General features: G+C 41.0%; 8 protein-coding genes and 1 long non-coding RNA gene across 15 annotated transcripts in view; 5 read left to right on the top strand and 4 right to left on the bottom strand.

The window, feature by feature from the left end:
- Positions 1-2,338: 2,338 nt before the first annotated feature.
- Positions 2,339-32,627, bottom strand: LOC109404585 (uncharacterized). Of its 2 annotated transcripts, XM_062853183.1 has the most exons (8): positions 32,396-32,626; positions 32,136-32,173; positions 32,012-32,082; positions 30,892-31,563; positions 30,746-30,815; positions 24,424-25,152; positions 3,545-3,943; positions 2,339-2,981 (listed from the first exon to the last, which is right to left on the bottom strand). In XM_062853183.1, the coding sequence occupies exons 3-8, from the start codon at positions 32,060-32,062 to the stop codon at positions 2,581-2,583; spliced, it is 2,322 nt and encodes a 773-aa protein (XP_062709167.1). In that variant the 5' UTR covers positions 32,063-32,082; positions 32,136-32,173; positions 32,396-32,626; the 3' UTR covers positions 2,339-2,580. The 2 variants fall into 2 exon arrangements, with proteins under 2 accessions (XP_062709167.1, XP_062709166.1); XM_062853182.1 differs by lacking the exon at positions 32,136-32,173 and having other exon boundaries at positions 32,396-32,627.
- LOC134288399 (uncharacterized) lies at positions 17,981-20,325 on the bottom strand. Its single transcript, XM_062853184.1, has 2 exons — positions 19,143-20,325; positions 17,981-18,933 (listed from the first exon to the last, which is right to left on the bottom strand). Exons 1-2 carry the CDS (start codon positions 20,169-20,171, stop codon positions 18,928-18,930), a joined length of 1,035 nt encoding a protein of 344 aa, XP_062709168.1. The 5' UTR covers positions 20,172-20,325; the 3' UTR covers positions 17,981-18,927.
- Positions 32,628-44,820: 12,193 nt separating the features above from the next.
- Positions 44,821-47,320, bottom strand: LOC109400667 (uncharacterized). 2 transcript variants are annotated; one of them, XM_019673157.3, is made up of 3 exons: positions 47,107-47,320; positions 46,709-47,033; positions 44,821-46,596 (listed from the first exon to the last, which is right to left on the bottom strand). In XM_019673157.3, exons 1-3 carry the CDS (start codon positions 47,165-47,167, stop codon positions 46,173-46,175), a joined length of 810 nt encoding a protein of 269 aa, XP_019528702.2. In that variant the 5' UTR covers positions 47,168-47,320; the 3' UTR covers positions 44,821-46,172. The 2 variants fall into 2 exon arrangements, with proteins under 2 accessions (XP_019528702.2, XP_019528704.2); XM_019673159.3 differs by having other exon boundaries at positions 46,709-47,030; positions 47,107-47,318.
- Positions 47,321-53,446: 6,126 nt separating this feature from the next.
- On the top strand, positions 53,447-55,013 carry LOC115269680 (uncharacterized). The gene is made up of 3 exons (XR_003898855.2): positions 53,447-53,746; positions 53,819-53,944; positions 54,271-55,013. It is a non-coding gene; the product is annotated as an uncharacterized LOC115269680 (long non-coding RNA).
- A 2,956-nt stretch (positions 55,014-57,969) lies between these two features.
- LOC109400674 (armadillo repeat-containing protein 8) lies at positions 57,970-117,682 on the top strand. Of its 2 annotated transcripts, XR_009997941.1 has the most exons (9): positions 57,970-58,151; positions 87,378-88,484; positions 88,542-88,613; positions 88,693-88,920; positions 89,009-89,191; positions 89,255-89,398; positions 89,470-89,627; positions 115,329-116,982; positions 117,057-117,682. XR_009997941.1 is itself a non-coding variant. In XM_029879065.2 (8 exons), the coding sequence occupies exons 1-8, from the start codon at positions 58,122-58,124 to the stop codon at positions 115,372-115,374; spliced, it is 1,968 nt and encodes a 655-aa protein (XP_029734925.2). In that variant the 5' UTR covers positions 57,970-58,121; the 3' UTR covers positions 115,375-117,682. The 2 variants fall into 2 exon arrangements, 1 of the variants encoding a protein (XP_029734925.2); XM_029879065.2 differs by having other exon boundaries at positions 115,329-117,682.
- A 1,335-nt stretch (positions 117,683-119,017) lies between these two features.
- Positions 119,018-121,564, bottom strand: LOC109404596 (islet cell autoantigen 1). Its single transcript, XM_019677499.3, has 4 exons — positions 121,207-121,564; positions 120,607-121,124; positions 119,975-120,235; positions 119,018-119,917 (listed from the first exon to the last, which is right to left on the bottom strand). Exons 1-4 carry the CDS (start codon positions 121,268-121,270, stop codon positions 119,327-119,329), a joined length of 1,434 nt encoding a protein of 477 aa, XP_019533044.3. The 5' UTR covers positions 121,271-121,564; the 3' UTR covers positions 119,018-119,326.
- Positions 121,565-126,703: 5,139 nt separating this feature from the next.
- Positions 126,704-127,709, top strand: LOC134288870 (uncharacterized). The gene is made up of 2 exons (XM_062854785.1): positions 126,704-126,937; positions 127,202-127,709. Exons 1-2 carry the CDS (start codon positions 126,704-126,706, stop codon positions 127,592-127,594), a joined length of 627 nt encoding a protein of 208 aa, XP_062710769.1. The 3' UTR covers positions 127,595-127,709.
- Positions 127,710-128,954: 1,245 nt separating this feature from the next.
- Positions 128,955-174,260, top strand: LOC109404578 (nucleosome-remodeling factor subunit NURF301). Of its 4 annotated transcripts, none has more exons than XM_062853178.1 (18): positions 128,955-129,157; positions 134,737-135,223; positions 143,789-144,292; positions 145,881-149,839; positions 149,902-150,031; positions 150,424-150,849; positions 150,903-151,238; positions 151,371-151,747; positions 155,720-156,953; positions 157,040-157,200; positions 169,697-170,150; positions 170,215-170,840; positions 170,901-171,151; positions 171,874-172,029; positions 172,094-172,261; positions 172,338-172,533; positions 172,599-172,683; positions 172,994-174,260. In XM_062853178.1, the coding sequence occupies exons 3-18, from the start codon at positions 143,926-143,928 to the stop codon at positions 173,230-173,232; spliced, it is 9,165 nt and encodes a 3,054-aa protein (XP_062709162.1). In that variant the 5' UTR covers positions 128,955-129,157; positions 134,737-135,223; positions 143,789-143,925; the 3' UTR covers positions 173,233-174,260. The 4 variants fall into 4 exon arrangements, with proteins under 4 accessions (XP_062709162.1, XP_029734924.2, XP_062709163.1 ...); XM_029879064.2 differs by having other exon boundaries at positions 128,955-129,169; XM_062853179.1 differs by having other exon boundaries at positions 128,955-129,183.
- Positions 174,261-193,790: 19,530 nt separating this feature from the next.
- LOC109400686 (4-aminobutyrate aminotransferase, mitochondrial) overlaps positions 193,791-216,221 on the top strand; it is a 23,604-nt gene continuing 1,173 nt past the window's right edge. The window contains exons 1-5 of the mRNA XM_029879063.2: positions 193,791-194,100; positions 194,188-194,297; positions 202,173-202,344; positions 215,798-215,960; positions 216,027-216,221. The exon at positions 216,027-216,221 is cut by the window's right edge and continues 656 nt beyond it. Of these exons, the coding sequence (XP_029734923.1) occupies positions 194,031-194,100; positions 194,188-194,297; positions 202,173-202,344; positions 215,798-215,960; positions 216,027-216,221 (710 nt within the window). The 5' untranslated portion in view covers positions 193,791-194,030. The remainder of the gene's footprint in view (positions 194,101-194,187; positions 194,298-202,172; positions 202,345-215,797; positions 215,961-216,026) is intronic.

Here is a 216,221-nt window from a genome sequence, read left to right as displayed (position 1 = left end):
CTGGAACGATTGGCTTGCGTTGCATAAACCGTTGCATGCGGGTAAACTCGTACAATCCAAACGGAGTGATTACAGCTGTTTTGGTGATGTCAGCTTCCTCCACTGGAATCTGATGGTAGGCTCGCACAAAATTCAAAGTTGTAAAAACATTCTTACCTTGAAAAGCATGGAGCAAATCCTTTTTTGGGACACAATGGAAGGGGCTGGCCGCTGGCCCAGCTGCTGCTGGGATGTCTGCAGATGCCCAATTCCGACATCAAGGCAAATTCTTCTTTGGCTGCCTTGAATTTATCCGGGTGTATTCTCCTCATTTTCGATGCTACCGATGGTCCTTTCGTAATAATGTGATGCGTTACTTAATGTTGGGTCGATGGAAGCGTGATCTCACGAAATTCCGCAATTAGTTCGTGGAACGGACGGTTGATATCGACGGTAGTGATACTTGTGCTCATTCTGCGAATGGAGTGACGTGAGAAAAGTCGGAGTCGTATATCGAGATGAGAAATCTCGACTCGAATGAGGTGACTCTCCATTTGATTTACACGGCGAGTCACTTCATTCGAGACGGTATTCCTCACTTCGATATACGACTCCGACTTTTCTCACGTCACTCCATTCGCAGAATGAGCACAACTGTGGATATCGGTAATCATCACTTCACCAACTCGATGACGTTTTCTGGAGCAACATTTGAAAAGAGCCCAAGAGGTCCTGTCTTTTTTTCGAAAACGCTCCGTAGGGCAAAACAGCAGCTCGCCCACGCAAATGAACACCGTTATCCGATAGATCTATGGTCGCTCTATCTGATAACGGTCCTAGTTTGTGCGAATAAGCTGATGGGGGCTCAGGAGCGATGTGTGAAGTCATTGTTTACCAATGCTTGTATGCTCTTTTCAAATGTTGATCCAGTTTTCTCTTCTCGTAGGTGCGTCATAAATTACGTCCCATACACATTTCGAAATTATTTTGCAGAACGAGCTTTCATATATGGTCTCTTTCCAACGCATGACCCAACTATCCCTATAAGCAGAGGTTCCCAAACTTTTTGCTACCGCGGCGCCTTTTATTTTTTTTTAATTTTTGCGGTGCACCAACAACTTTTTACAAAGAATTTTAATAATTTTAACACCTTCAGTTCAAATATAAATCGAAAAAAAGCCTTCAATGTCATGCTTTTATATGATTTAAAAAAAAAGAAAAATTGCTTAAAGATTCATAGAATTTAGATTTCTGTAGGATAGCATTGCAAAACTTTTAAATTTTTAAAATAAAGTACGTAGATTACCAAATTTAAGGGAAAATAAATATAAAAATGAATAATTCATTCACAATTATTGTTCAGAAGCTGTCAGAACGGCTGACAGTGACGGTGAGGGGTCATGTTTTTTGTATTCGGAGTAAAAAAAACTCAACTCAACTCAACAACTCAAAAAAGGCGGCTTTAGAATCATGCATGAAATTGACACATAAATTGTCGCAGATTTTTTTACGAGTAGGAGCTAAACCAGTATATTGGAGGAAATCTCAATCATAGAGACGAACTAACAAATTATGATAGTGATGTAAGTAAAAATGTCGTCCCGAAACGTTTGAGACAGCACGAATATTCTCAATTTAGTTGAACATCGGAGTTTTTGACTAGCGAAGTTGGATTTTTCTCCAAATCCATGCGTCGGACCTAACTTCGGAAGTGGTGCGCTGTATAGTAAACCTGGTCCGCTATACAGCGCACCACTTCCGAAGTTAGGTCCGACGCACGGATTTGGAGAAAAATCCAACTTCGCTAGTCGAAAATTCCGGGTTTCAACTGCACGGAGAATACCTGGAGATAAATGACAGTATTATGGAAAGAACTTCAAAACAGTTTCTTGAAATATCTATTTTGAATAACAAGCTATTGATAAAATCGAAAACTAAGCCGAATCATTAAAAGTCCAACAATTTGAGAATCTTACGAAAATTTTCAAAATTCCGGAAATATAAAATTTTTGTAAAAATCTAAATCTCGCGTTCACGGGCGTTACTGCATTGATCGATTTCTCTTCATCGATTTTCTCTTTGATTATTCCGGGAAATACGCTCAATGTTCGGATGATCTCTCAGTGTGTTTCGGTGCAGGACGACTAGAGCTAGCATTCAAAACAATAAAAACAGCCACAAATGAAGCACTGCCTATAAGCATCAGAACTGATGGAAAAATTGGCTTGGCTCGATTGTTGTGAAGCTCATCGTATATTTCGATTCCGAGATGCCGAAGTTAACTCCACGGTTTCTGGCGAGGAAGAGTTTCCGGAGCAGCATTCGTCTGGGTTTAGATAAATAAAACACACCATAAACATTCTTTGAAGGTGGCTAGCCACTTTGCGTCAGCTAGTCGTATATTTAAAATTCTTCATTGTCGTCGGTATCTACTAGGGAAATGTTTCTTAAAGCTACATTATTCAGTCATGCGCGATGCAGAATTTAATTCAGTTGATCGCTAACATTAAAATAGAATACGAATACCACTGGACAAGACGTTATCGTAAACAAAATTCAACAAAAAATATCGAAAAAGTAACAGATTATTTAGGAACACTCTTACGGATTATTGTTCAGATAGAACTCGTACGCCAGCTTGCACATCTGTGCAAATTTACCGGTATCGGCCGAGCTGACCTGCGAGGCAACGTTGAATGTCAGCTCCAGCGGATCCTGCACGCACATGGGCGTAACTTCGAACTGCGGAAAGCTGTCGCCACCGGCCTGGCTCTGCTCGATGTACGCTTTGTAGCGCTTCAGCGGCATCCGCCACATGTTCTCGGTGAGGAAGTCCGTCCGATTGAGGGCCAGGCCAATCTGGGGACACACCACCGACTCCTGGAAGGAGAACTGTACGCCGTAGAATTTGAAGAAGTCGGTTGCGCTTTTGCGGAGGTCCGTCTCGAGCGGTTCCAGCTTGAATTGGTCCGGTTTGCGAGGAACAAAGTTGATGAGCCAATCTGTGATGGTGGGGAAAAGTACGGGTTAAAAGGAAGCATTTATGATTGGATACGATTGTCGATATATTCGATGTTAAAATATTGATATGTTTATGTTCTGCACAGTTATTACTCAAGACACTATATGCTTACAGTGTTTTTAGTTACTACATTATAGATGTCCTCTGATGTCCAACAATTATACATTTTAAGGTGAATATATAACGAAGCCACACCTCGATTTTTCCAAAGCACAAATCTGAAGAACCGAATGTCGGTTTGCGCTGAAAAGTTGATCGATTGGTTACCTGCTGGTGGTGACCAATCGATCAACTTTTCAGCGCAAAATGACATTCGGTTCTTCAGATTTGTGCTCTTGAAAATTCGAGGTGTGGCTTCGTTATATATTCACCGTAATATAAAAAAATAATTGTATAACCTACTTATTTTTTGTTAAACTAATCAACAAATAATTTTCATCAAAAGTTCCTACTTAAAATTTGTAACAACTTTGTAGAACATACCATTTTCTCGCATTTTTAGTCAGTGTTGTCAGACTGTTGTACATTTTTTCGGAAACTTACGGTCACTCAATTTTTCCTCTGGCAGTTTGGACTGCAGCTGGGCAACCGTTGGAAGAAAATCGCGCTTCTGCATGTAGAACAGCACCAGGATGATGATGATGTAGCGGTTCAGATCCAGGTCGATCAGTTTGACGAATTCCTGCACGAAATAGCACAGCTTCTGGTACATGGGGTACGTTTCGACGTAGTACCGGATCAGTTTACTGTTGAAGCAGTAGATTTCGCTGGCGAACGTTATCCGGCAGCTGACGCTTTCGCAGACGTTCTTTACGGTGAGGTGCGTCCGGATGTCTGCTTCATGGATGTTCTGGATGGCCCATTCTGCACTGTTGTCGGTGAAGAAACTTTTCAAGGTGTCCAGCATTTCTTTCACGCATTCCGGTTTTTTCGGGTGTCGTCCTGAAATCAACAAGCGATTAGTGATAAGGTTTAGGGTATTATCTATATATTAGGTGGGTAATCGTTATTCAGGCAATGGACCAATAAAATTTCAGAGAAAATTGTGCTGAAACCACAAGAAAAAGGTTTTTTTTGGAGAAACTTCTTCGTTATGGTGCTGTTGTTAACTATTAAAAACTGAAATTCGTGTGATTTTCATGTATGATGTGAAGTTCATCATCAATATGTATTAACCTACTAAACAAGTGACCCCTAATTCATGGTGCGATGCGGCTATATGCTCACTGTGTCTAGGAATGAATGGTTAGAGGGTCTAATAAAAACCTAACCGCTAACGGAGCCTGTGGAGTACCTCCACAGTATTTTGCCCTTACTGCGTTACCGTAGCAATGGTGCAGTAGATCTTGTGTTTCTCCGAAAAAATCAGCTGTCCTTCTTTAGTCTCAAACTTGAGGCTGAATAAGGGCGGGATTATGAAGATTGTGTTAATTAGTTTAAATTTTTACCTATATGGTTTCGCATTATGCGATTTACACAGTGTATTCTGTGTATCCTCGCCTTTGGCGTTTTCCAATCGATACCGATCTGGTTTTACCTACGCTATGGGACTTTGCTATCCTCGCAAGTTCCACATCGGTGACCCTCTCCTCATCGCCAGCCCTAGTCCCCGGCTGTCCTACGAAAGGAGGCCAAGAACTAGGATCTTGACGCGGGAAAAGCTTCTCGATGATCCCCAATCTAATGAATCCCCCTTCGATGAATCCTCCAAAATCTCTGTAGGAGCCATTACATCTTTTGTCTTGGCCATCACGATCCTGTTGGCATCACCACACGAATCCGCATTGGACTCTGACAGAACCCCTCGAAGCAGACCTTTTTGTTTGCCCTTATCTCGCTCTTCAGCACGACTTTTGCAGTAGCAAACACCACCCGCCGTTCGTTTCGCTCTTCCTCAGATTGTTCACGCTGCATCCGCCGCCTAGCCCGTAGGCAGGCGCGGCGCAGGTCCGCCATCGCTTGAATCCACCAGTAAGCCGGTGGTCTCCCATTTCTAGCGTGGACTCGCCTAGGCACGATCGCAACGCAGCGCACGCACGCGAGAGCACCGCTACCAGCTCGTCGCCGTCTAAACCAAGTAGATTCCGCTCACGGCGTAGCGCCTCCCTAAATACCCCTTCGTCGAATCATGATGTCTTCCACCTCAAGGATTTGGCCTTGACTACCGTCTCTACCTCTATCCGCTGCCTGCTGTTGTTGTAATCGATACTTTAGCGAACCGCTAGGTGATCGTCTTGAGTGTAGCTATGGGGCCGTTCATAATCCACGTAGATTTTTTGGGGGAAGGGGGGTGTCTGACCATAGTGTACGCTCCATACAAAATTAAAATTTTTTGTATGGCAAAAGTCTACGAGGAGGGAGGGTGGGGGGTGTGGTCTGAGATGGCCATATTTTGGTATACGTGGTTTATGAACAGTCCCTATCGTCTACTCTCCAGCTCGAAGTACTTGTTAGGCTAGGATTTCAAGAAGTAACGTCAATAATCGACTTCGCACCGTTATGAGTAAAGGTATACTTGGTACCAACATCAGCCAGGTCAACATCTAGTATGGCCAGAGTTTCTAGCAGGATCTGAACCCGCTGGTTCGTAAAGCAGCTTCCCCATTCCAAGGCCCAGGCATCGAACTCACCCGCTATTAGGGGCCGTACACAAATTACGTCACGCTTTTAGAGAGGAAGGGGGATTTTGCAGAGCGTGACGACCCTCGCAAAAAATATTGAGGTCACATAAATACAAAAAATGTTACATAGGGGGGAGGGGGTGTTGAAAAAGGTCTATTTTAATCATGATTTTAACGTGACATTAGTTGTGTATCATCCCTTACCAGCGGCCTTCGCCCTGTCAGCACAGTTGTCATACGGGTCGCCAGGTCAGTTTTTGAGAAATCTGGATGATTTAGGAAGTTTTGTCTGGAAAAGTCTGGATCGTGTAAAAAACCCTACAAATTCCGGGAAAAACCTTACAAATTCCGAGAAAAACCTTACAAATCCCGAAAACAAATGTCTGGATCTTCCAGATTTTTGCAAAATAAGACCTCAAAAATCTGGATAAATCCAGATAAATCTGGAAGTTTGGCAACGCTACAGTCCAACATCTGCGTGAACTGCTCGATCGACCACCGCGGAGGCGCACAACAGCTACAAAAGAAGACCCCGTTTACTTTAGCGACCACGAAATCCTCATAGGTAGTAGACACTATAGTAGTAGAGTAAACATAGATCCGTAGATCCGCGGACAGCACTGACTAAAATGTTTCAAGCGTGTAAGTAGTAATTTTCAAGAGTGCGACGGTTGAATATGACGTCATGCGCTCCATTGATGTTGTCCAAATCGTGACGTCATGCTCGTTTGGATACAGATTTTGACAGTTCGTTTGGATACAACGGATTCATCAACACGGATCTATGTTTACTCTACTATTGCTTTTTTTACTGAAAATTTTCCTTGCTTCGCTGAACAACATGACGTTTTCTTCCAGCGAAGGCTTACGCGATACAGAAAATCGCTGAATTTCACACTAACACTGCACAAAATCTGTCAACAATAACTCAATACACATGCATTTTCAGCGAAAAGATCTATTTGCGTGACAACAATCCACTCCCATGACTACCGGGCGGCCGCCGTCAAATATCAGGATTGCCAACTGTCCGGCGACTGCTGTCAGTTTTCTTTGTCGCCGAATCTGGCGCTGGGTCTTCGGCGCGGAAACCCAAAGGTGGGAATAAAATTTTGGGGTTTGCGCGCAATATCTATAGTAGACACCAACTCCTGGACGGGGTATTTACCCGTCGTCCAAATCGTTGCCATTTTTTTGGACCCATCCGCGACCTAATTGCCGTTGCCGGCGAGTACTCGGTATTGTTCCGCTATGATGGCGATATCCGTTCCCAGTGATGCCACATACACAGATTTATCTAGAATTACACAGATTTTCTCCATCTTTTTCCTACAGATATCTGTGATCACAGATCACAGATTTTTTAAGATTTTTAGGCTATTGCTTTTTTTACTGAAAATTTTCCTTGCTTCGCTGAACAACATGACGTTTTCTTCCAGCGAAGGCTTACGCGATACAGAAAATCGCTGAATTTCACACTAACACTGCACAAAATCTGTCAACAATAACTCAATACACATGCATTTTCAGCGAAAAGATCTATTTGCGTGACAACAATCCACTCCCATGACTACCGGGCGGCCGCCGTCAAATATCAGGATTGCCAACTGTCCGGCGACTGCTGTCAGTTTTCTTTGTCGCCGAATCTGGCGCTGGGTCTTCGGCGCGGAAACCCAAAGGTGGGAATAAAATTTTGGGGTTTGCGCGCAATATAAACAAATCTTGCAATCGATATCGAATAATAATCTTCATTTTCATATTTATACCTATTTGATTCAGGCCCATCTTACAATTTAAGTCTTTTTTTAAATAAAAATATCTCCAAGGGCAAGGGCAATTGTCTACATATTTTATACTGGCAAACTTCTGCTGAATATTTGAAATTTTTCATGCAATTCCTAAGGAACTCTTGGAAGAATTCCCAAGAATTTCCTGGATGAAATCCCGAGAAACCCCTGGAAGAACTCCTGGAGGCATGCTCGAGCAACTTCTGGAGAAATTCCTGGGCAGCTCCTGCGGAAATTCCCGGAGAATGAATGAACTTCCTGGGGACACCTGGGAAAAAATGTCGGAAACTCCTAGGGGAATTTCCTAAAACTGCTGTAGAAATTTCAGAAGAACTCCTGGAGTAATTTCCGTAGTACTTTTGGGCGTATCCTTAGAAGTATTTCCGAGAAATTCCAGGAGGAATTGCTTAGGAACTTCTGGTTGTTTTCCTCAGAACTTTTGCATGACATTTCTTTTATTGCCTGAAGATATTTGCCAGATACTTCTTTCACTATTGCTGAAGAACTCCTGGATGAATTGCCTAGCAAATACTTGAGAATTCCCGTGAAACTTCTAGAAGAATTCCTGATGAGCTTCTGAAGAAAATCTTGAGGCATTCCTACAGGATTTCTCGAGGAACTGCTACAAGATTTCCCAAGAAACTCTTGGAGGAGTTCACGAAGAACTTTTTGACAAAATCCTGGAAAATACCTGGGGGGATTTTTCAGGAACTTCTTACGGAAAATCCGTGGAACTCCTACAATATTTCCTAAGACATTGCTTGGGAAAACACCGAGAACCTCCTGCAGGAAACCTTGGAGAGCTCCTGGAGGAATTTCCGGGAAACTTCTGCAGGAATTCCCTGGGAACTCTGAAGCAATTTTCGTAGCTTAGTAAAAACATTCTGGAAAAATCTCAACAAAATCCTGGAAGGATGCATGCACAATTCCTGGAAGACTTCTTGTGGATGATTTCCCGATGAATTCCTGAAGTTGATTCCGAGAACGAATTCGTGGGGAGTTCTCCTGAAATTCCTTGAAGTACTCCTGGGGAAGCCCTGGAGGGATTCCCAGATAATTCCTGGAGAAAATTCGCGGAGAACTTCTGAAGTAATTCATGGGCTTGCAATTGTTGGGGAACTCTTGGAGGAATTCTCGGAGAACTTGGAGAGCAATTTCTGAATTGGAATTTAGAAACTCCCTGGGAACTTCAGGGAAAATAGTCTGGGATCCCCTGGAGGAATTCCCGGGGAACTTCTGGAGAGTTTCTAGAATAATTATCAAAATCAGATTTAAGACTAAATATCGACAAAAATAAACGTTTTTTGATCAATTTCTCTGCAATATAATTGATTTTAGCCAACATAAAGCGCAGTGAGATCGTAGCATAAGGCTGTCATAATAAGTATAAGATCACTTCAAAGAACTTTGCAGCTTTAATTTCAAACAGTTGCATTAAGATCATCTCAACATCCTCAAAGAGATTTATTTGCCCCAACACATCATTTTTTAAAGTTATGTAGTTCATTTCTGAATGTAATAACAATTTTGTTAGTTTTCCTCAAATTTTAATAAGCATTTCCATATCACAGATTTCATGCAAGATTTTTGAAATAAACTACAGATAATTAAGATTTTTTGGGCCAAAATCACAGATGAAAACTGAAAAAAAAGTGGCAACACGGCGTTCCCCACTCCAGGGTGGCCAGTGAATTTCAGATTTTGATTTCCCGGTTTTCTCCCGGTTTTTTCCCGAAATTTTCAATTTTTTCCCGGTTTTACTTGTTTGTTTACTTGTGTTGAATAAAATAATCCCTATCGGTTCAGGAGCTGTTCCAGGATAAATTTCAGAACTAACATATGTTTGAATTTTCAATTAAACTCCTGGGTGAACTTCAAGAGATTCTTTTGGGTAAAATTCAGAAATAATCTCTTAACAATTTTAATTCCTGATGACATTTTTTTGCAATGCCAATGAAACATAGGTTTCTGTAAAAACTGTACATGTACATTTGTGCAACTGTAAAGTACTTTCACATTTCTTCTCATTTTTAGTTTGAACGTCAAAACATCATTTCCACTAGAATTGATACAGTATGCCTGATACTTGTGTTAAAATTTTGAAGATGTTTCATATCAACTTAATTTAAACAACATGTTCAGATTCAGCCATTTTTGGCACACAGGCTTCTTTGAAAAATATTCAAACTTTTGATGGAAAGCAATTATATTACAGAAATTCTTGCATGAATCGCCCAAGATACCGTTTTTCTTCGCAGTACGCAGTTGCGAAGGAATGACAATTCAAATGGCTGTCACTGTGGAATTTTTATTCCAGGAATTGGTCTAAAACTTTCTTGAGCGATTCCTTTTGAACATGAAACTGGCCTTATTGCTGAATTCCTTTGAGCAATCGTTAATTCCTTTTAACAATTTTACATTTTATTTCAGAAAGCCTATAGGCTTTATTGTTTTGTGTTCGTCTCTCATGTTCCATATAATAACATTATTTGTTTTAGTAACACTTGCCAAAAAACTGCTTAGAATTACGTTTGGCCAAGTAAAAATACTGATTCTAGGTTTCAGTTTAGTTGCACATAACTGTTGTTAAAATTTAGCCAACGACAACGTCCTATTTACTCCATTTAGTCTGTCTTTCATCAATTCCTTGTTGCTGTTGTTAAAATACATTTCCCACAATTTCAATTTGAGGTAGACAAGTGAAAAGAAACATGTGAGTGCCCTTGTTAGTTTTTGTAGCATTATTGTATTTTGGTGACATCGATACAAGACTAATTCAGAGGAAGATTGCCCTTTACTAAAGTTTACTGAAACTCTTTACATTATTACGCAGGAATTATAAATTATTGTTTCTTCTTGATTTGCTGAAAACTAAGAATAAAAACAGTTATAACTTTTAAAATGACTTAACAGATCGACTTCAGCAACCGATATTATGATTTTAAAAATTCTCAACATCTAAACACAGACAAACAGACGTAACACTTCGAATATTTTTCGATTCAAATCATAGTCACGGAAACATATTCACCCAATGCTAAAAGGACTAAGTTTGGCCGACCACCAACTAGGTGGCGGTAGTGAGCAAACGTCAAACTCGAACAAAAACTATGCGAGCGCCACGGTTGGGCAGTTGGCCAACTATCAAATTTTGAAAAAGACCGTTAAATCGGTGTACGATGGAAATTATCAGAGTGTTACGTCTGTTTGTCTGTGATCTAAATATAACGCAAGTCGTATTTTCAATAAAATATATCGAAATATTGCAACTTCTGTTAAACCAGCAACAAGCTTGGCATTACAGATTATTTTCATGGATGATAAAAAAGTGATTAATAATTAGAAATAATAGAGCAGTATAGAATTATTCCTGGAAATGAAAAATTTTCCCGGTGGCAATCTGAATTCCCGAATATTTCCCGGTTTTTTCCCGGTGATTCCGAATTCCCGGCTTTTTCCCGGTTCTCCCGGTTTTCCCGGTTCGCTGGCCACCCTGAACCGCCTGACAAAGCAGTTGCTGAGCCGCGTCGCAGTAGTAGGGTTTATTCACAAATTTCATAATGCCAAAATTGGCATTTCCTGACACCCACCACCCCTTCGTAACACGATTTATATGGGGAAAAATTTTATTTGTTCGGGCTGTAACACCATGAAGGACACCCACCCACCCCCTCCAGCGTTATGACATTTGTGAACAAGCCCGTACAGTTTCAGCTGCGTTACCTGCACTGTGATTTGTTTACTGCGGTTTTCTTGAAGGCCGGGCACGTTGGATGCCTGTTGTTTACGGATTTCCAGGTACAGATCAGACAGATGGGCGAACTCGTGCAGCCTTGTTCCTTATGGCCTTTGCCTCCGCATCTCTTACACATTTTGCTCCTGTCAGGGCCTTTGCAGTTCCATGACTTGTGTCCTGCTTCCAGATACATGAAGCAGACCTGCGGGGGCTGATGAAAGCTTAGATGGCATACTGACCAGCCTACCTTGATCTATCCTACTCAGGGTACGAAAAACGGATCACATCGAAAAACAAACGCTTTGTCCTTAGCGGTGCATGTTGGTAACAAAGGCGTTCCGCAACAAACGCATGTCAGGCGATGAGAGCAATAAAATAAACATCGCTTGCCGTGCGTGTGCTGATATTCCGGCTTTTCTGCTGAAATTTTCGACATACATTATCGAATTCATAAGCATTTGGATGAAATAAGACTCTTGCAAACCTCAGAGTCGAATTTCAGTTGTAAAACAATGCGAAAATCACGATGTGAATAGAACGAGACAAATATTCCTACCGTTTTTGTTGTGAACAAACTCAGGAGCGATTTTGTCATTATCTGCTAGCGAAAAAACAAAGCGTTGTTGCCGTGCCTTCTTTGTTGCCTATTTTTCGCTTGCGGTGGCATATTCTGCGTACACTGATCCTACTATAACGGATCAAGGCTACCTGTGTCCCTCCGGCCCCTTCCGTAGCCCAACGGCTGCGGTAGCCACCTACACCTCGCACTGTTGCCGCAGTGCCGTGACAAGCTCTTCCGCTTCAGTGACCTCTTCCTAGTTCTTCACCTTCAAAGTCACCTCTGCTGTAGGAGCCCTTACCTCGACCCCTTGACCAAGGATCTCTTCCGCCAGACTTGTGTAGCGTTTGCGTTCATTGTCGTGCTTGGGCTCTAGGATCATTTCACCCGACTAACACTGCGCACGTCGGCTCCCAGAACCACGAGCTTGGCGTAACTTCACATCGTCCTCAAGACGTCCAAGTACTTGGACGGTTGTCTTGGTGACGAGCGCGTCACCTTTCATGCGCTTAGCCCGTCTACGCCTTCTGCGATGGTACAAATGTCCCAAACGAAGGATAACGTGCCTCTGGAGCCGGCCTTCTGATACCTACGCCTTCTTGGTTTGGCGTCCTTGACCTCCTCGACTTGCGGTTCTTCTACCTCTTCCGTTGGACTTCTGTGGTTGTTGAGCTCCTAACTACGGTCGCAACCTAACAAGGTCGTTCCTTTCCATCCAAGACGGGCCAGCCTTTTCAGTCCCACCCTTCCCAGCTTTCCGGGACACCTGGCTGGTGTCTGACTCGCTAGCATTATTGTCAACCCTCGGAATAAGTGTTCGCCTGGCTTTGCGGGCACCGCTAGACAGCTCCTCACCAGACGACTGTCTCGCCCGCTTTTGCGAGTGCTTATCACGAGCAGTCGCATCCACCTCACCTTTTGGGCTACCTGCGAAAGCGAAGGCCTCCGTCTGGATAGACTTCGCATCCTTTTCTTTCACAAGTTCCGCCGCTGCTGCAGTCTTCACGAGTACATATCACGTGTTCCTGCTTGGCATCGTCCATCGACTAACGAAGTCGCAACAGTGCCGTTTTCAGGTCCTCACTAATGTTGGACTTCGTGGACACAAAGTCGATGATCTTGCCAAGCTGCTGCTCAGCCAGCTCAATTGTAAGGCAGTCCATCTCCTTTTTTGGTTGTTGGCCCTCAATAACCACGTTCAATCCAGTATCTCCACCGGCTGGCTTGCCGGGGGTGGTCCGGAGCTCCCACGCTGGAGCTGCGTACGCAGATTTCCGCACCTACGTCCTCACTTCTCCTTAACGGAGACCTCGCCAACCCACTCCTTGGGAAGGGGTTAGCATCGCCACTACCACTCCTCCTACGTTTTGATTCGATTGTTTATTGTTCTTGATGTTTAAATTCCACGAGTCGCACGGGAAAGAGGCCCAAAACCCTGCATTAACGCGGTACGGGACGAAATACTGTAGGTAGGGGGTGCCTAGGCACCCCACAAGCTCCGTTAACGATCGAGCATCTTTTTCACCCCCTCGAGAACTCATTCCTCGGCACGGATCGCTTGACACCTTGAATTATAGTTAGTAATCCTATTATTGGTCGGCGACTACGCGGCTGACCCGCAAGCGGACGGGGGGAGGGAGTGATCTCTTTAAATTTCATAGATACTCACCATCCTGTAGCATCCACCCCTAGCTACACCACTGACTGTCTGGTACAGCAGTGTGGAGATAAAACAATAAACATCAGTTTACTTACTGACTGCACACCCGGACGGACGCGCGTTATTATTTATATCGTTTATCCGAATAACAAGTCTCGGTCATTAATTAAGTAATCAGTTAGTTTAATCGAACCCAACACTCCAATCGTGTATATAACAGTGGCGACGAGAAGTGGAGTAGTTTCGCGTCCCGGGAAGTGTAAAAAGTGCGAGTTTTCCGGTGATTTTGGCGTTTTTCACTGGGGGATAGTTTTACTGTGAGCCAGCCCATTCCCCATTCATCCCTTTGCGACGACGACGACGGCGGAGGGAACAGCAACAGTTTGTGCAGTACCTACACTGCCCCGGAGTTGGTTTGTTTCACCACTTTGCACAGGTTTGCTGCAAGAACCGTAAGTTTTTACCTCTTGAAAGTGGAAATAAAGAGAGAAATCGAGTTTTAATTTGCATGCCGTTTTGTGCCAAAGTGAGTTTCTGAACCATTTTCTTCTGCCTAGCAAGCAAAGAAATTGTGTTTCATTTTGTTTCCGTACAGTGATCAGGCTTTGTGTGTTGTAAACACGAACGACTTTTAGTCGCAGCCGAACATTTTTGTCACGTACGAACAGTTTGTTTCATCCAACATTGTAGTTTGTCACACAGTGTTGCGTCAAAGTTTCCCCGCAACAATAATTGTTTCGCAGTTTGTTGTGCGACATCGTTGCATAGTTTATGCTCAGAGGAAAAAGCAGCAATAGTTTATGCTAGTTTTGAGCGACGACAACAGTTTGGTTTGTTTGTTTATTGTTTGTTTGTTTCACGTTTTGTTGATAAAGTTTGTCGTTGAGCACGATCATTTGAAAACAGTTTGAAAGTTTTCATGTTGACACAGTAACAACATAGTTTGCACTGTGGGTCAAAACTGTTGTAAAATTGGACAAAAAGTTTCCGCAAAAAAGTTTTTAAGTTTTTGCATTTATTTTATCAACTGTTTGTTTTGATCAGTTTTTTCGATTATTACACTGAAAAAAAAATCTAGTTTGGTTTTGTGTAATAATTCATCAAATCGTTTTCTAGTTTTCGTCGTTTGTTTTTTGCTGTCAGTATGCCGTTAGTGAATCACGTTGAGCCGTACGTGCCCGGTACGATTCCGTTTAGCCAGTACCTGGAGCAGATGGAATGGATCTTCATCGACAACAAGGTGGCTGATCCAAATGAACAGAAAGCATCGTTTTTGGCGGCATGCGGCAAGGAAGTGTACAGCGAGTTGAAGCTTCTGTTTCCCGGAAAGGATTTGAAGACAGTGTCATTCAAGGACATCACGGATGCATTGAAGAAGCGATACGACAAGACAGAGAGCGACATGATCCAGCGTTACAAGTTTTATCAACGAGTCCAAGGTTCTACCGAAAGTGCTGAGGATTTCATCCTAGCTGTGAAGCTGCAAGCGGAGATGTGTGAGTTTGGCGAGTTCAAGGACATCGCAATCCGCGACAAGCTTGTGTGTGGAATTCGCGACCCGGATGTACAACAGCGTTTGTTTGATGAGGAAGTTTTGACGCTAGCCAAGGCGGAGAAGATAATCATCAACAGAGAGTTAGCTGGAGCGAACCGAAAGCTAGTTTCTCGTGAATCCGGTCGAGTGAGTGTTTTAAACAGGCTTGGAAAGCGACAAGAGCCAGCAGTTTCACGTGGTGGATACCGTAGTAGGAGTCGGAGCCGTGGAGCAAGTAAGCGGTACAGGAGCCGTATTCCAGTTTCATCTAACCGTGGAAATCGTTCTTCATCCCGATCACGGAAGTTTCACTGTAGTTCTGTGGCAGAGATGGTCACACGCGTCGCTTCTGCTACGATCGTAAGAACTCAGAGAAGAAATCAGTGAAGTTTGTGGATTCTCCTGCAGAAAAACCGAAGATGACGGAGTACCAGAAGAGTTTACGTCGGCGGTTGAACAGATCTGTCTCGGACGATGAGGACATGGAGTGCTTGATGATCTCTTCCATCGGCAAAATCAACGAGCCGTGTTTCCGATCAGTGTTGGTCGAGGGGATTCGTCTGGAAATGGAGATAGACTGTGGAGCTGCAGTTTCCGTAGTCAGCAAGGACACCTACGAGGGAGAATTCGCCGATATTCCGATGCAGAAGTGTACGAAGAAATTAGCAGTGATCAACGGAAGTCGTTTGGTGGTCGAAGGACAGATTCCAGTGCAGGTGGAGTTGAACGGACGTCGGAAGTTCGTCAAACTGGTTGTTTTGCGCTGTGGGAGCTCGTTCACACCGTTACTTGGACGAGATTGGCTGGACATCTTTTTCCCGGAATGGAGGAGTGCGTTCGGCAGTAGTTCAAACCTGAATCAGCTGTCGTTGCCGATGTCGGAGGAACGTGTCGTGGACGATATCAAGGGTAAGTTTGCCAATGTTTTTGATAAGTCTTTGTTTACTCCCTGTGGAAATATAGGCTTGTTCAATAAATACACCTGTTCTCTTTGAAGTGCTTTTACAGAATGATCTTTATTCTAACAAACTGTCATCCTAATCAATGTCATTGCCTATCTCGATTAAGTCAGTCTCACATCAACATTATTCACTACAACTTTCGGGCATCCTGACAAAACCGATGTCCTCATCGATATTATCATCATCAGGAATATCATTATGCAACCACTTTCTCATATTATTTGGAGAACAAACTGAATTAAACGGAATACTCGAAACTTGAAAACCATCTATATCAGATATTACAAAACGATCATTTGGCAAAATTTTTTTAATTTGATATGGTCCTTTAAACTTTGCATCTAATTTATTTGAATTATTCACCTTTAAAACGATAAAATCTCCTTCTTTATAATTTGTACATTTAACTCTTTTTTTATCTGCCATCCGTTTATTATATTCTTGAACTTTTCTATTCTTAATTTCAGCATTTTTACGAATGACCTGGATACTTTCTTTTTCTGTATCAAATTGTCTATTTTGTACAAAACGTTCTATATTGCAGTTTTCATTTTCTATGGAGTTTTGTAGCTTTCCGAATAATAGAACGCTTGGATAGTTATCAATTGATCTGTGGAAAGTATTATTGAAGACATATTCTATTTTGTAAAGTAGTTTATCCCATTTTTGTTTTGATTCATCACACAATTTTGCCAACATTGGAGTTAACGTTTTATTCAATCGTTCCACTTGACCATTTGATTCAGGTGTTCGTACTGCCACCTTAACATGATGTATACAGTTCGATTTAACGAAACTTTCGAATTTACTACTAGTGAAACATGAACCTCTATCAGTTACAATCCGCAATGGTCTACTATAAAAATTTATATAATTATTAAGATTTTTTATCACTTCATCAACATTTGTTGTTCTAGTTGGAAAAAATTTAGTAAATTTAGAGAAAGCATCAACTACAACTAAAACATATTTTTGTCGATTTGATGAAGGCAGCTGAATTGGACCATAGTGGTCAATATGTATGGTATCAAAAGGTTGATTTCCCTTATCAATTACTTTCAAATAGCCTTCTTTTTTCTCAGACGGACTATAAAAAATACAAGTAAGGCAATTTTGTATGTATTTTCGTACCATTTTTTTCATATTACTGAACCAGAAATATTTTCTTATTTCGTGAATTGTTTTCTCAATTCCTATGTGACCACAATTATCATGATGTAATCTTATCACATTATCTATCATTGATTTTGGAACAACTAATAAATTCTTATCGTCATCTTTTCTAAATAAAACACCGTTTATTAATAAAAAGTTTGGAAATGTCGATCTCTCTAATAAATGTTTAATGTTCATGATTTTTGCATCTTGCTCTTGCGCTAAAATTATGTTATTTTCTACTTCAGATTCATTAAGTACATTAATAGTTTCCGTATTCAAAGCTGGCTTGTCCACCCAGTTTTTTGACATATTTTGTCGACTCAAAGCGTCAACATGTTTCATTTTAGCCTCTTCTCTGTATTCAAGCTCAAAGTTATAGTTTTCCAATAACAACGCCCAACGACTTATTTTTGGATTCAATTCTTTTTTGGATAAAGTTTGAACCAATGCACTACAATCAGTAAACACTTTGAACTGTATGCCTGACAAATATACATGGAAGCGTTTGATGGCATGGACAACAGCTAGTGTTTCAAGTTCAAAGCTATGTAGTTTTGATTCGTAATTGTCAGTTAATTTACTAAAATAACTGACAGGATGAAAATTGCCATCACATTGTTTTTGAAGCAGCATTGCTCCAAAACCATAAGAACTTGCGTCGCAATGAAGTTGCGTTTCTGCTGAAGGATTATATATTGCCAAAATTGGAGCTGATATTAATTTTTGTTTGAGTTTTTCAAAAGATTGAAGATGTTCATTATCAAAATGAAATTTTGAATCTTTTTCCAAAAGGTTGTAAAGAGGACGTGCAACTGTTGCAAAATTTTTAACAAATTTACGAAAATAGCTAGTTAGTCCTAAAAATCTTTGAACATCTTTGGAATTTTTAGGAATAGGAAATTTAGAAATACTTTCAATATGAGAACTACTCATTTTCCTACCGTTTTGGTTCAATGTATAACCCAAATATTCAATTTCTTCAAATATAAATTTACACTTTTCTAAATTTAATTCAAGTAAATTTTTGCTCAAAATTTCAAAAACCTGTTGTAAAATTTCCAAATGTTCTTCAAATGTTTCACTAGCTATTAAAATATCATCCAAATAAACTACCAATTTTCCACTCTCAATCAAATGTTTGAAAATTTTGTTTATAAACCTCTGAAAAACAGCCGGGGCATTGCACAAACCAAATGGAACTCTTAAATACTCATATTGCCCATTTGGGGTCACAAATGAAGTAAATTTAGTTGACTCTTTTGCTAATTTTATTTGATGAAATCCAGATTTAAGGTCCAAAATGGTGAAAAATTTCTTATTTCTTAAACTATCAAATATGTCCTCAATAATCGGTAAAGGAAAATTGTCACGAATTGTGTCTTTAATGAGCTTTCTGTAGTCAACACACATTCGTATATCATTATTTTTCTTTGGTATTAATACGATCGGACTTGCAAATGGTGAATTACTCTCTCTGATTATGCCTGCATCTAAAAGCTCTTTAATTTTAATTTCGACCTTCTTTTTTTGATCAAATGATAAACGACGAGGTTTATAATGAAATGGATCTCCTTTTTTTAATTTTATTTCCATTTCATATTTTGTTTCAGGAATTTGGGGTTTATTGGAATAAACATAACACGTTTCAAAAATGTTCAAAAATTGTGCCAATTGATCGTTCGTTATATCCCCAATGTTTTCTCTAATAACATCAGAAACATCAGGATTGATATTGCAAATAGTTACCTTTTTATTCGATTCAGGTTCAAGTTTTGAGATATTATCGCGACATATTGAATGTATCCGAATATTTTGATGAATTATTGTCCTAATTGCTGAATGCATAATAACATCCCGTCCAATGATTGCATCGACAGGACCAAGCACCTTATCTGGCACCACTACGAACTTAATTCTGAAAGAAAGTTTTTGAACGTGAATAATATTGATACTTTCTCCTAATGTTTTTAGCCGTTTCCCACCTATACCCTGGTAACGTTTCAATTTGCAATTTTTTGTTATGTTTTCTTTATCTACGATACCACGGCGTATAAGTGAGATAGGGCTGCCAGTATCAAATAAAGCCTTATAAGAATTAATAAAATCAAAAAGTTTGAATTCTACCAGTCCATCATGTCCTTCTAAGCCTACGTCATCCTCCGAATGTCCGTCATTCAAAACTGCATTGATGATTGGTCTGCCCTTTGTTTCTTGCCGCTGCATTCCATCCTTTGGCTTCCAAAATGTTGGTTTCTTCCGATCCAAGTTGTTCTTGCAATTGGCAGCAAAATGACCTGGTTGATTACAGGAATAGCAAACGACTGGTTTCCGCGAAGTTGTTCTATCATCCACTTTTATCATTCGAAATGCTTGATTGATGTCGGCAACGGTCTTGAAGTTTTGGATTCTTGCTTGATTTTTCAGCGTAGAATCAGCTATTCCTTCCACGATGTACTCGACAAGTTCAATTTCCTTCAAATTTAGCTTTTGGGCGATTATCCTTTTTGACTGGCAGTAATCAGCGAACGGCTCTCGTCCAAACCATCGTATCTGTTCCAAGCGCTTCCGCAGTTCGAATCCACTTTCAACTGATCCAAACATTTGACGAAGATCTTCCAGTGTTTCCTCGAAAGTTCTTAACATGAAGTCTGCCCGCGAATGTAACCAAACTCTTGCATTTCCTTTCAGTTGTTTGATGAGCACCAGCTTCATTGTTTGATCGTCTATTTCCAAAGCTCGCTTCGTATTTTCAATTATAGAGATAAAATGAGCCACATCTTCATCCTTTTCTCCGGCAAAAAACGGCAGAAACGCAGCAATTTCATCAAGTCGGAAAGTGTTTCTTGGCATCACTAACTCTGGAACTGCAGCATTCCTCTGTTCTCGACAACCACGACCATTGATCCCTTGATTATGGTTTGCGTTGTTCTCCAGAAACGAATGTTCTTCCACTCCATCACCGCGACCACCCCTTGAGCGAACTTGACCTTTTTGCATCGACAAATTTGTAGCATTCATAGTGCCTTCCGCAACGATTCCTACAGATCCTCTTGCAATTTCAGCCTCAAGTTCTCGGTTGGTTCTTTCATGCGAAGGATGCCGGGTTTCGGAAAAATCCAGTTCATCCGAAGTCTTCTGACTACGCAGCAACATCCCACTTCTGATTTGTGGAAATATAGGCTTGTTCAATAAATACACCTGTTCTCTTTGAAGTGCTTTTACAGAATGATCTTTATTCTAACAAACTGTCATCCTAATCAATGTCATTGCCTACCTCGATTAAGTCAGTCTCACATCAACATTATTCACTACACTCCCATCAAAGGTTTTGAGGCGGATCTAGTGTTGAAGAAAGGAGCATCACCGATTTTCAAACGTGCGTATGACGTTCCATTACGTTTAAAGGACAAGGTTGTTGAACATTTGGACAGTTTGGAGAAAGATGGCGTCATAACACCGATCGATGCAAGCGAGTGGGCATCGCCGGTGATCGTTGTAGTGAAGAAGGACGGTGGTATCAGGATGGTGATCGACTGCAAGGTTTCGATCAACAAGGTGATCATTCCGAACACCTATCCGCTGCCGTTGACACAGGATATGTTTGCTTCACTAGCCGGTGCTAAAGTTTTTTGTTCCTTAGATCTTGCCGGAGCGTATACACAGTTGATGTTATCGAAAAAGTCTAGGAAAATTATGGTGATTAATACGATCAAAGGTTTGTTTTCGTATAATCGTTTACCACAAGGTGCTTCTTCAAGTGCTGCTATTTTTCAGCGAGTCATGGATCAAGTTTTGCAAGGCATAGACGGAGTTTATTGCTACTTAGACGATGTTTTAATAGCTGGTGAGGATTACGAGGACTGTTTAAGAAAGCTTTATTTGGTTTTGGAACGACTTTCTAAAGCCAACATAAAAGTAAATTTGCAGAAATGCAAATGGTTTGTGACAAGTTTGCCATTTTTGGGTCACATTTTAACCGATAAAGGTTTGTTGCCGTGTCCAGAAAAGGTCGAAACGATTCGGAAAGCTAATGTTCCGAATAACGTCACCGAGTTGAAAGCGTTTCTTGGTTTGATAAATTACTACGGTAAGTTTATCCCAAATCTATCCTCACGTTTAAGCTGTTTGTATCGTTTACTAAAGAAAGACGTTAAGTTTGTCTGGACCGATGAGTGTCATCGAGTGTTTAACGAAAGTAAGCAATGTTTGTTGTCTTCAAAGCTACTAGAGTTTTTTGATCCACAAAAGACTGTTGTTGTTGTAACAGATGCTAGCAGTTATGGGTTAGGTGGCGTGATTGCTCACGAAATCAATGGAGAAGAGAGGCCCATTAGTTTTACCTCCTTCAGTTTAACTAACTCGCAGAAGTCCTACCCAATTTTACACTTGGAAGCGTTGGCCGTTGTGAGTACCATAAAGAAGTTTCACAAGTTTTTGTTTGGTAAAAAGTTTACTGTGTATACAGATCACAAACCGTTGATAGGCATATTTGGCAAAGAAGGCAAAAATTCGTTGTTCGTAACGCGTCTGCAGAGATATGTAATGGAACTGAGTATCTACGATTTCGACATTGTTTACAGACCGTCAGCGAAGATGGGCAATGCAGACTTTTGCTCAAGGTTTCCTTTGCCAGATGAAGTTCCAGTTTCGTTGCAACGAGAGTTCATCAAAAGTTTGAACGTTTACGATGAGTTTCCTTTGGACCATGTTTTAATTGCCAGCGAGTCAAAACAAGATGAGTTTATACAGACAATAGTTTTCTACATGAAGCATGGTTGGCCGAAGAAGTTGGAGCGTAGTTTTTTGGACGTTTATGCACAGCATCAAGATCTTGAACTGGTCGAAGGTTGTTTATTGTACCAGGATCGTGTGTTTATTCCTGCTAGTTTACAAAAGCAGATGTTGAAGCTGTTGCACAAAAATCACTCAGGAATCACCAAGATCAAGCAGATGGCAAGAAGGACAGTTTACTGGTATGGAATGAACAATGACATTGAAAGTTTCGTCAAAACATGTACTGTGTGTTGCCAGATGAATGCAGTTGCAAAGCCAGTTCCAAGTTCCAGTTGGATTCCTACAACAAAACCGTTTACACGTATTCATGCGGACTTCTTCTACTTCGACAACAAGGTTTTCCTGGTCATTGTGGATAGTTTTTCTAAATGGTTGGAAGTTGAGTACATGAAGTTTGGAACAGATGCCAGGAGAGTCATTTCAAAGTTTATGAGCGTTTTCGCTAGGTTTGGGTTACCTGACGTAGTAGTTACAGATTTCAGACCTACGGATATTAGACGATGGTTAGAAGCCAAATTTCTCAAACGTATCTCCTCAAATGTCTTTCAGGTTTCTGTTGGAGGAAGGGTTTACTCTGCTCACCGCAATCAGCTCAAGTTGGTTGGCACCCCGAAGCGCCGAGGTTTGGTCTTGGGAAGGAGCGAGAGAATTCAACGAAGAAAACGTACTAGAGAGGACGATGACGAAAGGTTTAGCGACGACGAAGACGAATTTTACGGTTTTCCATCCGAATCTTTCATCTACCGTGACGGAGACGATCGTAACGGGGTCACAGCTCGTGGTCCTGACGTGGAGGTTAGTGTTCCGCGTCGTCGAAGTGTGTCACGAGAGGAAGATCAACGAGAATCGTCAAGTTTGCCGCCCGAACAAGTCGAACCGCTGGCCGGCCCGTCAAGTCGTATGCAGAATCGTTCGTCACCATCGAAGAACCGACAGGAGTTGGTCAGGCGTTCAAAACGACCTAAGCGTCTGAAGAAAGACAATGACTTTGAATATTACTAGTTTGTTTGTTTATGTTTGTTTGTTTGTTTGAATTGTAACTTGTCATGAAGACATTGAAATTGAATTAGTTTCCGGTATGTTGTTTCACCGATTTGCAATTGTTTCGCGGTAGTTAAGTTTAGCCGTTGAATTGTATTGTATAAAAGGATGCTTGCGGCAGTTAAGTTTTGCTGAACCTGTTTTGTAAATGTGTTGTTAACTAAAAGGGGGAGAACTGTAGCATCCACCCCTAGCTACACCACTGACTGTCTGGTACAGCAGTGTGGAGATAAAACAATAAACATCAGTTTACTTACTGACTGCACACCCGGACGGACGCGCGTTATTATTTATATCGTTTATCCGAATAACAAGTCTCGGTCATTAATTAAGTAATCAGTTAGTTTAATCGAACCCAACACTCCAATCGTGTATATAACACATCCATTGTCACTCCAAGTGATTTTGATGATGGCGTTAATACTACTTCTACCTTCATGATGGAAGCTTTTGAATGAGCTTGACATCTACGGTTCGTGAAGATTATAAGAGGAACCCCTTTGAGGAACTCTGGCTCTGATCTGGCGAAACTCATGAAACAATGTGGAAAGAGTTAGAACAGACGACGTTCTTTTGGTTCGGAGGTTTTCAGGTCGGCTCGTAAGGCCTACAAGAAAGCTCTCTGTTCTGCTGAACGAGCCGGCTTTGTACAAATGTTTTTAATTTGAGTGAAATCAGTCGGCTAGACGGCTAGAATCCTTGCGAAATCTAAGGATTTCCGAGTGAATGAACTTCGTTTGCCAAATGGCGATTTCACTTCCTCTGATGAGGAAGTTCTGGAATGTTTATTCAGTACACACTTCCCCGGATTTGTGGATATTACATATTCGGATGAACCTGATGTCTTTCCTTGTAGTTATGATTCTCTGGCTACACTGCAAAATATTTTTGCTGGTAATCAGCAAACTTTGCTGATTTTTGGCGTGCTGATTGCATTCAGCAATACAAAATTACTGAGTATCAGCAATTATTTTTCAACTTGCTGAACCATCCAGCAATTTTGACAGTTGATCAGCAAAGTTGTGCTGAAATTCAGCAAAAATGTTGCTGAAATTCAGCAATTTCTTTTGCTGATTTTTGGCGTGCTGGAAGCATTTCAAAAAATTTGGTGTGTAAGGCATAAAAGCCAGTTTCATGTAATAGTAAAGGGCTATTCCCATTACACCGGGCCGGGACCGTGCCGGGCCCCGGTCATCGATTTCTTACATGCGATTACTTTGGCGTGTTTCACATCATACCGTGCCGGGGCTCGGTCGGGCCCCGGCCGGGCTAGCGAGAAGCACGCCATAAATATCGTTAGAAAGAAATCGATGACCGGGGCACGGCCGGGGCCCGGCCCGGTAAAGTGAGAAGACCGCTTAATACGGAACGACCTCACCAATTTCCATTCATTCTAATGTTCACCAAAGAACATACTGTTCGATTAACATGATGCGACGCCGACTTGATACCGTGAACATATTGCGATAACGCGAAAATCTTGCGCTAGTGCGCCCTAATAAGTTACTCTACTTCTACTCGATTTGCCCAGGGTATATGAATCTCCCTGAAAGAAATCCCGAATACTTACCATCATCCACGTACAGATTGACATTGTCCTCCTCGTACCCCACACCGGACACTTTGGCTCCAAAGCATTCCACCCGAGCGATAGGCGCCACCTTCTTCAAGGCGGCCACGATCTCGCTGGCAATGACACTGGACTTGTCGAAATGGGTCAGCACGTTTCCGTTCTCGATCAGACTGTCCAGTTGCGGTTGCTTCAGAAAGTGCAGCGCATCGGCGCTCAGCACCGGACAGTCCGCCGTGCCGGTTTGATTCAACGGAGGCAACCGAGAAGTAGGATGGGCATGGGCATCGCTTTTGGCCATCTTCGGTAAATCGGTCTTCTGTGGGCTTGGTGATGGTGGTGGTGCTGTTTGAAAGGATTGTTGTTGGAATGCCGCGTGCTGTTGTACAACGGTGTTCAAATTTTGAACACCCATTCTCATCATCGATGGGTTGAACAGCAAATGTTGCTGCTGTTGCTGGACTTGTTGCTGTATCTGGAGCTGTTGCTGTTGGGCGGTGAGATTGATCACTTGCATATCCAGTCCGACACGCACCATCGAGGCGTTCATCATTGGTGGTGGCTGCTGTAGGTGCATCGGATGTAGAAGTGGGGGCCTCATCAGGATTGCCGGGCCATTCGTAAAGCCGGGAATGTTCATCCCAGGTGGAGGTGGGCTCGCAAAGTTTGGGGGGAGCTGTAGCGGTTGATTGTTGATCATCGTGGGTAGCGAAAATATGTTCTGTTCCACTGCAAAATTAAAAGAGAAGTTAGAAGTTAATTTAGTGCTTACAAATATTGACCGTCATTTCCCAAAAAACTGTTTCCAAGCACAATTCCATTTACCGGAATGTATAAATTCTCGGAAAAAATACCATACAATTTATAATCAAACATTTGTGTTGAATCAAACGGGATGACTAGCAACACTTATATTGTGTATCAGTAAAACGTAAAAATCAGACATTCACATACCCAAAATCAGTACACATAGGGTATAAATTAAATTCGTCATATGCGCTAATTTCCGTCATATCAGACGGAAAATGGACAATAATTACAGATATTTCAACTTACCTTTGCCAATGGCAGATGGAAGCAAAAAGACGTAGATTATGTTTATTATAAAGCTACAACACAACTACCGTGGGGAGCCCTAATTTCGCGCGGGTCCAAATTTCGCTCACTGATAATATTTAGAGATCATAATTATGAAAATAATTGTGCAATTGTTCAAATTTCACTTTAGCTTCACTATCTACAGTGAAATTTGGACAATTCAACAACTAGTTCTATGATTATGATCTCTAAATATTATCAGTGAGCGAAATTTGGACCCGCGCGAAATTAGGGCACCCCACGGTACTTATCTCAACTTTCTGCTAAATCGTACTTTGAACGCATGATTTAATTTACACTGCGAAGAATTTGATTGAATTTTTGAATGTTGGCTCTGACACTCATGCACACATGCGTGTTTGATGAACAAAATTGAGATTTGAATTATGAAAAGAAATCCACGTGCTCCGGTAGGAATCGAACCCACGACTGGTCTACACTCAGCGAAGTAAAATAGCGAAATTCATCAAAATACCTTATGAAATTTAGCCATAATTGTAAAGTATGGATGCCATAAGAATACCTTATGAAAATTGAACATGCTTATTATGACCTAATTACATAAGATAAACACTTATGAAAGACCAATAGATAAACTTATTAAAGACCAATTCATAAGTTAGACCTTATGATAATCTTGGGTTTATTTGCCTGAGTGTAGTGGCTCGGTAGCTTGAAGGAAAGAAGCGCCCGTCTAGTGAATTGGTAGTCGTGGGTTCGATTCCCACCGGAGCACGTTGATTTCTTTTCATAATTCAAATCTCAATTTGTTCATCAAACACATGTATCTTTTGTGTGCATGAGTGTCGGGGCAATCAAACGTTGTAATTTACACTTGGCTTGGTCAGCCTAAGCAAAAATCGAGAAATTGACACGTGTTTGCACTGTTTAAAATTACCTTCGAAATGATGCGGTGTATAAATAAGTACATTCTTTTTTCTATAACACTTTCCAATTTGGGAATACCCTTGGAAATACCAGTGTTATAAATATTTCCTAAACTGATAACTTGACTGCAACATTTTTTTTCGATTTCAAGGGCGTTCCAGTACCAGATGGACTCAGGCGGTTTCAAGAAGTTACAGAGGCGTTACAATGGTTTTAGTAGCGTGCCAGAAGATTTCAAGGGATCTTAGGAGTATAGGACAGCTCGGTGAAGTAGTAGATTTGTAGTAATTAGCTGAATTTTTGTATGGTGAGACGGTCAATTCTCCGTTTCTATTTCATTGTGCAAAAAGCGTGGGTATTATGATTCTTTGCCTAATTTGATGTTTGAGCAAAACTTTGGGCAACAGTGTTGTTGTTTTCTCCATTTCTTGCAACATAAACAACATAGTTATCTAAAGTTTTGCTCAAACAGCATGAAATTAGGCAAGGAATAATAATACCTACGCTTTTTCCACCATTTCATTGCAGAAACGGAGAATAGGACAGATCGGCGAAGTACTAGATTTGTAGTAATGAGCTGAATTTTAGTATGGTGAGATGGTAAATTCTCCGTTTCTGCAGTGAAATGATGCAAAATGCGTGGGTATTATGATTCCTTGCCTAATTTAATGCTGTTTGAGCAAAACTTTGGGCAATACTGTTGTTGTTTTCTCCATTTCTTGCAACATAAACAACATAGTTATCCAAAGTTTTGCTCGAACAGCATCAAATTAGGCAAGGAATCATAATACCCACGCTTTTTGCACCATTTTATTGCAGAAACGGAGAATTTACCTTCTCACCATACAAAAATTCAGCTCATTACTACAAATCTAGTACTACACCGAACGTGCCCCATTCCAGGAATTTTCAAGGAGTTGTAGGGGCGTTCCAGAAGCTGGGGTTGCAGGTTATTTTAGGGACGTTGCACGGCTGTTTCCGGGGATTTCATCGGCGTTCCAAGTGTTTTAATTGAGTTTCAAAAACGTTCCAGTGGGTTTCAGGAGTGTTCCAGGGGTTTCAGAGACATTCCAGGGTATTTTAAGGAGTTTGGGGACGTGTTCTAGGGCGGCTCAAGGGTGTTACAAGGGCTTTAATGGGTGTTCCAGGGGGTTTGAGGGGTTTTCAAGGGGTTTTAACCCTTCAGGACGCGCGCTGTTGTAAAAAGTACATAGCACTACCAAAAAATTTTGCTCATCGTATAGAGATAAGTGACATTTCAACACACGAACACTGCAAATATTACCCAATTGATTTGGGTGAAACGGCTAAATAATGATAAAACTAACAACCGAGGTAAGAGTGGACATATTTTCCCCCAAGTTTCACAACTACATCTACAAAAGAGACACGCACACATTTGAACGTGATTACCACTATACAGCGCGAACGCGGTGCAGTTTCGGTAGCTTGATGGCGCGCGTCCTGAAAGGTTAAGGCCGTTTCTGGAGATTTCAGCGGCGTTCCAGGGGCGTCAAGGATGATCCCGGGGGTTTCAGGGGCGTTTCAGGGATGTTCCAGAAGATTACAGGGGCAATCCACAGGTTTTCTTGAATTTTAATGGCATTTCAGGGGTTTAAAGGCGTTACAGGGATTTCAGAAACGTTATATGAGTTTCAAGGGCATTTCAGGGGTTTTCAAGGAGTTTTAGGGGAGTTCCAATGGGTTTCAGGGGCGTCCTAGGGCTTTCCACGGGGTTTCAGAGATCTTCTAAGGCGTTTCAGGGACATTACAGGGTTTTTAGAGTTTTTAAGTGGTTTCAAGGACGTTCGAAGAAGTTCAAGGGGTATTCCAGGTGTTTCATTGAGTTTCAGAAACATTCCAGGGGTTTTCTAAATAAAGGAGTTTCAGACGTGTTCCAGGGCGTCTCAGGGACGTTACAAGGATTCATAAGGGGTTTCAAGGATGTTCCAGGGGATTTCAGGGGCGTTTCAGGAATGTTCCAGGGGATTTCAGGAGCAAAAGGTTTCCTTGAATTCCAATGGCGTTCCAGTATTCCGATGGGTTTCAGGGGCGTCATAGGGCTTTTTTCGAGTTTCAGACAAGTTCTAAAGCGTCTCAGGGACATTACAGGGTTTTCAGGGGCATTCACGGCCATTAGAGTGGATTCAGGAGTGCTGCCGGAGGTTCAAGGGGCGCTCCAGGGGTTAAAGGGGTGTTCCAGGGTATGTCAGGTGCGTTCCAGCAGGGGATTTCGGTTACGTTTCAAGGGTTTCGGGGATGCTCCAAGGGGTTTCAAGGGTGTTCCGGGGATTTTCAAGGTGCGTTACTGGTGTTTCAGAGATGTTCCAGGTACTTCAGAGGCGTTTCAAGAAGTTTCAGGGCGTGCCAGGAGTTTTCAAGGAATTTTAGGAGTATTCCAGGAATTTCCAGAGGCTGGAGTGGCAGGTGATCTTAAAAACATTACAAGGCTGTTTCCGAGAATTTCAGAAGCGTTTCAGGCGTTACAGGTGTTTTAATTGAGTTTCAGAAACGTTCCAGTGGATTTCAGGAGTGTTCCAGGTGTTTCAGAGACGGTCCAGGATTTTTAAGGAGTTTAAGGACGTGTTCCAGGGCGTCTCAGGGGTGTTACGACGGATTTCTGGGGAGTTCCAGGAGGTTTGAGGAGTTTTCAAGGATTTTTAAGGCCGTTCCGGGAGATTTCAGCGGTGTTCCATGTGCTTCAAGGATGTTCCCGGAGGTTTCAGGAATGCTCCAGAAGATTTCAGGGGCAATCCACAGATTTCCTTGAACTTTAATGCCGTTTCAGGGGTTTGAAGGCGTTACAGGGGATTTCAGAAGCGTTATATGAGTTTCATGGGTTTTCAAGGAGTGTTCCAATGAGTTTCAGGGGCAGCCTAGGGCTTTCCACGGGGTTTCAGAGATCTTCAGGGACATTAAACGGTTTTCAGAGGCATTCAAGTTGTTTTCATGGCCGTTCGAGGGGTATTCCAGGTGTTTCATTGAATTTCAGAAACGTTCCAAGGGTTTTCTAAAGGAGTTTCAGACGTGTTCCAGGGACGTTACAAGGATTTATAAGGGGTTTCAAGGATGCTTCCGGAGATTTCAGGGGCGTTTCAGGGATGTTCCAGGGGTTTCATGAGTCAAAGGTTTCCTCGAATTCCAATGGCGTTCCAGTGGGTTGAAAGCGTTACAGGGGATTTCAGTAGCATTCAAGGGGGTCGAGGGGGTTTCAAGGACCGTCAAGTGTATTCCGATGGGTTTCAGGGGCGTCATAGGGGTTTTTTTTAGGAGTTTTAGACATGTTCTAAAGCGTGTCAGGGACATTACAGGGTTTTCAGGGGCATTCACGGCCGTCAGAGGGGATTCTGGAGTGCTACCGGAGGTTCCAGAGACGCTCCAGGGGTTACAGGGGTATTCCAGGACGTCAGGTGCGTTACTGGTGTTTCAGAGATGCTCTAAGGGTTTTCAAGGGGTTTCAGAGGCGTGCAAGGAAACTTCAGCGGTGTTCCAGGGGTTTCAGGGACGTTCCACGGGGTTTCAGCCAAGGATGTTTTCACTCACCTGGAAACTTTGGCTCAATTCATAATAACTGAGTTCAGGATAGTTTTTCCTACAATTATCACCAAGGACGCTATATCTTAACCTAGGGACAAGACAAATCTAACGAAAGAAAATCTTCGAAGTGTTGTTCAGAATTCCTCACAGTTTCTCAGATGTTCTCCCATTTATATCAAAGTGTGTTGAATTGTGAATGTTGAAGTGTGAATGAAAATGTCAGTTTTGGAGATGTCTTTCAACAAATTTCGTGAACATCGAGAAATCGAGTAACTCATAATTTCTCAGAGTTGCTCTCGTTTGCAGTGTCTTACCCCTAGATCCTAACCCCCCTTTTCCTTTTTTCCGGGGATTTTACGGAAATGATCAAAGGATTCCTACTAAAAATATATGGTGGATGACTCTGACATTTCTACCGGCAATTCGAGCATATTCTTATCTAAACTCTTCTAGTGGCCTGGATAACTCCAGAGATGCCTAAGAAATATTTGCAAAGGAATTCCAGAAAACAAATTTGATGTGGTTTACAAACTTCAAAAAATAAACAAACGGGAACTTTCAACGCATTGTTTAAGAAATTACTCTAATAATTTACAAGTAATTTTCATGACAAACAACTAAAAAATCATATAAATTTGTCAAAAAAAACTCTTTCGAAACCTGTATATATCGAGACTTTTCGAGCAATATCTCGAAACATTCCTGTTAAAATTCCATCATGTAAGCAAAAATGAGGGAATCTGGCTTTATTGATCAGACAACGCTAAATGCACATATTAGGATTGAGAACCACAATTACCTGGGGGTCTGTGAGGCTGTTTTAGTCCAGATGTGAACGCCACGTGCTCCATTGCTCCTTGAACATGATCCTGCAATGAAATTGGAAATCATACAGTCAATCATTGATATCACGCCAAGCCAGCAATAAAGAAACTCAATACTTACAAACATCCTCCCTTTGCAGACAAACTTCAAATCTCCCGTCACCAGCTGTTGCGTTATCGTGTGAAACTCCGGCACGGATTCGATGCATTTGGCTCTCGTGATCAGCGAATCGATGGAATCCAGCAGGTCCAGGACTCCGTATGCGGTAACCGTCGACGGAGCCCGTTCCAATATGCCCAGCGATGACAAATAGCGAGATGTCATTTTAAGGAAACTCTTGGTCAACAAGCTGAAGTCGATCATTTCATCCAGCACGTTCAGGGACAGGCCATTCTTGGTCATTACCTCATGCTTACGAAACAGGAACGCATCGTAGTTGTCTCCGGCCTTCCTCTTAAACTTATTGAACTTCCTTTGGTTGAACTTGGGCATATCGCGGTGATCATCGGTCATCACGTGATCCAGCACTTGGCGGGCATTGAAGCCTCTCTTGTCGCAATAGTTGCAACCAAAACAGAAGCCAACGTCGAATTCGCGGAGGTCATACTCGTCGTACTGCGGTGGCTGATAGCCTCCAAAGTCTGCCACCTTTTGTAGCAAGTCCATCAAAGCTTCCAGGTGTGCCACCAGGTACGAGTTCAACGGTGGGCTAGGTCTGATTCCATTGAAATTGTCAATCATGTGCATGTATGCCGGAAGCTGGAAGTGGTAGAATGTGACCCGGTTCCGATGCTGTGAAAATTATAAAGACACATTAAACTTCGAGCCATTATACCAGACCAAAATGAATATAACAAAAATTAGGACTCTATTTCTTTAAAAAGCTTTTGAAGAATACTTTATAAAGCATTCTTATGTAAGATTATGGTCTCAGAGACCTTCTGAAGGGGTTTTGAGGGTTTCAGGGGCGTTCTGAAACTCTTTGAAAAGCCTCGAAACCCCTCCCCCCCTTTGAATTCCCTAAAACGCTTCAAACATCTTGGAACGTCTCCAAACCCCGTGAAACATCCCTGAATGAGGTATCAAATGAAGAAAATGGAGAAACAAACTCTATTGTAATTGTTTGAAACAAGTGTTTCACATACCGCCTTTTAATTAGTTGTTTTGGTTTTGCAACGAAAGCAATCTTGATTATACATACATACTTTGTATGTATAGGATATCAGTTACACCAACGTACCTTTAATATTTTCCGCTGCATCTTGATGGTTTGTTCCTGCGACATCGCCATCGTCGTTCGATCAACACCGTCTACAACAAGAAACCAATAATTCGAATTATTGGAAGTAACTACTCAACCTCACTCGACTGTTGTTGCTTGCTTTCTCAGGAATAGTTCTTCCTACAATGGAGTATTTTTGAAAGAAATGTGATAAGAAACTGCTGAGCCGGCAGAACAGAACACTGAACACGAATGAACGCGCGGAGGCGTTTGTTTATGGAATGCGCGCACAGAGGGTCTCCCGCCAGAGACGGCTGGCACTATCGGAAACGCGCATGCGCGCAGTAAATAAAAGATTGCTTTTGTTTGATTCTGCTTATCTCGCTTATCTACTCTACTTACGTCCTACTCTGGAAGCAGCTTTCTAGGTGATTCACTGATTGTGCGTTCTGTTTTCGATAATATTAGTAGCTATTGTTATCCAGCGAAAACGCAACTGATAATACTACACGTAATATTAACACCCAATTCGGAAAATAACAGGAAAACTTGCAGAAAATCCGGAAAAACTGAGCGTTGTCAAAGCAGCACCTCGTCGACCGTCGTCCGATTGTTGACAACGTTGACAAAGCAGAAAACAAGAGCCTGATGGTTGATCGACGACGACGACGACGACGACGAAGAGGGATGATAGGGGTGATCTGAAAAATAATCATCGAAGTCGATCAGTTCTAGATTGAGTTTAAATAAGGGCGAAAGTATTGTCTATCCGGTTGGAATCAAGACCGACATTCAATCAAAAATTGCCATTTTCTTGGTCCACAAGTGTCGCAACTGTTTCGCATCTAGTGCGTTGTGTTGCTGACAACAACGGGAAGGATGCGCACTACTTTTGACATGATTAAAAAACGTCGCGAGTTGGGTCGCATCGCGACTTGATTGTGCGAAGTCCGGTTTGGGGGCGGCCCGACAATAACATGAGAGAGTTCTCTTCATCGACTCTCTCTTCTTCAAATTAAATAAAGTGACAAGATGCAAGTAAGGTTGCACTTTTTGGTCATAAATCGCTAGGATGCGATGTAATCTAGCGTCTAAGGGCCGATTTCTTCACCTCGGCTTAACCGGTAAGCCAGGCTTACCCATACAGTTAAACCTGGCTTAACGCTTAAGCCAGGGTGAAGAAATCGCCCCTAAGTGTAAAAAAGTTCGATTGAATTTGCATCTTGTCACTTTAATTTGCAGAAGAGAGAGTCGATGAAGAGAACTCTCTCATGTTACTTTCGCCCTTATTTAAACTCAATCTAGAGTTGAAAACATTTTTTTTAGCCTAACATTTGAAAGGGCCTATCTAATTTGCAAACACTCTGGGAGATCAAGTTTCTCTTGGGTACTACACTGAAGAGCGGCTTGCAGTAATGACAAGCATAAAAATGTTTTTAAATTTACCATGGCAAAACATGATCATCGACCCACCAACGCTTCTTGTTTGCGTTTTGTTTCTTCTCACATCAACCGGTTCGATAGCCGAGTGGTAGCGTGCGAGCCTGGTGATGTCAAGATTCTTGGTTCGAATCCGGTTGCCAACAATAACTTTTTTTAATTGAAAATCGAGTCCATGGTAAAATTGAAAACATAATTCTGTTGAATTGAAACGAAACTCAGTCTGCACAAATTTAGTGGCGTTGTGTATTTAAATTGGCTTCTTTAACGGTGTTGTGATAATTCGATATTCTGAATCTGCACGTCAAACTGAGTCGAAATCCAAATTTTCATGAATTTTGGAGCCCGGGAACCTATTTAAAAATCAATTTGAAATTTGTATGGGAGCGATTTGTCGAATCACCCCTCGTCGCATTTCGTACTGGGCGGAGCTGTCAAACGGTTGCCCAGCTGTCAAAAGGTGATTTCAGAAAATTTCTTTGAATTTGATTTTAGGTACCAAAATAAAATTCTAAAAATCTGAAAAAAATCATAGTGGCTCAGAAAAATGTGCTCTTTCGTATAAAATCGAAAAATCAATATATTTTTCAAAATTTAAAAACCCAATTGACCCTCAGAATAGTAATTTTCACCGCAAGCTGCCGTTCAGTGTAGCTTGGGTACTATAAGGCTATCTGACGTTTGATCACCTTTCTCTGTTTCGCTCCCGAGGAGGATAGGTTTGTTTTCATACGGAAACGTTTCCCTATGAAAATATTAAACAAAAAATTGCTATCCTCCGTGACTGCTTGAGAGAGAAGGGTGTTGAACGCTAGATTGCCTTATAGGGGCAAGGCAGATCTAACGAGAGCAAATTCGGCACCAACATTTCAAAAGGGCGTAACTGCTTTTGCAACCAATGCCTTCTCACCTAGGGGCAAGACACTGTACAAACGAGAGCAACTCTGACAGATTCTGAGTTACTCTTTTTATCGCTGATCGACGAAATTTGTTGAAAGACATCCCTAAAACTGCAATTTTCATTCAGCGCACGCAACACTTTGCAGTTTGACATTGGTGCCAGATCACACTTTGGCATAAATGGGAGAAATTCAGAGGAACTGTGAGGAATGCTGAACAACACCTCGAGCACAGATTTGCTCTCGTTAGATCTGTCTTGCCCCTAGGCTTTTTTAAGAGCACCTTTAGAGCCGATGCACACGAGCGTTAATTGACGCCGCGTGAATTCACGCTGCGTCGCCGCAGCGTTCCTGTGGGGCATGCGTTGACATTGCGTGCCGCACACGGTGCGGCGCGGTTGCGGTGCGGTAGCGTTGCGTTCTCGTGTGCATCCTCCCATTTGATTGTGTGTAACTCAGGACGCACTTGCGTGCACGCTGCGTGGACGCGCCGCCCGTTTGCATCGGCTCTTAACGGTGCGCTTCTATACACTGAAATAATTTTTAGAGTAATTTGAACCATGTACCTATGTTTAATTTTACCATATCCAAAAATAGTAATGGTAACCATGTTTTTAATGGTAATTACGATGTTTTTGCACAAATTTACTATGATCTGACAGCTAATCGAATAGTGATTTGCACCATGAAACGTAGTTATCATAATTACACCTTTCGTGTTCAATGCAACCATTTTCGTGTTTATTGTTACTATTTACATGGTTAGTTTGAGTATACGTAATTATTTTCAGTCTTCTGGCAGGTCTTCCGGCCATCTTGCCAAAAACGTGAATTGTTAATAATTTCTCCTGGGAATTTTGCAGCTGCTGTAGAAATCGGTAAAATGTATTCATGGTTCATGATGGTGAGTAGATTTTTCATCGATCACCGACAAACACGCCAATTATAATGATCATTAAAATTTGCAGAATTTGCCACCAGCGATGCTATTGTGCATCATCCAGCGCCTAGTAAAAAAGCCTTGCTGGCGAGCACTTGGCTTTCGGCATCAAAGATCCGTTGCTGAAGATCGTCGGTTTCAACGTGTGGATAATCACCGGCAATCAAGTATAATCTCGAATAACGCGGGAGATTTCTAGATTTTTCATCAGAAGACTTTCAATTTCAGTTAGAGCATATGCGTCCAGAGGGCGACGGATGGTCCTCCACTGGCACCTAAGACCACCACATCACAGTGGTCATCATTCGAGGCAACGGATCTTCCGGCTCCCACATCTACCACTTTGTAGCCGCTTAGGCGCTGTCCATAAACTACGTAGACTCATTTTTGGACATCTCAGAACCCCCCCTCCCCCCTCGTAGACTTTTGTCCATACAAAATTTTCTAAATTTGTATGGAGCGTAGACTTTGACCATAACCCCCCCTCCCCCCATAAGAGTCTACGTAGTTTATGGACAGGCCCTTATCAACTTTTATCCATACCGGAGGCATCAGTTAGTTCGCAGATGTGAAGATTTCAGTTTCGAATGACATTAGAAACTCGCATCGCGGAACGACTGCGGAGTATCTACCGGCAAAACCCCCAAATTTAGTTCCATACATCTCCCCAGTTGAGTGTGGACAAGATCGTTCATATTTATTATACAAATATCATTTTAGTGTAATATTCATTTTGAATAAATTCATTTGATATATTTTCTTGCATTTTTTTTACTTTTAAATAGAAACAAACACGGTCACACCATTCCACTACCATGTAACCAGGGATAGGGTGCGACTCAAAACTCTTTGCGTGCCGCACACTCTGCTACGAGACAGCACAACAAACTAGAAGGAGACGAGTACGCGCAATCGGTTGTGTGTTGCTCGCTTACTTTGCCGCGCGCTGGAGCTCTCACGCTCTGTCGTATGCACTCTCTCGGTGCTTGTCTCCGTACTTTGCACTTGGCTTGATACTACGCATGATTGGAAAAATTTCGAATCAAACGACCCATCACTTGTTAACCCTTGACAAGCTTAACAACTTTGCCGAAAACACAAACACTTCAATTAATATATTAATTGATTTTTTCTGTTTGGAGACAAGCGCAGTCCCAAGCACCGTGCATTACTCCCTACGCCGTTGAGCTAGTGCTGCGATTGTCTCTCGCACAATTACGAAAGCTCTCACTCATACGTCTCTTGTCTCTCGGCAAAACGGGAGACGAGCACTTGCGATTGTGTGAAGCACACGCTTTTTTCGCACCGCACGGTGCATGCCGCCAATCCCTGCATGTAACCACACGTATAGTAATCAGAACCATGTAGCGGTGGTTGAACTTACCATGCTGTTTGTCATGCACATAGTAAAATTTACACTATGATAAGGTTTAAGATTACCATGAAATGTAAACATTGATCGGCATAGTAAATTACACCTTACACATGGTAGATTCAAGAAATAATTATGGTCTACGAAAATCAAGTAGTAAAGGTGTTTTAATTTGAACCTACACTGTAAGATCAAAGTACTCTTTAAAGGGTGAAAAAGTACCCATTTCGAGAGTAACTAGGTGAACTCATAAAAAGAGTAAACGACCTTTACCCTTAAAAGAGTAAAGCGCTCGTACGTCAGTTCACCGTGTAAATTTTACCCATTATTCTGAATGAATTCGGCTGCAATAAAGAGTAAATTTTACTCTGTTTTTATTTTGTTCGAAGAGATTTTGCAGATTTTTAATTTTAAAGGAATGTTAAATAAATGAATGAACAATTTAAAACAATACGTACGAGAATACTTTATTTTATCTAAATACAATAGGAAATGATCATATGTAAATGACTACACTTTAACACTACTTGTAATGCGAAAACATTGTTTTAAAGTGCTTTATTGTGAGGCCGATCTTGCACCAATCCTTACTTCGCTTTTGAACTATACTGCAGTAATTGGCTTCTTTAGTGGTGTTGAGATAATTCCATATTCAGAGCAAAACTGAGCCGAAATCCAAATTTTCATGATTTTTGGTGCCCGGGAACCTATTTAAAAATCAGTTTGAAGTTTGTATGGGAGCGATTTGTCGAATCACCCCTCGACGCATTTTGTACTGGGCGGAGCTGTCAAGCAGTTGGCCAGCTGTCAAAAGGTGATTTCAAAAAATCTCTTCAAAAGCGATTTTAGGTACCAAAATGAAGTTCTAAAAATCTGAAAAAAATCATGGTGGTTCAGAAAAAGGTGCTCTTTTGTATAAAATCAAAAAATCAATACATTTTTCTTAATTTAAAAACCCAATTGTCCCCGGAAAGTAATTGTGCTGCATTCGCTTGTCGAGATGTTCCGGAGGATCTTTCGTATGGTGGGGGAATCTTTTGGCATCCCAAGCTAGATCCCAAATTCTGGAAGGATATCGGCGTTTCAAATAGCCTGCAATAAAAGAGTTATTTTCTCGATGATTAGAGCATGTTTCAAATATGTATAAACAGTACTTACCATCATTTCTGCAACTTCAGTTTTCTAACTTTGACGAAAATCTAATTTAAGATCAGTTCCTACTGCTTTACCGAAAGGAGGACAGAGAAAAAGTTCAAGATGTTTTTCACCCACAAATGGGTAAGAGCTCCATTCATCAAACAGGGCAAAATTTACTCTTTTCGCAAAATTTAAAATTACCCTGTTTTTTGACAGCTCCATACATCTGCAAAAAATGGGTACTTTTTGCACTTTAAAGGGTAATGCCGAGTTCGCAGTGTATGAGATGGTGCCGGTTACTATGTTCCTTTTTTCAGTGTATACACGCTCGTTGAAAACTACTCAACAGTGAGTCGTTTTCGACTCACTCTGGTACTTTCAAACTAGCTGTCAAAAGAGAGTAACTTTATTTTATGAAAGAGAGTTGTTTTCTAGTCACACAAGAATAAAATTGAGCTTTACTCACTTTTGAGTAACGGCTTTACAAAAGCACTCATTCATAACCGTCGAAAACTTGTAAAAACTTGTAAGTCCGCGACCAGTATAATGAACTTGTGCCGAAAACTTTTGAAAATGTGTCTAAAATACAAGAAGTTTAGATCTTATTCCAAGCGGAAACCTGTTTCAAGACGATAAGGTAAGTTTTTAATTAACAAACATATCAAAAAATAAAATTATTACGCTACATTGTGATTGTTCTAGGAACTTGAAACTTGAACGGAAATTTCGTTTTCGATATTGTGTGGAATCCCGATTTCCGAACCGGGAATCGGAAATACAATGCAGGAGAGACAAGAGAGAGACGAGACGAGACCCAAGACGCATCAACTAGAAGGAATGGAACGCATCCGGGAGTTCAAATGTTTAGCATCATTTTTAAGATATTAAGATCAATATGTATTTTCTATTCCTATTGCATTAAGTATTCTATTGCATTATGTATTCCTTCTGAATAATCAATCAATAAATTATTGTTTGCTTCTTTGATAATTATTTACATTTACTAACAATTTTATTATCAAAACATACGGCTCCATGAAAATGTTTTAAAGAGAGTAGCATTTACTCACTTTTGCTTCTATTGGAATTATAAAAGTGAGTTAAAGTTACTCCGCAGACAGACGTTCAAGTTTGACTCAGCAGCTTGTGTAAAAAACATGGCCGCCACAAATTGCCAAGTGGCAATCAGCGAACAGATGGCGTTAGCGGCGTTCATATTCAATCGCTGCCTCACATGTGCGTTGCGTCCAAAACTGTCACCACGGTCGTCTTCCAGCCGGATGGCGGGAAAAGACCGCACGTGTTGCACGCTAATAATGTTTCCACATAATTTGTGCAGAGTAAATGACTTTTATTTATTGTCTAAAATCTTTTGCACAAATTAGCGCAGGACTTTTGTAAAATATTTTACACATTATTACTTTTATGTTACATAGATTTGCTTGAATAAAACTGCATTTGGATGAACTTCACTCGCATTGGGAAATCTTTGTGAATGTGACGCAAATGTAGGAATGATTTTGACAGTGTTTGTTTTGATTTTATTTTTCGGTGGGAGATGAATTGGGTGGTAAGTAAGCGGCTGGAAGCACGTGGTTTCTCAAACTGTCAACTGCTCGCGACTGCACTGTAGCAATCGGTTGCCTAGTTTTGAACGAGCGTGTAGGCCGAGATCTACACTCAGAAATAAAAGAAGTCATTAATGCATATTTTTCATGCAAAATGTAGGTTCAACTGGGTTCATGCACTAAGTTACTAAATAGCAAATAGTTTTTAGAATCTTAATTTCATTTAGTATACTAATGCATACTTTTTAGTATACAGTACTGTTTTTGCGAAATTGACCAGTGATCATCAAATGACTAGTTTTAAGTAATTCTCAAGAAGTACGAGAATTACTTAAAACTAGTCATTTGATGATCACTGGTCAATTTCGCAAAAATATAGACTTTCTACCAATTAAAATAATATCAACATTTTATTTATTCATGGGCTTGTTCACAAATGTCATAACGCTGGAGGGGGTGGGTGGGTGTCCTTCATGGTGTTATAGCTCGAACAAATAAAAAAAATTCCCATATAAATAGTGTTACGAAGGGGTGGGTGGGTGTCAGGAAAGGCCAATTTTGGCGTTATGAAATTTGTGAATGAACCCCATATGCATGTCACAATTTACAATTTTAGTTATTTAATCACATTTATGAATACCTGAGTCACAGACAAACAGACGTAACTCTTAGAGGAAATTCATCAAAAACTTTTGCCCGGTGTCATTTTCATGAGCACACTGCCACCTGTTGGTAGAACCGCGCGCGACACTGTCGGCCATGATGGATTTCGATTTGACGTTTTGCTGACACGCACACTACTACACAAATTGCCTGTAATTTTCGTTTGCATCATTCAGCAACGTGTACACTGACAAACGTCAAAGCGATCGAACACTAGCGCATCTTGTGGAACAATCGCGCAAGTCAAATAAAAATTTGAATTGATCGTTAAATGCATGTGCCAAACCGTTTCGAAGAGTGTTACGTCTGTTTGTCTGTGCCTGAGTATAGGCTTCGTTATCGAATTTGTTGAGTATGCATCGTTGCTTCGGCTTTCAGTGCAGACTCAATCACGTAGCGTGAAGTGAACCGCATCAGCTGTCCAAAACTAAGGTCCATACCCAGGTAACCACTAAGCATTTGAATAAGCCGTGTATCAGCCCGTATTACGCATTTAAACTGCTTGCTGCCCTACATAAGCAGTTCAAATGCATAGCTGCCTTGAGTTAGCATAATCTGTGCTGCTCAAAAGCTTTCGGCCGTTAATTAGCATTTCAACTGCTTGAAGTGGTTTCACTTGGGAGCATACAGAATGCTTTTTAACTGCTCTTTAAATGCTAGGAGCAAAAAGGTTGGGAGATATGTTACGCATTTGGCAACACATTTTGTCTCTCTCTCTTACAGAGCCTATGCTTCTGTTTACAAATTTGTGCATCTTTTTTGTTTCTTCATTTTCCCCTACTCAACCAAAAGCACCAAAGAAAACATTACTGCAGCTGGATTGGATTGGGAACTTGTCCATCAAAAAATCAACAATTATTTATCATTTCGTCGGAAAATATGTGCCGAATAGGTGAATGCTTTGGTGGATCATAGGAATGTTTGAAAGAGGGAAGAAACAATCTTATTCCACAGATATTTAAAAGAAGGGATCGTAATGCTCTACCACAATGAAATATCTCAATGAAAACAAGTTTTGGATGTTGAATCTGAAGCTGTTATCGAGTCATTCTTTATATTGGCGATTAAATCAACACATGCCACCGGGACAGCTTTAGCATCGTGGATCAGGAGCAACAGAATCCGAATCAGATATGATTAATCAATCTCCGGATCGTAAGTTCAAACCTACATCACTACAAAAATCAGCAAAAAAGTACCATCTAGCACCGGCTGGAATATGGAAGGACGATGAAGCGGGGAAGCAGGCTGAGAGAACGAGAAGCAGACGTCAATCTATTTTTGTTTTTTTTTTTTGCTCGACGAGGCGTTACGCTTCTTTGACATTTCGTCACGACGTTCCTGAAGGGATAGCACTAAGACAGCCCGTTATTTTGCCAAAACCTGCTGTGAGGTAGCACTGTAGGTGCATATACGGCTAATTAGCATTAAACGCCTTGTCGTAAAGGCTACTATAATGCTGAAGGAATGCTATTTTAAATGCTTACTGGTTACTTGGGTACCTGTATAATATTATGACTCATTTAGAATCTTATGCTCTAAGATCACACCAAATTTTGAATTTCTCATCCAGCAAAACGTATTGCTGGAACCATATCAGCAAATTAAATTTTACTGAACAATCAGTAATGGTAACTGAAAAATCAACAAACACTTAAATTGCTGGATAATCAGTTAAACACTTGTCAAACACTTACAATTTTCCAAAAATACTTTTGCACATCTCCTCACATCAACGCGAGCTAACAGGAATCAATGAAAATTCCACCCAAAAAGGTACTCGGCAGCATCAAATGTAATGCGCCACGTCCATGATGGACATTACTAGTATTGTAGCGCTGCTTTGGAGCTAAATTTGGTGGGTTTAATATTCATTATTGAACTTTGTTTTTTCTTCGAAAAGAAAAAAAAAAACAAAAAATCCGGCCGGAATCGAGCGCGGACAAAATTACTGGTGAACCAGCAAAAAAATCGCATTACTGGATTGGCGATTAAAAGTAGAGGTTATGTCGTGAAAATTTTGAAGTTAGGAAGGGAAATACTAGTTCCTTATCAGTTTAATCATTAATTTTTTGGTAAATTTATCGATAAAATGAATTTTTCTACCCCGATCCCACATTAAATTTTATCTCAATCGCCTCAATCACCAAAATACGAAATGGGATTTCACGAAACTTAACCTCACTTTAGGAGGCCAATAGCCAGCAAAGTAATTTTTGCTGGATGGATTGCTGGATCCACAGCATGTCAAAAACCAGCAAAATTTTGCTGGTTTCCAGCGAAATAAAAATAGTGTGGAGTAACATATTTAATATTTACCATTGACATGTTAAAGACATCTTATAAACGCCGCAAAACACTAACAATGGGGCACGTTCGGTGTAGTACTAGATTTGTAGTAATGAGCTGAATTTTTGTATGGTGAGAAGGTCAATTCTCCGTTTCTGCAATGAAATGGTGCGAAAAGCGTGGGTATTATGATTCCTTGCCTAATTTGATGCTGTTTGAGCAAAACTTTGGATAACTATGTTGTTTATGTTGCAAGAAATGGAGAAAACAAGAACACTGTTGCCCAAAGTTTTGCTCAAACAGCATCAAATCAGCTAAGCAATCATAATACCACAGACAAACAGACGTAACTCTTAGAGGAAATTCATGAAAAACTTTTGCCCGGTGTCATTTTCATGAGCACACTGCCACCTGTTGGTAGAACCGCGCGCGACACTGTCGGCCATGATGGATTTCGATTTGCATTTTGCTGACACGCACACTACTACACAAATTGCCTGTAATTTTCGTTTGCATCATTCAGCAACGTGTACACTGACAAACGTCAAAGCGATCGAACACTAGCGCATCTTGTGGAACAATCGCGCAAGTCAAATAAAAATTTGAATTGATCGTTAAATGCATGTGCCAAACCGTTTCGAAAAGTGTTACGTCTGTTTGTCTGTGGTTTTTTGATTGCACGCTTCTAAGCTGAGAAAACAGCAAGACTTGCTTAGGGTCGATTTCTTCACCCTGGCTTAGGCGTTAAGCCAGGTTTAACTATATGGGTAAGCCTGGCTTACGGGTTAAGCCGAGGTGAAGAAATCGGCCCTTAGTGAGTGTAACTCAGCGCAAGTGAGTGCTCCCATCCTTGCGTAGCACAATCGACGCATGCATATCTTCGTATTTGATTGCAATCAATGGGACACAATCATACACAAACCACAGACAAACAGACGTAACACTCTTCGAAACGGTTTGGCACATGCATTTAAAGATCAATTCAAATTTTTATTTGACTTGCGCGATTGTTCCACAAGATGCGCTAGTGTTCGATCGCTTTGACGTTTGTCAGTGTACACGTTGCTGAATGATGCAAACGAAAATTACAGGCAATTTGTGTAGTAGTGTGCGTGTCAGCAAAACGTCAAATCGAAATCCATCATGGCCGACAGTGTCGCGCGCGGTTCTACCAACAGGTGGCAGTGTGCTCATGAAAATGACACCGGGCAAAAGTTTTTGATGAATTTCCTCTAAGAGTTACGTCTGTTTGTCTGTGCACAAACTATACCTATTTGACAACGCTTTTTTGTAACATGCAGCATTAGTTCTAGTTAATAGCTTGTAAATGAAATTTAAACAAGAAAATTTTGATCACAACAATGGAAGCAATCAGTGAAGTACTAGATTGAAAGTAGTGAGCTGGATTTTTGTATGGTGAGATGATCAATTCTTCATTTCTGCAATAAAACGGTGCAAACAGCGTGGGTTATACGATTTCTTGCCTAATTTGATGATGTTTGAGCAAAGGTTTGAGTAACTGTGTTGTTCAAGTTGCAAAAAAATAAATAATACAACAACACAGTTACCCAAACTTATGCTCAAACATCATCAAATTAGGCAAGAAATCGTATAACCCACGCTGTTTGCACCGTTTTATTGCAGAAATGGAGAATTGATCATCTCACCATACAAAAATCCAGCTCACTACTTTCAATCTAGTACTTCACTGATTGCTTCCTATTTAAATTTAATAAAGTGCCATCCACAAATTACGAAACGCTCAAGGTTAGCTCTATCCGCTTCCCATCGTTTCCCTTTTCAACGGGCCTAATTTCCAACCACTGTTAAGAACAGACTGTATAATCATATAATAGCTCGCTGCTATAGGACATATCGGTGAAGTACTAGATTTGTAGTAATGAGCTGAATTTTAGTATGGTGAGAAGGTCAATTCTCCGTTTCTGCAATAGTGGTTTCTGCTTTTAGTAGTGTTGCGTGTACGTATACGCTGCATTACACGAACACCACTTGAGTTACTGGTTGAAAATAGTAAACAAAGATCAGCTGTTCCCAGCAAAATCAAATGGGCATATTTTCAACCAGTAGATTTGCATTAGTGTTCGTGACACCGCGCTGCGAAACCACTATGAAATAGTGCAAAAAGCGTGGGTATTATGATTCCTTGCCTAATTTGATGCTGTTTGAGCAAAACTTTGGGCAACAGTGTTGTTGTTTTCTCCATTTCTTGCAACATAAACAACATAGTTATCCAAAGTTTTGCTCAAACAGCATCAAATTAGGCAAGAAATCATAATACCCACGCTTTTTGCACTATTTCATTGCAGAAACGGAGAATTGACCTTCTCACCATACTAAAATTCAGCTCATTACTACAAATCTAGTACTACACCGAACGTGCCCTATTACCTCACAAGCGAAATCTTTGTACTGGAAAATCCTCTTCTCTCCCGATACACTAGCATTGAAAAAGGCGTTCTTTTCTTTCTATTTCCATTTATATGGCATTCTTGTTAGCATATTTTGTATATCTTCTATATTAATATGCACAATATATTGTATAGTCTTTTGTTTCCGTTTACGATGGAAAAGAACGATAAAACCTACATTCAAAAATGTTTCCACACAAAAGCTTTATCATGGATACACGAATATTCAAAAATCTTAACAAACAGATATAGGTTTCTGTGGTTATGTATTCTGATACAAGTTTGAAACAAGTACACACACAACATTGGTCACATACACCGAACAATCATTGACCATAGTAGGGTGGGGCGGGGCAAGATGGGTCGCGGGGCAAGATGGGTCAGTGCCATTTTCGGGCGCATTACTTATGTTTTGATTATGTTAATAATTTTGTTAGATGACCAGCATGAATATACAAAAGTTTGGAGCATTGATTGAAAAATTATTCACTCTCATTGGAATTAAAAAATAAAATGGTTTTTAGCCATTTTTCTTATGCGATGCATTCCATATAATCCCCATATAAACGGTCGCGGGGCAAGATGGGTCACCTTCAATTTTGAACGTATTTTTGGAGCATTCCAAAGTTATTTATTTTTTATTACAAGACTATCTCATAAACGACTTCAATCAAGCAGAATGAACGCTCAAAATTATAACATAAAATTATGATATTTTTTTAGTGAAAACATCGATTTTCAAGTCGCCTTAGGACCACTGAAATCGTAAAGTTTTTTATATTCCAAATAAATTGATAAAATGTTCACTAGTAGCTCTTGTTTACTCAGTATGGATATGGAGCATATATGAATGCCGAACAAATCTCATATTTTGACGTTTTTCGTTGAGAAAATGTGAATTACTTAAAAGGTGACCCATCTTGCCCCGCACTTTTTTCACGGTGCAAAATCGATCACTTTTTAAAATTGCTTGTCTAACGTCATATTTTGTATTTAATGAACTTTTTATCGACTTTTAGCATAGCTAACTAGTGTAATAAAGAGTAGCGGACGAATACAAACCAATACGATTTGTATTTACAAAGTTATGGTGATCCATCCTTAGGTGACTCATCTTGCCCCGCCCCACCCTACATCATAATATTAGCTATTCGTCTTCTTGTGTTATAAAAGCTACCATAATAGTGTAGTACGTTTAAAATGACTTTCAAAAGATTCTGGAATATTATTGCTTAACAAAAAATGGCAAAAGTTGGTTGTCGTATATAGTTCGGATATCACACTAAAAACGACTCCCCGAATTCAGCGGTAGGATTTCGATGAAAATTGACGGTATTGGTAAAAATTGAAAAAGTTCACGGATGCATTCTATGCGACCATCCAAAAACACTGAAATCGGCGACTCATTTCTCTAATTTGTAGGAAATCGTTGCAACTTACTCTCAGTCCCTTCGTCGATGCTGCAGCTTGGGACAGAGCTCGGCGTCGTCCTGGGTGGAAACGACCTCAGCCGGTGCCAACAGCAAATGGTCATACTGGCCATCGCGAGCCGTTTGTTCCGGACCTTTCAACGCATGCTCCCGGATGAAGTCCTCCAGCACCTCCCGCTGCAGCACGGAAAACTCCAACAGTGCACCCCAGGCCACTAGCGCGAACGGGCGATCCTTGGACGGCAGCACGGATGGAGTGATTACGTGCCGGTACAGGCAACTCTTGACGATGCGTTTCAACTGTTCGACTTGATCCTTGTTCGCACAGGGATGATACAGGGCAATGATTGCACCGTGTTCGGCGTTGTGCAGCCAGCGTTGCGTTGGGACGTATTTGTATTCACCGTACCGTGGCCACAGTGGGCGGTGAGTTCCACTGAAATTAGGAATTTTGTAGCAAAATTTTGTTTTACCAACTATTTACTGATTGGGACCACTGTGCCCCCATTGAACTCAGCTCATAATTATCTAAAAAAAAGCATCCATACAAAGTTGGAATCCGCTCGTCGTACTCAATGCTCGTGTTCATGCACTTGTGAATAGCCACGTACGAGTCCGGAATGTCGTACAGCGTTATCAGCGGTTCCATATTGTAGTCGCCCCGATAGTCGTGCCTGTTATCCAAACACAAATACACTGTCGAATGGCGGACGTCGTACGGGTCGAAATCCGTCGACAGGTTTCGCTTGGCATCGTCGCAGTCCGGATTCTGGACGCCCATCAATATCCGACCGTGTTCATCTTGCTGGATTGCCGCACCGGACGGGGCTTCCCTCACATCATTGGGAAACCATTTACCCTTCCAGACGTCTGCTGATGGGTGGAAACAGGAACATGAATCATGCAGTTGTCTTCCGTTTTTTGACTAATACGCCTTCGTACTCACCTTGTTCGGCAACTGTGGCAATCGCCGTGAAGCAAATGTAGTACAGCAAATGCTTTAGCATATTTTAGAGACCACGGAGATAACCTACGACACGGGAATTTCCCTATCACTCGGAAATCATTCAAACCAGTTTCAAAGCACTGCGAAGATGAATGAAAATGCAATGTTTACGCTGATGGATGACGACGGAATGTGCGCGATGCAAAAGAACGTCAAAACCAGAGAGTCAAAACAAACATTATTTTTTTGTTTTCATGACATGCAGAGAGCGAGAGAGCCGCGAGCTTTTCGGAAAGCTTTGCACCAAAAATGAGGTACCAGAAGATTATACCACCGGTTAACAGGAGGCAATCAGTGAAGTACTAGATTGAAAGTAGTGAGCTGGATTTTTGTATGGTAATGTTCAATAGGAAGCAATCAGTGAAGTACTAGATTGAAAGTAGTGAGCTGGATTTTTGTATGGTGAGATGATCAATTCTCCGTTTCTGCAATGAAATGGTGCAAACAGCTTGGGTTATTTGATTTCTTGCCTAATTTGATGCTGTTTGAGCAAAAGTTTGGGTAACTGTGTTGTTGTATTATTTATTTCTTGCAACTTCAACAACACAGTTACCCAAAGTTTTGCTCAAACAGCATCAAATTAGGCAAGAAATCATATAACCCACGCTGTTTGCAGCATTTCTTGACTAATTTGATGCTATTTGAGCAAAAGTTTGAGTAACTGTGTTGTTGTATTATTTATTTCTTGCAACTTCAACAACACAGTTACCCAAGCTTTTGCTCAAACAGCATTAAATTAGGCAAGAATCCATATAACCTATGCTGTTTGCACCATTTCATTGCAGAAATGAAGTACTGATCATCTCACCATACAAAAATCCAGCTCACTACTTTCAATCTAGTACTTCACTGATTGCTTCCTATTCTCCATTTCTACAATAGTGGTTTCGCAGCCCGGTGTCACGAACACTAATGTAAATCTACTGGTTGAAAATATGCCCATTTGATTTTGCTGGGAACAGCTGATCTCTGTTTACTATTTTCAACCAGTAACTCAGGTGGTGTTCGTGGCATGCAGCGTGTACGTACACGCAACACTACTAAAAGCAGAAACCACTATGAATAGGAGGCAATCAGTGAAGTACTAGATTGAAAGTAGTGAGCTGGATTTTTGTATGGTGAGATGATCAATTCTCCATTTCTGCAATGAAATGGTGCAAACAGCGTGGGTTATATGATTTCTTGCCTAATTTAATGCTGGTTGAGCAAAAGTTTGGATAACTGTGTTGTTGTATTATTTATTTCTTGCAACTTCAACAACACAGTAACCCAAACTTTTGCTCAAACAGCATCAAATTAGGCAAGAAATCATATAACCCACGCTGTTTGCACCATTTCATTACAGAAATGGAGAATTGATCATCTCACCATACAAAAATCCAGCTCACTACTTTCAATCTAGTACTTCACTGATTGCCTCCTATTGGTGCAAACAGCGTGGGTTATATGATTTCTTGGCTAATTTGATGCTGTTTGAGCAAAAGTTTGGGTAACTGTGCTGTTGAAGTTGCATGAAATAAATAATACAACAACAAAGTTACCCAAACATTTGCTCAAACAGCATCAAATTAGTCAAGAAATCATATAACCCACGCTGTTTGCACCAATTCATTGCAGAAATGGAGAATTGAACATCTCACCAAAGTCCAAATAAAGTCGTAGCACTCGGGCTCAGACTGGGTACCAATTCTAGTACTGCATTTGGTCCCCGGTACCCAAGTTTGACATTTGACTGTATACCTCATTTTTATTGAACTTGTTCTTTAGTAACCTATGACAACCAACGTAGATATCAACACTGAATGCAACATGTCAAACTCTTGCGTTGTCTCAACTCTCTAAAGACTCTCATGCTAGGTATAATTTGAGCTCTCTGGAACTGTTTACAAGGGACAACTAGTTTGAGCTTCAGAGTATCAGCTCTCGAGATCCAGCTCCCAATACGGTTTTCGTCCACGAATCATAAATGCAAACGCGCGGGATTACTTTTTCTCATTAATTTATTAACAAAAATAACTAGGCTGTGTTCGTGTAGTTTTTTTTTTCAAAATTATATTAATGTATATTTTAACTTTTAAAGCTAATAGGAGGCAATCAGTGAAGTACTAGATTGAAAGTAGTGAGCTGGATTTTTGTATGGTGAGATGTTCAATTCTGCATTTCTGCAATGAAATGGTGCAAACAGCGTGGGTTATATGATTTCTTGGCTAATTTGATGCTGTTTGAGCAAAAGTTTGGATAACTTTGTTGTTGTATTATTTATTTCATGCAACTTCAACAACACAGTTACCCAAACTTTTGCTCAAACAGCATCAAATTAGGCAAGAAATCATATAACCCACGCTGTTTGCACCATTTCATTACAGAAATGGAGAATTGATCATCTCACCATACAAAAATCCAGCTCACTACTTTCAATCTAGTACTTCACTGATTGCCTCCTATTGGTGCAAACAGCGTGGGTTATATGATTTCTTGGCTAATTTGATGCTGTTTGAGCAAAAGTTTGGGTAACTGTGCTGTTGAAGTTGCATGAAATAAATAATACAACAACAAAGTTACCCAAACTTTTGCTCAAACAGCATCAAATTAGTCAAGAAATCATATAACCCACGCTGTTTGCACCAATTCATTGCAGAAATGGAGAATTGAACATCTCACCAAAGTCCAAATAAAGTCGTAGCACTCGGGCTCAGACTGGGTACCAATTCTAGTACTGCATTTGGTCCCCGGTACCCAAGTTTGACATTTGACTGTATACCTCATTTTTATTGAACTTGTTCTTTAGTAACCTATGACAACCAACGTAGATATCAACACTGAATGCAACATGTCAAACTCTTGCGTTGTCTCAACTCTCTAAAGACTCTCATGCTAGGTATAATTTGAGCTCTCTGGAACTGTTTACAAGGGACAACTAGTTTGAGCTTCAGAGTATCAGCTCTCGAGATCCAGCTCCCAATACGGTTTTCGTCCACGAATCATAAATGCAAACGCGCGGGATTACTTTTTCTCATTAATTTATTAACAAAAATAACTAGGCTGTGTTCGTGTAGTTTTTTTTTTTCAAAATTATATTAATGTATATTTTAACTTTTAAAGCTAATAGGAGGCAATCAGTGAAGTACTAGATTGAAAGTAGTGAGCTGGATTTTTGTATGGTGAGATGTTCAATTCTGCATTTCTGCAATGAAATGGTGCAAACAGCGTGGGTTATATGATTTCTTGGCTAATTTGATGCTGTTTGAGCAAAAGTTTGGATAACTTTGTTGTTGTATTATTTATTTCATGCAACTTCAACAACACAGTTACCCAAACTTTTGCTCAAACAGCATCAAATTAGTCAAGAAATCATATAACCCACGCTGTTTGCACCATTTCATTGCAGAAATGGAGAATTGAACATCTCACCATACAAAAATCCAGCTCACTACTTTCAATCTAGTACTTCACTGATTGCCTCCTATTCTACACTATTGTGTAGAGCGTTTGGCCGGCCGGTAACGCTTGAATCAAGCAAGAACGGGGCCCCGTCCGGACGATAGGGGGGACTATAGGAATGGCGACGTTGGAGATCGGAACGGTGACATCGTCAGGCTGGTAAACGGGGCGACGGGGTGGTAAGTCGGTGGGGGTCTCATTGGGTTCGTTACACTTTTTGGCCTGGGAGTTGGAATTGGATTTTCGATTAAGGACACTCCAAGGGACGCTCTCATAATTGACGACGACGAGGACTCAAGGGTGATGAAGGATGCTTCCAATTTTCTAACAGTTAAATACTTCCTTTTCCTAAAATAAAATAGGCAAAAGTTAAATTGATTGCAGAAAATTATCATTCAAAACGTTACCTACCGGAAATTGATTTTTTCTTGTTTATATTTGTTTGAACAGTAGTTACTCATAGCAACATTAGTGGAGTACTAGATATTCAATTTGCAGAAGAGCGCAAGGTATCATTATACGCAGGTATTATATTTTTTTGGTCTAGTACTTCATGAACACCGAAATTTCACACCAATGTATGGGAGTTGAACGACTTTATTTGGACTTTGATCTCACCATACAAAAATCCAGCTCACTACTTTCAATCTAGTACTTCACTGATTGCCTCCTATAGGAGGCAATCAGTGAAGTACTAGATTGAAAGTAGTGAGCTGGATTTTTGTATGGCGAGATGATCAATTCTCCATTTCTGCAATGAAATGGTGCAAACAGCGTGGGTTATATGATTTATTGACTAATTTTATGCTGTTTGAGCAAAAGTTTGGATAACTGTGTTGTTGAAGTTGCAGGAAAAAATAATACAACAACACAGTTATTCAAACTTTTGCTCAAATAGCATCAAATTAGACAATAAATCATATAACCTACGCTGTTTGCACCATTTCATTGCTGAAATGGAGAATTGATCATCTCACCATACAAAAATCAAGCTCACTACTTTCAATCTAGTACTTCACTGATTGCCTCCTATTAAAGTTCCTATAGGGTGGGTCCTTGGGGCAAGACAGATCTACACTGAACGGCGGTTTGCAATGAAAATTACTATTCTGAGGGTCAATTTAAATACACAACGCCACTAAATTTGTGCAGAATGATTTTCGTTTCAATGGGGCACGTTCGGTGTAGTACTAGATTTGTAGTAATGAGCTGAATTTTAGTATGGTGAGAAGGTCAATTCTCCGTTTCTGCAATGAAAAGGTGCAAAAAGCGTGGGTATTATGATTCCTTGTCTAATTTGATGCTGTTTGAGCAAAACTTTGGATAACTATGTTGTTTATGTTGCAAGAAATTGAGAAAACAACAACTCTGTTGCCCAAAGTTTTGCTCAAACAGCATCAAATTAGGCAAGGAACCATAATACCCACGCTTTTTGCACCTTTTCATTGCAGAAACGGAGAATTGACCTTCTCACCATACTAAAATTCAGCTCATTACTACAAATCTAGTACTTCACCGATCTGTCCTATTCAACAGAATTATGGTTTCAATTTTACCATGGGCTCGATTTTCATTAGAAAAAGTTTACTTTGGCAACCAGATTCGAACCAAGAAGGTTGATGTGAGAAGGAACAAAACGCACACAAGAAGCGTTGGTGGGTCGATGATCATGTTTTGCCATGGTAAATTTAAAAACATATTGTTATGCTTGTCATTACTGCAAGCCGCCTTTCAGTGTAACGAGAGAAAATCGGTGTTCAAAATGTTGTTCAGAATGGGGCACGTTCGGTGTAGTACTAGAGTTGTAGTAATGAGCTGAATTTTAGTATGGTGAGAAGGTCAATGAGACACCTTCGATGTAGTACTAGATTGATAGTAATGAGTTGAATTTTTGTATGGCGAGAAGGTCAATTCAGCAACAAATTTTGAAAATGACGTATAATCAATGGTGTAGCATTGATTATACGTCGTTTTCAAAATTTGTTACTGAATGGGGCACGTTCGGAGTAGTACTAGATTTGTAGTAATGAGCTGAATTTTTGTATGGTGAGAAGGTTAATTCTCCATTTCTGCAATGAAATGGTGCAAAAAGCGTGGGTATTATGATTCCTTGCCTAATTTCATGCTGTTTGAGCAAAACTTTGGATAACTATGTTGTTTATGTTGCAAGAAATAGAGAAAACAACAACACTGTTGCCCAAAGTTTTGCTCAAACAGCATCAAATTAGGCATGGAATCATAATACCCACGCTTTTTGCACCATTTTATTGCAGAAACGGAGAATTGACCTTCTCACCATACTAAAATTCAACTCATTACTACAAATCTAGTACTTCACCGAACTGTCCTATAGAAGGCAATCAGTGAAGTACTAGATTGAAAGTAGTGAGCTGGATTTTTGTATGGTGAGATGATCAATTCTCCATTTCTGCAATGAAATGGAGCAAACAACGTGGGTTATATGATTTCTAGACTAATTTGATGCTATTTGAGCAAAAGTATGTGTAACTGTGATGTTGTATTACTTATTTCTTGCAACTTCAACAACACAGTTACCCAAACTTTTGCTCAAACAGCATAAAATTGGACATGAAATCATATAACCCACGCTGTTTGCACCATTTCATTGCAGAAATGGAGAATTGATAATCTTACCATACAAAAATCCAGCTCACTACTTTCAATCTAGTACTTCACTGATTGCCTCCTATATGACAGATCGGTGAAGTACTAGATTTGTAGTAATGAGCTGAATTTTAGTATGGTGAGAAGGTCAATTCTCCGTTTCTGCAAATAAATGGTGCAAAAAGCGTGGGTATTATGATTCCTTGCCTACACTCAAATTAATTTACGGATAGAATCTAAGTGCAGAAAGCACATAGCTTACGAACGGGAGAGAAAAAAATCATTCTAAGTGCAACAAATGAAAATTAAAAGTTACTTCATTAAAATTTATTTTTCCTGTATTAAATTTAGAGTGTAATAACATAAAAAGCAACCTTGTCAACATAAAATTCAAACACAATCATAACAAACGAGAAACGGACATTGCGCGCCGAAGACGCACAGTTTGCCGCGGAAAATTGCGGAATTTCTCACGGTGCTCAAGAAAATTAATTTGCCGACCAATTTGTTGAAGGTAAGTAGATAACTTATTCTTCAAACTATACAATTTTGTTCATTCTACGTACATACTTTTTGTACTTTCTAGATTTGCTCTACAACGTCGACCGCTTTTCCACCGTCTCCAAGGACGAATAATTTTGTTGGGAGTTGCCGGAAAAAGCTGCGACCGGGACGTGCTGTTCGACAGAGAACAGATTGGTGGAAGCTCAACGTAAGTCAATTTAAATAACCTGATCTAGGGGCAAGACACTGTGCAAACGCGAGCAACTCTGAGAATTTCTGAGTAGCTCTTTTTAGCAATGATCGACGAAATTTGTCGGAAGACATCCCCAAAACTGCAATTTTCATTCAGCACATGCAACACTTTGCAGTTTGACATTGATGCCAGATCACACTTTGGCATAAATGGGAGAAATTCTGAGGAACTGTGAGGAATTCTGTGCAACACCTCGAACACAGATTTGCTCTCGTTTGATCTGTCCTGCCCCTAGAACCTGATATTCGTTTTTATTCATCAAAGGTTGATACAAATTACAGAGTTTCGATCTTGGTTTCGATTGTGGTGGTCAAGTGGTCATCAAAGTAGAAGTTTCGGGAGAGCGTTTGCAGTGATGACGCGGAGGCGTCGGAAGTATACCACTAGAATCGACTCTGATGCGCTCGATGCGTGCCCTTCGTCAAACCCGGAAATGGAAATCAATCATTGTAGCCCATCGTTACTGAAACTGTTCCAACTGCATTGGCCGTGGCATTAGTGGAGCTCCTTGTTCCATCATGTTCGTCGGCCGTGGACAATCGTTTGCGTTAGCAAATGGCACTTGCGGTGTGAAATGTCCAGCTGTGAACATTGAATGCAGCTTTAATTCCCCGAAAACAGCAAGGACATCAACGCAATCGGTAGTTCCACCCAACCTACCCCACCCAAAGGACCCGAAAAAGTCACGATGGACACGCGCTAATGATCATCATTATTTGGCCCACGCGATCTGGTACTACACCTGTGTACAATGACAAATAAATAAAACTTATTTTTTAACAACCATATTATTCGAAATTTTAATTTGTTGTTATTTCAAAACCAATTCCTAATGAAAATAATCTTATTATTCTTATTATTAGGAACTATGTGCCTCACGATTGAAATCCCATCAACAGGCTGTTAAAAAGCAAAAGGTTCGCACATAAAATGTATCTTGACTGAGTTGGCAAAGTTTCGATAAGCCTGCACTTATATTTCAAGTGCAAAAGCAATTGGTCACAATCTAAGTGCAGGATACTTATATTCAATGTGTTAATTAATCTGAGTGTAATTTGATGCTGTTTGAGCAAAACTTTGGGCAACAGTGTTGTTGTTTTCTCCATTTCTTGCAACATAAACAACATAGTTATCCAAAGTTTTGCTCAAACAGCATCAAATTAGGCAATGAATCATAATACCCACGCTTTTTGCACCATTTCATTACAGAAACGGAGAATAGGACAGATAGGTGAAGTACTAGATTTGTAGTAATGAGCTGAATTTTAGTATGGTGAGAAGGTCAATTCTCCGTTTCTGCAATGAAATGGTACAAAAAGCGTGGGTATTATTATTCCTTGCCTAATTTGATGCCGTTTGAGCAAAACTTTGGGTAACAGTGTTGTTGTTTTCTCCATTTCTTGCAACATAAACAACATGGTTATCCAAAGTTTTGCTCAAACAGCATCAAATTAGACAAGGAATCATAATACCCACGCTTTTTGCACCATTTCATTGCAGAAACGGAGAATTGACCTTCTCACCATACAAAAATTCAGCTCATTACTACAAATCTAGTACCACACCGAACGTGCCCCATTGACCTTCTCACCATACTAAAATTCAGCTCATTACTACAAATCTAGTACTACACCGAACGTGCCCCATTGGCTTCTTTAGCGGTGTCGAGATAATTCCATATAGTCCATTTTACGAGCCGTTTTTATGAATGAATTTTGACAGGAGGTAGCGTCCAATAACCCGTGCAAATCAATATCATCATCAACATTGTTGTCACTTCGTAAAATGGTTCATTCTGAATCTGCATGCCAAACTGAGCCGAAATCCAAATTTTCATAAATTTTGATGCCCGCCCAAGTAACCACTAAGCCGTAAAAATTGGCACCAAGTTGGTTCTATATTCATATGAAGAACAGTGCCAACAGAGCTTTTCAGAACTACATCCTATAATAGATCTGCTAAAAAGCCACTTTTGGCGAAATATTCGGCTGATATACGGCCAGCTTCAATCTGCGTACCGAGTCTCTGGTGAAAGAGCTGTCAAAAGTGGGTTAAGGAAAAAGAAACAAAAAAGTTATTTATCTTCTTTATGTTTTGCTCCGGATGCCTTTCCATCGAAGTCTATTTTTTCTTCGATTTTTACGGCCTGCTGATCCAGATTCGAACTGATAATCTTCGGGCTTGCTATTTTCAAGTTTATTTCGTCACCTTTTCCATCTGATCCATTGATGCAGCGTGAGATCGGTTAGCTCAGTACCGTATTTGAGGAAAAGGAGGCAACAAGTTGGGACAGCATTGATGTTCCAAACCGAAATGTTTAGAATGATCCGATGGTCGGATGTGGAATCGGGCACAAAGTGGCCGCATACGAAATGTATGAAATGGTCGGGGAAATGGTTTTATGGATGGCGGTTCTGCGGGAGATGCAGCTAGGGAAGTTTGGAAGGTTGACGAGGTTTCATAACAGGAGGAATCAAAATGCGGCTTGTTGACTACTTTTGGTATTCATCTGTAGGTAAAAGCTCGGGTAAACCGATTACAGCTGCACAGGTAAATATCTGATGCATTCGTAATAGATGATCGAGGAAGCAGCTGTACATTAATTTGTTGTTTATAGTGGCGAGATGACGATAATCATCCAACACCCAATCTATCGTACAAAAGTTCCGATGATATTTCATTGTTCTCCGACGGTTCAGTTTTGTTTTGCTTCAAATCAGCTCTGATTGATATAAACGTCATGTACGCCAAGCCTTTTAACAGCACTGTCAGGCTTCTAATTCGGCTCACAGGCTCTGGGTTTGCAAGCACTACAGTGTAGCGTAATATACTAATATACGGCTTATTTTAGTGCTTACAATTTATAATGCCTGTGAGCATTTGAAAATCACATACAGAGCCTAATGACACGGAGAAGCTGCTGAATGACCTTTAGACCGCTTACGACAGTGCTTAGTGGTTATCTGGGCGGGAACCTATTTAAAAATCAGTTTGAAGTTTGTATGGGAGAGATTTGTCGATTCACCCCTCGTCGCATTCCGTACTGGATGAAGCAGTTGCTCAGCTGTCAAAAGGTGATTCCGAAAAACCTTTTGAAATTGATTTTGGGTTCCAAAACAAAGTTCTAAAAATCTGAAAAAAAAATCAAAGTGGTTCAGAAAAAGGTGCTCTTTCGAGTGAATTCAAAAAATCAATGCATTTTTCTACATTTAAAAATCCAATTCTTCGTTTCCTGCAATGAAATGGTACAAAAAGCGTGGGTATTAATATTCCTTGCCTAATTTGATGCTGTTTGAGCAAAACTTTGGGCAGCGGTGTTGTTTTTTTCTCCATTTCTTGCAACATAAACAACATTGTTATCCAAAGTTTTGCTCAAACAGCATCAAATTAGGCAAGGAATCATATTACCCACGCTTTTTGCATCATTTTATTGCAGAAACGGAGAATTAATCTTCTGACCAAACAAAAATTCCGCTCATTACTACAAATCTAGCACTACACCAAACGTGCCCCATTGTGAACAACACTTCGAACACAGACTTTCTCTCGTTAGATCTGTCTGGTTCCTAGCTCTCGGTAAAATACAGCCCAATGACATGTCCACAGCTTTTTTGTTATAATGGCCCCAAAATGTGTTGATCAAACGATAATGATATTGATTAGGCGTGTCAATGCCGTGGTATTTATTATGCTTCCAGTTCAAAACCGAATTAGCGACATTTTTTCTTTGACTTCCGCTGCTTTTGTCTTGCGTTAAACACAATGTCGGAAGTGGGGCGCTGTATAGAGCACCAGGTGTACATATAAAGAACACTTTCACGAATTTTGTGAAATGGTTGACCGGAACGTAGTCCTACGTCCAAAAAGGTCGAGAGCCGCCATTATACCAGTTCAGGTACTTCATCACCAACGGCTCAGGCCTCTGAACGTCATCGAAAAGCTCCCGCACGGGATGACTGTCAAACCGCTCCGCTTGCTGTCAACCGCTTCGCGAACCGTCATCGCTGGTGCGAAATGTGAAAAAAATAAATTGCGTGTGTTTTGGATTCGCCTACCGTCGGTTAGTTTTTCGGATTTTTACCGTAGAAAAGTGTTCCGCCACCCGCCGAAAATAGCAGCAAACTGCGCCGCAATGGCCCTGGAACCGTTTGCATGTTTTATGGTGAGTATTCGGCACCCGGCAGGACCGGAAATTCAACTTTTTCCCGCCCGACAAGGACTTCGGGGCAGCGGCTGTGGCTCTGGCTGTGTCTGATGGTGCGGGTAGCTCCGAATTTTCGGGTGTACGTGATGGAGGAGATGCAGCAGCAGCAGCCTGCACACAGACGCGGCGCGGCGACTGCCGCCGACCACATAAGCGACCAGCGGGAACTTTAATCGCACACACAGAGTGATGCGCGAAGTGTTTTGTTACAACATCCGCGGCGGCGGTCAGCCAAGCGGACAATTTCATAGCAGCAAATTCTATGCTGCGCGTCTGTGGGTGGAGATGATAGTGGAAGAGCCGGAAGAGCGCTGGTGCGGTTTCGCCTGTTGGTTATGTATCCTATATGTGCGGTCATCGCATAGTGAGTGCATCGTTACGTACGCGGTGGTCGGCATCGGCTTTGGTGGTGTTCCACTACATATGAACACGGTGGCAATGGATGCCATCGCACACGAATGCATTGCTATGCGAACGCAGGTGTTGAATAGTGTAGTTATACTTATGTTGATGAATTATGGAATTTATGTTTGCATACATGCAAGAATTTACTCTATCGTGTACCGGTGTTTTGTTCATCAAATTATATCTACCGCCAAAACGGAATTATTTGCATATTTTCATACTAATTTATTTTTTCATTTAATTTTATTGTTTGTTTATATTAGTCTTAACATAGATACACTTTTTCATTGGACTGAGATTTGGAGATCCTTTGATCAGTAACGTTTTTCTTTGATACATATGGCGATCTAAATTTAACACATAATTAAGGAGAAATCAAGGGGAGGGAAATCCTTTGCTTTTAGATTTTGGGATAGTGTATTAAGGAAAGTTTCAATTATATACTAATATCCCAGAGGGCGGGGAATTGTTTGTAGTAATGGATTTTCCGACATGTTGCAGCTGTCCCAAAACTTTGGCAGCAGTTTGAAGATAAATTTATGGATGGTGTTGATTCCGGCTACCTGGTGCAGGTCGTTTGTTGGATGATAAGGGTCCAAATTAAACATAATCTTAAGTGGTCGATTTGGTTTGGTTTATAGTTTTTTGCGATGCGTTCTCGCGCAGCTACTCCAAGCTGGAAATCCGTACGTTATTGTTAGGCGAATGATGGCCTTGTAGAGCAGTAGTTTACTTGTTTTGTTCAATCAAGATCGACTACATATTAGGGAGTACAGAGATTTGACTAGCTTGTCACACTTCTGAAGGGATTTTTGCACGTGCGATGCTAATTTCAGATTCTGGTCTAGGTTTAATCCTAAGTATTCTACCTCTATTGACCATTCCACTTCGTGTCCTCCTACGATAACACATCTTACTGGTATCAGTAGGTCGGATCCAGAGGCACGTTCTTCTCCATTTGGGAAATTTGTACCATCGCCATGAACACGAGCCTATTCATCATTTACCTGACGGAGAAGGGAAGGAAAAAGGATAGGACAGGGGAAAGGACAGGTAAGGGAATAGGATCGTCGTCATACACGCAAAAGCGTACCACAATGCACAATGGGGAAAAACCCATGAAAACCAGGAAAAAAATCAATAACTTTTGTCGCAGTGGAGTGAAAATTGCAAACAAAATCATTTCCGCTTGGAAAATGTCTGATAAATCGAATGGAACTACTGTCGTTCACCGCACGAAACTGTATGTCGACCTACAGAGTCGATTTATCAACGGATTCTTGATTTTTCATACTAAAAGATGCGTTTTAACAGTATATCTCATACAATATATTGAAATTATGAGTTTACTCTGTCATACTAATGCTTTAGAATGTACACAACTAGTATTCGACATAAAAAAAATATGTCGACTCAAGTTGGTTAGTTTGGCGAAAATGGTCGATTTCCAAACAAAAAATCATAATTCTGTCGTAGTTAACTAGGAAAACTAAATTATTTCCGCAAAGAAAATGTCTGGTAAATCGACTAAAACTAGTGTCGTTCACCGGATGAAACTGTATGTCGACCTACAGAGGCGATTTATGACCGGATTCTTGATTTTTTGTACTAAAAGATGTGTTTTGTCAGTATTTCTCATATTATTTATGAATTAACTTTGGCATACAAATCCTTTAGAATGTACACAAATAGTATTCGATATAAATATTTATTTATGTCGACTCAAGTATTATTTTGGCGAAAATGATCGATTTTCATACAAAATCTCATAATTTTGTCGTTGTTAACTAGGATATTATGAATTTACTCTGACATACAATTCCTTTAGAATGTACACAGGTAGTATTCGATATAAATATTTTTTTATGTCGACTCAAATTGGTTATTTTGGCGAAAATGATCGGTTGTCATAAAAAATCATAATTCTGTTGTTGTTAACTAGGAACACTAAATCGTTTCCGCTGAGAAAACGGCTGGTAAATCGACTGGAACTAGTGTCGTTCACCGGACGAAACTGTATGTCGACCAACAGAGTCGATTTATCATCAGATTCTTGATTTTTCGTACTAAAAGATGCGTTGTGTATTAAAATTATGAATTTATTTTGACATACAAATACTTTTGAATGTACACAAGTAGTATTCGATACAATTTTTTTATGTCGACTCAAGTAGGTTGTTTAAATGATTAATTTTCTTACAAATGATTAATTTTCATACGAATTAATATTTGTAATATTTAACAAAGAAGTAAATATTTGAAAACATTTGAATTTTGAGCACACTGTAATTACTTCTGTGCTCCAAATTTCTCTCTCTCACTATCTTCTTGGCGTAACGTCCTCACTGGGACGAAGCCTGCTTCTCAGCTTAGTGTTATATGAGTATTTCCACAGTTATTTACTGAGAGCTTCCTCTGCCAATGACATTTTTGCGTGTGTATATCGTGTGGCAGGCACGGAGATACTCTATGCCCAAGGAAGTCAAGGACATTTCCTTTATGGAAAGTTCCTGGAGCAATCTGGAATCGAACCCGTCACCCCCAGCATGATCATGCTGGATATCCACGTCTTTACAGCTGTGGCTATATGGGCCTAAATACTGTATTCCAAATTTATTTTTATATCGTAAACAGCTATTTTATAGCTCGAGTCGATTAAATCGGCTCGCCTGCTATCACTGTAGAGTAGATCAGAAAAAGCTAGAACAGATATCGATTAGCTCGATAGCCGACAGAAGAAGAGTGGTCGATTCGTGATTTTGACAGTTTAGTGAGAGTAATTCCTCAAGGATTTCCTCCAAAAAAATCCTCCAAGAATTCCTGCGCAAATTCCTCCGGAAATTCTTCCAAGAATTCCCCTGGAAATTCCTCATGGACTACCTCCGGAAATTCCTTAAGGATTTTCTCCGCAAATTTCTCAAAGATTTCCTCCGGAAATTCCTCAAAATAGATATGTCATAATCATATTATAATACATATTAATATGTTTCAATTTTAACACTATAAAACAATTATTGAATTATTTCAAATGAACAAAATTCGTCTATCAGTGAAATTAGTATTTTTGAAGAATGTAATGCCATTTTGGTGTTACTAATATGATGTTGTTTTTCTTTTTATTGACTAGCGGGGTCATTCGCTTGATTTTTTTTAAATTGTCATAGTTACTTTCATCAAATTATTAGCGAAAGAGATAATCGACAAAGAAAAATCGAACAAGTCAGTTAAGGATCTGTGGAAAAATCTTTAATGTACTAACGTATCTCACAAAAATACAAAGACGTGTATCTTTATGTCGACGTTTGAAAGCTATTTATGGTCTCTCTTTCTCAGTTTAGATGGATTTAGTTTTCATTGCAATAAAGGTCAACTGTATTTCTTATTTGCTCCATGCCAACTCGTGATCAAATTCGTGCCAGTTGGAAATTACTTTTTTTTTACTTTTAATACATGACCAAACTCTCACTCAACACTCACTCGACATAGTAATAGAATATGGTTTCTAACCATTAACCATATAATCAGGAGTTATGGTCTTCGTAACTTTATATCTATAGTATCATCAACAAAACAACCATGGTAGTTGCTACATAGATAATCAGAGCTACTCCAATTCAAATTATTGCTATTGGTTCCAGTTTGTTGGAAATTGAAAATATGATCATATCGGTAAGTAGAGTGGATTTCTTCCAGAAAACATAAGGAAAAATAATTGGGCCCTACCGAGCCGGAAGGAATCCTTGGAGGAATTTGCGGAGGAAATCCTTGAGGATTTTCCAGATGAAATCCTTGAGGAATTTCCGGATGAAATCCTTAAGGAATTTCCGGAAGAAATCCTTGAGAAATTTCCGAACAAAATTCTGGAAGAAATTCCAAAGGAAATCCTGAAGAAATTTCCTGAAGTTTTCCTGGAAAAATTTCCGGAGCAATTCCTGGAGGAATCTTTTGAGGAATTTGCGGAGGAAATCCTTGAGGAATTTCCAGATGAAATCCTTAAGGAATTTCCGAATGAAATTCTTAAGGAATATCCGGAAGAAAACTTTGAGGAATTTCCGGAAGAAAACCTTGAGGAATTTCCGGAGGAAAACCTTGAGGAATTTCCGAAGAAAATCTTGGAGGAATTTCCGGAAGAAAACCTTGAGGAATTTCCAAAAGAAATCCTAGAGGAATTTCCGAAGGAAATCCTGAAGGAATTTTCGGAGGAAATCCTGAAGGGATTTCCGAATGAAATCTTGGAGGAATTTCCGGAGGAAATCCTGGAGGAATTCCCTGAGGAAATCCTGGAGGATTTTCCTGAGGAAATCATGGAGGAATTTGCGAAGGAAATCCTGGAGGAATTTCCGAAGAATTCCTGGAGGAATTTCCGAAGAATTCCTGGAGGAATTCCCGGAAGGATTCCTAGAGGACTTTCCAGATGAAATCCTGGAGGAATTTCCTGAGGACATCCTGGAGGAATCTCCGGAGGAAATCCTGGTGGAATTTCCGAAGGAAATCCTGGAGGAATTCCCGAAGGAAATCCTGGAGAAATTTCCGTAGGAAATCCTGGAAGAATTTCCGGAAAAAATCCTGAAGGAATTTCGGGAGAAAATCCTTGAGGAATTTACGGAGAAAATCCTTGAGGAATTTCCGGAGGGAGTCCATGAGGAATTTTCGGAGGAATTTCCGGAGGAATTTGCGAAAAAATTCTTGGAGGATTTTTTGGAGGAAATCCTTGAGGAATTTCTCTCACTAAACTGTCAAAATCACGAATCGACCACTCTTCTTCTGTCGGCTATCGAGCTAGTCGATTTCTGTACTAGCTTTTCTGCTCGACTCTACAGTGATAGCAGGCGAGCTGATTTAATCGACTCGAGCTATAAAATAGCTGTTTACGATATAAAAATAAATTTGGAATACCAGTACAGTATTTAGGCCCATATAGCCACAGCTGTAAAAACGTGGATATCCAGCATGATCATGCTGGGGGTGACGGGTTCGATTCCAGATTGCTCCAGGAACTTTCCATAAAGGAAATGTCCTTGACTTCCTTGGGCATAGAGTATCTCCGTGCCTGCCACACGATATACACACGCAAAAAGGTCATTGGCAGAGGAAGCTCTCAGTAAATAACTGTGGAAATACTCATATAACACTAAGCTGAGAAGCAGGCTTCGTCCCAGTGAGGACGTTACGCCAAGAAGATAGTGAGAGAGAGAAATTTGGAGCACAGAAGTAATTACAGTGTACATATGCTCAAAATTCAAATGTTTTCAAATATTTACTTCTTTGTTAACTATTACAAATATCAATTCGTATGAAAATTAATCATTTGTAAGAAAATTAATCATTTAAACAACCTACTTGAGTTGACATAAAAAATTGTATCGAATACTACTTGTGTACATTCAAAAGTATTTGTATGCCAAATAAATTCATAATTTTAATACACAACGCATCTTTTAGTACGAAAAATCAAGAATCTGATGATAAATCGACTCTGTTGGTCGACATACAGTTTCGTCCGGTGAACGACACTAGTTCCAGTCGATTTACCAGCCGTTTTCTCAGCGGAAACGATTTAGTGTTCCTAGTTAACAACGACAGAATTATGATTTTTTATGAAAACCGATCATTTTCGCCAAAATAACCAATTTGAGTCGACATAAAAATAAATATTTATATCGAATACTACCTGTGTACATTCTAAAGGAATTGTATGTCAGAGTAAATTCATAATATCCTAGTTAATAACGACAAAATTATGAGATTTTGTACGAAAATCGATCATTTTCGCCAAAATAATACTTGAGTCGACATAAATAAATATTTATATCGAATACTATTTGTGTACATTCTAAAGGATTTGTATGCCAGAGTTAATTCATAAATAGTGTGAGAAATACTGACAAAACGCATCTTCCAGTACAAAAAATCAAGAATCCGGTCATAAATCGTCTCTGTAGGTCGACATACAGTTTCGTCCGGTAAACGACACTAGTTTTAGTCGATTTACCAGACATTTTCTTTGCGGAAATAATTTAGTTTTCCTAGTTAACTACGACAGAATTATGATTTTTTTGTTTGGAAATCGACCATTTTCGCCAAACTAACCAACTTGAGTCGACATATTTGTTTTATGTCGAATACTAGTTGTGTACATTCTAAAGCATTAGTATGACAGAGTAAGCTCATAATTTCAATATATTGTATGATATATACTGTTAAAACGCATCTTTTAGTATGAAAAATCAAGAATCCGTTGATAAATCGACTCTGTAGGTCGACATACAGTTTCGTGCGGTGAACGACAGTAGTTCCATTCGATTTATCAGACATTTTCCAAGCGGAAATGATTTTGTTTGCAATTTTCACTCCACTGCGACAAAAGTTATTGATTTTTTTCCTGGTTTTCATGGGTTTTTCCCCATTGTGCAATGGGTTCAAACAGCGCCCTGAGAAGGGCACTGTGATAACGCATAAAGCGTAAAGAGAGCTTATAGCTCTTTACCACAGAGGGTCAAGAACAACAGAACGTCCTGAAGATTCAGGTTTCTAAAGTCAGTTTCACTTAATAAGTGTTTTCCGAATACTCGGAAACGCAGTTGCGCAAAAACTGAACAGTTACATATTAAAATTATACGAAGTTCCATAATCGGATTCACAGCTGCAACAGGCAAATGAATCAGCTTGCTGAATATTCGCCATGTGATAGCTGAGTCGACAGTGGCCAGTCAATGCTTTGACTAGCATGCTGCAATTCTGCTTTGACAGATTTGTTAGATACTTTGCCATCCCTAGAGATGGCTCAGTACAATACAATTTTCAGGGTTGTTACAACAGCGCGGATTTCGCGAATTTCGCGATTTTCGCGGATTTGGCGCGGATTTGCCCCAGAAATTCGGCCCTCGCGCGGATTTGGCGCGGAATTGGTTTTGCAAATTTTGTACATGATTTTACTCTGATTTGCATCACAGTTTTTGTGTGAGATTGCCTTCTTTAGATCTACCAACCACCACTTGACGAATCCCTTCGACGAACTTTGTTCTGTGAATCTTGTATCTGAACAAACTGAGGTTTAAGCCATATTAGGGCTTGAAATAACGTTTATTCCCGTTTATATGAATCCTAGAGCCTTTGGATCTTGGGCAATATATTTCAGTAATAGTTCAATATGAAATTGGTCTAGAAAGCTCTGAACTAAACCAGGTTAGTTACTTTACATCTACACTGTGGTGCATAATTGATCGGACAAACGCCGATTTTCATACAAAATGACCAAGTTTGAGATGCTGTAACTATGGTTTGCTTTGATGGATTGAGCTCAATTTTTGACACGGAACTACAAGTATGCTGATGCTGAATTTTGTGTATACAAAGTATAAAATGTTTTCGTTCACAGGTCTGGGCGTGGCAAGGCGTTGAAAATATTGCAAAAGTGATCGGACAGCGGCACGCGTGTAAATCAAAGGGGTACCGCTGTCCGATCACTTTTGCAATATTTTCAACGCCTTGGCACGCCCAGACCTGTGAACGAAAACATTTTATACTTTGTATACACAAAATTCAGCATATTTGTAGTTCCGTGTCAAAAATTGAGCTCAATCCAACAAAGCAAACCATAGTTACAGCATCTCAAACTTGGCCATTTTGTATGAAAATCGGCGTTTGTCCGATCAATTATGCACCACAGCGTATGTATTTTATTGGCGTAGCAATAAGCTCCATTTTGCATAATTAATTTTTACAACATAGGTATTTAAGTGAAACATGCTAGCACTCTTTCACCTTTATAAATGCTCATCCGACATAACATATTATCTATTGGATTTAGAGGAATGAACTAATTTTTGAGCTCTACTTCGAATACTTCTTAGAAATTCTATAACAAAATCCAAGCAATCATCAAGGGCCTTCTTCAGGGTGTATCCCCGGAATTCCTCCAAAGATCTTTTCTGATATTGTTTTCAAGATCTTTTTGAATGGACTTTTTTCTTTTTTTGGGTTAATGCTTTCATCTATAAAATTCTCGAGTGATTTGTTTCGTAATGCCTGATTTTTTTCTGTAAAAATATCGAAAGAAAAAGAAAATTCCCGAAAGAGTTTCTGACAAAACTATAATAATTTTTGGTTCCAAAGTCATGCACGCTGGCTGTAGGGGGGGTGGGGGTAAGACGGACATGCTTAGGAAACAGTCTATTTTGACAGTGTAAACAATGAGATTATTAAAATTTTACCTCCAAACTATTTGCTTCAACTAAGGTACTTTACAGTCTGCAAGTCGATTTTGCAATAAAATTTGATTTTCCATGACTTTTGAGATAATTAAAAAGTGATCTCCAAATGTATGTTTTTTCAACAGTGTGGGTAAGACGGACCGGTAGGGTGGGTAAGATGGACACGTTTGGAAAATTAGCTAATACGGCATTAATTGTGTTAAATGATGTTCATGGCCGTTTATATTCGGTAGATTAATTATAGTAGAATCTAAATTTGGCTTTGAATCTCTTAGCGAAACGTGTTTTTGCAAATTAAAGTCCATTTTGTAAATTGGAAACATCCATACACTGGTAAACGCCTAACAGTATGCAATGCTCTGGAAATTTTACGAAGTGCAAACTGTTCCATCAACAAAAATTCAAATATAATGATTTTTTAAACAAAAAATCCATATAAAATGCTTCACACGGCTTCCACAATCATTTTTGTACTCCATAGATTTCAATCTCTGAACAATGTGTGGGTTTTAATGTGTTTCTCATGGCACTATCAAAGTAACCCCAACACTGTCCGTCTTACCCACCCTCAAGGCGGACCGTCTTACCCCCACGCAACGCAAAATATTTATTCTACCACCGTTATCCATAAGCCATGAAATATACCTGAATTTCGTTGTGTATAGGACGGAACAGTTTAAAACAACTGGGAAACTCAAAATAAAATGCGAAAACTTAGCAATTTAATGTTAAAAAAGCTTATTTATTGCCACCTCAAAATTAGATCCCATCACAAAAGCGTGTAGCCAGGTAAATTATTGTTTATTTTTTGCACTTTTGACACATGAATTCTCTCATGGAGTGGTTTAATAATCATCAACTGATAAGAAGATAGAGGTAATCGTAAAAGAAAGCCAAATTTCAGCTTTTAAGTGACAGAACTAGTCAGTGGTCCGTCTTACCCACCCGGTCCGTCTTACCCCCACCCCCCCCCCTACTGTATAACAAGCGCGTACGGCATTGGAATAGAAGGGACAAATCCGCTACGCGCATGGATTGATTGATCTTTTGATATTTTGAATACAAGTTTTTCAAAAAATAAAAAAAAAAAGATTCTAGGAATTTCATTACAAATATTTCTCAGGAATCCATGGCTGGAGTAATGCATCCATCAGAAGCCACTAGAAGAGCTCCCGTAACAATAGATTTATCGTTAAAATTTTCAGAGTGGTACACCGCATAGTTAGAAGCTGTCGAAATTTATAACAAAGCATATCCCGATGAGAATTAATGGTGAAAACTTTGGAGAAAATTCCTGAGGAATCTTTGTAGGAATTCATATATGAATAACATGACTAGTAACAGGAGAAATTCTAAAAAAAAACCTGGAGGAATTTTAAACCAGCAAGAAAATCCTTGAAAAAATGCAACATTGTCTTTCAGGGATTTTCCAAGAGTGTACTCCAATGATCGCTGTAGGGATTTTTTAATATTTTAACTGCGGAGGAAGGTATTTTTTGTTTGATTATTGTCCTGAATGACGGGTTCTGGCAGATATTTCTAAGAACACTCTGGAGATTGCTACAGTGATTTTACTAAAAATTCTTGAAGGAATATTGCTGAAAAAAAAAACATTAAATAGAGTTGTGATAAAACGTCTTCAAATTGCAGAAAGCTTAGAACATTTTAGATGAACTACCTTAATTTACGAATCAACAATTCCGCTCCCGGCACTCAATTAGTCCATCCCAGTTGAAACTGCCTTTTCTTTATACACTGTTGTAGATTGTTCAAATTTTATGTTTAATTTATACGTAATGTAGAAAAATGAAACATTACTTCCACACTCTCGCGGATTTGGCGCGGATTTAATTTCACAATCGCGCGGATTTGGCGCGGATTCAAATTTTGCTCGCGCGGATTTGGCGCGGATTTTTTTCCACGCTTCTCGTAACAACCCTGAATTTTGTTTGACGACATGACTCCAAACTATTCCAGTATTGTTTGTGCTGAGTGGCAGCCCAGGTGTCATTCTGAAGCTTTACCCAACACTTGGATACCGGAATAGCTGGCTCAGGGCCAATGAAGTCATGTGATGCTCCAGTGCGAGCTAACTCATCAGTCAATTCATTTCCAGCGATGGGAGAATGGCCAGGTACCCATACAAGGTGAACAGCGTTTGCTGAATTCAGCTCCTCGATTTGAGTTCGACAAGCGATAACTAACTTTGAACTAGAGTTGGTCGAAGCAAGTGCTTTAATAGCAGCCTGACTATCTGAACAAAAGCATATGACTTTGCCCATTACGTGCTGCTGAACTGCTGAGAGTGGACACCAGCACCCAGTCTTCCCAAACGAACACCAAACTCGCTAAGTACTGCTGTATTTATACTCCGCCTGTACTCTGACTGTGCGTTCAAACCGCAACACACAAATCTGTACCCAAACGTGTACTTATGTTCAAAGTTCGTTTCAAACACAAGTTCGAACATATGTACAGTACACGTGTACCGCGCGAAACGAAGTGGGAAGCAATCGTGCAAAAAAGAACTTTCTCGAACGACGATTGACAGTTCGGCACCAATCGTTTACCAATCCGAACGTCGATTCGGGTTTCATTCTCGGCTTGCGCTCGGATCGATTTTCGTTTTGTACTTCTGTACGTACACAAGTTTTGTACTTGAGAACACTTCGTACGGAGTACGGCAGCAAACACGGGTACTTCGATGTTTGGCGTTTGATGTTCAACACAAGTGCGAGAAAACGTACAGAAGTTGAACATGTGTCAAGTTCGTGGAAAGACTGCCAGCACCTGCTCGACCTTTGAGAAGAGAGCCATCAGTGTAACATACGATGCCGTCTGAAATAAATCTCCAGATAACCAGATGTCCACTCTTCCCGGAAAGGGAATTTCGTGGAAAATATCCTATATGGAAAATTACAAGCAATTGTAAGATCACTTGGAGCAAGGACAACTTTGTCTCAATCCACCAAAAGTGGATCTGTGATTCACAGGAGTTTCTTTTAGTAAACCGTAAGTGCAAGAAAGTAATTCTTGTTTAAGAAACATCAAGAAATCCCATTGCGTTGTTTCATACAAACTTTAGAGGCACAAATCTGACAAACAAAGCATTGAACCATCGCGCTTGTTAATCCTGGTTTTGCTCACTTGCAAAAAGAGGTAGCTTTTCCAAATCGAGCGCATTTCTTTACGAATTTTTAAGGTTGGTGCTCTTGAAAACGTTAGTAGGGGTCCAAGTCGGCCATTGTGGCAGCCATATTTGCATTTTCTGATGTTACTCCTTAACATGAATGTGTAGTAGGGTGGGTCATCGGAACATTTTTGTCAGATCAAGGTTTTTTCGACTCCATTTGAGGTCCCTAACAACTGGCTAAAACTTGAGAGGGATCGGTTACGCCTACGTTTTGCGCATCGCGATTGAAATTTGTATAGAAATTCGTATGGGAAAACGTGCTTTTTTGTATTTTTCCTATTTCATCTACTAATTTAACTCAAGTCATAATACTAAACCCGTTAAAGTATAATTCATGATATACCTTACAACTTTGCCGAAGACAGCAGGGTGCTAAAATGCTCACAAAAAAAGTTATTATGCTCCAAAGTGAGGTATATCGAAATATATGCTGAAAATGACTTTTTCTGCCATCACTGCCCGCTGGGTCAACTATAAACTGCTATAGCACTTTGTGGATGCATTCTATCAATTTGGTGTCTTCAGCAAAGTTGTTTGGATTTACATGCTCTTTGAATTGCATTTGGACATTAGTTCGAAATTTCACCGCATAGGTGGCGCTGCGATACAAACTTTTTTATTTCTCATCCTAGAGCTTTGGCGTTTTCGGCAATGTTGTAGAACACGAAAAATTATGAAAGTTTGTCGAAGACACCAAAGCTCTAGCACTTAACACAGCTTGAGTTAAATTAGTAGATGAAATAGGAAAAATACAAAAAGCACGTTTTCCCATACGAATTTCCATACAAATTTCAATCGCGATGCGCAAAACGTAGGCGTAACCGATTCCTCTCAAATTTTGGCCAGTTGTTAAGGACCCCAAATGGAATCGAAAAAACCTTGATCTGGCTAGATACGATCAAATTCACGTTTTTCCATATAACCCTTGACCCACCCTAATGTGTAGTGCTGCAACGTCAAAGAGAACTACGAGCACTGCCGGGGGAGTTGAAGAGAACGCTCCAGACATCGCCATTAAGCACATCCTTTGGATTGTTCTCACTTTGCCTTTTGCCACTACACAAGACATCCATAGGCAAATATTAGCCGAACAACAGTTGTGTAAATCCATTCGATATACTTGGGTTTTAGACCCCAAGTTGTACCAAAGATTCGTCGGCATTGCCCGAAGGCCATACAAGCTTTCTTGATTCTGAACTCAATGTGAGGTGTATGCGAAATGAAACTCGATTGGCTCGGTATCGGAATTTGAAGGGTATGATTTTTTTGCAAAGAGATCCAAATGATCTTAGCGGTTCGGCGATCTACATAGAACTGATTGGCCTGGCTATTCTATACTAGCTATACAATAAGCACAGAGCACAGTTGGGGAAACGAAAAGAGCTTTCGCTCACCTATCGGAGGGGTAGATGATAAGAGAGATGAGTTTTGGAGAGAATCTAGCTGATCAATTACAATTAGGGTGAGACAAAATTAATCCTATTCTTAACATAGCCGGCCTCCGTTGAAAAGTGTGTTTTTCAAAACCTTATCTACTATGCTACAATCTTTATCTTAGCCTAAATCACTTCACTTGTTTGTTAATTTCTAAGCAACGATGATCTACTAGTTCTGGACCTCGGTTCTCGATGTCGTCGGCTGAGAGCATGACGACCTCCGCCACGTTGGTGTTCCCACGGTTGACTAGGGGACGTGGGGCCAGCTTATCGACACCCTCGCTGGCGATTCGCAGGTACGCCTAGGGGGGTCGGTTGACCACCATACTGCCGTGAATCGCAAGTCAGTCCCATCTGCATTTTGGGCAAATATGAGTTAATGGCCGTTTTCGATCTTTCTTCGGATGATCTTTCAGCTGCGTGAATAAAAAAACATAGTTTGTTCAGTAAAATTGAAAAACAACATCAAGTCAGATTGTCTCATAATGAAATGTAATCGAAAGTCAGTCCCATTACGAACTAGTGTACCCTCCAGTACAAAACCTAACATTGTTTTAGCCAGTTTTATATTTTTCACTGTTACGATTTGATGTTTGAAGCAATGTGTGAAAGTTTCATGATGATCTCAGAAGTTTTCAGTTCATGGCGATTTGTTAGAGTCTCACATAGAAATCGAATTTGAAAACTTCAGAGGCCATTTTCTCAATGCCTACTTTTTACATATGGGACTGACTTGCGATTCACGGCAGCATAGCAGTGCGAAAAATCTCGATGGAATGGTACGGTTGAGCAACATGGAACGATAGAAGGCATTAGGTTTACAATCGATAAAATTACGAGACAAGCAAAAATGGCGACATAGCATTTCAAGGCAGGAGACTTGCGGCCATGATGACGGTAGAATAACGGTCCGCAAAGGTCGGTTTACAGCGATAGCATACAGTCTTGAACCACTTTCCGCTCCAGGTTGCGTACTCTCAGCGGCCAAAACTGTTCCCGCAAGTTGACGATCAACAATTGCGGGCCGGCGTGAAGAAGCTTTGGGTGATAGTAGGTGACTACCATTTTGATGAAGGGGTGGCTCGGAGACAGGATCATCGGTTGTTTGCGTGTTTCCGTCACCGGAGCGTTGCGAAGACGGCCACCAACCTTCAGGATTCCATCCTTCAAGATTGGTGTTAGGGATTTTAGCTTGGAGTTGGGCTTGACTTCTCTTGTGGCAGCGACGGCTTTGACGTCTTCGGTCAGCGACTCTTGTTGGGCTAAACGAACCAAACGCATGAGCGCGTCCTTGTACTCAGTGGTCTTCAGAAAACCGGTTCGTCGATTTGAGGGATTGCTTTGCTTGCCATTGTGGCAAAATATCAGGAGATATGCCACCACCGAGACTAGGTTAGTATACGAAGACCTAAGACTGAAGATAGGGTTTGGCTCGTGGACTTGGATCGGTAGGACAATCACTCTTTCCTCGAGTCGTTCTGCTTCGAAGCTCTCGAATGCTGGACGGACAAGAGAAGGCTGAGCCACGGTGGATCCTTCCACCATGCTGGGCAATCCCTAAGTTCTGCCGGCAGCATTTCACGGGAGATGATGTCTGCTGGAATCGCGATTCCAAGCACATGATTCCACAGTCCGCCTTCCGTCAGGTATTGTATTTCGGACACTCGGTTTGCCACAAACGTTTTCCAGCGAAATCCACTGGAGGACGATCATCGAATCAGTCCAGAAAAAACACTTCATTGAGAGATTCAGTGTTTCCTGGACCTTCTGGGCTAAGTGGCTCAGTAATAGCGCCGAATAAAGTTCGAGCCGAGGTGCCAGTTTCGACTTCGAGGTTAAAAGACGAACGGATGTGTCGCCGCTGAAGGACACGGCGCGGAGGTAGATGCATGCCCCATCAGCCTTCTCGGAGGCATCACAAAAACCTTGTAATTCGATGGAAGTCGGATCGACGATTGGGACGACCCAACGAGGAACGATAATTATCTCGATTGCCGCAAGTTCGGACCGAAGTTGCAGCCAGCTTTGTTGGAGTTCGTCTTCTAGCGACTCGTCCCAGGAACGCTTGCTTCGCCGCCAGAGGTCCTGCACGAACAACTTGGCAACTACGATGACTGGGCGTTTGAAGCCGAGCGGGTCGAAAAGGCTCGAAGAATCGGAAACCACTTGCCGCTTGGAAACGCAAATGTCTTGCTTCCATTTTGGAACATGGAAGCAGAAGCAATCGGAAGCAAGCTCCCACCTAAGCCCGAGAGTTTTGATGGAATCTCCTGGATCGAGGCCCAATACGGTTCGTTCATGACGTAGTGCCTCAGGAATATGCGAGAGAATCTCCGGAGAATTGGACGACCATTTGCGCAGTTGAAATCCAGCGGAATGCAGAAGCTGAAGAAGCTGCGTGCACAAGACCTTTCCAGATCGAATGGTATTGCTTCCGGTAAAGAGATCGTCCATATAAAAGTCTTCGCCTACGACTTCAGCAGCGAGAGGATGAGACTGACGGCCTATCACGGAGAGTTCTCTCAGACAGCGGGTGGCTAGATACGGCGCTGAAGAAGTGCCATACGTTACCGTGGAGAGCTCGAAAATGCGAATCGGCTCCGACGGATCATCTCTCCGAAGAATCCGCTGCAGACACTGGTCTGGAGAATGCACCTGGATCTGGCGGTACATTTTTTTGATATCCACAATAATCACGTATCGATGGGTTCGCCACCGCAGGATCAACGAGAAGAGGTCATCTTGGACGGTGGGTCCCATCATCAGCGCGTTGTTCAGAGAAACGTTGGTGTCCGTGGCGCAAGACGCGTCGAAAACTACGCGAAGCTTCGTGGTTACGCTGTCAGGACGTTCGATGCAGTCGTGTGGAAGATAATACGGGCGATACGGTGTGGGCTGACTAACATCTACTACTTCCTTCATGTGTCCAAGGATTCGGTATTCCTCGATGAAAGCGGAGTAAGCTGTCTTCAGTTGGGGTTTGGCTTGAAATCGGCGTTCCACGGATAGGAACCGACGTTTGGCGATTTCATACAAGTCCCCCATCTGCGATAGAATGGTGGGTTTCTTCGGAAGTTGGACAACGAATCTACCGGACTCAGCTCTCGTGGTAGTGGCGACGAAGTGAGCCTCACAAGTTGATTCTTCTACGGACAAGGTGCTGGAGGATTGACAGGATTCAAGTTCCCAAAATCTGGGCAACTGCTGTTCGAGACCGTCCGTGCCGCAAACGTGGACGATGCTAATAATTCCGGGATCTGGTCGGCCATTACCAGCCCGACCGGAGACGACCCAACCCAGCAAGGTATTCTGCAACACAGGCCGTCCGGGGCCTAGGCGAATCAGTCCATCGAGAAGCATATCATAATACGCATCCACTCCGACAATCATGTCCACTGCTGCTGGTTTGTTGAATTGGGGATCTGCCAGGATTACTCCGGTAGGCCAATTCCATTCGGCTACGTCGATGCTATTCGAAGGAAGTTCACGTGTCACAGCAGGCAGCACGTGGAACTTAAGCTGGGTACGAAAACGGCAGCAATGCGAAGAGTGTGTGGACGGAGTAGAGGATTGTCCGATTCCCCCGACGATGTGGTGTTCCTTGACCCGTTGCACTTGCAATCGTTGGGCCAAGCTTTCGGAAATTATGTTCAGCTGCGAGGCGGGATCGAGCAACGCTCTAGCCCACAAGGTGTTTTTCGAAGAATCGATGACCTTCACGAGCGCCGTCTGCAGCAACACGGTTGATGGGATTCGGCGGACGATGGCAACCGAGGAGGTAGAGCAATGACTGAGGGCACTCGTGGATGGTGTCTGTTCGTCAGGGACGATAGATGGCGAGGAAGACTTATTTGCGTTGGACGACGTAGTTGGAGCGATTTGAGGTTGAGATTGAGTCTGATTTGCGGGGGGCTGGTTTGAGTTTGATTTGGGACCCTGTGGTTGGGGAGGATTGCGAATGGGAGCTTGTTGGTGGAGCATCGTGTGATGCTTTTGACTGCAGACGCGGCAGGCACCGGATGAGCAATTCCTAACCTGGTGATCAGCGGACAGGCAGTTGATGCAGAGACTCCTTTTCTTCACCAAATCGTACCGTTTGGAAACGGCCAGCTTGCGGAACACATCACATTTGAACGGCGAGTGGGCAGACTGGTCACAGAAACAACATGGCTTTTGAGGTGAATTGACGACGGAATGCACGCTGCTAACCTTGATCTTCGGCACACGCGCTGGATCAGATCGGGGAGGATCAGGGGCCCGTGCTTTCCCAGGCGCGATTGACTGGAGAACAATGCAATGGGAACGTAGGAAATCGATGAGCACCTCGTACCGGGGAACGTCTGTCGATTTGTGATGGTTTTCCCACTGCTTGAGCGTTGCAGTGTCGAGACGAGAGCCCACGATGTGAGCCAGCAACACACTCCAACCCTGGGTGTCGATGTTCATTTTCTCAATCATCTGCAGATTTCGTTCGAAGTCGTCAATTAGTCGAGAAAGGGATTCGTAGCTTTCCCGCTTCAGGGGTTCGACGGAAAGAAGCGCATCTAAGTACGTTTTAACAACTAGCTTTTTATTATCGAAGCGCTTCGTCAGTGACTGCCAAGCAATGGCATAGTTGGCATCAGTAATGTCGATAGGCTCGACAACCCGCTTTGCTTCCCCTGTTAGTGATGCGACAAGGTAGGAAAACTTGTCCACATCCGAAAGATTTGGCGGTGTGGCGCGCGGTGGTGAGGCGCGTAGCGGTGAAGCGCGCGGTGGTGAAGCGCACGGCGGTGGGCCGACGGGGCTCAGCCTTTGTGCTGGCGGCTATTCTTTCCGAACCAATTGTATGGACCGACGCCACGCTATCTGCTGACCACGCGGTCAACTCGAGTCACGCTTTGGTGCTACACTCCCTTTATCACACTTTATGCGTTTTCACTGGACACTGTTGGTTGGGCAAATTTATTCTTTTGGCGTTCAACTTTCAATTTACACTTTTAGTCACGGTGAGCTTGGGTTGTTCTTCACACACTTAACCTCAACAACACTCACGCGCACGCGGTACGACAATGAACGATTCCGTTCGCGGTATCTTACTTTCGACCGACGCGAAACTGAGTTTACCGCGACACCGGGATTTGCGACGATTTGAACACTATTTTCACGAGGAGCAGCTGCTCACACGCGAACCGCGAATCAATCCAGTTCGAAGGACCAATTTTTATGTATGCGAAATGAAACTCGATTGGCTCGGTATCGGAATTTGAAGGGTATGATTTATTTGCAAAGAGATCCAAATGATCTTAGCGGTTCGGCGATCTACATAGAACTGATTGGCCTGGCTATTCTATACTAGCTATACAATAAGCACAGAGCACAGTTGGGGAAACGAAAAGAGCTTTCGCTCACCTATCGGAGGGGTAGATGATAAGAGAGATGAGTTTTGGAGAGAATCTAGCTGATCAATTACAATTAGGGTGAGACAAAATTAATCCTATTCTTAACATGAGGTGTCCAAGAAAACTTGGATTCAAGAATAACTCCAACATACTTTACCTGATCAGTCACATTGATTATAGAATCAAAGAGACGCAAAGGTCGAACGCCATTACGGTTTCGACTCTCCGTAAAAAGAACAATAGATGTTTTACTCGGATTAACCGAAAGGCCATATTAGCGACATCAATCCTCAACTACCTGAAGGGCGCGTTACATCAGGTCGAAAAGGGTGTAGCATCAGCGCATACACACTCAGATTTGATTACCGAACTCGGTAAATTTTTACTGGGTTTTTGAACAGCAGAGAAAACTCAGTTATTTTTGGTAATACCGAAATCTCAGTAGAGTAAAAAATCCATCATCTGTCAAATCATATACTGAATAAGTCGGTAATTATTGGCGTCAAAATCAATGCTGTCTTTTTCGGTACTTTTTTGTGTACTTCAGGTTACTGAGTATTTCAGCTCTTTGGTGCTGAAATCTCAGTTTTCTGTTAATTTATGGCTTATTGATGTAAAGCTTGAATTCACATTTTCATGCTAAATTGTGGTCCAGTCTCTTAGCATTCGCTGAAAAAAATAAGCATTCATTCCCACCGCCTCTACTTCAAAGTTAATCGCACTTTGGCCAGCTATTTACACATAAGAACCCAATCGAAACTGCGCCTCCCGGGAGAAGCGCTTGATAATTTTCAATGAACTAGTGTGTCTATTTGAGAAAATTTAACCGGATCGTCGCAATCAATGTAATTGCAAGGTTCCCCGCTAATTTTTTTAAATGATTTCTGATTTTATTGAATATTGAATATTAAATATATGATCACAAACTCGATTGAGTTTGTGGTACGATGTCCTACCAAACCCAAACACAACCTCAATATGTGGGTGCGGAATCCTTGCAATCCTACATTTGCGATTATAGCTTCGTTTAGCAATAGCACTTTTTCATTGCTTATTTTCGTTTAATTGCTTACCAGCTGGCCAAGGCGTAGAATTCGGGATAAAATAATCACTCAAAAATCTATAAACTGCTAATTCGCTGGAGTCGTCGATCGCCGATGGCAAACATTCCAGACCATTGTTTCCGTTTGACGTCTACTTTCGATTCCTCGAATGTTTAAAATTATTTTTACCGAATGTTCAGTAAAAATATATTGTGTGCTGATATTTCGGTACTAGTTTTTACTGACTTTTTATTTTGACTGAGCTGATTCGGCGAGGCATCATTTTTGCAATGTGTTCAGTAAAAATAACTACTGAATTTCAGTAAAAAGCCATCACAACAACCGATCGTCAGTATTTCTCAATGCAGAATGCTGAAATCTCAGTATTTTAGGTTGTTTGCGGTGTAACATCCGTAAAATAAATTACCGAACAGTGAAACAGAAATTGAGTGTGGTATACCGACTAACAATGTTAGGTAGTCGTCGGCAAAATCATAAGTAGGAAAACCGCTATTACTGAGTTGCTTCAATAGCGTATCAGATTCCACAAAATAAGGGATAAGACTCACCCTTGGGAGCATCCACAAACACTCAATTTCCTAATCCCTGCTAGACGCAATGTCCAGAAGAGATATCGGTTTTTGAGCATTTTATGAATCCAATTGGAAATCATTGGAGATATACCATGACTCCGTGCGGCTTCCAATATGACATCGAAAGGTACGTTGTCGAAAGCTCCCTCGATATCTACGAAAACACACAAACAAGATTGCTTTTGAGTGAATGCTTTCCCAATATCATAAATAACCTTGTGTAAAAAAGTCACAGTGGACTTTCCAGATTGGTTGGATAGGATTGGATTGGATTGGATGTTGATTCACATGAAGAGGCACGTTGGCCAGATGAACATCACGGATGTGATGATCGACAATGCGTTCTAAGCATACCAAAAGAAAAGGGGTCAAACAGATTGGTCTGAAACTCTTTGTTTCTTTATACGACGCTTGGCCCACTTTCGGAATAAACTTTACAGTAATATTCCGCCAGGATTTGGGAAAATGCCGTGTACCAAAACTGCAAATAAGTAGTTATTTTCAAAACATGTTTGAAATGAACAAATCCCTTCTGAAGCAAAATAGGATAAATCCCATCTGCCCCAGGAGATTTGAAAGGAGCAAAGCTATTTAGTGTACATTCAATCGATTCTAAAGTTATGATACTCCGAGCCGAAGCTAAAGAATCATAACTACAAGAAAAAACATCAGGTTCATCCGAAGATGTAATATCCACACATCCGGGGAAGTGTGTAGTACTGAATAAACATTCTAAAACTTCTGCATCAGAGGAAGTGAAATCACCATTTGGCAAACGAAGTTCGTTAACTTAAAAATCCTTAGATTTTGCAAGGATTTTGTTCAACCGTCTGGCTTTACTCAGACTCGATACATTTGTACAAAGGTTTTTCCAGCCGGATCGTTCAGCAGACCTACTGTACTACTTAAGAATTCCATCAAACTGGAGCCTTTCAAGTTAATGTCTGAGCTGCCCCAGATGATATGGTGAGCATCATTGCCAACAATTAGCGGAAGGCCTTTTGGATGGAGTGCAGTATGCGATGACTTGCTTGAAAGCATTCGTAGGGGACGGTTCATCATGCGATAAATAAACCGAATAATAGACGCATTTCCTGTTGAGATTTCCAACAGATACATTAATTTTGATAGCACATACATCTCTGGTGGTTAGGTCAGAGATGAGTGTAGCAACGATTGCGTTGTCGACAAGCACACAGGCTCGAGGCATGATACGCAAGTTTGCCATTTTATTTTTTTTTGAAAGTAGCAAACACCGGATTCACAAGGTTTCCTAGATAGGAATTCCCTTTACGGAAGTAAGGTTCTTGGTCTAAGGCCACTTGGGCTGTACCATTTTGCATAAGTCTGCAAATCATTGATCGTTGCTGTTCTGTTATGCTGAAGATTGATCTGAGCTATCCTAACCGTAGCCACTGCCCAAACTAGGCAAGATTAAATTCTTTACAATCACAGCATAATAAAACCAGATAAATAAACAGCAGCAGTTAAACTTGATCGGTATCGTTTGGAAAACGCCAAAGGCGAGGATACACAGAATACATTGTGTAAATCGCATAATGCAAAACCATATTAGTGAAAATTCAAATTAATCAACAACATCTTCATAATCCCGCTTTTATTTAGCCTCATGTTTAAAACTAAAGAAAAGCAGATGATTGACTCGGAGAAAAACAAGGTCCACTGCACCATTGCCCCGGTTAGTGCAGTAAGGGCAAAACACTGTGGAGGGCGCTCTGGTATTCCACAGGCTCCGTTAGTGGATAGGTTTTCATTATACCCCCTAACCATTCACTCCTAGGCACGGTAAGCGTATAAGCGCATCACACCATGAACTAGGGGTGGTGGAAGAAGTGACGCAAGGGAATGATGAAAACTCCAGCGCCAACAACTTCCCTTTGGCGTGACTCAAGGATCAGTCCTGAGTCCGATTCTCTACAACATAGGTCCCCAAACTTTTTGGGTGCGCGACCTCCTTTTGCCAGTAGACGTGCTTTCGGCGACCCACCATAGAAATATTCTCATTTGTTGTCTGTTTACAGTAAATTATTCAACTGTCCCTCGCGACCCCCTGGGTGAAGGCCGGCGACCCACCTGGGGGGTCGCGACCCACAGTTTGGGAAACCATGCTCTACAACGTCCTCCACTTCTGACGTACTGATGGTAGACGGAGTGTCGTACGTATTTTTGCGGATGGCACGGTTTTCCTGGCGTCGAACAAATATCCGCAAATTGACGTTACCTAGCGGCAATAAATATCCTCTAGGAATGCGCACGGAAATTGCGAATCAAATTGAATGCAGGAAAAACTCAGTCGATTTTCTTCACGACACCTTCTCCGCAGGTGGATTACGGTCACCCAACTGAAGTTTGAGGACGATGAAGTCAAGTATCTGATGTTCGAGGATAGCTGTTCGATCAGAAGCTGAAGTTTCCGCTCCATTCGGTGGAAACTTTTTGTCAAACGAAACATTCTGGGCCACTGGGTGTTCTGTGTGTTGTCCGTTGTTTAGTGTAAGTAATGTGTTCAGTCTGTGCAACCTCTAGCTGAAGACGGTGTGAATTGTCTTTCTAAAGTTAAAGCTCGAGGGATAACCTGAAGAAGGACAATGAACTATGACGCATGCATTCTTTCAAGTATTTCCATAAATCACCAACAAGCAAAGATGATTTCCAGGAAAGAATAATTGCTCGAACAAAGTTGCATGCTCCGATAAAGATCCGATAAAGAACAGTCTATGTACAAAAGAAGGAAAACTCTCCTTCCGGAAAACCGGAAAGCCGGTTGAAATGAAACAAGCCTGTGAGTGTTGATAGTATCTCTTTGTACTTATCTGTGACTTCTACTTGTAGATTAGCTGCCAACAACAAAAAGGTATCAATCCCAGATTAAATTCCTGGCTATGCCACTGGTTCCGTAAGTTTTGCTATTGATTTGATTGTCAATAGAATAATTCAAAGGTACTCCTCACATCACTCCTGAAACTGCAACAAAGCTTCGTGTAATAAATTCCCTGTAGGTATCCCTTCGGTTTCAGCTGTTGGTCTGCCTGGAAATGGGGCTGAAAGTTCTTCCCATTTTTTTATTTGCACTGTTCTTTTATTATAAACTAATCTGAAAAGCGTTTGGAATGTAATATCTACATTAATACAAATAAATAAACTTCAATACTAATAAGTTAATCCAAGTGGCCAAGTTCGCAGGGGTTGACGGTATTAAAGTGAAGGAGTTTCATTATTGTAATGTAGTGTTCTTTAGTGAAACATATCACCTTTTTAACACTTTAATGCGCCTCCAACGGTTCATCACGAACCGGCTGCTTCAGATGGAGTATGGCTGATCATATGCATCAGACATGCTCGATAAACACGGAGGAACCGCCGGGGCTCACTAGAGTCTATTCCCAAGTAATAGGTTTTGATAATCGTTGCAAATCCTAATAAAGATATTATAGGATTTTTGACAGGTTTTGGAACCTTTTACAGCCAGCTGACTTCAAAATGTTGTTTGGGCTCTATTTCCCACGTTTCTTGGTTGATTTTGATTATTAATTTATTAATGTCATAGTCGCTTTTTTCGAATTTTTACAATGTTTATTGGTCATATTTCCTTTAAATAAACCAATTAAAATCGACCGAAGAAATTATAGTGGTAAGGAGATTTGTAGCACTTAATTGTGCTGATAGATTCAAAGCTAACGTGCAATTGATTGATGCACCAAGCGAAAAGAAGAAGAAGTTTTGACATCCAAGCGGTGTGCCGTCGATTAGATCCTCGTCGCTGATTGGTCGATGGATGTAAACGGCACACCGCTTGGATGTCAAAACTCTTCTTCTTACTGCTTGGTGCATCAATCAATGGGGCATGAATGAAGAGAGAAAAGGAAATGAATAAAGATCACACCAGTTTGTTACCTCGACCTGTAAAGACGTGTTTTACTGCTTTATCTGCTATTGCTTATCCAGAGAAATCTTCCAACCTGGCGGAGTGAAGAAGACAAAGAAGACCTATTCCGCAAACGTCAAACTGCTATACACTTTAAAAAGTATGCACATAATCTATCAATGAAAATATTGCGATTTTTTTTTCGACTAAGACTTCGATGCGATAAATTTCGCCGTACTCATATTTCGCTTTCGATTTCGCTGTCAATCTCAGTCGCAGGGTTTTTGCAACTCGCTCGATAATGTGACAGTTTTCGCCGGCCGTCTCAATGTTTACCATTAATGTCTTTTGTTCTCGGTCCACCAGCTGGTCATGTTTACACAACAAAACCAGCTGGTTCACCGATGTTTTCGTTCATCCTTATTGTTCTCGGTTTTCATAACAAAATCAGCTGGTTTCGCCTGAATCGGGGAAAGAAGGCGAAAATGTGTCATAAATGTTAGGTTAGTACCATATTAGGGCGAGTTCAATTTCGTCGCCAAAGTCTGATTATTCGTAAAAAATACAATAAATTGTTGAAAATTTTAATTGTGTTTAACGGCGTTCAGCTGCATACAAAAATGCTGAAACTACACCTAAAATAGTTTAAAAATAAGTTACTTATTGTAACACCAATTGTGATTACATAAACCATAAATGGAACAATTTGCATTATTTTTGAATTTTATGGCAACTAAGTGAGTGAGTGCTTTTTAGCGTGAACCGAGCACTTTTGACGTTTGCGGAACGACTGCGGCGGTCGAAACCACCGCAACCCCGTTGGATTTTTTCTATTTTACCGCAATATTTTCCATCCAATATGAACACTTAAACGCATTGTTGGCGTCAATGCGTTCGACGTGACGTTTTGGACAAAAACTGACTGCTTTTCATTAGTAATCCTACATTATAGGGATATGCGGAGGCGGCCATTGTGAGCCAATCGAGCAGAGAGAACTGTCAAAGTGTGAGCCAAATGAATATGTTTATCGTTTGTAGGAAAGCGTTGTTTGAACGGTATTGCAATCGACAATAAACGTATTACACCCAGATAACCACTAAGCACTGTCGTAAGCGGTCTAAAGGTCATTCAGCAGCTTCTCCGTGTCATTAGGCTCTGTATGTGATTTTCAAATGCTCACAGGCATTATAAATTGTAAGCACTAAAATAAGCCGTATATTAGTATATTACGCTACACTGTAGTGCTTGCAAACCCAGAGCCTGTGAGCCGAATTAGAAGCCTGACAGTGCTGTTAAAAGGCTTGGCGTACATGACGTTTATATCAATCAGAGCTGATTTGAAGCAAAACAAAACTGAACCGTCGGAGAACAATGAAATATCATCGGAACTTTTGTACGATAGATTGGGTGTTGGATGATTATCGTCATCTCGCCACTATAAACAACAAATTAATGTACAGCTGCTTCCTCGATCATCTATTACGAATGCATCAGATATTTACCTGTGCAGCTGTAATCGGTTTACCCGAGCTTTTACCTACAGATGAATACCAAAAGTAGTCAACAAGCCGCATTTTGATTCCTCCTGTTATGAAACCTCGTCAACCTTCCAAACTTCCCTAGCTGCATCTCCCGCAGAACCGCCATCCATAAAACCATTTCCCCGACCATTTCATACATTTCGTATGCGGCCACTTTGTGCCCGATTCCACATCCGACCATCGGATCATTCTAAACATTTCGGTTTGGAACATCAATGCTGTCCCAACTTGTTGCCTCCTTTTCCTCAAATACGGTACTGAGCTAACCGATCTCACGCTGCATCAATGGATCAGATGGAAAAGGTGACGAAATAAACTTGAAAATAGCAAGCCCGAAGATTATCAGTTCGAATCTGGATCAGCAGGCCGTAAAAATCGAAGAAAAAATAGACTTCGATGGAAAGGCATCCGGAGCAAAACATAAAGAAGATAAATAACTTTTTTGTTTCTTTTTCCTTAACCCACTTTTGACAGCTCTTTCACCAGAGACTCGGTACGCAGATTGAAGCTGGCCGTATATCAGCCGAATATTTCGCCAAAAGTGGCTTTTTAGCAGATCTATTATAGGATGTAGTTCTGAAAAGCTCTGTTGGCACTGTTCTTCATATGAATAGAGAACCAACTTGGTGCCAATTTTTACGGCTTAGTGGTTACTTGGGCAAATATTTATTTTTATTTTCGAGAATTTGATGACATATGTAAATTTAGTAAGAAGATATCGGCAACAACATTTCAAAAGGGCGTAGAGCAGTGGATCGAATTTCATTCATCTCACGCAATTCATATCCATTAAGGACAAGGTATTTGGAGTACATTGCTCAAAATTTCAAGAGCACCGTTTTTTAGAACCGTTGAACGGATTTGGATTAAAATGCATCACGCTATTGACAACCACTGAACAATTAGCGTGATGCATTTTCATCCAAATCCGTTCAACGGTTCTAAAAAACGGTGCTCTAGAAATTTTGAGCAATGTACTCCAAATACCTTGTCCTTAATCGAAAGAGGATTTTATCTTTCTATTTGTGCTAGTGAATTGCTCGAGAGGGATGGGATACGCTTCACAGCTTTGTGAGAAGGCATTGGTTGTAAATGCAGTTACGCCCTTTTGAAATGTTGGTGCCGATATATTTAAATAATTATGCTTTCAAAAGCGTATGCACATGGAGAAACTTTTGTCGCTGCTCTTCTCGAATAAACTTTCATTGCTGCTGCTTGATTCACTTCTGCCGATTTGATTCGCGCTATTCTTTGCAATGCATTTCAGATTTTTTCGATTGCGCTGTTATTTTTTTTTTCAAAATTTGGGAAAAAAGTTCAAGTATAATTAGCAAACGTAAACAAAACAACTTGCATCACAATAAAGTCACGCAAAAAGTTTGAACATCTAGCTTTGTGGAAAGTGTTGTAAGCTGTTGTAAACAAAAAAACAGCGTTGCCAAATCGACATACGTAACTTCCGCTCATCTCTATGTAGAAGATTTCTACTTTTCATTAACTGAACAACGTTACTTGTGCATGCAGGCCCGGATCAAGATTGTGGGGGCCCGGGGCCCGAGCGGATGTGAAGGCCCCTTGGAGAGATGACCAAAAATTGTTTTTCCTTATTTTCGAACAGTACTTGAACAATATGAAAAATAAAGCTAATGTTAGCAACCAAAAAAGGTTTTTGTGGGGCCCCTAAAATGTGTTTACATTTTCTAATTATGGTAGAATTTTTTTTTTCAAAATTTTGATGAAATAGCGGAGCAATCGAAGAAATCTGAAATTCAATGCAAAAGTGTTACGCTAATCATATCGGCAGAAGTGAAGCAAGAAGCAGCAATGGAAGTTTTTTCGACAAGTGTAGCAACAAAAGTGTCGTCATAAGCATGAGCTTTTGAAAGCAGAATTAATAAATTTTTATCTTTTTACTAAACATACATATGCCGCCAATATCTCGATATTAAACATAAATAATCTTAATTTATTTAGTTTCGATTGCAATACCGTTCGAACGACGCCTTCCTTCGAACGATCAGCATGTTCATTTGGCTCACACTTTGACAGTTCTCTCTGAACGATTGGCTCACCACAATGGCCGCCTCCGCAGATCTCTATAATGTAGGATTACTAGGTAGGACCGATAGGACAATTGAACGAATTTGAATATTTTTCATAGTATTTGTAGGGGGATAAATACTAGGATGAATACATAATAGTTGACAAACAATCTTTATTATTTTAAAATTTATTGCAATCAACTGATCAACTTGGCGTATTTTTGTTTATCTCTTAGATGGTATTATGACACCAAGAGAAAAATATCAGAAGTTCAGTTACATGTTTCTGTGGGTTTTGGACCGATGACACAAGAGATGAACACAGAGAAATAGATAACGATTAGCGAAATAAAGATTTTTTTTTTCTTTTTATTCGTGAATTTTAACTCAGGCTAATTCTTCACACAAAATCAAGAAAACAATTTGACACAGGATCGACTGTATTTTAACATACGGGGTTCGATTGATTCGATGAAGAAAAAAACAAACATACGACAACTGACTTACCGAAAAGAAAAACATATTGAACCATACCACAAAATCAAACGAGAAGACAGACACAAACCGTGTGACCATAACACTAGGGTGAATCGGGATAATTTGGCCACCTTAAGCAAAAGTCGATTGAAGATGCAGAAAATAACGTTGAATCTCTCGCACATCATATGGTCAGAATGTATCTGATAATACTATACTAGTTGCATAAAAACATCATAGTCTAATCGTGTTTAAATGCAAAAAAAAATATATATATTTTTGAAACAAGTGTTGTTTTTGCGTCGATTTTGAACCGTCGGGGTAATATGAGCACCCTATTTTCAATGAAAAAAATATATCACCTAATGCAATACAAACTTAATATGCTTCCCTTGATATTGAAGCATATAGTATCAACTTGAAGTATACAGAAAATAAACTAATTTGAAAGTTATCTAAGGTATTTAAACAAGAGAAGCCTTATAAGGTGTTTTTGTTCAGTCCTCGGCGGGGTAAGTTGGCCAACAATTTTACATTTTATTTTTCTAATTTACTATGAGACTAAATTACTTCATTCTAATGTTTCAATCGCTTGATTATCAGGCCAGTATTGGAGCTCCTAGATGGATTTTCAAAAAATACTAGATTTTAGTTGATTTTCCATTGGTGCTCAAATTGCCCCATTGGCCAAATTACCCCGATTATCCCTCCCTACATAGGCAAATCCTGACTGACTGACCAATTGAAAACTTTCCAATCTTTTACCGTAACTTTTTGAGTCAGTTTGCAACAGTGTCTTAATGGATATCATTTTCCGCGTACGGCTGGCAAACTGCTTCTGAAATATTACGTACTCTTTTCTATCTTCGGGTCTAGTGTAGAGGTTTCATCTCTATTCAGAGTGCAGCTAGAAACCTAGCAAAAATACTAATAAGTTAATCACTGTTTCTATCAATCTTTTCTCCAACAGGACGTGGAACACTCCCGTTCGTACATCGACGAGCTCTACTCGGAGGACACCTACAAGTGCCAGGAGGCCATCGTGTGCCTGAAGAACGCCGTCATCGGGTCGAACAAGAAGAAAGGTTCCGTCATATCGCAGGGTATCGTTCCTCGCCTGATTGCCCTGCTGCGAGACGATACGAAGGATGCGAACCTGCGCCTCGATGCGGCCATCGTCATTGGATCCCTCGCCAAAGGAACTGAATCTCAAGTGCACTCGTTAATCTACTACGAGACGGTCCAGGTGCTGTTGAGCATTGTGCTTAATTCCGGAACGGATCGCCGACTGTTGGAGACCTGTCTGGGAGCGTTGAAGACCATCTTACAGTATCCGTTTGCACCGACCGAACTGCTGCACTGCAATATTCGCAATCTGGTTTGCTTGATACAGCTTGCCTCGCCGGACAGTTCGATCCAGTGTCAGGTGTACGTGGCTAACATCTTCGTTCCGCTCTGCCACTCGTCTCACCAGCAAAAGAATCTCTGTCAGGCAAACGTGATCCCGTTCCTTGCCCGGTTGATGATCAGCCAGCTGACGATCCTTCAAGTACCTGCCCTCAAGTGTCTCGCAGCCATGTGTTTCACCAACAAGTACGTCTCGGACATTGTCTGCATGACCTGTCACGAAGAGCAATCGATTCTGGACATTTTGACCGGTCTCCTGTCGCGTACCCGTGACGTCCAGATCCAACTGTCGGCCAGTCGCTGTCTAACCTACCTGCATCGATCCGGATCGCTCCGGGCGGACGATTACCGCATCGTGTACAAAACCTTGCCCAGCCTGGCGAGACTCTGCTCGGAGGGCTTTGACGAGGAAACCCGCGCCACGGCTGCGGAAACCTTGGCCTACCTGGCCGAAATCGACTCCGAACTGCAACGGCTAGCGGCCATCAGTCACCACCTGATCAGTTCGTTGGCCAATCTGATTCGGTGTCCTTCGCCGCTGTCCCGCCAGGGAGCTTTCCGATGTTTTGCTTCGCTGGCTGCCAACGACGAGGACATCCGCAAACGGATTATCGAAATGGACGGACTCATGGAGGAGGTGCTCAATGGACTCAAGGACACGTGTCCGGAGGTAAGTTTGGGAGAATTTGGACAAAGACTTTGATATTCAAACACGTCATAACTGCAGGTTCGCTTATCTGCCGTCCGATGTCTGCATTCGCTGTCGAGGTCCGTTCAATTGCTACGAACAACGTTCCAGGTAACTTCATAAATCTAAATCCCATCTAAAAACCACCCAGCCATTAGTAGACCGAACCAACTGGTACGACTTGTTCTAGGATCACTCCGTGTGGCGTCCGTTGATGGATCTGCTCGTAGGAGAACCATCGCTGGAACTCCTCACCGTGGTAACGTCGACGATATGCAACCTGCTGCTGGAATTTTCACCCGCCAAAGAACCCATGCTCGACTCCGGAGCGGTGGAGATGCTGTGCGAGCTGACAAAGCACAGCGATCCGGCCCTGCGGCTCAACGGGAGCTGGGCACTGATGAATATGGCTTTTCAGGTACGTGCCAACACGACAAACATTTTCCACCTTCAACCAAGCGTTGGCTACTAGTTTTAACATTACTCTTCATCTCTTTCCCGCGCAGGCCGAGCAAAAAGTCAAATCCAAAATCATCGACACGCTGGGAACGGACCGGATATTCCAACTGCTCAGCGACTCGGACGAGCGGGTCATCATGAAAACCCTTGGCCTTCTGCGGAACCTGCTCAGCAATACGTTACACATTGAAAACATAATGTCGGAACACTCGTCGGAGGTGCTACGGGCGGTAAGACTTGTTTTAATGATCTCTTCTTCCTAAACGAAATGGTTGTTTTTTTTTTGTCCATAGGTGAACCTGGTGCTCGACGGTCCCCATCCGCCCGAGGTGAAGGAGCAAGCCCTCATCATCATAAGCAACATAACGGCCGGGGCACGCGACAAGGACTACGTCATGGAAGACGAGAACATCATCAAAAAGATCCGGGAATTTTTGGTAAGGATTTGTAGGCTTCCCGTTATCCTTCTGAACGACAGTTATCTAATCTCTGTTCTCCATTCGAGTAGGTGGTGTCCGACAACAAGCTCCAGATGGGTGCCGTGTTTGTGGTGAGAAACCTGATGGAGAAAACCGGCCGACAGCAGGTGCTCCGGGAGTCCGGCATTCTGGAGAATCTGGAACAGCTGCTGCACATGACGCCCCGGGATTCGCAGTTCTACGAAGAGTAAGTATGAATATCACGAACACGAGACGCGCCGATTTGATATTTTTTTTTTGCTGGTGATGGTGCACAGTTCTTATCCGTTTGTTGTGTTCTATTGTAATTGTGATAGAAGAAGTTATGTTATGTCCATTCTGTGCTGTGAAGTTTGAATTGTTTAGATTCAAACACTATACTTAGTGTTAGTTATGTTAATGGTAACAGCTACTCAGGTATAATAAAATGAGTAACTGAACAATCTAAGTTGTTCAAACATGTCATGTGTGCCCCAAAACCCAACTAGTTTTTGTTTATACCTTGCTATTTGAGCACAATTCTTACTGGAACTGTGTAGGTCTCAGGAGGTTTCAGATCGTGCACCAAGGACATCATGACACTGCTAAAACGTCGGTCTTTATTTTCCTATTTCTAACCATTTATTAGTTGAAGACTCACTAAAACATACGTTTGATAAGATTTCTAGGGTGGGGCGGGGCAAGATGGGTCGCGGGGCAAGATGGGTCGCGGGGCAAGATGGGTCAGTGCCATTTTCGGACGCATTACTCATGTTTTGATTATGTTTATAACTTTACCAGCATGAATATACAAAAGTTTGGGGCATTGAGCATGAGCATGAGCATGAGCATGAGCATGAGCATGAGCATGAGCATGAGCATGAGCATGAGCATAGATGACCGCACAATTCGTAGTTGCTACTCCGTGATTGACCAGAGCAATCGAAATTGCACAAGGAACCAATGAATAGGGCTTGGGACTAGCTTACTATTCTCAATGTACACAGGTCGAGAGCTCTCAACTTTAATAAGGTCAATAACGGCGCCGGCCACGTCCTTACGGTCATCGAGGATGGAAGGGAATGTTAGTAAGACAAACGTTGTTAAAAAGACCGCGAATCGCTGCATCTCCACGTTTGTCTCAGGAAGGAATTTTTTGTTAGTAGGGTAAGGTACATTGTCAGTCCGGGAGTCACCTATGGTTGGTGATATGATTTGACAATGGATCAATATACACAAACCGCCGTTAACAACCGACCACTTTTCGACGCAAGAACTAGCCAAAAAGAAAATTCTATCGCGCGTCTCCACTCCACTAGGGAGCAGAAACCTTTAGTCTATTCCACACAGAAATACACTGAACGCGACTCACTTGTCGGCGCCCGGATTTTTTCTCGACCGGCGAACCCGAAGTAACATTTTTCACTCTTTTGTGTAAATGCAAAAAATGAAAGAAAATATTTATTATCAACTAAAAGTGTATTGGAAACTTGCGCCGAAGGGAAGCGAAAAATTCGGAACCGACTCGAACCACGGCGCGCGCACACTCGTCAATATACAAAAGTTTGGGGCATTGATTGAAAAATTATTCACTCTCATTGAAAATAAAAAATGGTTTTTAGCCATTTTTCTTATGCGATACATTCCATATAATCTCCATATAAACGGTCGCGGGGCAAGATGGGTCACCTTCAATTTTGAACGTATTTTTGGAGCATTCAAAAGTCATTTATTTTTTATTACAAGACTATCTCATAAATGACTTCAATCAATCGGAATGAACGCTCAAAATTATTACATAAAATTATGATAATTTTTTAGTAAAAACATCGATTTTCAAGTCGCCTTAGGACCACTCAAATCGTAAAGTTTTTTATATTCCAAATAAATTTATAAAATGTTAACTAGTAGCTCTTGTATACTCAGTATGGATATGGAGCATATGTGAATGCGGAACAAATCTTATATTTTCACGTTTTTCGTTGAGAAAATGTGAATTACTTAAAAGGTGACCCATCTTGCCCCGCCCTTTTTTCACGGCGCAAAATCGATCACTTTTTAAAACTGCTTGTTTAACATCATATTTTGTATTTAATGAACTTTTTATCGACTTTTAGCATAGCTAACTAGTGTATTAAAGAGTAGCGGACGAATGCAAACCAATACGATTTGTATTTACAAAGTTATGGTGATCCATCCTTAGGTGACCCATCTTGCCCCGCCCCACCCTATACAAATAAACAAAAATCACAAAGTGAGGGACAACCAAATGAAAGCGAAGCGGTTGAACAACAAAACTATTGGAAGGTTCCTTGAAAGTTCAGTGCATTTTTTTGAGTAAAATATTCTTTCTCCAATACAGAATTTTTACAAAGATTCGACTGACGATTCCTCGGAGAAGAGACCCAACAATCTTGCAAGCATTACTTATCGAGGATCTTAATCGGAATCCGCTTATGTTTTGCAAACACCCATTCTTAGACCTTCATGATTTATTCAGTTATTCCTACAGGTAGGGGTAGGCGGGGCAATATGGACACCCTAAGGTTTTTGCCAACTTTACCTGGCAAGATGTCAAAAAAGTTTAGTTTTTTGATGCATGTATCCTTTTAAAGTCTATTTAGCATCTATTGCATAAGAATGCTCACGAAGAAAAATGATTTATCCACTTCAAAAATGTTATGAAAAATGTTAGTTTTTCATGACCGTCTTCAAGCATACGGGGCAGAATGGACACCCCCATGGGGCAATATGGACACCATGAGACTTTTACGAATTTCGTACATTATTTACACATATAAAGTCATTTCATTACAAAACAACTATTATGGATGAATAATACGCCGAAGTAGTTCATTTTTGTTCAGTTAATTTAAATTCAGGCTGTTTTGGATAAAGCTTCGCTTTTGTCGGCATGTACAGCTGTGCATAGAACAACTATTTTCCACTGCTGTCGTTTTTTGACCAATTTGTTTCACCCTATGTCTACTATAGTGAACATTTAACCGAAAATATACTGAAGTCGAAGAATTTGGTTGGTTTGTGATTTAGGTTATATTTTTCCCTTGCCGCTTCTTTCAAAAAGGTGAGTGTCCATTTTGCCCCGGCAGCAGAAGATATTTCCAAACTTGATTTTTGATATAATAAAGAAGAAAATATAAACATGTAAGCATGTAGATACAGCAAAACTAATTGCATGTGTTCTAGAAATATCAGGTTTAATCGACCTGCAATAAATTAATCAATAAATTTTATTTTAGATGGTGTGAAAATTATAATTTCCATGCACAAAAAACGGAGGACGCAACTTTTTCGTGTAAAATCAAGTATAATTTTAATTTCGAATGTTTCTTTCCTGAAACTACGTTTTAGACAAATGACTTTATTCTTCATTCATTAAAAGTTCAAAAACTAGGGGTGGGTAATGTCTGAGACATAACCGCAAGCTTGACGTAGGACAACTTTTAGCGTGTAATAAACTTTTTTGAAGCTTCTACCCTATCTGGTGAATGCGCAGCTATCTAGCAACAGCAAGGGTGTCTGGACCTCATTTCCGTTACGGTCGAGGATCTTGACTTCCGTGTTTGTGCGTACGAACATGGCAGATTTGAAAAGAAAATTCTCAGTTGTTAATAGTTGTTTAAGTGATGATTAAACGCTGAGCTGAGAGACAGGCTCCGTTTCAGTTTGGATTTCTGCCAAGAAGAACAAAAAGAAGTAGAAAAAGAAGTAGAGAAGAAATAGAAGAAGTGTCAAGAACAGGAATGAAAATATTTAGATCTGGAATTCTCCAATAACTCTTGTGGACTATTTTTGGTGGTCCTGAAAAGGACCGTTTGGTGTTTGGTGGTTCTGATGTTCCTGGGAAGGTTCTTGTGCTGCCGATGATTGTTAGCGACCAGGTGTTGTTTGTGGTGAGCATTTGCTGTGTATCGTATCGAATAACGTTGCATTCCGGGCTCCGGTTTCTTGAGCGTAGCGATGTATTTCCTGTAGATTAGATGTTTGATGGTTCGGGCACTTCTACTGCGAGCACAGATAAAATTGGACGGTGATATGAAAAATAAGAGCAATAGCGTCTACACTCTGCGCTAATGTTTTTGATGAAGGTTAAATCAATACACGAACCACCTAGTGTGGTTGCTTCGTTATGAGGATTAGCTAATGTTAAATTTAAATGCTTCTTCATGAAGTTAAGGAAATCAAAATTTTCTTGTTTGGAAACGTCAATATTAAAGTCTCCAGTGACAACCATTGGCGTGTCCAGTCTAGCATATCTGAACAATTTCCGCGTCATGAACAACTTTGTATTTCTTATGGTTGTTCCTGGTGAAATGTAAACCGACATTAGAAGTACTTCGGTTCCCATAACATTAACCTTTGCTGCACATATGTCTCCATAGTTGATCACTTCGGCAAACGTCTCGTCTCGATCCTCACCGAGTTGCTTGATGGGATGCGGAACAGCCAGGGTTGATGCCGTTTCCTTCTGATAGATCGCGACTCCAGCCGCTCTCATACCCATTCGCTTGCACTGGGTGATGCGCTTATATCCATCAATCTCTATTGGAGAGGTAGCATCCATCCAGGTTTCATTCAGAGCGAGAAATTCTACGCTTGAAAGGATTCGATCAGTCGCTATGTCCTGCGCGTGAGCGTTCAAACTCTGTACATTGAGGCTCATCAATGTGCATGCAGAGCCGCTGTTTTCAACTACTTCACTCAGTTCATCTCCTAGTGTACGCAGTCGGTGATTACCCAAACGCAACAACTCGTTCCTTAAATCCACCATCTTTGGTGAGTTGCTACCCTTAGCATGATGAAATTTAAACGAGTTTGTGGAGTTCGTCAAGTAAAGGCCTTGAAGCATCGTAACACGTGACAAGCCAACGTACACCAATTGCTGATCTTGAGTCTTGTCATAATCATACACGACCTCGGAGAAAGTACCACCTTGCGACTTATGAACTGTTAACGCACAGGCACTAACCACCGGAAACTGCATGCGTTTGCATTTAATGATGCCGCTTAGCTTTATGTTACCTGAACGTTTTGCAATAGGAGTCCAATCGGGTTGCAGAATTCCTGGCCTTGAATAGACAGCTGGTCGCGATTTGATCCTCAACGCAGCACCTATCGTCTCGTTGTCGTACTTGAACCATAGTTTCACAACTGAGCCGTCTTCATCCTTTTCAATATATTTCAGCTCACCTATCGCACCATTCACTACGCCATCTTCTACATCGACGTTGGTTGTAATCATGTATGGCATACCAACGGAAAGGCGTAGCAAATACGGTAACCCACCGGTTTCCACGACGCTCATCTTGTAGAGCTTGATGCGAGAGCTTGCCAGTTGACCAGCGTCCTTGTATCCCGCGAAAACGTCATCCGCTATACAGTCCAGAGCATCCTGATTATGCAGTACTTCGTTGTTGTATGCTTCAACATCCGCATTCCGATGATAAAGCCTTATTGCTCCTGGTGCGTTTTGTTTACACCACTCTACAGTACGGAACCGACTTTCAATCAGTTTGGTCTCCTCAGCAGTCATTTGCTGGCCATTACCAATCTTAGTGAGTATACTGGAGAACTCTACATCTGTCTGCCGCATCACCTTAACAAGCGGTAAGAAATCCAATGCTTGCCAAAGAACAGCACCGTGAAAGGAATTACCTGTAGGCTTGTAAACAGGCCTTGCATTGACGGGTGGCAATTGTCGCAAGTCTCCACAGAATACGATGTTAATTCCGCCAAATGGATCATCATAATTGCCACTAATGTCCTGAAGACGCGCATGAATGGTGTTGAGAATATCCGCACCAATCATACTAACTTCATCGATTATGACCGCCTTAATGTTTGCAAAAGCATTGCGGTACAACTGCAGCATCTCAAAGCTGAGTTTCGAATTGGCTCGCCTTGACATAGTGATCCGAAACGCTGAATGAACGGTTGTTCCTCCTATAGCAACGGCTGCTTTTCCGGTGGAAGCACACGCCACATAGGCGTTCTTCTGCGCGTTGTGGGCTTGACTGTAGCGATTTATCGTCTCCATTAAAATGCGCAGAGTGAATGTTTTACCGCACCCAGCAGGTCCAGTAAAGAAAATCTGCATCGGCTTGCTACTTTCATCGTAACTGTGCAAACTGTGGATCATTTGCAGGATGAGGTCGCGCTGCTCAGAATTGGTTGTCCGCACCATTGCACAGTAATCTTCTTTCGACATGACATTAGTACGTTGCCTGATGACAGCATTCAGTGCTCCTGTGGGCAAATGTTCAATATCGTCGTTGTTGGGCTCCATGATGATCGTTCGCACAAATTCATCATTCTTCTCTGTAGCGGCATTCTCCTGCTCACCAACCTCTTCGTTCTCACAAGTACGAAGGTATTCCTCTACAGTCTGTTCCAAGTTCAGCTCGCAGTCATATTCCCTTCGTTTTCTCAAGAGATCTGCCTCGTTCATATCATAAAGCTGAAGAAACTTGTTGCCATCCAGAATGTCGCAGACTTCGCTTCTGAATGGCCAAAACAAAAGTACCGATTCACGCTTGTACTCAGCCAACTCGTTCATGCTGTAGCCACGCCATCTCAATATTCGTGGAACATTCCGGATAGTGTAGGTGTTAGTACCTCTTCTTTGAGTGTACCGTGCTGCGAAGTCAGCTAAACACACATCTTCTAAGCCATCGCGCTCTTCGTATTTCTGGATAATGTTCTTGGTCCACACATCAGTCGAATCCTCATCGATTTCCTCTTCATCCATCTGCCTGTACTGTTTCCTAGATCTTATCCTTTCATGAGGCCACATCGTTGGCAAGAATTGTACTTTCCTGCTGGCTTCAGACATAGGCAATCGCAGAAGTACCCATGCAGCTTCCTGGGCACACATCTCCACAGAGTTCAGCATTTTCAAACTAACCTTCTTCAGCAAAGCCGTGTAATCTTGGTCCGGATACTGCTCTTGCAGAGCGATAAGCTCTCGATGCAATCCACTTATACCGCGGTTGGACTTGTTGACATAGTCAACCAAGTAACACGCACATGAGTACACGTCGAGGATGAACTGCAAATCCATGTTAGAACGAAGCTTTTGAGCAATCCATGGGTTGAAAGGATTCGTCCATAGCTCATTCATCACTCGCTTCAGGAAGATCGTTGGTCGCTTAATCGAAGAACGCAGAACATCAAGGTAGTACTCGTATGTACATTTACAGTCGTCTAGAAACTCCTCTAACGTGTCAAATGCCTTGGTTTCCAAAATTTGTCTCATTTCCGAGGCACGCTTCCTCAATCGATCACGGCGACTATCATCAGCGGTGAGAGGAATCAGTGTTCGCTCTTCGTTCATTGGCCAGTACGGTATGTTAAACCTGCAACGCTTTTCATTACGTTTGTAGCAAGTACGCGTGTGGTCATGAATCTGCTTCTTGATCGTTTCCGGCAAATGCACAGCGCTGATGGAACTAACTTTCCTAATAAGTTCCATTGTAGCAGGCATATCTTCAGAAACAGTTTCGTTAGGATCGTTTGCGAGCCAAAGCATGATATGTGCATGTGGGCTGCCGCGATGCTGAAACTCGATGCGCTTGAAGGAGTCCACGACGTAATGCTTTCCCAACGGGCTGAACCTTGGTGAAGAAAGGATCGTCATGAGAACATCGACAAGCTTGTTGAAGTACAAGCAGCACGTGACGGCATCGTCATTGACCAGCGTTGCTCGCTGTAGAGCACTCAGCTCCTGCAGCGGGTCCGTTAAAGCAATGCCGTTATACTCATTGGAGAGTTTGTGTAGCTGCTTCAACAAAAGAGGCCATTGAGTTTCACTGGCGCTCAGAGTCAGGAACATTGTTGGCTTCCCCAACTGTCGTATCATGGCGAAAAGGTCCTGTTTCCTTTGATACCAATATTGCACTGAATTTGGTATCGACTTCATAAACGACAGGTTCCGTTCCATAAGACCTTCCACGAAAGCTCGGTCGTTGAGCTGTCCTCGCGTTATGTTCGCGGTTCCCACGCTTTTGAAGACATGCTGTAACCCTTCGGTAACTCGAAGACGCAGAATCTTCATAGCCATGTACAGCAAATGGTTGGGCTTGGCTCCTCGCCTATCACTCCGTCTCAGCTCACTAGTAGCCTTCATGAAAGGCGTGACGTGAGTCCCAGCCTTGAATTTTCTGGGGTGTCCAAGATAAATATCCGGAAAGGAAAGCTCCTCGGCATCATCATCGTAAACGATGGAAACTGGTCTCCTGTTTTGAGCTGGGGCGATTTCCAAACACTTATCCTCATTCCACATAAGTGTCTGTTGTTGACCAGCAAACATCTCCACATCATTGGTTTCCTCGATGATATCCAGCTGGATCGCGTCTCCATCCCGCGATGAACCAGGTTGAGGCTCAGAAGCAATAGCGCTCAATCGTTCCTGGTTAAAACTTACCCCCTCCCGTCTATACAAAGGAGTGGTAACAAGATATTCCAACCAAGCTTTCACCACAGACTTTTTGACGAATCCAGACAAGTAATTTGATTTATGAATAAGGTGCTTTTTAATGCACACGTTAAAAGCATAATCATCTTCAAGCTCGCGTGGAAGTGCCCTAACCATCTCATCTACATCTACTGGAACATTGATCACCTGACCAATGATCGTGTAACTGCCTAAAATTTCGGATAACATTTTATATAATCGAATAAAATGAGAAAATGTATATGTCAATCATACCTTGCGCTTGGCGCAGGCGACGAATCTGCATAAATGGCAGTCGTGGTGAAATAAGCCTTTCACTAATTGGGTCCAGCGGTGGAAGGCCCAAAGGATAAGGTGGATATTTGAACCCATTCGATGTTGACAAATTGGGTACAGCACCACGTTGCAAACTGCTGCGACAAGTCTGGCATACTTTGAATTCATTGACCGATTCAAAATGATTTCCCTCTATCAACACTCTCCCTGCAGCTTCGGTGATTGACTTTAGATCATTGATGAACCACAGCCTATCACATACGCTGCACGGTATACCAAATTCATTTTCAGTGAACCGTTTGTGGAACTCTCGATCAGCTTTATCGAATTTTGGTTCTTCTTGAATTGGTATAGATATGTCAATTCCTGTAAACATTAATTGATTCATTATGCGCACCATTTAGTAATGATAATACCAATAGTTTACTCACCCTGACCAAAGTGATCAGGAATTAGAACAGACTCGTTCTGCTCAGAACGAAATGGAACAAGTTCTGTAAAATGAGATTGAAAATAATGATTAAATGTTTGCCAAATCATTAATGCTTTTGGTAAAATGTGTCTGGCATAAATTATTTGAAATATTCTTGAGAAGAAAAATACACAAAATATTGTATACGTCAAAAAATGCTTTCTGTTGACAAATATGATCTTAGTTTTATAGGGGTATTCCTAAAGTAGTGTATATTAAGTATCGTCAATCAATAAACATAGGTTTCGTTGTGGAATTAATGTGGTGACAGGTAAACTTGAAAATCTTCACAACAATAATATGCATACAACAGTCAATAAGCACTTACCTTGGGATCGAAATTGTTCAACATGGGCTTCCCCATCTACATGAATAGATGGAGCGATTCCTAGGAAAAATGAGGAAAATCTTTAACTTACTATACACTTGCCATTGAATAATGTTTGGATTACAAAGATTATACAACGTTCACATTTCGAGCTCAACGTGTTAACGTCAAGCGTCGAGTCCCCCATGAGTGCTACAGATTTTCAATTTACGAATTTGTCGCTAAACTCTACCACATTAAGCACAAAAGTAAAAAGTAGTGGAATTGGAGTGCTTTAATCATTAGCATAAACATCAATACGTGAAAGCTTTCCCACGATAAGCTATTCAAATCGATATATTTCATATCAAACCCTGTACATTGTACCGAATCGTAAAAAGTCAGTAAGTAAAAAAAAGCACGTAACCGAAGAAACAAGCCGAGTTTCAATGGAAAAATAAAACCAACTAAGTATTATGAATTGAAGAATGGTATTATTTAACAACACTTGCTCACTTAAAAAGATTAGATACATGCACTTTTAATGCTTTCAGTCAGCTATCTGCTATTTTTGAAAGTACGACACTAGATAACAAACTAGCTTGCAGCAGTAATGCACAGCAGAAAACTTTTCCTGACAGCTGCACCGGGATCATACTATGCTAACGACTTAATGCTTGCGTGATACAAGTTGCATGACCGCGAATGCACTTTGAAAATGATAATTTTACTCACCGCTATATGAAACCGCACCATTTGGCAATGTACCGTTGACTGGGACTGCTACAAATCTCACCGGATCAGTGCTCCTGCCCGGAAGAGGTTCCAGCACAAAATTGAGCACCGGCTCAAGATTGGCAGCCGCAGTCGTACCGGCATTGACACCGGGCCCGACACCAACGCCGATAGTTTCCCGCGCATTTTTCCTCCGCTGCCTGTACTGCCTCATGCGTTCCGCATTCGTCACAGCAGGCCTCGGCGAGACTCCTTCGATTTCCTGCTCTTCACGCTTCCGCTTGCGGAAGTTCGCAAGATATTTTGCTTCCAAACGGCGCGGCATCCTTTCAGCAACGAACGGAATGTACTCACTATCACCTGTCACACAACAACCGGCACAACGAAACACTTCCTCGGAAGAACCACCTTCGGCGACTGAAGAGTCAAAATGGACAAAAGTCCATGCGAGATTCCGACTTTTATATCCTCAAAATACATAACCAAGATACGTTGGCAAATTTGGAATGGGCGGAGCTATGCATGGAGTAAAGTTGTAATGTAAACCATTTCGCTGAGCGTATTCATAAGTTATTCTAGTCAAAGTCGCAAGCTACCATGATTTCTAAATCGATGAAGGAAAATTATCCGATACGCAACTCTTGAGCAATTAGTTTCGGTGGTCCTGAAAAGGACCGTTTAATGGACGATTTTAGGAAGGAAACGACATGAATTCACCATGCCGTGTTAGTTCTCCCCGCCGTCGGAAACTGATTGCTGCCGTAGATTTACTTCTTGCCTGGTGAGATTCCTGGCCGAGCAGAGATTTGTCGCTGTGTTAGTGTGTGCTGCTGCCGGGCTGGAGGCGCCACGAACCTCCTTGTCTGATCCAACGAAAATGACGCAAGAATGTTAGAATTACAACCATGTTTCACACAAAACGGTCTAGATATGATAATGTATCGATGACTTCCTTATACCATTAGCGGCCAGCTTGATCACTGTGTCAGAGCCATTTCACCAGGCATATTTTCAGCTTTCGATTGCACCACGTTTTTGCCGATCTATGGAATGAAACCTTTGAGGAATCAGGATGATTTAAGAAAGAAAATTACATGAATTCACAATTTTGCACAATGCATGTTGGTTTTCTCCGCGTCAAATGCTGGGCCACCGAAGACTGATCCACTGTTTGCTGCCGTGAATAAAATTAATAGCCGACCTCACTCTTGCTGAAAAACGACGATGTCTTTTACTTTTTGGGTGCAACACTATTCTCGATCGAATCCAATTCTCTTTTGGAAAGATTTTCGGTGGTCCTGAAAAGGACCGTTCTGGACGATTTAGATGAATTCACCATGCCACGCAATGCGTGTTGGTTTTCTCCATGCTGAATGCTGGAAGCAGTCGTAAACTGGCCCGCCGCTTGCTGCCTTGGATGAAATTTCCAGCCGAGCCGAGCCGTCGCTGGGTTGGTCTGTGCTGCTGTCGTACTGGAGGCGCCACCAACCTCTTTGACTGATCCAACGAAAATGACGAAAGAAAACCGAGGACAAAACTTTTATACCCCTAGATTAGCAGGCGAAGCTCCTCCCATTTGGGTGACTTTACAGTTAATTTCGTGTGCATGCCCCGCCCGCTTGTACCCAGACGCTTCAAACCATTAAGCAACCGAGAAATGAGTAAATTTCCATTGAAAGGATTAAATTATCAAAATATTAAATGGTTTGGATCATTTAAATTCGAAAAATGTTAGAATTAAACCATGCTTCACACAAAACGGCCCGGATAGGATATACGTTGATGAACTCTGTATACCATTAGCAGCCAACTTCATCACTGTGTCAGAGCCATTTTGCCATTTCACCAAGCATATTTTCACTTTTCGATTGCACCACGTTTTTGCCGATCTATGGAATGAAACCTTTGAGGAATCAGGATGATTTAAGAAAGAGAATTAAATGAATTAGCAATTTCACACAAAGCATGTTGGTTTTCTCCGCGCTAAATGCTGGGCCACCGAAAACTGATCCACTGCTTGTTGCCGTGAATAAAATTAATAGCCGACCTCTTGCTGAGAAACGACGATGTCTTTTACTTTTTGGGTGCAACACTATTCTCGATCGAATCCAATTCTCTTTTGGAAAGATTTTCGGTGGTCCTGAAAAGGACCGTTTATATTCTGGACGATTTTGATGAATTCACCACGCCACGCAATGCGTGTTGGTTTTCTCCATGCTGAATGCTGGAAGCAGTCGTAAACTGGCCCGCCGCTTGCTGCCTTGGATGAAATTTCCAGCCGAGCCGAGCCGTCGCTGGGTTGGTCTGTGCTGCTGTCGTACTGGAGGCGCCACCAACCTCTTTGACTGATCCAACGAAAATGACGAAAGAAAACCGAGGACAAAACTTTTATACCCCTAGATTAGCAGGCGGAGCTCCTCCCATTTGGGTGGCTTTACAGTTAATTTCGTGTGCATGCCCCGCCCGCTTGTACCCAGACGCTTCAAACCATTAAGCAACCGAGAAATGAGTAAATTTCCATTGAAAGGATTAAATTATCAAAATATTAAATGGTTTGGATCATTTAAATTCGAAAAATGTTAGAATTAAACCATGCTTCACACAAAACGGCCTGGATAGGATATACGTTGATGAACTCTGTATACCATTAGCAGCCAACTTCATCACTGTGTCAGAGCCATTTTGCCATTTCACCAAGCATATTTTCACTTTTCGATTGCACCACGTTTTTGCCGATCTATGGAATGAAACCTTTGAGGAATCAGGATGATTTAAGAAAGAGAATTAAATGAATTAGCAATTTCACACAAAGCATGTTGGTTTTCTCCGCGCTAAATGCTGGGCCACCGAAAACTGATCCACTGCTTGTTGCCGTGAATAAAATTAATAGCCGACCTCACTCTTGCTGAAAAACGACGATGTCTTTTACTTTTTGGGTGCAACACTATTCTCGATCGAATCCAATTCTCTTTTGGAAAGATTTTCGGTGGTCCTGAAAAGGACCGTTTATATTCTGGACGATTTTGATGAATTCACCACGCCACGCAATGCGTGTTGGTTTTCTCCATGCTGAATGCTGGAAGCAGTCGTAAACTGGCCCGCCGCTTGCTGCCTTGGATGAAATTTCCAGCCGAGCCGAGCCGTCGCTGGGTTGGTCTGTGCTGCTGTCGTACTGGAGGCGCCACCAACCTCTTTGACTGATCCAACGAAAATGACGAAAGAAAACCGAGGACAAAACTTTTATACCCCTAGATTAGCAGGCGAAGCTCCTCCCATTTGGGTGGCTTTACAGTTAATTTCGTGTGCATGCCCCGCCCGCTTGTACCCAGACGCTTCAAACCATTAAGCAACCGAGAAATGAGTAAATTTCCATTGAAAGGATTAAATTATCAAAATATTAAATGGTTTGGATCATTTAAATTCGAAAAATGTTAGAATTAAACCATGCTTCACACAAAACGGCCCGGATAGGATATACGTTGATGAACTCTGTATACCATTAGCAGCCAACTTCATCACTGTGTCAGAGCCATTTTGCCATTTCACCAAGCATATTTTCACTTTTCGATTGCACCACGTTTTTGCCGATCTATGGAATGAAACCTTTGAGGAATCAGGATGATTTAAGAAAGAAAATTAAATGAATTAGCAATTTCACACAAAGCATGTTGGTTTTCTCCGCGCTAAATGCTGGGCCACCGAAAACTGATCCACTGCTTGTTGCCGTGAATAAAATTAATAGCCGACCTCTTGCTGAGAAACGACGATGTCTTTTACTTTTTGGGTGCAACACTATTCTCGATCGAATCCAATTCTCTTTTGGAAAGATTTTCGGTGGTCCTGAAAAGGACCGTTCTGGACGATTTAGATGAATTCACCATGCCACGCAATGCGTGTTGGTTTTCTCCATGCTGAATGCTGGAAGCAGTCGTAAACTGGCCCGCCGCTTGCTGCCTTGGATGAAATTTCCAGCCGAGCCGAGCCGTCGCTGGGTTGGTCTGTGCTGCTGTCGTACTGGAGGCGCCACCAACCTCTTTGACTGATCCAACGAAAATGACGAAAGAAAACCGGGGACAAAGCATTTATACCCCCAGATTAGCAGGTCAAGCTGCTCCCATTTGGCTGGCTTTCCAGTTTATTTCGTTTGCATGCTCCGCCCGCTTGCACCCAGACGCTTCAAACCATTAAGCAACCGAGAAATGAGCCAATTTTCATTGAGCAATGTTTCTAATTTGGAAAATTCGATGTAGAATTCCAGGTGGAATCATTAGTGGCCGGCTTTATCATTGTTGCTGAGCCATCAAGCATTCAATATTTCACTTTTTTGTTGCACAACGCTTTTCCAGATCGATGGGATTAAACCTTCAAGGAATCTGGACGATTTAAGAAAGAAAATTACATGAATTCACCATTTCACGCATGCGTGTTGGGTTTCTCCGCGGTGAATGCTGGATACCATCGAAAATTGCCTCGTAGCTTGCTTCCGTGGATAAGATTGAGTGACCGTCTCCGCTGTTGCCAAGCAACGAGTATTCACTCTTTTACTGTTTGGTTCCACAACACTTTTCTCGACTGATGGATGAAAATAATCCGATTTCTAACTCTTGATGAATCATTTTCGGTGGCCCTGATAAGGACCGTTTGTTCATGAATTCACCATGTCACGCGATGTGTGTTGGTTTTCTCTGCGCTAAATACTGGACCGCCGAAAACTGACCCACTGCTTGCTGCCGTGGATAAAATTAATGGTGGGCTTCACTTCTTCTGAGAAACCGAGCTGTCTTTCACTTTGGATTGCACTAAGCTTTTCTCGATCGATGGCGGTCCAACTCTTAAGGGAAGATTTTATGTGGTCCTGAAAAGGACCGTTTATATTCTGGACGATTTTGATGAATTCACCATGCCACGCAATACGTGTTGGTTTTCTCCATGCTGAATGCTGGAAGCCGTCGTATAGTGGCCCGCCGCTTGCTGCCTTGGATGAAATTTCCAGCCGAGCCGAGCCGTCGCTGGGTTGGTGTGTGCTGCTGTCGTAGTGGAGGTGCCACTAACCTCCTTGACTGATCCAACGAAAATGACGAAAGAAAACCGAGGACAAAGCTTTTATACCCCTAGATTAGCAGGCGAAGCTCCTCCCATTTGGGTAGCTTTCCAGTTTATTTCATTTGCATGCCCCGCCCGCATGTACCCCAACGCTTCAAACGAATAACCAACCCAGAAATGAGTAAATTGTCAATGAACGGATAAAGTAACCAAAATATTGAATTGTGTAGATCATTGTAATTCGAAAAATGTTAGAATTAAACAATGTTTCACACAAAATGGCCTTAATAGGAAAAAGCGTTGCAAAATTCCAGGTGGAATCATTAGTGACTGGCTTCATTAATGTTGCTGATTAATGGCATTCAATTTTTTTCACTTTTTGGTTGCACTGCAGTTTTCTCGATCGATAAAGAAACATTTTTCGATTCGTAACTCTTGTGGAATTAGTTTCGGTGGTCCTGAAAAGGACCGGGACGAATGTTGGGCAATTAATTCAAATTATTTCTCCACGCAATACAATGCGAGTGGGTTTTCTCCGCCACCGAAACATTGCCGCTTGCTGCCGTGAACGGATTTCCAATGCCACTCGCCTTTGGCACTGGCAGTCCAAAGCCGAGGCACTCGCCAGCTCTTTCTCCGATGCTGGTCGAAATGGAACTGACGAACAGCTACCGCATGATCGCATTCCTTCCTGCACTAAAGTTGCCCATCACGATGCGCACCAATCAGAGAGCGTTGGTGGACTGAACGAGAAATTTTGTCCGCTACCCATATTTATAGATTTCAGCGTTTGCAATGTCAAACTTTAAAACAATTTTTCAACTATTTATCAATGATTTTCAGGTTCACCGAATGTTCCAAATGGAACGCGGGAGTTTCATCTTTCGTATAACGGGATACTTTTATCATTTCGTTAAGTAGGGACGATACTGTGAGCGTTTGAAATCTTTCACTCAAACGTAACGCTCTCGGTATCATAAATTTTGAAATGACACCAGGTATAGAAAACAGAGACGTAGTCCTACGTCAAAAAGTTCGCATATTTCAAAACATTGAGGGTGTCCATTCTGCCCCGGGTGTCCATAATGCCCCGCCTACCCCTACAGGCATTTATCCCATAAATTGTCTAGTAATACCGCACGAGATGTCTCGCGATTCTTCAGGGATTCATCACGTTAATCGTGTTCTCTGCGCTCCACTTTTGCTTGTGCCAACCAGATCATTCGCGAACATCAACTTTGCAGGGTTGTTGTCCGGCATTCTTGCAATATGTTCTGCCCATCGTATCCTTCTGGCTTTGGCCACCTGCTGGGTTTGCCGTAGAGTTCAGTGAGCTCGTTTTTCATCGGGTCTGTGTCATTTGGCATAAAGCCATTTGGCATAAGGCCCTTTGGCATAAGGTCACTTGGCATAAAGACATTTGGCATAACGGTCATTTGGCATAATGGACACTTGGCATAATAAAGAAGGGTGCATTTATATTATGCCAAATGGCCATTATGCTAAATGACCGTTATGCCAAATGTCTTTATGCCAAGCGACCTTATGCCAAACGACCTTATGCCAAATGACTTTATGCCAAATGTCCCGCTCCCTTTTTCATCCTTGTTCGCCACGAACCGTTCTCCTGCGCATCGCCGAAAGTCGTCGTTCGAAGGGACCACCGGTCTTAAGCGTTTTCTACATGGTACATTTGGTGAGGGAGTGCATTTTTTGACCGCAGTTTCTTCTGGAACCCGTAATAGGTTAATACCTAGTAACTTCCACTGGTGATGCGCCTTCGAACCTCACGATTCACGATGGGTCATATTCATAAAAAGTAGCGAGCTTTATTACTGCTTGTAGTATCTACTCCGAAGTAATTTACTTCCTATCAACTATGTAGAGTTTACTACATAGTTGGTATGAATACAAACGTTTTCTAATATGTAGCACATATTTATTTCTTATGAACATGGGCGTTCACTGCGTGTAGTGCAGAGCTTACGAAGCAATTTTTTGCGCGTAGTTGCTGAAAGCTTGTGGTTCCGCGTTGAAGTTGCATATTTATCTGAATGATTTATTCTGAATGATTATTCGGAAAGCAAGTTAAATCCAGAAATAACTGGATGTTCTTACTAGAGGAACTACAAGGGAAGTCTTAAATCAAGCCCACGATTCTGAGAAGAGGTTGCATTTTTTTAGGTGGATGCAGTGAATCTGGGAGTTAACCTTTATCCAGAAAATTCTCACAAGATTTTCTTCAGCAATTCCGTCATGAATTCTTTCTGGAACTCTTTTAGAGATAGGGTCTTGGACTATATATTTGGGTAAGAAGACCTATGTTGGGCACTTGCTGCTATAATTTAGTTAATTTTTGATCAATTGACTTGATTTTTAGGATACGGTGAGATACGTACAATATCTAACAATGTACAAAAATTAATTACTAAAATAGGCTGTTCCATAGTTGGAAGCAGTTAGGACTAGGGTTCGGTTTGGTAGATCTTTCGCCGCAACGCAACCCAAAAAGGTGATCTACCCACGCTACGGGCTCCGTTAAAGATCGAACATGTTTTAAACCCCCTCAACCATTCATCCATCAGCACGGGTCGCCTGTCACTTTGGATTGGGGTTACCTGTTTTACCTGGACTTTTATCCCGGAACAGGTGGTCCGTAGTGCCATTCTAAGCCGGCAGCTGCACCATTCAAAATTTCTCTCTAAGCCTCCAGCTGTATTCCATTTAAAATTTCTCTCGGGTGTTCTTCCAGATTACTACCGGCATTTTCCCATAATTTCAGCAATTTTCTCCGGATTTCCTCAGTGAGAATCTTTCAAAAATTCCTGAAATCTGACTGATTTCGCCTGGAATTTCTCACATAGATCTTGTAGGATGGGATTTTTTCCCAAGATTTCTACATGAGTTGCTCTCAGGATATTTCTCAGGTGTGGTCGCGGGATTTCTTCTAGAGTTTCTTCCGGGATTGCAGTTGAATTATTTTCTGCAATTATTTCCGGTGTTCCTTCCGGGATTTTCTCAAGAATTATTTACGGGATTTCTCCTAGAGATTTTCGAACGATTTCTCCCAGAATGTCTGCTGGATTTTTACTAAAGTTGCTGCCAGGATGAGGAGTTTTTCATGAGTTTTCTGCAGTACCTCATCCCGGAATTTCTTCCACAGATTTTCGCCAAATTGCTTCTAAGATCCCTCTTGGGATTTCTCCCGGAGTTCCTCCTGTAATTTCTTCAAAAAACAAATCATGGGCTTTCGTCTAGACCGGGTCTCGAGCTTGCCCTGGGATATCTCTAAAAAGGTTCTGGTGGATTTTTACTCGAAGCTCCACTTGAGATTTGATTCAGAGTATCTCCCGGAATCTATCTTTGTAGATTCCTTCCAGTGTTGCTCTCGATATGTCTCTCAGAATTAGTCAGAATGTTCCCTGGACTTTCTCTAAACAGGGATTCTCAAACTTTTTCAGCTTGCTATCCACTTTCAATTTTTAAAGAATTTAGCGACCCACCAGTACACATTTTCATAAAATACGTATTTTTTTGCTAATTTTGCCTGAAATCTTACGTTACATAGCACTCAAACTTTAGAAAATAGTTTTATTTTCTGATAGGGGAACTTACGTATTTTCGGCATTTTTGTTCTCTTCGTCATGGGGGGTTTTTTGAAACCTGTAGGTCTCAGAGTTGGCCTCAAATCCTTCCCAACGAAGCTGAGTTATATGCCCAAATTTCAGGCAATTCGGCCCACAAAAACCCCCCAGACGAAGAGAACAAACCTGCCGATAATACCCTTCGTCACCCTAGTTCTCTTTTTGTTTTTTCGAAAAGTCTAAGTAAGGTTAAGGTGCCCCAGTTTTCAGCTTCAGTAAACTCTTAGTCTTAAAGAATTTGAGATAAGTTTCCAAGTTCCTAACATATTTAATCAATCTGGCTCCATGCAATACTACAGAATAGATTTTAGGTATTCTCTCACATATTCTAAAAATAAACAAAAATTATACAATTTCTACAAAGCCTTCGAAGACATAGTGGCAGAAGTACAAACTACAGAACTTTGAAATCTACTTTAAATAGCAAGATCCGATTGAAAATACTCTAAATATTTAAAACAAGTAGGTGGATATCAAGTTAAGACTTTTAAGAATTGCAGTACTGCTGGATGTTCAGATGAATCCTCTTGGATTTTTTAGTCGTATCCTACATACACACTTAATTTATTTCTATTTATATTGAAAATTGGAATAACTTTTCCGTTGTTCTGATTTCCATAAAAGTTCAGATGATCGACATTCACAAGAATTTTACCGACGTTTAAATTACTGAAGTTCGGTTAAGTCGAAGTCTTGTCGAATTCCAGTAATATAGTAACTGCTGAGCTTGGCGTGTAAATGTAACTGAAAATGCAAACTGCAAGCAACTACTTGAACTGTTTTTTTTTTTCAGAACACAAGCAAAATCTAAACTTTTACCCTAAAACCTCCTGATTGAAAATTCAAAGTTTCAGAATCGATATCAGAACGCCGCCAGTATTTTCAATATTCAATATACTCCAGACTAAGACTTAAAATACACAATTTTGAATAGAATTAAGGAGAAACCACATTCCAAGAGATAACTCTGCCGATTCTCCAGGGTGAATTTGTAAATTTGAAAACGGCCAGCAAGCAATATCATTTGGCTTAGGCTTATAAAGACATTCATTACAATATTGCCCAAGCCTTTGCGACCCACCAACAATCAGTCCGCGACCTGCCAGTGGGTCGCGACCCATATTTTAAGAAACGCTGCTCTAAAGATTTCATCCGGGATTCTATGAATGAATCCTTTTGGGATTTCTACAGGAGTTATTGTTAATATTTCTCTTGGAGCTCTTCCCACGTTTTCTTTCTTCGGGTTTTTCAGGCTTTTCCTCGTACTTGTTTCCGTAGCTTCTTGCTGCGATTGTCCTGAGATGTCGCTCAGAGATTTTTTCAGGATTATCCCCAATGTTCTTTCCAGAATCCGTACCGAAAATCGGGATTCCTTTGGGTGTCCCTTTAGGGATCTCTAATCAATACCTCGGAAGTCCTTTCCCGGATTTTCCACAACCATGAACTAGAAAAAATTTTGTCCCTGGGTGTTGAGAGAGCACCAAGGGGGTTTCCACCAAGTGATTTCAGAGAAGCCTAAAAGGAGGAGTCCAGGAGCAAAGAACAACGGTGATGATCCTTAACCGACTCTAAGGTAAACCCGGAAAAGAAGTGCTATAGAAGTATCGCAAAAATCCCTGGAGAGTTTTTCCGGAAGACAGCAAAGACAAATCTCCAAAAGAGTTTTGGGAGAATTTTGTTAGGGTTTTTGGAAGAAATCCGCCGAGAAACCTCCGGGAAGTTCTCTTGCAGAAACCCCGCTGAAACTCCTGCAGAAATTATAGAAAGAACTCCGGTAGAAACTTCATGAACAACTTTCAGAAGACCCGAAGAAAACACCGAAAATTTCCAAAAAGAACGCCGGGAGCAAATCGGGGAAACCCCTGGATGGAGTTTTGCGAGAAATTCATGTACAAATCTAGAAAGTAACTCCAACAACCCTTTAAGAGACGAACCTGCCAAGGGCTGAAAGTCTCTATAATAAAGATAACTCAATCAATCAATCCAACAACCCTCCAGGGTCTCCAGTTAGCCTAGTGGTTAAGGCTATGGATCGCCAATCCGGAGACGGTGGGTTCGATTTCCGTTCCGGTCGGGAAAATTTTTCCGACTCCCTGGGCATAGTATATCATTGTATTTGCCTCCCAATGTACAACTTCATGCAATGGCTGGCAAAGAAACCCCTTTAATTAATAACTGTGGAAGTGCTCAAGTGCAGGCCAAGCGCCTGTGAGAACGTTAAGCCATAAAGAAGAACAATTTTCCAGGAGTTTAAAGACAAAGTGGGGGAGAAATTGCGAGAAGAATTCAGTAAAAAGATGCGTAAGAATTCAACGAAGGAATTGCGGTAAAAACCCCGTAAGAAATTCAAGGAAGAAACCTGAATAGTATTTCGGGAGAAATCCTCAGAGGAATTTCGGAGCGAATTCTGGATAGATTGACATCTTAAGACAAATCTCTGAAGGAAATCCTAATGACTGAAATAGTTCTTGAGATCACAAGAGTTCTAACAGTTACCATCGACATAGCCACGGTTATTACGGCGTCACCCGTTTTTATACGGAATTAATAATATTTCATCGTAATTCCCGAAATTCCTTAGGATTTCTAAGAATTGCTAGTCAAAACTTGTAATAAACACTACTTTTATTCATACCGAACGCTTTGCTTCTAATATGTTCGAAAGTGTAGCAAACTCGTTTTTATTCATACGAACATGTTCCACAAGTAGTATTTACTACCAAAAATGTAGTAAACACAAGTTTACTGCATTTTATTCATATGAACCATTGTTGTCGGCTGTCAGTAAAAATCCAAGTTAGACGAATTCCTCTACTACCTCGAAGGTATCCCCGTCTATCGTAACGTTGGTTCCTAGATGAATCCTCTACCATCGTTCTGAATGATCTGGCGGTAATCCCATGTAGTCTGCAAAAAAACACATTGATTGAATTCTCGTGAAAATTGGATCCCAGCTGTTGAATACGTCGCTTCCAGAGCAATGTTTAAAAGGAGGTATAAGAGTACGTCACCTTGTCGCAATCTCTTACGAATGAACTAGAAACTAGATGATTCTCCAGTAACGAAGTTGTGCACACCATCCGACGTTACTTAGATCATTCTGGTAAGTTTCCAAAGAAATTAATTTTCGTCCATGAATTTCCATAGCTCTGTGCAAACGATACTGTCGTATGGTGCGTTGCAGTCGATAAACAAGTGATAGGTTGGGACCTGGTATTCACTTCACTTCAAGAGGATTTACCGTACGGTGGTCATTCCTTATTGTTTTACTTCCTTAACAAATAAATTCCATTATTTCCTTAAGAAATTCCTTCCGGATTTTTTTCAAACCTTTCTTCCGGTATTCCTAAAGGGATATCTTCCGTGACTCCTTGCGGGACACCTTTCTACAGAGATCCCTCCCAGCATTGCTTCAGGACTTTTCCAGGAGATTCCTCAAAAGATGCCTTCAGATATTCCTTCCAAGATTCTTCCGGAATCCCACCATTGTGTTTCGTTGGGGACTCCTAGCGTTATTCCCAAAGCGGTTGCTTCATCGAATCCTAAACGGATTCCTCTAAAGCATTTCGCTCGGCATTTATCAAGTAATTTTGACCCAAATTTATCCAGAGATTCCATGGGCGATTCCTTCCGGGATTTCATCAAGGACAACTCCCGGGATTTCTCTAAAAAGTGTTATTAAGATTATTTTACTGATCTTGTGCTGCTCTAGTGGATACCGATTCTAAATCGTTTCCAGAATGCTCGGCGTTAAATCTCTGGCCCGAATATTAATATGCTCGTTCATAGCCATCGCTAGAACCAGAAACGGATTAAAAAATCCGTTTTACTTCCCTCCAACTATGTCAGCACAGTGTAAATCTATCATATAACGCCAAACAAGCGAATTGTGCCGCATCATCTTTAGAATAATAAACACACAATTCTATCACCTTACGCCTGGCATTCACGCACCAATGTGTGAACAACGTTTGCTGAAATCAGCTCCTCGATTTGAGTTCGACAAGTCTTTCCTTTTCCGTCAGGTAAATGATGAATAGGCTCGTGTTCATGGCGATGGCACAAATTTTCCAAATGGAGGAGAACGTGCCTCTGGAGCCGACCTACTGATACCTGATATCTAATACCACCCAAGTAACCACAAGCATTATATCATTGCACGAATTAGACTGAATATCAACCTTTGCAATGCGAAATGCAGTAATTCCACACTTGTCATGCAATAATCCTTTAGATTGGCATTATCAATGTAATGATGTATTGCATTTTTCTTTACATTAGGGTTCATTAAATGGTGATATAAGATACTTCAATAATTCAACACTGTAAAAACTGAACAAATGCAATGCACAAACTAGCAAAGTTTGCTCTAACAATACAATCATAAAAGCTTGACTCTAATGGTAAACAAATGAAATCAAGAAGATTGAACAACTTTACGGTCAACTCAAGCGGTCTTCAACGTTTCTGGTTCGACTCCCGGCCAACTTAATCCCCGTTTGAGCCACCGATCGACGACAGCAAAACCTTTTTAGAGATGACCTTTTCTCTTTTCTGTAGGCTGCTATCACATGCCAATAATGATGGAAACCACAATTAGCATATGAGCAGTATGCGAAGCGAAGGGTGTTTTAATCGTGCTTTTAATTTTCTTATATTGATTAAATATCTTCGAAAATGCATTATGTATTTATCAGTAATTTATCAGATTGTGATAAATTACTGTATTCTATTACATATGACATAGTCGTTTTGCCCTCTATTGCAATGATTGAGACAGAAGAACAGTTTCCTTTAAGTTAATGAAATATCTGTTGTTATCACTGCAGCAGAAACGGTCCAAGGCACCAGCGCGTATGGAACCCATCTAGCGGTCTTCAACACTTCTGGTTCGACTGCCGACCCGGCGATAAAAAAATAATGATCAAAACATTCATGTGGGCATCAGTACCGTCGATAACGAAACCGGTGCTATAAATAGATTTTTATTTTGGTTTTTCTAGTTGCACGTATCAAGCATGTGCAAATGCAAATGTACAGCACATGCATTTATGTTACTTTAGCAATGGCTGTCAGCGTGCTGCAATATGTGGCACTAATTGGATTTTAGTGGGGCCCTTTTCGACTTTAATATTGCTTTAATGAGGTGTTTAAAGTAATGCAGCATTATACCCAAGTAACCAGTAAGCATTTAAAATAGCATTCCTTCAGCATTATAGTAGCCTTTACGACAAGGCGTTTAATGCTAATTAGCCGTATATGCACCTACAGTGCTACCTCACAGCAGGTTTTGGCAAAATAACGGGCTGTCTTAGTGCTATCCCTTCAGGAACGTCGTGACGAAATGTCAAAGAAGCGTAACGCCTCGTCGAGCAAAAAAAAAAAAACAAAAATAGATTGACGTCTGCTTCTCGTTCTCTCAGCCTGCTTCCCCGCTTCATCGTCCTTCCATATTCCAGCCGGTGCTAGATGGTACTTTTTTGCTGATTTTTGTAGTGATGTAGGTTTGAACTTACGATCCGGAGATTGATTAATCATATCTGATTCGGATTCTGTTGCTCCTGATCCACGATGCTAAAGCTGTCCCGGTGGCATGTGTTGATTTAATCGCCAATATAAAGAATGACTCGATAACAGCTTCAGATTCAACATCCAAAACTTGTTTTCATTGAGATATTTCATTGTGGTAGAGCATTACGATCCCTTCTTTTAAATATCTGTGGAATAAGATTGTTTCTTCCCTCTTTCAAACATTCCTATGATCCACCAAAGCATTCACCTATTCGGCACATATTTTCCGACGAAATGATAAATAATTGTTGATTTTTTGATGGACAAGTTCCCAATCCAATCCAGCTGCAGTAATGTTTTCTTTGGTGCTTTTGGTTGAGTAGGGGAAAATGAAGAAACAAAAAAGATGCACAAATTTGTAAACAGAAGCATAGGCTCTGTAAGAGAGAGAGACAAAATGTGTTGCCAAATGCGTAACATATCTCCCAACCTTTTTGCTCCTAGCATTTAAAGAGCAGTTAAAAAGCATTCTGTATGCTCCCAAGTGAAACCACTTCAAGCAGTTGAAATGCTAATTAACGGCCGAAAGCTTTTGAGCAGCACAGATTATGCTAACTCAAGGCAGCTATGCATTTGAACTGCTTATGTAGGGCAGCAAGCAGTTTAAATGCGTAATACGGGCTGATACACGGCTTATTCAAATGCTTAGTGGTTACCTGGGTATTCACAATTTTAATTATCAATATATGGCAAAATTGATGCACTTATATACGGCTTCGTGGTTACTTGGGCAATGTGTGGATCATCTGCCAACTATACTCCACCAACACTCCGACATGCGCATGAATTTGTGCAGAAGCAGAGGTATATTCGTTCTGCTGTGGATACAAACGATTGTAATCATCACTTCGCTCCCCTTACCCACATTGAACTGCAACCTGACGTGGCAGGCGCCATTGTCGCCTATAAATAGAACACTCACGCTGAACATGCCTGCTAGTCCTCGTCAGATATCTCATTGGTTCTTTCGGTATTCCCAAAGGGATCTCTCCAGGGATTCTTGCATAGACTCTTCCCGGGATTCCTCAACGTATTCTTTTAGGAATTGCTTCCGTTACAAATACTGTGCAGTAAAGTGTGAATTAGGTAATGAAAACGACTTCTTCAGCCAATTTGTGATTATAACGAAAGCTATGAGCATAATATACGACCTTTCTGCCTTATAGCCATTTTACATTTCAGACTTTGGCATGATAACCTCAGCCCATGGAATCTAATGCTATTACTATCTTTCACTGTAAGGGTACTAACACTACTATGGGCTACAACATATCACATACCTTTGTTACACAAAATTCTCATTTTTCAACTATGACGTACGTAGATATATCACTGCTAAACGAAATAAATTATTTTCTCTATTTTCTCCCTCGTTTCTCTTCCACCCAATGGATTGCTACACCACACAGCATCCGGCAGGAGATTTTAAGGTTCGATTTCGCGGACGATCACTGAAAGATCACAGCCCTCCTGTTGATAACTATGGTGGAGCCCTGATGTGGATAATGGATGAGCAATCATCACCACCCGTTTTGAGAAAGAGCAGAGAAGGAACGGTTTGGGGCGGCGTTCTGATCGGTGTTTCGGTGTGGGAACAGGAATTCCCTACTCCCCTAGTGTTTTATAATTGTTGACCAGTTGTTGCAAATTGTTTTTCGATGCTTGTTGTGTACGTTTTGTGTGTTTCTGCTTGAACGTGTGAGTGTGTGCTTACTGGTGGATGTTGGACAGATGCGAAAGGGGTGTAATATCATATCATTTTGACGTTTGTTACTGTGAAGTTACAACAAAAAGTTTGCATTACATGATTTTATGACAATTGTTTAGTTTCTTTTTCTAATTTCCGCTTGCTCATTCTACCTCTTTGATAACTACGTAATTGCTTTAAAAGAAAACTAAGAAAATGGTATTGGCGCCGGTACGGTTACAGGGTGCGCATGTCTAAATTTCAGTTATTAGCCAGGAGCAGTGTACGCAGAATATGCCACCGCAAGTGAAAAATAGGCAACAAAGAAGGCACGGCAACAACGCTTTGTTTTTTCGTTAGCAGATAATGATAAAATCGCTCCCGAGTTTGTTTACAACAAAAACGGTAGGAATATTTGTCTCGTTCTATTCACGTCATGATTTTCGCATTGTTTTACAAACGAAACTCAACTCTGAGGTTTGCCAGAGTCTTATTTCGTCCAAATGCTTATGAATTCGATAGTGTGGGTCGAAAATTTCAGCAGAAAAGTCAGAATATCAGCACACGCATGGCAAGCGATATTTGTTTTATTGCTCCCATCGCCTGACATGCGTTTGTTGCGGAGCGCCTTTGTTACCAACATGCACCGCTTAGGACAAAGCGTTTGTTTTTCGGCGTGATCCGTTTTTCGTATCCTGGCCAGGAGTATTCCATTCGCCATAATACTGTTTGGGATAATGGTTCTTTGGCATTATGACCAGCTAACATAACCTCATTTCACGGTACGTTAAACGGCATCATGCCAAGTAGAATTATGACAAATTGAATACTTCCGATCGGCACAGTAAACAGATTTCCAAGACTTCAACAGGTGACATTTCAGAACTCATCTATGGCAGATATTTTACCGAAATGTCGGCAAAATTACCAGACATTGCATTGGGTATGTTAGTCGAGATGTCAGCTGTTGGATTTTTGGAATTCTAGTTACGCAGATTTTTCTCGGAATTTAAATGTGCGTATCTGCATCGATTCAGCGTAAAGTAACATCAAATCAATAGGACGTATTACAAAACAAGGAGGTAAACAATAGGGAAGTGTGAGTTCCTACTTAAGGACGATGGCTTCAAGCCAAACGATGATACCTTTTAGTGAGATACATATGTGTGTGCGTGTGTGTCTGAGTGTGCGAGAGAGTGTATTTCCTTTGCGAAGCAAGTGACTACCCAATAGGACTGCAACGTTTTGTTAAGTTTATTCTAATTTTATTAATTTATTCAATCAAGTTTGAGCCACGTTCAGGCAGGATTGGTAACATGGTGGGCTCGAGAAAGGCGAAATCAGCGGATCATGTGCTTCGTTGCTATAGCTTTTAGGTTCGTATTTACTAAATTTCGTTTCGTATAAAAAAACAATCTACTGATTTCGTACTACTATCGTACTATTGTAGTAATCGAAGGGTTGCCCTCGGCCAATGTTATTGAGCAAGGAGAACAGAGTGGAAAAGTTGTGTAATATAGTACCGCTGAGATTATGATTGTAAATATTTCAACTAAAACCCAGAAAGAAGATGAATCCTTTCGATTAAGCTGCAAAGTTGAACTAGAACAAAAGCGCTGGAAAGGGATAACACAATTCCATCATTAGGGAAAATGACTAAGAACTGAATAGGGCATCGTAAGTAAAATGAGAGTGAAAGTGAGAAAGAGAGAGAGAAAAATGGACAGGATCTTCCAGTGCAATGGAAATAAAACTACTAGGCATTACAGTGTGTAGCGTCAGAACGCATTTATACATACAGTTTAGCTATCAGTCAACCATCAAAAAAACAATTGTAAAAAAGCAAAACACCTCGAAAAAGCATGCAATTTTTGTTTGTTTCGCGCAACGACGATGCCAAAATCACCTGACGACGATGGTCGCTACTTATCGGCAAGGAGAACAGGGGGTAGTCTTAAAATACTACTATGTAAAAGGAAATGGTTTGCTTATGTTAATCCGCGACCAGAAATCGATGAGGTGAATTTTCAGATGAAATTGCATACTGTTGTAAAAATATAGATCTTATAAAATTTATTCCTTAGGTTGTTGTGAACGTAGTTTCTGTCCGAAATGGGTCCCTGGTTTGAAAGTCATAATCGAGACGTTCAGTTAGATTACGAGTTCTGCCTTGTTCTCCGTTGTGCTAGTTTTGGGCTTCTGAATGTAGTGGCATCCCATGTAAATTTTCTTACTCGGAAAGTTTGGAGGAGGTCCTTAGGACCGTCATAAATCCAAAATGGCAGAATTACAGTTTTATGTCGGTTCTCAAACCCTGCTCAAAACTATTTGGATTAGGGTGCTATTTCACATCACAGAGCTCGTGTCGCGATTCTCCAGAGAATCCTGTCGGGATTCTTCCCAAGAATCCTGTCTGGATTCTTCCCGAGAATCCTGTCGGGATTATCCCCAGAATCCTTTCGGGATTCTTCCCAAGAAACCTGTCGGGATTCTTCCCAAGAATCCTGCCGGGATTCTTCCCAAGAATCCTGCCGGGATTCTTCCCAAGAATCCTGCCGGGATTCTTCCCAAGAATCCTGCCGGGATTCTTCCCAAGAATCCTGCCGGGATTCTTCCCAAGAATCCTGCCGGGATTCTTCCCAAGAATCCTGCCGGGATTCTTCCCAAGAATCCTACCGGGATTCTTCCCAAGAATCCAGCCGGGATTCTTCCCAAGAATCCTGCCGGGATTCTTCCCAAGAATCCTGCCGGGATTCTTCCCAAGAATCCTGCCGGGATTCTTCCCAAGAATCCTGCCGGGATTCTTCCCAAGAATCCTGCCGGGATTCTTCCCAAGAATCCTGCCGGGATTCTTCCCAAGAATCCTGCCGGGATTCTTCCCAAGAATCCTGCCGGGATTCTTCCCAAGAATCCTGCCGGGATTCTTCCCAAGAATCCTGCCGGGATTCTTCCCAAGAATCCTACCGGAATTCTTCCCAAAAATCCTGCCGGGATTCTTCCCAAGAATCCTGCCGGGATTCTTCCCAAGAATCCTGTCGGGATTCTTCCCAAGAATCCTGTCGGGATTCTTCCCAAGAATTCTGCCGGGATTCTTCCCAAGAATCCTGCCGGGATTCTTCCCAAGAATTCTGCCGGAATTCTTCCCAAGAATCCTGCCGGGATTCTTCCCAAGAATCCTGCCGGGATTCTTCCCAAGAATCCTGCCGGGATTCTTCCCAAGAATCCTGCCGGGATTCTTCCCAAGAATCCTGCCGGGATTCTTCTCAAGAATCCTGCCGGGATTCTTCCCAAGAATCCTGCCGGGATTCTTCCCAAGAATCCTGCCGGGATTCTTCCAAAGAATCCTGCCGGGATTCTTCCCAAGAATCCTGTCGGTATTGTCCATGGATTTATAAATTAAACATTTTTTTTGTCTATAATGTCGGTATGTCAAGTGAAACTCCGTAGATTTATTCAGCATTTCACATCCACTCGATTTTTTTTATTGATTTCCATAAGTGAAGCATGTGACGTGACAGTGGTACATACATTCAAAGTAGCTTACGTGGATAATAAAAGGAATGTATCTTGCGTATCATATATAATGGCTCATCCCTCATCATAATTGATTGGAATTATATAAAATATAACACAATTCAAAGCAGCAGTACCTAACATTTGATTTTGTAAGCCACCTTCTTCTCAAAAACGCTCGGTTGAAATATGCGCGCGAAACGTCGTTTAGGCGGCCAAGCTATTGGTAGGCGCATCGGCCTTGGACGGAATAGCGTCCGGATTGGAAAGCGGATCCAACTCGGCAAACAGCTGATACCATCCGGAGAGGTCCTTGCCCGATTTGCCGTCCTTCGGAGGTTTCTTCCCTTCCGGCGTTTGGCTGGCCGCTCCACTCGGACCCTTGGAAATACTGGACAGAAAATTTCCAAAGATGTCGTTGGAGCTCTTCTCGGCTTTGGGGTTTGTAGGGCCCGATGTCGAAGGCAGATCAAGACCGGAGAGCTGATCCATGGCGGACGGTTCCATGGATTCCGGATTAGTGAGCAATGTCGATGGCATGAAGGGGGCCGGCGACGAGAGGAAGTCGGAAAATTCATCGTCCATTGTCAGACCCAGCAGGTCCGCAGAACTTGATGCTGTATGATCGGCTTGCGACTTGGATTCTGTAGTAAGCTCAAGCTGGGGAATTCCCGACAAAAGATCGTTCAGTGCTGTTGGAACGTCGGACAGAAGTTGATCGTCATCATCCGGGTTTGAGATCGTCGTTGGTTTAGCCTCTGTCGGCTTCGCTTCGCCATCATCGTCCTTGAACTCGTCCTGCAATAGTTCAAATAAGTTAACCAATACACAATTTTGAAAATTTTCTAGTATTACCTGAAAGAACAACATCTGATCGTCGTCAGCAGGCTTGTCCACTTGATCCTCTGCCCCCTCCGTTTCGCCCTCCTTGGCGTTCGGATTGGCTTGCGTGAGTTCCTTCAAAATCGAAAAGTTGTAGTGCGGATCCTTGGAGAGACTCTTCAGGGCCGCCTTGTAGGTGTCGTTGCTTTTCTTGGCGAACTGCAGCATCGAGTTCTGATAGCCGACCAAGGCGTGAGAAAACATGTTGCATCGCGCTGCAGCCAGTAAATCGATCTGTAAAGAGTTATAACAGGGTGATCAGTAGGTGACCGAGAATGTGTAAATTGAGGTTCAAGCGCCGATTCTTTAGACTTCATTCAGCATAAATAACGTGCAAAGCCCTCACTCCGAAAGCACTGATGATGACAAGAACGCATGATCTTTATAGGAGACTTGAGCGCTCAGGTAGACCAGGAGGAGAAACGTAATCTGACCACATTTGGCGTGACCGAGGATAAAAAAAGAGCGAAGGCCACAAACCAAGTATTGTGGCGTGATTATGTTTCGTCCTGATGATGATTTAGTGCTAATAAATAAAAATGAATGAAGTAACATAGATATCGGATCAAGTGTCCCCTACTGTATTCCACACATCTACCACCTACCTTCTCCAAGCAATCCAAGGTGTATTTATCGAACTTCGTCTTGGCCGTCTTGACATGCCGCTGCGCCTTGCGGAACTTCTCCAAGCCCTTACCCGTGTCCGGGTCCAGCTGAATACTGACCGACTTCATCCAGCTTAAGGCCGCCCGATACTCGGTCCGTTCCCGTTCCATCTGCTGCAGCGTCTTCTGTGTGTCCACTATGGCACGCCCTTTGAACGTCTGTACATCGTGATGCAGCCGCAGCAAAGGCACCCGGATCGTAATACGCTGCTGGCCGCAGTAGGAAATCGCCTTACCCGTGTTGGACATTAGCTTTCCCGTGGTGGGACATTCCTTGCTGACCTCGCGCAGAAACTTCCCCAGGGAGTTTTCCTCTTGAGCTAGAATGCACACCCGTTCCTGGTACTGGTCGATGATCCGGTACAGCTGGCGGGAACTGTCGGCCACCGATTGAAACAGCTCAATTTTGGCGTCCAGTTCCCCATCGGAAGCCACAATGTTCTCATCTTCCTTCGACCCTATGAAAACACAGAGTGTCATCAGTTTTTCCCTCACCAAGTGCATATTGCAATCTGCGCCACAAAGCGAAACCACACCTACCGAGCTTCCGCTGCACCGCCTTTTTGGTGACCCAAAATTGGTGCTGGAATTCGGACTTCAACATTCCGAAGCGATGTCGCTACCCAAACGCAAAATCCCACAAAAAACTAAACGGAAAAATTATGGAAAATTTCCAGCCAGACTGGACGTCCTTTTCTTGCGTGTGTTGTATTTTGACACAAGTGCCCGTCGTTCGAGAGGAAGGGGGGAAATTTATCGATTTTCCGCAGTCCTCTTCCCATATGGACGGGGGTGGTGGATGTATGGAAAAGCCTGCCCTGTTTATTTGTTACGCGTGTTGTCTCGAAGATAGAAACAAGCGACGCATCACGTGCGCAGGAGCAACGCTTGTCGTTGATAGAAATTTGAAGTCACCATAACCGTTGGGAAATCAGGAAAGATGTGGAAAAAAGGTTGCGATTCTTGATTCTTAATTTTTTTTAGCACTTCGAAAGTTGTTTAAACATTCAGGTTTCACTTTCATTTATCGTTTCACTAAAAAAAATACAGACCTCGATTTTGTGATTCAATTTTCAAATATACTTTAACTTGATTTTATACACTTTTTCTAATTTATATTTCTAATAATTTTTGGCCTGTGTTACAAAACTTTGTTTCATATATTGAGTTTTATTCTTTAAAAAAATTGACTGTTTGAACTACATAGTTGTTCTTTTAAGTTGATAAACGATAAGATTTGGTGTGTCTGGTTTGACTGTTGATGCTAATAAGAGGGCGAGCCTTTGCTCGCTAAGCTATTTATTCATAGTCATGAAATGAATGATTGTTCTAAACTAAACAATAGGTCACGAAATAAATATACATTTGAATCTGCCAGTGCAGATAATCGTTTTATGGGTGATATACACTACAGTTCTTCCCCCTTAGGCGCTGTGGCGCATGAACTTCGTAGACTCAATTTTGGCTATCTCAAACCCTCGTAGACTTAATACAAAATTTTCGAAATTTATATGGACCGTAGCCTTTGGTCACAACTATCGTAACATTGCTGCCAAGGCTTCTCCTGTCTCGTTCAGTCCCACCTACCAGCATGTACTTTGTCTCAGGCGCATTCACCAGCAGTCCGATCTTTGCAGCTTCACGTTTCAGGCGGGTGTACAGTTCTGCCACCGTTCCAAATGTTCTAGCAATAATATCCATGTCATCCGAAAAACAGTCAAATTAGCCGTATTTCGTGAAGACCGTACCCCGGCTGTTGAGCCCGGCTCGTCGCATAACACCTTGCAGAGCGATGTTGAAGAGTAGGCACGAAAGTCCATCACCTTGTCGTAGTCCCCATCGAGATTCGAATGAACTGGATAGCTCGCCCGAAATCCTTACGCTGTTCTGCACACCGTCCATCGTTGCTCTTATCAGTCTGGTAAGCTTCCCGGGAAAGCTGTTCTCGTCGATTTTCCATAGCTCTGTGCGGTCAACGCTGTCATATGCCGCTTTGATGTCGATGAACAGTTGGTGCGTTGGGACCTGGTATTCACGACATTCCTGGAGGATTTGCCGTACGGTAAAGAACTGGTCCGTTGTCGATCGGCCGTCGATGAAACCGGCTTGGTAAAGACGACGGAAGATGATCTGGGATAGCACTTCAGGTATCAGAAGGCCGGCTCCAGAGGCACGTTATCCTCCATTTGGGACATTTGTGCCATCGCCTTACATATAAGCCTATTTCATCATTTACCTGAGGGAGAATGGGACAAGGGATGGAATGGGATTAGGAAAAGGAAAGATGATGAAATAGGAAGGGGTGGAATGACCGCATAAGCGCAACGAGAGCTCATAGCCCATACCACAAGCAGGAGGCTATTGTTATATTTTGTGTTTACTGATTTGTAAAATGTGAGGTTAAATTTCGTTTATTTTTGACAGACAACTGCTTTTTAACTGGACAACTGGACTTTGGCCCAGTTATCGAGCGCCCAGTTAAAAAGCAGTTCAGTTAAACAGCAGTCAGTTATCGAGCGGATGCTGTATATCCAAATACTTTTCCAAATTGGCATGATTTTCATTAATTCTGTAAGCTTAATGTATTTTTTTACCTACGATTTTTCAGATTAATGATTTGCCTATTAAACCAAATGGAATTCTTTGAGTCAAAACTTCTACGCTTCCTAAAAACCGGGATTTCTTCCTGAATAATTTCCCTTAACAAGTTATAAAAAACTTGAACAACAGATTCAATATTCTGTTGTTTTTCAAGACAGATTGGCAATTTGCCCTATTTAGTTATATTATGATATTAGAATAATTTGCTCTGCTGTAATCGAAAACATTCTCTTAAACATTTTCATCGCGAAAATGTTTTTTTTAATGCAAAAACACAGAAAACCTGATTGCTGTGCGAAAAGCCTCGTTTTTCCACTAAGGCATTAACAACTCATTTATGAAACAGTCTTCATGAATGTTTGTCAGAAGAATCTAGATAACAATTTCGCCTGTTTTTAACATGATTGATTTGATTAAGACCTAGGCATGTAATCTTCTCAAAAATGATCTGTAATGTTTCATTCTCACCTACGACTGGTAGAAGAATACTCTTCATTTCGAAATCTGGAATGTTATTAAAGATCGTCACGACCAACTTGTACTATCTATTACTATCTCGACTTCGATCTGGACGCACTCGCGTAACACGTAACATGGGACACGAGCGACTTTTTCCCAACCTGAAATGTCTGTCGGGACGGTAAAGGCTGGGTATGCTGCGCAATTCAGATCCCATTGTGATCCACTAGCCTCTACCCAGCAACTCCTATCCCTACCTCCACGCGGTACCGGCCGGAAACTATGAGCAACCTTAGGGAAGATCGGGTAACCAACCCCGGTGGGAACTTTGGTCGTAGGCTGACAGGGAAGGGGGGTTTGTTTCGGCAAACCTGAGCGTCTGTTCTCCAGGAGGAGCGGCTCACAACAGCGTCTGATCCCCATGTTAGGGGCGGCTGATCTACGTCCGAGTGCCAGGGAAGTAGGGGGTTGATGTCAGGCCCTACGAGCCAGCCGTAAAAAAACCATTGTAGCGGAAAATCAGCAACCGAATAATATGAACCGAGACCAACGCCAACGACCCCAGCGAACAAAAAGGACTTGCGATTGGAAACTCGGTACGTGGAACTGCCGATCTCTCAACTTCATCGGGAGCACCCGCATACTCGCCGATCTACTGAAGGAACGCCGGTTCGGCATCGTAGCGCTGCAGGAGGTGTGTTGGACAGGATCCATGGTGCGAACGTTTAGAGGTAATCATACCATCTACCAGAGCTGCGGCAACACACGCGAGCTGGGAACAGCTTTCATAGTGATGGGTGATATGCAGAGGCGCGTGATCGGTTGGTGGCCGATCGACGAAAGAATGTGCAGGTTGAGGATCAAGGGCCGATTCTTGAACTTCAGCATAATAAACGTGCACAGCCCACACTCCGGAAGTACTGATGATGACAAGGGCGCATTTTACGCGCAGCTCGAACGCGAGTATGATCGCTGCCCAAGCCACGGCGTCAAGATCATCATAGGAGATTTGAACGCTCAGGTAGGCCAGGAGGAGGAATTCAGACCGACGATTGGTAAGTTCAGCGCCCACCAGCAGACGAACAAAAACGGCCTACGACTCATTGATTTCGCCGCCTCCAAAAAATATGGCAATACGTAGCACCTTTTTCCAACACAGCCTCCCTTATCGTTACACCTGGAGATCACCACAACAAACGGAATCGCAAATCGAACACGTTCTGATTGATGCACGGCACTTCTCCGACATTATCGACGTCAGGACCTATCGTGGCGCCAACATCGACTCCGACCACTATCTGGTGATGGTCAAACTGCGCCCAAAACTCTCCGTTATCAACAATGTACGGTACCGACGACCGCCAACCTAGAGCGGCTGAAGCAATCGGATGTCGCCTCAGCATACGCGCAGAATCTCGAAGCTGCGTTGCCAGACGAGGGCGAGCTCGATGAGGCCCCTCTAGAGGACTGCTGGAGTACAGTGAAAGCAGCCATCAACGACGCAGCAGAGAGCACCATCGGGTACGTGGAACGGAATCAACGGAACGAATGGTTCGACGAAGAGTGCAGAACGGTTTTGGAGGAGAAGAACGCAGCAAGGGCGGTAATGCTGCAGCAAGGGACTCGACAGAACGTGGAACGTTACAAACAGAAGCGGAAACAGCAGACCCGCCCCTTTCGGGAGAAAAAGCGCCGCCTGGAAGAAGTGGAGTGTGAAGAAATGGAACTGCTGTGCCGTTCCCAAGAAACACGGAAGTTCTATCAGAAGCTCAACGCATCCCGCAACGGCTTCGTGCCGCGAGCCGAAATATGCAGGGATAAAGATGGAGGCCTCTTGCCGGACGGACGTGAGGTGATCGAAAGGTGGAAGCAGCACTTCGATCAGCATCTGAACGGCGTGGAGAACGTAGGAACGGGAGCCCACGGCAACGGAAGAAACGACGACGTCAGTGCAGCGGAGGACGGAAGTGAACCAACTCCCACGCTGAGGGAAGTTAAGGATGCCATTCGCCAGCTCAAAACCAACAAAGCAGCTGGTTAGGATGGTATCGCAGCTTAACTCATCAAGATGGGCCCAGAAAAGTTGGCCACCTGTCTGCATCGGCTGATAGTCAGGATTTGGGAAACCGAACAGCTATCGGAGGAGTGGAAAGAAGGGGTAATCTGCCCCATTCACAAGAAAGACGACCATTTGGAATGTGAGAACTTGTGGGCGATCACTATTTTGAATGCTGACAAAGTGCTATCCCAGATCATCTTCCGTTGTCTGTCACCTAAAACGAATGAGTTCGTGGAAAGTTATCAGGCTGGCTTCATCGACGGCCGGTCGACAACGGACCAGATCTTCACCGTACGGCAAATCCTCCAGAAATGCCGTGAGTAACAGGTCCCAACGCATCACCTGTTCATCGACTTCAAAGCGGCATACGACAGTATCGACCGCGCAGCGCTATGGAAACTCATGGACGAAAACGGCTTTCCTGCGAAGCTGAATAGACTGATTAAAGCAACGATGGACGGTGTGCAAAACTGCGTAAGGGTTTCGGGTGAACTATCCAGTTCATTCGAATCTCGCCGGGGACTGCGACAAGGTGACGGACTCTCATGCCTACTCTTCAACATCGCTCTGGAAGGTGTGATGCGACGAGCCAGGCTCAACAGCCGGGGAACGATTTTCACAAAATCCGGTCAATTTGTGTGCTTTGCGGACTAGGGGCAAGACAGATCTAACGACAGTAAATCTGTGCTCGAGGTGTTGTTCAGAATTCCTCACAGTTCCTCTGAATTTCTCCCATTCATGCCAAAGTGTGATCTGGCACCAATGTCAAACTGCAAAGTGTTGCGTGCGCTGAATGAAAATTGCAGTTTTAGGGATGTCTTTCAACAAATTTCGTCGATCAGCGATAAAAAGAGTAACTCAGAATCTCTCAGAGTTGCTCTCGTTTGCACATTGTCTTGCCCCTAGTTTTCAGATGACATGGACATTATCGTTAGGACATTTGGAGCGGTGGCAGAGCTGTACACCCGCCTGAAGCGCGAAGCAGCAAAGGTCGGACTGGTGGTGAATGCCTCAAAAACAAAGTACATGCTGGTAGGCGGAACCGAACACGACCGGATCCGTCTGGGTAGTAATGTTACGATAAACGGGGATACTTTCGAGGTGGTGGAGGAATTCGTCTACCTCGGATCCTTACTGACGGCTGACAACAACGTGAGCCGCTAGGGACAGGACAGATCAAACGAGAGCAAATCTGTGTTCGAGGTGTTGCACAGAATTCCTCACAGTTCCTCAGAATTTCTTCCATTTATGCCAAAGTGTGATCTGGCATCAATGTCAAACTGCAAAGTGTTGCATGTGCTGAATGAAAATTGCAGTTTTGGGGATGTCTTTCGACAAATTTCATCGATCATTGCTAAAAAGAGTTACTCAGAAATTCTCAGAGTTGCTCGCGTTTGCACAGTGTCTTGCCCCTAGGTGAGCCGTGAAATTCGGAGGCGCATCATCAGCGGAAGTCGGGCCTACTACCGGCCCGCAGAAGAAACTGCGGTCGAAAAAGATTCACCCACGCACCAAATGCACCATGTACAAAACGCTAATAAGACCGGTGGTCCTCTACGGGCACGAGACATGGACCATGCTCGAGGAGGACCTACAAGCACTCGAAGTTTTCGAGCGACGCGTGCTAAGAACGATCTGCGGCGGTGTGCAGGAGAACAGTGTGTGGCGGAGAAGGATGAACCACGAGCTCGCTGCACTTTACGGCGAACCCAGCATCCAGAAGGTGGCCAAAGCCGGAAGGATACGGTGGGCAGGGCATGTTGCAAGAATGCCGGACAACAACCCTGCAAAGCTGGTGTTTGCAACTGATCCGGTTGGTACAAGAAGACGTGGAGCGCAGAGAGCACGATGGGCGGACCAGGTGGAGCGAGACTTGGCGAGCATTAGGCGCGACCGAGGATGGAGAGCGGCAGCCACAAACCGAGTATTGAGGCGTGCTATTGTTGATTATGTCTTGTCTTAATGATGTTGAACAAATAAATGTATGTATGTAATGTCCGATCACCATGGCGATGCGGCTCAGATAGAGTCTGCTTTGACAGCTGAATATGGAGTGCTTTCTTACCGGAAGCTACACCTATGGTGTCGTAGGCCAATAACCTCCCCCCCACTAACAAAAGAGGCTGCATAAGAGCTTACGGAGCAAACGCATTCGAAAAAAAGCTCGTTGAAACTCTTATCCAGCAAAAATGTGAGTTGGGCTACTTACTGCCTCAAAACCCTTAAAAAATACCCGTCCAAGAAACCGAAAGTGATAAGTCCTGTTCAACGACGTAGGTTGAACCTCGGGTTGAACTTGCTCGAAGTTGCTGCATCCCGCGCTTACCCATTTTGATGACAAATGGGTAAGAGCAAGATGCAGCAACTTCTAGCAAGTTCAACCTGCGTAGTTGATCAGGACTATAGATTTTGAAGCAATTTCTGGAAAAATCATATAATCATGTAATGCATGTAATCGCCTTCTTGTCTAAAATACAAGCTGGATATTCTCAGAAGAAACGCGTCGAAAACGTGCTCTTAACGCTTGTCTTGTAATGTAAATAAAGCTCTGCATAGTGACACGTGACACGTGACCCACTTCTAGTGGGTGGCTCTAGTTTCATTCATAAAGTTTAAATGGCCACTTTGCTTTCTAGTATGCGAGCGCAGTTTACTACTTTACGCCAAGTTTTACGCATAGTCCCGTTAGCTCCCGAGTTTGCGGCTAATATCGGCGCTTCTGATTGGTCGGTCATTGGTCACAAGATGGAACTCGATGGCGGTGCTACGAAGCCATGGCTGCAGAAATTTATGAATGGCAAACAGAATACAATACAAAACGGCAACACTGGTCCAATGGCTTGTCGTTGGAGGTAGGGATGTCGTTTTAACAAATGCTCGATGACTTAATGAAATGATGTTTGGATTTTTTACTGGATGAATAGGAATGTCAAAAATAACAAATGCATCATCTACCAGCATTTCTTGAATTTCATAACAATTAAGAATCTACTTTAATACCTCTTTTGCCCGTTGTAAATCGCAAAAATGTTCGAACCATCCACCACACACTGATCATCTCTATCTCTACTAGCGCACCGCGCTACGCCAACAACAACAGCAGCTTCGAAGCCAGCCTGCTGCGGCCTTCATCGCCGTCGTCGTCGTCGTCGCGTTCGCTTCTTCGCATCGCTACAGAGCAGCACAGCACACCAGCGCAAAACGTTTCGAAGCTCTGTCAGTGGTGGACGCGTTCGGGAAAGTTGGTGTAAAATTTGCATTTCCGTTCGAATAGGAAAAGTTTTGATAAGCGGAAAAGTGTCACCAAAGTGTGCGGAAAATTGTTTACATCGCGATCGGAGTTCGGTTTTCGCGGAAAAACTACAATCTGTGGTGCGAGAAAAGGTTTTCTTTTGCATGTAAAATCGTACACACACGCATACATACAGAGAGACGTGTAGCAAGCAGCAGCCAGCAGCGCCACCAGCAGTACGAGGCAAGGTTCAAGATTTTTGCTGTCACGGTGTTCCTCAAACCTTTGTTGTAAAAAAAAACTTCAAATTTATTATTTTAATAACAATTTTGTGTAATTATTTGAAAAACAAACTACATATCTGGACGAACATTTGAAAAGGGCCTATCTGCTTTTTGTAAACAAACATGTTTTTGTCTCTGTAGGGCCCATCTGCATCCACCCACGCACATCAACACCCTTAACAGATAGCTTGAAGAACACTCTTTCTGATAAGGGTGTTGACGTGCGTGGGTGGATGCAGATGGGCCCTACAGAGACAAAAACATGTTTGTTTACGCAAAGCAGATAGGCCCTTTTCAAATGTTCCTCCAGATATCAAGATCAACAATTAAAAAGCCGGCATCAACATTTTGTAAACAAACATGTTTCTGTCGATTTGAGGCCTTTTGACCTCCACCCACACACCACACCACCAATAACAGAAAGCGCGAACATCTCTGTTAATGGTGGTGAAATGCATGGGTGGATTCCAGAAGACCCTATTTCGACAGAAACGTGTTTGTTTACGCAATGTTGATGAGGCCTTTTCAATTGTTGGTTTTGATATCAGCTTCCATGAACAAATTACACTCAATTATTTTTTTACGCGATTTTTCGATTCGCGTAAAAAATAGTGTAAAAAAAGCTTTTACAACAGTTCAATACTTCTTTATCTGATCGTCCTCAAATTTTGACAGAATATATATCAAGGATCATCTCTAGGAGAGATCTCTAGAAAAAGTTTGAGCTTCATCGGAAAGAATTAGCCATCGGAACAGAAGAATCTTTCCTAAAACACAATGCTAATACGGTTTGAAAATTTGGTCGATTTTGAAACTCCATACATTTTGTATGAGATGAAAAATTAGTAAAAAACTTTAAACCTCATTTACTCGAAAGTGGGTTTTTGTCACATCCCCAAGTAACTATCAGCATGCCTTAAAGGTTTATTCATGTTTTATCCTGATTTTATACGAGCATGTAAAAAAGCTAGTTCTATATAGCTTGGATTCGCTGGTTGGGTCGCGACTGCGCCCCGATTAGAGAATCGTGTTCGTTTGTTGGGGCAACTGACAATGGGGCACGTTTGGTGTAGTACTAGATTTCAGTAATAAATTTTGAAAACGACGTATAATCAATGGTGTAGCATTGATTATACGTCGTTTTCAAAATTTGTTACTGATTTGTAGTAATGAGCTGAATTTTTGTATGGTGAGAAGGTCAATTCTCCGTTTCTGCAGTGAAATGGTGCAAAAAGCGTGGGTATTATGATTCCTTGCCTAATTTGATGATGTTTGAGCAAAACTTTGAATAACTATGTTGTTTATGTTGCAAGAAACGGAGAAAATAACAACACTGTTGCCCAAAGTTTTGCTCAAACAGCATCAAATTAGGCAAGGCATCATAATACCCACGCTTTTTGCACCATTTCACTGCAGAAACGGAGAATTAACCTTCTCACCATACTAAAATTCAGCTCATTACTACAAATCTAGTACTTCACCTATCTGTCCTATTGATCAAAATGCTCTCGACACACCAAGTGACGAGAAATACGTTACAAAACACTCACATACTTGCATAAACGTTCTGTACACAGACAAACGTACAGACGTAACACTCTTCAAAACAGCTTGGCAAATGCATTCAACGATCAATTCAAATTTAATTTGATTTGCGCGATCCTTCCACCAGAAGTGCTGGTGTTCGATCGCTTTGACGTTTGCCAGTGTACACGTTGCTGAATGATGCAAACGAAAATTACAGGCGATTCGTGTAGTAGTGTGCGTGTTAGCAAACGTCAAATCGAAATCCATCATTGCCGACAGTGTCTCGCGCGGTTATACCAACAGGTGGCAGTGTGCTCACAAAAAAGACACCGGGCAAAAGTTTTTGATGAATTTCCTTTAAGAGTTACGTCTGTTTGTCTGTGTTCTGTATATAGCTGCGATGCGACGGCGGTCACACGTCAAACTCGTTTTTGAAATCGATTTTGACATTGATAGTGCTTTTCAGTTGGGTTTTGTCCCAACCAGTGAACAGCCAATCATCAAGACAGCCCATCTAACGAGCGAATCGGAATTGTATTAGTTTTATGTGGTAGTTTTTTACTTTGCACCTTTGGCATTCCATAAAACTATTATATAACTTCTGCTATAAACATCCTTAGTTAAAGACTTGGAAGTAGTCATGAATTGGTTTTATCACTTATTATATAGCATTTCAATAAAACTTGCATTTGCGATTGTTGTAGGAGAGATTTTTTTGTAAACAAATACACAAAAGTGTGAAGCAATGCATAAAACCAACAGAAGATTTCGTAGCCGTAACATAGACCAAAAATGCTGTGATAAAACCGCTAGTTCTATCATGAGCTCAGTTATGTTAGCCCTGAGTTAGCCCTATCAGAGGAATCATCAGGAACACAGAGTTTTATCAGAAAAAATATGTCGCCTAGCCGGGATAATTAATGTAAATACAGAAAAATCATTACTCAATATTATAATTTTACTTAACTTAACGATTCAACACGTTTCCGTCATGCTCATTTTCAGAAAAATTTCATAATGTAATGAAAAACCCTTTTATGCGCCCAGAGTAAATTAAATGCATTAAACTTCCAATTAATGCACAGCTTGTGTGGCACACTTATTCTTTGTAATTATCACAGTCACATTCACCACAAAATTCCCGTGGCATGTTTCGTAACACGTATTCAATAGGAAAACAAATCTGAATTCCAGATCGACATCTTTCCAGTTGATGGCTGTATAAAAAGGTGATAAAAACCCAAGCATAATTTATTCTGACGATCGAACAAAGTTAAAAAATAAACAAAACAAATATTTGACAAGTCAGAAGATGGGTTTATTTAGAAGGTTGTATCGGGGATACGATACAACCCGAGATCCTAAGCCGGTTTGCATACGAAGTCCTGTAAATTGTAATAAGGCCCAGGCCCTCTTCCAAATCAAAAGAGTTTTGCAACATGCTCTAGAGCGGTGTTTTGCTTCTGCCTCGTAGCGAGGGAGTGAACGAACCCCCAACAGAGAGGCAATAAAAACTGAGCGAGCAAGAGGGGAACGAAAAAAGAGCCGATGATTATTTCGGGTTTTTGAGTGCAATTTTCGCCTCGAGAGTCCTTCTTTGTATGGGATTGGAACTCCCGAGTGCTTTTTGAGTGTGAGTGGGCGTGAGAAACACAACAAACAATTATGAGTGTTGGAAAATAAGGAAAAACGCACTTTGGCGAACAAAGTTTGCGAAAAGAGGTGTTGTGTGTCTTTTCACAAACAATTGCCACTGTCTGTAGGAACTTTACCTAAACATCGATGCTATGAAATTGAAAGTTATCAATTAATGCCGCTTTTGCATGATCAACACTTTTATGAGATTTAATGTGATGTAAGCGTTTTGCACCGATATCCCTCGTAAAAAGGTAAACATTCAAATTTCACGACTGTGTTGGTGAATATTTTGGCTGGAGCATAAATTTATGCTCCACGTAAGGAGGCACAATCCAACCTGTCAAACTCCATAGTAAAAAATAGGTTGCCGTCCCCTTAGTCACCCCATAGCATGGTGCGATTAGAAGCTTGGTGATCCTAACCGCACGGCTACGAGGTTCCACCATTACAAATTACAAATTTTCGTTGAGCCTGTAAAATAGCGAAAGAACTTTTTCAAATGAAGCCTTCTCGATGATTTCTAGTCATCCAAAACATGCCCTTCTTCTTCTTCTTCTTCTTCTTCTTTGTGACTCGACGTTCGCATTGGAACTTGACCTGTCTCTCTTGAACTTAGTGTTCTTAGAGCACTTCCATAATTATTAATTGAAGGGCTTTCTTTGCCTGCCATTTGCATGAATTTGTACATTGTGTGGCAAGTACAATGATACACTATGCCGAGGGAGTCGAGAATATTTTCCCAACTGGAACGGGAATCGAACCCGTCGTTTCCGGATTGGCGATCCAAAGCCTTAACCACTAGGCTAACGGGAGACCCTGACTGGGAGACGTCCGAACCCGTGAAAATCAATACAGTCAGATTTTTTACGCGGGGGATACGTACCTCGTTAAAAAAACTTAGTTTGTAATTCGAAAAACCGCGTAAAAAAAGTCTCACCATTTCTCGACGAATCATGCAAAAATAAGAGGATATTTTTTTATGGAGTTTTCATTTACGTGGCCGCGTAAATAGAAATCGTGTAAAAAATACCTACTCTATCATCAACATTGTTGTCACTTTGCCCATGAGCCATTTTACGAAGTGACAACAATGTTGATGATGATATTGATTTTCACGGGCTTCACGGGTTATTGGACACTACTTCCTGTCAATATTCATTCATAAAATCGGCTCGTAAAATGGATTATTACTAGAAATCTATGTTTACTAAGGCTGTGAACCGTTTCGCTTGTTCGTTTAACTTTTAGTTAAAATTTGACACTTCGATAGTAATTTTGCGTCCGGTTAAAAATAACCCTACTTTCGACCAGAGTTAGTTTTGAAAGTTCGATAGTTATTTTTTGTACGCAATGATTTGGCTGCGTACTGAATTTTGTTCCAAAATAACTACTCGTCTGTCAAATTTCAAATGGGCCGTCCCCGTAGTTATTTTTTAACCATCCGATGCAAAATAACTACCGAAGTGTCAAATTTCAACTAAAAGTTAAACGAATAAGCGAAATGGTTCACACCCTAAAGATCTCTCGCCTTCCAGGCTCCCGGGCTCAACTCAAAAACAGTTTTTGTTACTTACAAAAAGCTTTATCACTGTATCTTTTGGAATTTTTGGACATTTGCCTATAGGGGACTGCATGAAATTCTCTCCTTCTTTTTCACTCCTACAGAAATTTTGTAAACAACAAGGCCACGAAACGTCAAAATCCCATACAAAATCAAAACAGTGCAGTGCCCTATAGGGCACCGCACTGTTTTGATTTTGTATGGGATTTTGACGTTTCTTGGCCTTGTTGTTTACAAAATTTCTGTAAGAGTGAAAGAGAAGGAGAGATTTTCATGCAGTACCCTATGGTCCACTGCACGAATATATTCTGGCCTGCTCACTCTCACAGAAAATTTGACGTTTGAGAGGTGCCGGCACCGCTCAAACGTCAAATTTTCGGTGAGAGTGAGCAGGCCAGAATATATTCGTGCAGTGGACCATAGGGCACTGCATGAAAAGTGCCCTATACATATCGTTATTTTAAATTATTTAAAACAATCTTATTTACCGTGGCCAGAGAAACAGTGCTAGAAAATCATTCTGTTCGCATGATTTATTTTTCTGATAAAAATCGTTTTGAGGAACACCGTGACCCGTGACATTGTTGGGGGTGTGTTGGTGAAACGAAACGCCAAAGCAAGACTGTGGCCCAGGTGGAGTAGTGTGTGTGTGTGTGCTGGCGACTGCGAAAAGTAGAAGGAAGCTTCTGATTGGTGGATCGTTTGACAGGCGCTGGAGAAGATTTTCGGCAAATTTGAACAAAGTGTCGTAAATATCGGTGAAAAGTGTGACAATTTGCAGAAAAGTGCTAGAAGTTGTGAAAATTTTGGATTTTCCAAGCTGGAAGTGAATTTTTCCCTAGTGAAATTGTGCCTGGCAAAAGTGATTGAACGCAGCGTAGTTGGACAAGATGGCGACGGCAGCGGCAGCCAATCAGCGTCGAGCTTCTGTCGCTCGGGTACAGGATGATGATTTTTCGTACGTTTTCGCGTCATCGTTCGGCAGCAGCAGCAGCAAAATTTAGTGCGTCCTCGTCGCAGAAGGAAGAACAAAACCCGTAGATCAGCAAGTGAGGAAGAGTGTGTGCAAGATTTTAGGCTCGCGCGGAAAAAATCAACCAAATTGGAGTCCGAGAACATCTTCCTGACATGTGTCAGGTGGAAATTGGTGAAATTGGCTAAAGTGCTGGCCGGAAGCGCCCCGAATCAAAACTACGGTAAGTGAAACGCTGCTAGGTTGCCACAGTCAAAATGGTTGCCAGCAGACGAATTTTCTCGCATGCTGCAGAGGGAAAATTTTTTCCCCCTGCAAGAGGCGACCACGGCACTGAGCCCGAGAGGGAAATCCTTTTCTTGAGACGGCGATCGCGACGACGGCGACGGCCAACAACATTTCAACAGCATATGAAAACAAAAACAAAAGAGTTCTGGAGAAGCAGAACCGAAACATAACCTTTTTTGGTGGGTGCATTTCCCCCTCCGAGGGGGGTGGCTGAACGATTTCTTTTATTTCCCGCGAGCTCCGTCGACGATGCTGTGATGGGTGGTAAGCGGAGGAAAAGTTGCAATGGGAGCGAATCAGTTTTCCAAAATGCACTTCATTGCACCAGCTACCCGTGTCGCGGCGACACAGGTGAAAATGATGCACTTTTCGATTCCGCAATCATGATAATCCCTGTTTTGATTGTAATCAAGGGAAATAAAGATCAGTCGTCTTCCTTTGCTAATTGAATTGCGAACGATTATGATAATTTTGCGCTAAGCATACAATATTGAACAACAATATCGATTCATGTAGGTACCTTTGAGTGTCGAAGCTCGACGAGAGTTTCAATTTCACTTTCGTTTGGGATGTAAACAACTTTTTGTGTTATCCGCTACGATCAGTTTGTGATTATGTAAAAAACCGACAAGTTTGTATTGAACAATCGTCTCTGAGCATGAATATTTCAGAGCAATTGATTAATAAATTTTCATTGGTAAGTTAACTCTCGAATATTCAAGGACTAAAAATAATTTTGTTCGTATCAATTAGATGATTGAAATTCTACTAGTGAAGAATTCAATAGCTTCTTAATATTTGATTCCTTGATTATTTAATATTCTTAATACATTCACCCCAAAAACAAAAAAAAAAGCAAATCTCCTAGATACAAATGATTCTTTTGTTGCAATTTTTTAAAGTACCTACCTCTCTCTCAGTAGGTCTGTCATGTTTTCTATAACGCATAAACATGACTGGATTCAAAATTAATGACTAACTACCAGCGCTCGGAAAGGTGTTCTGGTGTACGGAGCATCCACCTGGAATTCCCTTCCGCTCAATGTTAGGCAACAGTCTTCACTAGCAGCTCTTAAAGCTGCGCTCAATAGAGACAACTAAGAATAGCTTGTACAATCAGATAAGATCTAGTTTACTATATTGTTTATTTTTAATGTGTTTTTAGTCCTTGACTTGGTTCAAAGTTAATGTAACTGACAGGTTTACGTTGAATAATAAATTACAATTACAATTACTAACTAAATCAAAATAATTTTTATGGTCAGCTCGAACATACGAGCACCCCTCTTCTTCTTTATGGCTCTGCGTCCTTACTGGGGCTTGGGCTGCCTCGCTTCAACCTAGTGTTCGTTGAACACTTTAACAGTTATTAATTCAAGGGGTCTGTGTCATGTGGCATAAAGTCATTTGGTATAATGTCATTTGGCATAAACACATTTGGAATTATGGACACTTGGCATTTCGCGTACGGTAAATCTTACCCCGAAATCTCAACTGCTGAGCGTTCGATAACGGATTTTTAACGAAATTCTGTAAAAAAATACAAAATTTCGGTAAAATCATCGTTTATCTGTCAAACTCTAACGAATCGGTAAAAGTTGCAAGCTTTACCGATTTTTTCCAGTAAAACAAAGCTAACGGTTGCGTTTTCGATAAAACATTACCGAAGTCGGTGATTTTTTCTGTGTGTGTATGACGAACGAATGATTTTATGCCAAATTTTCCGCTCCTTAATTGGAAGGCTTCCTCTGCGTACCATTGAATGAATTTGTATTTTGTGAGGCAAGAACAATGCTCAGGGAGTCGAGAAAATTTTCACGGCCGGAACTGGAATCGAACCCGCTCTCGGATTGGCGGATTAGCGGCCTCAATCACTAGGCTAGCTGGGAACCGAGTACCCCTACGGGGCAAGAAGAGCATTAAAATTAAAATCGCGATATTTTACCTGTAAATTGAGGGCACTGCATATGGCGGTTGCTATGATACATTTTTCTAAGTCTTTGACGTTTCGTGGCCTTGTTGTTTGCGATTTGGACTTTGAAATTTCGTTTACTTACTCTGATTCAAAATTCCATCTCATAACTGTTGGTAAACCTGATTTATGAGATCTCGGGAAGATGTTTCGATTCTGGTCTGGGAAAACTTCCAGTGGACTTGTGGAATTATTGTGGAATCTCGATAAGATTGCTATTCGTAACTATGTGTAGAAGAAATTCTACTCAATCAAGGTGATTGTGTGTAGTGTGTTGGTATGTATCTTCTTTGTGTTCCTTCGTGAACCATGCGACTCGACGAGAGAACATACACCGCTTCGTAATTGAAACAGAGCCAACAGAAGGGAAGAAAAACTGCCGAGTGGTTCACTTATCACTTTTTCGTCCAAACACTGGGGAACAGTGTGGGATCCAGGACTTCCATTTAGGGAAACCCTGAAGGATTCCCAAAAGGAAATAACGAGTCCCAAAAGAATCTCCTAAAGGAATTCCGCAGATAGACGTTCAAGTTTGACTCAGCAGCATCTGCCGTGTGCATTATAGTTGTCCCATATTACTTTTTGGCAATTTTGACTTTTTATCGTCAAAAGGTCTCTTTTTGCGTATACTAATCTACTCTCGGTTAGTATACTTTGTTATTCAGAAACTTCATAAAAACAACATCAAGTTAATTTGTCCCATGTTCAGTTTCGTCATCATAAGTTGTCCCATGTTCCATTTTGCAGCACAAGCCGTCCCATGTTCATTTATTTTTTCTCAAAAGCTATCCCATGTTCAATTCATACGCATAAAAAGCTATCCGAGTATCTCTGAGGGAATCCTTAACATTGTTCGGAAATCCAGATGTCATTTGTAAAATTCAACATGGAACATGAAAATTACAACATGGGATGCTGAACATCTCACATGACATGGGACTATTTATGCCGAGAAAATCCCGAAAATTGCTAGAAACATCGGCATTACAGTCCCATCAGAGTTTTTCTTTAAAAAATCAAAGTAAATTGAATGATTTGTTGTGGCTTAGTACCACATTCTGAAGTCCATTAACTGGCAAATTACCTACCTTGTACCTTGTTGGCTACAAAGTAACTTTACTCCAATGCCGAGCGTATAGTAGAGCACCATCTTCGTCGGTCTTGGGCGATGTTCCTCCAGTTTCCCCGAACGTGTAGGGATCGTAGATCTTCTTCAACCGCGTGCAGCCAGCGAGTTCGCGGCCGCCCACGAAGTCGCCTACCTCTACCGGGTTCTCTGCTGAATATTGTTTTCGCTATTCTTTCTTCCGACATTCGCACTACGTGTCCAGCCCACTGAAGTCTGCCGTATTTTCAGGGTTGTTACAACAGCGCGGATTTTGCGAATTTCGCGGATTTCGCGATTTTCGCGGATTTGGCGCGGATTTGCCCCTAGAATTCGGCCCTCGCGCGGATTTGGCGCGGAATTGGTTTTGCTGTTCCGTCATGCAAATTTTGTTGAATTTTGAACATGATTTAGGTCTGATTTGCATCATAGTTTTTTCGTGTGAGATTGCCTTCTTTTTATCTACCAACCAGCGTTTGACGAATCCCCTCGACGAACTTCTTCTCTTTATGGCTCTACGTCCCCACTGGGACTTGGCCTGTCTCGCTTCTACTTAGTGTTCTTTGAGCAATTCCACAGTTATTAATTGAAGGGCTTCCTTTGCCTGCCATTGCATGAACTTGTATATTGTGTGGCATTATGCCCAGGGAGTCGAGGAAATTTTCTCGACCGGAACGGGAATCGAACCCGCCATCTCCGGATTGGCGATTCATAGCCTTAACCACTAGGCTAACTGGAGACTCCTCGACGAACTTTGTTCTGTGAATCTTGCATATGAAAATACTAAGGTTTAAGCCATGTTAGAGCTTGAAATAGTTTTTATTCCCGTTGATGTGAATCCTAGAGCCTAGAGGCAATATGTTCCAGTAAATACGAAATTGATCTAGAAAGCTTTGAACTGAACCAGCTTAGTTACATTACGTCTATGTAGTTTATTGTCGTAGCAATAAACTTCGTTTTTCATACTTAGTTTTTACAACATATTTAAGTAAAACACGCTAGTACTAGCACTTTCTCACCTTTATAAATGATCATATGACAATAACATATAATATCTATTAGATTTACATGAACAAACTAAACATCGAGCTCTACCCCGAATACTTCTTAGAAATTCTATAACAAAATCCATGAAATCATCAAGGGTCTTCTTCAGGGTGTATCTCCGGAATTCCTCTAAGAATCTTTTTTGATATTGTTCTTAAGATCTTTGTGAATGAACTTTTATCTTGTTTTCTTTTTTGGGTAAATGCTTTCATCTTAAAAGTTCTCGTGATTTGTTTCGTAATGCCTGGAAATTTTCTATTAAAAAATCCTGTAAAAGTATCGAAAGAAAAAGAAAATTCTCGAAAGAGTTTCTGACAAAACTATAATAATTTTAAGTTCCAAAGTCGTGCACGCTGGCTGTAGTGTATAACAAGCGCACATGGCATTGGAACTGAGAGGACAAATGCGCTATAGTTACACGCATGGATGTGGTACGATTGATTTTTTGAATACATTTTTTTAAATAAAAATAAAATTTGATTCTAAGAAATTCCTTACAAATATTGGGAATCCATGGCTGGAGTAATCCATCCATTAGAAGCCACTAGAATAGATATAACGTTGAAATTTTCAGAGTGATCCACCGCATATTGCTAGAACCATTTCTAGTAGAAATCCTCAGATCATTTTAGAAAAACTATCGAGGCACCATGAAGGAAATTAAAAAAAAATGCTTACAAATCCCTATGAGAATTAATGGTGAAAGGGATTTTTTAATAGTATAACTGTGGAGGAAGGTATTTTTTCTTTTTGTACAGGCAACTCCCCATGGCATTACTTCAGTATTTTCTTAAAACGCTGTCCATAAACTACGTAGACTCAATTTTGGCCATTTCAGAACTGCCCTCATAGACTTTGTCCATACAAAATTTTCGAAATTAGGATGAAGCTTAGATTTTGATCATCAGACCACCCTAAGAGTCTACATAGTTCATGGACGGGCTCTAAAGTATTCTCCCTAAAGTTTAAGTTTCTTTCTAGAATGTCTCACTGGGTTTCTCCAGACATTATTTACTTAAAAATCACAGAGTTAATTTCTAAGAATTACCCTCACAGTATCCTACTCAAATTCAAGCTCATTATTTTAAGAATTTTTCGAAAAATTTGCATAAGGTTCTGCAAACAAAAACTTCGGAAATTCTTTCCGATTCATTAAGGTTTTTCAAGGGTTTTTTAGAGATACCCCCATGGGTAAAAATTATTTTCGATCAGCCATGCATCCACTTAAATGGAGGTTTCAGTGTATGCCAAAGGTCCATTATGTCAAATGACCGTTATGTCAAATGTCTATATGCCAAGTGACCTTATGCCAAACGACTTTATGCCAAATATACCCCCCCCCCACTTATTTTATGACGAAATCGATCAAATAAATAAAACCCAGATTAATCCACCTAGTGGTGATTGTGCCTTTCTCGTTGAATATGTACTCATGATCATTCCGTCGACGCAATCAATCTTGCCTTAGAGTCAGTGATCAGCCCCAAAGCTCTGTGCCTTGATAACGGATGAGAAGGAGGAAATTCTCATATCAGTGGTCTGGGATTGTAACACCTACGAATTTCTGAATCCTGAGAATACATTATTTAGAAAACCGAAAATTTTATCACAATCATCATCGAATTGGGGCACTTATTCCGATGTTATGTTCAACGTATAGACAGACACAGAGCTGAAAATATCAGTTCTCTCAGTTGACTGCTTGACAAGCTAGGATATAACTTTTTTCACAGGTCACTCTGAGGTCTTCGACAAAGCTTCTTCTGTACACTTTAGGCTATATTTTATTATCATTGGTTACGAGATTCATGTAAAATTTGTAATGTAGTAATTTGAATTGCCAATTTTAAATCTTATTCAAATTTTAAACGCATTACAGAGCTCGCCCTCCAGTCGCAGCAAAATTTTGCGCAGTAATTTTAGACGCAAAAGGGGATTTTAAAAAACCGTTCGGGGCTGATGCGCTAAAATTTTAGTTCCATACAACGTTGACCCATCCTACTGTATGTAAACATCTCAGGAATCTATAATGGTGTGGTTTGATGAGATCGCTCTAGTATTTTTTAGGTTTTTGGTTCTCTTACACATATCTATCGCTTGCATTGATTTTGTTCACTTTCGAAATTCCGTTGAAGCGCTCAACGCTGCTTCTGCAACATCACCGCTAGCCTCTTATGTAGTCTGAGCCTATTTTCTTGCTAACCGTTATCGGGTTATCAAAATGTCACGATTTGATGTGTGCCATGCATGAGTTTGGTATACTTTATACTAGGCCACTTACGATGGGACACTCGGAAATGATTCTGGAACACTACCGGTAGTGTGGTCTGAGCTTATGTAAGTACTAACTGTTATCAGATACAGATTACCCAGAACTAGTAATACTACCGGTCAAGCTACCGGTAGTAACTTCTGTGGACTGTGCCTATTTGCTTATTATCCATGCATCAGGTTACTGACAAAAAAGCGATTTGATGTACCGCAAGTATGGGTTTGGTTCATTTTTATGTTGGTCCACTTTCGGTGGAACACTCTAAACCGGTTCATTTTTAAATTTGACCAATTCCTGCGGGACACACGGAGCCGGTTATGGAACACTACCGGTGGTCTCTAACGTAATCTAAGGCTTTCTTTTGAAAACCGTTCATCAGGTTATCGAAAAAGCCGCGATTTGATGTGTCGCATGCATGGGGTTCGGTTTCCTTCCACACTTGACCGGAACCGATTCCGGGACACTATTAGTTTTCCCAATTATGATATGAGATGTTTTTTCTTGTTATTCGTTCATCAGGATACCTAAAAAGCCATTTGATGTGTCGCGAATATTGGTTTGGTTCTTTTTACATTCGGCCACTCTCCGCGAGACAGATGTACAAGTAGTTTCTAATGTGGCTTTAGTCTAGTTTCTTGCTAACCGCACAATTAGGTTATTGAAAAGGCCACGATTTGATGTGTCGCATGCATGAGTTTGCTTCACTTTCATATTAGGCCACTTCCGGTGAACACCCGGAACCGGTTCCGGAATGCTACCGGTTCGGTGAGACTATTTTCCTGTTTACCGTTCATCAGGTCATATAAAAAGCGGCGATTTGATGTGTCGCATGCATGGGTTTGGTTCACTTTTATATTTGGCCACTTCCGGTGGGAACCCCGAACCGGTTCCGGAATGCTACCGGTTCAGTGAGATTATTTTCCTGTGTACCGTTCATCAGGTCATAGAAAAAGCGACGAGTTGATGTGTCGCATGCATGAGTTTGGTTTACTTTTATATTTTGGCCACTTCCGGCGGGACACCCGGAACCGGTTCCGGAATGCTACCGGTTCAGTGAGACTATTTCCCTGTTTACCCTTCATCAGGTCATAGGAAAAGCGGCGATTTGATGTGTCGTATGCATGGGTTTGGTTCACTTTTATATTTGGCCACTTCTGGTGGGACACCCGGAACCGGTTCCGGAATGCTACCGGTTCAGTAAGATTATTTTCCTGTTTACCGTTCATCAGGTCATAAGAAAAGCGGCGAGTTGATGTGTCGCATGCATGAGTTTGGTTCACTTTTATATTTGGCCACTTCCGGCGGGACACCCGGAACCGGTTCCGGAACACTACCGGTTCAGATATAGTCTGCGACTATTTTCCTGCTTACCGATCATCAGATAATCGAAAATGCCGTGGTTTGATGGGTCGCATGCATTGGTTTGTTGCATTTTCATATCTGGTCCCTTCCTGGGGTACCGGTCCGGAACACCTAAATGGCCATAACTCCGGAACGACTGGATCGATCTGAACCATTTTCAATAGGAAACAATGGGACAATATGCCGCGTCGAATGAACCATCGGTCGTTGAAATCGGATCATATTTACTATCTAAAAATGAGGTGACCTTTTTGTACACATACACACAGACATCATCTCAACTCGTCGAGCTGAGTCGATTGGTATATATTGCAGACTACATCCCAAATTGGACTATCACACTTTTTATGGTACGTCTAAAAAGTGTGATAAAAGTGCACATTTGCCTCGGATCGTCTCGACGTCTTCGGGGCACTTATTCCTCCATTTACAAGGAATAAGTGCACCGAAGACCTCAATTCGATCCGGCGTATCCCTGCGCTGTAATCACACTTTGAAGGTGTGTGCACACTATTGTGTCAGTCCAATTTGGGGTGCAGTCAGCAATAAGACTTGACCTCTCCGGGGGCTCTATTCAATTTTCGTTTTTGGAGTGAACACACCTTGGGTGCACGAGAAAGGCAAAACACGTCCGATTAATGCAAGCGGTCATTTGCATTAAAGACATTTACCATAATCAAAACGCACCCTACATGTTTGATTTACAATTAATCTTACTCTTTGTTTCATTTCTTTTCAACAGGTTTTTTAAAGTAAGCAAAACACACCAAAGAATACATCGTACAACTCCAACTGTAAGTAACGTTGCTTGAAACGTTACCACCTTTTTGTGAGTTGCTGCAAACCTCAGTCTCGAGGAGTTAGCAAGCAGGCTGCACAATGAGTAGCCGAAAGTCTGCGGCGGCAGCTGCAGCTGCAGCAGCCGCGGCCGGAGAGGGTTCCTCCACCGGCAAGAGACGTGGCCGGCCGCCAAAGTCACAATCGGCCGCAATGGACCGACCGAAGAGCAAGTTTCAGTACCATCTACTGAAGAAGCCCAAATATCTCTGCAAAGACGGTGGCAATGGGGATTCGCGCTTCAGCACTCCGTCGGCATCTCGGGCTTCGTCGCCGCAAGGCAGCGAGGAAAGTCGACCGTCTACATCGCGCCGATCGGCACCGGCCAAGACGCCCCGCTCGGCAAAGGCCACCGGCAAAGGAAGGAAATCTGTCGGCGGTCGGGGGCGAGGAGGAAACAATCGGAAAAGTAAGTCAATTTTGATTTTCGAAGTTTTCGCAACGAAATTAGTTTAACCATTCCGTGAATTTCTGAAGATATTCAACATTATTCGTACGAGTTTGGTACCGTGCGGTACCCATATTCTGAACGGTTAAGGGAATCTCACAACAAACACTAAAATAAATGGAAGTTCTTGTTGCTACAGATAATGCTTCGCATCACCATCAAGTGTGTTTGTTGTCTAGTTAAATGTATAAAATAAATTAAATCTCATAATAACTTCCAGTCGCTGATCTTGACATATTTTTGTTTGTGGACGACGTGTTCCTAATTATGGACACCATAAGAAGCCGTGGTCCTAATTCTGAACACATACTTACTATGTACCACAATATTCCTACATAATGGAAGCAGTGGCTCAAAGGCTCTACAGATAAGGGATACTATGTATGGTATGTGGGGGCAAGATGGGTCAGGGGGCAAGATGGGTCAGTACCGTTTTCAAACGTACTATATATTTTTTGAATCTTTCAATAATTTTCCCAGATGAACGAAGTGGATACACAAAAAAGTGATATATTGTTTTGAAAATTCTTTACGTTCCTTGCACAGAAAAAAATAAAATATTTTTTCGTTATACTCCTTATGCTATACATTCCATATAACTACGTGTATTGTGTAGACGGGGCAAGATGGGTCACCCTAATTTTTCGGTATGTTTGCATAGTTTTTGAAAATGTTTTATTCTTCATTAAAAGGCTATTCTGTGACCTACATTATCGAAGCAATTAGAGCACTGAGAGTTTGTGAAACTATTTTTGAAATTTTCCTACAAGAAATATAGGTTTTCAAAGTCCGTTCATGGCCACCTGAACAAAAATCTTCTAGTTCTGAGAATAATCTACCGATATGTTTCAACACTTTTCTCTTGTAATCTTTACGTGTGTGAAGCTTAGATGTATAGAGAAAAAATAGAAGATATAGTATTTTTTGTTGGAGAAAAATCGAGTTTTCTGATAGCTGACCCATCTTGCCCCCGTAAAAATGAGGTGGGGCAAGATGGGTCATGTTTTGAAAATTGCTTGTCAAGAAGCAGGTTTCAAAATATATGACCTTTCTATACTTTTATATCATAGCTGACTAGTGTATCTGAGAGTCGTGGTAGAATACAGAGAAATGCGATTTATATTCAGACAGTTATAGGGGTCCATTTCTTAGGTGACCCATCCTGCCCCCACTTACCATACAAACACATTCTCTACGTTCGCAGTTCAGTCAAAAACTATATGTTTTGTAACGATTGAATAATAGAGGGGCTTAATAAAATTAACACCTCAACTCTCGATTCAATATATGCTTCATAAATGGAAAATCTATTTTGCGTTAGCCGACTGTTCAGAATATGGAGCTGTCTATAATATTGTGCTCGCACGGTACATATGTAATTTACCATTTTGGGAACATTTTCAGTGCTCATCATTTTCATTTACGTCGATTTGTTTTGGAAATATGTACAAAAAAAATCCAACAATTTCTACATAAAACGAAGCGTTTGGTTTTGAACATTACATTAACGTTTGGTTTATTGCAAACTTGAATCATTCATTTTCCACAGGTTATACCTACCACGAGTCAGAATACCACTACGGCTCGGATTTCGGTGATGACAGTGACAAAAGTGACGCCTATGATGACTCCATGCGATCGGCCAGCGATTCCGAAGACAGCCTGGCGAATGAATCCGAATCGGACTTTTCGATACACAGCTTCAGTGCATCGACGGGGATCATTTGTCAGAAGGAACCATCGCCGGATCCGGTGTGGCTTCAGGATCGCAGTTATCCCCCGTTGGAGTTGCCGGCATCGTCGGAAGATCTGCTCGTTTCGAACAGTATCGTGCTGAAGTGCACATCGATCTACGAAATCATCAGGCGGTTCCGGAATTTGGTACGGTTGTCGCCGTTCCGGTTGGAGGACTTTGCGGCCGCCATCGTATGCGACGATCAGAGTCCTCTGTTGACGGAGATTCACATCATGTTGATGAAGGCGATTCTCCGGGAGGAAGATTCACAGCAGACACATTTTGCGCCCTTGGATCAGAAAGACAGCGTTAACATAGCACTCTATTTGATAGATTCCATTACATGGCCAGAGGTGTTGCGGAGTTACATTGAAAGTGATCCCGCTTTGGATCAGCAGGTGTTGGAGATACTCACGGTTAATGAGTATCCTTTTGTGGCCCCGGAAGAGCGTCTGAAGGTTCTGCAGTTTTTAACGGATCAATTTTTAGTTACGACAACGGTGCGCGATGACATGCTACAGGAGGGTCCCATCCATTACGACGACCACTGCCGAATCTGTCATCGGTTGGGTGATCTGTTGTGTTGCGAAACGTGTCCGGCCGTTTTCCATCTGGAATGCGTTGATCCACCCTTGATAGACGTCCCGAGTGAAGACTGGCAGTGTAATCTGTGCAAGTTGCATAAGGTTTCTGGAGTCATGGACTGTATTACGCCCCAGGAGAAACAGGGAATGCTTTGTAGGCAGGAGTTACTCGGCTATGATCGTCATGGACGGAAATACTGGTTCATTGGAAGGAGAATTTTCATCGAGACGGAAGATTCGGGGGAGGTTTGGTATTTCAGTACGGTGAAGCAGTTTGAGTACTTGCTGTCCAAGTTGGATCCCGATGACTTGGAATCGCATCTCTGCAAGGAGATAGATGAGCGGAGGGATGAAATAATAAAGCACATGACGCTCACGGAGACAATAACCTGTCAGCAGAAAGGTAACAAGAAGTCGTACATTGAATTGGACAATCAACGACTAGAGAAGTTGATGCAAGAGGAAGGATTGGCAGCGAATAAGGACGCTGACGAGAAAATGGATGTGGACGACCAGAAAGAGGGCGGTAACAGTGAGGCATCTGATGAGAAATCAAATGATGAGCAGCCCAACGGTGACGATTCATCAAGCAAGGAAGATGATGACTCGAAGGCTTCCGGTGATAAACATGTGACGAGGCTGAAGACGGGATCGTTGACACCACGGACGTTCAGCGCCGAAGAGATGAAGAGGAAAAGTTCGTTGACCAAAGAAGACGAAGAATCGCGATTGACGCGTAACAAGTTGTCTCAGATATCCAACGGAACGTTGCATTTCAAACTTGGCATGGAAAATGGGTTCAAAGCGTACGTCAATCAGTACTCGATCAATCCGATTGCGCTGAATAAACCACAACGGAACGAAGACCGAGACAAGAAACGGCATCTGTCACACAAGTTCTCCCTGACGCAGGCCTCGGAGTTCAAGTGGCTTGGAGGAGGTATGTACAGCACCCAGGCGCAGATCATTTCCACGATCAAACAAAGCATCATTGCGTTGGAGCAGGCAGTTGCTTCGCCTTTCCTGCACCAAAATTGGACCAAATTGAGGAAAACGTGGATTGGAGCCATCAGTGCCTGCACCAAAGCGAAGGACTTTGCTCGAATTCTTTGCATCCTGCAGGCGTGCATGAGGAGCGTGATTTTCGCTAGTGTTTGGCATGAACAGCTGGGTCACACAAAGATGTACAAGATAACGTCCGCCGAGCGGGAGGAGAAGAAGAAACTCGAAAAGCGAGAGAAGCGAGAACGCGACGATGAGGAAGAGCGCAATCGCAGCACGTTCAATTTCGTCAAATATTCACTCGGTCTCCGGCATCAGGTTTGGAAGCAGAAGGGAGAAGAATATCGGATACATGGTCAGTGGGATTGGGTTTGGATGTCGTACAGTCGAAGGAAGGGCAAAAAACCCAGTCGGGAAACGAACGAAGTGAACCACGTTCTAATACCCATTGTAGCGGAGGTGCACAAGAAACTTCTTAAAATCGACGCAAAAACACACGAAGCGTATCAACTAGTAAGAAAAGGCCGTACAGATCTCGATTTCATGACCGGAAATGAAGCGTTAGACAGCCGGTTAGAGGAGAAATTCAATCAAACGGAAACATTCCAAGTGCCGGAAACGTACGACCAAATTGACGTCTCCAAGGCGCTTTCCACGCCAGGTGGTCGCATCTTGTATCCCAAAATTGCCAAGACCGCATCAGTGCTGGATGGATTGCTGCAGCGACGGGTTGACTTGAAAGAAGCCGAGGAACGGAAATTCGCCAAAGTTAAAGACGAAGAAGACATTGGGGTGAATGTTATTCACAAACCAGAAGCGGTTCAAGCGCGTCTAGGCGAATGTGTAGAAAAGCAGCTTCAATCCATTATAAACAGTCGTCACCATAACTCCAACATCCGGAATCAACTGTCCTTGAATAAACAACCCGTTCGGTTGACCGGTGAACAACTGGAAATCTTGATCCTGAAAATCCTCCCATTGCGTTCCAAGTACCAACATGTGAATGCCCTTGTCCAGCAAAACAAGTGCTATTCGTTGGATTGCGAAAATGGCCTCTGCTATTCACCTCTATGCCTACAAAAACAAGCCCTCAAGGAGGAACTGTTGCCCCTGTTGAAGAAAGTTCAAACGATGCAATCGGCTCCCATGGCCAACCCCACAATTGCCGGTGTAAAATCCATCCTGGAGCAGAAACTGACCGAGTACAAGGCGGAAAACTTCGATTCCATGTTGGCCAACTTCACCATGAACCGGTATCGGTCGATCCTCGACGACTGGGACCGAGCGCATCAGCATCTGATTGAATACGACGAACAGTTCATACAATCGATGGCGGCGCCGAAAATGCCCGAGGAGCACAACAACAACGTTACGAACGAGGTGGAAATCAAAACCGAAGAGGCTCCCGATATGGTCGTCAAGGAGGAAGTCGTCAGCACCGAAGGGGAACCGGATTTGAACGGGTCGGAAAAAATGGACGATAGTTTGAAGCTGAACGAGAACTCCAATTCCATATCGGAGAATTCGTGCGATGAACCGCGATCCACTCGTCGTGGACGACCACGCAGCAGCAAAAACAATTCGGTCGTCGTCGAAGACCCAGCGGAGGTGAAGGTGAAGGAGGAGGATGAAATGATCATTTTGCCGAAAAAAGAGCATAAACCAAATCGAAGATTTGCCCTCTTGCCATCGCGGTCTGTTAAAAAGGAAGAAACCGAAGAAAAGGAACTCGCTCCGGATGGAAGCACCCGAGTTTATTCCGTTAGCTCAACCAAAGGAAGGATTTATCTGCGCAAGGCACTGGAACCGGAAGTGAAAGTCGTCAAAAGCGAAACCAAATCACCAGCGGCTGCCGTCGGACCAGTGAAACCGAAATACCCTGCCGTCAACTATTTCCAGACACGCAAGCAAACTACCTCGATGATGGTGTTGCCAATGCACGAACTGCTCAAGCTGGCACGCAACGGAGGTCGCCTATCTGCGGCCGGGTTCCATCACCTGGCCAAGAACAACAACTCGGTGTGGCCTTACCCGTGTGCGAGACCGCTGTTCAAAACCTGCTGGCTGTATAGGACTTTAAACTTGAGCACACTGTCGGCGGTCGGGTTACAGCTGCGTATCATATGGACCTGCCTGCGGTGGGACGACATGGCCATGAAACCGGTCACAAGCGACGGAAAGCATCAGGTAGGTTACGGTTGCTTTAAAGGAAGTTCGGGTTATAAAGTTTCATTATTTTCTTTTGATAGGTTACAACCGAGTCGGAAATTATGTCCTTGGAGATTCTGAAGCACCGATACGCGGGAATATTCAACGAAAGGATGCAATATTTGCGCAGGAAGGTTGTTATCCCCTTAGAGCTGCCAAAGACGGTTCGCGGTAAGTTCAAAAACTGTTCATTTATTAAGTGCAACATCCACACACCTCAATATTTGCGTTCCCTGTGTTATTCAAATGTTTGCCAAAGTGCTACTTCCACCTTTCGATCACCTAATGTTGATCCGTCAAGACGTTACCATCGTTATCTTTACACATCATTTCAGCACTTCCATCACATATCGGTTCTTCCGAGGTGTCGTCTATTCTCCGAGTCTGTTTTGTTTTCATTTCGTAACGTTTGACGTTCTGACTAGTCCAATGCTGCAGCATTGCCACTTTCGATGCTTTCTTCAAAATTTCTCTGAATCAATTGCTCCTTCCACCGATTTCAAATTCTCTTTATCAAATTAAGCTTTATGCTCACCTTTCATTTTGTTCTTCCCAAATTGCAGAAGTGCAATCAATTCGTTCCGGGTTACGGAAGCGAAAACGCGCTGAATCTCCTCAGCAAACCGAACCACAAGTCAGCGAAGAGTGGATCGACGAAGACAAGTTGGAACTGTGGGAAATCAAGTTGTACGGCGAAAAGCAGGAGAAAATTGCCGCGGCACAAGCCCAGCATGTCACTCGCACCAGTACCGGAAAACTTCCGGTTAGCCGCCAGACTCCATCATCGTCCGGCGAATCATCCAACTCATCGACACCGACCAACAGTGGCAACAGTACCAACAATGCCTCGTCGACACCCGTCCAGAACAAATCGGCCGTCATTTCCAGCAAAGCCTCCCGGGAGGAGATCACCGAAAAAATGGAACAACAGCTCCGGATACAACGAGCAGCTCACAATCAAAAGCGAGCGATGGAGCTTAAACAACAAGGTAAGAGGATTATAACCAAAATCTTGCAAAACCTAACACTTGCTTCATCCTAGGTCAATCATCCGATGGTGCGACTCCACCCAAGCAAACAATCGTCCAGCGACGAATCATCGTCAAAAATGCCGACGGTACAACCAAAGTCATTCAACAGAATATCACACAACCGGCCCGTGCATCTCCGGCTGCGACGGCAACCTCATCATCCAGTCCACAGCAACAGCAAGCACAGCAATCAGCTCCACCAGCTGCACCTGCGAAACCCGACGGCCCCCAAAAGGTCCAGATCATCCGTGGCCCCGACGGAAAGGTTAGCGTGCGCGGTCTCAACCCCGGCCAGCAGCTCATTCAGACAGCCGATGGAAAATTGCATGTTCTTAGTGCTGCTCCCGGTACGTTGGAAAGATTTCTCAAGTTGTACAATAAACGACGTATCATTCCTGTCTCGACGGCCGCTGGCGGCCGGCAGGAACGACGGTGTTCCCATGCTTACGTTTTGCGTTTTTCTCTTATCTCTCTTGAAGGATCGAACCCCGCTAGCAAGCAAGCTATTGCCGCAAAGGTCGGCCAGAAAATCATCACCAAGGTGGCTGCTGGAGCTAGTCCCGTTGCCAGTGGTTCCGCTGCGTCCGGCAGTGGCAATGTGGTGTCGTCCGGCACAGCAGCCACCTCGGTGACGGTGACGTCTCCCACTACGGTCGCTCAGCCCCAACCACAGCAAATTCAGGTGCAACAACAGCAACAGCAAGTCCAAATCCAACAGCAGCAACAGGCTGCCCCTGTGGTCGTTAGTTCGCCTACGGTTACCCAGCAAATTGTAAATAAATCTCCTAGCATAGTGGTACGAAATCAGGCCGGGCAACCAATCAAGCAGATTATTCAGAAGCAGGTGGTGCAGAAGGTAAGCCCTCTACGGAAGGAAGGAAAGAATTCGTGGTTGAGAAATGGAGGGTCGAATGTTTTGGCCAGGTCTGTTTCACCGATTTAACGGTCTTTTTCAAAATTTGATAGGTGGCCCACTGCCCACCCACAGGTCGCTCGCATCGTTTTTGTTCGAGTTTGACGTTTGCTCACTACTGCCACCTAGTTGATGGTTGGCCAAACTTAGTCCTTTTAGCATTGGGCAAATATGTTTGTGTGACTATGGCTTGAATTTAAACATGTTCGAGGTGTTACGTCTGTTTATCTGTAGTAGTACGCTACGTTTTGCAAGCAACATTTGGTAGCATATTAATTTCGTGCAAAGCAATTGCTACATCCGTGCAAAGAAAATTAATGTCATGAGTTGGGGTAGAAATCTACTTTGTCATGTGCGCTAATTCCCGTCATATCAGACGGAAAACAACCAATGATTGCAGATGTTCCAACTTACCTTTGCCAATGGCTCATCAGATGGAAGCGAAAAGATGTAGACTATCAATAACCAGCTCCTATAACGCTGAAAATCGAATAATTACGTGAAATTTCACGTTTCAATTTCACTCCACCTACGAGTTGAAAATTTTTGCTCTTACGCAAGTATGACGGAAGCTACCGTACCAAAGCAGCAGCTAGCTGAATTGTTCTTCATCACCGTTCAATTTTCACATCGGCAGATTCACTTGTTGAACCAACCTTCAATTCACACCCCACAAAAGCTCTGTGGCTCTTCAAAGATGGCTTTCACTGCTGCAGAATGCAGCATGCTTGATTTATCAAATAAATCATCTTTTTCCCATCGGTAAAATGAAAACAAACGCTTTCTGCCTCGTATTTCACAACCACAGAGATAAATTTCTTCGTTGCACTGTGCACTGGCCATTGAAATATTTTGGTTGTTATTCTAAAGATACATCCATTTCCATTTTAATTCAAATGCTTTCTGTTCAATCGTACTCTGAATCAGAGTTGCACAATTGGCCTCCTAAAGTGAGGTTAAGTTTTGTGAAATCCCATTTCGTATTTTAGTGATTGAGTCGTTCCAGATAAAATTCAATGTGGGATCGGGGTTAAAAAAATCATTTTATCGATAAATTTACCAAAAAATTGATGATTAAACTGATGGGGAACTGGCATTTCCCTTTCAAACTTCCAAATTTTCACGACATAACCTCTACTTTTAATCGCCAATTTCAGGATGGTTAATGTCGAACGACACTCGCTTAACCATCACTTCAAACGACAAACGCAGTCGATCAAAACGAAATGATCGAATCACGCTAAAGCCACTCAAGCTAATACTCGTTCAAGATCGTCCCTTCTTCTCGAACTACACGATGAAACACGAAGTCTTGACCGTATCGTTTTTGGTTCTACGCCTTACATTCATATCCATATGGCGTGCTATGTTTGTGTTTATTGCGTCATACAATACTTACTTTAAGCCAATAGGAAGCAATCAGTGAAGTACTAGATTGAAAGTAGTGAGCTGGATTTTTGTATGGTGAGATGATCAATTCTCCGTTTCTGCAATGAAATGGTGCAAACAGCGTGGGTTATATGATTTCTTGCCTAATTTGATGATGTTTGAGCAAAAGTTTGGTTAACTGTGTTGTTGTATTATATATTTCTTACAACTTCAACAACACAGTTACCCAAACTTTTGCTCAAACAGCATCAAATTAGGCAAGAAATCATATAACCCACGCTGTTTGCACCATTTCATTGCAGAAACGGAGAATTGATGATCTCACCATACAAAAATCCAGCTCACTACTTTCAATCTAGTACTTCACTGATTGCTTCCTATTAACCTTCATCCGAGCCCAGTGCTTGAAAACTGAATCGTTTTATCCTAAACGAAGTATAATTAGTTCCTCTTTGACCGACGCTTTTGAATCTAGAAGACCGGTAGCTATTATAATATATTATGCCTTCATTGGCTGACATGATTCAGAAGCAAGTGGGAGCATGAGCAATCAAATTTATTACTGAGAGTGAGAAACGATGGTTCAGCAACAAGGTGCCTCTGAGTCTTTCTACTCGCCGGTGTATACGGCAATGAATATACATACCTACTAGGTTTTTATTCCGGTATTATAGTGCAAGGGATCGGTTTTCCTTTTCTCACTTAAGCGTGTTCCTTCGTAGTAGCTGTTGGCGCTGATATTGGTCGTATCAGCGTAGCGTAGTCGTAGTTCACTCAGATTTAAGCACTGTCCTGGTCCTATCAAATGATAGTCATCCAGCAGAGAGTGACATGAGTTGCTAGTTCAAGCTCATAACAACCAGATGGCCGAGGACAGGGATACAGCCGATGCTGTCAAACGCTCTGTCGAATTGATCGAGCAATCGATGCCAGCTGCCGACAACTCCTGGATGGTTCGTCCTAAGGAAATCGGTAATATTATTCGCAACTTGAAGGTCAAGAAATCGCCTGGCCACGATAGAATCAGCAACTGGCTTTTGAAGCGCCTCTCGGAAAGGTTTAATGATCCTCGCCAAAATCTTCTCTGCATACCTCAAACTATGCTACTTTCCTGTTGAATGGAAACACGCAATAGTAGTCGCGATACCGAAAGCGAATAAGGATGCAACTGTTCCATCAAATTACCGACCTATTAGCTTTCTTTCGACTCTGAGTAAACTTTTCGAACGCGTCATATTGACCCGCATCGAAAGACACTTGGAAACCACTAGAATCATCCCACACGAACAGTTTGGCTTCTAAAAAGGTCATTCAACTAGCCACCAGATCGTACGCTTGGTGAAGAAGGTGAAGCGAAACCTACAACAAGGCAACTCGTCGGGTTTGATACTCCTTGATGTTGAAAAGGCGTATGACTCGGTATGGCATGATGCGATTCTGCACAAAATGCACCTCGGAAACTTCCCTTTGATGCTTTTGAAGATAATTCGTAGCTTCCTGAAGGACAGGAGCTTCCAAGTTTCGGTAAATGGCTGTACCTCGGAGCGGATGCAAGTTCCGTTTGGTGTACCGCAAGGCTCCGTACTAAGTCCTACGCTGTACAACATCTTTTCGGCCGACATCGTCCTAATGGAAGGAGTGCGGTTCTAATTGTTTGCAGACGACACTGGATTTTTAGTGCCACATCGGGACGCCAATGTAGTAGTGGACAAACGACAACAAGCTCAGGATGCTATTCTTGAGTAGGTAAAAGTTAATCCTGCTAAGTCAAAAGCCATTTACGCGCCGGCGGAGCTCAAGGTACCTACCTCAAACTCAAGTTTCCTGCAACGGTGTCGACATTCCTTGGTCCGAAACCGTTGGTTACCTCGGTGTGTCCTTGGACCAGAAGCTTAACTTCAGCTGTCATGTAACCAATAGCATCCGGAAATGTGATATTCTCACAAAAACTCTCTACCCGCTCATAAAGAGGCGCTCTAGGCTGCATCCCACTATTAAGGTGCTGCTTTACAAAACCGTTTTCCGGCCTACGGTGGCGTATGGGTTCCCTGCTTGGTTCGACTGTGCACAGTGGAAGAAAATACAAGTCAAGCAAAACCGTCTTTTGAAGATGAGGCTGGATCAGAGCCCCTTCCATCCGACGGATGATGTTCACAGGCTTGCCGGTGTTAAACGGATCGACGACTGGTTCCAGAGGCTGGTTCCCAAATTCCTGCAGAGTTGCTCTTCCTCTGTAAACCCCCTTTTACAAGAGTTGGCCGTGTAGTATTGTGATATTAGTATTAAACTTTCTTTACTGTCCCATCTTTCTATAGATTATTTCGAAGGTTTTTTATTGTATTTTACTTCCCTGTCAATTAATAAGAGTGTCAAAGAAATTTTCATTTCTAAAAGTTCCTGTACCGAATGGAAATCGAACATGTCACCCTCAGAATGGTCATGTTGAATATCCACGCTTTTACAGCTGTGACTATATGGACCTTCGAATTCCACTACATTTATATATTTTTGCCTTCTATCACCTAGGTGCAAGCTACTAGCACGACACCGCAACAGCCGGTTACGCCACAGAAAATCATCATCAACAATCAGCAGGGAACTGTTCAGAAAATCATCACCTCCAGCGGTCAGCTAATAACGACTACTGGAACTCCTGTTCAAAAGGTAGTCACGCCATCTAACTTACAACAGTTGCTACAAAGCGCTGGGCAGAAGGTCGTTGTAGAAGCCAACCCCGGTCAGAGCCCTGTCCAGACGCAAAAGGTTCTAGTAGCCACTAGTCCCCCTGGTCAGCCTGTGCAGAAACAGATTCTGATCCAGAACGCCACACCTGGTTCTCCTCAGCAAATCATCATCAACCAAGCCGGCGGGCAGAAAGTTGTGCAACAGATCGTTGCCTCACCAGGACAGCAGATCATGATCGGTGGGCAAAGGATTATGATTGGTGGTCAGAAGATCATCAGCAATCAACCGATTCAGATTCAGCAGAATCAACCAATCCAGCAGATTCAGCAAATCCAACAGGTGCAACAGAAAGTACAACAAGTACATCAGATCGTAACTTCAACACCGCAGCCGCAACAACCTCAGCAAATTCAAATACAAATTCAGCAGCCCGTTGCCCAACCACCCCCACAACCACAGGTGCAAACCATTCAAGCGCAACCAGCTCCACTTACCCAAGGTCAAAGTTTGACACAGCAGCTGTCCAGCGGAAAGCTTCAACTGGCCAACCTGAATGGCCAGCAAGTGTTGATACGACCCTTGGGCAACAATCAGGCGCAGGTGGTTGCCCACATAAAAACTCAGCCCAATGGAACCGCACAAATCATTCCTTTGGCCAATGCCATTGATCCTCCTCCTGCTCCAGTTCAACCCCAGCCTATTCAACAAGTGATGCAAGCTGTTCCCACTCAGCAAGCCACCATTCAACAAGTTGTCCAACAACCAGTATCACAAGCTACCGTCGTTCAGCAAGCATTCACCACTTCCGGCGGATCGCAAACCACGTTCCAACAGTTTGCAGCAGCAACCCAGCAACAGCAGCAGCAACAACAACAACAACAACAGCAACTGGATCCGGTGGAGCAAACTTTGCTTCAAGGTCAGCCCCCGGGCACTGTCATCAAGTGTGTCACTGCTCAGGTGATACAAACTCAGCAGGGCCCGCGAATAGTTCTGCAAGGTTTGCAAGGCTCCGAGTTTACACCCCAGCAGTCCGCTCTGGTGCAGCAGCAGGTCAAGCAACAGTTGCTCAAAGGTAAATAGCGATAGGAACGATTTTTTTTTTGTTTTTCAACATCCAATTTCGTGATCTAACGACCTTTCATTCTTTTTGTCGAGCAGCCCAGGAATCGAACGGCAAGCAGGGTGTTCTCGGGCCGACCAAAATCTACCTGGCCATTCAACCGTCCCAGCAGCAAACCGTTGCCGCACAGCCTCCGCCATTGGCACCGGTGCAGATCAAGCACGACGGTGGCACAACCCATATACAGCTCCACCAGCAAGTAAGTCGTTACTAGAGTTTCTGTTCTGTTTTCGTTGGTTTTTATTTTATCATTTTGGAATTTTATTTTTGTAACGTCGTGAGATTTTCATGGACCCATCTGATGGGACTGGTGTAACGTATTGTGGGTGTGGCACGCACGATTGCTTCCCGTTGGGATTACCCAGTGGGAAAAGAAAGAGATTAGGCTTATTGTACATATAGTGCCCTTATTATGATCAACAGTATTGTACATATAGATTAGACGCGCTTTGCTAGGAAAGCATTCAACAAATTCTAAACCAGTATATGGGATGCGGTGTACCTTCGAAGGCGGTGAGAAGCAATCGTGCTGCCTGAACTTTCTGCTAACATTGTAGACAGAAGACCTAGTCTGTGGGTTCAAATCCACGCCGCCGCCACGGCAAAGCAATTTCGGGTCGATGTCCTTTTTAATCTTAGCTGCTATGTAAATCGTGTCCTGAGTTTTTTAACCTGTTTTTTTTTTAATTTAACGATTACCAAATCTATCTACGAACATAAAGTGTAACCAAATCTTACTTCTAAGTAGAGGGACGACTTTCGTTCCCGCCGTATATTGTGACGAGCGCTTCAATTTTCTTTGTACAAAATATCAGAAGAATAGCAATCAATTGTTACAGCAAAACAATTTACGGAAATTGCATAATCTCATTATTTTCCCAGTTGTCCAACATTCATTTATTCAGTGAGGGGCTTGACTTGCTCCAATTTTCCGTTTATCCTACTTCCTCATATTTGTTCCTAGGTTCACAATCATGCAATATTAATTGTTTGTAAGAAAGGCTTGGGAGCTTGTGTTGAAACTTTTGGCAGTACTTATCACACATGCTGGTAAAAACCTTTGAAGTTCGGCTTTGGCAAACAAATAAGTCCTAACATCGTGGTGCAATTGAAAGCGAATAAAGAATGAACGTCATAGGAACCTTACCTTGTTTACCTTGACGGCTACAGCGTATAGTTTACTGAAGCACCATGTTCGTTGATTTTCGATTTCCTTCTCGGTCTTCGCAGGCCATGGCGCAGTTCTTCGCTGCGCATCACAGAGAGTTACAAAAAACCTCCGCATATCGCTCCATCCCACATATTCCTGCACTTCAGTAATAACACTCTTCGTACTGCCGTTTTGTGCTGCGGTGTTCACTTGTGCTCTTGCTTTTTGTTAATCACCCATTGACATTCCTCGTCGAATCACCCATTGCGTGTGGATCGGTGAGCGGTACTTATCACATATTGCTTGTTGTTTCCACTGTTTCTTGGATAAACGCCTTTATAGACGTCGCCAGAGCCGTTGATCTCTTCTATGTTCTTTAAAAGAATTATAAACATTTTTTACAAGTAGGTATTTCTTGCCTAAAATGTAATTCATCAAAATTTATTGCTTCTAACTCATACGACTTTGTTATGAACAACCACGATGCCTTTATAAAATAATTTGAAAAGACAAGAGTTGCTGTAAAATTTCAACACAAGTTTCGCGTTTCTGTGTATCATTGACACATTATGTGTACCGTTTTAAGTTCCTAAGGCATATGATCGATTTGAACTACAATCACGGTACAGAAATAGTTGCCATTAAATTATCTTAGAAATTTTCAATTTCATTTTATTCATACTATTGATTTATGGTCGGTCCTGAGTCCAGCTTACTATATCTTTCCTTGGCAACAAATTCCAAATATTCCATGACAAACAGTAAACAAAGCCTATAAATAATGCATCTCTTAAGACTGAACAATGAAAATGGACAGCATTTTACGATTGGTTTTCTTCGCTCCAACAAGTTGGGCAAAGTTCCATATTCTATCTCTACAAGCACAGCTGTTAAGCTACATTCCCAGTTCTCCACAATCCTGACTAATGTTATAATCCACTCGGAAGCATCTCCCACTTTATAACATAAAACTCCAACTGTGGCAGAGTCATCCTGTCAATGCCTATCACTACGAAAGAAATACAACACTACAACCGCCTGCAATAGTAATTGCAGGAAAAAAACTTTCAGAAAGAGGCATTACAATCAAATTGAAACTTAGATTTAAACATCGTAACAAATATTTAGTCAATATCGTATTTCCCTCAACACAACTGCAAATAATTTACTAAACAAAAAAAAAAACTAGCACCTAAAACAATTTAGATGATACGAGTAATAAGGAATTTTCTAGTGATAAAACAACAAACATCAACAAAAAACAAAAGTATCCTTAGTAGAGATTAAACAAACTATTTCCATCATTATTCGTTTCCTAAACGAACGCTCGCATCAATTGCAATGCGAGTTTGTGCGACTGAGTCACGTCACAGTAGCTATAACAACAACATAACAGTTCCAATCCAATCAAGTGGTTTTTCAAAAGAAAGTGAAACAAAGTAAATTAAATTATCGACGAATGCTTGTGTCGAGCGCAAAAAAGAAAGCGAGAGCAACCAGCACTGATTAGCCCCCACATCTCCTTGGGATGTGTTGGGCAACAAACGACATTCTCCACACGGCAGAGATAAATTGAAAATATACCTATTCATTGTGCATTTGAAAGAACGGAATGAGACATTCGGGAAGATACGAAAATTAAGAGATTCGTTGTTCGATGCTTAGAGAATATTCAAATTGAAAACAAAGGGAAAATGTTGCGACATCAAATCAGCATTTATTTTATTTGGTTTTATCAAATGTTAACGAATTTCATTTTTTTTTTTGTAAATTTTTGCTTTTGAGTTATTGCTCATCACTTTTCAATTTTTAGAAATGCCGGAATTCCATTACAAACAAAAAATCTTAGAAAACATTCGGCTTAGGTTAGGCTATCTGTTTATTAAGTTTCCCATTTTGCTAAATTGAACAAAATATGTTAACGGCGTCGATTGTGTAACATCATCCTGATTAGGCAGAAAACTATAAAAAGTGTACATTTGAAACGAATGAAGAAATGAAGAAAAGTAATAAACGAAATAAAATTGAAAGCTTTTCATATTAAATGAGTTAATAATTCTGCTAGTTTTTATTTCTTTTCCGATAACAATTGCCCTTAGATCGAACCCTTTTGGGTATCGATTCGAAGCAAGCAGAAAAGAAGCCACACACAGTTTACAAGCAAGTTTCTAGTAAAAGCAAAAACAGATTCTTTTGGACTCGACTTTTTGACGAGTCTTCAGACATCGGAACAAGCGCGAGCTCTGTCTTCCAACTACAGGAAAAGAGCAAAAGAATTCTCAATCAGATCATCTCGAAAGCCAGAACCAAACCAAGAGAATAATGCACACGAATGCAGCAACAAACAAAGATATAATATGCCTTTGGTTTAATATCGAACTTCTCAGTTAGTTTATTAGTTTGTTCAAAATTGTAGGATCAAAGCTCATTGGATTTTCTTTCAAACTATTCTTCTTTATCCCGGGTTCCATTCCACGTCGCGAGACTTTCCGTCAGATGTAGGCCATTCGAGGCCGATGCTTTCCAACGAGGAAATAACCGAAAGCGAAACGTTTCCAAACTATGCATAAAACGAATTGAACAAAATGTATTTCTAACAAAAGCACGATGAAATGGTGTATTTTTGATTATTCCGACATAATTTAATTTATTTTTGCCCTTTCTTCTGAACAACTAATTAGTAGAAAACACAAATCAACATCTAGTGACGCTTAAGTTTTGTTGTTTCAGTAAGCTTCGTTTATTTCTTGTTGAGACCGCCGTTCGTCCATACTTTTCAGGCCGCAAGCAAAATTTCCTGTCAAACGCTCCACATTTGATTGATCGCCTAGAAATATGTTGTACTAATTGTTGATCGAACCTGTACGGGAGGTGGAGATTCTTTGTTTTAAGTTTTCCGTTTTTCTATTGGTTCCTATTTTGGTTTATGTTCGAACAAGCTAAGAAGCTATAATGGGTTGTTGACTAACACGTAAACATCTCTTTAACTAAATACCATGTTAGGAATAATGAGGGATTTAAGCTAAAGGCAGAATTATTCAAATTGGAAGATGTGCTGACACTGTGAGCAGATGATGAAGAATTTGCAAAGCTGAAACGTTAAACTTTCGAAGCTGCAGGGAGAGGATTCTTTTGATCTTTGAAACGTTGCAGTGTTGCTGAAACTTTGTGCAAAACGAAACTTGAATCGTTGTTTAAAGAGTGGTGTGGCTACTTTACTACTTGTTTGTCTCTGTCCTCCTAATCGTATACCAAGTTTGAGCTTTTTCCGCCTTGTGAAACAAAATAGTTCTGGAAGTGTTTACCACGAACTAAAGGTAAGTACAAATGATGTCGAAATACCGTGTGAGACCCATATTATATACAGCTCCATATTCTGAACAGTTTGAAAATCTGAAATAAATGAATGATTATGAAGCAAAATATTAAATAGAGGGTTGAAGAGAATTATACTGCCCATGATCGCATAGTTGTCCCATATGAATAGGAAACCCAGCAAAGATGGGACTGATATGCGATCATAGGCAGTATAGGCGCCAACTTGTGACGTAGTTGGGGGCGAAGCTCTCCAAAATTGGACAATGTTCATCTTTTTCAGCTGAATGTATGATATTTTCACGATAATATGACTAAATAAGAGGAGCTGCGTCGATATTTTCCGAATTTCATTGATTTTGAGAGAACTTGCCCCCCACTACGTCACAAGTTGGCGCGTATGAAGAGAATACTTTGTTTAGTGCCTCTATAAATTAATCGTTACGTAAAAGGCCATTTTTAACTGCGAACGTGGAATGTGTGTTACATAATAAAGAACATTGGGGGCATTCATAAATGACATATCATGTTTTGGCCGAATTCTAGCACCTCTTCCCCCTTGTAGCTTATTTTGCCATACCTAATACTTGAAGACTCGCGCTAAAATGTCACGTCATATAGTTCCTTGTCACAATCACTGGGAACGTTGACCTTAACACCTCATTTCATAACAACGGGCCCAGGATGGAACCTTTTCGGGACTCTTGAGATTATGTGAAATCATTTCCGATCCAGCCTTATCTAGTTCTGGATTGTGGAAGTAGCTTCAGAGAATCTTGTACAAGTACCCGAATATCCCCAGACCCAAGAGTGCAGCGGCAATAGCCGCCGAGTGGAACGCGTTCTGTAGCGCTATCTCGGCGGTCTTTGTAACCGACAAGATAGCGTCTACGGTCGACTTCCCTATGCGGGAGCCGAACCGGTAACTCGATAGACCATTTACACCCCCTGGTGTGCCTTAAAGTGAGCACCTTCCCCTCCGTGTCGATAAAGCATATTGGTCACTATACCGACGGGTCTCCGGGTGGTTTCTCCAAGGGTTTCCCCGCCTTTAATAATAGTACCAGGCTCTGCCGCTTCCGAACCTCTGGGAAAACTCCCATGTCTAGGCATTTTTACATAGCAGTCCTGAACATTCCGGGAGCCTCTGCAATAGCTACTTTTAAGGCCAACTTCGGAACATCCCACGGATCCGCATTGGCACTCTGACAGAGACCCTTAAAGTAGGCCTTTTTAGCCTTTTGGTATGCCCTTATTTCAGTCTTCTGTGCGACTTTGGCAGCGGCGAACGCCACCCGTCGTTCATTTCGGTTTTCCTCATTTCGGGCCCGTTACATCAGCCGCCTAACCCTTAGGCAAGCGCGGCGCAGGTCTGTAATCGCTTGTGCCCACCAGTAGGGGGTTGTGGGGCAAGATGGCCATATGAGGCAAGATGGCCACCCTGTCTTTTGAGCATTAACTCGCAACACAAAAATATTTTCTGCATGGGTTGTGATTATAAACAATGCTTTATGTTTATAATGTGCGAAAAAGTTACTATTAGTTTGAAAAATCTGCTATAAAATAGTGTTTGAAGTTTGAGTGTTCATAAACAGTGTTTTCTTATAGTATCAGGTCATCTGATTTTAAGGATTAATAATGAAATAACATCGTTTTAAAAATTATTTTTAATGGTGTCTATAGAGTAAGGCAAAAGTTCGACCTTAGTCGAAAATCCATTTTTTTTTTCAAGAAAACGAAACAGATATAAATAAATGAATACCGTGTGGTGATTCTACCATCCATGAGCTAAAATTTTGCTGAATAAAGTTACGCCAAATGTCTTTTCAATTTTGAGTTACAACACTTTTTGTATGTGTGTGTCTAATTCGAACTCTTGCCCCACCACTGGGGCAAAAGTTCGAATCTAGTGTTTGTGGTATTTCGCTAACCGTAGCACACTATTTCGACACTTTGGTAATTGAAATACTTAAAACCAATTAAAATTTGATGTTCGAACTGGAATACACTTTAAAGTTCGATCTGGATTTTACCTAAATCAGGGTTAAATTTACTTCACCCAAAATTAGTAGTTTTCCGCCAAATTCAGATAAAACAACTTTTTTTTTTCAACTTTGATCGAATTTTCTCACTGATTCCATAAAATTTAGAGATAATATGTACAATTTGCAGAATTCTAGGGTTTCACCTAAAGTTGCCACATGACTCGAACTCTTGCCCCACAATTCGAACTTTTGCCCCACTATGTGTAAAATATGATTTCCAAATCTTTTTTGCAAAAAGTTATACATGCTAAAGCATCTTCAAGATATACCTAGTTACGCCCCAAAATAAAATATCGAATTCGATTTCATTACAATTCCATTCCATGCGTTGGAAGGACCATCGCATATTACAATTTTTTGATCAAAAACCAACATTTTGTCATAACTTTTCGAAATAGTGATAAATTTTCATAATTTTTGGAGTGAAAGACTCTTTTACAAAAAGGTTTCGAACAACCTTGACACCCGAAAGATATAATTTGAATTAAGCTCAAAAACTTCAAAAGAAACTCTTGCCCCACTCGAACTTTTGCCCCACTTTACTCTATGTGACTGTTGTTCAGCCTCGACAATAAAATTTCAATGTTTTAAATTAATTATGTCATATAAAAAATGATAAACATATCGTAATCATTCGGGGCAAGATGGCCACCTGTGGTAAGGCCTATGTCGCCATCCAAAAATCAAACTAAAGCAGCCTTAAAACTGTTATTGATGTTTAGAGATATTGCAAAACCACAGAAAATTGCTTTTCATTTTTGTTGAAGCTGTTAAAATTAATTACGATGGAGATGATACCTCAGAAATACTTTGAAGTTATTTGCTGTTGAACGGTGATTGGTTTCATTGAATATTTTGGCACAGGCAGGCTTGTCCGCACTGAGCGCATGAAAATTATGCTCTTTGGATTTACACCATTAAGGGCCGATTTCTTCACCTCGGCTTAACCGGTAAGCCAGGCTTACCCATACAGTTAAACCTGGCTTAACGCTTAAGCCAGGGTGAAGAAATCGCCCCTAAGGGCCGATTTCTTCACCTCGGCTTAACCGGTAAGCCAGGCTTACCCATATAGTTAAACCTGGTTTAACGCTTAAGCCAGGGTGAAGAAATCGGGGGTAAGCACATCATAAATTAGGAATCTTTTCATCTCATCAGATAGAAGGATGTTGAAATATTGTAAATGTCATTTCGAACTGTCAAAAAACCGCACCGCAGCGCCGCACGGGCCGTTCAAAGTGAAATTCACTAGGGTGTTTTCACCCGGGTGAAAATCTCTTTGCGCGCTTAAGATGAAAAAAATTATAATTTATGATGTGCTTGATGGTGTAAATCCAAAGAGCAGAATTTTCATGCGCTCAGTGCGGACAAGCCTGGGCACAGGGATGGAAAATCGTAGCTAAAACCGCTATAAGGGTTCGTTACAAGACGTTGAATTACAGTATAGTGCATGAAAAGTGTAGTGATGTATCTAAAATCGTTTCCAGAAAAACAAGTTTGCTGAAAAAATAGACCAAATCATAGAACATTTCCAAATAAATTTCTATCAATTTTATTTCAAACATTATCATAAAGAAAATGGTGGCAAATACTACACCATCTGTAGGCAAAGCGTTGCGGATAATGCGACCTTGGTTTATTGAACGTTGCTTAGGGATTAAAACATACTAATTGTAAAAATTTAGCTCTGTGGCCGTCTTGCCCCGATGGGGTGGCCATCTTGCCCCATATGGCAAAAATTCTATGTCGAAAGTAACATTTTTCAAATGAATTTATTTTGCAATGGTAGTGCAAAATAAAATGCTTTTTTTGTGTTAATAAGATAGAAAAGACATGAAACAAAGGGAATGAGTGTTAAATAGCCATATTCTAATGAAAGTATATACTCCCAAGGCGCCTGAGCTTAGGGTGGCCATCTTGCCCCACAACCCCCTATGCCAGGAGTCTCCCATTTTTAGGGTGGACTTGCCTAGTTATAGTCGCGTCGCACGTTACCAACTCGTCAACGCTTAAACTGAGTACGTTTCGCTCACGGCGGTGCTCCTCCCTAATTACCTCGTAGTTGAAGTATGATGTCTCCCACGTACGAGAGCTTGGCTTTGGCCTAGCAGCTTCATCCCCTACCCGCTGCCTTCTGTTGTTGTAAGCGATACTGTAGCGAACCGCCAGGTGATCGCTGTGAGTTTAGCCATCGTCTACCCTCCAGTTCGAACTACTTGTTAGGCCAGAACTATAAGAAGTAACGTCGATAATCGACTCCGCTCCTTTCCGACTAAAGGTACTTTCGGTACCGGCATTAGTTAGATCGACATCTAGCGGGATAAAAGGACTTCCCCATCACACGGCCCAGGCATTGAAGTCACCCGTTATTATCATCGACCTTTGCCATGTCAGCACGGTCGTCATACAGTCCAGCATCTGCGTAAATTGCTTGAACGATCACCGCGAAGGCGCATAACAGCTACAGAAGAAGACCCCGTTTATTTGGCGACCGCGAAACCCTCATAGGTAGTAGACACCAAGTCCCGTATTTACTCGTCGTCCATCCGCGACCCAATGGATCATTGAAGCCAACTTTTCCGCTACTCACCGCATCAAAACCAAAGCACCACCGTATATGGACTGTCACACAGTGACAGCAATCAAACACACAAGGCTACGGTGACGCTATCTGTTCATTTCATAGCGGCCGTTTTAGTGATCCATTGCCGCTGCCGATGGTTACTCGGTATGGGTTCTCTATGGTGGCGATGTCCGTCCTCACTCAGAAATAGTCTGATAAAAGCAGTTGTTGAGCTGCGTCACAGTAGTTCATGTTCAGCTGCGTTACCTGCACTGTGATTTATCATATGTGGCTCTTCTGAAGGCTGGGCACTTTGGACCTTCCGTTGGGTGCCTGCTGTTCGCGGATTTTCCTTAACAAATCAAACACGCGCGTGGACTCGTACAGCCTTGTGCCTTGTGACCTTCGCCGCCATATCGCTTACATGGCTTGCTCCTGTCAGGCTCTTTATAGTCCATGACTTATTTCCTGGTTCCAGACGCCTGAGGCAAAACTTCGGTGGCTCGTGCAAAGTCAGTTGGAATATTGACCAGTCCACCTTGAACTTCACTTGCTAGCGTCCGTCACTGGTAGCTGTACCAAGTCCAATTGTGTCCCTGCCGGACCCTTCCATTGCCTAACGGTTGCGCTTGCCACCTGCACCACGTATTTTTACCACAATGCCGTGACGAGCTCTTCTGCGTTCGTGATCTCGTCTAGGATTTTCACCTTTAGAGTCGCCTCCGCTGTAAGGGCCCTAACCTCAACGCCCTCGCCAAGGATTTCTTCCGTCAGATTTTTGTAGACGGCGCCCTTGCGTTCCTTGTCGCGCTTGAGGATCATTCCATCTAAACGAGTACGTCGAATAATCCACGAACTTGTCGTCGCTCCTCATCGCCTTCAAGACTTCCGAGTACTTGGACTCTTCACCCGCGTCACGCATCTCGCGCTTGGTATCTACCCTACTATGTTTCTTAGACCTGATGCCCCTACTCGTCCTACGGTTTCTTCTTCTTCCGCTCAACTATGGTACAAGGGGCGTCCTCCTCCTGACCCGCCCCAACTTGCGGTTCCTGAAGGTCTGTTCCCTTTTCATGCCCACCCTTCCCGTCTTTCCGAGACGCCTGGTTGGGGTCAAACTTGCCGGCTTTACTACCGACCTTCTGGGCTAACAGTCGCCTAACCTTGCGAACGCCGCCTGGTAGCTCCTCACCTGACAGCTGCCTCACACGCCTCCACGATTGCTTGTCGTAAGGCTACCGCTACACTTTTGGGGCCTTCGTCTGGGTAGACTTCGGTTCGGAACCTTTGGTGCCCAGGTGCCCCACAGGCTCCGTTAACGATCGAACATCTTTTACACACCATCGATCACTCATTCCTTGGCACGGGTCGCTTGACACGTTGAATTAGGGTTAGTAGTCCTATTCTCAACCGACAAGTACACGACTGACTTGCAGAAGAGGGGAGGAGTTGTCAAGCCTCAGACTACCGTCCCTGACGAAACCTGACCCAGACAACCAACTTACACGCATAACGAAATTTACAACCGAGTTATGCGTTCAACTAACCGTAAAAGTATCATCGCATAAAATGTTGCAAATATGCCTTTTGCGTGCAAAAGTGGAGGCGATATACGTGCACTGAAAGAACAAGGATTACGCTGTATGAGCTGAAGCGATATCTACAGCGATAAACGATGTGTACTGTATTGCGACGTGATCAATCATTTTATGCGACTTGCCTCTATTAGGGAAAAAATAGCTCTCGTCGCTCTCAGTGTCAAACTCATTACCTTCGGATTAGCAAGTCGCACCTTACACTTAACACCACTCAATTCTTGTAAAACTAGCAGATTAATCGCGATGACATTGTTACCTTTTTGTTTCTGGGTTACGGTTAACGCTCTTCTGGCGCTGCGAGAGCAGATTTTGCAAGTTTGAAGGCTGGTCCTGAGCTTATCATGGTCTCTATCCATTACTTCACTTGGAGCGCCGGCCAGGGCCGCAATGGGGTCCCCTACGCTTGCACTGTGCACACAATCATCTATTCCGGTATCCGCCTTTCTTGACGGAGACCTAGTCAACCCATTCCTTGCGAAGTCGTTTATCTCACTACTTTCTACATTTTTCGATTCCGACGAGTAGCACGGTAGCAAGGTAGACCGCACCAGAGTCATGCATCAACGCGGCAAGGCTTTGTTATAACGATCAAACATGTTTTAAACCCTTTCAAACCAAATTATTGAAAATTGGGCAGTATTATTGCGTAAAAGCTAACAAACAGAATATATCACACACAAACAGACGTAACACTCCGATAATTCTCATCGTACACCGATTTAACGATCTATTTTAAAACTTGTTAGTTGGCCAACTTCTCACTCGTGGCGCTTGCATCGTTTTTGTTCGAGTTTGGCGTTTGCTCACTATCATCATCTGGTTGACTCTCTCTAGCCTATTAAGGTGGCCCACACTTATATGGAAAACAAAAATTTCGAAAAATGTCAAGTCTTACCTCCTAAATTAGTTGTTTTGGACTCCCAGAAGCTACGTTCAAAATTTGAGCAAAATCGGTTGAGCCTAAGGGGGCGCTCAAAACGCTTGAAGTTTGTATGGGAAAAGTTGGCCAAATGTATGCAGAAATTTTAAGTTTTCGAATTTTGCCGCTAGGTGGCGCTGTAAGTGTTCAATAATCAAACCCTTTGGTATTATTGTAGGTGACTATATGCCAAACAACTTTGTCGAAGACCGCAAAGTGATCCAACGTCTGTGAAAAAAGTTATACCCTGGGTAAGGTAAGGTGAAACATTATTAATATTTTTCCAGTACATGTAAAGGAATAATATCAATAATGAAATCTCAATTCTTTGCCTCACTTTGCCTAGGGTATAACTTTTTTCGCAGACGTTGGATCACTTTGCGGTCTTCGACAAAGTTGTTTGGTATATAGTCACCTACAAATGCCAAAGGATTTATTTATTGAACGCTTACAGCGCCACCTAGCGGCAAAATTCGAAAACTTAAAATTTCTGCATACATTTGGCCAACTTTTCCCATACAAACTTCAAGCGTTTTTTTTTTTTTTTTTTTTTTTTTTGTTTAGAGAGACTTTACCGTACTCGGCATTCGTCTCTTCTTCAAGCGTTTTGAGCGCCCCCTTAGGCTCAACCGATTTTGCTCAAATTTTGAACGTAGCTTCTGGGAGTTCAAAACAACTGATTTAGGAGGTAAGACTTGGCATTTTTCGAAATTTTTGTTTTTCATATAAGTGTGGGCCACCCTAGTGAACATGTTTCCGTGGCTATGATTTAAATCGAAAAATTTACGAAGTGTTACGTCTATGAGGCTATGATAGAGTCAGGATTTTGAGAAAAAGTAGAGGATAAAGGTATGTGCAATACAGATGGTGTTTTGAAAAATCTTCGCATATCGTTTCGATTCACATTTTTAGTGCTTTCGCTGTTTTTCCCGATGAGTTCCCACTTTAACTTTTTGCGGGGAATCTACATAGATGGGGTTATGTTATGATAGAATTGGTGGACTGTTTCAGAGTTTTTGTTTGCACCGAGTATGGATGTTCTTGGTTTAACAAAATCTAGGTAAACATTGAAGCACTCCACTCAGCACGCTCAAATTATGTTCTGCAGGCCGACTCGACGGTAACAACAACCACACCAACTGTGGAGGACTCGGAGCTTCCAGTTTCGGGCTCGCTCACAACGACTATCAAAACCGCGGCCAGCACCAGCAGCAATGACAATAAACCGCAGATCTTGTCCAACATCGTTATCAACGGTAGCAATAATGCGGCCATCAACCCCATGGTCAAAAAGGAACTGCAAAAGGTTCTGGCAAGCAATCTGAGCAAGCAGAATGTGATACGGATATTACCGCAGCAGCAGCAGGTGGCATCTCCGCAACCCCAGTTACAACCGATGCAGGTGGAGGAGCAATTACCACCGGAGCCAGTAACGAATGAAACACCAGCTGAAGAAGTTGTAAAACCTGTAAAAGAAGAGGGTGCTCCCTCTGATGAAGAAGCTCGGCCAGGTGACGAGAAGGATGATTCATTTGTGGTAACGCCGGATTACATTCAGCAAAGTAAGTCCTTTCGTGTATTCTATGATATGTAATCTGTCTAAATTCACGTATTCCTATATTCCAGCAATCAAAAATGCCTTGAAGCAGGAAAACCTGAATCCGGAGATTGAGGAGAAGTTGCTGAATCTGCAACGGTACCAGGAAAAGCAAATGAAAACCGACGACCGATCGGCGGCCATTGCTCTGCAGCATAACTACAGCAACCTGAGTTCGAATCGGGAACATCACCAGCACCACCACCACAGCACTCCGGTAAAGTCGAAGAAACGATCTCATCGAGGGGAGGACGACGATGACGAGTGGATGATGGACACTCCCAAGCGACGACCGACCAAATCCGGCGGAAGTTCTCTTAGCTCTGTTGAGCGGAAAGTTCATCATACTGCTCCCAAGGACGGCGAAGGGCCTAGTTCCGCCAAAAAGCGAACGATCTCACATAGCGATTCCACGAGTGCGTCGGTAGCTGCTTCGGCGGCGGCTGCTGCAGCGGCCGTGTTGGCCTCTGTTTGTGCCGAGAGTGCAGAGGCAAGGGAAATGCCAGTTCCGTTGGAGAACACGACGACAACGACGACGACGACGACGGCGGCACCTGTCCCCAATGCTCGCTCGGAAGCTGCTCGCAAGAGCAACGAGAGGCGAAAACAACAACAGGCTCTACTGCAGCAACAGCAAAGACAGAACAAGTTGCAGGTATGTATAGCGCTATATCTATCGGTAGAATCGGTTATGCATGGTACGACCTTTTCCTAGGCTCAACTGAACCGCCACAAAGAGCAACTGAAGAAAGACATTCTCAAGAAGCGATCTCATCTCGAACGGGAATTACAGGTACAAATTCAGAAGGAACTGTCCGCCGAACTGGCAGCACGATGCAAGCAGGAACATCAACAGGCCAAACAGGAACAGCACAGCGGGAAACAGCAGGCAGCGGGGGCGGCGGCGGCAGCGACAACGGGAGCACCTTCGACACCTACCGAGAAGGGCTCCCACGCCAAGAAAAGGTAAGATATTTATTATAATGGATCGACTATATACCGCGTGAGCAGCTTAGGGTACCACGTGGCATTACTTCCCGCCTTTTAAACGTAGAGGACCACCTGTAGTTGCATAGAACCTCCACATATCGTTCCGATTCATGCTTTCCTGCGTTTGAGGAATCATACTCTCTTCACACTGCCTTTTTTAATTTCTCTTTCACACTCTGTACCGTTCGACTCCATGAAGCATTTATCGCATTCGTCAATGCTTCTCGTTAATCCAATCATTTCGGTGTCGTTGCTGAGCGATTTTTTTTATTCCGTGTCGGGTATTTCCATAACTGCGACCAGTTTTTTGATCTATTGTGACATTGCTGAGCGATACTGATCCCTTGTAGTAGTTTAACAAATAATGCTAAAAGGATGATAATACACAACTTGTTTGCTGTAGTCCTGCAACCACCTTTCGCTCATCATTTGTCTGCTCTTTGGAATGCTTTCATCAGCTTTCGATGTATGAAATCCCCTTCAAAACATCATTCAGTTGAAAAACGGGGCTTTTTTATTATTCCGTGTCGGGTATTTCCATCACTGCGACCAATTTTTTCCCAAACGGAGCTTGAAATTTTCACGAAACGAAACGGGAGAAGATTGAAGACAGGGGTACACATACTCGTGGTATATGGTTGAATTTGTTCTTAAGAATCGAGCTCCCCAGTAATTGACAATTTCGAATTGATTTCAAGAAATTCGGCGTCCGCATCGAAAGACAACCAAAAGACGCCAAAGCATGCACCAGGCTCGACTAAAGCGGAGAAGTCATCCAAAGCGAGCGCTAAGAAGGCATCAAAGAAAAAGGAGAAAATTCTTTGCTTGTGTCGAACGCCGTACGATAATACCAAGTAAGAATTCGCTAGTTTGTATCTCAGTCAAGAATTGAATAATGATTGTTCATAACTCCTAAAGGTTCTACGTTGGTTGTGACCTGTGCCATAATTGGTTCCATGGAGACTGCGTTGGAATCTCCGAGGAGCAGTCGAAGGAAATCAACGAATTCGTGTGTAGCGAATGCAAGCATGCTCGCGAGACGCAAGAATTGTACTGTCTGTGCAAACAACCGTATGATGAATCCCAGTAAGTATTCTCTACACAGTGAGTGACCATTTCACACCATACAGAATTGGCTAACATGATCTTCCCTGCGCTACAGATTTTACATTTGCTGTGATAAATGCCAAGACTGGTTCCATGGGCGCTGCGTGGGAATTCTGCAGAGTGAGGCGGAGTTCATCGATGAGTACATTTGCCCCAACTGTCAGATCAACAATTCGGTCAATTTCGCCAACATGAAGTCGCTGAGTGCGAAGGAGTTTGATAACTTGAAAAAGTTAATTAAGCAAATTCAGGTAAGTTTGATGGGAATATTGTTTCCAGTAAGGAAACTGACGAAAGTGCGATTTTCATGTTTCAGCATCACAAAAGTGCATGGCCTTTCATGGAACCGGTCGATCCGGATGAAGCACCGGACTACTATCGTGTAATAAAGGAACCAATGGGTAAGTGCTGTATGGATTTTCCTTATAAGCATTCTTTATAAAGCTTTTGTGAATGCAATAGCTAGTAAAATTAATGCTGAATTAACGCGTAAATTCTCTGTGCTGGTTATAGACAGCTTAGGTTTATGGTTACTTGGGCTTTGAGATTAAAAATGGCATTATGCCAAACGGCGTTATGCCGATTGAGATGTTCCGAAATATTCTTTAACTTGTTACATAACTGGCACTAACCATGATAAAACTATAAAAAGTTATGTGATAGTATTTCCATTAACTTTTTACGTAATACTCCCAACAATCTCAAATACAGATCTCCAAAAAGTGGAAAACAAAGTGAACAATCAAACGTACCACACCCTGTCGGAGTTTATCGGCGATATGACCAAAATCTTCGACAACTGTCGGTACTACAATCCGAAAGAGTCGCAGTTCTACCGGTGTGCGGAGAGTTTAGAGTCGTTCTTCGTACAGAAGATTAAGTTTTTCCGCGAAAACCTGGTGGAAAAGAAGTCGGCCGGGACGAGTTCTACATCCACAGCGACGGTGTAGAGGACAACAGCGATAGGCTTCTAGGTTATTCAGCGCGCTATGCAAGCACAATAAAGTTTTATCCGTTTTTTATTCAATCTATCATTGTACCTTTGTATCTATTCCACACGCAACATGGCAATACATAGCGAACCGCATAGATTTCCTAAGTTTAACACTTTTATTTCTCTTCCTAAATTCTATTTATAGCACCATAGATGAATATTTTTTTAGAATTAAACCAAATAAGTGTTTCTTTGTAGAGCTGGTAGAATATATCAACTGTACATATGCAATTCTATTGTGAAATAAATTTGAGCTATGAATTCATTTCTAACCATCATCAGTTGATCCGTACCTTAGAGATGGTGGTGTGTAAATAAGATACTGTAAAAAAACACAATGTACAGTTTAAAAATGCCTTCTCCACAAACTGAAAACATTCGTCATTTTGAAACGAACCATATAAATAAAGTGAAATTGTTGTCACTTCCCATATTACGTTTTTACTTAGGAGAATAGTGTTACATGTATATTTGATTTTGCTTCTAAAATGTAAATAATGTAGATCACACTTATTGACTATCGTTAACAGTTGTTGCTAAACACTTATTTAAAGATGTGCACTTTTTTATAAGATATTTTTTCTCACACATATTTTCTATACACACAAAATCTTACGATTATCAAAAAGTACAACACGACAACTGTACATAATTTTCCTCTTTTCAAAATCATTCGAAATTTATACAATGAACGCGGGGAGAGGGCTGCGAGGGATTTTGTTTGTGTTTCATGCTTATATTGCGATATTTTTGTAACATAAGATCTTCTTTAGGATGATTTACGCCTAGTTTCATAAGAGTAGACACATAAGAGAGTAGGAATGAAAATGTCGTACAGTCGTGCGATGTGTTCTTGTTGTAAATGAGAAACACTCGCTGTAAGGAACTAGCAGTACTAAGAGCTCTATAATTATTGTACACAGACAACACAAAATACACCTTTTATTGCGTACATTTGCAAGAATAAATCATTTATTTTCGAAACATGTGTAGTGAATTCAATCCGAAATTTTCCCTATGCTGGGTATACTGAGTTGGTGATGTTGCCGACATTTGAAAAATGTTTCCAAAATGCTCTAACCAGCGTTTCAACTGGTCAGCCGGGCCAGGCCAATCAATAGCTGTCCTGAGTGTCTTTCACGGACATCGTAGGGTAGAAGCTTCAGTTTTGGCCAGTCCGGAGTTTTGGCCATAGTGCGATATTGAGCCTGTTGCGATCTAAATCGGCGTAAATTTATTTTTTTACTAGTAGATTCTAATACAATATGATCATTACAGCTGTGAAAACCATATGTTTTGATTAAAACTAGAAGAATAAATATATTTCCTTAAAAAATCAGCTCCCATATATCTATTTTGGCCAGGGTACTTTTAATTTGGCCACTCCCATTAGAAATACACGGGATTGGCTAAAATAGAAACCAAATTTAAAAATAAGGCCAAAACTGCGGCAGTGCTTCTATTTTGGCCAGTGCCACTTTTAATACAAAAAATCAAGTACATATTGGCTTGATTTCTGCATTTTTCCTTCAAAATATAGATTGAAACCTTTCATTTGACACATTGGTTGTTTTCACAGGATTATTGGTTATTTTTATAAAAACGATTTCCCTTAGACTGGCCAAAACCGGTGCCGCACCCTAGTATTCATATTAGTCCCACTAAAGGCAACGAGAGAAATTCGTAGAGGAGACGAGTGTGTCGCCGGTATTAGCGGCTTGAGAGTTTGCCCGTCGTCGGCTTGAGAGTTTGCCCACGCTCTTTTGTATCGTCTACTTGAGCGTTTTACTTCCTTCTCGAGAACCGAATAGCGCTGACGGGTTATTGCTGTGGCTCCTCGTGTTTTTGCTTGCTCTATCGCGGTTTTGGCGTTCCTTCACTCCAGGTGTCATCTGCGTTCCACTGTTTTCTATGAGTGATTTATACGGTAAAGGTGAAGGCGATCTTTATGGCGCTCCATTGATCTTTTCCGCTGCCTCCAGCTCTTTGACGAATAAGCTTTTCACCGCTGTGTCTTCCAGTCGTCGATAAATCCTAGTAATGCGTAGCATGATCTTGCCAAATAGGAGATGAAGGTCGGATGCGATGTCGGCGTTACGTTTGTTCCGCACATCAAGAAAGCTCTTTTCGGTTAATGCAGATGTGGTCGATTTGGTTTCCATGACGTTATCAGGATTGAAGAAAATAAAACACGACATGCTGCGGTGGGCTGGGCACGTAGCTAGTATGCCGGAGGAACGACAAGTTAAAACTGAGGGGGTCAGAAGCAGAGGGGTGTAAGTGACCAAAACCTGATTTTCAGATAATGAACGAAAACTTTGACATCTTATAAAAAATCAACAATATTCGAAAAAGTTTGGATTCGCCCCGAACACTCTACTATCAAGTAACTCCACCATCTGAGATGGCAGCAGACATTATATACGCTGTTGTTATGCAGATAGGAAAATTTGATTTTTTGGATTAGTTTCACTTACACCCCTTTACCACCAAACTGTTGACTTACACCCCTTTGGCACCAAACAAGTTCTCAATAGGCCATATACTCTACACGTAGACTCAAGTCTTACTATGAATGAAATTGTCCCCAAAATGTTTAATTTTGTTTTAAATTAATAATGCAAGCAACCATGATGATGTGGAAGCATTATTACTTTTCTGAATTCAAAAATCAGATGAAGTATTGACAAATTAAGAAAAAGCCCTTGATTTAACCCTAGTGGGATGTTGAGGTCATTATAACCCAGGCTCCCTGAACGAACACTGCGCTATCGTGATGCGTCTAGCGTAACATTTTTTGAAATACACAAACATAAAACCTTTGTGACCATTTTGTCGGATCATTGTTACGTCAGTAAGGACCTACAATTTTATCATCTTAGTATTTTCAAAAATGTAAGTTTATTTTATTTTTAAATGTAAATAAAAATACATTTCAATCTGATATATTAAAAAGAGATAAAAATTATAGTAAACCGGCTGTGCGGTTTTTTGACATACAGCTTCATACAGAAGTCCCCCGTTATGTGTATTGGGGCCTCTTTTGCCAGTTAATTTGTTAAGTTGTTTAGAATCTTCCCCGGCTAAAAAAAACTGGCATATTAATGTTCACGCCGATCGTTTCAGATATTTCCGAGTCTATAAGAGTAATACAGACAGACAGAAACTCATTATTAAATGTCTAAATAGATAGGCGTGCGCTACTTATACATGTTTGATCCTTCGCCAACAATACGATTTAAAATATAGTTATTCATCATACGGATTCTAAAACAGAGCCTCAATGACACCATATACGACGTAATGATGCACTTTTAGTGTAATACTGCGTATGTAAAATCGGCCCTGACAGTGGTTTCCAACGAGTATATACTGAAATTTGGAGTTTGGACGTCTCACGATTTCAAACGGTGATTTGTTAACTGCCCTTCGTTTCATCCGTGTTTGACAGCCTTCTTTTAGGAGAAATAGACGTAATTTTTCCTAGAAGAAGACTGCCAAACACAGCCGAAACGTCGGATAGTTGGCAAAGCAGCGCTTGAATTCGTGAAACTGTACAAATTTTTGCTAATCAAATTGATAACCTAATTCTGATCTTCACGATCGTCATAAAATCCAAAATTTTTGAACAATTGTGAATAAAATGCAATGTTGTAATCTTAATTGGTACATTATCGTCATTCGTACTCACGATGGGCAACGAAAAGAAGGTGATATTGTCACTTTTTTGTGTGAAAAAGTTCAGCAAAAATATCAGTCAATTAATTTACTATCGATGTTTGCGGCTAAGCCAGTCGAGTGAAAGTTTTACCTTATTCCAAAAGCTAGACTTCGCAAATACCGGCGTGAGTGAGAAATGGATAATGAGAAGGGCAAACGACGAAAAGGTTACTTCTCCTCTCAGTAAGACTGGAATTAGTAGAATACCATCACTGCCATTATTAACTTGAGAATTTAAATTGATTGAAACAATGTTGTTATATTGGAACAACTGGTTCAATGCGATTTCAACATTTTTAAGAACACATTCGCCAGGTGCGTCGTGAGTCCATGACATAAGGCTTGATTAAAACCATATTCAACGAGATCATAGATGTACATTAAATCATAAAAAAATGGATTCAATACTTCATGTAAAAATAATAAATTACTTACATCCCTCTGCCTCCAAGCAAATCTTTTCAACGGTTAAGCGTCATATTTTCAATCAATGTTTAAACATGCTCAAACATTTTAAAAAATTACGGGTCTTTGGCAACAAGCAAAACTGATCTCGTAGAATCACGTACGATATTTAACTCAATTTTGAATTTTCGGTCACTTACACCCCTCTGCCTCTAACCCCCTCAACTATATTCATCAGAGAACCAGGAAGAGGCCGTCGGCTTCGTGGAAGGCTGCGCACACGTTGGCCTTTTGCAGTTGAGGAGGACCTAGGGTGCGGGCACCGGTTTTGGCCAGTCTAAGGGAAATCATTTTTATAAAAATAATTAATAATCCTCTGAAAACAACCAATGCGTCAAAAGAAAGGTTTCAATCTATATTTTGAAGGAAAAATGCAGAAATCATGCCAATACTTGATTTTTGTATTAAAAGTGGCGCTGGCCGAAATAGAAGCTCTGCCGCAGTTTGGCCATATTCTTAAGTTTGGTTTCTATTTTGGCCAATCACGTGTATTTCTTATGGGAGTGGCCAAGTTAGAAGCACCCTGGCCAAAATAGATATATGGGAGCAGATTTTTTAAGGAAATATATTTTTTTCTTCCAGTTTTTAATCAAAATGTGTGGTTTTCACAGCTGTAATCATCATATTGTATTAGGATCTACAAGTAAAACATAAATTTACGCCGATTTAGATCGCAACAGGCTCAATACCGCACTATGGCCAAAACTCCGGACTGGCCAAAACTGAAGCTTCTACCCTATAAGAAATCTAAACGTTCAGGGCGACTGGAAGCGTTTGTTTCTCGGCTTAGGACCGAGAACAGTGAAGGCTCCGTTTGGCCTAGACTCACCGCTACGAGTTGTGAATTATCAAGTATCAAGTGAGTAACACATTATAGGGGCTGTTCATAAACCACGTAGACCAAATTTTGTCCATCTCAGACCCCAAACCCCCTCCCCCCTCGTAGACTTTCGTCCATACAAATTTTTAAATTTGTATGGAGCGTAGACTTTGGCCAGACCCCCCCTTCCTCCCAAAAAGTCTACGTGGTTTATGAACGGCCCCATACCTGATATACTGCAAATATTAATACTGACAAAAAATACCAGAAGTAATTTGGGTTTGTTCAAATATTACGTAACGCTAATAGGGGAGGGAGGGGGTCTTGCCCTGTGTTACGCTTCATTCATTTATTTAGTATTACTTCAAATTCAAAATAAAATTGAATCAACAATATTTCTCCAGTGGAGCGGACCTGGTGTGGTGGTTAGAACACTTGACTTCTCTGTGAATTGACTACCACGCCGAGGACCTGGGATCGAATCCCACTCCCGACATACTCACAAAAAATGTGGGTTCTTCCTTCGGAAGAGAAGTAAAATATGGGTCCCGAGATGAACTAGCCTAAGGCTAAAAATCTCGTTATAGGGTGTCCCAGAAAGTATGGGCACAACTTTGTATGGCAAAAATACAATCATTTTCTTAACAAACAACAATTTTTATATTTTTGTATTGTTATTCAGAGCATTTTGATTGATAACTGTGAAGAGTTTATACATTAAAAATGGTTTCTATATGCAGAATGATTAAAATGGAAAAACATCTTTCAAAACTTCTGCACAAACTACTTTTTTACGGTTTTGCCAAATATCCAAATTCGAAACATTTTTTTCGAATTCTTTTCACATGATACATTCAAAAACATGTCTCCTCAGATGGTTGATTGATTTTTTTTATAAAAATATGTTTTGATTGTGCGTACGGATAAATCATAATTTTGAGAAAACTGAAAAATTTGCCTTTTCTATTTCTGGATTAGACATGCCCACAGACATTCGAGTTTTAAAACATGTTTTGTCGAGAATAAAAACAATTCAATCTACACTTTATAAAGCTGGAGCATTACTTGAACTTATAGTGAAATTAAAATGTAATTTTCTGCATGTTTTGATACATATTCAAAAGCTTGTTTTCAACTATTAGAAAAACGGGTATTCAAAAATATCGGTTTTGGTGTTTCAGTTCATTTTTCAGGTTCAAAAGTATATGTTTTCAATTCAAACTTAGGGTTGTATAATAGATACGCATGTAGAAATACACGGATATATTTTTTTAAATTTTTATCGAACTTAATTTCTTGCGTAGAAAACAATTTATTAAGCGATGTTATTGAAAAATATAGCAATTTGTGCAGAAGATTTGAAAGGTCTTTCAGGAAATGTTCTACCGCATTCAAACGAAGTGTGAAATGCAAATTTTAATGATTGGCATTTAATGTTGACATATTAAGGCAGGATATGTGTGAAAATAAAGTTTGTTTATGCATCCATTCCCAAATGGCAGAGCGGCAAAGTTGTGCCCATACTTTCTGGGACACCCTATAATACAGACAAAAAAAAAATTCTCCATAATACACGGTTCGTGGCTGCCGTTCTCCATCCTTGGTCACGCCCAATGCTCGCCAAGTCGCGTTCCACCTGATCCGCCCATCGTGCTCTCTGCGCTCCACGCCTTCTTGTGTCAACCGAATGTGTCGCGATCACCAATTTTGCAGGGTTGTTGTCCGGCATTTTTGCAACATGCCCTGCCCATCGTATCCTTCCGTTTTGACCACCTTCTGGATGCTGGGTTCGCCGTAAAGTGCAGCGAGCTCGTGGTTCATCCTTCTCCACCACACACCGTTCTCCTGCTCACCACCGAAGATCGTCCTTAGCACGCGTCGCTCGAAAACTCCGAGAGCTTGCAGGTCCTCCTCCAGCATGGTCCATGTCTCGTGCCCGTAGAGGACCACCGGTGTTATTAGCGTTTTGTACATGGTCCATTTGGTGCGTGGGTGTATCTTTTTCGACCGCAGTTTCTTCCGGAGCCCGTAGTTGGCCCGACTTCCGCTGATGATGTGCCTCCGAATTCCACGGCTCACGTTGTTGTCAGCCGTCAGTAAGGATCCGAGGTAGACGAATTCCTCCACCACCTCGAAGGTATCCCTGTCTGTCGTAACATTACTACCCAGACGAATCCGGTCGGGATCGGTTCCTCCTACCAGCATGTACCTTGGTTTTTGAGGCATTCACCACCAGTCCGACCTTCGCAGCTTCGCGTTTCAGGCGGGTGTACAGCTCTGCCACCGTTCCAAATGTTCTGGCGATAATGTCTATGTCGTTCGCATAGCACACAAATTGACCCGATTTTGTGAAAATCGTTCCCCGGCTGTTGAGCCCAGGCTCGTCGCATCACACCTTCCAGAGCGATGTTGAAGAGTAGGCATGAGAGTCCATCATCGTGTCGCAGTCCCTGGCGAGATTCGAATGAACTGGATAGTTCACCCGAAACCCCTACGCAGCTTTGCCGTCCATCGTTGCTTAATCAGTCTAGTCGGCTTCTCAGGAAAGCCGTTTTCGTCTATATGATTCTCCATAGCTCAGTGCGATCGATACTGTCATATGTCGCTTTGAAGTCGATGAATAGATGATGCGTTGGGACCTGATATTCACGGCATTTCTGGAGGATTTGTCGTACGGTGAATATTTGGTCCGTTGTCGACCGGCCGTCGATGAAGCCAGCTTGATAACTTCCTAAGAACTCATTTGTTTTGGGTGACAGATGACGGAAGATGATCTGGGATAGCACTTTGTAGGCAGCATTCAAAATAGTGATAGTTCTGAAGTTCTCACATCCCAAATGGTCGCCTTTTTTGTGAATGGGCAGATTACCTCTTCCTTCCACTCCTCCGGAAGCTGTTCGGTTTTCCAGATCCTGACTATCAGCCGGTGCAGACAGATGGCCAACTTTTCTTGGCCCATCTTGATGAGTTCAGCTGCGATACCATCCTTACCAGCTGCTGGTAGTTTTAAGCTGATGAATGGCATCCTTAACTTCCCTCAGTGTGGGAGTTGGTTCATTTCTGTCCTCCGCTGCACTGGTGCCGTAGTTTCCTCCGTTTCCGTGGTCTCCCGTGCCTACGTTCTCCACGCCATTCAGGTGCTGATCGAAGTGCTGCTTCCACCTTTCGATCACCTCACGTCCGTCCGTCAAGAGGCCTCCGTCGTTATCCCTGCACATTTCGGCTCGCTGGACGAAGCCGTAGCGGGATGCGTTGAGCTTCAGGTAGAACTTCCGTGCTTGTAACGTTCCACGTTCAGTCGGGTTCCTTGCTGCAGCATTACCGCCTGCGCTGCGTTCTTCTCCTCCAAAACCGTTCTACACTCTTCGTCGAACCATTCGTTCCGTCGATTCCGTTCCACGTACCCGATGGTGCTCTCGGCTGCGTCGTTGATGGCTGCTTTCACTGAACTCCAGCAGTCCTCTAGAGGGGCCTCATCGAGCTCGCCCTCGCCTGGCAACGCGGCCACGAGATTCTGCGCGTATGCTGAGGCGACATTCTGTTGGTTCCAGTCGCTCTATGTTGTACCGTGGCGGTCGCCGGTACCGTATCGAGATTCCGTCTGTTGCGGTGATCTCCAGGTGTAACGATAAGGGAGGCTGTGTTGGAAAAAGGTGCTACGTATGGCCATATTTTTTGAGGCGGCGAAATCAATGAGTCGTAGGCCGTTTTCGTTCGTCTACTGGTGGGCGCTGAACTTGCCAATCGTCGGTCTGAATTCCTTCTTTTAATCTCCTATGATGATCTTGACGTCGTGGCTTGGGCAGCGATCGTACTCGCGTTCGAGCTACGCGTTAAATTCGTCCTTGTCATCATCAGTGCTTCCGGAGTGTGGGCTGGGCACGTTTATTATGCTGAAGTTGAAGAATCGGCCCTTGATCCTTAACCTGCACATTTTTTTGTCGATCGGCCACTAACCGATCACGCGCCTCTGCATATCACCCATCACGATGAAAGCTGTTCCCAGCTCGCGTGTGTTGCCGCAGCTCTGGTAGATGGTATGATTACCTCTAAACGTTCGCACCATGGATCCTGTCCAACACACCTCCTGCATCGCTACGATGCCGAACCCGCGGTCCTTCAGTAGATCAGCGAGTATGCGGGTGCTCCCAATGAAGTTGAGAAATCGGCAGTTCCACGTACCGAGTATCCAATCGCAAGTCCTTTTTGTTCGCTGGGGTCGTTGCCGTTGGTCTCGGTTCGTATTATTCTGTTGCTGATTTTCCGTTACAATGGTTTTTTACGGCTGGCTCGTAGGGCCTGACACCAACCCCCTACTTTCCGGAGGACCATAGTGCACAGTTGAGCGTAGAGCCTTCCCTGGCACTCGGACGTAGATCAGCTGCCCCTCCTGTTGTGAGCCGCTCCTCCTGGAGAGCAGACGCTCAGGTTTGCCGAAGCAAACCCCCCCTTCCCTGTCAGCCTACGACCAAAGTTTCAACCGGGATTGGTTACCCGATCTTCCCTAAGGTTGCTCATAGTTTCCGGCCGATACCACGTGGAGGTAGGGATAAGAGTTGCTGGGCAGAGGCTAGTGGATCACAATGGGATCTGAATTGCGCAGCATACCCAGCCTGTATCGTGCCATTTTTGAGATATAGACTTGGATATAGAGGACAGTAGACGTTCGGTCGGTGCAAATGGTTTAACTGCAACGCTGTTTAACTGCAAGTCCGGTAAGTGCAAAAATTTGCAGTTATCACACCGCCAAATGTCAGAATGGTGCGCCATTAGCCCAAATGAACAGTCGGATGAAGTTTACATTCATTTTACGTCAGTTGATGGTTTGTTGACACTGTCAGGCGTTGCAATTATCGGATTTTTGTTCGCTAAGTGAAACGTAAACATGTTGCAGTTATCGAACGTCTACTGTATAGAAATTTTGTTCAATATACCGTCAAATTTTATTAAAAGTTTCATAACTTTCAGAGAACATTTTCGATCTTGTTCAAAATTTAATCAATGGAGCTTCAATATAAAATTATTCATTGGTCAAAATTTCTTTTTGATTGACGTATAACAAATTATGAGTATTTTAATGGAAAATGATTTTGACGAAAAAATAGCTGTACGAACAATTGTATTCGTATCATCAAACGCTGTAAGAAACGGAAAAAATGAGCAAAGAACTCTTTTTTTTTTAGTATTTAACTTAAGGGGATTTTTTTATTACTGTACGGGTTTTAGCCGAAGAGTCTCAGATTTTCATGAAACTTTCCACAGGCAGGGCTCATGGATATATGAACAGGATCGCCTATTTTCCCGGAAAACTCAGGTGGAAATTTGTTGTTTTCCCCTGATACTACTTAGGTACTTTGAAAAATCATGACTCAAGAACAAAGCATCGTAGAAACAAAGTTTTTTTTTTAAAGATGAAAGCAAATTTTCTCAGAAATAAAAAAAAATAAATATGAACTGGAAAAAGTTTTCCACAGTTGAGAAAGACGGAAAAACTATGCCCGAACTCGTGGAAAATTTTCAATAGGGAATCGCGCCACTTGGGCGGTGGCTTCTATATTCGTCTGTTTTCCACTATAACTCAGTCGAATTTGAACCAATTGACACAGCTTTTGGAATGTGGTGAGATAAGTATAGTATCTACCCGTGTACAATATTTAAAGTCAATTGGTTCAAAATTGACTGAGTTATAGTGGAAAACAGACGAATACAGAAGCCACCGCCCAAGTGGCGCGATACCCTAACATATTTTTGGGAAGGTTATTTTATAAGCTTTAATCACTGAAAATTTTGGAACGCACTTTTTTTTTGTTTTTGATCTGGGGCCAATTTTGTTGAAAAATGTCCATTAAGTGCCATATAAGGCTTTTTTTTAATCATAAGTCAAGAACGAAGCATCGTTTTTTAATGAAAATGAAAGCAAATTTTCTCAGGAATCCAAAAAAAAAATATGAAGTTGAAAAAGTTTTCCACAAAATTTTCCACTGTTGAGAAAATTCATAAAGAAAAGCTGGACAAACTATGCCTGAATTCGCGGAAAATTTTCAAAACAATATTTTTGAGAATGTAATTGGAAATTTTTGGAATGCACTTTTTTCGTTCCTTTATTATGGCCAATTTTGTGAAAAATGACCATATAATATAGGCTTACATGGTCATTTTTCAAAAAATTGGCCATAACACAGGAAAGAAAAAAATTGTGGAAAACTTTTTCCACTTCATATTTTTTTGGATTTCTGAGAAAATTAGCTTTCATTTTCTAAAAAAAAAAACTTTGTTTCTATGATACTTCGTTCTTGAGTTATGATTTTCCAAAGAAAAGGCTTATATGGCACATTTGCACACTTTTCCACAAAATTGGCCATAACTCAAAAACGAAAAAAAGTGCATTCCAAAAATTTCAGCGATTAAAGCTTATAAAATAACCTCCTCAACATTTTTTTTTGAAAATTTTTCACAAGTTCGGGCATACCCAACTAACATTTATTGTGAATGTAAACATCAACAAAGCGTCCTCAATACGGCTTGATGCTGAGTTACTGTGTTGTACATATGGACGGAAGCTACTATGCAAGCCCTATACCAATGAATCTGGCGAACTTAATCCACATGTATATGCTGTGCGAGCAGCTTCTATGCCACGAACTCATAGCTCTTTTCTCGGCTTCTATGTAATCACTAACTGAATAACATCGCTTTTTCAGCCTTTTCGCAGTTGTTAAATAATAGTTATACGGCATCCCCAAATTAAACGATTAAATATAATTAGGTTATGGATACCGTGACGCAATACATGTAGAACTGGAATTATCACTTCCGTATCCACTGGTCCCGATGATGTCCTCGCTGCCACACTGCTATGTATAAAAACATAGAAGCTAAAAGCCCGTTTTGTTTTACTCCAGACAAGGCTTCATAATTGTGCCACAAGAAACCTTACCCAACTTCATCTTGCTGCAAAAGCTTGTGAAACGTCAAACGCAATATATTATAATGTTTACATTGAACAAGCTGTGTGGTTGCGCCAACAGATTCTTCTTCACAGCTTCTAGCTGAACGAGTGTTCTTTAAACGGCTACGAAGCGCTGCTGTTTTGTGTTTTGGCAACATTACAAAACATACTGTATAAAAGCAGCTGTTGGAGTGGCTGGGACTCTTACTCGATTTGCACATCTTCCGGCATTGCATTAAAGTGTAATAAAAGCAACCCAAATAATTTCACAGCACAGACATGGATAGCTGTAAAGAATTTGTGTAGTAGCTATATATCTCGCTTAAAGTTTGTTTTGACAATAATGTTTATATCCGACAAGCCGTGTTGGTAAACCAACGTCCAACAGTTTCTTTATTACAGCTTCTAGCCGTAATGAAATCGCATAACGGCCTTTAAAGCGCTGCTCGTTTGGGGATTCGTCAGTATAACGAATTGTACTGTATAGTAGCAGCTGTTTTGTTAGTGGGACTCCTATTCGATGTGATCAAGTTTTCACATCTTCCGGGAAATCTCCCGGAGTTGGAATAGAGTGGAGTTAAGGCAGCCCCAGTGACAAGCAATGGATTTCTGAAAACCGAGTTTGGTAGCTGTATGGTGTTTGTTTTGCAGTCGTGTATTAGCTTATGATTTATATTTGACTAGCTTCCCTTTTATTCAGCGTTGACTGCTTTTATTCGATGGTTACACAACAGAAAGGAAATGACTGAAGCTTATAGCGCTGAAAATGTTAGTTGGGTAGTTTTTCCGGCTTTTCTTTACGAATTTTCTCAACGGTGGAAAATTTTATGGAAAACTCTTTCCAGTTCATATTTTTTTCCCGTAACGTGGGTAGATCACCTTAGAATGGTGCGTTGCGGCGTAAGATTTACCAAATCAAATTTTGATCTTGAAATTTTCCTGCCTAAAGTAATTAGGCAGTAGTTTACAAATACTCCAAGATCAAAATTTGATGCACTTTTTTGATGTTTATGTAATATTTTTGTTTCAATTTTGCTGCTAATCAACTTTTTATTTCAGCAGGATTCAGGTAAATTTATTGTATGATACAATTAATATTGTAAAAATATATAACTGTAGCGAACGTATCACTAATATGTAGCTTAATCGACGTCAAGGTTAATATTATCTAATATTTCAGATTCTCAACCGAAAAATCAATTAACTCATGTCGAATTCGTTTATTTGCACCGTCTGCACCGCTTTGCCACCGGGTGTAGCAAACTTGCACCGAAACCGTTCGTTTATTCGCAGGTACTGTTCTGTTTTGACACCCGATTGGCACCGGTGCAAGAAAATGCTACACCCAGTTTGAGCGCGGTGTAGCAGGTACAAAGCTAGTTTTACCAATACATGCATATCGTTGAACTTGTATCGTGGTTTTGTTTGGGTAGGAATGATGATTTTCTCTTCGGCATCAGGTAAACAGTTTTTTTGGATATTCGTTTATTTTGAGATGTTTTAATTTCCAAACAGCAAATCTGTGCGTTTAAAAATCATTTAAACTTGATCGATGATCATCACGTCTTTCAACTTCTGAGGAATCTTCAAAATTTATCGTTAACATGGAAATTTCAAAGAGTTGATTCAACGTATATTTTTTCCATCACTATTTTCTTTTGAATATCGCAAATATGTGGATTACTTTTAATGAATTTATTCATCAGAATTTTCTGTCGCATGGTGATCTATGATTTATGAAAAAAAATGACATAATAAAGTTTTGATAAGCCCAGAATAGAATAAAAATCTGTTATTTCAAATTGGACTGAAATATTTTTGAAGTAACATTTTGTAGGTACAACCAGTTTCAAAAACTGTAAATTCTATTTTTTTTTTCTTACAACAAATATTGAATTTTTGAATTACATTGAAAGTCAAACAAATGCCGTTAAAGGATGATTAAAGCGTTTTAATATGAGTTGCGTTTCAATAAAGTTATGTTTTAAAAAGCATTTATTTATTTTCGTTTTTACGTTGTAGCTAAACGTTTTCTATTGAACTGGCTTTAACATTTTTTGTGTTAAATTTGTGCACGTAGATCATTTCCAATTGAATGTTAGCATCCTTTTTCATTGGGCAACGGAAATTGGTAAATTCTAAAAAGTTGCTTCTAATTGAAAAATTATGATATTACAAAAATTTTAAGAAGATAAATAATGTAGGAGTCTTAAAACATTGGATAACAATTTTCAAGTAAAATTTATCATTACAAGTTTATCATGTACAAGTGGATTACTGAAAACTTTTAAAATTGTTAATTTGGATATATAAAGTAAAAAATAAAACTAAATAAAAATAATTTTGTTCATCACGAAAATTATGTAAACATTGATTATGTTTATTTTTGATATCCTTTATTGTTAACATTGACGCTCTCACGCGCTCTCACTAATACCATCATAAGCTGTCAACAAATTGCACCGAAACCGTTCGTTTTTCCGGTGTCAATTGCTACACCGGTGCAGTGCACCGTCGGGAATAAACGAATTCGACATCAAATAAATGCCATTAAGATGACGACGTGGAAACTAGGACGTATTGGGCAGATAACTAATTCGAAGCAGTCTAATAATGGTGTGTCTGAACGTTGGAGGATTGCATCAGTCTTGTCGAGAAGTCATAGATAAGTCTCCAATCTTTATCGGGAAGGAGGCAATCCTCATAACTGTGGTCTAGAGCTCCACTACCTACGAAATCTTTGCGACTTGCTTAATGCTTATGTTTACTTTTTCAGCGGTAACCAGGTAAATGATTAAACCATGACAATTTCTCATGCGCTTTTTCGCCAAGGAAAGCACCCCATTAAACCCTATCCAATTTCCAACTCCAGATATCTATGAAGTGGGCCAAGTTCTTGGACATATTCTGAGTAGATATCTAATCAACATTTCCTCCCCATCCCCGCTGATCGTAAGGACCTGGCCAGGTGTCGAGAGTTCGTTAAATGAAAGGTTTGTCAAGTCCCAGGCAACTTTTCTGGCGCATTAAACGTCTCTATCGACAGCCACCCCAGGATGTGTACGGTCGGCTATGCTATGCTATGATATGCTAACTCTTTCCTGTTCATATTTTTTTTTGATTTCTCAGAAAAATTTGCTTCTAAAATAATCTTTGTTTCTACGATACTTCGTTCTTAAGTTATGATTTTTCAAAGTAAGTGAGTTTTCCGGAAAAATAGGCGACCCCGTATTTTCCTCAATCCTGCCCAGTGCTGAAAATCCTGCCTGTGGAAAAAGTTTCATGAAAATCTGAAAGCCTTCGGCCCAATTTGTACGATAACAAAAAAAAAAACCCTTAATTGATGTCACAGTTTTGTTGAGGTCAAAGTATTAGATTGTCTACTAGGGTAGGACGAAACAAGATGGCCACCCGGGGCAAGATGAGTACTCCTCCGTTTTACTACTTTTATGATTAATTTTGTCCAAACAACATCATAATCCGTTAGAATAAAGTTCATCCTGTTTGTAAACCTGATAAAAAAGATACTTCATAATGAACGAATTGAAAAATATCTTATAAGAAATCATCAGAATAAAATAAGGTTTTGACGTCAGAATCAAATTTTTACCATGATTCTTGTTATCAGCCAACATTACTAGCATACTACAAAGCATTTTAAGTTATATTAGAAAATATTTTCTAACAACAAACATTAAAATTTATTCAGTTTTAGTTATTTCTCTATATTGGGGCAAGATGAGCACCCCTGATGAGAGTATAGAAAATATTTTGAAATTATTGTAATCCGCTCAATAGTGCCAAACATAGGTTTCCGTATCCTCTGTAACTATTTGGTAGTGTAATTTTTTTTAAAATAAACCACCTAATAATCGTTCATCGTTTTTCGGGTCATTTCGTATAAAGTATTATAAAAACGCATTTTTTTAATAATCTAAAAAGAAACTGATAATTTTGGAACGTGATACATACCATTAGCGTGGTTCAAAAAATCGTTTTTGCTCCACACCGCTTATTCGATCCCTAACCAGATTATATGCCTTCTCACAAAATTTGAGCTCATTTGGTTAAAAATTGAGACTGCACAAGCCCGTCAAAGTTTGTATGGGAATTACTATGGGAAAACGATGTTTTTCATTCAATCAACCGTAGCATTTCCCCAAGTGCCCTAGTGGGTTAGTCGACCCTTGGTAATCCAAGGCACCTCTATCAGCTACAACTTTGCCGAAGACCGCATTCAAATCGGACGCCTCATTAATTAGTTACCGATTTTTATCCAGAATCGAAATCTTTGCTCATGATGGTTAAACTATTCGGTGGGCATCACTGCATTCTGCAGTGGAACATAGTAGCCATGATTTCAGTGTGCTATCTTTGGCGCCATATGCAGCAATGTTGCCTGCTGGGAAGCTGGAGGATCACTGTTAAAGTTTGCCCAGTTGGATACAAATCGATAACTAATTAATGAGACGTCCGATTTGAATGCGGTCTTCGGCAAAGTTGTTGCTGATAGAGTAGCCTAGTATTACCAAGGGTCGACTAATTCAATAGGGCACTTGTGGAAATGCTACGGTCGATTGAATGAAAAACATCGTTTTCCCATAGTAATTCCCATACAAACTTTGACGGGCTTGTGCAGTCCCAGTTTTCAACCAAATGAGCTCAAATTTTGTGAGAAGGCATATAATCTGGTTAGGAATCGAATAAGCGGTGTGGAGCAAAAATGATTTTTTGAACCACGCTAACATACCATAGCTATAAACAAGATTTGCTATATCAATCAATGTATGGCCAATTAATAGTTAAAATATTGGGTTTTTAATGGAGTGCTCTTCTTGCCCCGTAGGGATGCTCGTCTTTCCCCGCAGCATGTTCGAACTGACCATAAAACATATTTTTTGTTTAGTCAAATAAATCATCCTTATTGTGAATTTTGAACCCTGCCATGTTTATGGGTGGGAGAAAACATGATATAGAAAAGAACTACTGAGAGGTACCTTGAAAAATTGTGTTCACTTTCAATAAACTCAAAGTGATCCTTAGGGTGCTCGCTCATCTTGCCCCGCCCTACCCTACTTTTAAAAACTTGGAAAACCTTCTATTTTAGAGATTTTTTTTGCCTGAAAAAAATCTGTATAAACATAATTTATGGAATGTCTGACCGAAGATTAAGGAACATGAAATGTCTGGTACCTATACTCCCTATACTCCCTCAAAAGATGTTGGCATTTATTTGGAAAATATACCTATTTGAACATCTTACACTTGTTTCTGAATTGCTTGTTCGGTACCGTAAACTAGGGTATAGTTGATCAGTGGAGTGAACCTGATCACTTAATTTCCCAAGGATATCGACTTTCAAGTTTCAAGGAAGTTACCAACTCATATTAATGTTACGTTATTGGATTGCGAATGATTAAATTAGAATTGTTGCTTCCTTGAAAGTCGATATCCGCGGGTAATTGAGTGATCAGGTTCATCCCACTGATCAACTAAACCCCAGTTTACGGTATTTTTTACGAGATTAAAACAGCAGTATTGTATTATCTCGGTAGTTAACGTAGACCTATTTTTGACCATCTCAGACCCCCCTCACCCCTCGTAGACTTTTATCCATACAAAATTTTTCAAAATTAGTATGGAGCGTAGACTTTGGCCAGAGACCACCCCCCCTCCCCCCTAAACTACGTAGACAAGTTTATGAACAGGTCCTAGTGGGAATTCATAAAAGTTTTATGCATCCATGATGTATTCTTGCGTCTGCGTCTTCTGGGAGAGCTGGAGAAACTCCCGGTAATCCTGCAGTCGTTATTTCTGTATGTTTGATTATTACAGAAAATCCTTAGAGAAGTTTCTAACTAGAGCAAGAATTCAATTATTTGAGAAATTTGTGGCCGTACATAAAATTTTGACTTTGACACCTTCTTAAAAAAATTTAAGAAATTTCTAGTAAAGATCGTGGAACATAGTCTCACATAGTCTTTACTGGAAATTACGTAAACATGAATTCCAGTTACAGGGGATACTCAAAATAACTGGGACAGGAAAAAATTTCAATTTTCAAAAAATGTTTAACTAGCTGTAACTTTTCGAAAAGGTTATCAAATATTCTCAAATGTTTACTGTAAGTTCATCAACTAAGTTGAGTATCAGTAATACAAATTTGAAAAAGATCGGGATATTTTACACGAAGTTAGAAATATTCTAGAAAAGGGTAGGGGAGACTGAGGAGACTTGATCCCTGGGGAGACTTGTTCCCCCCATATTTGCTCGGAATCAAAAACATTTTTCTCCTAGCATATTTTTTCCAAAACTACTCCTGGACAAACGACTATATTTTGGCTACAAGTGATTTTGATTGTACATTGCATTATTTTTTAACGGCTGATGGTTTGTTTTCAGTCCTTCAGAAATCTTTTAGGCGATTCCGAAAAATCTCAATAACTTAGTGAAAATTGAACTACATCGTGTCAAAATTTCACAGCACATAGTTTAAATAAAATACTTTCAAACTTATTTATCCAAATAAGGCTGTTGTTAACATATTTTAATTAATTCAGCTTAGTATACACTACAGTGACATGGGGAGACTTGATCCCTCGAGGATTTCACACACATTATACATGTGAAAAATAAAATTCTATTCGGAAGCCCCTATTTACTTGGAATTCTAGCCTATTCAACGATAACATGTATCAGATAATTATAACCTCTCGATTAACGGCTACGCAGTCTTGGGATTTAAAAAAAAACGAGTTGTTTTATTCACCCGACGTTTCGACACGGGGATAGTGTCTTCCTCAGGGGGGAAATAATTTGGCCATTGCCAAAAAACCGTTAAACTGAAAGTGATTCCGAAGTCATGTACCAAAAACGACACAAAAAGGGACAGTTACAGTTAGACAAAACAATTGACAAAAAACGATAGTAATTATTTCCCCCCTGAGGAAGACACTATCCCCGTGTCGAAACGTCGGGTGAATAAAACAACTCGTTTTTTTTTAAATCCCAAGACTGCGTAGCCGTTAATCGAGAGATTCAACCATACAGTCGTATTTCAATAGCGATAATTATAACTTTAGTACAAACCAAGAAAAGGGGGATCGAGTCTCCCCATTTTGAAAATACGGCATATCCTTAAAAATTTAAGGAAATCTTACAATTTCAAACACTCCATATTCATCAAAAATACAAGAAAACTCGAAAATAAAATGAAAAGGAAGACTCTGGAATTAATTTTCCTTTAAATAAACCATATGCTCAAAGTCATCCATTTTTGAAAAATACATCATAAGACATGCCTCCATAAAAACACAGTTCTGAAAACTTTAACAATAATTTAAAGGCATTCTGTAGTGTATTAACTTGCGATAGATGTTTACCTGTCATTTTGTATGGAAATCGGATCTAGTTTTGTGTTTTCTCTTAAAGTTTCAGGTGAATCAAGTCTCCCCAGTCTCCCCTACAATTATCCTATAGCCAACTTTGAGCTGTTATAACTCCGGATTCAATGAACCAAATGCAATGAAATTTTGATCATTTATGACTCACATAATGAACTTTGAAAAACATTTGACTTGATTTGAAATTATTATTTGCAGATTCAAGTCAATTACAGGGAATTTAAATAAACTATAAATACTATCTTAAATTTTCAAACGATGATGAAGTTTTGGATAAATTGGTGTTATATTAGAAAAATATTCTAATTGTTATAATTTTCTTTTGTGTAGAGAATTTTAAGTTTTGTCAAAAGTTTTGAATAGCTCATTATATAAGTCATAAATGATCAAAATTTCATTACATTCGGGTTGTTGAATCCGGAGTTTTCCCTTTTCTAGAATCTTTCTAACTTCGTGTAGAATGGTTCGATCTTTTTCAAATTTGTACCACTAATACACAACTAGTTGATAAACTTATAATAACAATTTGAGAATATTTGATACCCTTTTCGAGAAGTTACAGCTAGTTGAACATTTTTTGAAAATTGAAAATTTTTCCTGTCCCAGTTATTTTGAGTATCCACTGTATGTATGCCATCATATCTTTTCCGAAATTATAGGATACTAGCTGTCCCCGGCAAACTTTGCCTTGCCTACTACGTTTTTTGACGTTTCAAGTACCTAGTCAAGCCCAAGTCCCTGTTCAAAATGTATGAAAACCCGTTTTTCAAAAACTCGCAATTTTTCCATGTTTTTTGCCTCATAAACCTTCCTTGGGTGAAAACTAACAGAACACAACTTAGACGACCCAAATCGGACCATCCGTTCGCAAGTTATGTGCGGTCCCACGTATGCCACTGCATTTTTATATATATAGATTGTAAGGAAATTCTTAGAATTTTTTCATTGACATTAAAAAATAAAATTTTGCCAATTCTGCTCCCCTTCAATACATGGAATTAGTTCCTAGAACCTGCATAAATCAGGGAGTTTTATTTTCATGAACGAGACACATTGAGTTATGTCAACTTCCCCTGTTATTTTGCACCCCATTCCCCTGTTTTAGGGAGAGCACGCGGGCAGCTGATAAAATCGCTCTCGCTGCCGTCGCCGGTTTCGATTTGGAAGAGGGTGGGCCATCGTAGAGCACACAAATCCCATTCCATCCGTTGCTCTTGGCGAGAGGAGAAGTTTGGCTGCAGAAGCTCCGATTGTGTTCTTCTGACGCATGGTTGTTTGATACACCACGGGAGCACTGAGTTCGGTGTGTGAAAGTTTAGGGACAATTTCGTGTGAATAAATCGCCTGGTTTAAGGTGAAAATTGTGTTTGATTGGTTCTTAATCGGATCGTTGGAAGATGTCGCTGAAGACGTTGAGCGCTGCTGCTGTTCGGCTCGAGGCCCAAAGGCATAGTTCGCTGCAAAAGGGTAAGTGTTCATCAACATGACCTGGGTCACCCGGATCCTCCAGTCTGGATCGATAATATGCATTACGCGTTTTTTTCCCTCTTGCAGTGTGCCGAACATTCGCGACTCAGCTGAGTGAACCCAATGGACCATCTGTCAAAACTGCCATCCCTGGACCGAAATCCAAGGAACTACTGAAACAGCTCAATGCACTCCAGGTACGTATCATTTGCCCAGCAATGGAAGTGCAGTCCACCCATTTGATAAATATCACTGCCAGCGCCAAGGAACCACGAGCAGTGTGAGGAGCATAAATGAGTTTTGATTGTTTGTTACGTCGTATCAATTTGCATCAATTGATCTAAATTGTTTGCAATGATTCGTGTTGTGTGAGCGCGTGAGGACTCCAGATCTGGTGCGACTTTAATTGAACATCATTTGGGGAGCGGGTGTTATTAGCCGAGACGAAATATAAATTTGGTTATTTTTAAACGGAGAAATTCATAAAAATGCCTGCGTGAGTTCGAGTCAACACGCTTGCTACGATTGAAGCGAGGGGCTTGTTCTTTGGGTACGTAATTTTCGATCGCAGTCGCCCACGCATTGTCTCTGCTTTGTAGGGGAGTGTCGTCAGTAATTTTGAATATGTGGTAACATGGGTTATATTGGTACATACCAATGATCGACATGTCGCGACTTGCGATAGTGGAAAATGTAGCGAGATTAATAAAGCAGACAAGTATTTAGAGCCCCCTAAAAATCTACTAAGAAATCTTGGATAAATCCTCGAAGAATCTTTTGATGAAAAAACCTGGACGTGTTAGTGGAGTAGTAGAATACGATAGATTTTTTCAGTCGAGTCAGGTACGAGCCGACCCTACAGTTGAGGTAAAAAAATCGTATCTGTTGTAGGATGCAAGCAAATAGTTTTAATTAAGCTTATGAAGTGATCTCCGGACATTAAACATTGAAGTATTACGGTATGCTTTTTAGAGGGCCCGAAAAGTCTGTACAAGAATAAAATCTAGTTCAGGAGGTATTCAAAAAACCCTCTAGAAATTAAACATGCAATATCTTTTTAAGAAAATGAAATATAAATTTCAACTAGAATTCCTCCAGCATTTCTTCCAAAATTTTCCATACGTTTTGATATATGTATGTAAGAAATCAATTTATAAAATATATCATAGATACTTTTGTCCAATCTGCGTGAAATTCTCACAAAAGTTTTAGCGATTTTTTTTTTTGGTATTTTGCCAAAAATTTCACCTTAACATTCTTGCCTCTGAGAGCCATATTGATTTTCATAGTCTTTGAACTTGTCATAAGATTCCTTCACAAATTCAGAAAGAAATTGTCTTAATATTGTTTCATAATTCTTTGAGGAATTCTACCAAGAAGAGCCCCAATTACCCGAAGGACTACTCTAAAAATACGGTAGAAATGCTCCCACGACTCCTATGCAAAACGCGCGGCATGGGGTAGTGGACGTATTTTTACCCACCTTGGGAACTTTATTACATTTATTATCATATAATTTCTACAAAATCTTGGCAAATTTTTAATGGAATTTCCAATAATAATTTGCCAAGATTTTGTAGAGCTTATACGATAAAAATTCCCAAGGTGGGCCAAAATACCTGCCCCGGGTCAAAATACGTCCACTACCCTAATTTATTTTTGAACTGGATATTTATTCTTCTTCTGTCGAGGTACAAACCTACTGTGGCCATTTTGGTCTATTGTGGTAAGACCCATTTGTTGTGTGTAGTTCATTTCTACACCCGCCCAGGGTGGCCACTAAATTTGAGCTTTGGAATTCCCGTCTTTTTCCCGGTACGATTTTTCAACTTTTCACACTTTACTTTCGTTTTACTTGAACACATTTACATTTACAATAGGGGGATTCACTTAACAGCGTTAACTGATTAAACTGATTAACCGTCGCGATCACCAAGGCAATCTTTGATTATTTCATTCGCAAAATCATGAAACATTTCAAATAAGCAGAAAATCGTGGCTTACGCAGCAATTTAATCTGTTTAGTGAGTACCCCTAATATAAAAAATGCACTTGAAAGTGTGCAAATAATTATTACATACTAATACAGGGGTTCTCAAACTTTTCCAGCTTGCGACCCACTTTTGATTACTATAGAACTTGGCGACCCACCCGCATGTCTTTTCATAACACATGTATTTTTTGAAAATTTACCTGACTAGATAAATGTATAAATTATTGTGCCGCTTTCATACGTATTGTTCAAATTTTAGTTGTAGAACTTAGTTGTTTAAACTTCAATGTTTTTTACAGTGTGTTTTTTTTTTTTTGAAAGTCGAAATAAGGTTAAGTTGCCCAAGTTATAAGTTTCAGTAAATTCTATGTATTAAGAAAATGAGATAAGCTTGCAAGTATATAATGCAAATCAAACAAGGTTGGCTCTAACTATAAAACACCACATATTTTTGGTATGCTTTCACACATTTAAGAGAGTCATTGAAGGTATAGTGACAACATAATGCTTCTGAAGAACTTTCAAAATTTCTGTTTAAATTATTTAAAATCGAGCATTTTGTTTCGTGCTTCCTCGTGTAAAATAATACAATTCAGCCAAACCCATTCTGGAAATGCTTTTCTATATTGACGGCGAGTAAGTAAATATCAAGAAGAGTTTCCAAATTCATATTACTGCTGGATAGTTAGATGAGTCCTCTTGAAACTTTCAATCAGGTATTTCAAAATTTAAATTTTTCAAATTCTAACTGCTGAACTTTATAAGTAAATATAACTGAGAATGCAAACTGCAAGCAACAACATGAACTCCATTTTTTATTTTTTTTTCAAAAATACGAGTTAACTTTTTGAATCTCAACCCTTTTGATTGGAAACTCATTGTTTCAGAATTGCTTTCAGAATACAGATGTGTCTATTTCCAATGTACTGTCAGACTCAGACCTGTAGTTTGATTATAAATTAGAAGAAATCTAAGTTCTCGAAAAAAAATCTGTAGATTCTCAAAGATAGTATTTGTAAATTAGATATTAGTTTAGAATTTCATTTTATAAGTTAATGAGAACATATATTACAATATTTCCCGAGCCTTCACGACCCACTAGAAATCAGCCCGCGGCCCATAGTTTGAGAAACGCTGTACTAATATGTTTCCTCAACAAATCATAGTTACAGTACGATTAAATAATGTGTAAGTAATTAAATTGTTTTAGTACTGTCATCCCGAGCAAAGTCTGACAACAAATTGAAAACAAATTTTGATGTTGTGATATTGCAAATTATGATAACTCAGGTTGTTGTCGTTTTGGTCGTTTTAACGGTTAAAACATAAAAAATGAGAGCAGAAAAATGTTCCCATAACAGCAAGTTGAAAACAATTCCTGCTATCAGTGATAGCAAATTGATAACTGTTTTTGCTATCAGTACGAAAAAATGGAAAAATCTATAAATATAGGGGTTTTTGGATTGATATGAAATCCTGAATAAGATAATTACACTCAATGATATACTCTTTGAGTTATTATACAAGGCTGCCTAGAAATTTTAAAATAACTTACTTATTTTTTGTAATAGTTTGAAGTGACAGCAAAACGAAATCTAAATTTGAAATCAAATTTAGTCAAGACAGACTGATATCAAAATGTGATATCAATTTGTTGCTGAATACAAATCCAGTTTTCGATTTGCTATCATTTTGTTGTTAGACTCTACTCGGGATGCAACCACCTGGTGTCTTCAGCCAGCCTGGTCAGGCTATGGATCGCCAATCCGGAGATGGCGGGTTCGATTCCCGTTCCGGTCGGGAAAATTTTCTCGATTCCCTGAGCATTGTGTATCATTGTGCTTGCCTCACAATATACAAATTCGGTTTGTTCCGATTCTCTTTAAATTATTACGATGTCACAGTGGACATTTGGACAATTTGTGACGTATAGATCGGTAAAGGATTGTTTAATCTACCTTCCGACGTAAGAATTTAAATAAAAATTTTAAATACAAGCACGTTATCATAGACAAACAGACGTAACTCTTGGAGGAAATTCATCAAAAACTTTTGCCCGGTGTCATTTTAATGAGCACACTGCCACCTGTTGGTAGAACCGCGCGCGACACTGTCGGCCATGATGTGTTTCGTTTGACGTTTTGCTGACACGCACACTACTACACAAATAGCCTGTAATTTTCGTTTGCATCATCCAGCAACGTTTACACTGGCGAACGTCAAAGCGATCGAACACTAGCGCCTCTGGTGGAACGATCGCGCAAATTAAATGAAATTTGAATTGATCGTTAAATGCATGTGCCTAGTAGCCTGGTACACGGTTTATATGGGAAAATACAAAAAATGGAAAAACTCTAACTCCTGTATACTTTTTGAGTTCCTCTTTGGTCCCATATCAACTGTGCAAAATTTCAGATCGATCGAAAAAAAAAACTATATTTTAGCGCCCGCCATTCTTAGTTTTTCATACGATTTACTATGCGGAAATTTTAAATCTGCAAAGAAAAATCGCTAGGAGTCACCCCTAGATCCCAAAAAAATAAGTCGATGAATGATTTCTGTAGAAAACTTCACGAGGAATCAGACCTTCGAATACCGCAAACCGATGCGACGTTCGTGGAACAAGTTTTTAGGCCTCACCCGATCGATAAAATTACAAGATTTTATTATTTATAGTTATTCCTTACATGTTAAACAGCATTGGCATGCCATTCGGTTTTCAGTTAATAACTTTTTCCATATGCCTTAGATCGCTTTGCGGTCTTCGGAGGGTTGGTTCCTCGTAAAATTTCCAACAGAAATCATTCATCGATTTATTTTTAGGGGTTAAGGGGCAACTTGTGGCGATTTTTATTTGAAAAAGTGATTTTCCCCATAGTAAATCGTATGAAAACTTAAAATGGCTGGCGCTAAAATATAGATTCTCCGATCGAGCTGAAATTTTGCACAGTTGATATGGGACCTAAAAGGAACTCAAAAAGTGTACAGGAGTAAAATGTCTTTCGGTGTCCCACTCTAGTGCCTAGCCGTTTTGAAGAGTGTTACTTTTGTTTGTGTAATATGTTTTGAAACACGTTTGACTTAACTTAAAATTGTTAACACGTCTCAAAATTATAGCGATTAGAATATTTTTAGAATTTATTTAGAATATTTAGATTTTTTCCTAATAAATTCTCAACATAGCCAAAATTTTGACATAATTTCAAAATTCAAGATGGTAATGATAGTTCATTTAAATTCCTCTAAATAGACCAATTTACTAAGAATTCGTATAATAAATTAAATCACTCTAACTTTTTTTTTCTTGTGAACAATTTTAAGTTACCTTACCTTACCGATCAGGCTAAGGCCTGGGTGGCCTCTGCTGTACATAGTAGTCGTCTCCATTCCACTCGGTCCATGGCAGTTTGTCTCCAGTTTCGCACTCTGCGTAGGGTCCGCAGATCGTCCTCCATTTGATCGACCTACCTAGCTCTCTGCGCACCACGTCTTCTTGTACCGGTCGGATGACTCTCGAGAACCATTTTAGTCGGGTTGCTATCCGACATCCTGATGACGTGACCCGTCCACCGTAGCCTCCCCGATTTTCGCGGTGTAGACGAAGGTTGGTTCTCTCAGCAGCTGATGCAGCTCGTGGTTCACTCGCCTTCTCCAAGTCCCGTCTTCCATCTGCACTCCGCCGTAGATGGTATGCAAATGCAACACGTTTCGTTAGAAAACTCCAAGGGCGCGATGGTCCTCTGACGGACCCTACGTTTCGTGCCCATAGAGGTCTACCGGTCTAATCAGCGTTTCGTAGATAGTTAATTTTGTATTACGGCGAACTTTATTTGATCGTAGAGTTTTTCGAAGTCTAAAGTAAGCACGATTTCCTGCCATAATGCGCCTCTGAATTTCTTTGCTGGTGTCGTTGTCGGCGGACACCAGTGAGCTCAAGTAAACAAATTCTTCAACCGCCTCGATATCATCACCGTCGATAGAAATTCGGGGTGGCGGGCGCGGTGATTCCTCCCTGGAGCCCTTTGCCATCATGTACTTTGTCTTTGGCACATTAATGACTAATCCCATTCATCTGGCTTCACTCTTTAGTCGGATGTACGTTTCCGCCATCGTCTCAAATTTACGAGCAATAATATCAATATCATCGGCGAAACCAAGCAGCTGAACGGACCTCGTGAAAATCGTTCCACTCGTGTTTATCCCCGCTCTCCTAATTACACCCTCTAAAGCAATGTTGAACAGCAAGCACGAAAGACCATTACCTTGCCGTAACCCTCTGCGAGATTCGAAGGGACTCGAGAGTGTCCCTGATACTCGAACTACGCACATCACTCGATCCATCGTCGCCTTGATCAACCGTATCAGTTTATCCGGGAATCCGTATTCGTGCATAATCTGCCATAGCTGTTCTCGATCGATTGTATCATACGCCGAATTGAAATCGATGAACAAGTGATGTGTGGGCAACGTTGTATTCGCGGCATTTTTGCAACACCTGGCGGAAGGCGAACATCTGGTCCGTTGTAGCGCGTTCACCCATGAATCCAGCCTGTTATTTCCCCACGAACTCTCTTGCAATCCGTGATAGACGGCGGCATGAAATTTGAGAGAGTATCTTGTAGGCAGCGCTCAGTAGTGTGATCGCACGGTAGTTCCCGCAATCCAACTTGTAGATGGGACACACGATACCTTCCATCCATTCCTCCGGTAATACTTCCTCCTCCCAAATCATGGTAATGACCCAGTGTAGTGCTCTCACCAGTTGATCTGCTCCAGCGGCTTTGTTGTTTTTCAACCGGCCAATCTTCTCCTGAATCTCTTGGAGGTCAGGGGCCGGAAGTCTTTCGTCCTGTGCACATACTCCTAAATCTGTTACCACGCCACCTTCGGTACTTGCAACGTCGCCATTGAAGTGCTCATCGTTATGCTGCCGCTCGTGAGAATATTCCCGTGATTGCATAGGGCATAGGACAAATCTATGCAATGGCATGCAAAGAAAGCCCTTCAATTAATAACTGTGCTCAAATAACACTAAGTTGAAGCAAGGCAGACCAAGTCCCAGTTGGTACGTAGAGCCATAAAGAAGAAGAAGAACCTTTTGCAATACTGAAACAATTTTATCGAATTTAAAAATGCTGTGAACTAGTGAATTAGCACAGCCAACATCCCCTATGAAACATATAATTAGAACCCTTACGTTAAAAGACAAAACACAACTCCTCATGGTAGAAGGTAGATCGTAACGAACAAATACTCTATCATGGGGCGGCTTTGACGCCATATCCAATTTCTAAGTTGCACATTTTTATCGAATGACCATATTAACTAATTTTGAGTATCGTTTGAGATAATTCTTCCGTTTCCTATTTATTGTTTTCTGTTATTTACCATGTAGTTGAAGGTGATTGTTAATATGGAAAGAAATAATCAACACAAACGATAAATGGGTGAGCTCGTTCCATGTCTGCTTTACATGATCGACTCGTTAAAATAATATGATGCAAGTGCCTTATTCCTACCATAAGGAAAACAAATGCCAACATTTTCAATTACTGATTGGCAAAGTGGCAAAGCACTCTGTTAATAACAGTAAAAAATGTCTATAGAATACTGAGCTGATAAGCAGGTTTTGTCCTAGTAGTTATGTAATATTAATGTCAGACAAAAGTAAGAAGAAAAAGTAAATAGACAAACAACAAGAATAAGATAGGAATAAAAAAGAAGTTAAAAAATTATGAAGGTGAAGGTGAAGAAAAAGAAATGAAGATTATCTAATCAGTTAACAATGAAGCCATTTATGTATGGGTGGTCTGACGTTGTCCAACATTATGAGTTAAGATAATAGAATTCTGCTCAGGGGAGATATAAATGTACATCGTTTAACGGTACATGCGAAAAAAAAAGTGTGTTCTTTTCTTGAACTTGAAATTTCTCTCCCTTGTGCTCGTGTGTGTCTCAATGGCAGTGAAATTTGATGGTTTTGTTTTGTCTTTGGCTACCGGCGTCAAAGTAGTATATTTTCTAAAATATTTTTTTTCTTCTCCTCCTTCTGCTTTCACACCGGTCATCACAACTGCAGCAAGGAGGATCGGTGCAGCTGTTTGCCGACTACGAGCGTTCCGTTGGCAACTACCTGCAGGATGTCGACGGCAACGTACTGTTGGACATCTACACACAGATATCGTCCGTTCCGCTGGGCTACAATCACCCGGAGCTGCTCAAAGTGTTCAAAAATGATCACAATCTCAAAAGTAAGTATCTAATGGGTGTGGTGTGGTGTGGGTGGAGGTATGAGTTGTTGCAGCGCAGCTGCATCAGCTCGTCTATCAATTATTATTGGAACGCCCGTTTATGTCTAGCGCGTGGTTCAAGGTCAGCAGACGCATTTAATTTTGAAAAGCTAGGGAGATTCGAAAAAAATGCACTTGCGATTGATAAGATTCCTTTGGATAATGCAGTGCACACCTGAACCTACCGTAACAGATGGGAAAAAATAAATATGATGCACAATGTTTATCACTGTGGGAGGTACATATCTAATCAAGCTTGTTCGGAGCTCGCCATGCGCTAACTCATTTCACCTTGTTTGCTTGGGGTTGTGAATGCGAGAGACATGTAGAGTTGTAACGTTACAATATGATCCTAATGCCTATGAATCTATCATTCAATTTGAATTCGCGACTACGAAGGTAAAAGAGATTCCAACTCTTTGTCGCTCTAATGAAAAATCTCGTAAGGAATTGTCAGAATGTGCGTAAAAAAAAGCAAAAAATATTTCCCTCGTTTTTTCTCACGTAAACCTTCACGCACATTTTGCAACTTCGTAGTCGCGAATAGGATTAGATTTAATTTAATGATGAATATGCTAGCACAATTCAAAAGAATTTAGAAAAGTCTATTTACTTACTTGATACGCTTCAACTAGTAGTAGGGGATTTTTTTTATTGTCGTACAAATTGGTATACGAAGGTTCTCAGAATTTAATAATTTTTTTTTCATAAATAGGGCTCATATATATATGAACAAAAACTACATTAAAAAAATAGGGTTGCTTAATTTCCGGAAAACTCCAGGAAAATAAACATTTTCCACAGACACCACCTACTTTGAAACATTATAACTCAAGAACGAAGCATCATAGACAATTTTTTTTATATGAAATCATAAGAAAATTGTATCAGCAATTCAAAAAAAAAATATACAAAATAAAAATTGTTTTCCACAATATTTTTCACTGTTGAGGAAAATCAGTCGGAAAAACTATTTTCGAAATCATGAAAAATTCCCAAAAAAAATTTTTTTGAAAGGAAATTTTATAAGCTACTAGCTGTCAAACAAACATGTTTGTCATCTGAAGGCTAACAAACATTTTTGTTGAATTCAACCCAACATGTTTATTTATTTATTTATTTATTTATTGAATACCTTGTAACGTAAGACATACATCTTTTTTTTGTTACAGTTTAGATTATAAATTGATAAACAGATATATAATGTGCATAATGAAAGATTGTTCTCTTCAACTTACTAAATTACCAGTCTATTGCAAGTGCTGTAGGAGATTTCTTCTAAAACCTGATTTAGATGTGATTGTTTTAACAGATATTGGTAAACTATTCCAGTTAACAATACCTCTGACGAAGAAGGTTTTCCTGTAATACATAGAATTATGTTGTGGAACTCTGTAATTTGCTGTACACACACGTGCCTCTCAATGGAACCAGTTTTTCGAAAAGGAAGCCTGGACTGGAGGTAATTCTTATTCTGAAAACATTGAAGCACGATCTATACTTGTAGAAATTAGCGAAGGGGCAGCCTATAAGGTTCTTTTGTAGATGGGATACATGAGAGTACCTAGAAAGTTTATACACATATCTTACACAGGCGTTAATTGCAATTTTAAGCTTGTGAATTGTACCACTTAAGGCGTTTGTGTAGACAAAATCGCCATAAATAAAGTGGGGAAGCAATAGTGTTTTGAAAAGTTGTAATTTTGTTTCGGTACTACAACTTCTAGTGGTCAAGTTCAAACGTTTTAATGAACCATAAAAGAGAGAATAGAAGAGGACCAAGAACCGATCCTTGAGGTACTCCTGATAAAGTGGGTTTGAAACTTGAGAAGACACCATTATAATTAACAGCCTGACTACGATTACTCAAATAACTTTTTACCAGCTTTGCAGCATCGGTAGAGAAACCATAAAGTGAAACTAGTTTATCAATCAATTTAGTGTGTGAAACTCGGTCGAAGGCTTTAGCAAAATCGATCATCAATAAAATTGTTATGCCATTTTTGTCAACCGTCCGTGCAATATCATCATGGACTCTCATCAAAGCTGTTTCATTTCAGTGCTGTAGTGTCTCCTAAAACCGGACTGGAAGGGATGTAATAAGTTCATTCTGGTAACATACTCCGAAATCTGGCCTTTGATAAGCTTTTCAAATACTTTTGATGTACAGTCAGGTTTTTTTTTACGCGGGGGATACATACCGCGTAAAAAAAAACCGCGTAAAAATAAACCGCGTTAATTCAAAAATCCGCGTAAAAATAAACCGCGTTAATTCAAAAATCCGCGTAAAAAAAAACCGCGTTAATTCAAAAATCCGCGTAAATGAAAACCGCGTTAATTCAAAAATCCGCGTAAATGAAAACCACTTTTAACTCAATAATTTCCTTCTTGATTTTATATTAAAAAATGAACTCAACGAATTATTTTAAGACAACATTTTAAGATTTTTGCCTGTCACTCAAAATTTCTACAAGTTACACAAACTGCCAAGCTATTGTTTAAAGGTTTAAAGCTTTTACCATCATTGATGACGTCAAACCCGACATCAACCTATCATTCACCTATTTTTATTTTGGCCACCAAACCCAACATGGACCCAATACTTGGTCGATGTTGGTCCAACAGTGGCTCAACATTCGATAAAAACTGACCCAACTTTGACCCGACATTCGATATTTTTTCAGTCTGGCGGAATTTTGCATGGTGCCCAGCTACTCATTCGAATGACAATGTATTCAATTGATAAGGATTCGCTTCTCATTTGATAGGTGCTCTGATTGAATGAAATGGTTTTGAACATGAATATGTAGAAGAAAAATGTTTAAAAAGAAATGTAGGTTAATGTTCAAATGAATGAGATGAAGTTTTGCAACACTGGGTTAAACCGGTTCGTTGTTAAGACTCCATCTCACAGTTGACGCATAAGTGTCAAACTACAGGCAGTAAATCATGTTCACTTAACCTTCAGTAACTCGCGCGGTTGCCCACCACCGTCAGCACCACGCTAATGCTGAACACGAAAAGCGAGATTATTTCAACGTGTTGTACAAAATACAACAGCGAGATTGCTCGTGGGTTGATAGTTAAAGGTCACAAAGAATTCTTAGAAAATTTTGGGATATTCCAGGTAATCCTAAGTGTTCTGGAGCTCAGTTTTTAAAGTCTATGGCTATGACAGTAGTTTCTCAAGCTAAAAATAGTAACTATACATAACTAGACAGGGTTTAAATCAATAATTATTCCAAAATAGTTTTAAAATATTTCAAATCAGCCAATTGAACTGCCAGAAATGGACATAATAGACATAATTATCTGATAAATAGATAGATACAATAATAGATATAATAATAATCTCTGGACATAATAGATTACAAATCGTAGATTTGTACAATGAAAAAAGTTCATGTAATCTCAAGAACGGTTTGATGTCCTTAGACATCTCAACAGATCTGATGCTGTCTATTAAACTTTGAGATGTTCAGTAAGTCATGAAAGGTTACAAGTCGTAGCTTTGTATTATGAATGAAGTTACCGGTACACCCGTAGACTTTAGGATCTAAACTCCAGAACAGTTTGGATGACCTAGGATATCCTGACTGATTTGAAACTGTCTATTGAACTTTTAAAAACTTACTGAGCATAATAGATTACAAATCGTTAATTTGTATGATGCAAGAAGCTACCGCTGCACCCGTAGACTTTAAGATCAAAACTCCTGAATAGTTTGGATGACCTAGGATATCCCGACTGATCTGAAACTATCTATTGAACTTTCAAAAGACTTACTGGGCTTAATAGATTACAAATCGTTGCTTTGCATAATGCAAGAAGCTACCGCTGCACCCGTAGAATATGGGATCTAAACTTAAGAATAGTTTGGATGACCTAGGATATCCCGACTGATCTGAAACTGTCTATTGAACTTTTAAAGACTTACTGGACATAATACATAACAAGTCGTTGCTTTGTATAATGCAAGAAGTTACCGTTACAGACGTAGATTTTAAGATCTAAACTCAAGAACAGTTTGGATGTCCTTGGATATCCAGAAAATTACTCTGCATCATATTCTACCTTTTTAATGCTGTTAAACACAAAACTACAGAAATATGTAGAAAAACTCTATAATAATGCTTGGAAAAATTCCGGCTTAAAATTAAAAATCCACGTAAATGAAAACCGCGTTAATTCAAAAATCCGCGTAAAAATAAACCGCGTTAATTCAAAAATCCGCGTAAAAATAAACCGCGTTAATTCAAAAATCCGCGTAAAAAAAAACCGCGTTAATTCAAAAATCCGCGTAAAAAAAACCTCGTAAATGAAAACCGCGTAAAAAAAAACCGCGTAAAAAAAAACCTGACTGTACTTGATAACAGGCTTATAGGCCTCGAATTGGAAATTGATGAGATGTTTGGCTTTTTGTTAATCGCAATCACTTTAGTACGCTTCCATTCACTTGGAAATTTATTCGTTGCTATTATAGCATTAAATAAATGTTTAAGCATGGGCAGCAGAAGAGGAATTCAGATTTTTACGAACCTTATGGGAATGCAGTCCATTCCGACGGCATTCGACTTAATTTCGAATACTGCGTTGACTATTTCATAATCAAGTACCGGTCGGAACTTAAACCCATTTTCGTTTCCTAAATATTCGACACTATTGGTTTCCTCAGTACAAAAATTTGAAGAAAAAATCCGCAGTGAAATCTTCACTGTATGAGTTGGTGTTCCTATTTGTTATTCCTAAATTTTTCACATTCTGCCAAAGTTGCTTACATGGCAAGTTGACATTCAATCGTTGTTTGTCAAACTCTGCTTTTGCTTTTGATATAACAGAATTGACTTTGTTCCTAAGCCGCTTATAACTGGCTTTATTCTCGACAGTCTTTTTGCGCTTCCAATTTCTGTATGCGAGATCCCGTTCTATTATTGCCTTTTCTATACTACTGTTGAACCATGGATTCTTTCGAAAGCGCCGGAACTTCAATGGAAAAAAATATTCATGAAGCATGCACAGGTTGTTATTTAGTATGCTAGTTATAACATCAGGATCATCTACACTAAAATATTCATTCCAATTGATTCTATAAAATTCCTCCTGTAAAGCAGCGGCATTAAAATTGTTGATTGTTCAAACGTGATTGTAGGCTTCTCTAATCGACAAGTTTGTCGTTTCAACAATCATCTAGGCGAAATCCACAAACATGTTTGTAAAGCTGTCAGCTGGCTTTTTTTTCTTTTCTTTTTAATAAAAATACTGACTGTTTACTGTTTTGTTTGTTCATTTATTTATTTAAGTATCTTTTAAAGGGTAAAAATAATGTTACATCGTTACTGTACATATTACAATGGAAATAGAAAAAAAAAAGATGTTAACGTTTACTTGAGGGCATGCTGGGGTCACACACTGTCAACGGCACCTTTCCTCCGTAATTTGCTGAAAAAGAAACATATTGACGAATGTTTTGTGAAAACACTTTTAAGATATTTCCTTAAGCCGGGCACATATGTGCAAATAACGCATCTTTGAAGCAATAACATCCTGAGCGGCTGGTTTTGATCCATGCTGTTTGTGCCTGTAATTTGGGAAAGAGACAAAATCTTCTAGTGTTTGGTGCTTCCTACGAGTAATTCTGAAGCAACATTTGAAAAGGGCCCAAGAGGTCTTGTGTCTTTTTTCTAAAACGCTCCGTAGGGCATAACAGCAGCCCGCCCACGAAAATGAACACCGTTATCCGAAAGATCGATGTTTGCTCTATCTGATAACGGTCTTAGTTTTTGTGAATAAGCTGAGGGGGGCTCAGGAGCGACGTGCTTCAGAATTGTGGAAGTGCTGACAATTTAAACCAATACTTACCAACGATACACTCCTTGAGTATTCAAAACAATTCCATCGAAATGTAAAATTGATTAGTTTTCAAGAGCATTTTCCGTTTGAAATGCTATTTCCTCGACTGTTGCATTCATGTTTCACGTTTGTTTACAAAAATCATTACACTGTGCGTTTTGCAAACACGCTTAACAAAATAAGCACACTTTCAATAAACTAGTTTGTACAATCTACCTGTTCTCGCGAACTAGCTTCCCTCATTAAAGCTCAAACTTTATGCACAAAATTCCCTCTTTATATGCCTTTTTTAAGTTATGCAGATTTTTGATTTTTGCAGTCTCAGTTATAGCATAGCATAGCATAGCATAGCATGAATACTTGCACAAATCTTGGATGGAGCTGCAAAGTTGAATATTTCCATTGTCATAGATTCACTCAGCTCCACATACCTGGCCAAGCCCTTGCAAGCATTTATAAATCCCTTCATCAACTTAGAAATAGCCCAGAACTGGAGCATCTTCAATAGATGAAAGGATGTTGAAAATAGCGAATTTTCAACTTATATGCAGTTATAAAGTAAATATACTTAAGTAGAATTATTTATAAATAAATAATATTGGAAAGATCTCACCAATTGTTGTGGGGTTTTTGTGTGGTTCAATGCCGATCATCTTATTGTCTTGATTAATGTTCTTCTCTGTAAAGAACAACACAATACTCAGCAAAGAACAACACAATACTGAACACTAAACACCCGCGCATCTATTGTTTTGATTTTCACTCGAGACAATAGCGAACGCGATCGATTATGCTGCCATACTCACCCCTTACAGGAGCGATGCATGCACAGCAAAGAACAACACAATACTCTGATTTTTGCAGTCTCAGTTATGTGCATAAAAAGAGGTTTCAATGTACCAGTAAATGGTCGCGGAGTAAACCAATCAATATACTGGACGGTAGAACCCATGCACCGATGAGTACGTTCGTTTTAAAAGCCTAGGACATCTAAAATCGGTTTCGTAAGGAAGCCAAATAGACCAAATTACATACAGGGGGTGGCCAAAATGTTTGGGATAGGCAGCTTTTTTTTCTCTCACAAAAAAGTTCAACATGGTGTAACTTTTCATAGAGTGCATCGAATATTCTCAAATTTTGACTGTTTATTAACCTACTATATGTGCATCAGTGGTACAATTTTGAGCTCGATTGGTTATAACTGATCTGGTAAAACACTGTCAATTTTTGAACTGTCATATCTCGGAGACCAGTGAACCGAATTGAATGAAATTTTGAGCGATTATCAACAATATAATAATGCTTGAAAATTCATCAGAACATAGATAGGGGGATTAGGGGCATTATGGACACCCGGGGCGAAATGGACACCCCTGTTTTTGCCAAAACCGTTGACTTTTATGTAAATTCAATGTAATTCAATGCATTAGTGTAAAGGAACAAGTCATTGTTCTATTTTTTCAAAAGGACCATTTATATTCCTTCAAAATAACCAAAATATCATTGAAATTGTAGTATGTTTTTCATATGGTGGATTTCTTATAATTTTGAAGCATAACGAGGTATAACGAGTGATTGAGTGTGTCCACCATACAAACAAGTGAATTGTTAGCTTATCTACATATATACGTAGATTTAGCAATGAATAAAGTATTAGATTTTTGAGCAGAACACACTGAAAATAGCAATTTTAATGTTGTAGTCTATTCGGGGCGAAATGAACACTGGCAATTATGAATGGATGTACGCCCGTTGCATACTGTTAGGCGTTTTAGAGAGTTTAAAAATATTCAATCCGATTATTTCAGCCTAAAATTTATTTAATTAACTTTGAAGTTATGTAAACTCGTCTAAGATGGAGTATTATATCTGTGGTATTGATATCCGTTGACAAATTACTTAACTGGTCGATATTCTCAAAGATACAGCATAAAATATGCAGGGGTGTCCATTATGCCCCGATGGGTGTCCATTTCGCCCCGCACCTTTCCTGCCAGCCCCAAAAAACACACGGTTTTCAATTAATCATTTCTGCATAAAAATGACGTTCTACCAGCTGTAAATGATTGAAATACGTAGGAAAGAAGTTAAAGTTGTAAGCCAACTGATATTATGTTAAGTTTTTGTCTGTTATACAAGCCTAACATACTCATTTGCTTAGGGTGTCCATTATGCCCCTAATCCCCCTACTTTTTAAACGTTGATGAACATGTTGAAGAAAGTTATGATGGTTTGACATTTTCACCCATTTAGAGGAAAATGAGTCAAATTTACTATACTGCACAAAAATTACTAAATGTGTTCTTCCTTTAATCCAAATAGGCTCTAATATATCTTTTTATAGATATCTTATGAACAGAAGTAGAAAATCTTTGGATACCGTCGATGGGGGTGACAATGGGTCTGGGGGGTGAGATTGGGTCAAAACGGAGAAACATAAAATTTGAAATAGCTCATCAACTATGGCAAATTTATATTGAAAACTTTATATTATTTTAAAGAGGAGATGTTTTTACACGTCATGATGCAGAAAAAGATGTTTAGCAATAATCGTTTTTTGTTCAAATTGTGGCTAAACTTATATGATGAAACTACTAGTAAATCACTCTGAAAAAATTTCTCCTTCGCAATGTTTCACACAAGCACCTAACCATAAATTTTCTTATAAGTGATAAGCTGTAGGTGTTACCTGGTTAATGCAACGAAAAAAGTGGGCTGTCAATGGACTTTTAATATAAAAATTCAATATTTTCGACCCTATGTCTAAATATTAAAAATGGGGGTGAGATTGGGTCAAGCAAGTTATCGAGTGCACATAACCTTAACTAAAAATTCAACTTGTTATCCGGTCCCCATTTGATGTTAGAGTGGTGCCATGTTTACCGTATCTTCATAAAAGTACTTTTTTTTCGAAAATATGTCGCAGAAGTGTCAAGCGAGTGTGTTCATACGTTTAGTGCCTAAAATCATTTATAACAATGAACATGGACATGGACAGCTCCTCTTATCATCATCTAACGTTTAGTGTACTGCAATATCGTAAGCTCACAAAATAGACTTAAAAACGCTCTTCTTCTTCGCCCATTTTTGAAATTTTAAGGAAATATCCTGAAACTACTCGACAGTAGTGGGATTTAGGAAATACAGGGGCTATAAAACCGGTGACATAGTACAATGTCGGAAAGTGAATGAACGTCGAATTTTGGTTTGGTTAAACATTTCTCATGCAATCTTTCAATGCGTCTCTCCCACATTGTAACCCCCCCTCCCCCTCCTCTCATGGTGGTTGAAACTTTAAATGAGGATGATTATGCTGGCTAAAAATGTCGATACATCATACAAACGTTATTTTATCAAATTTCAACCATTTTTTCGGTTGTATTAGCCCTTTTAGGTGGATTAATCATCTTTTAAAATTACAAAAGTTTTTTTTAGTCATGGTTATATTCTTTTTTAAGTATGCTTACTAGATATGATCAATAAAATTAATTTATATTCATAGATAGGCGATTTCGAATACTTTGACCCATTCTCACCCCCTCTAAGGGGTGAGATTGGGTCAATTTTCAAACATTTGTAGTTCAGTAAGCAATTCATATAATGTAATACCTTCTTGCTAAACTATCAACACCACATATAAGAGTATACATACCAAATAAAAAGTTACTCTGACTTCAATTGCATTTGTTATTTAACAAACAATCTTTGAGTATCCTTTTTTGACCCATTCTCACCCCCAACGACGGTAGCAAAAACAAAATTTTATGACATTGATGTAAAAAAAATGCATTTTTTCGAAAAAGATCCAAAAAGTGTCAATCCATCATAACTTTTTTCAAAGTTTAAAAAGTACCCATGTTATAAATGATTTTCAAGCATTAATATATTGTGGATAAAAGTTCAAAATTTCATTCAATTCGGTGCACTGGTCTCCGAGATATGACAGCTCAAAAATTAGTATTCTCAAAAATAGTGTTTTACCAGAATGGTTATAACTTCGCGAAAGATTAACCAATCAAGCTCAAATTTGTACCAATGATGCACATATAATAGGTTGACAAACAGTCAAAATTTGAGAATATTTGATGCACTCTATGAAAAGTTACAGTATGTTGAACTTTTTCGTGATAGGAAAAGAAGTTGCCTATCCCAAACATTTTGGCCATCCCCTGAACAGCGTTCAAGCACAAGCGTGATGATTTTTATTCATGAAATAGAAAAACAATTGCAAAGCACAGGCAACTCGATAGAAACATTATCGGAATATGCCAGAACCAGTTCCGGTGAGAAAAAAATAATTTTTAGAATACGAGCGTGCGTTTGCAAAAAAATGCACGATTTTTTACTATTATTTAATTCAAACAAATGTCGTGCCAAGAGCAAAAAAACCTGGGAATTTCTCAAGGAACTTCTTCAGGAAATTCTCTAGGAATTCTTACAGAGACTTTTGCAAAGATGCCTCGAACAATTTCTCCAGGAATTTACGCACGGCTTCCTTCAGTGATTCCACCATGCATTCCTCCAGAAATTCCTTCAAGTATTCCTCTAGGGATTTCACACCAGATATTCTTCCTAGAATTTCTCTAGGAATGTCTTCAAAGGTTCATCCAGTGAAGGTTTCTGTGCTTTTTCCGAGTATTGCTTCAACAATTTCCTTTTCAGGTATTTCTCCAAGAATTGATTCGAGAATTTCTCCATGTCAATAATTTGGCTAGAAATTCGTTCAATAATTCCATCTGAATTTACAAGAAATATTTCTGCAATAATTTCTTTCAGGAAATTTTTCAAAAAAACCTACCAGAGATTATTATAAAATTATTCCAGGAACTATTTCAAAATTTTCTACACAGAGTTCCTCCAGGAATTCCTTTTACAGAGATTCTTTCAGGAGCAGATCCTGGGATTATTTCAGAAAATCATCTAGGAATTTTGTCAGGAATTCCTTCAGGGATTCCTCTCGGCAATCCTCCAGGGATTCATTCATGTGTTCCTCCAGGGATATCTTCAGGAATTCCTTCAGGAGTTCCTCCAGAAATTCCTCCGAGAGTTTCTCTAGAAACTCCTCCAAGAATTCCTCTAGCAAATCCTCTAGGGATTCATTCATGCATTCCTGCAGGGATACCTCCAGGAATTCTTTCAGGAGGATTCCAAAAGATTCCTCTAGGAATTTCTCCAGGAATTCGTCTAGGTCTAGGGGCTCCTTCATGTATTCCTCCAGGGATACCTTTAGCAATTCTTTCAGGAGTTCCTCCAAGAATTCCTCCAACAGCTACTCTAGGAATTTCTCCAGGGATTTTTCGAAGAATTCCTCCAATAACACTAGTTTACAAAATAAAATGAAAGTCGTGAACTTCTGTCAACGACCAACATTTTTGAAGAACAATTTAGCTCTGATTTCGAAACAGTGCTTAAAAAAATTTTAAGTAGAGCAATTTTTGAGTATTAGCTCAATATCGAGTTTTACAACTTTTAAAAATATGGAATTTATTAAAATTCAAATATCTTGCGTTTTATTCAACCAATTTCAAATCTTTTTCCATAAATTAAAAGCTGAATACAATACTATTCGATTATCTGAATGCAAGTTTTGCGTCAGATTGATAAAATTCAAGATATTGGCGAGTTTTAGGGACGATCTCCTTAAATTTTAGCCAAATTTCCAAAAATATATGAAGAAATGTATTTTTTTCAATAACAAAAAAACAATCTAAAAATTCTTTCTCAACGTTTATTTGACATATTATATGTACCGTGGAGGGCCCATATTCTGCGCATCTAAGACCTTTTCAATTTCAATCAGCTGTAACAAATTCCAAATCGAACCGATTTGGCTGAATTTTTGACTGCACATAGTTATTAGCTTTGTAAATGAGGGAAAAATATAATTCTTATACAAAACACTCAATTTATATGTAAAATCATGAATATTCTAAAGTGTGTCTCTGTTCCTAATTCTGCGCACCCATTTTTGGAATGTTCCTTATTCTGCGCACTAATGTTCCTAATTCTGCGCACATGGAAAAAACTCTAAAACGATAACATATTGTAATGAGAACATGATTCATAGATGAAATTCAATTGAATTCTTCATTTCCAACTTTTATACGACATTACGACCATATTGGAACTTTGCATGTCCTCAACATTGATACTACCTACTTTGATTACTAAGCAAAGGGAATTTTAATCATAATACACAAAAGGATTTTGTAGCATTATCGAATACTACTACGTAAAGCTTTTTAGTTATTCGCATATGCACATTTTAGTAAAATTTACTTTCATTTCTAAAGGCAATATAAACGTTTTCGCCATGACAAGGTGGCACAATCTTTGTTTGCAAACTGAGACTTCTTTATTGTATAACTCCAAGGTTTCCACTGTTTAAGAAAATTCCATGTAAACTCACATCATGTTATCTCGCATTTGACGAATGCTTGCATGAATACATAAAAATTTCTCCCGAGGTTGATAGCAAATGTTTAAAACAAGTGGTTAGTCTGGTCGAACTATCAGATCAAAAATTCAAAAATCGTAGATTAGCCTTCAAAGTTCATAAACTAACTTGTTGAGCCGTAATTACATTCACCGGATTGCTAGAAACATAGAATATCCTAGTTAAAACTATGGTGGCATTTATATGATGTTTGTTTATTAATTATATGTTTAAAACTTAGTGTTGAAATGTCTGCGCATAATTAGGACCACCATTTAATACCGGTTCCTAATTCTGCGCACCTAAGAAGAACAAGAAGATTTAAAAAAGAAGAAGAAAACTCAATTGTTTTTTGCCGATTCTGATCCCTCGAAGACAGCAGTACAGGATGCGCATGGAAAAGCAGACATTCTCTTCATTATTTATTTCGCAAAATGCTTCAGCTCATGAAGCAACTTTTTAGCAGGTTCGCTAACGGACACAGATTTCAGGCAATTTACAGTACTTGCGACATCATTTTATTTTTTTACAAAATAATGATCGTTGATTTGAAAATTTTTTCTTCACAAACTTTTTCATTACTATTGAAGCAATAGTCAAAAAATATATTTGAAGCTAATATTGAACCAGCGTCCGTGATTTTGTAGTATATTCGAGAAAGTGCGCCGAATTAGGGACTGCGCAGAATTAGGGCCGGTCACGGTATGCGAGTTACAGTAAAAAATTCAGCTCAATCGGAGCATTGATTACGAAGAATGAGATGTGTGAAGTGAGCGACGTTGCTTAAAAATAGAACAAAAATCGATTTCAAATCATCAGCCTTGTATGGAAAGTCGGAAAAATTTCTGCTCTACTGTATTTTTTTTCCTTCACGTTTTCGAACTCAGGGCATGATTCTACACCAAAAATGATGATCAGCTTCCCGAGTTCAAAAATGTTGTAAACTAGTGTAATTTCTGCAGAGATTGCTCCAGGATGTGCTCCAGAGATTCTTCCATGTATTTCTCCAGAGCATACAGCGTGGAAGGCGTACTTGTCATCATCAGTGCGAGCTGTTCCGCAAGTGTTATTTTTACTTCTAGTAGAATTGATTCAAACATCTCTTTTTTTGCTTTCACACAATTTCAGGCCTCATCAACCGTCCTGCTCTAGGTGTATTCCCGGGCGAGGATTGGCCTAGCAAGCTTCAAAACGTTCTGATGACTGTTGCTCCAAAGGGTCTCGATCACCTGACGACGATGATGTGCGGCTCCTGCTCTAATGAAAATGCATTCAAGAACATCTTCATTTGGTAAGTGTTGTGCTCAACATTTGTAGGGTTTTTGTTGAAAATTTTTGTGTTATTGATCATTTATAGGTACCAAAGAGTTCGCCGTGGCGAAACTGTATCCTTCACTCAAGAAGAAATTAACTCCTGCATGGTTAATCAAGCTCCCGGTGCACCCAAGCTAAGCATCATGAGCTTCCACGGGGCCTTCCATGGACGCACTTTGGGAACGCTTTCGACCACCCACTCCAAGTACATCCACAAGATTGACATCCCGTCGTTCGA

This window comes from Aedes albopictus, chromosome 2 (genome assembly GCF_035046485.1).
Source record: "Aedes albopictus strain Foshan chromosome 2, AalbF5, whole genome shotgun sequence".
Taxonomy (NCBI): Eukaryota; Metazoa; Arthropoda; class Insecta; order Diptera; family Culicidae; genus Aedes; species Aedes albopictus.
The sequence above is the reverse complement of the archived record's forward strand: the minus strand, read 5'-3'. Positions and strand labels throughout refer to the sequence as shown.

Bases quoted from the DNA above. Each gene is read 5' to 3' on its own strand.
- LOC134288399 (XM_062853184.1), bottom strand. From the start codon at position 20,171: ATGTTGCTGCGTAGTCAGAAGACTTCGGATGAACTGGATTTTTCCGAA.
- LOC109404585 (XM_062853182.1), bottom strand. From the start codon at position 32,062: ATGGCGATGTCGCAGGAACAAACCATCAAGATGCAGCGGAAAATATTA. The intron at 31,564-32,011 runs GTACGTTGGTGT...TAATTTTCACAG, and splicing joins TGCAGCGGAAAATATTAAAG to CATCGGAACCGGGTCACATT. The intron at 25,153-30,745 runs GTAATTGTGGTT...TTAATTTTGCAG, and splicing joins ACAGCCTCACAGACCCCCAG to TGGAACAGAACATATTTTCG.
- LOC109400667 (XM_019673157.3), bottom strand. From the start codon at position 47,167: ATGCTAAAGCATTTGCTGTACTACATTTGCTTCACGGCGATTGCCACA. The intron at 47,034-47,106 runs GTGAGTACGAAG...TCCACCCATCAG, and splicing joins TGCCACAGTTGCCGAACAAG to CAGACGTCTGGAAGGGTAAA. The intron at 46,597-46,708 runs GTATGGATGCTT...TCCTAATTTCAG, and splicing joins GACGAGCGGATTCCAACTTT to TGGAACTCACCGCCCACTGT.
- LOC109400674 (XM_029879065.2), top strand. From the start codon at position 58,122: ATGGCCCTGGAACCGTTTGCATGTTTTATG. The intron at 88,485-88,541 runs GTAAGTTTGGGA...TCATAACTGCAG, and splicing joins TCAAGGACACGTGTCCGGAG to GTTCGCTTATCTGCCGTCCG. The intron at 89,399-89,469 runs GTAAGGATTTGT...CCATTCGAGTAG, and splicing joins AAAAGATCCGGGAATTTTTG to GTGGTGTCCGACAACAAGCT.
- LOC109404596 (XM_019677499.3), bottom strand. From the start codon at position 121,270: ATGTTGAAGTCCGAATTCCAGCACCAATTTTGGGTCACCAAAAAGGCG. The intron at 120,236-120,606 runs GTAGGTGGTAGA...AACTCTTTACAG, and splicing joins CCTTGGATTGCTTGGAGAAG to ATCGATTTACTGGCTGCAGC. The intron at 119,918-119,974 runs GTAATACTAGAA...GAACTATTGCAG, and splicing joins ATCAGATGTTGTTCTTTCAG to GACGAGTTCAAGGACGATGA.
- LOC134288870 (XM_062854785.1), top strand. From the start codon at position 126,704: ATGGACATTATCGTTAGGACATTTGGAGCGGTGGCAGAGCTGTACACC. The intron at 126,938-127,201 runs GTGAGCCGCTAG...TCTTGCCCCTAG, and splicing joins TACTGACGGCTGACAACAAC to GTGAGCCGTGAAATTCGGAG.
- LOC109404578 (XM_062853178.1), top strand. From the start codon at position 143,926: ATGAGTAGCCGAAAGTCTGCGGCGGCAGCTGCAGCTGCAGCAGCCGCG. The intron at 172,262-172,337 runs GTAAGTATTCTC...CCTGCGCTACAG, and splicing joins CAACCGTATGATGAATCCCA to ATTTTACATTTGCTGTGATA. The intron at 172,534-172,598 runs GTAAGTTTGATG...TTCATGTTTCAG, and splicing joins AGTTAATTAAGCAAATTCAG to CATCACAAAAGTGCATGGCC.